Source organism: Odocoileus virginianus, chromosome 20 (assembly GCF_023699985.2).
Source record: "Odocoileus virginianus isolate 20LAN1187 ecotype Illinois chromosome 20, Ovbor_1.2, whole genome shotgun sequence".
Lineage (NCBI taxonomy): Eukaryota > Metazoa > Chordata > Mammalia > Artiodactyla > Cervidae > Odocoileus > Odocoileus virginianus.
This window is the reverse complement of record NC_069693.1, coordinates 3,332,858-3,565,959: the sequence shown is the minus strand read 5'-3', so window position 1 is coordinate 3,565,959 and position 233,102 is coordinate 3,332,858. Positions and strand designations below refer to the sequence as shown.

General features: G+C 46.5%; 11 protein-coding genes and 2 pseudogenes across 20 annotated transcripts; 4 read left to right on the top strand and 9 right to left on the bottom strand.

Moving 5' to 3' along the window:
- Nucleotides 1–10,631: 10,631 nt before the first annotated feature.
- Nucleotides 10,632–24,003, top strand: RDH13 (retinol dehydrogenase 13). Of its 4 annotated transcripts, none has more exons than XM_070450313.1 (7): nucleotides 10,632–10,823; nucleotides 13,117–13,235; nucleotides 15,737–15,892; nucleotides 18,424–18,528; nucleotides 19,690–19,902; nucleotides 20,676–20,777; nucleotides 23,408–24,003. In XM_070450313.1, the coding sequence occupies exons 1-7, from the start codon at nucleotides 10,759–10,761 to the stop codon at nucleotides 23,632–23,634; spliced, it is 987 nt and encodes a 328-aa protein (XP_070306414.1). In that variant the 5' UTR covers nucleotides 10,632–10,758; the 3' UTR covers nucleotides 23,635–24,003. The 4 variants fall into 4 exon arrangements, with proteins under 4 accessions (XP_070306414.1, XP_070306415.1, XP_020745278.2 ...); XM_070450314.1 differs by lacking the exon at nucleotides 23,408–24,003 and adding an exon at nucleotides 21,293–22,042; XM_020889619.2 differs by lacking the exon at nucleotides 23,408–24,003 and adding an exon at nucleotides 22,587–23,015 and having other exon boundaries at nucleotides 10,634–10,823.
- A 372-nt stretch (nucleotides 24,004–24,375) lies between these two features.
- LOC139029976 (uncharacterized) lies at nucleotides 24,376–39,141 on the top strand. The gene is made up of 7 exons (XM_070451567.1): nucleotides 24,376–24,433; nucleotides 32,905–33,297; nucleotides 36,741–36,878; nucleotides 36,981–37,023; nucleotides 37,114–37,151; nucleotides 37,958–38,305; nucleotides 38,495–39,141. The coding sequence occupies exons 1-6, from the start codon at nucleotides 24,376–24,378 to the stop codon at nucleotides 38,200–38,202; spliced, it is 915 nt and encodes a 304-aa protein (XP_070307668.1). The 3' UTR covers nucleotides 38,203–38,305; nucleotides 38,495–39,141.
- Nucleotides 39,142–51,136: 11,995 nt separating this feature from the next.
- Nucleotides 51,137–74,331, top strand: GP6 (glycoprotein VI platelet). Its single transcript, XM_070451566.1, has 7 exons — nucleotides 51,137–51,909; nucleotides 63,351–63,826; nucleotides 65,093–65,377; nucleotides 66,902–66,955; nucleotides 68,267–68,326; nucleotides 69,903–69,953; nucleotides 72,096–74,331. Exons 1-7 carry the CDS (start codon nucleotides 51,137–51,139, stop codon nucleotides 72,332–72,334), a joined length of 1,938 nt encoding a protein of 645 aa, XP_070307667.1. The 3' UTR covers nucleotides 72,335–74,331.
- Nucleotides 74,332–75,028: 697 nt separating this feature from the next.
- On the bottom strand, nucleotides 75,029–99,311 carry NLRP2 (NLR family pyrin domain containing 2). The gene is made up of 12 exons (XM_070451565.1): nucleotides 99,285–99,311; nucleotides 95,854–96,075; nucleotides 95,503–95,560; nucleotides 86,554–86,628; nucleotides 84,802–86,401; nucleotides 82,697–82,867; nucleotides 80,501–80,665; nucleotides 79,201–79,371; nucleotides 78,669–78,839; nucleotides 78,288–78,458; nucleotides 77,719–77,889; nucleotides 75,029–75,331 (listed from the first exon to the last, which is right to left on the bottom strand). The coding sequence occupies exons 1-12, from the start codon at nucleotides 99,309–99,311 to the stop codon at nucleotides 75,193–75,195; spliced, it is 3,141 nt and encodes a 1,046-aa protein (XP_070307666.1). The 3' UTR covers nucleotides 75,029–75,192.
- LOC139029792 (putative monooxygenase p33MONOX pseudogene) lies at nucleotides 88,350–90,421 on the bottom strand (annotated as a pseudogene).
- An 11,135-nt stretch (nucleotides 99,312–110,446) lies between the features above and the next one.
- LOC110134879 (leukocyte immunoglobulin-like receptor subfamily A member 5) lies at nucleotides 110,447–117,103 on the bottom strand. Of its 2 annotated transcripts, XM_070450311.1 has the most exons (8): nucleotides 116,446–117,099; nucleotides 116,309–116,344; nucleotides 115,849–116,133; nucleotides 115,293–115,595; nucleotides 115,010–115,054; nucleotides 112,282–112,404; nucleotides 110,968–111,020; nucleotides 110,447–110,889 (listed from the first exon to the last, which is right to left on the bottom strand). In XM_070450311.1, the coding sequence occupies exons 1-8, from the start codon at nucleotides 116,477–116,479 to the stop codon at nucleotides 110,749–110,751; spliced, it is 1,020 nt and encodes a 339-aa protein (XP_070306412.1). In that variant the 5' UTR covers nucleotides 116,480–117,099; the 3' UTR covers nucleotides 110,447–110,748. The 2 variants fall into 2 exon arrangements, with proteins under 2 accessions (XP_070306412.1, XP_070306413.1); XM_070450312.1 differs by lacking the exon at nucleotides 116,309–116,344 and having other exon boundaries at nucleotides 116,446–117,103.
- Nucleotides 117,104–119,491: 2,388 nt separating this feature from the next.
- On the bottom strand, nucleotides 119,492–123,591 carry LOC110134880 (leukocyte immunoglobulin-like receptor subfamily A member 5). Of its 3 annotated transcripts, XM_070450308.1 has the most exons (6): nucleotides 123,416–123,589; nucleotides 123,279–123,314; nucleotides 122,818–123,102; nucleotides 122,265–122,564; nucleotides 121,981–122,025; nucleotides 119,492–120,725 (listed from the first exon to the last, which is right to left on the bottom strand). In XM_070450308.1, exons 1-6 carry the CDS (start codon nucleotides 123,447–123,449, stop codon nucleotides 120,601–120,603), a joined length of 825 nt encoding a protein of 274 aa, XP_070306409.1. In that variant the 5' UTR covers nucleotides 123,450–123,589; the 3' UTR covers nucleotides 119,492–120,600. The 3 variants fall into 3 exon arrangements, with proteins under 3 accessions (XP_070306409.1, XP_070306411.1, XP_070306410.1); XM_070450310.1 differs by lacking the exon at nucleotides 121,981–122,025 and having other exon boundaries at nucleotides 123,416–123,591; XM_070450309.1 differs by lacking the exon at nucleotides 123,279–123,314.
- LOC110134905 (NACHT, LRR and PYD domains-containing protein 7) lies at nucleotides 120,723–145,845 on the top strand. Of its 2 annotated transcripts, none has more exons than XM_020889620.2 (8): nucleotides 120,723–121,064; nucleotides 132,637–134,234; nucleotides 134,678–134,848; nucleotides 138,126–138,296; nucleotides 139,981–140,151; nucleotides 140,826–140,996; nucleotides 143,144–143,311; nucleotides 145,316–145,845. In XM_020889620.2, exons 2-8 carry the CDS (start codon nucleotides 132,661–132,663, stop codon nucleotides 145,617–145,619), a joined length of 2,730 nt encoding a protein of 909 aa, XP_020745279.2. In that variant the 5' UTR covers nucleotides 120,723–121,064; nucleotides 132,637–132,660; the 3' UTR covers nucleotides 145,620–145,845. The 2 variants fall into 2 exon arrangements, with proteins under 2 accessions (XP_020745279.2, XP_070306405.1); XM_070450304.1 differs by lacking the exon at nucleotides 120,723–121,064 and adding an exon at nucleotides 126,162–128,281.
- NCR1 (natural cytotoxicity triggering receptor 1) lies at nucleotides 144,891–156,881 on the bottom strand. 3 transcript variants are annotated; one of them, XM_070450305.1, is made up of 8 exons: nucleotides 156,703–156,881; nucleotides 156,585–156,620; nucleotides 156,124–156,408; nucleotides 153,761–154,039; nucleotides 153,446–153,616; nucleotides 152,872–152,919; nucleotides 150,393–152,764; nucleotides 144,891–148,938 (listed from the first exon to the last, which is right to left on the bottom strand). In XM_070450305.1, exons 1-7 carry the CDS (start codon nucleotides 156,734–156,736, stop codon nucleotides 152,598–152,600), a joined length of 1,020 nt encoding a protein of 339 aa, XP_070306406.1. In that variant the 5' UTR covers nucleotides 156,737–156,881; the 3' UTR covers nucleotides 144,891–148,938; nucleotides 150,393–152,597. The 3 variants fall into 3 exon arrangements, with proteins under 3 accessions (XP_070306406.1, XP_070306408.1, XP_070306407.1); XM_070450307.1 differs by having other exon boundaries at nucleotides 153,446–153,493; XM_070450306.1 differs by having other exon boundaries at nucleotides 153,761–154,012.
- An 8,961-nt stretch (nucleotides 156,882–165,842) lies between these two features.
- On the bottom strand, nucleotides 165,843–176,606 carry LOC110134911 (immunoglobulin alpha Fc receptor-like). The gene is made up of 5 exons (XM_020889627.2): nucleotides 176,520–176,606; nucleotides 175,624–175,659; nucleotides 172,547–172,831; nucleotides 169,592–169,879; nucleotides 165,843–166,956 (listed from the first exon to the last, which is right to left on the bottom strand). Exons 1-5 carry the CDS (start codon nucleotides 176,551–176,553, stop codon nucleotides 166,733–166,735), a joined length of 867 nt encoding a protein of 288 aa, XP_020745286.2. The 5' UTR covers nucleotides 176,554–176,606; the 3' UTR covers nucleotides 165,843–166,732.
- Nucleotides 176,607–182,349: 5,743 nt separating this feature from the next.
- On the bottom strand, nucleotides 182,350–198,120 carry LOC110134881 (killer cell immunoglobulin-like receptor 2DL5A). Its single transcript, XM_070451564.1, is given in 9 exon segments — nucleotides 182,350–182,496; nucleotides 182,595–182,647; nucleotides 186,312–186,416; nucleotides 190,168–190,218; nucleotides 190,906–191,088; nucleotides 191,091–191,204; nucleotides 196,245–196,529; nucleotides 197,764–197,799; nucleotides 198,042–198,120. Coding segments are annotated over 9 exon segments (1,053 nt in total).
- Nucleotides 198,121–199,868: 1,748 nt separating this feature from the next.
- Nucleotides 199,869–207,463, bottom strand: LOC110134912 (putative killer cell immunoglobulin-like receptor like protein KIR3DP1). Its single transcript, XM_020889628.2, has 9 exons — nucleotides 207,317–207,463; nucleotides 207,140–207,175; nucleotides 205,706–205,984; nucleotides 204,531–204,830; nucleotides 203,183–203,482; nucleotides 202,172–202,222; nucleotides 201,292–201,414; nucleotides 200,512–200,564; nucleotides 199,869–200,400 (listed from the first exon to the last, which is right to left on the bottom strand). The coding sequence occupies exons 1-9, from the start codon at nucleotides 207,348–207,350 to the stop codon at nucleotides 200,245–200,247; spliced, it is 1,332 nt and encodes a 443-aa protein (XP_020745287.2). The 5' UTR covers nucleotides 207,351–207,463; the 3' UTR covers nucleotides 199,869–200,244.
- A 7,140-nt stretch (nucleotides 207,464–214,603) lies between these two features.
- On the bottom strand, nucleotides 214,604–221,649 carry LOC110152195 (putative killer cell immunoglobulin-like receptor like protein KIR3DP1; annotated as a pseudogene).
- Between the last annotated feature and the right edge of the window lie 11,453 nt (nucleotides 221,650–233,102).

Sequence of the window (233,102 nt, the reverse complement as noted above, 5' to 3'; positions counted from 1 at the left end):
CTTTTCCAGTGAGTCGGTTCTTTGCATCAGGTGGCCAAAGTATTGGAGCTTCAGTTTTAGCATCAGTCCTTACAATGAATATTCAGGACTGATTTCCTTCAGGATGGACTGCTCTGATCTCCTTGCAGTCCAAGGGACTCTCAAGAGTCTTCTCCAACACACAGTTCAAAAGCATCAATTCTTCCGCGCTCAGCTTTCTTTATAGTCCAACTCTCACATCCATACATGACTACTGGGAAAACAATAGCTTTGACGATACAGAACTTCGTTGGCAAAGTGATGTCTCTGCTTTCTAATACACTGTCTAGGTTGGTCATAGCTCTTCTTCCAAGGAGCAAGCGTCTTTTAATTTTGTAATTAAAAGATGAGGTTAAACACACTGTATTACTTGTTCATTTTGTCTATTTTACGTCTCCCTCATTAAAATGTAAACTTCACAAGGACAAAGACTATTGTATGTTCAGTCCCCTAGTCTACCTGCAGCTTATAGAATAGGATTTTGTGTGTAGTAAGTGCTGGAGTGACATTTGCTGAATTAATGCACTTTTGCATTTAGTACCCTTCTGTGCATTATTGCTTCAGTGAACGCATGCTGACCCCACAAACTATACTAAGTGAAGCTGGAAACCACAGAAGGCACATCCTTGTCCTGGATTGATGGGGAGGAAACAACAGAGAGAAAGAGAGATAAGACATATGGTATTATGGTAAAGAGCCCAGGTGGGTGTGGATTCCAGTCCTGCCTTTGCCACTTAATCATTTTGGTAATACTTATTGAGTGCTTATATCTTCTTCTGAGCATGAGGTGTGGGTTTGTATAAACCTCACAACATCTTATGAAATGGGTTTGATTATCCCCATTTTATACATGAAGAAACTGAGGCATATTCAAGTCATTTGTCTATGATCCCACAGCTAATAAGTGGTGGAGACGGTTGAACTCAGACCACACAACTTACTTTTAATTTATTCCTTTCTTTCTGGCTGGGCTGGGTCTTTGTTGCTAGGCGGGTTTTTCTCTAGTTGTGGTGAGTGAGGGCTTCTCTCGAGTTGTAGTGCCTGGACTTCTGCTGCAGAGTCCCAGCTCCAGGGCTCACATGCTTAGCTGCCCCAGGGCATGTGGGATCTTCCTGAAGCAGGGATCGAACCCATGTCCCATGCATTGGCCAGCGGATTCTTAACCACCAGACCACCAGTGAAGTCCAGACATACGATTTAGGCCCGGCATCCTTTGGTACTCTGTTACCAGCTCATGGTCTGGCCCCCTTTTAGCTGTGTGGCCCTGGGCAAATGACTTAACCTCTCTGTGCCTCAGTGCACCCCCCCCCCCCCACTGTAAAGTGGGGATCACAGCTTTGGGAGGATGTAGGGGACTTATGGAGAGCTCTGAGTACTGTACCTAGGGTAAGAGAGAATGCGAGGAAGTGTTTGCAACCGCAAAGGTGAGGTCTTTCTTCCACAGGTCCTACAATAGCAACACTGAGGGTGACTTGGAAGCCCAGAAGAGGCGGTTCAGAGGGTCAAGGCAGGCTTCCTGGAGGAAGGAGGGGCGGGGCGGCCGGAGCCAAACCTGAAGGGCAAGTTTGGCAGCCCCAGGTGGCCTAGAGGATGAGGGAGGGGTGTCCCCGGCCGGGAGCCGCGGAGGGGAGGGCTGACTCTCCTGCCCGCGCGCCGGCAGCGGGCGGGCGCGGAGGAGCCGGCCGCGTGCGACCCCTCCCCCGCCCCCAGCCCTCGGGTGCCGCCGCGGGGGGGCCGGCGCTCTTCTGTGCCCCGCCTCTGTCACTTTGCCTCCCTGCCCGTCCGTGCCACAGATGTTTTCTGAGCTTGGCCAGCCTCGGGGGGTGGGACTGATGCCCCACTGATGGTGCAGACAGGGGTCGGAGCGGGGAGGCCCCTGCCGCAAGTCTCAGGGGCTCTGGGCCGGGACCAACGCCGACCTGGCCGAGCCCAGCCCCCTTCTTCATGTGCAGCTGGAGGACACGGTGCTGTGAAGGCATTCTGCGGGGGCTGCAGTCCTGGATTGGGGAGGACCGCCTAGGGGTCCAGACTCCGGGCTCCGAGGGGGGAGGGGCTGGGGGTCCAGACTCCAGGGTCTGAGGGGGGAGACGCTGGGGGTCCGGACTCCCGGGTCCCGGGGAAGAGGCGGGCGCAGCGCAGGAGCTCCCAGCCACCCCCCACCGCAGCTCCTCGGTGCTTGGGAGCAGCAGGTGAGGCAGAAACCCGAGCCTCCGCCCCCGTTCAGGGCCCGGGGCCTCCTTCCTTCTTCCCCGGCCACAAAGAAGGCGCCGCCCTCTCTCCAGACCGGGACACGTGGTTCCCAAATACCAGTGGACGCTCACACCCCTGCTCCGTCTGATTCCCTAAGTCCTGGGGGAGCGGGTGGGGGGAACCTGGGGAACCGCCGAACCAAACCACCAACAGCGCAGCGCCTATAATTGAGCGAGCTTGCGGGCTCTGTGGCTCTGAACTTGTCTGTCCCCGAACGGGGGTCGCTCGGACGCGGGGGAACTGGACTGTTCATTGTCTCCGTTGGGTGATCCCAGAGACCAGACAGAACGCGCGGCGCAGCTCGTTAAGCCAACATGCTCTGTGTGTCCTATCAGAAACCGCCTCCTCTCTCTTCCATCATCCTGCTCTTCCAAGGCACGCCCCCACTTCTGTCTCCCCGACTGGAGGGTTTGCTGGTGAGTTCCTAGGACTAGGAGGGAGGCAGAATTCACAGGAAGTGGGGTCTGGCAGATTGCTGGGGCAGAGTTTATGAATAAGCTGCGAGCTGGGTATCAGGGAGATATATTTAACATACATATTTATTAACTTACTCATTCAGTAAATGGCCCCTGAGACCTAATTTGTGCCTCACTCTTTGCTCTCAAGAAGACAGGTTGGTTGGGGAAATAGACCCTGCTGGCACTCACAGTAGAGATTCACAGCGACATACGCTCTAACTGAGGTGGCGACAGGGCACGCAGCATCCCTGGAGGAGACCTTTCATTTGAACCTGTGGTGGGTGTGTGAGGAGGTCAAAGACTTCCCCAGTGAAGTGATAACTGGATGGGGTTCTGAAGGCTAACTAGGAATTCGCCAAGGAAGATGTTGGCAAGGAACGCTATTCCAGGCTTGGGAAGTGGCATGAGCCAAGTCCCCAAGCCATGCAGGAGCAGGCAGTCAAGCACCAATCTGGTCCAAGCACGCTCTAAGTGGGGACCCACAAAACCCCTCCCTGCCTTTGTGTTATTCTCACTCTAGAGGGTGTGGTGGGGAGACAGAAGATAAACAGGTAGGAACACACATGTGAATAAGCCTTTCAGATTGTGGTAGTCTCTGCGGAGGAAGTAAAACAAAGGTGAAGCGGTGGAGTGGCCCGGGGCGGGCAGGTGTGGCGGCTCCTGGTGAGGGGGTCACGGGTGGCTTCTCTGCGGAGGTGGCACGGATGCCTGGACTTGAATTTCAGGACCCAGGAATGCAGAGGGTTTTGGGCAGAGGGAACCCCTGGGGAGGCTGGGCAGGTGGGGGTGTGGCTGGCCAGAGGAGATGAGCCTGGAGACAGTGTGGAGGACGGTCCTGATGTTGATGCTGACCATGGCAATGACAAAGGACAGAGTGGCCAGACTCCAGCTCAGATGGATTTGCCCCAAGCCTGAGTTTCAAGACGTTCCCTCTCTGGTTGGGGAGGTGACAGGAACATGGGCGGCCCGAAAGGTGCCATAAACTGAGGCCACTCGGGCAGGGTGGCAGCTCAGAGTTCTTCCCAGGGCCTAAGAGCTAAGAGGTTAGGGAAGGGATTTCCCTGAAGCTCCTCTGAGACCGGCTAGCCCATGAGCGGGGGCGGGGCGTGACACCGGAGGGCGGGTCTAAGAACTGCTCTGGCTGGAGGAGGGAGGCTGGTGGTGAGCTGTTTATTCTCTGGGAGGGACCCAGGGCGACTGGTCTCTCGAAGCTGGAGGAACTTGGCTCTCAGGCTGGGGGGCTGGGGCGGGGGTGGGGGCAGTGATGGGAAAGGACTCCAGACAGACTACAGTTGGGATCCTGGGTTGGAGCAAGTGACTCCAGATTGTTCTCATTTCTTCCTCATTACAAGGAGCATAAGCTCCGGGTTCTTGCAGTAAAGGTTGGTGGGAAGATGAGGTGTGAAAAGGCAGGTCAGGTGCTTAGAACAGGCTCAGCGCTCAGCCAATGGATGGGTGAAATATAGACAAAGGAATGAGTCAATAACTACACAACCAGATCCACAGACGTGACAAGGACTGGTTCTGCAGACAGAGAGCTCTGCGCCCCAGTGCCTGCTCTCAAGGAACGGGCAGACTCAGTCCTAAGCTTCTGATGACCATTCATCTATTCAGGACATTTATCCATTCATTTGACAAATGGTTACGGAGTGTCTACTCTAACCAGGCGCTGTGCTAGGGGCCAGGGAACTCAACAGCCCCAAGCCTGCCCTCATGGAGTTTATATTCTAGTGGAAAATAAAAAAGTGTGTAGAGCGTCGATGGTGGTCATAAAGCAGGGAAGAGGGTCCAGTGGTGTCTTTGGGGTTTTATTGGTTGGGGAAATTCTCACCGAGACTGCAGTGTCAGTGAAGTCCTGAAGGGAGTAGTCTGCGGCCATACCACCCTGAACGCGCCCCATCTCGTCTGAAGGGAGTAAAAATGAAAGTGTTAGTTACTCAGTTGTGTCCTGCCCTTTGCGAGCCGATGGTAGCCCGCCAGGCTCTTCTGTCCATGGGATTTCCAGGCAAGAATACTGGAGTGAATTGCCATTTCCTCCTCCAGGGGATCTTCCTGACCCAGGGATTGAACCTGCGTTCCCTGTGTCTCATGCATTGCAGGCGGATTCTTGACCCGCTGAACCATCAGGGAAGTGAGTGAGGTGTGAGGATATCTGGGGAAGGATCTTCAGGCAGGGGCAAGGGCCAGTGCAAAGGTCCTGAAGCGGGTGCTCACGCAATGAAGCCCGTGTTTCTGGGGCAGAGGTGTAGTGCAAGAACTCAGAAAGGGGATGGGGGTGCATTGTGGGCTCTCAGGATCACCGCGGGAGTCAGAAACTGACTTGTGCTATAGTGGTGTTTTGATCAAGTTTTTTTGTTTTTTTTTATTGACCCAAAATTATCCTTCTTAAAGTGAACAACTGAATAGTATTTTGTACACTGACAGTGTTATGCAACCATCATATCCATCTAATTCCTAAACATGTTTATCCTCCTCAAATAAAGTCCACACTCTTTTTTATTTAAAAAAACTTTTTGGCCACACTGTGCAGCATATGGGATGTTGGCTCCCCAACCAGGGATTGAACCCATGTCCTCTGCATTGCAAGGCAATTCTTAACCACTGGAACACTAGGGAAGCCCTGGAGTTGCCATCTCCTGAGATCCCGGGGAATCCCTCCATCCTAGCTGAGCTGTTTGCGTGGTGCCTGCCTTGCTCCAGGCAAACTCACTGAGTCTCTCCTTTCCTGCCTTCCTTCCATCTCACCACCGTTAACTACCGTCTATGCTCTGCCCCTCCTCCCTGCTTCCCACCCTTCCTCCAGATGATGGAGCCACGAATGTGCTGCGCTGAGCGCCTGTACTAAACCAACAAAACAAGAACGATTGTCCCAGTCACTATGGCCATGTAACAAATCTTCCCAAGACCTGGTGGCTTCAGACAAGGGGAGTACTGGAGTGGGTTGCCATTTTCTTCTCCAGGGGATCTTTCCCACCCCGGGATCGAACCTGGGTCTCTCGCACTGCCGGCAGACTCCCGTCTGAGCCACCTCTGCTCTTGATGAGGTGGGGGTGGATTGGAAGCTGGGGCGGCATCGGGACTGGAAAGACGAGCCTGGAATCATCAGGGCTCCTCCACCACCTAACCTTTTCTCTATGTGGTCTATCCAGTGTGGTAGCTTCAGGGTCGCTAAACCTGTTTCTTACGTGTCAGGTAAGGGCTCCAAAAATGCGGGGATAGGAAGAGAGGAGAGAGGGAGAGGAGGAGAGGGAGGGAGGAAGAAGGGGAATGAACTGGGTGTGATGTCTTCTGATGGGGGGAAGAGTTCTCTCAGTACCTGGGACAGCACCCGACGTTGGCAGGGATTTATTAGCAACATCAACAATGATAAACAAGTGCATAGACTACCTGGTAGTAGATATTCTGAACTCCTCGGGTGCATCTGGGAATCAAATAGGAAGTCCTCAGAGGAAGGAATTTGCATGCGTTGTCCTCTTCATAATAACAACGCTACAGCCATCAGTGCTCTGCTGTTTCCTGTGTCCTTGTCATGACTTACTTTGTCATCCTTCCAAACCCTGTGACAGGCCAGCAAAATGTGGCCCACTGCCTGTTCTTATGAATAAAGTTTTATTGGAATGCAGCCCTGCTCATTTGTTTTCATACCTTCTGTGGCTGCTTCCCTGCCATAATGGCAGAACTGTTGCAACAGGGACTGGATGGCCCCAAAAGCTGAAATTATTTTCTCTCTGGTCCTTTGCAGAAGATGCTTGTTAACCCTTGCTCTAGCGGTAGATGATATTAGAAGAACAGTTTATAGAAGAGAAGAAAAAGGGCTAACAGAGGGGATATTTATTTGAGGTTGAGAGAGCCAGCATCAGTATTTTTTTATTAAAAAAATTTCCCCTTATTTTTAATTGTAGTAAGCTGCACATGCCATGAAATCTGCCATTTTAACCATTTTTGAATGGACAATTCTATGGCATTAAATGTGTTCACATCGTTGTGCGCCCATAAACAAACAGCATCCATCTCCAGAAGTTTCTTCGTCTTGGAAAATGGACAAGAACTCCAGAACAAGAAAATGCAGATGAACAAAAAGCCAAAAAAAAAAAAAAAAAAAAAAAGAACCCCACAAAACACAAAAAACAAAAAATAAAAACAACAAAAAGAAACACACCCAAATAAATAAAATCACCCATCATCCTGCTTGGCAGAGATGCCAAAGAGAAGAGTAGTTTTTTTTTTTTAACTCTAAAAATATGTACTTTGATATTTAAGCTTAAAAAAAAAAATCAGTCTGCTCTCCCTTCCTCCCCCCACCCATTGGCATTTAAGGAAGAAGCTCTAGATGTTCTTAAACATTTGAACTTCCTAAAGTTGTAGACAGTCTATCCAGGGACACGTACAGACAATTAACTTGTATTGTCAGTGTCAGGGGATCTGTGAGGGAAGGGACCTTCTCTGCCTTATTGTTGAATTCTCAGTGTATAGTTCAATGCCTGGGATGCAGTAGGTACTCATTAGATAGTATTTTAGAAGGACTGAAGAAATAGGAATAGGAGAGAGTAGGACCATTTTCCTTCTGATAGACGTCGAGGTTGATTTTATTTGTGTCAGTGTCTTGCTATTACAGAGAGACAGGGCAATGAGGAACATTTTCCCAGGTATGCATCTTTCCCAATGACCTATTATTTTCTTAGCCTAAATTCTTCCAAGGGGAAGAGGTGGGTCAAAGATTGGCACAGATGGTTTTGCCACATACTACTGCATGATCTTTTAGGAAGGCTGTACCAACTGATGCTCCCACCAGCAGGGAGGTGTACCTGTTTCACCACATCTTTGCCAACATTGGGTGTTATCATTGCTTTGATCCTGTCAATCTGATAAGTGAAAAATATTATCTTGTCATTATCCTAATGAGTTTCTTTGATTCCCAGTAAGGCTGACTAGTTTTTTGTGTTTCTTGATTTTCTTTCTTTACAAATTTCCCCTTATATCCTTTGCCTATGCTCCCCCCTCTCTCTGTTAGGGGTGAGACTTTTTTTCCTTATTGATTCATTAGAACTTTTTACATATGAAGGATACTAACTCTGTCATTTTGGTGGGTAAGAAGAGACAGAAGTTGACAGAGGGGAAGTCACTGCTCAAGGTACACATCTAAGAAGAGGTGGAGCAGAAATCTGAAACAGGATCTTTCTAGATCCATGCCTGGGGGTCTGTACAGCCTCGGTGGAAACTTCCTCTTTCCCACATCTTGCCCACTCCATGATTCAGGAACCCTGAGTTCCCACCATCTCAGGAAGGGGAGAAACCTTTTGCAAGAGCCAGCTCCCCTTGCAACGCCCCAGCAGCACACCTATGGTTTCACTTGCTGTGTAGACTAAATATTTGGCACAGACTAGACACTCGATCAACAGCACTATGCCGCATGCTGTACACAGCTGCTCACTTGTGTTTGATTCTCTGCGACCCCATGGACTGTAGCCTGCTAGTCCGTGTAATTCTCCAGGCAAGAAAACTGGAGTGGGTTGTCATTTCTTTATCCAGGGGGTCTTCTCCACCCAGGGATCAAACTCATGTCTCTTGTGTCTCCTGTATTGCAGGTGGATTCTTTACCACTATGCCACCAGGGAAGCCCACACTTAATAAACAAAAGCTGGCATTATTGCCTTTATGAAAAAAAATCTTCTCTTCAGCCACATCTCTTGCCAGCTGCCTACCACTTCAAGTCAAACCTCCTACCATCCCAAGCAACTTGCCTCATAACTTCTCATGACTCCAGTCAGTCCACTTGAAGAACTCCTAGTCATCCTTCAGAACCCTATTTAGGTGTTGCCTCCTCTAGGAAGTCTTCCCTCACTCCTAGCCTGAATCTCCAATCACAGATCCTGGATGCTGGCCAATGTGTTTTCTTTGGATGCCCTGTTGTGTTTCCTGTGTCCAGGAGGGTTTTCATGACTCACTGTTAGTTCTGCTGTCCCGGACCTGCAAGTCACGTCAGCCCTCTGTGTCATACTGGAGCCAAAAGGTGATGCTTCAGAGTTTCTAGATCTTTCTCCACCCTGGACATCCCCATCTCAGAGACCAACCTGGAGTTTTCTGTCCAGGTGCTTTCATCCTGTTCCCAAGAGTTCCTGCTGTTGTTGGGGGTAGGGCCCCCCACCTACAAGGCTGCTGACCTCTGGCTCCTCCATCCTGAGTGCTCAATTGACCCCCCGAGCCTCTCATCTCCAGCCATGCACATTTCTGCCACGTCCTACCCCAACTCACCAATTTTAGCTAATAGGCATGTTTTGTCTTGTTAACAAAAAAAGGAAAAGAAAAAAAAAGCTCTTGGGACATTTGGAAACAATTTATTAATCAGCTATTTGTCATTTTGAAAGTATTCTAAAGTGTGTCTGTGGATTATTGACAAACTCAATCCAATCAGAAATCAGAGTTACTTGGGTGATATAATTTTTGAAACTAACTTATGAAAATCTTTGTAGTATTTTTTTTTTTTTGCTTTTTCATCAGTTTTATTGCAGTATAATTTACATGCACTGCATGGGTGCTAAATTGCTTCAGTCGTGTCCAACTCTTCGCAACCCCATGAACCGTAACCCCGCCAGGATCCTCTGTCCATGGGATTCTCCAGGCAAGAATCCTGGAGTGGGTTGCCACTTCCTCCTCCAGGGGACCTTCCTGACCCAGGGGTTGAACGCGTGCCTCTTACATCTCCTGCACTGGGAGGCGGGTTCTTTACCACTAGCACCACTTGGGAAGCGTCTTACATGCAATGAAATTCAGTGAATATACTGATGAGACTTGACGAATGTATGCTATCATGTGTATAAATTCCTGTGTAATCGAGATACTCTTTCCAAAACTCCCCAAAGGTTCCCTTTGCAGTAATCACTTCCCTCACCCCCTCGACCCTTTGTAACCACTGGTCTTCATTCTCTCACCTAGACTGTCATGTAACTGGAATCATACATATTGTACAAATACCAGTAGATCATTCCTTTTTATTAAGGAAGTCCATTGTCTAAGGAGAAGGAAATGGCAACCCACTCCAGTATTCTTGCTTGGAGAATCCCAAGGATGGAGGAGCCTGGTAGGCTGCAGTCCACAGATTGCAAAGAGTCCCATATGACTGAGCGACTTCACTTTCATTTTCTTTCCATTGTCTGAATTTACTATAAATAACTTATTCCTTTAACTGTTGATGGACATATCTATTACAAATTGGATTGCTTCCCACTTTTGATTATTTTGATTAAGTGGGATGAGTTGAATTGCCTCTCCCTTCTACCTCCACAAATTTATATATTGAAATCCTAATGTGTAGTAGACCTCGGAATACGATCTTATTCGGAAATAGTTTACGCCCCCATGACCTCCTCACTCAGTACTCCAGGAATCTGGGAACCTCCTAGGCTTGTAGGTCTTGGATCTGGGCATTGAATTTATCAAATTGTCCCAGAAAGTGGACAAATAACTTGTATATTTATGCTACTTATTTATGTTTTTATTGAGGTATACTTGATTTTCAGTACTACATTAGTTTCAGGTGTACAACACAGTGATTCAGATTTTTTATGGGTTATATTCGGTTTAAAGTTTTTACGAAATACTGGCTGTCGTCCCTGTGCTGTACAATATAGTCTCGGAGCTGTTTTGTTTTATACATAGCTAGTTCGTAAGGCACACGTAGATGAGGAAACAGGCTGATCCATTTGAAAGACACACAGAGGACCCAGGTCCCGAAGGACAGCGGCCCCCTGGGCTCCTGGGTCGGACTTTGAAGCTGAGCGAGTGTGACGTCATTGGAACCGCGCGTAGGCTCCGCCCCCGAGGCCCCGGCCACGCCCCGGCCCCAGAGACTACCCTTCCCAGCAGCAGCTGCGCTCGCAGTCCGTCACTTGGGCCCCGCCCCGCCCCTTCCGGAATCGCGGGGTTCCGGCGGCGTGCGCCCTTCCGCACGTGGGGCCCGGGCGGCGCGCTCCTGGGGCTGACGCCGGGCGCGGGAGTGCGGGCGGCTGCAGTGAGACTCCCACTCCGGCCAGGCATGAGCCGTTACGTTCTGCCGCTGTCCGTGCTGGGCACGGCCGTGGGCGGCGCCGTGCTGCTCAAGTGAGTTCGCGCGGGTCTCAGGCGCGGTAACGGCGGGCCGGTGGGCTTGGACAGGGAGGGAGGGCCGGGTGGAGATCGCCAGCTCCTCGCCCACCTGGGAGTCCTCCTGTCCACTCATCCAGCAGTGCTCCCAGAGAATGCGGGGACAAGCCTGGGCCCCGAGCGGGCAGGTCACGGCCCAAGGTCGGCCAGAGAAAGGGGCGGATCCGGGCCCCGGTAAACATTTTGGTCTACTTGCTTCCGGACTTTTAATAGATTAATTAATTCGTTCGGCAGATACCTACTGAGCACCTCCCATATGTCACGTCCTGGCCCAGATGCAAGGAACGTGTATATCACTTAAGCTGTCATTGTCCGGAATCAGGGAAACAAATGTCCAATTCAGTCAATGAAAAGATCGTTATTGCGTGGGATATACACATACGAGCACATACGACAGTTCTTTCCTGTGGTTCCTGGGCTAATTCACTTAATAAAAACAAGACAGGGGTCTAAGAGGTACAAACTATTAGTTATAAAATAGAGTACAAGGATATATTGTACAACCAGGGGAACTTAGCAAATTTTTTATAATTGATATAAATGGAATATAACCTTTAAATATTGTAAAGCACTATGTTGTCCACCTGTACTGTATATAATGTATATCAACTATTCTTCAATATAAAAATCCCCCCCACTCCAAACTACAATACAGCAGCCAAATATTCCATAGCAGTACCATTCAGTAGAACTTTCTGTGAAGATGGAAATCTTTTACATTCGCCCTGGCTATTACAAGCCATGCGGTGTGACTACTGATCACCTAAAAATATAATCATGTTATGCTTGTAGTAACAGTATTATACTGTACACTTAAAAATTTGTTAAGATGGTAGACCTCATGTTAAGTGTTCAGGATTAGCAATGTGTATTTTATTACAGTTACTCAAGATATTAGTTGAGACTTAGGCCAGAAAGTGATTGCACTATTAAAGTATCTTTTTTTCCACTCTCATAAGGGGTTGAAGGATAGACTGACTGTCAGTCTCTTTGAATAAATACGTTTGGGCTTGTTCATCTGCTCTGTGATGAGGCTTCATTTTGAACTTGTTCTTCCTGATCCAATAAAGTCTTTTTTGTGTAGCCTGCTGGTATCTTGTTTTTTGTAAACTGAATTGTAAATATTAACCACCTTTTTTTTGAGAGCTCTAGGAAATGGAAATAATTTTTCCTTATAATAGAAATCATCTGGAAATTTCCTGGTGCTCTGGGGGTTAGGACTTGGCGCTTCCTCTGCTGGGGCCTGTGTTCAGTCCTTGGTTGGGGAAGTAAGAACCCTCAAAGCAGAAGGCATGGCCAAAAAATTCGTCAGCTGCTGTTTTTATTTTTATTCATGCTGATGTCTGTTAGTTCTGAAAAAGCTTAAAAATAATACTAATAAAAAATACCAGCTTGGGAAGAATAAAAGAAAGCTGAATGCCCTAGCTGGGGATGGGGAATATGACTGTTTATTTTTAATTAAAAATGACCCTCTTGTCTGGAGAGGACACTGTTTCTCTGGCCAGCTTCCTGTTGGTGACATTTAGTTTCCACTATTTAGCCTCTGGAGTATGGACACAGTCGCAGAATAAGGCCCTCCTGCCCTCTCTTCTGGGCACATCCTAATGCCCAGAACCTATGACTGTTTCCTTACCTGTCCAAAGGGACTCTGCAGATGTCACTGAGGACCTCCATGATGGGAGATGATCACCAGGTGGCCCCAGTGTTGTCACAACGGTACTCACAAGAGGGAGGCGGGAGAATCAGAGCCGGGGACTTGACACCGCTGTGTTGCTGACTTTGAAGGTGGGGGATGGGGCCACGAGCCCAGGGATGCAGGCGGCCCTTAGAATCTGGAAAAGCCTCGGGAACAATTCTCAATTCTCCCTCGCGCCTCCAGGAACACAGCGCTGGCGACATCTCGGTTTTAGCCTGTGAGACCTGTCTCGGACTCTGACCCGCAGACTCTAGGGAAACACCACTGTGTGGTTTTCACCCACTGAGCTCCTAGTGACATGTTACAACAGCCGGAGGGGTCGAACACAGGGGTCTTTATCAGGTAACGATGGTTATGACGAGGAGGCTCCCCCACACCAGGTGATGTTGAGTAACCACAGGGCTCCCTTGGGTTGTGTGATGTTTGTTGTTCCCATCTTTCCGCTGGGGGAACACAAGCTCAGAGCGGTCCCTTGCCTGAGATCGTAACTGTCAGGGGTCCCTGCGGTGAGAGTGGACAGACAGATGGAACTGACCTCCCGTTTCCTACCTCCAGGGACTTTGTCTCCGGCGGGGCTTGTCCCAGCAAGGCCACCATTCCTGGGAAGACTGTCATAGTGACTGGTGCCAACACGGGCATCGGGAAGCAGACCGCCCTGGAGCTGGCCAAAAGAGGTGGGCACCTGCTTCTCTGCCCAGGGCTCAGGCGCGAGATCTGGTGGTGGACGATGGGATTCCCCTGGGGATGTTAAGATCTGGTGTTAAGACCTGGGGGTGTTAAGGCTTCTGATTCTTTCGGTTTTGCAAGTGGCAGAAACAAACGCAGGCTGGCTTAAGCCCCAGAGCCTGGTGTTCCTGGAAGGGGGCGGGTGGGTCCAGGGGCTCAGAGGAGCCCGTGGACACTCAGCAGTTTCCGGTTTGGGTTTTTCTCTGTATCAGCCTCACCGTCTCCTATGCTAGCTGGACTCACTCCCATTGACTGGGTCGGGGCCTGGGTCAGAGGCTGGGAATAAGACTTCTGGCTCTTCCAAGCTTACTGATCAGGTCTTTAATAGAATTCCCTCTTCAGTTTGGGTCTGTTTGATGTTTTTCTCATGGTCAGAGTGGGCTTATGGAGACGTGTCCTCCTCAGCACACACATCTCTCTCTTTTATTTTTTTATTTTTTATTTTTCGCACAGGAAGGTCTGCTTTTAATGAGTATCTTTAAAAGCCTTTGCAACAGCAGGCGCAGCCCAGGGCAGCCTGGAAACCCACACTGAGGGCAACAGAGCTCTCTGGCTTTCAGATGACCCAGAGGCTGGATTCTTTCTGGTCTCTCTCAACAGCTGAGCATCGTGATTTTGCTAATTAAGCCGCTTTCTTCTCCTTAATTAGCTGCATGTGAATCTTTTTGGGAAGTCTTGGATCCGTGAAATAGTCTGCGGCAAATTCTTGAATGTCGTCTGGTCTTTTCAAAAACATATCTCTGAACAAACCACTTATGAGCAACGCCACTTCTTTGTGGGTCCTAAGGTACTTCTCATTAGTAATCCGAGTTTGAATCTTGAAGCCGCGCAGCTTCTCCAGCTGTTCTGGGCTCAGTGTTTCGGGGTACAGCCCCTTAATCGCGCCCGGCAGTTTCGCCTTCTTGTTGCGGTCCAGATCTCTCTCTCTTAAAAATTTATATATTTTTGGCCCCACTGTGTGGCGTGCAGGATCTTAGTTCCCTGACCAGGGATCAAACCCAGGCCCCTTGCAACGGAAGCTCGGATTCCTAACCACAGGACTGCCAGGGGGTTCCCCACAGAGCTCTCTTGAATTTAGAATCGGTGGGGTTTCTTAGGGGACAGGTAGGAGAGAGGGAGGCGTCCCGGTTTTGTTTGAACAGCTGGACCAGAGTTGGGAGGGAGAGGCCGGGGCAGGCGTGAGGGCTGGGAGAGGCTGGGACCTCTCCTTGCGGGGGTTGAGCTGTGGTGGGTCCCTGCTGGATCAGCCAGGCCCGAGCTGCATGTTCGCCCCAAGGTCAGTGATGGGGGCCATGGTGGGCGGTCCTCTGCCCCTGCGCCTCATCACATGGGGTTTCCCCAAGGGAGGGGCAGGTGTTCCTTTCAGGACCAGGTGAGACCGGAACTTGGGCCAACACACCCACCGCCGTCCAAGGGCTGGGCTGGCCCTGCGAGGACAGAGGAGCCCGGACTTGACGAGCTCTGCCCTGGACTGTGTGGTGGGGCAGCCGGTGTGTGAGGTGGCTGGTCCACCCCAGGGGAGCCCCAAAGACCCACACAGTCAGCATCGTTGTTGCCCATCCTTCTCTCAGTCCCTGTTCTTTCTCACTTTTTTAATTTGAAAAAAAAATTTTTTTTAACAGCTGTATTAGGATTTAATTCACATGTTTAAAATATACACTTATGTGATTTTTAGTATATTCACAGAAATGTGCAACCATTACTGCTCTCCATTGTAGAACATTTTTCATCACCCCCAAAATAAAACCTGTGTCCTCTAAGCCATCACCCTCTTAATTTCCCATCCTCTGCAAAGCTAGGAAACCACTGATCTTCCTTCTGTGGATTTGCCTCTTCTGGGCACTTCAGATTAATGGGATCATACACTGCCCTTTTATGTCTGCTTTCTTTGAGTGAGTGAGCCTCATGTGTGTGAGGCTCATCCAAGGTCTGGATGTTTTGCGATTTCCTTCCTTTTCATGGCTGAGTAATGTTCCACTGATGGATAGACCATGTTTCCCTTATTCATGTATCCCTTAATAATTTTTCAAAAAATATTGGAGTATAGTTGATTTTGTGTTAGCTTCAGTTGTGCCACAAAGTGATTCTCTTTTACATACACATGTATCTATTCTTTTTCAAATTATGTCCTATTTAGCTCGTTACAGAATATTGATCAGCATTCCCTGCGGCCTCCAGTAGGTCCTTGTTGGTTATCTCTTTTATATACAGTCGTGTGTATATGTTAGTCCCAAACTCCCAATTTATCCCTCCACCTCCACGTTCATTGTTCCCTCGATGGACATTTGGGGCATTTCTACCTCTGGCTGCTGTGAATAGTACCACTGTGTACGTGTGAGTACACAGTTTTGTATGGACTTATGTTTTCATTTATCTTGGGTACATACACTTAGGAGTGGATCCTTTTTATGTTTACTGAAAAATTTTTTTTCTCGTCTGGGTCTTCCAGGAGGCAACATCATTCTCGCCTGTCGAGACATGGAGAAGTACGAAGCAGCGGCCAAGGAGATCCGAGGGGAGACCCTGAATCACCGCGTCAACGCCCGGCACCTGGACTTGGCCTCCCTTAAGTCCATCCGAGAGTTCGCGGTGAAGGTCACTGAAGGTAGGAGAGCGGCTGCTGGCCTAGCGAGGGAGGGCTTGAGTGGCCGGGCAGTGAGGAGGGGTCGCACCAGGCAGGTCCTAGAGCTGAGTGTTGGTCACTGGCTGTTTTTGTTCGGTCTTTGGGTGCAGATTTTACATTTTTTTCTTTTTGACATTTTCATGTTTACATATTTGCCATTTTTACATGTGGGAAAGCAAATCAAAGAATAACATTTCATGACATATGACTATTATATGGAATTCAGATTGTGTTTTTTTTTTTTGGCCACACTGCATGGCTTTTAGGATGTTAGTTCCCAGGCCACAGATTGAACCTGCTCTCTGGGCAGTGAAAGCACAGAGTCCTAACTCCTGGATCGCCAGGGAATTCCTGGAATGCAGAGTTTAGTTTCCCTAAAGGTTTTTTTTTTTTTCAGACTGGAGTATGATTGTTTACAGTGTTGTGTTTCTGCTGTAGAAGAATGTGAATCAGCTATATGTGTACACGTATCTCCATAAAGGGTCTTCCCTGGTGGCTCAGTGGTAAAGAACCCGCCTGTCAATGCAGGAGACGTGAGTTCAGTCCCTGGGTTAGGAAGATCTGCTGGAGAAGGGAATGGCAACCCATCCCAGTATTGTTGCCTGGAGAATCCCATGGACAGAGGAGCCTGGCGGGCTATAGTCCATGGGGTTTGCAAAGAGTCGGACAGGACTGAGTGACTCAGCGACAACAAAATCATCTCTGTAAAGTTTAATTGACACACAGCTGGGCCCATCAGTTTCCATTTTGTCTGTGGCTGCTTTAGTCCTGCGAGGGCAGAGCTCAGTGGAGACAGACCAAATCGCCTGCAAAACCGAAGGTATTTGCTGCCTGGCCCCTTACAGAAGAAGGTTACTGAGTCCCACTCTCCAGGAAACCCAAGTCCTTCTGCTGAGCTGGGCTCCTGGGAGAAGCAGAGGCCGGGAACGGATTTGATGTGTAGGGAGGCAGAGGGAGAGTTAACCGGGAGAAGGGCAGAGACACCGAGTCACCCACTGTTTGCTCAGGCTATCTGGCGCTGGGGTGGCTCCGGGGACACAGACGTGAGTCAGATTCAGGCTCTGTCTCTGGAGCGACTGGGCCGTGTCGGCCATGAGGACAGGTGACTCAGAGGGGACCTGCAGGCACGATGCGGAGCACCCAGAAACGCCCACCTTTTCCACTGGGCGTTTCCTGCTGCAGATCCAGAAATCAGGCTGGCGTTTCTTTGCACTTCCGTCTCCCTGATGGCTGACTCACTCTTCCTGCTGCTCGCCACTCGGTCTCGGAACCGCTTACATATTTATCTATTTTCCGAACAGGAATAACATTTGCAAGCTTAAACGTACAGAAAGTGCAAACGGGGATAGAGGAGAACATCTTCCTGGCGCACCCGCCACCGCTCCCTGGATGCTGTCCTCAGATGGGTTCACTGCTTCCCCCGCTGCGTGTCCTCTGGGGACCGTTTCTGCGTGCATAAAGCCAGCGGGGGACACACCTGCCCATGGGTCTTTTGTATAAACCGCAGCCTGTTACACAGCCGGTCCTGCCCCTGCTGTTTGTCCCCAGTTCTCCCCGGGAGATCAGTGTGGGCGGAACTTTTTCCTTTTATTGTGTATGTTTGTTTCTTTCCCTGCCACTGTGGGTCTTGCACGATTTTAGTTCCCGACCAGGGATTGAATCCATGAGCCTTGCTGTGGAAGCGTGGAGTCCTAACTACTGGACGCCAGGGAATTCCTGTGTGTGTTTAAATTTTTATTGAAATATAATTGACTTACAGTATTTTGTTAGTTTGAGGTCTACGGCAAGCTTGAGCTCTGATTTACTTACATTCACACATGAATGTGCACAAAAATATTTTTTTTTAAGATTCGTTTCTATTCTAGAGTATTACAAGGTATTGAGTATAGTTCCCCATGCCATACAGTAGGTCTTTGTTGGTTATCTATTTTATATATAGTAGCAGGTATGTGTTAATCCCAGATTCCTAATTAACCCCTCCCCCTGCACCTTGGTAACCATAAGTTTTCGATGTCTGTGAGTCTATTTCTGTTTTGTAAATGAAGTCATTAGTATCCTTTTATTTAAGATTCCATTTTTAAGTGAGAGAATGAGATGGTTGGATGACATCATTGGCCCAATGGACATAAGTCTGAGCAAACTCTGGGAGATAGTGAAGGACAGGGAAGCCTGGCGTGCTGCAGTCCATGTGGTCGCAGTCGTATGCAAACTTAGTGACTGAACAGTAACAACATTTAAGTGATATATAATTTTGCCTTTCTCTGGCTCACTTCACCTAGTATGATGATCTCTAGGTCCGTCCCTGTTGCTGCAAATGGCATTGTTTCATTCTTTTTTATGGCCGAATAATATTCCATTGTACTATGTCTTCTTTATCCATTCCCCTGTCGATGGACACTTAAGTTGCAGAAAGTACTTTTTGAGTGGATGAAGCCATCCTACCTGGCAGGTTCTGTTACCCATTTCACAGAGGGGGAAACTGAGTCCCGTTTGTCCTCACCCCTGTTTTCCAGAGGAGGAGCATGTTCACATCCTGATCAACAATGCGGCTGTGATGCGGTGCCCCCATTGGACCACCGAGGACGGCTTTGAGATGCAGCTTGGCGTTAACTATCTGGGTGAGGCTGCAGGCTGAGTGGCATCGGCCCGGGATGTGGGCGAGGGCCCCCCTGGACCAGATGCAGGCTCCGGGAGGGGTCTTCCTCCACTCTCCAAGGCGGCCGTGCGTGGGGTCACCTGGCAGCTCGGGGAGCCCCCCTGTTCACGGCTGGACCTTCAGTCCTTCGGACCTTTCATCAGGCTCTTGGCCTCTTGTCCCTTTGTCTGTCTGTCCTTCACTTGCTGTGTCAGTTTGTCTGTTGTCACTCTGAGCCCATCAACAGGGCTGAGGGACATCGGGTAGACATCAGTCATATGGGATTAGGGGCTACCCTAATGAGCTCGTTTAAACTTTATCACCTTTCTGTAGACCCTCTCTCCAAATAAGGTCACACTCCAAGGTACTGGAGGGTAGGACTCTTTTTTTTAGGGGTACTTGGGGGGGTGACATGGCTTCCCTGGTGGTTCAGGTGGTAAAATATCTCCCTGCAGTGCAGGAGACCCGGGTTCGATCCCTGGGTGGGGAAGAGCCCTTGGAAAAGGGAATGAGCAACTTAAGCACGCACAGTTCACCCGTAACATGTGTGACTATCTTCATCCGCTACTGGCTGGGACTCAGTTATGTGACCTGGTGGAGCTGCAAGGGAGACTGGGAAATGTTGTCTTTACTGGGCAGTCTCATGGGTAACCCAAAATTCTATCACTGGGAAAGAAACGGAGAGAGAGTTTTGATAGACAGACGGCCCTCATAGAGGGTTATCACAGGACTTTGTGATAATTAGTTGTGGGGACTGTCTTGTGCATTGCAGCTTTTTTTATTTTAGGTGCACCACAGGGCTGGTAGGATCTCAGTTTACCGGGTCAGGATTGCACTCAGGCTGCCGCAGTGAGATCCCAGCATCCTAACCGCGAGGCCCCCAGGCGACTCCTGCACTGGGGGATTTCTAGCCGCATCCCTGGCCTCCACCCCTTAGGTTGCAGTAGCACTCCTTGTATGGTCCACAGCCGTGATGATCAAGATCGCCTCCAGACTTTGCCAAATGCCCCCTGGAGGGCAGGGGGGACCCTGCTGAGAAACACAGGTTATGGAAGGAGGCAGTAAGGTGATGATGTTCTCAGTAGGGTCCTACGCCCGGGACAAGAATTCAGGAAGAGCTCTCTCTCTGTTTTCCTTCTTCCAGGCCACTTCCTTTTGACGAACTTGCTGCTGGATAAGCTGAAAGCCTCCGCCCCTTCGCGCATCATCAACGTCTCGTCCTTGGCCCACGTTGCTGGGCACATAGACTTCGAGGACTTGAACTGGGAGAAGAGGAAGTACGACACGAAGGCGGCCTACTGCCAGAGCAAGCTGGCCATTGTCCTCTCCACCAAGGAGCTGAGCCGGCGGCTGCAGGGTGCGTGTGGCCGAGCCTCGCTGGGCTCCCCTCTCCGTTGGGTCCGAGCTTGAAACGGTCCTGCCGTGACCCTGGGTGGATGGGAAGTCAAGCAGTGGCTCCAGGACAGCAGGCCAACTCATGACACACGTCCTATCAGCTCCCCACTGGTGCCCGAAGCAGACATCACTAATTGATCACTGCACTCTCCTCTGCTCATCCCATGCAGGCACCCGAGCCTTTGCTGTTCTAGGCCAGTGGAGCTTTGGCAGTATCTGGAGATGTTTTTGGCTGTCGTCTGGGGAAGAGGGGCGGGTTGGGAGATGTTCCAGGCATCTCGTGGGCAGGGGCCAGGGGTGGTGCTCAACATCCTGCAATGCACAGGATAAAGAATATCCCAGCTCAGCATCCGTAGTGCCAAAGCTGAAGAGCCTGCCCTTTGCCCTTCTCAAAGAGGGTCTGTGGACTGGCAGCGTGGGCTAACCTGAGCGCTTGTTATAATTGCAGCATCTCAGACCCCTCCCCGACCACTGCTTCAGAGTCTGGGTGTGGAGCCTAGCGGTCTGGGCTTCTCCAGCCCTCCAGGTGATGTTTATGCACTCAGGTTCAGAGGCTTTGCTTTGGGCAGCTGTGAGACAGCTGCCGTGCAAGATAAAAGCACGGATGTGAAGGTTCCAGAGCAGGAGGGTGATGTAGACTCGGGGGAGTCCTAGATTCCAGGGCGGGCAGCGCCAGCCTTCCGGGTGAGGGGTGGACCTGCTGTCTGTTTGCCTCACTCTTCCCTTCTGTCCCAGGCACGGGCGTGACTGTCAACGCCTTGCATCCCGGTGTGGCCAGGACAGAGCTGGGCAGACACACGGGCATGCACAGCTCTGCCTTCTCCAGCTTCACACTCGGTAAGTCCCCTCCTGGCCTGGGGTCCCTTACCTGAACCCCTGTCCTCCCAGCTTGGGGCCCAGGGCCCTCCCTCAGTGTATGAGGGTTTTCCAGGAAAACTGAACCAATAGGATATACAGGGGTATTTAGAGAGATTGACTAGGAGGGTTTGGCTCATGCATATGTGGGGGCCAAGAAGTCCCAGGACCTGCCTTGTATGTCGGAGGCCTAGGAATGCTGGCCCTGCACTTCCAGCCCAAACCCGAAGGCCCGAGGACCAGGGGAGCCACTGGTGTAAGTCCCAGGCTGACTTGAAAAGCCAAGGGGGTGGACGTCCGGGCTCAGCGTCCCACCAGTTAAGTTCCCAGTGCCCGCCCACCTTGGGAGGGTGGATTTCACAGTCTTTACACACACCCTCACAGACACCCCGGAAACAGTATTCTCCCTGCTCTTTGGGCATCTCGTAGCTCAATAAGTTCACATATACATTTTCTCTCTCTTTTACCTTTTGGCTGCTTTGCACATGGGATCTTAGTTTCCTGACCAGGAATGGGACCTGTGCCGCCTGCGTTGGCAGCTCCAAGTGTTAACCACTGCGCCATCAGGGAAGATCCCCACACATAAAATTAACATCACACTCGGGGTCTATCTCAGGGGCTTTTTCTGCTTTCCCCCGTGTCTTCCCTGGTACCAGCTCACTTTCATGTGTCTGCCCAGCCTGCCAGCCTCAGAACACCCTGGGAAACAGGCCCGAGCCTTGTGTTGTTCAGTCGCTCAGTCGTGTCCGACCCTTTGCGGCCCCATGGACGGCAGTATGCCAGGCTTCCCTGTCCATCACCAGCTCCCAGAGTTTGCTCAAACCCCTGTGCATCGAGTCAGTGGTGCCATCCAAACATCTCATCCTCTGTTGCCCCCTTCTCCTCCTGCCTTCAGTCTTTCCCAGCATCAGAGTCTTTTCTAATGAGTTGGCTCTTCACGTCAGGTGGCCAGATTATTGGGGCTTCAGCCTCAGCGTCAGTCCTTCCAGTGATTGATGAGAAACATGTTTCAGAGGAGGAGGTCATGGGGCTGACTGCCTGGAGTCCAGCCATGTGTGGGATAGCTCTAGTTTCATCCCAAACTGGCTGGGCCACCCAGGGAAGAGACTTCTTTCCAAATCCCTATTTCCTTATCTGCCAAGTAAGGCTCATAGTAGTACCTGTCTCACAGTGGGGAGGACTAGATGAGACCACCCTGAAAAGGGCCAGCACAGATTTAGGCTGAATAAATGGTGAGAGCTTTATAACTAGTGTTTGTTATCCTGGCAAACATCTCAGTTGGTGGTGGCTAGGTATCAAGAATCTTAAGCTGAGGCTGGCACTGGAGACAATACACAAAAGTCAGTTTAAAGACAGATCGGGGTGGTGGGGGTACTTCCTTCGTGGTCCAGTAGTTAAGACTCTGTGCCTCCACTGCAGGGGCCACAGGTTCAGTCCCTGGTTGGGGAGCTAAGATTCCCATGCCACGCATGGCGCAGCCGAAAACAAAACAAAAAGAGAGATCGGGTGGGGTGAGGGCTCGGACCTTCCATTTGCCTGGGAAGAGTGAGGGGGGCTTCCTGGAGGAGGCAGCTTTCAGGCTGGTTCCTGCATCTGCAGCTGACTTGTCTGAGCAGTGCCAGGGAAGGGAGCTCCTGTGTAAGGACCAGAGAGGCAGAGGCCGCAGGTGAGCTCCGTGGGCCTCCAGGGACCCTTCTGCTTCCGTGGGCCCCGAGCAACCCGGGGTGAGGTGGGCTTTCTGTGCCTTCCTCTCTGGATGTCTGGACTGAGCTCTCTGTGGACTGACTGCAGGGCCCATCTTCTGGCTGCTGGTCAAGAGCCCCCAGCTGGCGGCCCAGCCCAGCGTCTACCTGGCCGTGGCGGAGGAGCTGGAGGGTGTTTCTGGAAAGTACTTTGATGTACTCAAAGAGAAGGCTCCGGCCCCGGAAGCTGAGGATGAGGAAGTGGCCAAGAGGCTTTGGGCTGAAAGTGCCCGCCTGGTGGGCTTGGAGATGTCCCATGAGAGGGGACAGCCGCTCCCCGAATAACTGCTGGAACAGGCGAGGAAGCCACCGGCGAGGCAGAGCCACTCCTGTGGCCGGCAAGCAGCCAAACCTAGGTGTCCTGCCCGCAGCATCCACCAGGTGGCAGTATTGACAAGGGCCCGGCTAGTCAGAGCTATGGGTTTCCCAGTAGTCATGTTTGGATGTGAGAGTTGGTCCATAAAGAAGGCTGAGCACCGAGTCTTTCAAACTGTGATGCTGGAGAAGACTCTTGAGAGTCAACCAGTCCATTCTAAAGGAAATAAACCCTGAATATTCATTGGAAGGACTGACGCTGAAGCTGAAGCTCCAGCACTTTGGCCACCTGATGTGAAGAACTGCCTCATTGGAAAAGACCTTGATGCTGGGAAAGATTGAAGGCAGGAGGAGAAGGGGATGACAGAGGATGAGATGGTTGGATGGCATCACTGACTCAACGGACATGAGTTTGAGCAAACTCTTGGAGACAGTGAAGGATGGGAAGCCTGGCGCGCTGCAGTCCATGGGGCCACAAAGAGTCAGACACAAGTGAGTGACTGAACAACAAATTGTCCAAGGGGTGCTGACTGCCATGCCTGCGGCTCTCTCTAGGTGGTGGCATTGCCTCTTTTCTGGCTGCAGTGGATCGGCCCCCAGGTGAGCACCTGGCCCGGGGCTGGCTGGCGCAGAGTGCCCTGCTGCCGACAGGTGAGGTGGGCCAGGGGACGCCTCCTTTGGGAATCCACACCAGGAGTTTTGGGGGCGGTGTCACCTGCCTCTGGTGGGGACCATGCCTGAGACCGGATGGCCCGTGGGCAGGTTTGTCTGACGCCACTTGAGTGGGTTCGTGGTCCTCGTGTGACTGTGTGACCTCCGGTCTCCTCTCTCAGCCTTGGCTTCCCCAGCCGTTCACTGGACTACCCCATCACATGGGGACGAGTCTCCCCTGGCTCATCACCTTTCTTGCCAGTGGCTATATACTGAGGCCCTGCCGCGTGCTGGACCCTGGCGGGGTGCTGGAGACGCCCCCCCGGGAACAGACCCTGTTGTCTCCATATCACACTGGCGGCGTCCCGGGGTGGGGGCGGGCAGGGGGGAACCGCTGAGGAGCCCGGAGGCCCGGGACCATGGCCATCCCTGCAGTTCCTGTGGGAGCTTCAACCAGACTCTCCCGCTTGCTCTTTGATTAAAGAAAAGCAAAACTGCAACTGAGTCATAGGTTTCATTTTCTTCCTTTATGTGTGTGTGTGTGTGGTGGGGGCAGTGCTAAGGAGCTGGCCCGAAAGAACTTGTGTTTATTACATTTAGAGAATGGGCTGTTGACTTAACTACCGCCGGGGCAGTAAACAGCTCAGAAGTTCAGACTTTCGGAGATGAAAGGGGCCCTTTCGTGAAAGGGTTCCTCCTTTCACGTGGTGACAGCCCTTGAGGTCTGGGCGCCTTCCGACTTAGAAGCGGGGCTGACGCTCCGCTTGGGCACAGGGTGGGGAGGCCCCCAGGGAGCTCAGTAATCTAGGTAAAACGTGTCTTAACGTTAAAACGTTTAATACTTGGGAGAACTGTGGAGGCCACATCCTACGATGCGCAGAAGGGCAGAGAAGGACCCTGTCCCAAACGCCATCAGTGCCGAGGGGGTGGGTGGGAGGAGTAGCCGAAGACGCCCCAATGCTCCAGGGACGCGGCGGGTGTTGCTTCTGTTCCCGTTGGGTGGACAATGGCCCGAGGACTGGTGTGGGCTGACCGGGCCCCACCTCCCCCTCTGTGCCCACTGTCTTCTCACTGTGTGCACTGTACCTGGACACTCACTCCTTTTTTTTTTTTTGAAAGACAACGGGATTAAAATGAAAAAATTATTTGGTTGTGTTGGCCTCTTTCATTCAGGAGTGAGGGCTATCTGCTGTGGTTGCTCCGTGGCAGGCAGGATCTTAGTTCCCCGACCTGGGCTTGAACCCACAGCCCCCGCTATGGAGGCACTGGACCACCAGGGAAGTCCCTTCTTTCGTTTTTTAAGGGCTTCTTGATACCGCTTGGCTCATCCAGACAATCCAGGATCGTCTTCCTCCTTTGAAGTCAGCTGTTAGGAACTTGAACCCATCATCCACCTCGCTCCCCCTTTGCCCTATAAAGTAGAAGGTTCTGTGGATTAGGATGTGAACACCTTGGGGGGCACCCACTTTTCTGCTGGCCACATTGTTCTTTTCAAAATCCTTAAGCAAAAGTCCTTTCTGCTTAAATTAAGAGGAATCATCAGCTTCACCAAGGTTGTTGGCAAGCAAATCAACTGAAAAGAACAGATTTTTAAAGTCACAAACTCCCCACTATCTGCTTTCAAAAAAAAAAAAAAAAAAAATTGGGCTGTGTTAGTAAGAAGAAGGGTTGGAATTCAGAGTCTGAATCCACAGCCCACTCTTTAGGGGGAGGGTTATAGGTCCAAATGTCCATGAGAACCTCTGACCGCACGGAGATTTGTCTGTTACGTACATGCAAGCAACCTGCGGCTCACGGCTGATACTAACCACAAACCTTCACAACCAACATCCGCTTCCTTTCTGAAACTGAGAAACCCCGAAGACCACAAGCGTTGAGTCACACATCAGCTTCACCCTTGGCTGCTTCTCTGAAGGCTTTGAGGTGGTTCACAAACCTTCAGACAGACGGAAGACAATCAAACCGATCTACAGCAAGACGGGGCAAAACAAAACCCAAACATGCAGAAGGAGCCCAGAGAGCAGACAGTGGCAAAGTCATGCACGGACCCACCGTGGACGGGGTGCTCGGGTGGGCTCTTCGCCACTGGAGACCAGGCCGGGGTCACATCCTTCATGCTGCCCTTTGGGCTTGGGAGCTGTGTCGTGATGGTTTAGATTGCCGATCACGGGACATGAAGGGTTTAAACTGAACTGATGTGCACACGACCATCTGTAAAATAGATGGCTAGTGGGAAGCTGCTGTGTAGACAGGGAGCTCAGCTTGGTGCTCTGTGAAGACCCAGAGGGCGGGATGGGGGTGGAGGGAGGGATATATGTATGTGTATGGCTTCCCTAATAGTTGGTAAAGAATCCGCCAGCAATGCAGGAGACCCCAGTTCCATTCCTGGGTCGGGAAGATCTGCTAGAGAAGGGACAGGCTACCCACTCCAGTCTCTGGCCTGGAGGATTCCATGGACTGTACAGTCCATGGGGTCGCAGGGGTCGCAGAGTCAGACACAGTTGAGCGACTTTCACTTCACATGGCTGATTCGTGTTGTTGTACAGCAGAAACTAACAAAACACTGTAGAGCAATTATATTTCAATTAAAAAAAAAACAAACGGTTTCATCTGAGCTGACCTTCACCCTGGGCAAAAGCAAGAAGGAATTCCATTTCACAGAAGTACAAGCCCAGGGCTGTGGCAGGCTTTGGGTTCAGTAACATCCTGAGGATTCCTCCTGCAAGGGGGGGTCCAACAATTACAGACGTCACCCCGAGGCAGGGCTCTGTGGCCGGTTGAATGGAGGTGCTTCCCCTAAAAGGTACATCGCCCCCCCCCCCCAATACCTCTGAATGGACCCAATTAGGAAAAAGGGTTTTTTAAAGATTTTTTTGATGTGGAGCATTTTTAAAGTCAATAGGAGTTCAGGATCCAAGCCACAAGTCAGCTCCTGGTCTTGTTTTTGCTGACTGTGTAGAGCTTCTCCATTTTTGGCTGCAAAGAATATAGTCAATCTGATTTTGGTGTTGACTGTCTGGTGATGTCCATGTGTAGAGTCTTCTCTTGTGTTGTTGAAGAGTGTGTTTGCTATGACCAGTGTGTTCTCTTGGCAAAACTCTGTTAGCTTTTGCCCTGCTTCATTCTGTACTCCAAGGCCAAATTTGCTTGTTACTCGGGGTGTTTCTTGACTTCCTACTTTTGCATTTCAGTCCCCGATAATGAAAAGGACATCGTTTTTGGGTGTTAGTCCTAGAGGGTCTTGTAGGTCTTCGTAGGACTGGTCAACTTCAGCTTCTTCAGCATTACTGGTCGGGTATAGACTTGGATTACTCTGGTATTGAATGGTTTGCTTTGGAAACGAACAGAGATCATTCTGTTGCATATTGGGCAGCTACCAACCTAGGGAGTTCATCTTTCAGTGTCCTATCTTTTTGCCTTTTCATACTGTCCATGGGGTTCTCAAGGCAAGACTGCTGAAGTGGTTTGCCATTCCCTTCTCCAGGGGACCACGTTTTGTCAGAACTTCCACCATGACCCATCCGTCTTGGGTAGCCCTACACAGCATGGTTGATAGTTTCATTGAGATAGACAAGGATGTGGTCCATGTGATCAGATTGGTTAGTTTTCTATGATTATGGTTTTCAGTATGTCTGCCCTCTGATGGAGAAGGATAAGAGGCTTATGGAAATTTCCTGAAGGGAGAGACTGACTGAGGGGGAAACTGGGTCTTGTTCTGCTGGGCAGGGCCATGCTCAGTAAATCTTTAATCCAATTTCCTGTCAATGGGCGGGGCTATGTTCCCTCCCTGTTATTTGACCTGAGACCAAACTATGGTGGAGGTAATGAAGATAATGGCAGTCTCCTTCAAAAGGTCCCATGCACTAAGACCATTCAGGTATGACCTAAATCAAATCCCTTAGATTATACAGTGGAAGTGACAAATAGATTCAAGGGATTAGATCTGATAGACAGAGTGCCTGAAGAACTATGGATGGAGCTTCATGACTTTGTACAGGAGGCAGTGATCAAGACCATCCCCAAGAAAAAGAAATACAAAAAGGCAAAACGATTGTCTGAGTAGGCCTTACAAATAGCTGAGGAAAGATGAGAAGTGAGAAGCAGAGGAGAAATGGAAAGATATACCCATTTGATTGCAGAGTTTCAAAGAATAGCAAGGAAAGATAATAAGGCTTCCTCAGTGATCAGTGCAAAGAAATAGAGAAAAAGCGATAGAATAGGAAAGACTAGAGATTTCTTCAAGAAAATTAGAGATACCAAGGGAACATTTCATGCAAAGATGGGCTCAATAAAGGACAGAAATGGTATGGACCTAACAGAAGCAGAAGATATTAAGAGGTGGTAAGAATACACAGACGAACTATACAAAAATATCTTCACAACCCAGATAATCATGATGGTGTGATCACTCACCTAGAGCCATACATCCTGCAATGTGAAGTCAAGTGGGCCTTAGGAAGTATCACTATGAACAAAGCTAGTGGAGGTGGTGGAATTCCAGTTGAGCTATTTCTAATCCTAAAAGATGATGCTGTGAAAGTGCTGCCCTCAATATGCCAGCAAATTTGGAAAACTCAGCAGTGGCCGTGGGACTGGAAAAGCTCAGTTTTCATTCAAATCCCAAAGAAAGGCAATGCCAAAGAATGCTCAAACTACCACACAATTGCACTCATCTCACACATTAGTAAAGTAATGCTCAAAATTCTCCAGGTCATGTTTCAACCATACGTGAACTGTGAACTTCCAGATGTTCAAGTTGTTTTTAGAAAAGGCAGAGGAACCAGAGATCCAATTGCCAACACCCACTGGATCAGTGAAAAAGCAAGAGAGTTCCAGAAAAACTCTACTTCTGCTTTATTGCCTATGCCAAAGCCTTTGACTCTGTGGATCACAATAAACTGGAAAATTCTTCAAGAGATGGGAATACCAGACCACCTGACCTGCCTCTTGAGAAATCTGTATGCAGGTCAAGAAGCAACAGTTAGAACTGGACATGGAACAATAGAGTGGTTCCAAATCAGGAAAGGAGTACGTCAAGGCTGTATAGTGTCACCCTGCTTATTTAACTTATATGCAGAGTACAGCATGTGAAATGCTGGGTGGGATGAAGCACCAGCTGGAATCAAGACTGCTGGGAGAAATATCAATAACCTCAGATATGCAGATGACACCACCCTTATGGCAGAAAGTGAAGAAGAACTAATGAGGCTCTTGATGAAAGTGAAAGAAGAGGGTGAAAAAGTTGGCTTAAAACTCAACATTCAGAAAACTAAGATCATGGCATCTGGTCCCATCACTTCATGGCGAATTAATTGGGAAACAGTGGAAACAGAGACTTTATTTTTGGGGGCTCTAAAATCACTGCAGATGGTAACTGCAGCCATGAAATTAAAAGATGCTTACTCCTTGGAAGAAAAGTTATGACCAACCTAGACAGCAGAGACATTAAAAAGCAGAGACATTACTTTGCCAACAAAGGTCCGTCTAGTCAAAGCTTTGGTTTCTCCAGTAGTCATATATGGATGTGAGAGATGGACTATAAAGAAAGCTGAGCACCGAAGAATTGATTCTTTTGAACTGTGGTGTTGGAGAAGACTCTTGAGAGTCCCTTGGACTGCAAGGAGATCCAACCAGACCATCCTAAAGGAGATCAGTCCCGGGTGTTCATTGTAAAGACAGGCTGAAGCTGAAACTCCAGTACTTTGGCCACCTGATGGGAAGAACTGACTCTTTGGAAAAGACCCTGATGCTGGGAAAGACTGAAGGCAGGAGAAGAGGGTGACAGAGGATGAGATGGTTGGATGGCATCACCGACTCAATGGACATGAGTTTGAGCAAGCTCCGGGAGATAGTGAAGGACAGAGGAGTCTGGTGTGCTGAAGTCCATGGGGTCATAAAGAGTTGGACATAACTCAGAGACTGTACAACAAGTCACAGAGGTGATGTTATTTGTTACAGGGGTTGGAGGAGCCTAACGCAATCTCTGGTCGAGGGTCACGGGGTGGCTACCAGAGCCAGTTTCGTCCACTTGCTTTCTTGTGGGTTTTTTTTTTTTGTTGTTGTTCAGTGAGGGAGAGAGAAGTACTTCTCTTTCGTGCCTCTGATTGGCCGTCTCAAGTCATGTGCTCATCTTGCGTGCGTGCTCAGTCGTGTCTGACTGTGTGACCCCATGGGCTGCAGCCCACCAGGCTCTTCTGTCCATGGAATTCTCCAGGCAAGAATACTGGGGTGGGTTGCCATTCCCTTCTCCAGGGGATCATCCCAACCCAGGGATGGAACCCGTGTCTCCTGCATTGCAGGCAGATTCTTTACCATCCAGGCCACCAGGGCAGGCCTTGATCAGTACAAAATGTAGCTCAAGACTTGGTGAAGATAGCATCTTAGGAGGGAACTGTGGTTTACACTGTAGCCCATCAAGTGTAGTGAACCACAGCGCTGTGACCAGGCTTGGGCAGGTTTTCTGTTTGTCTCCCCCCTTACACTCTCCATTAGACATCTCCCCAAGGCAGAAGCTCCTTGTCGGTTTCTGTTGAGCTTACAGCAGCAGACTCAGCAATTTCTCTCTCAAAATGTAGCCTATGAATCTACACGCACGGGGGAAAGCTGATGTGTAAAAGAATGTTGATTGCACTTGTAAAAAAGTGCGTTGATTGCCTTCATTTAACACAGAAAGGCTGGAGAATATGTAAAAGTCAGCCATATGGCTTAAGCAAATAATGGTGCGTTCAAGGAAGGAAGCATTTTGCAACCACTCAGTAAGCATGAGCCCTGTTTTCCTGTTATTTTTAAGCAGGTCGTCTGGGAGAACAGCTCAACGAGGACATTGTGAAATGTGGGTGGGTGGGACTTAGGGTGGATCCCAGCCAGTGGGGACATCATGGTACCTGGAGCAAGACAGGAGAAAGGGGCGGGAGGTGAACACAGTGTCTCATGAACAGGCTGTCTTCTCCACGTGGCCGGGACCACCCGTTATTAACACGCGTCCCAGAGAGAGCTGAGAGTGAGAGGCCGCCCAAGGAGCCCTGTGGGGCTGGAAGCTCAGGAGCAGGGGTCATCTCGTTAGAGGTGACACGTTAGGAGGACATGAGTTCTCGGGGGGCGGAGGGGGTCGCAAGAGGAGGTATGTAGGTTGACGGCCAAGATCTGGTGGATCTGATGAGATGGAGCTGAGAGGAGGAGAAAGCAGAGGCGGGTGAGACAGAGGGAGGAGAAAATGCGTCTTGTGCCACCAAAACTGAGGATGGTAGGTTTTGGAAGAGCCTGGGACCCCCAGCAGCAGAAAGAGCAGAGAAACACAAGGCTGACATCGGAGGAGGAGCCGTGGGCTGAGCCGGGGTGCTCATGACCCTCCTTGCCAATCTTGGGGCGCTGCTCATAGTTATGAGGGCTCCTCCCTGGTCGGCTGAGACCAAGGCGCTTGAAACCTTCTCTGCTGAACCAGGTGTTAGCCGTGGAGACCCCCGGGATCACCAGAAACGTGGTGGCCACAGCCAAGCCGATGACAGCCTCTTGCACTGCGGTCCCCAGGGCAGCGCCGGGGGACAGAGAGAGAACTCGCTCTCGGGGGAGCTTGCCCAGCCTCAGACCAGACTTCTAAAGACGGTTTTTTTCTTTTTTTTGAGGGGAAGGATGGATTGGGGGATTGGGCTTGACATATACACACTATGATGTGTAAAACAAATAACTCATCTAACAAGAACCGACCATACAACACAGGGCACTCTACTCAAGGCTCAGCGGTGACCGGAATGGGAAGGAGCTCAAGGGATACAGGCGTATGTGTGGCCGGGTCACTCCACTGCCCACATCGCTGCCCACATCACTGTAAAGCAACTACACGCCAGTCTAAAAGCAAAGGTCCTACAGGGGCTGGAATATGTAATGTTTATACTTCCGAATAAACATAGTCATATATGTATAAAAATATATATGTGCTTATAGACAGTAATATACATGTAATAATGCATGCACACATACATACACCTTTATATATTTATGTGCAATTAATAAAGTGTATATAATTATATATTTACATGTAATTATATATAATTTTATATACAATTAGATATATTGATATGGACTTTCCCAGTGCCTCAGCAGTAAAGAACCCACTTGCTAATGCAGGAAACATGGGTTTGATTTGATTCTTGGGTTGGGAAGATCCTCTGGAGGAGGGCATGGCAACCCACTCCAGTATCCTTGTCTGGAGAATCTCATGGACAGAGGAGCCTGGCGGGCTACAGTCCATAGGGCTGCAAAGAGTCTGACACGACTGAGCAGGTGTGCACATATATACAATTACATATGTTTATATGCAATTATATATTGGTTGTCCCTTGAACAACATGGGTTTGAATGGCGTGGATCCACTTACATAAGGATTCTTCTTTTTTTTTTTTTAAGTTGGGGACATCTTTATTTATCTATAGGCAATTAGTGTATCAAGTGACTCCCAGGTGCCATGTCCCATGTGAAACTCCAGAATAGTCCTACTCAATGTCACATGTCTTTGTGGGAGAGAATTGGTGATCAAAAACTGTAGGAATGGGAATGAATACCAATGCTTCCTTTCCCTCTCTTTTTTAAAATTATGAAGCCTCAACCTCATTATCTGTTTCTTTGATTTTCTTTCAGTTTGGATATGATATACTTAAAGTTTAGGACTTGTTTTGGGGTGTTGTGGGTATTCATTTTTTATTGAGGTGTAATTGACATATCACATTATATTAGTTTCAGATGTTTTTCTCTACAACTTTTCCCCTTAATTTCTTTCTCTGTGACTTGGCTGCATCTTTTCACACCCACCCTTACTGCAGAGTCTGTATGTTACAGAAGAACTGGTCTTCCACTGCTCTCCATTGAACTCTCAGGCCTCATTAACGTCGGCAACACCATCCCTCAGTTTCCTGTGTCAGAGTCAGTCTTTCCTAGTTGCGTGTGATCTCCTTTTTCTGGGGGGAGGAGGAAACTTTCCCTCAGTTCTTCTATTTTAGATGTGTGTATGTAGTCTGTAGTGTCCGACTCTCTGTGACCCCGTGGACTGCAGCCCGCCAGGCTCCTCTGTCCATGGGGTTTTCCAGGTAGGAATACTGGAGGGGGTCACTGTGCCCTTCTCCAGGGGATCTTCCCCACCCAGGGATCGAACCCGCGTCTCCTGTGTCTCCTGCGTTGCAGGCGGGTTCTTTCCGCGCTGAACCATCGGGGAAGCCCTGCGGCAGATAAGCAGGTCTTTGTGGAGAGCGGGTCTCCCACATCTTCGCGGCTGAAGATCACAGCAGGAAACCCGCAGGTAACCACACCCGGCCCGGGCGCCGTGGGGAGGGTGGAGGGGCAGTGTCTCGGTCTTGCACAAGCAGCGCTTGCCCTTCTGCCGGGAAGGCAATGCTGGCACTCCGCGGCAGGAGGTCTCGGGCCCGGGCGGCTGGGTCCGCGGGGCAGCCGTGCTGGGCGGGCTGCGCGCGCGGGCGGTGTGGGCCGGGCATCGCCATGGCCCCGGGCGTCCCTCTTCTGCTCGGGCTCGGTGAGCGGGCCACGGGCGGTCGTGTGGGAGGCTGGGGAGGGAAGAAGGCGCCGAGGAGCGGTTCGTAAGCGGGCTCCTCTGCTGGGACTGCCCTCTGTGAGGCCCCGGGACAGGGGACTGCAGCGTCGTCACCCCGCGGGCCGCGTCTCTCCGGTTCTCTGCAGAGGTCACGCCCTGAGCTCCAGGCGTCTGGGAGCCCAGTTACCGGCCGGCTTCACCTCGTGTTTCTCCCTTGCAGTGTTCTGCCGGGACCCAGGGATTTGGGCGCAGACTGGTGAGTGGTGCCTCCCTTTTTCTCCCAGAGAGCTCCGAGCTGGGCCGCGGGGACGTGGGGGTGAACCTGTGCAGCCTTGACCGAACCTCAGCCTCTCACCTGCATCATCCCTTCCTCCACACGCTTCGCTTCATTAATTTAAATGATTTACTTATTTATTTTTTGGCTGCACCGGTCTTCGTAGCTGCGCGTGGCCCTTCTCTAGCTGCGGTGAGCAGGGGCTCCTCTCTAGCTGGGATGCTCGGCGTCTCACCGCGGCGGCTTCCCTTGTTGCCCGAGCACAGGCTCTTGGCTGCCTGGCTTCAGTGGATGCGGCTCCTGGGCTCTAGAAGGCGGGCTCTATTTGTGGCACACGGGCTTAGGTGCTCCCTGGCAAGTGGGATCTTTCCGGACCAGGGATGGAACCGACGACGTCTACTGAATCGGCGGGCAGATTCTTTACCACGGAGCACCAGTTGTTCAGTCGCTCAGTGGTGTCCGACTCTTTGCGACCCCATGGACTGCGGCACGCCAGGCCTCCCTGTCCTTCACTGTCTCCTGGAACTTATGCAAACTCACGTCTATTGAGTCAGTGATGCCATCCAACCATCTCATCCTCTGTCATCCCTTTCTCCTCCTGCGTTCAATCTTTCCCAGCATCAGGGTCTTTTCTAATGAGTCGGCTCTTCGCATCAGGTGGCCAAAGTATTGAAGTTTCAGCCTCAGCATCAGTCCTTCCAATGAATATTCAGGACTAATTTCCTTTAGGATTGACTGGTTTGATCTCCTTGCTGTCCAAGGGACTCTCAAGAGTCTTCTCCAATACCACAGTTCAAAAGAACCAATTCTTTGGTGCTCAGCTTTCTTTATGGTCCAACTCTCACATCACTACTGAGCCACGAGGGAAGACCTTAATTTATTTTTTGTATTTTAATTCTTCAGCGTTTTGCCAGTCTTTGGTAGGAAACCTCTTCCCCTCTCTAGAAAGCTTCCCGATCTCCAGCTATTCCCCATCAGCACAGGTGAGTCAAGGAGGAAATGCTCAGGTTTTGATTTAATACAAAGAGAGAACACAGCTGCGGTCGACATTCACCACGCAGACGCAGAGAACTGGGGACGTCCGTGCGGGCCCCGGGCCCCCCTGTGGGTTCGGGAGCGTCACTTGTTGGGGGTGCTGTGTGTCCTCTCCCTTTGCTGTCGCCTCACCTGCCTCCAGGTGGCTCAGTGGTGAACAGTCTGCCTGCAAAGCAGGAGATGTGGGTTCCATCCCTGGGTCGGGAAGATCCCCTGCAGGAGGAAAAGGCAGCCCGCTTCAGTGTTCTTGCCTGAGAATCCCACAGACAGAGGAGCCTGGTGGGCGACAGTCCACAGGGTCCCGAAGAGTCGGACATGACTTAGTGACTAAAGAACAACAGTGCTTGCCTCCAGCTCACTCAGCTATGGGAGTTCTGTTCAGAAGGAAGGCACTCTTGACTAGGAGACGGACTTGAAGTAAAATGAAGACATCAAGATGTGCTGGTTCTGTGACCTTTTGCAAGCAGTTTCCTCATTTGAGCCCCAGGTTCCTTCTTTCTAAAGTGAAATTACAGGAGTTCTCTGAAGGTCCAGTGATTAGGTGCCATTGCCATAGCCAGGCTTCAATCTCGGATTGAGGAACTGAGATCCTGTAAGTGGTGCAGCTCAGCCAAAAAAAAAAAAAAAAAAAAAAGATATAATAACCGAGTGTTGCATCAGGTAAGATACGACTGTCAAAAGCAGACAACAAGCTTTTGCTCAAAGTAGGCATTATTGCTTAATGTTAATAGTTGGTAGGTAACATGTGTTGAGGTTTTCTCATCTACCAAGTGCTCTTCTCAACATTTGTACATATGATTTTGTTTTAATCTTACGAATCTATCAAGAGGTAAGTTAGTTTTTTCATATTCCACATATCTTGAGCCCTGGTTGTGACCTCAACATTGTACTGTTTGGCATAGGTTTTTAGTAAGTTAATTGAAATATACTTGAAGTACAATATTATAGCAATTTCAGGTGTCCCTGGTGGCTCAGATGTAAAGAATTGGCCTGCAATACAGGAGACCTGGGCTTGATCCCTGGGTTGGGAAGGTGGGAAGATCCCCTGGAGAAGGGACTGGCTACCCACTCTAGTACTCTGGCCTAAAGAATTCCATGGATTACAGTCCATGGGGTCGGAAAGAGTTGGACACGAATGAGTGACTTTCACTTTCACACTGTATAATGACCTTATGAAATGATTACCAGCATACGTCTGGGAACCATCTGTTCTTGTGTAAAGTTATTATGTTATTATTGAGCACCTTCCCTGTGCTGTGTATTTCATCTCTGTATTTTTTTATTCTATAACTTACGGTTAGTACTTCTTAATCCCTTCGGTCATTTTGGCAGCCTCCTGGTTATTCTCTGGTTCTGTAGGTCTGCCCTTGTTCTGTTTTGTTCTTTGGATTCCACATGTGGGAGCCGATGGCATTTTCTTTCTCTGACTTATTTCACTTAGCCACACGCCCTCTAGATCCACCTGTGGTGTCACAAATGTGCAAAGTTTTATCTTTTAAAAATTAACTGGTTACTTTTGGCAGCATTGGGTCTGCTGCTATGTGAGGGCTCTCTCGTGTTGTGGAGCACGGGCTCTTCTTAGTTGCAGCTTGCAGGCTCAGTTGTGGCGTGTGGGTTTAGCCGTTGCGAGGCATGTGGGGTCTTCCTGGACCGTGGATGGAATCCATGTCTCCCGATTGGCAGGTGGATTCTTAACCACTGAGCCACCAGGGAAGGCCAGGGTTGTTGTTCAGTCACTCAGTTGCGTCTGACTCTTTGTGACCTCATGGACTGCAACACGCCAGGCCTCCTTGTCCTTCACTATCTCCCAGAGTTTGCTGAAACTCATGTCCATCGAGTTGGTGAAGCCGATCCAACCATCTCATCCTCTGTCGTCCCCTTCTCCTCCTGCCCTCAATCTTTCCCGGCATCAGGGTCTTTTCCAATGAGCCAACTCTTTGCATCAGATGGCCAAAGTACTGGAGTTTCAGCTTCAGCATCAGTCCTTCCAATGAACACCCAGGACTGATCTCCTTTAGGATGGACTGGTTGGATCTCCTTGCAGTCCAAGGGACTCTCAAGAGTCTTCTCCAACACCACAGTTCAAAAGCATCAATTCTTTGATGCTCAGCCTTCTTTACGGTCCAACACTCTCATCCATACATGACCACTGGAAAACACAGTAGATAGTTTTGTTGTGTAATTTATCTCAATACGCAGAAGAATAACAGCTTCTGTGCGTTGGCTCATGTGTCTGGATTCTGTTATTGCACAGGTTCACCAGTTTCCAAAACACCCACCAGCTTGCTCGTATATGGAAGGTGCACAGCACATATACAGTAAGTGCAATACATATGTACTGAAAGGATGACTTGGTCCAGCACAGATCTGTACTGTTCCCCAACTCCTAGACCTACCTGAAGTCTACCAAAACCCTCTTGAAGAAATAGCCCTTCCCGTCGTGTCTGGGAATTCTGCCATCAGGCTCCTCCCTCTCCTCTTCATCCTCCTCTTTATCCTCTGCCTGTGCTGCTGTGGAGGCCAACACGGTACGTTCTGGAAGGGGAAGGGGTCACCTGGGTGGGGGGAGCGTGGGGAGGGGCTTGGGGGGTTCCCTACCAGGAAGGGCTCTCAGCATTGCCTCTCTGTAGGTTCCGCTGATAATGAGACCAAGAGCCAACCGGATTTTAACAGGTAGGAAAATCCAGACTCTTCCCAGTAGAAAACGCTGTTTCTGCCTCATTCCTCAGACCCACCTGAATGCGTCTATCTCCTTTCCCTCAGCTCCAACCCTCGCGTGGACTTCTCAGGAGAAAATCCACGTAAGAGGAGTGAGAAGGCGGGGGAGCCGGGCTGGGGGAAGGATGAGTTGTAGATGGCGTCCTGGAAGAAGCTGAGACGCTGGGGGCAGGCCTCACCGCGTGTGACGTCACTGCCCTTCCCTGCTTCCAGTTGTCCATCTGAAAGCTACTGGTGTCATTCCTGGGGGCTCTGAAGAGCTCCATACCACAGCCCTTCCTGTCTCAGTGCAGAGAGGAAGTCAGTGAGAGCCAAGTGGTAGATGAGAAGTGATTTACTAGAGAAGAACGCCTGTGAGGCTTACAAGCGGGCAGATCAGAGAATTTACTGGGCTACAGTTTTATCATCACAGGAAAAGTGGGGAGGGGGAGAAGACCTTCTTTGACTTTCTTGAGTAGACATCACGGTTCCATCATCAGCTCCTCCTCCAGGTTGAGCAGATTCCCCCGGCCCCTCCCCTAGGTGTCCCTACATGGTCAAGCAAGGTCCACAAATGATTGTTTTTTTTTTTTTTAATGTGTGTAGAGAGCATGTCCCATGGATCATTAAATTCCGGGGCTCCCTGGGCTGGATGTGGGGCTCACGCCACCACTGTTCCCGTGTTGGGGGCAGGTCTCCTGCTTCTGTTGCTAAGCAAGCCTGCTTTCTGGAGTCATGCACTTACAAGGGTCTCCCATCTGTCTCCACCTACAGTCCCCTGGGGGACTAACTATTCAGTCACCTCCTCGGTCCACTCACTCCGCCCCGTCACGGCTCCGAAATACAGACGGCAGGACTGGGTGACCAGAAGGCCCTTCCTGGAAGCCTGTCCTTTCCTCTTTCCTTGCAGACGACGTCTCGGTGCACCTCCCGTCAGAGGAGGACAGACAGAGGGACATGCACGTGAGTCTCCCCACTTCCCCGCTCCCCTGGCCCCTCCCCCAGGCGCTCACCCCTCGCTTTGTGTCTTCCCAGGCCCACCCAGAGGAATGCCCATGGGGGTCTTCTGAGTCCTCCGCTGAGCCGCACCAGGACTCCTTCACGCAGAGTGAGCTTTCACTGCCGTCTTGCAGCCCTGAGGAGTCCTCAGTTTAGCCCCGCGTGGACCCACCTTCCCCTCATCCGGAGCGCGGAGCGGGAGCTGGCCGTGTGCGCTCCGTGGTGCAAATGCCCCTTCAGGAGCATGGGGCTCCAGGAGGTGAGCTGCTCACGTGCCCACAGCAGCCATCATCTCGTGAGTGAGTGTGTGTGTGCACTCGCACACCTGCCCACTGGTGTCCGACTGTGACCCCACGGACTGTAGCCCACCAGGCTCCCCTGTCCACGGGACTCTCCAGGCAGGAATACTGGAGTAGGTAGCTATTCCCTTCTCCATTTCCTTCTCCAGGAGATCTTCCCGACCCAGGGATCGAACCCAAGTCTGTTGCCTTGCAGGCGGATTCTTTTACCACTGCGCCACCTGTGAAGCCCCAGGCCTCATTTTGGAGCCCCCCGAAGACTCAAGAATACAGAAGCCTTGTCAGTCCTCAAGAAATTCTGGGATATGAGAGATGGAATATTTCCTGCCGTATCAGTGAACAAAGGATATCACAGTCACAAGCAATGATGGCCACCACAGATGGTGAGCTGGTGAGCCCCGAGGGCGCTCAGGAAGGAAAGAGCACGGCCATCTAGCAGCCATCAGACTGCAGCCACCACTGAGGGTGAACCCGGAGGGACCCCGGGACGTGAAAACAACAGGGTCCTGGCCCCAGACAGCTGAGGTGTGCATCAAAGCAATTATTTCAGCAAGCCCAGACTTTTCCATCTTCCCATACGTAGAAAAGCGCTAAATTCCTTAACTTGGGATAGCTGGTTTTCTTTAATTGGCAGTAGCATTTGAGGTTCAGATTATCCACCGTTTGTTGCGAAGCTTCTATATAACCTGGCTTCTCCCCTTTTTTCCTCCTAGCAGTTCTCTTGGGGTTACTTGAGATGTTGCCTCCTAGGCTTGAGTCCTAAGAATATCTGACGAATAAAACATAACTCTCAACATTTAGGTTGCGTGTATATTTTTGGCAGACAGATGCATCACACAACTCTCAGCAGATTCCTGGTTCTCACTAGAATGGGACTAAAGAACACCTGCTTCTCAGACTCCACTGAGGGTCAAATGAGGGAATGCTTGAACAGTGAGAAGCAGTGGTGTGGTGATGGTGTTCAGTTGCTCAGTCATGTCCGACTCTTTGCGACCCCATGGATTGCAGAATGCCAGGACCCCCTGTTCTCCACTATCTCCCAGAGTTTGCTCAAACTCATGTCCATTGAGTTGGTGATACCATCCATTTGAGTTGGTGAAGCTGATCCAACCATCTCATCTTCTGTTGTCCCCTTCTTCTCCTGCCCTCAATCTTTTCCAGCATCAGGGTCTTTTCCAATGAGTCAGCTCTTCGCATCAGGTGGCCAGAGTGCTGGAGCTTCAGCTTTAGCATCAGTCCTTCCAATGAATATTCAGGGTTGATTTCCTTTAGGACTGACTGGTCTGATCTCCTTGCTGTCCAAGGGATGCTGCTAAACCTCTAACGCACAGGAAAGTCCTCTTCTTGCCTCTCTTCTCCAACTCCAGCAAATAATCACCTGGTCCAAATGAACTTATTTACAGAACAGAAATACTCACATAGAAACCAAACACGCGGTTATCAAAGGGGATAGCAAGTGGTGGGGGGAGACGAGCTGGGAGTTTGGGATTAACAGATACTTACTGCCATCTGTAAGACAGGCAAACAGGGACCTCCCTGGCGGTCCAGGGACACCACGCTTCCACTGCAGGTGGCACAGGTTGGATCAGGGAACTAACATCCCACATGTCACACAGTGCAGCCAGAAAAGAGGGAGGAATTACAATAAAAAAATAGGTGAATAAGAAGGAGCTACTGGACAGCACCAGGGACTCGACTCAATGTCTTGTATTAACAATAACCTAAAGGGAAAAGAGGCTGGAAAAGAATATATATATGTGTATAGAAGAATATGTATATATATGCATAACTGAATTGCTATGCATACACCTGAAACTAACAGAATTGTAAATGAACTATGCAAAAAGAGAGAGTGAAAGCGTTAGTCACTCAGTCATGTCCGAAACTTTTTAATCCCACGGACTGTAGATGCCAGGCACCTCTGTCCATGGGATTCTCCAGGCAAGAATACTGGAGTCAGGAAGTGTGGTTACGGGGGTTGTCAGGAAAAGGAACTCAACCAAAAAGAAAAAAAGAACACTGGAGTGGGTTGCCATGCCCTTCTCCAGGAGATCTTCCTGATCAGGGATCGAACCCTGTTCTCCTTCATTGCAGGCAGATTCTTTACCACTGAGACACCAGGATCCTTCAACTACACACACATATATACTTTATATGTTTAATTATATACATTTATAATTATAACTGACAGTAAAGAATCGCCTCCCAAGGCTGGCGCGTCCTGGCCCCGCCCCTACAGTCTGCAGTCAGGGCTCTGCTCGGCTCGTTCCAGCCACGCCCATCTTTTCCTGCTCACACTTTCTGGGTGAAATGCAGGCTCTTTCCCTCATCAGGGCTTCAGGGCTGAGTGTGTTGCTTTTGCTCTGTGCTGATTTCTGACCCATGTCACTGCTCCAAAGTTCACCGAAACCACCCATCACAGAGATCTGTCAGGTGATATTCCGTATGAGCACCTTGTTCAAAACACGTCTCCAGGTTTCCATGCATTTTACCCCTATAGAGAATCTAAAATGGAAATAATGCCCCATTCTCCCTTCCTGAAGCACTGATAACGTCCACTGAACTTTCTGTCTCTATGAACTGGCCTGTTCTTTTTTGTTTTTTTAATTTTTTAATTATTACTTTTTATTTATTTTAATTGGAGGCTAATTACTTTACAATATTGTAGTGGTTTTTTGCCAAACATTCACATGAATCAGCCATGGGTGTACATGTGTTTCCCATCCTGAACCCCCCTCCCACCTCCTTCCCCATCCCATCCCTCTGGGCCATCCCAGTGCACCAGCCCTGAGCACTTGTCTCATGCATCAGAACCTGGACTGGTTATCTGTTTCACATATGATAATATATATGTTTCATTGCTATTCTCTCAAATAATTCCACCCTCGCCTTCTCCCATAGAGTCCAAAAGCCTGTTCTTTACATCTGTGTCACTTTTGCTGCCTCATATATAGGGTCATTGTTACCATCTTTCTAAATTCCATATAAATGCATTAATATACTGTATTGGTGTTTTTCTTTCTGACTTACTTTGCTCTGTATAATAGGCTCCAGTTTCATCCACCTCATTAGAACTGATTTAAATGCATTATTTTTAATGGCTGAGTAATATTCCACTGTGTATATGTACCACAGCTTTCTTATCCATTCATCTGCCAATGGACATCTAGCTTGCATCCATGTCGTGGCTATTATAAACAGTGCTGTGATGAACATTGGGGTACACATGTCTCTTTCAATTCTGGTTTCCTCGGTGTGTATGCCCAGCAGTGGGATTGCTGGGCTGTATGGCAGTTCTATTTCCAGTTTTTTAAGGAATCTCTACACTGTTCTCCATAGTGGCTATACTAGTTTGCCTTCCCACCAACAGTGTAAGAGGGTTCCTTTTTCTCCACATCCTCTTCAGCATTTATTGCTTGTAGACTTTTTGATAGCAGCCATTCTGACCAGTGTGAGATGATACCTCAATGTAGTTTTGATTTGCAATTCTCTGATAATGAGTTATGTTGAGCATCTTTTCATGTGTTTGTTAGCCACCTGTATGTCTTCTTTGGAGAAATATCTGTTTAGTTCTTTGGCCCATTTTTTGATTGGGTCACTTATTTTTCTGGAATTGAGCTGCAGGAGTAGTTTGTATATTTTTGAGATTGTCAGTTGCTTAATTTGCTATTATTTTCTCCCATTCTGAAGGCTGTCTTTTCACCTTGCTTATAGTTTCCTTCACTGTGCAAAAACTTTTAAGTTTAATTAGGTCCTGTTTGTTTATTTTTGCTTTCATTTCCATTACTCTGGGATGTGGGTCATAGAGGATCCTGCTATGATTTATGTCAGAGAGTGTTTTGCCTATGTTTTCCTCTAGGAGTTTTATAGTTTCTGGTTCTTACATTTAGATCTTTAATCCATTTTGAGTTTATTTTTGTGCATGGTGTTAGAAAGTGTTCCAGTTTCATTCTTTTACAAGTGGTTGACCAGTTTTCCCAGCACCACTGTTAAAGAGATTGTCTTTTCTCCATTGTATATTCTTACCTCCTTTGTCAAAGATAAGGTGTCCATAGGTGCGTGGACTTATCTCTGGGCTATTTTGTTCCATTGATCTATAATTCTGTTTTTGTGCCAATACCATACTGTCTTGATGACTGTTGTTTTGTAGTATAACCTGAAGTCAGGCAGGTTGATTTCTCCAGTTCCATTCTTCTTTCTCAAGATTGTTTTGACTATTCAAGGCTTTTGGACTTCCATACATATTGTGAAATTATTTGTTCTAGTTCTCTGAAAAATACCATTGGTAGCTTGATAGGGATTGCATTGAATCTATAGACTGCTTTGGGTAGTATACTCATTTTCACTATATTGATTCTTCTGATCCATGAACATGGTATATGTCTCCATCTATGTGTGTCATCTTTGATTTCTTTCATCAGTGTTTTATAGTTTTCTGTATATAGGTCTTTTGTTTCTTTACGTAGATTTATTCCTAGGTATTTTATTCTTTTTGTTGCAATGGTGAATGGAATTGTTTCTTTAATTTCTCTTTCTGTTTTCTCATTGTGAGTGTATAGGAATGCAAGGGATTTCTGTGTGTTAATTTTATATCCTGCAACATTAGAATATTCATTGGTTAGCTCTAGTAATTTTCTGGTGGAGTCTTTAGGGTTTTCTATGTAGAGGATCATGTCATCTGCAAACAGTGAGAGTTTTACTTCTTCCTTTCCAATCTGGATTCCTTTTATTTCTTTTCCTGCTCTGACTGCATGGGTATTTCTTATAATTGGAATTGCACTATGTGTGTGTGGTCTTTTGTGTCTGCTTATGTTATTTCCCTGGTGGCTCAGATGGTAAAGAATCTGCCTGCAATGCAAGAGATCTGGGTTTGATTCCTGGGTTGGGAAGATCCTCTGGAGCAGGAAATGACAATCCACCCCAATAATCCTGCCTGGAGAATCCCATGGACAGAGGAGCCTGGTGGGCTACAGTCCGTGGGGACACAGAGAGTTGGACATGACTGAACATATCTTTCTATCTAGGTGATTTGTTGTTGTAGTTTTGATTTGCATTTAGATAAGATTTCAGGGTGTGGAGCTTTTCATGTTATTTTTAAAAGAACAGTGTGAGTAAAACTGACCTCTGGAGATTGACCTCTTGACCCTTTGCACTGTTTTGAATTCTTTTTCCAGGACCTGCCCGAGGACATCTGTTGAAGAAAAGTGATTTTTTCTGTACATCCCACAGGCCTGGTGAGGATGTGTCCATCAGCACAGGCTTTCCTGTTGCTGTTACAAAATTGGAAGGCAGGAGCATTTCTTCACGCTCCACTGGTGGTTTTTGTTTCTGGTTTTGGTAATTGAAGTCCTCTTCATTATAGGAGACCAGAATGCAAACGTAGGAAGTCAAGAAACACCTGGAGTAACAGGTAAATTTGCCTTGGAGTACAGAATGAAGCAGGGCAAAGGCTAATAGAGTTTTAGTAAGAGAACATACTGGTCATAGCAAGCACCCACTTCCAATAACACAAGAGAAGACTCTACACATGGACATCAACAGAAGGTCAACACCGAGATCAGACTGATTATATTCTTTGCAGCCAAAGATGGAGAAGCTCTATACAGTCAGCAAAAACAAGACTGGGAGCTGACTGTGGCTCAGATCATAAACTCCTTATTGCCAAATTCAGACTTACATTGAAGAAAGTAGGGAAAACCACTAGACCATTTAGGTATGACCTAAATCAAATCCCTAATGATTATACAGTGAAAGTGAGAAATAGATTTAAGGCACCAGGTCTGATAGAGAGAGTGCCTGAAGAAAAATGAGCAGAGGTTCATGACATTGTACAGGAGACAGGGAGCAAGACCATCCCCAAGAAAAAGAAATGCAAAAGAACAAAATGGCTGTCTGAGGAGGCCTTACAAATAGCTGTGAAAAGAAGAGAAGCAAAAAGCGAAGGAGAAAAGGAAAGATATACCCATTTGAATGCAGAGTTCCAAAGAATAGCAAGGAGAGATAAGAAAGGATTCCTCAGTGATCAGTGCAAAGAAATAGAGGAAAACAATAGAATGGGAAAGACTAGAGACCTCTTCAAGAAAATTAGAGATACCAAGGGAATATTTCAGGCAAAGATGGGCTCAATAAAGGACAGAAATAGTATGGACCTAACAGAAGCAGAAGATATTAAGAAGAGATCGCAAGAATACACAGATGAACTATACAAAAATATCTTCACAACCCAGATAATCACAATGGTGTGATCACTCACCTAGAGTCAGACATCCTGGAATGTGAAGTCAAGTGGGCCTTAGGAAGCATCACTACAAACAAAGCTAGTGGAGGTGATGGAATTCTAGTTGAGCTATTTCAAATCCTAAAAGATGATGCTGTGAAAGTGCTGCCCTCAATATGCCAGCAAATTTGGAAAACTCAGCAGTGGCCACAGGACTGGAAAAGGTCAGTTTTCATTCCAATCCCAAAGAAAAGCAATGCCAAAGAATGCTCAAACTACCGCACAATTGCACTCATCTCACATGCTAGTAAAGTAATGCTCAAAATTCTCCAAGCCAGGCTTCAGCAATACGTGAACCGTGAACTTCCAAATGTTCAAGTTGTTTTTAGAAAAGACAGAGGAACCAGAGATCAAATTGCCAACATCTGCTGGATCATTGAAAATGCAAGAGAGTTCCAGAAAAATATCTATTTCTGCTTTATTGACTATGACAAAGCCTTTGACTGTGTGGATCACAATAAACTGTGGAAAATTCTGAAAGAGATGGGAATACCAGACCTCCTGACCTGCCTCCTGTGCAATCTGTATGCAGGTCAAGAAGCAACAGTTAGAACTGGACATGGAACAACAGACTGGTTCCAAATAGGAAAAGGAGTACAGTCAAGGCTGTATATTGTCACCCTGCTTATTTAACTTATATGCAGAGGACATCATGAGAAACGCTGGGTGGGATGAAGCACAAGCTAGAATCAAGATTGTTGGGAGAAATATCAATATCCTCAGATATGCAGATGACACCACCCTTACGGCAGAAAGTAAAGAAGTAAAGAGCCTCTTGATGAAAGTGAAAGAGGAGAGTGAAAAAGTTGGCTTAAAACTCAACATTCAGAAAACTAAGATCATGGCATCCAGTCTCATCATTTCATGGCAAATAGATGGGGAAACAGTGGAAACAGTGGCTGACTTTATTTTCCTGGGCTCCAAAATCACTGCAGATGGTGACTGGAGCCATGAAATTAAAAGACGCTTACTCCTGGAAGGAAAGTTATGACCAACCTAGAGAGCATATTAAGATACAGAGACATTACTTTGCCAACAAAGATTTGTCTAGTCAAGGCTATGGTTTTTCCAGTAGTAATGTATGGATGTGAGAGTTGGACTATAAAGAAAGCTGAGAGCCGAATAATTGAAGCTTTTGAGCTGTGGTGTTGGAGAAGACTCTTGAGAGTCCCTTGGACTGCAAGGAGATCCAACCAGTCCATCCTAAAGGGGATCAGTCCTGGGTGTTCATTGGAAGGACTGAGGCTGAAGCTGAAACTCTAATACTTTGGCCACCTGATGGGAAGAACTGCCTCATTGGAAAAGGCCCTGATGCTGGGAAAGATTGAAGGCAGGAGGAGAAGGGGACGACAGAGGATGAGATAGGTGGATGGCATCACTGACTTGATGGGCATGAGTTTGGGTAAACTCTGGGAGTTGTGATGGACAGGGAGGCCAGGCGTGCTGCGGTTCATGGGGTCTCAAAGAGTCGGACACGACTGAGCGACTGAACTCAACTGAGTAAGTGGAATCTCTACATTCATTCAAATGAACTGATTTGTAAAGAGAAACAGACTCACAGGCTTAGAAAACCGACTTATGATTATTAAAATCAAAAGACAGGAGAAGGAAGAGATTAACAGGTTGAGGTTAACAGATACACACTACCTATTATCAGATGATAATCCAAAAGGAACTGCTGTTAGCACAGGGACGTCTCCTGAACATACTGAAAGAACCTGTATGGGAAAAGACCCTGAAGAACAGATACACGTCTGTGTACAACTGAATCAAGTTCTTGTGCCCTAAAACAAACCCAAGTTCAGAAATCAAATCTACTTCAACAGGAAATAAATGTTACAAAAAAAAAAAAAGAAAGAAAGAAATGGCTCGCAGGAATATGCTGCCTCCTTGTGGCCGCCTTTGGTGACAACAACTGTGAAACCTGGGCTGATGGACATTTAAAATTCCCCAGGCCTGAGGGGATGGCTGTAAGGAAACCAGCGTCCTCAGCAGAAGTCCTCCGGTAGGTCTGGGGCAAAGAAAACAGGGTAGACGTAGACGGTCAAGAGGTCACTCTCCAGAGGTCAGTTTTACTCACACTTAAAAAAAAAAAAAAATCACATGGAAACCTTTCACCACGGAGTAATTTTAGAGAAATGCGAATCAAAAGTAGAACTATGTGTGAAGTTACACCGGTCAGAATGATTTTTGTCAAAAACTCTACAAACAGGAAATGATGGATAGGTTTTGGAGAAAAATAAACTCTCCTACACTGATGCTGGCAATGTCAATTGTTAACAGCCAGAACACAGAACAGAGTGGTTTCCTTAAACAAGCGAAACGTTAACGAATTATGTCTCTCCCTAACCTTATACAGAAAAGAAACGCCAAATATATTAAAGAGCTAAATGGAGGGATGGATACTCCAAACTTCTCGAGGAAAATATGGGCAGAACAGGTTTTGAAATTAATCACAGCAACTTCTTGATTTCACTCTTAGAAAAATGAAAAATAAAATAAAACTCCACAAAACTAACCTATGAACCTCAAAAGCTTCTGCGCAGCAAGGGAAGCTCTAATGAAAGAAAAAAAACCCTTAAAATTGGGGAAAAAATGGTTACAATCAAATTTAAAAAGAATTTATTTATCTCCAAACAAGCAAATAGTTCATTCAGCTCAATATCAAAAGGCAATCAACTCAATAGAAAAACAGGCCGGAGATCTAAATAGACCTTTGTCTTCAGATGGCATCCAGATGGCCAAAAAGCACATGAAAGATGCTCAGTGTCACTGTTACAGAAATGCTGATCAAAACTGCAAGGCGGTATCACCTCTCACCCCTCAGAACGACCATCCTCCAAAAGACCTACAAAGATTCAATGCTGCCAAGGGTGAGGGGGACAGGGAAACCTCCAACAGTGTGGGTGGGGATGGAAATGTGCGGGTGCAGCCACAAAAGAAACCTGTATAAGGTTAGGTTAGACATTCCTTAAAACACTAAATATAGTTACCACCTGATGAGGCAAGCCCACCCACCTTGCCTTAAATCAGGAGAAAATCATAATTTAAAATGATACTTCCCTTATTTTCGTGGCAGCATTATTCACAAATTCCAAGACACAGCGTCAACCAAATTGTCCATCAATAGAGGAATGAAGAGTAAGTGTTCCAACTAGACACTGGAATACACAGAGCCATCAAATAGAACCAAAAAAAATGCCATCCACAGCAGCATGGGTGGGCTGAGAGCTTTATCCCACTGCAAGAAGTCAGTAAGAGAGGGAAAGAGAAATGGCATATCACTCACAGGTGGAATCTATAAATTCTTTCAAATGAACAAATTTGAAACAGGCTCATAGACTAATAAAACCCACCTATGATTATTTAAAAGAGGTAGGAGAAGAGAGACATTTAGAGGTTGGATTAACATATACACACTACTAGATAATTATATAATAGAAAATCCAAAAAACCTTACTGAATAGCACAGCAAAGTCTACTGAAAATACTGAAAGAACCAATATGGGAAAAGACCCCTGCAAAGAACAGAATAGATATACCTCTATCTATAACTGAATGAAGTTCTTGTCAACCTAAAACAAACAGCAACAGACATCAACTCTATTTCAAAGGAAAATGAAAGTGGGGCGCATGAAGAAATGCTGCCGCCTTGTGGCCACTTTTGGTAACAACAATGGGAAAAACGTGTGCGGATGGGCACTTAATTCACCAGGCAGGTCTGCGCAGATAGAAAGAAAAAACACCTGTCCTCAAATAATGCCCTCGTTTAGGTCCTGGAAAGGGGCTTCCCAGGTGGCTCAGCGGTAAAAAATCTGCCTGCAATGCAGAGACGAAGGTTCGATCCCTGGTCGGGAAGATCCCCCTACAGAGGGCATGCAACCCACCCCAGGATTCTTGCCGGGAGAATCCCATGGACAGAGGAGACTGGCATGCTACAGTCCATGGCGTCACACAGAGTTGGGAACGACTGTGGCTACTTAGCAGGCACCCATGCAGGTCCTGGAAAAAGAATTCAAATCAGAGCAGTGAGCCCAGAGGCCAGTCTAGAGAGGTCAGTTTTATTCACACTGTTTAAAACACACACACACACACACACACACACACACACACACACACACACACACATGAACAGCCTCCACACCATGAAATCTTAGAGAAACCCAAATCAAAACTACAAGGAGACATCACCTCACACGAGTTAAATGGCCTCTGTCAAAAAGTCTACAAACAATAAATGCTGGAGAGGGTGTAGCGACAACAGAACCCTCCTATACTGATGCTGGGAAGGTAAGTTGTTAACAGCCATGGTGCAGGGCAGGAGGAGGTTCCTTAAACACTGAAAAGAGAATAAAATCAGCATACTGCCTAATACATATAGACAAAAGAAACTCCAAATTGATTAAAGAGCTAAACATAATAATGATGACTCTCTAACTCTTGATGAAAATACAGGCAAAATGCCATTTGACATAAATTGCAGCAGTTTCTTGTTGGATCAATTCCTATTAGAGTAATGAAAAATAAAACACAGGTCCACAGAAGAGACCTCATGGACTCTACAAGCATTTGCACAGAAGGGAAAACTGAAACTAAAGCAAAAGATAACCCTCAGAATGGGAAAGAAATGCTTGCAAATGAAGATGCCCATGACAAATTCATCTCCCAAACAGCTAATGCAACTCATTATTAAAGCTACAAACAATCAGTAGAAAAATAGGCCAAAGTTCTATAGGATATTTCTCCAGAGAAGGCATACATGTGGCCATAAAGCCCATAAAAACAACAGCAAAACCTAGGCATCACTAATTATTAGAGAAATGCAAATGAAAACTGCAAGGAGCTATCAGCTCATACGGGTGAGAAAGGCCTTTGTCTAAAAGTCTACAAACAATAAACAGTGGAGAGGTTTTGAAGAAAAGGGATCCTTCCTGCAGTGATGCTGCCAAGGTAAATTGTGAACAGTCAGGATGGAGGGCAGAGTGGGGTTCCTTAGCAGGTGAAAAGTGAATGAAATGATGACACCTCCTCACCCAATACAGAAAAAGAAACTGCAAACCCATTAAAGAGCTAACTTGAGGGATGAGGACTCTAACCCTCTTAGGGAAACTACAGAGAACACCGTTTGACATAAATCAGAACAAATGCTTTTTGGATCCACACTTAGAAAAACGAAAAAGAAAATAAAACTGAACAAAAGGGACCTCATTAACCTCAAAAGCTTTTGCACAGCAAGCGAAACTCAAATGAAACAAAAAACAAACCTGAAAATCAGGAAAAAAATGTTTGCAACCAAATTTAAAAATAACATATTAATCCCCAAGACATGCAAACAGCTCTTGCAGGTTAATATCAAAACATGATCAGCCCAATAGAAGTACAGACCAAGATCGAAAGGGATATATGTCCAAAGAAGGCATCAACATGGCCATAAAGCACATGAAAGGATGCTCAGCATCACTCTTAGAGAAATGCCAATAAAACTGCAACGAGGTTATCTGCTCAACGACCTCAGAATGGACATCTTGTAAAAGGTCTACAAAGATTAAATGCTGCCGAGGGTATGGGGAATGGGGAATCCTCCGACACTATGGGCGGGGATGTAACTGGGAGGGTGCGGCCGGGAAGGAAAACAGTGTGGAGATTCCTTAAAGCAGTAAGTATAGTTACCACCTGATGAGGCAAGCCCACCCCTTGCCTTAGATCGCGATAAAATCAGAATTTAAAATAACACTTGCTCCCTTATTTCATGGCAGCCCAGTTCACAAATTCCGAGACATAGCATCAACCACACGTCCGTCAATAGAGAGATGAAGAGTCACTGGTCCATCTAGATGCTGGAACACACTCAGCTATCAAAGACAACAACAAAAAGGCCTTTAAGGGCAGCATGGATGGGCCAGAGACTTACCCTACTGAGAAAAGTCAGAGAGAGAGAGAGAGAAATATTATGTTACTTAATGTGGAACCTATAAATTCTTTCAAATGAACAAATTCATAACCAGAAGGAGACTCACAGACTAGTAAAGCCCACCAGTGATTATTTCAACACAGGGAAGGGAAGGGAGCCATTTAGAGGCTGGGTTAACATACGCGCTGCGCTGCGCCCAGCCGCGGCCGACTCTGCGAGCCCGAGGACGGTAGCCCACAAGGCTCCGCAGTCCATGGACTCTCCAGGCAAGAACACCGGAGCGGTCGCCATGCCCTCCTCAACTATCTGCAAGGAGATAATCCAAACCCCCTGCTGGATAGCACAGGGCAGTCTACTGAACACGCTGAAAGAGCCGGTCTGGGAAAGACCCCTAAAAAGAACAGAACAGATGCACCTCTGTATAGAACTAGATCAAGTTCTTCTCAACCTAAAACAAACAGAGCAACAGACACCGACTGTAATCCAAAGGAAAAGAAAAACTCAATCCCCCAAAGCGTGGAGCATGAGGGCGCCTGCTCTCGCCCCGAGCCGTGGCCGGTGGTTGGGCCGCCTCCCTCGACGTGAGCCTTGGGGTCGGACTCGATGGGGGCCGATCTGCCCGGGACGGGTGGCCGGGCCCCTCCGCTGCGCGGGGGCTCCGGGGTGGCCGGCGACCCGGGAGCGCCCCTCGTGTGGCGGTGGGGCCCGCGCTTGCTGTCCTGCCGGCCCGGGCGTGTCGCTCTCTCGGGGCCCTGTCCCGTGGCCCTCGCTGCCCGTCGGGTGCCCGCCTGTCCGGGGCCGTGGGTGTCGTCCCCGGCCTCCGGGCCGCTGGCGTCCCCGGGAGGGGTCCGCGGAGAGCTGGGCCCGGCGGGAGAGCGTTCTCCCGGGCTCCCGCGTCGCTGCGGGTTGGGGCGGCGGGCGCGAGCCCCGCGAGCGGCCCGGGGCTGGGGAGGCCGGCCAGAGTCCTGGGCGCCTCCTGCCGACTCGCGTCTGGGTGGTTTCCATCGGCCCGGGGGCCCCTCGCAGTGGCGCGCGCCGTCTGTGCCCCTCTCGGTCCGTCCGCCCGTCCGCCCCGTCCGCCGATCAGGGCCGCGCCCCGGTGCGTCTCGCTTCCCCGCCCGCCCGGCCCCGCTGCGTGGCCCGTCGCCGCGGTCTGTCCGCCGCCGTTGCTGGGCGAGGGGAGTGCGGGTGCCCCCGCCGCGCCCCGCGCCGGTGCGCTCGCCTGAGCGCGGGTCGGGTCCCCGGGCCGGTGGACGCGAGGGCACCGGCCGGTGTCCCCGGGCCCGCGACGGGGGTCGCCCCCTCGTTCCTCCACACCGCCGCGGCGCGCTGCGCCCCACGTGGACCGACGTGCGCGGGCGGGGCGGTCGGCCCAGGTGATGGCCTTCCCCCTTCCTCACTTCCTGGGTTTCCGCTGCCGCGCATCGCCCCGCGCCCGGCTCCTTGTGCTCCCTTCTCTGGAGAAGGGAACGGCAACCCACTCCAGTATTCTTGCCTGGAGGATCCCACGGACAGAGGAGCCTGGCGGGCTGAGGTCCGTTGGGTCGCAGAGAGTCGGACAATACCGAGTGACTAACTTTCACGTGAAAGGGTTCACGTGGAGCATGGAGAAATTCTGCCGCCTTGTGGCCACTTTTGGTAACAACAACGGGAAAACATCCGCTGCGCGGCACTTGGTACCAGGCAGGCCTGGGTCAGTCAATTCAGTCGCTCAGTCGTGTCCGATTTTTTGCGACCCCATGGACTGCAGCACGCCTGGCCTCCCTGTCCATCACCAACTCCCGGAGTTTACTCAAACTCATGTCCATAGAGTCGGTGATGCCATCCAACCATCTCATCCTCTGTCATTCCCTTCTCCTCCTGCCTTCAATCTTTCCCAGCATCAGGGTCTTTTCCAATGAGGCAGTTCTTCGCATCAGGTGGCCAAAGTATTGGAGTTTCAGCTTCAGCATCAGTCCTTCCAATGAATATTCAGGACTGATCTTCTTAAAGATGGACTGGTTGGATCTCCAGTCCGTTGCAGTCCAACGGACTCTCAAGAGTCTTCTCCAACACCACAGCTCAAAAGCATCAATTCCCTGGTGCTCAGCTTTCTTTATAGTCCAACATCTCACATCCATACATGACTACTGGAAAACCATAGTTTTGACTAGACAGACCTTTGTTGGCAAAGGCCTGCGCGAATGTAAGGAAAAAACACCCGTCCTCAAATAATGCCCTCGGTTAGGTCCTGGAAAAAGAAATTAAAACAGAGCAGACAGTTTGGAGGCCAATCTCCAGAGGTGAGTTTTATTCACACCGTTTTTTTTAAAAAAAAAATCACATGAACAGCCTCCTCATCATGAAATCTTAGAGAAACCCAAATCAAAACTGCAAAAAGGCATCACCTCACACGGGTTAAATGGCCTTTGTCAGAAAGTGTATAAACAATAAGTGCTGGAGAGATTGTGGAGAAAGGGGATCCCTCCTACACTGATGCTGGGAATGTAAATTGTGAACAGCCAGGACAGAGGACAGAGTGGGGTTCCTTAACAGGTGAAAAGTGAATGAAGTTACCCCACTCCCTAGCCAATTACAGAAAAAGAAACTCCAGACCGGTTAAAAGAGCTAGATGGAGGGACGGTTACTCTAACCCTCTTGAGGAAAATATGTTAATAGCAGAACAGGCTTTGATAAAAATCACAACAAGTTCTTTCTGGATCCACTCTTAGAATAATGAAAAATAAAACTGAACGAAAGGGCCCTTATTATCATCAAAAGATTTTGCATGGCAATGGAAACCCTAAATGAAAGGAAAAGACAACCCTCAAAATGGGGGGAAAATGTTTGCAGATGAACTTACACAGCAAGCAGTTCATCTCCAAAACATGCAAACAGTCCATGTGCTGGTGGTGGTTTAGTTGTTAAGTCGTGTCCGACCCTTGCGACCCGATGGACTATAAAGCCTGCCAGGCTCCTCTGTCCATGGGATTCTCCAGGCAAGAATTCTGGAGTGGGTTGCCATTTCCTTCTCTAGGGGATCTTCTTGACCCAGGAAGCAATCAACCTAATATGAAAATGGGCCAAGGGCCTAAGTTGACATTTGTCCAAAGAAGGCATCGAGATTGCCATAAAGCCCATGAAGAGGTGCTCAGGATGACTGTTAGAGAAATGTCAACCAAAACGGCAACGAGGTATGTGCTGACACCCCTTAGAATGGCCATCTTCCAGAAGATCTACAAAGATAAAGTGCTGCCCAGGTGGGCAGAAAGAGTCCTCCTACTCTGTGGGTGGGGATGTAAATGGGTGGGTGCCCGCAGGAAGGAGACAGTATGGAGACACCATAAAACACTAATACTGAGTTACCACCTTCAGGGACAAACCCGCCTCTCGCCTCAGTTCCGGAGAAATTCATAACTTGAAGGGATACATGCACTGCTATTTTTAGGACAGCACTATTCACAATATTTAAGACAGAGCATCAAGCCAAAATGTCCATCAACAGAGAAAAAAAGATTAACTGGTCCATCCAGACATGGGCATGCACTCAGCCATCCAAAATAGGGAAGAAATGCTTTGCAAGCAGCATGGATGGACTGAGAGATTATCACGCCGCGTGATATCAGTTAGAGAGGGAAGGAGAAATAATGTATCACTTAAACATGGAATTTATAAATTCACCCAAATAAACTAATATATAGATAGACCCAGACTTAGAAAACCAACTTACAATTATTAAAAAAATGGTAGGGGAAGGGGGACAATAAGAGGGTGGGATTAAGTAAATACAGACTAATTGTTGTCAGATCATCCAAAAGAACCTACAGAAGTAGCACAGGGAACTCTGAACACACTGACATTACCTATTTTGGAAAAGACCCCCTTCCCCCAAAATAGATATGTGTTTGTGTATAACTAAACCAAGTTCTTGTACATCTAAAACAAACACCTCGGAAATCAACGCTACTTCAAGAGAAAATAAATGCTCAATTACCAAAACCAAAACGAAAAACACCAGTGGAGCGTGAAGAGATGCTGTCTTCTGGCCGCTTTTGTAACAGCAAAAGCCTATGCTGATGGACGCGTCCTCACCAGCCTTCGCGGATGTCAGGGAAAACCCCTGTCCTCAACAGATGTCCTTGGGCAGGTCCTGGAAGAAGCGTTCAAAACAGGGCAGATGCTCAAGGGGCCAAGCTCCAGAAGTCACTTTTACTCACACTGTTTTTTAAAAAATCACATGAAAAGCCTCCACATCCTGACATCTTATTGAAATGCAAATCAAAACTACAAGGAGGAATCACCTAGATAGAGAGATAGAGAGATATGCTCAGTTCTGTCCGACTCTCTGTGTCCCCACGGACTGTAGCCCACCAGGCTCCTCTGTCCATGGGATTCTCCAGGCAGGAATATTGGGGTGGGTTTTCATTTCCTGCTCCAGGGGATCTTCCCGACACAGGGATAGAACCCAGATCTCTTGCATTGCAGGCAGATTCTTTACCATCTGAGCCGCCAGGGAAATAACATAAGCAAACACAAAAGACCACACACACATAGTATGATTCCAATTATAAGAAATGCCCAGAACAGACCAGTTCATAGAGACGGAAAGTACACTGGGAATTATCAGGGCTTCAGGAAGGGAGAACGGGCGTTATTACCATGTCAGAGTCTCTACAGGGTAAAATGCATGGACACCTGGAGACATGTTTTGAACAAGGTGCTCATACGGAGTATCACCTGACAGATCTCTGTAATGTGATGGTTTTGGTGAACTTTTCTTTGGAGCAGTGACGTGGGTCAGAAATCAGCACAGAGCAAAAGCAGCACACTCAGCCCTGAAGCCCTGATGAGGGAAAGAGCCTGCATTTCACCCAGAAAGTGTGAGCAGGAAAAGATGGGCGTGGCTGGAACGAGCCGAGCAGAGCCCTGACTGCAGACTGTAGGGGCGGGGCCAGGATGCGCCAGCCTTGGGATGCGATTCTTTACTTTCAGTTATAGTTACAGATGCATATAATTAAACATATAAAGTATATATATGTGTGTGTGTGTAGTTGAAGGATCCTGGTGTCTCAGTGGTAAAGAATCTGCCTGCAATGAAGGAGACCGGGGTTGGATCCCTGATCAGGAAGATCTGGAGAAGGGCATGGCAACCCACTCCAGTGTTCTTTTGTTCTTTGCAGTTGAGTTCCTTTTCCTGACAACCCCCGCAGCCACCCTTCCTATTTTTAGTACATGTGCTGCCAAAGCGAGCCCGCAACCACCCTTCCTCACTCCAGTATTCTTGCCTGGAGAATCCCATGGACAGAGGAGCCTGGCATCTACAGTCCATGGGATTGAAAAGTTTCGCACGGGACAGAGTGACTGACACTTTCACTTTTTTCATAGTTATTTACAGTGTTGTGTTAGTTTCAGGTGTAGGCACAGCAATTCAGTTATGCACGTATATATTCCTTTATATACACACACAGTTATTCTTTTCCAGCCTCTTCTCCCTTATAGGTTACTGTTGACACAGACATTGAGTTGGGTCCCCAGTGCTGTCCAGTAGCTCCTTCTTGTTCACCTATTTTTTATTGTAATTCCTCCCTCTTTTCTGGCTGCACTGTGCGACACGCAGGATCTTAGCTCCCCGATCCAACCTGTGCTACCTGCAGTGGAAGCGTGGCGTCCTAACCACTGGACTACCAGGGAGGTCCCTGTTTGCCTGTCTTACAGATGGCAGTAAGTATCTGTTAATCCCAAATTCCCAGCTCGTCTCCCCCCACTACCTGCTATCCCCTTTGGTAACCGCATGTTCGGTTTCTATGTGAGTATTTCTGTTCTGTAAATAGGTTCATTTGGACCAGGTGATCCTTTGCTGAAGTGGGGAAGGAGAGACCTGTCCTATGCATTAACCACTAGATGTCACTAGCATGATGCCCCATCCAATTGTGGGACAACCAGAAAATGTCTTCAGACGTTGCCGGATGCCCCCGAGGAGGGGACAGAATCACCCCCAGTCAACAACTGTTGGGTTATATCATTCAGGGACTAAGAGGGAAAGATAGACTTGGGTGCACAGATACCTCTTTATAATGCTGGAGAAGACTCTTGAGAGTCCCTTGGACGGCAAGATCAAACCAGTCAGTCCTCAAGGAAATCAGTTCATTGGAAGGACTGATGCTGAAGCTGAAGCTCCAATACTTTGGCCAACTGATGTGAAGAACTGACTCGTTAGAAAAGACCCTGATGTTGGGAAAGATTGAAGGCAGGAGAAGGGGACGACAGTGGATGAGATGGTTGGATGGCATCACTGACTCACTGGACATGATTCTGAGCAAACTCTGGGAGGTAGTGAAGGACAGGGAAGCCTGATGTGCTACGGTTCATGGGGTTGCAGAGAGTCTGACATGACTGAAGCAGCTTAGCATGCACACAAAATGAGCGCAGAACTTAAGACAGCCCAATTAGACGAACAAAAGAGAAGCACTTTTCTCTCCCTCACTGGAAAACACACACACACGCACACACTCACATGAAAACAAGTGGCCCAAACTGGCTGTGGTAGCCACCTCCTGACCCTCCACCAAAGAGATTGCATTAGGTTCCTCCAGCCTCTGTAACAAATAGCATCACCTTGATGACTTGTTCAGTCGCTAAGTCGTTTCCAACTCTTTGTGACCCCGTGGACTGCAGCACATCAGGCCTCCCTGTCCTTCACCAACTCCCAGAGTTTTCTCAAACTCATGTCCATCTAGTCGGTGATGCCATCCAACCATCTCACCCTCTGTCGTCCCCCTCTCCTCCCGCCTTCAATCTTTCCCAGCATCAGGGTCTCTTCCAATGAGTCAGCTCTTGGCATCAGGTGGCCAAAGTATTGGAGCTTCAGCATCAGTCCTTCCAAAGAATATCTGGGGTTGATTTCCTTAGGACTGACTTGAGGCCGGAAGCCCAAATGCAAGTTGCCAGAGCCGGGGGCGGGGGTGAGGTGGGGGAACGCACCCTCAGAGGCTCATGTCTTCTGCAGCTCCTGGGGCTCCAGCCGCTCCTCAGCTGGGGCGGCGCGCTCCGTGTCTCTGCCTGCCTCCCCTCATCTCCCCCTCTGCTGTCTTCTCTTTTGAGGACGCTTGTTGGAGCTAGGCTCTGCCCGATAAATCTAGGACAGTCTCATCTCGAGATCCTTAATTACATCTGCAAAAGCCTTTTTCCGTGGACTTCCCTGGCGTCCAGTGGTTACGACTTCACCTTCCAGCGCAGGGGGTGGGGGTTTGATCCCCGATCAGGGAGCTAAGACCCCACATACCTCGGGGCCGAAAAACCAGAACACAAAAAACAGAAGCAATATCGTAACAAACTTAATAAAAACTTTAAAAGTGCTCCACATCAAAAACAATCTTAAAAAAAAAAACAAAAAAACCAAAAAAAAAACCACAAAGAAACAAAAAAACAATCTTAAAAAAACTTTTTCTGAATTGGCTCCATTCAGAGGTACGGGGGGAGGGACAGATGTACCTTTTAGGGGAAGCACCTCTGCTCCACCGGCCACAGAGCCCTGCCTCGGGGTGATGTCAGTAATTGTCGACTCCCGCCTTGCAGGAGGAATCCTCAGGATGTTGCTGAAGCCAAAGCCTGCCACACCCATGGGCTTGTACTTCTGTGAAATGGAATTCCTTCTGGCTTTTGGCTGGTGTGAAGGTCAGCTCAGCTTAAACCCTTTTTAAAAAACTGGACTATAATTGCTTTACAACGGGGTGTTAGTTTGTGCCGTTCAGCAACGTGAATCAGATGTACATATATCCCTCCCTCCGGAGCCTCCCTCCACCCCCATCCCGCCCTCTGGGTCATCACAGAGTGCTGAGCTGAGCTCCCTCTCTACACAGTGGCTTCCCACTAGCCATCTACTTTACACGTGGTCATGTGCACACGTCAGTTCAGCTTAACCCTTTCATGTCCCGAGATCGGCAGCCCAAACTGTCCTGACACAGCTCCCGAGCCCCAAAGGGCAGCATGAAGGATGTGACCCCAGCCTGGTCTCCAGTGGCGAAGAGCCCATCCGAACACCCCGTCCACGGCGGGTCTGTGCATGACTCTGCCACCGTCTGCTCTCTGGGCTCCTTCTGCATGTTTGGGTTTTGTTTTGCCCCATCTTGCTGTAGATCGGGTTGATTGTCTTCCGTCTGTCTGAAGGTTTGTGAACCACCTCAAAGCCTTCAGAGTAGCAGTCAAGGGTGAAGCTGATGTGTGACTCAACGCTTGTGGTCTTTGGGGTTTCTCAGTTTCAGAAAGGAAGCGGATGTTGGTTGTGAAGGTTTGTGGTTAGTATCTGCCGTGAGCCGCAGGTTGCTTGCATGTACGTAACAGACAAATCTCCGTGCGGTCAGAGGTTCTCGTGGACATTGGACCTATAACCCTCCCCCAGAAGGAGAGTGGGCTGTGCAGACTCTGAATTCCAACCTCTTCTTGCTAACACAGCCCAATTTTTTTTTTTTTTTGAAAGCATATAGTGGGGAGTTTGTGCTTTTAAAAATCTGTTCTTTTCAGTTGATTTGCTTGCAAACAACCCTGGTGAAGCTGATTCTTCTTAATTTAAGCAGAAAGGATTTTTGCTTAACGATTTTGAAAAGAACAGTGTGGTCAGCAGAAAAGTGGGTGCCCCCCAAGGTGTTCCTAATCCACAGAAACTTCCACTTTATATGGCAAAGGGGGAGCGAGGTGGATGATGGGTTCAAGTTTCTAACAGCTAACTTCAAAGGAGGAAGATGATCCTGGATTGTCTGGATGGGCCAAGCGATAACAAGAGTCCCAGAGAAGACTCTTGAGAGTCCCTTGGACTGCAAGGAGATCAAACCAGTCAATCCTCAAGGAAATCAACTCTGAGTATTCATTGGAAGGACTGATGCTGAAGCTGAAGCTCCGATACTTTGGCCACCTGATGCGAAGAGCTGACTCATTGGAAAAGACCCTGATGCTGGGAAAGATTGAGGGCAGGAGGAGAAGGGGGAGACAGAGGATGAGATGGTTGTGTTGCAGGACGGAGGACCCCTTCCAGGGCCTGAAACTGGGCTCTTGTCTAACACTTGGAAATGAATTGTCTGAGGAGACACATGTGCTGACAAAGCAAGAGATTTTGTTGGGAAAGGGCACCCGGGTGGAGAGGAGGAGGGTAAGGGAACCCAGGAGAACTGCTCTGCCGCGTGGCTCGCAGTCTTGGGTTTTATGGTGATGGGATTAGTTTCTGGGTGATCTTTGGCCGATCATTCTAATTCAGAGTCTTTCCTGGTGACGCGCGCATCGCATTGCTCTGCCAAGATGGATGCTAGCGAGACGGATTCTGGGAAGTGGACGGACACACGGTGTCTCCTTTGACCTTTCCCGAACTCTGGTTGGTGGTGGCTTATCAGTTCCGTATCCTCATCAGGATCTCCTGTCATAAAACAACTCATGCAAATGGTTACTATGGTGCCTGGCCAGGGTGGGCGGTTTCAATCAGTGTGCTTCCCCTAACAGTTGGATGGCATCACCGACTCAATGAACATGAGACTGAGCAAGCTCTGGGAGATAGGGAAGGACAGGGAGGCCTGGGTGCTGCAGCCCATGGGGTCTCAAAGAGTCGGATAGGCTGCTCGACTGAACAGCAACTTCTGCACTGGCAGGCAGATTCTTTCCCACTGAGCCGGCGGGGAAGCCCCACCAGTGTACTTTCCCCCTTTCTTTTTAAGACGTTAATTTATTTGGCTTTATCAGGTCTTGGTTGTGGCACATGGGGTCTAGTTTCCTGATCACGGGTGGAACCCAGGATTCTCCCGCATTGGGAGCTCAGAGTCTTAGCCATTGGACTGCCAGGGAAGTCCCCAACGCACTTCCTGACTCTATGGATTTCACTCACCCACTGGGGTTCGATCTGTGAGCCCCTAGTGAATGTAGGGGCTGCCGGAAGCAGCAGAACACAGATGATGCCTCACGAGGCAGGCTCGCTGGGACCCTGGGCTGGCAGCAGCAGATAAGCCAGGCTCCTCGGAGCTTGTGTGCAAGTCACACTACGGAGGGGACGGCTCCGGCTCGATGAGTGCCACCTAGGGAAAGCCAGGCTGACGTGGGAGGGCGGAGCGGGCCCTTCACCCCCGCCGTCGCATCCCGTGTCCGGCGCCCGTCCACCCAAGGCGTCCCTCCTGGGCCGCAGAGCTCAGGGCAGGCGAGGAACCATGTCCCCAGCCCTGGCTGCCCTCTTCTGCCTTGGTGAGTCATTCTGGAAAATGCTGAGGGACAGGCAGTGGGCTAGGAGACAAAGGAGTTTTTTTTCAATTGCACCAGGGCAGGAGGTAACTTTCAGGGCAAGAGGTGACCTACAAGCATCACCTCACTTATTTGTTGGGTGGGAAAACTGGGACCCAGGGGGAGGCTGCTTGTATGAATTATTCTAGTTTATTCGTGGCTGGGTCGAGAAATGAATAGAGGTCTCGGAGTGTTGGGCTGCAACCTTCTTCCGCTATGCCATATTGTTTTGTTTTTAATTAACTAATTAATTAAAGTCTAGTTGATTTACAATGTTGTGTTAGTTTCAGTTAGTTTCACAGCAAAGTGAATCACACATTTATATTATATATATCATATATACAACCACACACATATATAATATATATTCAGGTTCTTTTCTCTTAGAGGTTATTACAAAATATTGAGTAGCGTTTCCTGTACTCTATTACTATAGAGTATTATAATTTTTAATTTTGTTTGCGGTGTTTTGATATCAGTGCTAGATTATAGATTTAGCTTGTCAATATCCCTTGTGGTTCTGGTGCCAACAATTTTGCTGTTTGTGACAATGTGATTGGACCTTGAGGGTATTAGGCTAAGTGATATAAGCCAGATAAACGAATATTGCAGGACCTCACTTATACATGGAGTCTCAAAAAGTTGAACCCACAAAAGCAGAGAGTAGCTTGGTGATTGCCCGGGTTGGGGGACAGGTGGTTGAGGGTGGAGGTGCAGGTAACGGAGAGGTAGAAGATGTGGGTCAAAAGGTACAGACTTCCACTTATAAGATGAAATCAGTCCTGGGGGTTTAAGTCATAACATGGTGACAATAGCTAACCATTCTATAGCACGTACCTGAAATTTGCCAAAAGAGTAGATTTAGATTTCTCACCAAAAAAAATACCACCAAAGATATTTAATTATGTGAGGTGACGGATGTGTTAACTAGCTTGATTGTGGTAAGTATTTCACAGGTCATCACGCCATACACCTTGGATATGTAAGATTTTTATTTGTCAGTCACTCTCAATAACGCCGGAGTAAGGGTCTCCTGTAATAGGACTGGTGGGGAGGCTCAGATGTGTTTTTTTACAGTCTCCTCCTTATCAAGCTCTATTCTGGGCACGTCTGCACATGATTTCCTTATTTCTTCAAAGGAATTTTATCACGGAAAAGGACAGAGGATCCCGGGGCTAAGCAGGAAGGGAGAGCAGTTGTGTTATCGGGGATAAGAGTGCATACTGTGAAGACAAACTGCCCTCAGTCACTTATGCCTTTACCCATCCTTGAGAGAGCTCATGGAGCTCTCACACATGCATCTTCTGTGCTTTTATTTCATTTTTGGCTGTGCGGGGTCTTTGCTGCTGTGTGCGGGCTTTCTCTAGCTGTGGTGATGGGGGCTCCTCTCTGGTTGCGGTGCACAGGCTCCTCACTGTGGTGGCATCCTGTGGTGGGGCACACGCTGGGGGTCCGCAGGCTTCAGTAGTCGCAGCTCCTGGGCTCAGCAGTTGCACGGGCTCTAGAGCACGGGCTTGGTAGTTGTTTCGCTCCGACTCAGTTGCTCCTGGGCACGTGGGATCTTCCCCCATCAAGGATCGAACCCGTGTCTCCTGCACTGGCAGGCAGATTCTTTACCACTGAGCAACCAGGGAAGCCCTACTCTGTGTTTCTGAAAAGACACTCATTTAGTCCCCATGATGGCCTGATGAAGCAGGGCCTCCTATTAGTCCCATCTCACTGGCGAGAACACAGGCCCAGAGGGATTAAGTAACTTGTTCAAGGTCACACAGCGACAAGTTCAAATACAAACTAAGCAATGTTTGCACCAAATCCACGTGATTTACTGCAAAAATGTGCTGCCAGTGTTTAAATTGCAGGACTATGGACCTCATGGGATCTACTGTGCCAAAAAAAAAATTATTTGTTGTTTATCTGAAATTAAAATTTAACTGGGAGCCCTGTGTTTGTTTTTTTAATTTTTACTAACTGGCCATGCCACAGGGCTTGTGGGATCTTAGTTCCCTGAGCAGGGATCGAAGCTGGACCCCTGCATCGGGAGGGCAGAGTCCCGGTCACTGGACACCAGAGACGCTCCAGGTTGCCTTCTTTCACTTCAATCACGTGTTTGTGTATCTTTGGAAAAAAAACATGACACACACACAATAAATACTAAAGAAGGGGAATACTTGAAACTAACACAAGGTTGTTAATCAACTATCAGTTCAGTTCAGTTCGGTCATTCGGGCGAGTTCGACTCTTTAGGACCCCAGGGGCTGCAGCACACCAGGCCTCCCTGTCCATCACCAGCTCCCGGAGTTTACCCAAACTCATGTCCATTGCGTCGGTGATGCCATCCAACCATCTCATCCTCTGTCGTCCCCTTCTCCTCCTGCCTTCAATCCTTCCAGGCATCAGTGTCTTTTCAAATGAGTCAGTTCTTTGCATCTGATGGCCAAAGTATTCAGCTTCAGCATCAGTCCTTCCAGTGAATATTCAGGACTGATTTCCTTTAGGATGGACTGGTTGGATCTCCTCGCTGTCCAAGGGACTCTCAACTATATCCCCAATTGAAAAAAAACAAAAGCACGCAAGTTCATCCTCTCAGTGTGCAGCACGCAGGGGGCGTGGGTTCACACGAGGCCCTGGTGACTGGTCCCTTGCTCTCTCCCCAGGGCTGTGTCTGGGCCAGGGGATACGCGCTCGGGAAGGTGAGTCCAGATCCGTCTTCCGGTTCAGCCCGCGAGAGGGCAGGAGCTGGGGGAGAGGCCCGGACGGGAGGGCTCTGCCGGAAGCTGAGCTCCGCTGGATTTGCTTCGCTTCCAGGTTCCCTGTCCAAGCCCTCCCTCCAGGCCTTGCCCAGCTCCCTCGTGCCCCTGGGGAGGCCGGTGACCATTCGCTGCCAGGGGCCTCCGGATGCAGACCTGTACCGCCTGGAGAAGCTGAAATCCGGGAGGTATTTTGACCAGGCGGAGATCTTCATCTCGGCGATGGAAACAGACCAAGCCGGCCGCTACCGCTGCTCCTATCAAATAGGGATGCATTGGTCCCCTCCCAGCAGCCAGCTGGAGCTGGTTGCTACTGGTAACTGGGGGTGGGCTTGGCTAGACGTTTAGGCTCAGGGCTCTGTGGTCCTCTGTTCCCGGCGCCAAGAGGGTGAGAGTGGGGGGTGATGAAGACCCCAAACCCAAAGTCCTGGGGCGAGGGCGGGGAGTGGGGATGTTGGGATTAGGGTGGGGCAAGCAAGACGTTGGTCTTGAGTGCCAAATTTAGGGAAAGTGCCCCAAACTCAGTAACCCACACAAATAATATGCTAACACAATATCTAAAAAAAAACAAACCACAAATCAATGCAAAAAATCCAGATGTTCACAATAGTACAATTTTAAATAAAGACAAATTCCTAGATTGTCATTCCAAGTCACAACCAAACCTGACATGAGAGGAAAAAATGTGCACCCCTCTAGCCACGTTTATGCCTTAAAAAATATTTATTTTGTGGCTACATCCTTGAGGCATGTGGGATCTTAGTTTTTCATTCAGGGGTCCAACCACCTGGCCCCTTCAATGGAAAGGTGGAGTCTTAACCACCTTCTCTCGCTCTCCCCCCTCCCCCAGTTTTAGTATTTTTCAATTGAAATATAGTTGATTTACAATGCTGTTAATTTCTGCTGTATAGCAAAGTGCTCCAGTTTTATATATATATTTAGAAAAATATTTGTTCATTATGGTTTATCATGGGGTATCAAATATAGTTCTCTGGGCTATACAGTGGTAGAACCTTGTTGTTTATCCACCCTACACATACACACTTATATCTGCTGACCCAGACCTCCCACTCCATGCCTCCCCCAACCCTCTTCCTCTAGGCAAGCACCAGTCTGTGCTCTGCGTCCATGAGTCTGTTTCTGTTTTACAGATAGGTTCATTTGTGTCATATTTTAGATCCCACATATAACTGATTTCATATGCAATTCGTCTTTCTCTGTCTGACTGACTTCACTTAGTATGATCATCTCTAGTTGCCCATGGCATGTTGTTGCAAATGGCTTTATTTCATTCTTTTTGGTGGCTATGTGGCATTCCATCGTATATATGGACTACATCTTCTTTATCCGTTCCTCTGTCGATGCATATTTAGGTTGTCTCCATGTCTTAGCTCTTGTGAATATTGTTGCTGTGAACACAGGGGTGCATGTATCTTTTCGAGTTAGAGTTTTGTCTGGACACGTGTCCAGGAGAGGGATTGCTGGATCATACGGTAACTCTATTTTTAGTTGTCTGAGGAACCTCCATACTGTTTTCCACAGTGGCCACCATCTTTAATACTAAAGTTCTCTCCTTTCCCAGAAACTTCCCCCAAGCCTTCGCTGTCAGCTCAGCCCAGCACAGCGGTGCCTGCAGGAGTGACCGTGACTCTACGCTGTCAGAGCCAGTATGGTTTTGACCAATTTGCTCTCTACAAGGAGGGGGACACCAGGCCCTTCAAGACACCAGAGAGGTGGTACCGGGCAGACTTCCCCATCGTCACGGTGACTGCCGCCCACAGCGGAATCTACCGATGCTATAGCTTTTCCAGTGCATATCCATACCTGTGGTCAGCCCCCAGCGACCCCCTGGAGCTTGTGGTCACAGGTCAGGGGTACAGACAAAACCTCTTCTCCAGCCTTGGCAGTCCCTGATGGAAGTTTCCAGGGGAGGGAGCACGGGAAGTTGGGGGCTTTGGAGGGTGTTTGAGTGTCTGGGTGCTGCTGTAACAAGTGACCACAAGTTCGCTGGCTTAAATTTCACAAATGTATTACCTTACAGTTTTGGAAGTCAGAAGTCTGAAATGGGTCCTGCGGGGATAAAACCAAGGTGTCAGCCAGCCTTCCTTCTGGAAGCTTGAGGGAAGAATTCATTTCTGGTGCCTTTTCCAGCTTCTAGAATCACCTGTATTTCTTGGCTCCCATGGTCCCTTCCTTCATCATCAAAGCCAGTTTCATAGCATTTTCTAATCTTTCTCTTTCTCTCTGACTTTTCCACCTTCCTGCTTCACTCTTAGGCTTTTAAGGACCCTTGTAATTGGACCCACCCAGATCATCCAGGATGGTCTCCCCAGCCCAAGATTTTCTTTTTAAAAAATTTGTATTGGAGTATAGTTGATTTACAGGGATTCTCAGCTAGTGTGGTGCTAGTGGTAAAGAATCTGCCTGCTAATGCAGGAGATATAAGAGACTCAGGTTCGATCCCTGGGTTGGGAAGATCCCCTGGAGGAGGGCATGGCAACCCACTCCAGTATTCTTGCTTGGAGAACCCCCATTGACACAAAAGCCTGTTGGACTACAGTTCACTGGGTTGCAAAGAGTTGGACACAACTGAAGTGACTTAGCACACACACACATGGTTGATTTACAGTATGGTGTTAACTTTAGGTGTACAGCAAAGTGAATGAGTTATATACATATATATATACATATATATATATATATATATACACACACACACACATACATATATCCACTTTTTTACATTAATTAGTTGATCAATTATTTTTATTTAAAAATTTTAGTTTATGTATTTTTTCTTTTTTTTTGGCTGCACCTCTTGGCATGCGGGATCTTGGTTCCCTGACCAGGGACTGAGCTTGCATCCCCTGCAGTGGAAGCTTGGAGAAAGTAAAAGCCAGGAAAAAGAAATTTTAATACTGTTTTAATTTGAATGCCATTAAGAATGCCTTGTGATTGGTCTGGGTAAACAAGCAGATAGCAGGGGTAGTGGGAGAAGGAGGGGGCTGATTTGTTCCCTAGGCAGTCCCCATTTCTCCCCACATAGGATGCCTGTCCTTCTCTGGACCTAGTCCATGGTTTCTGCCTCCTCATCTGGTGCTCAGGAGACAAAACCCACTTTTGTTCCCAGTATCTGTAAGATGGCAGGTCACAGGGATCCAGAAGAAGGGACAGGACTGAAGTTTGGAAAGTAGGGAAGGCAGCTACAGGGATCGTCATTAATTAGCCCCAGAATGTGCTAGGTGTGCCTTTCAAATGCTGTTTAAGACTCACCACAGTCCAGTGATGGAAGCATCTGTATTTTTATTTTCTAGGTGAGGAAACTGGGTTTGCTCAGGAACCACACCTAACAGTGCACAGATTTCTCTCTCTTATTTTTCTGATTTCTCAGGGACCTCTGTGACCCCCAGCTGGCTACCCATGGAGCCACCTTCCACTATAACAGGTAGGTTTTGGAACATTCACCCTGTGTCTGTGGTATAAAGGCACAGGAACCCTGTTATCCTTCTCCTATTTGTCTAGATTTCTCAATTTACTTGGATACTGGAGTGGGTTCCATTTCCTTCTCCAGGGGATCTTCTTACATAATTACAGCACAACCGAAAAACCAGAAATCTGACATTGGCACAATATATATGTTTAGTTCTATGTCGATTTATCACACAGATTCCTATAACTACCACTGCATTCAAAATACTATTCCAAGAGAAAAAAATAAGAAATGGTATTTCATCCTCATAAAGATATTTCTCAGGGTCCCCCCTTTATAGTCACTCCTCCTCTCACATGATCCCTAACCCCTGGCTAATTTGTTCTTCCTAGATTTAATTTTGTCATTTTGAGACTGTTACATATAAATGGAATCATGCAGCATGGGACTTTTTGAGGTTGTCTTTCCCCTCCCCCCCTTATCATAATACTCTATGGACATGAGTTTGAGCAAGCTGTGGGAGTTGGTGATGGACAGGGAAGCCTGGCGAGCTGCAGTCCATGGGGTCTCAAAGAGTTGGACTCGATTGAGTGACTGAATTGAACTGATCATAATACCCTTGAGATTTTTCCAAGTTGTTGCATGGATCAATAGTGCCTCCTTTTTAAAAAAAATTAAAAAAATTATTTGTTCTTGGCTGTGCTGGGTCTTCATTGCTGAATGGGCTTTTTTTCTAGTTGTGGAGAGCAGAGGCTACCCTCTAGTTGTGATACATGGTCTTCTTATTGTGGGGGCTTCTCTTGTTTCAGAGCACAGGCTCTAGAGCACGTGGGCTTCAGTAGTTGCCGCTCCTGGGCTCTAGAGCACAGGCTCAATAGTTGTAGCACACAGGCTTAGTTGCTCGACAGTATGTGTGATCTTTCTGGACCAGGGATCGAACCCAGATCTCCTGCATTGCAGGCAGATTCTTTACAGCTGAACCAACAGGAAAGCCCCTACCCTCAGTATATACACTCAAGAAAATAAAAAAAAAAAAAGTGCATTCACACAGAAGCTTGTATGTGAATGTTCATATAGTAACAGAATTCACAATAGCCCCAATATGGAAATAACACAATGTCCATCAGCGGATGAATGGAGCCATTTCTCAGGAAGCCACTCAGAAATTGAAGATGGTCTATCTTGGGCTTTCTGAGTTTGTCTTTCCTCTGTGTGTGTGCGGTGTGGTAGAGAAATGAGTTCCAGGGAGATGGGATAGCTCAGAATGGGTAAGGGGAGTAGGGACTCACTGAACAGACCTGACTTTCTTATAATCCTCTCGCTTAGAATTCACAGAGGCCTCCAGGAAACTGAACCACTCGATTGCGAACGAAGCCGCCACAACGGGTGAGTAACCAGGCACTCAGAGCTCGCGCTTCCGTCATCTGAGGCTGTCAGCTTTCAGTTTGCTTCTCAGAACCACCTGACTCTTCCCACGAAAGTCCTTGGTTTGAGGGCGAGGGTGGGGTGGAGATGGTCTCTGAGCTTGGGGGCAGAGGAGCATTCTGGGTAAATGGCTGCTTCCAAGATGGCGGCACCGAGGCTACCATGGGGACACCATTACTTATCCCTACATGGCACTCTTCTTCTCCTTTTCTAAATTTACTTTTCATTGAAGGACAATTGCTTTACAGTGACCTGTTGGTTTTTTCTGTACAACAACATGAATCAGATATACGTATGTCCCCTCCCTCTCAAGCCTCCCTCCCATCCCCAGCAGTGTGCTGTTCTGCTTTTTCTTTTGGACTTTCTGTCACTTACTGTGTTGCCACAAGAACTTTTCTACGTGGGTAGTAAGTTCTGAGTTTTTTTTTTTTTTTTAATTTGTTGGCTATTATGCATGGGATCAAATGGGGATCAAACTCACGGCCTCTGCATTGGAAGTGCAGAGTCGGAACCACTGGACCCCCAGGGAAATCCCTTTCGTGTGCTCTTCCAACTTGGCTCTGATCCATGTGTGTAGCCTTGTTCCCATTGCTTCCAGGCCCATGCTTCAACCCCACACAGATCGTAGTTTTTTTGACACAGTACATCCTCCAGTCCAGTGTAGTTATGTTTCCCTCATGCTGTTGTGCTGTTTGCCCTTGGCTTCTCCAGGGAGAGTCTCCTTTTCCTTCAAGACAGAAAACCTTGGCAGATTCCCTGAGGATTCGTTAGCTGTCTCCATGGGGTCCACACACTTTCTTTAGGTTCCTGATGCTGGCAGGTTCTTTCTCAGACTCTGAGGAGATTCTTCCCCATCCTATGTTTAAAACCCTTCTTGGTTCCCAGTCACTCTCACGAGGATTGGTAAAACTGACCCATAGGTGTTAAGTCATTTGCCAGATGGTAAAGAATCTACTTGTAATGCAGGAGACCTGAGTTCAATCCCTGGGTTGGGAAGATCCCCTGGAGAAGGCAATGGCAACCCACTCTAGTATTCTTGCCTGGATAATTCCATGGACAGAGGAGCCTGAAGAGCTACAGTCCATGGGGTCCCAAAGAGTCAGACATGGCTGAGTGACTAACATTATCACTCTATCCACATCTAATAAGTGATGAGTTTGAGGTTCAAATCCGAACACTCTGACTCTGCAGCTCATGTTGTTTACTCGCTCAGTCACGTCTGACTCTTTGCAACCCCATGGACTGTAGCTGGCCAGGCTCCACTGTCCATGGGATTTCTCAGGCAAGAATACTGGTATGGGTTGGCATTTCCCCCTCCAGGGGATCTTTCCAACCCAGGAATTGAACTCATGTCTCCTGCATTGGCAGGCTTTTTTTTTTTTTTTTAACCACTGAGCTATCAGAGAAGCCCTTTGTAGTTCACACTCTTCTTATAAACCTGGAATTCTGCCTCTCAATGCAGATGTTGAGAATTGGGGTAGAAAAAGGGGTAGAAGAGATGGTTCCACCTCTTTACATTATCCTTTTTGATTCCCAGAAGCTTCTAGGAATATCACTGTCCTTCCAAAGGAATCAGACCCTCCAACTGGTGAGTAAGTGTCCTTCTCTGGACCAGCTTCCTTCCCCCTGTAGCCCATGTCTTTACCCCAGACTGGCTGCTTTCCTTGCAAAGAGGTTGCAGCTCTCTGGTCTTGGGTTCTGATGTGTCAGCTAAGAAGGGGAGGGGTATTGTTAGCAAATGGAGCTCAGAATTGGGCAAAGACCAGTGTGAAGGTGGAGATTATCTAAAAGGTCAGAGGAAGGGAAGTTTCATCTCTGTCCCACCCCTTATGACAGTCTCCTCTTCCACAATCAGCCCAACAACCAGGGAGTGTCTGTGTGTGTGAAGAAGTTGTATCAGAGGACTCTGAGGGGGTGAGTGGAAGACGTGCTACTCAAAGAATGGGGCTTATCTAGTCCTGATGCTTGGTGAGGATGAGAGGAATCCTCGAGGAAGGAGGTTGGCATCCTTGCTTGTTATTCTTAGTTGTGTCTGACTCTTTGCAGCCCCATGGACTGCAGCATGCCAGGCTTCACTGTCCTTCACCATCTCCTGGAGTTTGCTCAAACTCATGTCCATGGAGTTGGTGATGCCATACAACCATCTTGTCCTCTGTTGTTCCCTTCTCCTCTTGCCCTCAATCTTTCCCAGCATCAGGATCTTTTCTAATGAGTTAGTTCTTCGCATCAGGTGGCCAAAGTATTGGAGTTTCAGTTTCAGCATCAGTCCTCCCAATGAATATTCAGGGTTGATTTCCTTTAGGGTTGACTGGTTTGATCTCCTTGCAGTCCAAGGACTCTCAAGAGTCTTCTCCAACACCACAGTTCAAGAGGATCAGTTCTTCAGCATTCAACTTTCTTTATGGTCCGACTCTCACATCCATACATGACTACTGGAAAAACCGTAGATTTGACTAGACAAACCTTTGTTGGCAAAGTAATGTCTCTGCTTTTTAATATGCTCTCTAGGTTTGTCATAGCTTTTCTGGCTCGCAGAGAGTAATAGGTTTTCAGATGAAAAGTTTGGCTGTGACAACTCAGTATGTGGCTTGGAGTGGGTCCTAGAGATGAGCTTTTTCTTTTTTTAAAGATTTTTTTTTTTTTTTACTATTTATAATTTTTACTTTTGACTGGGCTGGGTCTTAGTTGCAGCTTGAGGCATCTTTGGTGTGGCACGTGGTTTTCTCTCTAGTTGTGGTGCTTGGACTCAGTAGTCAAGCCTCACAGGCTTGTGGCATGTGGGATCTTAGTCCCCTGACCAGGGATCCAGCCTGTGTCCCCTGCATTGGAAGGCAGATTTTTAATCAGTGGACCACCAGGGAAGTCCCGAGATCATTATCTGTTGGCCCTTTAATGGACCAGAACCTGGTGGTCCGGAGTCGATGATAAGAAAGTAAGAGAAAGAGGCTGATATCCCCTGGTTTATGCGGAAAGCCCATAGAGTCCTGTTCTTAGGGCTTGCACTGCTGCACGTAGGGCACCAGGCTCCCTCTCGAGTGGGTGAAGGCATAGTGTGCCTTCTCGAGAGGGTTTTAGAAGCCCGGGCAAGAAAGTGAGCTCAGCGGGTCTCTGTGCTCCAAGGAATTAGCCTGAAATAGAGAGAGATAGAGAGAAAGAAAGACACGGGGACCCAAGCTCTGATGGAGCAAAGGTGTTTTAATCAACAAGGTGTGGGCATATATAAGGTAGTTATTCTCAGCAAAGATAAAGATTAAAATTCCAGACTTACAAGACATAAGATGATCCCTATCAAAGAGAGAGTTGCAAACAGTCACCTTTTACCGTTTGGCTCATAAAAAGGAGGAGGGTACTTATCACCGTAATGAGAAATGCCTGGATTCCTCAGCCCCGGGGAAGGCATGCCTCTCCTCTTAATTCCTGAATGTTCAGGAATTAATAAGGGCCAGAGGGTTCCTGAGAGATCCAAAACAGCACTCAGGGAGCCTCTTGTTAAATGCTTCCTGACAATTATCATTATTTTTTTTGGATATGGACCACTTTTAAAGTCTTCACTGCATTGCTTCTGTTTTACATTTTGGTTTTTTGGCTTCGAGGGATCTTAGCTCCCTAACCAGGGATCAAACCTGCACCCCTGGCAATGGAAAGCGAAGCCTTAACCCCTGGACCACAAGGGAAGTCCCCTTGGGGCTGGACTTTTATCATCTGCTCCTGTCTCTTCTTGTTCCTACAGGTCTTGCCCTCCAGCGCTACACCAAGGTCAATCTGGCCCGGATATGCCTTGGGGCTGTGATTCTAATTCTCCTGGTGGGGCTTCTGGCGGAAGACTGGCACAGCCGAAGGAAACCTCCGATGATGCACCGGATCAGAGCTGCACACAGGCCACTCCCACCCCTCCCGCAGACCCAGAAACCACAGGGTCGTCAGGATAGGGGTCGACCAGATGGTCACAACAGAGGCTTCCGTCACTAGAATCCCAGACTTGGTTTCGTTTAAGAGATTGGTCGTGCGAGTGGGAGGGGACCTAGAGAGAATGGACTATGAGAGCCACAGTCTACTCACTGTTGTCTTGCTCATTGCCTTTTTTTTTTTTTGGCCAGACTGCGAGGCATGTGGGGATTCTAGTTTTATAACCAGGGATTGAACCCATGCCCCCTGCATTGGAAGGAAGAGTCTTAACCACTAGACCACCAGGGAAGTCCCTCCAGATGGATTAATTTTTTAAAATTTTATTTATTTTTAATTGGAGGAGAATTGCTTTACAATGTTGTGTTGGTCTCTGCCACACATCAGCATGAATCAGCCATAGGTGTACACATGTCCCCTCCCTCTTGAACCTCCCTCCCACCTCCCACGCCTCTAGCTGTCGCAGAGCACCAGTTTGAGCTCCCTGCATCATACAGCAAATTCCCACTGGCTATCTATTTCACATGTGGTAGGATATGTGTTTCAGGGTTGCTCTCTCAATTTGTCCCACCCTCTCTTTTCCCCACTGAGGGTTGACTTCTGACATCACCCCCTCTCGCAGCTGACCCAATCCATCCTCTGCCCCAAACTCTCCCATGTGTCCCCCTTGCCCACCTGCCTTGGGCTTTTTTTTTTTTTTTTTTGTTAATTCTATTGACGTATAGTTAATTTACAGTGTTGAGTTAGTTTCTGGTGTGCAGCAAAGTGAATCAGTTCCTGAGGTTTTTTCCCTTTCTGGTTATCCCTAAACAACCAACACTGTCTTAAGCTATAGTCTGAAAAAACCCTCTTTTTGTTTCTTGGGTTGTACCTGACTCTTTCAGGCTCTTTCTATTCAGGGTACTCTATTCTTTCCTCTTCAAATATAATAATAACCAACATGTTAATGACTTGCCTTTATATTAGAAAAAAAGTCCAAAGTCCAAAGTCCTAAGCTTATCCTGAAGGTTTGGATAGGTAAATCCATAGAGACAGAAGACAGACTGGTGGTTGAGAAGGGTTGAGGCAAGGAAGATTCTTGTTGGTCAGTTGCTCAGTCGTGTCTGACTCTCTGCAGCCTCATGGACTGCAGCACACCAGGCTTCCCTGTCCTTCACTATCTCCCGGAGTTTGCTCGGATTCATGTTCATTGAGTTGGTGATGCCGTCCAACCATCTCATCCTCTGGTACCCACCTTCTCCTGGTGCCTTCAGCCTTTCCTAGCATCAGGGCAATTACTGAATTGATGATTTTTTTTCTTTTCTAGTTTTGCAGTGATGAAAATGTTTTGCAACTAGGTAGAGGTGGTGGTTTCATAACAAAGTATACTAAATGCCACTGAGTTGTTCACCTTAAAATGGTAAAATTTTATGTTACATAAATTTCACCTTTATAAAAAAACAAAACCCCCCCAGCCTTGCTCCCTGACATCCATCCCTGTCTGTGTGGGGTCACTTGTCCTAGGGAGGTTAAGTGACATAAGTCAGAAATACTTCCCTTTAATTGTTGCCAGGCTGCGGCATCTAGCTAGGTGCCCTCCTGTTAAACCAAAGCCGCTCACAGTCTTCAGACGAAGTCCAGTCTGACTCTCCCATGAATATGACTCTGGTACACATCTGGGGTTCTAGCTCCTACCAGAGTGAACCCCAGACCCTGACTTTGTTAGGGAACTCTCCGCCAGGAGCTGTGATTGGCAAGATCTGGCCCCTCCCCCAACACTGCCAGCCCCCAGGTTGCCTGCCTTCCTGGCGACTCTGAGCTCAGAGTCCTCCCCCAGTGCGCCCTCTGTGCCACTTGGGCTAGAGGAACTATCTAGAAGGAAGTTAAGGTTAGGAAGAAAAATTAAAAAAAAAATTGTGCTTAATAAAAAAGTAATTTTTATAGAAAATAACATTAAAAGGAATGTATATGTGTATATACCACCGAATCACTTTGTTGTACAGCAGAAATGAACACACCATTGTAAATCAACTATGCTTGAATTTTAAAAAAGCAAAAAAATAAAGGTTCTAATAAAAAAGTAATTCTTGCACTGCTGCTTTAAGGAATTTGGGGATTCTGTCTGTCCCAAGGGAATTCTGGGGGCTGTAGGAGGAAGAGCTATGCATACCATGAAGTTCTGTTTTCTGTGGAATCATTAAATCATTAACACGGAATCATTAAACGTTAATCAGAGCAATGATGTGATCATACATGTGCTTCATGTATGTGTGTGTGAGTTGCTCAGTCGTGTCTGACTCTTTGCGACCCCATGGACTGTAGCCCACCAGGCTCCTCTGTCCATGGCATTTCCCAGGCAAGAAAACTAGAGTGGGTTGCCATTTCCTCCTCCAGGGGATCTTCCTGACCCAGGGGTGGAATTCTGGTTTCCTGCCTTGCAGGTGGATTCTTTACCTTCTGAGCCACCAGGGAAGGCCACTGAAGCACCTAAGAGGACTGCAAAGTATTGTGGGGTTAGTAGGAGCAATATACTCTAGTGAGGAAGACTTGTCAGCTGTCTAGCCACACAGATTAGAAATACCACATCTGGGCAATGACTTCGCAGGCAAATCAATGTGATCACCAACGTTTCTTTCCCATTCCCTCACCCCTGGGCTACGTTCTCCCTGAATAAAATATCTTTTCTCTAAGTTCAGTTGGAATCCATTCATAAATAAGACTTCACTCATGAATGCTTTCACCTTTATTTTTCTTGATATACTCAAGACACAGACATTTCATCTACCACAGGGTTAAGCGATGAGTGTATGTTTTATGTAAACCGTTCAGCCATGGCTAAACTAACATCTGGCTCACTAACTAACATCACCGAGAGGATCTTGGTAAGTTCACTATCACCTTGATGATCTAGGACTTTCCTGGAGAATGAATGGCTGCAGTGGGATTCAGAAAATGAAGTCATTAGAAGAAGGTCTGTTATCTTTTGGGTCTCGATGATCACTCTCAATAGTCAGCTGTGGGTTGCTTTCCTTCATTTCTCTCAGCAGCTTCTGGATTCGAGCATCAGATTCATCTATCTTCAACCTAGGAGGCAGAATGCGGGAGAGAGAACGTTTTCTTATTGCTTTGAGGAACTTCATTCCAAATGCCCAGGTGCCTGGCAAAGTTCATGATTTAGGAATTTACGGAGCAAGGGCCATCTGTATTGGTTACTGTATGCTGCAAAGTAGAGTTCCAGATCGATTTGGTAGGGAAAAAAGATGCTATTGGGTTAACACTGGTGGTGGTGGTGTAGTCATGTCTGACTCTATAGTCATGGGCTGTAGCCCACCGGGCTCCTCTGTCCATGGGATTCCCAGGTGAGAATACTGGAGTGGGTTGCCATTCCCTTCTCCAGGACATCCTCCCGACCCAGGATCAAACCCAGGGCTCCTGCATTGGCAGGCAGATTCTTTACCACTGAGCCACCAGGGAAGCCCTGGTTAATACTGTAACGGTATAAAGGCACTACATAGCTTTGGGTGCTTGAATGATCTTGGGTGATCATCATATCATGCTTGGCACTAGAGATGGAGTTGACGAATACCTCTGTGATGGCCATCTAAAACCTAACCTACTCCATAACATTGACAACTTCTTGGTGAATCCAGGATGAGGTAGACACACTTGAATCAAGTCACTGGGATTAGCTTTTTATCTTCCTTGGCTACGAGCTTCTAGATAACTACCACCCCATATGTGATCTGTGATAAGAGGAGTCTCATTTCTTGGATTTGCCTTTTAGTAACCATATTCAGTCATGTGTATGTGGAAATGTGGAGTGGGGAGGGAATAATTATTAAAATTACATATAAAAACATGAGACCAAGGATATTGGCTGCTGTGTTTCTGATTGGCATTATAGTCCCAATTATGCTGGCATATTAATCAAAATCTTTTTTGTTGTTTGAGTTTCACAATATGTCCATGCAACAAAACTTCAATTAAAGATGAGTAAGTTCTGGGGGTCTCATGTACAGCATGGTGACTATAGTTAATGATACTGTATTATATACCTGATATTTGCTAAGAGAGTAGATCTTATGTGTTCACACCACACACACAAATGCAATGTGGTGTGAGGTGATGGATGTGTTAATTACATTGATTGTGATGCTCATTCCACAATATATACATACATCAAAATATTACACTGCACACCTTAACTATATACAATTTTGTTAATTAGATCTCAGTTAAGTTGACAGACCACCCCTGCCCCCAAACTCCATGTACCCGGTCAACTTTAAGATAGCTTGAGCAGAAACCTTGTCAGCAATCAATATAACTTTTGCTAAAATATAGGCTAACTAGCTTCAGAATATTTAAAACATGACCCTTTAAGGTCAAACATAGTTGTGTCTATTCGTGATTGTCAGAGGTTGGTCATAGTCTTTGGTAGAAAAACAAAAAAATAGTCCCACAGATGACCTGTGTGTGGTTGAAAGTGTTGAAGGAAACAGAAATGGGGTGTGAACAACAGGTCAGAAGATACAAATATGTTACTCTAAGAATGAGGATGGTGCTGGAGAAGATGCTTGAGAGTCCTTTGGACATCAAGGAGATCAAACAGTCAATCCTAAAAGAAACCAACACTGAGTATTCACTGGAAGGACTGATGCTGAAGCTGAAGCTGAAATACTGATGTGAAGAGCCAACTCACTGGCGAAGACCCTGATGGTGGGAAAGACTGAGGGAAAAAGGAGAAGGGGGTGGCAGAGGATGAGACGGTTAGATAGCACCACCAACTCAATGGACATGAATTTGAGCAAAGTCTGGGAGACTGTGGAGGACAGAGGAGCCTGGTGTAGTGCCGTCCATGGGGTTGCAAAGAGTCGGACATGACTTAGTGAATGAAGAACAAAAGCCATTAATTGTCTAGGTTGCATTTGAGGATTTAAAGGAGTTCCCACACTCTTGGGAAGAGTTTTATGGTTCTTTGTTACCACAATAGAGCAAGAACAATAGAACAGTGAGCAAGTAGAAGACAACCAGTTGGTGATAGCTTCTACGATCATAGATTACTTTGATTAGACAGCAAACTCACTCCAAAGAACATGCTTCTAAGTCTGACATGGACCCATTGGACCTCTGTAACTAATACAGTCCAGAAACAAACTTTCCAAAAATACCATATGAGAGCTGTGATTCCACTTCCCTAATGAGACAATCGCTGGCTGCCATAGCTCCCCCTCAGGTAGACAAACCCTAAATCCAGCCTCCTGGTTTCCAGGTTGAGTTTTGGTCTCCTTCACCTCATCTTCTCTGTCAAAACAACAGAAGGAGCCTATGGGAAAATTATCTCATAACCAGAAGTCAATAAATGAAAGTTGAATGTGAGTATTAAATGCGTACAACAAATTCCTGTCGTTTGTGTTCCCCCAAAATCTAGGATCACGGAGCAAAATCTCAGGGGAGTAGGAGGATCATACCTGAGTGTCTGGAGGGGACAGATTTGAAGTTTCAAGGCATCACACAGCATATTTACCCCACTGGACCCCAAGGAATTTTGGCCCAGGTCCAGTGTGATCAGGTTCTGATTGCTTCTAAGGGCAGACGAGAGTTCTGCACAACAGAAGGGGGTGATGGCACATCCCCACAACCTGTAGGTGAAACACACATTCACTGATTTATTCAGCCAGTGCTCCTTGATACCATCCTGCTTCAGCGCACAGGCTTCTCATTGCAGTGGTTTCTCTTGTTGGGAAGCATGGGCTCTAGGGTGTGCAAACTTCAGCAGTTGCAGCTCACAGGCTCCAGAGCACAGGCTTTAGTAGTCGTGGCACATGGGCTTAGGTGTCCTGTGGCATGTGGGATCTTCCCGGATCAGGGATCGAACCCGTGTACCCTGTATTGGCAGGTGGATTCTTTACCACTGAGCCACCAGCAAAGCCCCATCCTGGTGGAATTTTTTAAATGCTCACTGAAATTTGCGGGGGAGGTCTGCTACATCGAAAGGACCTTTTAGATACAGACTAAAGTTCACAAAACCGTAACTCACCATAGACAGCTTAGTTTACACAGTGGTTTCTTCAAAGCTTCGCACAGAAACTTCAATCCAATAATTCCTATGTGATTCAGTCCCAGATCCAAGTGTGTGAGGTTTGAGTTTTGCTGGAGGAGTGTTGAGAGATGAATGCAGCCATCGCTGGTTATGTTGCAACACCATAGCCTAGAAATCAGATCACATGACGAAAACATTTTTCTTTTCTCCCACCGATGAGACACACCCAAACCAGGACCATCTATCTCGAGCCACGGCTTTTTAGATGAGTTTGAAGACAATGGAGACAGTAACTAGAAACTGCCCTACTTGAATCCAGTGTGCACGTATATACCTACAACACTCACACTCACACGCACACAGCCAGCACAGACTTACACCAGGGTTTGCAGCTGACACTCAGGGTAAGTCAGGCCCTCACACAGCAGTTTCACCCCAAGATCTCCAAGAGCATTCTTGGCCAAACACAGGTGGGTCAGCCTCTGGTTGACAATCAAAGCAGAAGACAGATCTTTGCAGTAGGCTTCTGTAAGGTGACAGTTTTCCAACCTGCAAAAGCACCATGCAGGTAGCAAGATGGTCACGCAGGTAGCAAGATGGTGAAAACATTTCCAGGACCCAACTTTCCTGGCTGTCTTCAATGACTTCAGTCCTCGGTCACACCCCTTTCTGCTAATTCTCTGCCCTCGCTCAGTGGTGTGCTAGTGATCATGGTCATAAACGGACAGGAATGAGAGAAGGATGAGACACATGAGCCATTTGTCTGGGGCCGAAAGTGGGAGTCAGGCATCTATATCAGTGGGGCGTTCCATCCTGGTCACCCAGCAATTCCAGGTGTTATCTCTGCCCTTCTCTGTGTGACCCTACATCTACCACAAAGATGCTCGATGGAAAAAGAGGAGAGACTTACGACAACCTCTGTAGGAAGCACGTCGGATATCTCAGAGTCATGTATAACAACTTGGCTCCCTCATCCAGGAACTCATTTGCTGTGAGGTTCAAGCATGTGAGGGACTGATTGGTTTTGAGGCAGCAGGAGAGATCAGCCCATTGCTGAGTGGTGGCAGAACAGGACACCAACCTGCAGGAGAAATGGCAGGTCAAAGCCATTCACGAGGACCAAACACTGGATACACAACTGTCTACAGTTTCGTCTCTCTCTCTCTGTTATGTTAGGGCTTCCCAGGTGTCTCTAGTGGTACAGAACCCACCTGCCAGTGCAGGAGACTAAGAGACGTGGGGTCGATTCCTGGGTCAGGAAGATCCCCTGGAGGTGGGCATGGCAACCCACTCCAGTATTCTTACCTGGAGAATCTCATGGACAGAGAGTCTCGTGGGATATGGTCCATGGGGTCATAAAGAGTTGGACCCAGCTGAAGTGACTTAGCATGCCATTATGCTAACCCTGGACTAAATTATCTGGAGTAGAGGTTGTCCAAGTGTGGTTCCTGGACCAGTTGCATCAGCACCATCTGTTAACTGTGTAGAAATGCAAATCATCTAGAGACTATAGATGTAGAGGCCAGTGATCTATTTTAAGGTATCCATCCTGCAGTCACCTGGAAGATGTCTTTTAACAAATTCCTGGACCATATACCCAGAATTTGATTCTGAAGATATGGGTGAGACCCAAGAATTTGGATCTTTTTATCAAGTTCCCTGGTGATGGTGCTGTTGCTGGTGGTCTGGAGATGACACATCAAGAACTACTTATTTAGAAATCCAGCCAACCAAGGATATTGTGCAACTATATTCTATCTGGAGATACATATTCTATTCCTGGAGGTACACATTCTTTATCATGAGCAAATAAAACTTTATTGGAACATGATATATAGTATCATGATAAAGAATATGCATTTCCAGGAGTAGAATACAGGTAACATGCTTTTCTTTCTTTGGAGGGCAGGGCCACGCTGCCTGGCATGTGGGATCTTTGTTCCCTGACTAGGGATTAAACCCGCACCCCCTACAAGGAAAGCATGGAGTCTTAACCACTGGACCTCCAGGAGAGTCCCCTCCAGCTCATTTGCTATTCTGGGGCATGTGCCTTAAGTAGTGGTGGTTGTTTAGTCATTAAGTCCTTCCAACTCCGTCCGGTCAGAATAAGGGATTCCCGCCCCCCTCCGATTTGCACAGAATTGCCGTTTAGGTTTGCGCCAGCTCTGTTCACAGGCTGAGGGTTTTCAGCGATGGTGAGGCTGATATACCTGAGATACTGCAGATTACATTTGGGGTTCCTCAAGACCTCACACAACGGGGGAAGCATGTCATTCTGGTCGTTTCCTTGAAGGGTCAGATGTGTTAAAGTCTTGTGACCAGCAAAAGCCATGCAGAAGTTCCGATAAGCGTCAGCTGGGGAAATATTTTTGAGGCTAGGGAAAAGAAGCAGGTGTTAGTTTGAGTTTACATACCTATACTGCATACACATAGAATAAAGAGCTGCCATGTGCTTAAATGTTAGAAGTAACTTTTCATATTTTTACCTTTATTGACATAAAATTGTGTGTATTTAAAGCATATGACTCCAAGTTTTGATATACAAGTGCCTTGTGAAGTCACCCCTACTATCAAGCTACCACTGCACAGATCCCTTTCTTTCTTTTCTTCTGTGGCGAGGACACTTTTGATGAACTGTCTTAGCAAATTTCACGTATTCAGAGCAGTATTGTTAGCAGTCATCACATTGCTATCCATCAGGTCACCAGAATTTACCATCTTGCATAGCTGAAACTATGTGCTGTTTAATGAACAGCTCATTATAATTAGAAGCTCGAGTTTCATTTTTTTTTAAAGCAGGAAAGAATTTTTGTTATCCAATCCTTCTCACAGAAGCAAAAGATCCTAGCTGTCAGTAGCTGTTATGTCATAGATGGATAGATGGATAGACAGACAGATAGATGATAAACAGATCTTATGAAAGTAGAAGCTCCAATTTCTTTAGTTGTTTCAAACTTTTGCCAAAGGGAAGTCAGTCATTTTAGACAAAAGCTGTTCTCCTATGGCTTTTTGAGAAAGTTAAGGCAGCATCTCTTTTTCTTGAAGTGTTACCAATGGGTGCATTTTCAACAATGCTATGTCCTTGATAGCATATTAAAAAGCAGAGACATTACTTTGCCAACAAAGGTCCGTCTGATCAAGGCTATGGTTTTTCCAGGAGTCATCTCCAGATGTGAGAGTTGTACTATAAAGAAAGCTGAGCACCGAAGAATTGATGCTTTTGCACTGTGGTATTGGAGAAGACTCTTGAGGGTCTCTTGGACTGCAAGGAGATCCAACTGGTCCATCTTAAAGGAAATCAGTCCTGAATATTCATTGGAAAGACTGATGCTGAAGCTGAAACTCCAATACTTTGGCTACCTGATGCAAAGAACTGACTCATTGGAAAAGACCCTGATTCTGGGAAAGATTGAGGGCAGAAGGAGAAGCAGATGACAGAGGATGAGATGGTTGGATGGCATCACTGACTCAATGGACGTGGGTTTGGGTGGACTCCGCGAGTTGGTGATGGACAGGGAGGCTTGGGGTGCTGCGGTTCATGGGGTCGCAAAGAGTCGGACATGACTGAGCGACTGAACTGATACTGATGTCCTTGATGACAAAATTATAACAGAGTAATCACAGTTCAGGTGTTCATAATTGGAGTCAGGCGGCTGCTGAGAACCTGGTCTCAGACACCTCTCTGCATCACTGAGAACCCGAACTTTCTTTAAAAGCCCAAGGACACCACCCTCCAGCTCCACCCTATGGTCCCTGTAACCTCCCCCTTGTAACTCTGTAACCATTTCAGACCCCAAGCAATCCTTGGTCAGGAGGCACTCTTACTTTTTGCCGGCTCCAATTATAATTCTTGATAAACAATTCAGGTAAGTGACTGTAACCCTGCATTTTCTGCTTTATAAACCTCCTCAGTTTGGTAGTCAGGTGGAACACAGTTCAATCATTCCCTGAATCTGTGTCTCTTGGGCTGTGGTCCTAAATGACCTCAAATCAGCGCCTTTTAATCTCAATCAAGTCTCCATTTTTGAAATGTTGGTTAACAGCCTGCTGAATACTTTGACTCCAAGGAATGCTCTTGGGCTTAGAATCAGGACTGCAGAGCCAATAAAACTTAAAGTGGGAAGAGCTCTTATTTCTCTGCGTTGAAAAAGAAAAATACCAAAAGAGGATGCCAGCAGCTTGGGAGGGTCTCACTGACATCAAAGGTAATGTAGCTGATTCAATCACTCCTTCCTCCTGACTCACTTGCCCAAATGGAAGCTTGCAGGGTTTTCCAAGAACACTAGTTACACAAACGAACCTCAGGTCCAGGAAAACTCTAACTAAAATGCTGTCTTAGGGGGACAAAATGTAAGAAGCTTGGACATGCCCTGGGGGCTTTAATCCAGGGACGAGCTGCTACTTACACCACTTTCTGGAGACTAGAGGCCGCAGAGACTATTTTTTCGCCAAGAATTCTCACTGAAGAGGCACTGAGGAAGCTCTGACTGATGTCCAGAAACAGCAGATTCCTGCTTGAGTCAAACACAGAACAAAGATCCATCCAGAGGGGGAGCATGTGTTGATCATTCTGGGACCTATGGGAAAGAGATGAAGGAGAGGACTTAACAAATACTGCTGGAGAGAAAAGTGACATTTGTCCATCTTCATGAATGTACTTCAGGTTGCTCTGTGCATTATTGTTGTTTAGTTGCTCAATTGTCTTTGACTCTTTGTGATCCTATGGACTGTAGCCTGCCAGGCTTCTCTGTCCATGGGATGTCCCAGGCAAGAATATTGGAGGGGGTTGGCATCCCCTTCTCCAGGGCATCTTCCTGACCCAGGGATCGAACCTGCATCTCCTGAACTGGCAGGTAGATTCTTTACTACTGAGCCACTTGGGAGGCCCTAATAAGAAATTATAACTCTAAAAGTTGGGTGATTTAATTATTTAGCACAAGTATAAGACAACCCAATACCCAAGACATATTACTGGAGAAAGAACTTGAACTTCTCACATGTCAATTTAACAGAGGCTTAAAATAGTCAAAATTCTAACCATATCATTGATCAAAGATTGAGAGCAATATACATCATTGATAAACACTTAAGAGTAGTGTACACATCAATGAAGGTTATTTGAATATTTGATGGTATATCCATATAAAACATATTCAAGCTAATTTATAACCATATTTGCTGACCTAAGATGATGCCCATAAAATTTTGAGAAAATACAATCCTTAAATGGTTGCATATTCATGTACAAAGATTTCTCAAAGAATGGTTATTTTGTTCTGGTGATTGCTTTTGAGTGGAAGGATTTTTGCAGAGGAAAGATATAAGTCTGCCTGCAATGCAGGAGACCTACGTTTGATCCCTGGGTCAGGAAGATTCCATGGAGTAGGAAATGGCAACCCACTCCAGTATTCTTGCCTGGGAAATCCTATGGACAGAGGAGCCTGGCAGGCTACAGTCCATGGGATCGCAAGAGTCAGACACGACTTAGCGACTAAACAAAGATTTAGATAAATTAGTAGTGAGAGAAGGGGAAACATTAGAATGTGAATATAAATGGATCCATAAGGTAGAGAAATGCTGATGTCAACTTATCGTGGTCCTAACACTTTCTGGAAGTAAATCAAGCTTATGACTTTACCAAGTGGTGAAGGAAAGTGAGAGAACATCAAGGGAATATGTAAAACAGACACCTCCACCGGGGGCTAACGAGGGCATTTTATTCTAGTTTCACAAATATCCATGAAGATTTCAGACACAGATGACAACCTAGGAGAGGGGAAGAGGTGAGTTGATAAGATAAATACCAGTATGTTGACAGGTATTACACATCACCTTGAGGCAGTGATTTTAGATTGTGACCGCAGGACTTTATAAGCCAATAGACTCGAGCTCTACTCCCAGCCAAACATTCTTTTCTGAAGCCAGTATCTTCATCTTAACTTGGAATGTGACCTGGTTCTAGCAGGTGCCAAGTTAGGAGTATTTGGAAACTGCACATGATCTCAGTTGATGTTATTTGTGCCTAAATTGAAAATAACAAAGATTCATAACTGGCCATCTCATTATCTAAGTCTGTCAGGTGAAATTCCTGGGAGAAGAGTCTCCATGATCATGGGTGAGGTGTAGCATTTGGAAACTAGGCAGATTCAACTCCTGACTCCATCTTCAATGCTTTTCTAGAAGTTATGCCCCAAATGGGACCACCATGTCATATGTCTCCCCAAATTTACACAGCCAACCTGCAGACTGAAACACGTGCAGACATTTGCAAAAAATGGTTTGGCTAAAGGAAAATGGAGGTGGGTCTTGAAAGAAAGTCTGGTTTCAAAGCTCCCATTTCTAATGACATCATACCTCCTGCCTTGAATGTTAGGTTGGCAGGACACAAGGCCACAAAAGGCCACTTACTGACCTTAAGCAAGAGGGAACAAGACACACTGGCCTTTTCTTAAAGAGCCATGGAATAAGGCAAACGATAGGAGAACTAGCCAGGGGAAAAATGAGTTCTCACCTTTCAATCTGAGTGCCTGATTCCAGTGAGGTATCATTATCCAGAAATATCCCCTCTTCTACCCGCAGTGAAAGCTTCTGCAAGTTTCCACAGTGCTTGAGGCAGAATGACGAGTGCATAACATCCGTTTTATTTTTCAAATGCAGGGACATCTCCTTGACGTGGGCCATGACATATTTCACGAGCTGCTCCTCCTGAGACTCGTAGAGACAGCGCAGAACCTCCTTCGTGTCCGTCACCGAGAAGCATTTCTTCCCACGGGGCATCAATGTGTATTTCAGTAGCTCCCCCTTGATCGCCGTTGACACCAGGCAGCCGAAGGTCGTCTCCAGCTCCACGGCCCTTCTTTCGTTGCAGAGGCCAAACAGGAAGCACCCGACGTGGGTCAGGCTGGGGTTCTTCAGCCTTTCCTCCTGGGACAGCAGTCTCCGCACATCCTCAACGCGCCGCCGGCGGCCGCCCAGCCCCGCCGCCTCCTGCTCTTCCGGCTCCAAGACGTAGAACACGGCGGCCAGAAACTGCTGGACGCTGAGATGGATGAAAGAGTAGCAGGCCTCGCTGTCTTTGCTCTTCTGCAGAATACTCCTGTCCAGGAAAGGACAGAGGGCAGACGGGTCCACCCCAAGTCGCCTGAGGTCTTCCCCATCGAACACAGAGCTCCGCGTCCACACGCCCTCAGCAGCCAGGAGGCACAGGGCCTCGAGGGGAGCCTGCAGGCCCGGCCGGGGGCCGCCGTCCGGCGGCGGGGGGAAGCGGCCGCAGAGGAAGCGCAGGAACAGGCCCGTGGTGGTCCGGCAGGTGGCGGCGGGGTCCGCCCCGCTCTCCATCTGCTGCCTCAGACAGGTGCAGGCCACCCAGCACACGGGGGGCGCCGAGCCCAGCTGGAACAGGGCTGCGTTGTTCCTCATCAAGTCGAAAGCTCGCAGGGCCTGACTCTCCTCTTCAAAGTGTTTCAGGAAATACGCCTTCCGGTCCTCCTCCAAGAACCCCTCGACCTCTATGAAGAGCGGCTGCTGTGTTAAGAGCCGCAGGTCCCCCAGGGCGCCCGGTCGGGTGGTGATGAGTAAGGTGGCCTTGGGCAGCATCTTTCTCTTCAGTAAACTTCCCAGGAGGACGGGCACCGGCTTCTGCTCCTTCCAGTCACCACATATGTCGTGGATGAGCGCCCCCGAGGGGACCTTCAGCTCATCAAAACCGTCGAGGATGAACAGGACTTTCTGTGCCCCGGCGAGGATTGCCAGTATGTCGTCCTGCACATATGGCCAGTTGGTAGATATCAGCTCTGCAAAGGTGCACGGCCCCCTGTGGTTGAGCTTCTTGCAGCTGAGGTAGAAGGCGAAGTTGGAGGTCTCTGCCAGGTCATCCTGCGTCCAGTCCAGCATCAATTTCTTTGCCAGTGTGGTTTTCCCAACGCCAGCAGGACCGTGCAGCACCACAGTGTGTGGAAATGGCCCGGCCAGCATTTTAGGATTACAGAATGGGATCAGGGTCTCATATCTTTGGGTGACAATACAAACATCTTCACTGAGTCTGGGCCAGAAGTTCTTCCAGCGTTGACAGAACTTCTTCTTCAATATATTTATGTATTTATCTTGTTTACCTTCAGTGATAAGAGGCAGGGGGTAGACAGAATATAGTTGGTTATTCATTAGGGAGATGATGCTTTGTTTTAAGTAGGAAAGGGAGAAAGAAGAAATGAGGTTTATAAAGAACCACCTGACACCAAACTCACTCCAGGTAGAGAGGACAGACCTGGCTTTTCTCCTTCCAAATCTTCTTTTGTTTCTCGTAGGTTTGTGACATCTTCTTCCTGTACTTGGGCCAGCTCTGCAAAATACAAATTAAAGTGAGCTTGACAGAAAACCAGTGTACTTTTTTTTTTTAACCAGAAATAAGGTGTTAAGTAGACTCCAAGGAGCCCAGAATCTAAGTTTCCTGTCCACAGTGTGTGCTGGGATGTGTAAAGTTGGGTTTATAGTGATGAAGATAGCAAGTGAATCCATAAACCAAATTGCATGCCTCTACTCTGCAGAACCATAACAAGAAATACTGCCTCTATCACAGCTTAATGTGGTTTACTGAAACTATTTGTCTATCTTTTCCAGGGGACTAGAAGATGTGCCCGGCAAACAGGTAATGGATCTTCCCCATAATAGTCTCAGGTTATTATAGGAGCTCAAGTATTAAAGTACAGGCAATTCGTGAGTATTTACCCAAGATAAATGGGCATGTGTCTATACAAAGACTTGCACCCTCTATATAAAGAGTGCTCATGGCAGCGTTATTCAAGACAATAAACAAATAGATATGATTCAAACTTCCCTTCCCTGATGAATGAGCAACCCAAATGTTATATATACACTGAATAAAATATTACTCAGTGGCAGAAAGGAATGGATCAGTGACACATGTAACAACATGGATGAAAGCATTTCAAAAGCATTTTTTTTGAAAGTTGCTCAGTTGTGTCCAACTCTTTGTGGCCCCATGGACTATACAGTCCATGGAATTCTCCAGGTCAGAAAACTGGAGTGGGTTGCCATGCCCTCGTCCAGGGGATCTTCCCAACCAAGGGACTGAACCCAGGTCTCCCACATTGCAGGTAGATTCTTTACCAGCTGAGCCACAAGGGAAGCCCAAGTATACTGGAGAGGGTAGCCTGTCCCTTCTCCAGCAGATCTTTCTAAGCTAGGAATTGAACGAGGGTCTCCTGCATTGCAAGTGGATTCTTTACCAACTGAGCTATCAGGGAAGCCCCCAAAACCTCAAGAATGTTATTGTAAGTAAAATAAAACAGATACAAAAGACCACACATTTTCAGAAAAGGAGAATCTAGAGAGACAAAAAGTTAATGGCTGCCTGGACTTGGGGGATAGAGACCAGGGAACAGGTACATATGGACAAGAAAGATCTTTTTGGAGGTGATGGAAAGATTGTAAAATTGAATAGTGGTGATTTTTGTACAACTCAGTAAATTGACTAAAAGTTATTAACAGGTACACTTAAAATGAATGAAATTTATGATACATAAATTATACTTCAACAGAGCTGTTGAAGCAGACTTGAGAGTGAGACTAATGTTAAACTGACCTCCACATGAATTGAGGCAAATCAGCTACCTACAATAGGTCTCAATTTTCTAATCCGTGAGTTGGTACTATCAAAGTTGTCTGAACAATTGGCAAAATCTAAGAAAACTCTATACGACATACTCCTGATTTTCCATGAACTGAATTCTGGCTTTCCCAAATGTTTATTTCCTCCCTTTATTCTTACATGATAGGAATAAGACAGAGAGGAAGGCATTCTCCATGAGACAACTGGGTACTATGAATCAGTTCAGTCCAGTCACTCAGTCGTGTCCGACTCTTTGTGACCCCATGGACTGCAGCATGCCAGGCTTCCTTGTCCATCACCAACTCCCGGAGCCTATTCATGTCCATCGAGTTGGTGATGCCATCCAGCTATCTCATCCTCTGTCGTCCCCTTCTCCTCCTGCCTTCAATCTGCCTTCAGCATCAGGGGCTTTTTTTTTTTTTTTTTTTGAGAAAGTAGTAAGGATTTTTATTGTCAAAACAAGTAAGAGATACAAGCATAACAGAAGACACAAATAAATTAATTCTGATCATTTGAGACTCCAGGGTGCCTCTGGGGGAAGGTCAGCTCAGCTCCTTGAGTAGACACAATAACGTCCAAAGCAAAAGACAGCAGGAATGGGAGACAGCGTTGAAGACAGTGGTTGTACATGTACACAGTGAAGAGAAGTGAAAACGTGGCTTCCCCAGTTCCTTTCCTCAGTGAGGTACATGTTTACAAAGGTATGAGGCTCATTTGAGGGGAAAATGATTGCAGACAGAAATATTTTAATTCTTCCACCTCCCAGGAAAAAAATTTTCAAGCCCTAGCCTGAACAAGAAAATCAAAATAAGAGTGACACTAGTTTCATATGAACCTCAAGACTATATCCAAACCGCAGTTGCCACCTCTTTTTTTAAAAAGTTTAACATCCATTTATCTATAGCAAGCCAGTAGACTGAATTTTCTCCTTAGGAAGTTTCCAACCAAATGGAAGTTAAATTAATCTCACTTTAAAGTGCAACAAAGGATATGTTAAGACTAGTGTTTGTTCTGTGACACGCAGAAGAGAAGCACCCCTCCCGCAGCACGGGCCCCAGAGGTCCCAGAGGAAGGGCTGGCTGCGGAACTCAGGGGCCCGTGAGGTCCCCCAGAATGCGAGGAGGCTGGTGCCAGCACAAACGGGGGGTCCCTGCCGGGCTGGCTCCAAGCTGCACCCACATCTCCAGCGGGTCAAGGGTTCCCTAACAGCAGACCGGAGCACCCAGCGCCAGCACAGCCGCGAGGGCCGAAGCCGCCTGCACTCGTCCGCGGACGTCCCTACGCCGTGGTCTGTCCATGCGCATCTGGACAGTGCTGAAGGAATCCCGAAGCCTTGGTTTTGGAACATTGCAGACAGTCACCTAGTAAGCGGTGGCCCAGTTCTAGGGAGGTCCCCATACATCACTGCTCAAGTTTAGTCTAAAGCTAGAGCAATACAAAAATGGCTTTTCCACACAAGGATAAGCTTTGCACTAATGTTTCGCAAAAACCAATTATGTCTCCTCCTAGCCTCAGTTTGATTTTCACAAAGACAAAACTTTTCCTATGTCATAGCCACGGTAAAGGGAGCTGGGCTCGACACCCTCAATGCAGCGTTCCTGGGACAGAAAGCTCTAGAAGCCAGTGGGTGTGAGAACATTCAGGTCGCGGGGCTTGAGGCTGTGGGCCCGCGGCAGCTGTCTCGTCCCTTCCGTTGCTGGGATGTCCATCTTGGGCGGCTTTGACGCTGCTGGCTCCTCTGCCCTTCGGGCAGCTTGTGCGCGCATCACTTCCATTGGAGAAGGCTTCTGAGCTCCTCGGTAGGCTTGGATGGCAAAGCCTCCTGACTCAGACTTCTGGAGCGATCTTGGTCCAAAGAGGCTCCATTTATCGGTCGAACTTCTGTCTTTATCCCCGCTTCCAGAATCCATGGTGCTAAGACTGGGGCCAGGTAAGGCTGTGGAAGAACCAGAAGTGAACCAGCCTCTGGTCTTCTGCTTAGGAGAGGCCTGGGGACTGCTGCTCGGGGTGGACTGCGTGGAGGCTGGCTGCCTCTCCTCTCTTGCTGTCTCTCCACTCTGGAGCTTTAGTTTGTGGAGTGCTTCTGCCACTCGAAGGTACTTGGTCTCCTCAGTGGTGAGGCCCTTGTGAGGGGTGTAGCCAGCATCTCGCAGCCCTGCCTGTTGCTCAAAACGCTGAATGTTCTCCTGGGTCTGTTTTGTGATCAAAGAGCTCATGATGACGTGGGTAGCTTTGGCCTTCACCACAGGGGCCTTCTCACTGTCGCTGGCCGACGGCGGGGCCGGGGCATGCGGGGAGACGCCGGGCTCTCCCTCCTCCACCTTGGCGAGGTGCTGATACTTGCGCTCTGGAATCACTGGCTTCCAGGGGATGCTGCCCATGTCCGATGGAGGAGGAGTCATGGGCGTAGGGTCCTCGAGGGCATCATCATAGCTGAATGCCCGGCGGTACATCCCGATGGGCAGGGACATCTTGCCTAGAGGCCCACTAGGCTCAAGAGCAGGCACTTCTGGTTGTCTTGAAGCCATTGAGACTGGGATCCAGGTGTTTTTCCTACACAGATTTTGAGCCGAGTCCCCGCCACCAGAGAGGTGATGTGACGATTATGCCGACAGACAGGTATCAATGAGCAACATTGTCCAGCTGCTGCAAATTAGCAAAACTGCTCAGGAAGAGTCCATCCATTCCAGAGGTTCTTTCCGTCCGCCGCCGCGGAGCTGCCTGCGGCCCGAGCTCCGGGACTAAAGAGGCTCCAAAGACCCACGTCTCTCGAAAGGTTGTTGTGCAGTCCGGATCCAAGCCATGGTGTGAGCGGCGCTGTGCCCGAAGCGACACAGAAGGTCCCACCAGGGTCTTTTCAAATGAGTCAGTTCTTCACATCAGGTGGCCAAAGGATGGAGGTTTCAGCTTCAGCATCAGTCCTGCCAATGAATATTCAGGACTGATTTCCTTTAGGATGGACTGGTTTGATCTCCTTACAGTCCAAGGGACTCTCAAGAGTCTTCTCCACACCACAGTTCAAAAGCATCCATTCTTTGGTGCTCAGCTTTCTTTATAGTTTAACTCTCGCATCCATACATGACTACTGCAAAAACCATATCTTTGACTAGATGGACTTTTGTTGGCAAAGTGATGTCTCTGCTTTTTAATATACTGGCTAGGTTGACTATGACTATGTCTAGGCGACTATGAATAGTGATGAAATAAAGTTAGAGAGAGATGAGTTTCCCCCAAGAGTGGGAGAGGACAGCCAGGAAGGACCTGCTTCATTTAGTTTACTCCAACATTGGATGTCCTGAGATCAACCTGGCTCTTTGTCTTCTTCTTCTTCTAAAGGCTGTTGTGTTTGTTCTGGGTTTTCACATTTTGTTATCCCTGAAGACAAGGGAGGGTATTATGGTCTTGCCACTATGCCAGTATTGAAGCTTCTGTTTATAAGAGAGTGGGATTTCAAGAAGTTTCAAGTTCAACAATTGGGTCTCAATGTCTAAGCCCAGATTACATGAAAAGGGTGTTATTGAGGTTTTGGAGAGAAAATTAAAGTGTCAGGCCATGATCTCAGTGTCATTTCTGACAATTGAATTCCTGTGCAGTTCAGAAATGGGCACATACAGAAAATGGCTCTTTCCAAGGGGCATCAGAAAGCCTTCAAGACAAATTCCCTAGTTTCTGACAAGGTATGTAAAGTTACATAGTCCTAGGATGCAACCTAGGAACAGGGAGAAGCCATACAGGAGAAGAAATACTTCAAGTGCAACAAGGATAATGAAGAGGTGAGGGAGTTCCCTGGTGGTCCAGTGGCTGGGATTCTGAGCTTTAGTGCTGAGGACCTGAGTTCCTTGGTCAGGAAGCTAGGACCTCAGACGTAAAACAAAAGAAGAGGTGAGCGTGTGGAACTTCTGAAAAGGTATCCAGGAGGAAACAGGATATGAGTATCTGAAGTTCAGGGAAAGGCTGAAGATGTCACCTGGAGAGTCCTTGGCATATAAATAGCCAGTAAGACTCCAAGTGAGCCTTCCAGGATAACTATACAGAGTGAAAAATGGCCAACCAACCATTCATTTTGAAGATTAAACAGGAGAGCAGGGGCTCTGGGGAAAAAATATTTGTATACAGGTGATGTCATGTTGCCAAGTGTTAAGTTTTTTTAAGGATTTTTTTTTGATGTGGACCACTTTTATGAGGTCTTTAATGAATTTATTATAATATTGCTTCTGGGCCATTAAGGTATGTGGGGATTGAACCTGCATCTTCTGCCTTAAGGTGAAGTCTTTTTTTTTTTTTTCCATTTTTTTCCATTTATTTTTATTAGTTGGAGGCTAATTACTTTACATCATTGCAGTGGTTTTTGTCATACATTGAAATGAATTAGCCATGTAAGGTGAAGTCTTAACCACTGAACCATCAGGGAAGTCCCCAAGAGAAAGCTTTTTAGACAAGGAACTCTCTGATGCTAGTTTAGTTAGAACATTAAATTAAACATTAAATCAACTTTGAAGCTGGTACTATTCCTTAAAGCATTGCCAAATGTCAGCTCTAACACATCATTAGCTTACATTTGAATTTAGGTCATAACTGTAGGACATTTAACATAGTTGTGTATCAATAGAAGCAGTTAGATTTTTGGTAGGGGGGTTATGTATGAATGGCTTCACAATTTTCAAACCAGCCCCCGGTCTACAATTGCCTTGAACCCAAGTTATTTTTAAAGATACTGGGGATGTCAAGAGAAGATAATGTTGAAAATCACAAATTCAAAAATCCTTTTTGGCCAGGATTAGCAAACTTTTTTTTTAATCCCCTCTGCAAAGGAGCAGATAGTGAAGATTTTCTGTTTTGTGGGCAATATAGTTTGTTGCAATTACTCATCTCTGCCCTTGTGGGGCAGAAGCAGTCATAGGTAATATATAAGCAAATGACTATGCTGTGTACAAATAAGTTTATTTACATTAATATGTAGTTAAGTTGAATTTCACATGATTTTCATAGGCCATAAAATACTTCTTTTTTTAAAAAAATTATTTATTGGCTGTACTGGATCTTGGGGTTTCCCTGGTAGCTCAGTTGGTAAGAATCCACCTGCAATGCAGGAGACCTGGGTTTGACCCCTAGGTTGGGAAGATCCCCTGGAGAAGGGAAAGGCTACCCACTCCAGTGTTCTGGCCTGGAGAATTCCATGGACTGTATAGTCCATGGGGTTGCAAAGAGTTGGACATGACTAAGTGACTTTCAATTGGGTGTTAGTTGTGACACATAAGATCTAGTTCCCAGCCCAGGGATTGAACCCTAGCCCCCTGCATTGAGAGCATGGAGTCTTAAATATTCTTTTGATCTTCCCAGCCATTTAAAAATGCAAATACCATTCTTAGCTTGTAGGATCTACAAAAGCACACAGTGGGCTAGATTTGCTTTGGGAGCCATGGTTTGCCAACCCTGGCTTTAGGACCGTCTAAAATTCAGCCTATTCCGATTCCAAGAGGAAGCTCACTTTCTCTCTCTCATGTTTGTGTGTATTTACTGATTTCTGGCATAAACACTGCCTCATTGTAGCTTTCGATGTCTTACTGTTGCCCACCTGGACGACAGCAGAGGTGAGGTCTTCAGTTTCTTTGCATTCCTATTGCTCAGCATGATGTGTTTTCTAATTAAAACAATCTTGAATTCTAAAATCTCACTTTTAGAAAAAGTGAGATTGTGAATGAGGCAACTTACCTAACGATGGAGGCTTATTTTCCTGAAGTGACTTCAAAGCTGTTTCTGAAAAAAAAGGGAAGAAATTAGCACTTTTCAGAGCCCAGACCTTTGTAGGTGTATAGCCATCTGAGTTTCTTCAAGTGATTTTAAAATTTGCACCCTCTAGATGGTTTTAGGGGCTAAAACCATTACCTGACCTTTGAAGAGGTAATAGTAGTCTAAAAACTGAAGCTGGTGGTTCAGTGGTTAAGATTTCATGTTTCTAATGCAGGGGGTGAGGGTTTGATTCCTGGTGGGGGAACCAAGGTCCTACATGCTATGTGGTGTGGCCAAAAAATAAAGATAAAATAAAAATTAAAAAAAGCTAAAAACTGAATTTAAGTTGGCAACTAAAGAAAATGCACTTTCTCCCCAACAAATTCATCAAAAGATCATTTGAACACTGAGCAACTTCCACAAAACAACTTCTGAATGCTGGTGGAGGACACCACCAGTTCAGTTCAGTCACTCAGTCACTAAATCACAGCACGCCAGGCCTCCCTGTCCATCACCAACTCCCAGAGCTTACTCAAACTCATGTCCATTGAGTCGGTGATGCCATCCAACCATCTCATCCTCTGTCGTCCCCTTCTTCTCCTGCCCCCAATCCCTCCCAGCATCAGGGTCTTTTCCAATGAGTCAACTCTTCGCATGAGGTGGCCAAAATATTGGAGTTTCAGCTTCAGCATCAGTCCTTCCAATGAACACCCAGGACTGATCTCCTTTAGGATTGACTGGTTTGATCTCCTTGCAGTCCAAGGGACTCTCCAGAGTCTTCTCCAACACCACAGTTCAAAAGCATCAGTTCTTTACCACTCAGCCTTCTTTATGGTCCAGCTCTCATATCCATACATGACTACTGGAAAAACCATCGGTTTACTATACAGACCTTTGTGGGCAAAGTAATGTCTCTCCTTTTTAATATGCTGTCTAGGTTTGTCATAGCTTTAATTAGTTTTAAAAATGATAGGATAAGAAGAAGAGATATGTTAAATGCTCTTGCTGAGGGTGGGGAGAGAGAGAGAATGTTTATAGTCATATTATATGGGGGAGGGAAACCTGGTGGGACTTGAAGACAAAATGGAGGGTTTATAAGCCTAATCTTCACATTTTTCTCCTATATTTTTTACACAGAGGCAACTGTTTTATGAGTAATTGGAGTAGGAAATGGCAACCCAGTCCATGGAAAATCCCATGGACAGAGGAGCCTGGTAGTCTACAGTCCATAGGGTCATAAAGAGTTGGACACAGCTGAGGGACTGAGCCTGCATGCACATAGTATTTTTACTTTTTTCTTTGAATTCTTTGAATTTCACTTCTCTTCATGTTTTTTTTTATTTTACTTTTTTATATACATAATACTGTATGCATTTAAAAATATACATAACACTATGAATGTTTTATGGAGAGGGAAATGGCAGCCCACTCCAGTATTCTTGCCTGGAGAATCCCGTGGACAGAGAAACCTGGTGGGCTGCTGTCTATGGGGATGCACAGAGTCGGACATGACTGAAGTGACTTAGCAGCAGCAGCAGCTTGAATGTTTTAAACAGAGGGTTGATAAGATCTTGGAGGACATATGAAAGAGTGAAAAAATGAATCTACTCCAGAAACAGTCTTGAACAGGAGAAGTGTTGTATAGTGAAGTGGCCAGGGTAGGTATACAATACTTGGAATAAAAATAGCTAGAATACAAGAACCTTGGAAGACCACCAGACTTGACCAAGGTCTAGCACTTGTGTTCAGGTCAGCTAAGCCTCTCCATGGAGCAATATTATTTCAGTGTTTCTAAAACCACAGAGACTATTACTCCTCCCTCCCAGGATGCAGTGAGGGCTTGTTTCTGCTTACCCTGGGGTTCATCCTTTGCTCTCTCAGACAGATCCATTCGGTTCATCTCATCAGAGACCTGGATGCATAATGGAGGAAGGAGAGGGTGGGACGAATTGAGACAGTAGCATGGAAATATATACACTACTACATATGAAAAGTGGATAGCCAGTGGGAACTTGCTATGTGATGCAGGGAGGTCAACGCGGTGCTCTGTGATGACCTAGAGGGGTGGGGTGGAGTGGGAGGTGGGAGGGAGGTTCAAGAGGAAGGGGGCATATGTATACCTATGGCTGATTTATGTTGATGTATGGCAGAAACCATCACAGTAGGTCAAGTAATTATCGTCTAATTATATATATAAAAAAAGACCTGGATGGTCACCATCTCTACCCGGTAGCTGGGGCAGCGGGCAGTGAGGAGGTCGGCCAGCTGCTTCTTGCCGGCCTCCTCCACCTCCGTCTGCAGGAGGTGCTGAAACTCCTCTTTCAGGGAATGGTCCCTCAGAAGAGATTTGAATGTGCTCAACTCATCCTGGCCGAGCTCCTCTAGTAGAGGCTGCAGATGGAAACCCAGCTCGGCAGAAGGCGCCACCTTGACCGACAAACGAGAGCTCAACTTTTGGCATTAACCACATTTTAAGGGGAGGAAGGGAAAGACACAGGGGATTGGTGCTCCCCTCTCAATGCTGGTTGTTTCTGTGTCAGGAAATAGGCTGTCTATTCTCATTGCCTAACCTGTTGCGTTAAGAGCAAACTCCCCAGTAGAGGTAAAACCCACATAGAACTCTTTCTTGGCTTTAGAGCTTAGGACCCCTCTGAGAACAGGAGGTAGCTAAGGTGGGAAGGAAGTCCACACTGCTGGATCTCCTGTATGCAGCCGCTCATCTGGTATTTTTCAGTAAATTGGTGTACAAATAAGTTAATGAGAATTATTGACTTTAGCCTTTAGTAGCAACTTGATGTGTAGTTATCTTAGGATGTTTATGGAGCTTGACTACTAAATGAGGATCTTGAGTTGAGACTATCTTAACAGATATTCACTCTGCAGTTGAGTGGAATGCCTTTTCAATTTACTGTTCTTAAAGAGTCACTTCATGAACTCAACAGACCTGGATCTGAAGCCCTTTTAACAGTTGAGGGTTTGAGCCAAGGGTTCTGAGCTCGAATTTCTAATTGCCAATCAACTACACCATCACCCACCTTATTAAATGGCTAGGGGCATTCATCTATGCCAGTAAAAGGTTCCTTTGGATGCCAGGAATTATTTTATTTTAAATAAAAAATTTTATTGAGATACAGTTGATTTATGTTGTATTAATTTCTGCTGTACAGCAAAGTGATTCAGTTATACATATATACATTTTTATATTAATTTCCATTATAGTTTGTCATAGGATATTGACTATAGTTCTCTGTGCTATGTAGTAGGACCCTGTTGTTTATCCATCTTGTATATAATAGCTTACATCTGCTAATCCCAAATTTCCAATACATCTCTCCCCCAACCCCTCCCCCCAGGAACAATTTTAGAACTTAAGTGACAGCTGTAAAGATGGGTAAGAACTTTGCCTACTTGGCATTCATATTGAATTTGAGTACACACACGGAGTGTAGTAGGGAGAAGTAGACATTTCACAGATGAATTCAAACAGAAGCAATGACAAAACTTGAAGACAAGATGACACAGAGAAATAGAATAAGTGTCATGTAACCATGGAATTTTCTCAGAGAAATATCATTTCAATTGAGGACCTGAAGAATAGGAGCTGCTGGTTAGGGAAACTGGTGCGGGTTAGAAATTCTAAGCAGTGTGAATGACTAGTATCATTTCAGGGCTGAAATGAATACGGGTGGTTTGAGGCAAAGAATTTAGGTGTGTATTGGCTGGAGCAGACAGACAAAGGCCGTGACTCCTACTCTAGGATCAGACATCCTGTCATGAAGGGGTTCCAGATTAATGAGGATTTACAATTTGATTCCAAGTGCAGTAGCAAGCTGCTCCAAAATTTCCAGTGGGGAGACCTCACAGACTGCTGTGTTTTCAGGAGCACTTTCTCTTACTTCTTGGGAAGAGAGAGGAGTCACACCAAGGAGCTGGTTAAAATTTTTCATGATGCTTGAAGCTGATAAGGAAGACTATGAGAGAGATTACTGAATCGGGGGTTTTGAAGTAGGGGAGAGAGAGAGAACTTAACTCCAACTACAATAAAGACAAATGGGAATTGAGAGCCAAGGAACAGGATTTACAGGGTGGGAAGGGGTTCTGTGGGAACCCAGTTACTAAGAGGAGACATCAAAGCTAGGAGTATTCTTGCCAGATGGATTCAACAGTATTCTTGCTGAGGGCAGGTCGGGACGATCAGACGTCCCTCTGAGGGGTGACGCATTTGATCAGATGTTGGAGGTGGGGATTTTTGGCAACTGACTGGCAGTGCTATACTGTGCTTAGTTGCTCAGTCATGTCTGACTCTTTGCGACCCAATGGACTGTAGCCCGCCGGGCTCTCTTGCTCAAACCAGACTGAAACGGGGGCCAGGGAGAGAGCCCAAGGATGAGGTCTCGTGAAAAGCAACTCAGAGAATCCATGACTGATTCGTGTCAATGTGTGGCAAAAACCACTACAATATTGTAAAGTCATTAGCCTCCAACTAATAAAAATTAATGAAAAAAAAAAGACTTAACCAGAAAATCAATACAGTTGGAAAAATAAAAAAAGAGAATCTTGACTCGAGTTGGGTCAAGGAGAGTCTTTGTTGCTGCCTGCTGAGAATTCTGAACTCATCCAGGTGAGGGTGGGGCCAGAGAACACCTGGATAGCACCAGGCATTGCAATCAACCCTGTAGACTTGGCTCGTTAATCCTATGATATTCCCAGGTACTATATCGTCCCTATTCCAGATATTGATACTGGGTTAGCAGAGATGTTAGATCGTCCATGTTTACATGGCCAGAAAGTGTCAGAACTGGGCTCTGAGCCAGGCATAACAAACAGCTCTAGGGTCCATGCTTTAGTTAATTACTCGGCCACGATGGTTCTCTGTTCTTAGACGTCACTGCAGAGGGGCTTCCCAGGTGGCTCAGATGGTAAAGAACCCACCTGCCAATGCAGGAGACGTGGGTTCCGTCCTTGGGTTGGGAAGATCCCCTGGAGGAGGACATGGCAACCCACTCCAGTATTCTTGCCTGGAGAATCCACGGACAGAGGAGCCTGGTGGGCTACAGTCCATAGGGTCGCAAAGAGTCAGACATGACTGAATCAACTTAGCACTCACACCTAGTTGTAGAGAACTAATTGAATTCAGGTTATATCTTTTGAGAGAAATCAATAGTGTTTGACCGGATATGGAAGGAGGGAAAAGAAGAATTTTCAAGAACCTAAGCACCCCGCATTACGGGCCCTCCTTTGAGCTGGGTTCCTTCCACCTCCAACTGCTTGGGATTCCCATACAGCCTTCCCACTAAGGAAAGGGTTAGGTTTAAGGTTTGGGCCAAGAACTGGCACCTCTGCTGTGCTCCTGAGGCATGTGGAAAGTTAATCCAATCTACATTATGTTCCTTGAGGAGGCTGAGCTTCAGCAAGAGAAAAGAACCTGTTTAAAGTTATGGAAGGAGCCCCGTGAAGGGGCTCCCCTCCAGGAGTGCTCCATCTTTGCACAAGCAGGAGCTTCACTTGAAACTTCAAGTCCTTCAACAATTTGACATCCAAACATTCAAAGAAAAGGCGGAGGAATTTTAATTGTAGAGACTTAGCAGTTGAAAGAAGATAGAGGCATGAAGTCAAGAAGCAGGATTGTTACTCACCTCTCCTATGCCTAACTCCTGCTCCATGACCTACTCCCTGCCTCTGAGTGCTGAAGCCGCAGGAAACCTCCTACAAGACTTCCTCTTTCTGCCCAAGCTCTGTGATTGGCCACTGGGACCCAATCCCATTGCCAAGAACTTCTTGCAGCCACACAATGACTGACAGGTGGAGACCATTTCCTCAATTTGAACATCAAGTTCTCCCAGACCAGCGGTTCTCAAACCTGACTGCCTTAAAACTCACCTCCCTGGGGCATTGTTTCAAAGTATTAATGCCCAGAGATTCTGATTTCTAGGTTGGATCAGAGATGCCCAGACACTGAGGTTCTTTAAAGGTGCCCTGTTGTTGTTGAGTCGCTCAGTCGTGTCCGACTCTTTGTGACCCCATGGACTGCAGCACGCCAGGCCTCCCTGTCCCTCACCATCTCCCAGAGTCGATGATGCCATCCAACCATCTCATCCTCTGATGCTTTCTTCTCCTTCTGCCCTCAGTCTTTCCCAGCATCAGGGACTTTTCCAAAGAGTCATCTATTCACATCAGATGGCCAAAATACTGTAGCTTCAGTTTCAGCATCAGTCCTTCCAATGAATATTCAGGACTGATCTCCCTCAAGATTGACTGCTTTGATCTCCTTGTTGTCCAAGCGACTTTCAGGAGTCTTCTCCAGCACCACAGTTTAAAGTCATCAATTCTTTGGCATTCTGCTTTCTTTATGGCCCAGCTTTCACAACCGTACATGACCACTGGGAATATCGTAGATAGAGACCTTTGTTGGCAAGGTCTCTGCTTTTCAATACGCTGCCTAGGTTTGTCATCACTTTCCTGCCAAGAAGCAATTTTTTTTCTGATTTCATGGCTGCAGTCACTGTCCATGGTGATTTTGGAGCCCAAGAAGAGGAAATCTGTCACTATTTCCACCTTTTCCCCTTCTATTTGCCATGCAGTAACAGGGTCAGATGCCATGATCTTAGTTTTTTTTTTTTTTTTTTTAATAGTTAGTCTTAAGCCAGCTCTTTCACTCCCTTCCTTCACCCTTATCAAGAGGCTTTTTAGGTCCTCTTTGCTTTCTGCCGTTTGAGTGGTATCGTCCGCATATCTGAGGTTGTTGACATTTTTCCAGGCTATCTTGATTCCAGCTTGTAATTCACCCAGCCAGCATTTTGCGAGATGTGCTCAGTGTGTAGGTTAAACCACAGGGTGACAGCAGACAGCCCTGTCGTACTCCTTTCCCGATCTTGAACAAGCCAGCTGTTTCATACAGGGTTCTGACTGTTGCTTCTTGACCTGCATGGAGTTTTCTCAGGAGACAAGGCCCCCAGATGACTGTAATTGCAGTCAAGCTTGAGAACCACTGCTTAGAACCTTCAGCTCTTGATCAGTTGCCTCCTCCCATCAAACCAGATACATTAAAATCCATCCACATTTCACATTCAGTGTAAGTAACACAAGAAGTGCATCAGAAACCTAGCTCATCAGTTTTATACTATTGCATAAAATATTAATATTTGCAGTATTAATTTCTGTAGATTTATATTAAGACTTCAAAAGTTTGGGTTTTGAAGTCTTCATCTTTTAGAACCAATATATCTATATCTACACCTCTCTCTCCCCACCTCCGCCTATCTGCTCAAAACTGAAGTCTTATGGTGAAAACAATATACTATACAATAAATTGAATACAATAAAATAGCTTAACATACTAAAGTAATATAGCAAACATGTAATATTGGCCATGCTTATAATTTAAAATTTTCTAATAGCCATATCAAACAAGTAAAAAGAACTAAATAAAATAGACTTTTATAATATGTTGACTCCAATGTATCCGAAGTATTATTTCAACTTGTAGTCAACATAAAAACAGTTGAGATATTTTCCCTTCAACATTTGGTACTGAGGCTTCAAAATCTGGTATTTCACACTTGGAGGACATTTAAGCTGACATCAGCCACAGTCCTTGCTTTCAATAGCCACATGTGTCTATTGGCCACCGTACGGGTTAGGTCTGGACTAGAGGGCAGGAAAGGGGCCTCTGGCTTTAAACGTTTTTTATTATTTTTGGGTGTGCTGGATCTCCATTGCTGTGCCTGGGCTGTCTCTAGTTGGGGTGAGCAGGGCCTACTCTTTGTTGCAGGGTGTGGGCTTCTCTTGCTGTGGCTCATGGGATCTAGAACGTGGGCTCAGTAGTTGTGGCACGTGGGCTTAGTCGCTCTGTGGCGTGTGGGATCTTCCTGGACCAGGGATTGAACTCATGTCCCCTGTATTGGCAGGTGGATTCCTAACCACTGGGTCACCGGGGAAGTCCGGGACCTCTGGCTTTAAAAGAAAGGAGGGGTCAAGGGATTCGAAGGTTTGGATATCCTCTGAGCATCAGTTTTGGGAAGCGGGCCTTCCTTTTACCTTAAATCCAGAAAAGGAGAACCTGTACTTTATGTAGACCCTGAAACACTGTAGTCAGAGGCCCTTCCACACAGGTCAGGTAAGCCATATTATTTAATAATGTAATACATAATTGACCTTTTAATGGCTAAATATTTTAGCTCTTTTAGATGCTGTGAACTAGCCATGTTGCAAAAATGTATTTTTTATGTAAGACTTTATAGACATGAAAAAATGAGGCAATGAATACTTTAAAGCAGATTTATTATTTTTTTTTTTTCCAGAGCTATTAGCGACCTTTATTTCAGGAGAGCAACAAATCCCTCTTGTCTTTTTGCTTGAGATGATCCGAGTTGATCCGTACTGCCTCAAGGAAATGGTTAAAAGCGCTGGTTACCAGCTGAGCTTCCAGGGAAGCCCAAGAAGACTGGAGTGGGTAGCCTATCCCTTCTCCACGGGATCTTCCCGACCCAGGAGTCGAACCGGGGTCTCCCGCATTGCAGGGGGATTCTTTACTAGCTGAGCTACCAGGGAAGGCCTTTTGTCTCTCAGAATAGTCCCAATTTGGAGAAATAAATTATACGGCCACTTGAGGTACCAGAGACAGGTCAAAACTAAGATGGACTAGGCTCTAGGACAACGAACTAAGGATGCCAGGGTCGCAGACGTGGGTCTCTGCATAAAGAAGAGTTCTTACTCTGTCACTAAGTCGTGTCCAACTCTGTGGACTACAGCGTCCCAACTCTTTGACACCCCACAGACTGCAGCACGCCAGGCTTCCCTGTCCTTCCCCATGTCCTGGAGTTTGCTCAAGCTCATCTCCATTGAGTCGATGATGCCATCCAACCATCTCATCCTCTGTCGTCCCCTTCTTCTCCTGCCTTCAATTTCTCCCAGCATCAGGGTCTTTTCCAAAGACTTACAACTCAATCTTCCATTTTTCTTTCTCTAGGTGTCTTTGGCAGGTCATCAGGTCATGACAGTGGAGGCCGGGAATTCCCCAGAGGTCTGCTGGCTGGGATTCCAAGCGTCCAGTGCCAAGGGCCTGCGTTCTATCCCTTCTTAGGGGGGTCAAAGATCCTCGCCCCGAGCCGCGCAACTTGTGTCCGGCGCCCCCGCCCCGCGCCCGCGCCCCCCGCCGCCGCCGAGTCCCCGAGACGCGCGGGCGCTGGAAAGTCTCGGGTGCCGAATGGCGGCGAGCGGCTCCTCGCTCCCGAGCGCGGAGGACCGGGCGGGCGGGGGTGGGGGGGAAACGGCGGCGGCGGGAGAGGGCGGGACGCGGGAGGGACCGGCGCGGCCAGTGACCTCCGGTGGGGAGCCAAAGCAGATTTATTTTTATAGAAAGGTTACATCCTCCTGATTCCGTATCCTGCTGTTTCTCCTTAAAACTATATCCCTAACATGTCCACATCTGCTTCTGTTCATATCTGTATCCATAGATGTGTGTGCTCAGTCACTTTAGTCATGTCTGACTCTTTGTGACCCATGGACTGTAGCCCACCAGTCTCTCCTGTCCATGGAATTCTCCAGGAAAGTATACTGGAGTGGGTTGCCATTTCCTCTTCCAGGGGATCTTCCAGACCCAGGGATCGAACCTGTGTCTTTTGTGTCTCCTGCCTGACAGGCAGATTCTTTTACCACTAGCACCACCTGGGAATGCCCTCAGACATCTATAGATATCTAAGTAAAATGTATGAACATGAGTTATATGTAGAATCATGTGAATGATGAATGGAAAACTACTCAATCATTTAAATTATGCACATGCACATTAAAAACTACATTATAAACAATAGATTATCATAATAATTACATGTATAATATACTATACACAATATAAATATATAAACATGCATATTCAAATATATACATAAATAATTCTAACCACTCTAAGGAATTTACACATTACACATAAGCAAAGTTTATTTTATTTTTTTCATTCTCATTCGATTCTTTATTTTTTTTTTTCTTCCATTTATTTTTATTTGTTGGAGGCTAATTACTTTACAACATTGCAGTGGTTTTTGTCATACATTGAAATGAATTAGCCATGGATTTACATGTATTCCCCATCCCGGTCCTCCCTCCCACCTCCCTCTCCACCCCATCCCTCTGGGTCTTCCCAGTGCACCAGGCCTGAGCACTTGTCTCATGCATCCAACCTGGGCTGGTGATCTGTTTCACCCTAGATATACATGTTTCGATGCTGTTCTCTTGAAACATCCCCCCCTCGCCTTCTCCCACAGAGTCCACAAGTCTGTTCTATACATCTGAGTCTCTTTTTCTTTTTTTGCATATAAGGTTATTGTTACCATCTTTCTAAATTCCATATATATGTGTTAGTATACTGTAATGGTCTTTATCTTTCTGGCTTACTTCGCTCTGTATAATGGGTTCCAGTTTCACCCATCTCATTAGAACTGATTCAAATGAATTCTTTTTAATGGCTGAGTAATATTCCATGGTGTATATGTACCACAGCTTCCTCATCCATTCGTCTGCTGATGGGCATCTAGGTTGCTTCCATGACCTGGCTATTATAAACAGGGCTGCGATGAACATTGGGGTGCACGTGTCTCTTTCGGATCTGGTTTCCTCAGTGTGTATGCCTAGAAGTGGTATTGCTGGGTCATATGGCAGATCTATTTCCAGCTTTTTAAGGAATCTCCACACTGTTTTCCATAGTGGCTGTACTAATTTGCATTCCCACCAACAGTGTAAGAGGGTTCCCTTTTCTCCACACCCTCTCCAGCATTTATTGCTTGTAGACTTTTGGATAGCAGCCATCCTGACTGGTGTGTAATGGTACCTCATTGTGGTTTTGATTTGCATTTCTCTGATAATGAGTGATGTTGAGCATCTTTTCATGTGTTTTTTAACCATCCGTATGTCTTCCTTGGAGAAATGTCTGTTTAGTTCTTTGGCCCATTTTTTGATTGGGTCATTTATTTTTCTGGAATTGAGCTGCAGGAGTTGCTTGTATATTTTTGAGATTAATCCTTTGTCTGTTGCTTCGTTTGCTATTATTTTCTCCCAATCTGAGGGCTGTCTTTTCACCTTGCTTATAGTATCCTTTGTTGTGCAAAAGCTTTTAAGCTTCATTAGGTCCCATTTGTTTATTTTTGCTTTTGTTTCTAAAATTCTGGGATGTGGGTCATAGAGGATCCTGCTGTGATTTATGTCGGAGAGTGTTTTGCCTATGTTCTCCTCTAGGAGTTTTATAGTTTCTGGTCTTACATTTAGATCTTTAATCCATTTTGAGTTTATTTTTGTGTATGGTGTTAGAAAGTGTTCTAGTTTCATTCTTTTACAGGTGGTTGACCAGTTTTCCCAGCACCACTTGTTAAAGAGGTTGTCTTTTTTCCATTGTATATCCTTGCCTCCTTTGTCGAAGATAAGGTGACCATAGGTTCGTGGATTTATCTCTGGGCTTTCTATTCTGTTCCATTGATCTATATTTCTGTCTTTGTGCCACTACCATACTGTCTTGATGACTGTGGCTTTGTAGTATAGTCTGAAGTCAGGCAGGTTGATTCCTCCAGTTCCATTCTTCTTTCTCAAGGTTACTTTGGCTATTCGAGGTTTTTTGTATTTCCATACAAATTGTGAAATTATTTGTTCTAGTTCTGTGAAAAATACCGTTGGTAGTTTGATAGGGATTGCATTGAATCTGTAGATTGCTTTGGGTAGAATAGCCATTTTGACAATATTGATTCTTCCAATCCATGAACACGGTATATTTCTCCATCTGTTTGTGTCCTCTTTGATTTCTTTCATCAGTGTTTTATAGTTTTCTATGTATAGGTCTTTTGTTTCTTTAGGTAGATATACTCCTAAGTATTTTATTCTTTTTGTTGCAATGGTGAATGGTATTGTTTCCTTAATTTCTCTTTCTGTTTTCTCATTGTTAGTGTATAGGAATGCAAGAGATTTCTGTGTGTTAATTTTATATCCTGCAACTTTACTGTATTCATTGATTAGCTCTAGTAATTTTCTGGTGGAGTCTTTAGGGTTTTCTATGTAGAGGATCATGTCATCTGCAAACAGCGAGAGTTTCACTTCTTCTTTTCCTATCTGGATTCCTTTTACTTCTTCTTCTGCCCTGATTGCTGTGGCCAACACTTCCAATCATTTAAATTAATCATTTAAGTTATGCACATGCACATTAAAAATACATTATAAACAATAGATTATCATAATAATTACATGTATAATATACATACACAATATAAATATATAAACATGCATATTCAAATATATACATAAATAATTCTAACCACTCTAAGGAATTTACACATTACACATAAGCAAAGTTTATTAAGCATCATCTCTGTTTGAATCATGTCCTGTTCTAAATTGTAAAGAGTATTAAAACATTTATTCCCAGGTACTTCCCTGGGAAGTCCCTGGTGGTCCAGTGGTTAAGACTGCCTCCCAATGTTTGTATATATAATGTGTATAACATATTAAATACTATGTAAATACATAAATCTATGCATGACCTAAGTAACTGAAGAGTTTTCCATTTGGTCATGTACATAACTATCTTTATTATTCCCAAGATCTACCTTTATGTAATTTTTGTGTTTGTGTACATGTTCATGTGTGCATACATATGCTGCTAATTGTGAATGCGTGTAAAAAACTGATAAACAGAAACCTCAATCAACTGGAGTTGGGAGAGACCAGAAGGGGGCGCTCCCACACCCTGCGCTGATAGCTCACATGACAGGAAGAAGGAAGACCCCTCTTCCTGGTAACAACTCAACCAATGAAAAGCCACGGACTGTTTTCTACAGCCCTCCACCTTCCTAGTCCCCTCTATAAAAGTGGTCTTCTCCTGCCCTTTGGGAACATGGGTCCCGATGGTCATAGACCCTAAACTGTAATTCTCTAATTCTGTATAAACACATTTTTGCCATTGAAATAACTGGCAGTCCAATTTTTCAGGTTAATATACATGCATGGTTTTCCTTTTTTTTCTGTTTTCTTTTTAAAAATTTATTTTTAATTGGAGGGTAATTGCTTAATTAAAGGACACTGAACTGAGAATTTCCTGAGAAAACAGTTCCATGTTGTGTAATGACCTCTTGAAGTCAAGTTTCTAAAATGGACTTGTTGAGTCAAAAGTGACCCACATCTTCCGTTCTGAGACACGTTGCAAACTGCTCTCCAGAAATTCGGCATCAGTTGATGCTTCCCCCAACTTCTTCCTCTGACTCAACCACAGGAACCAGTCAGGTGGTGCAGCTTCTCTTCGCTACCTTCTGGGAAGCTCTGAAATCTCCTCCTTCCTTTCTGTGTGGATCAGGTCTGACCTCTGACATGGTAACCTCCAGGGAGCTCTTTCTCACATGCAGTTCTGACCTTGTCACTTCTCTATTCAAACCCCACCCTGATTCCCAATTCCCCTTTCTGTAAAATGCAGACTGAACGTAATTTTCAAGATTCGTTTGAATCTGGTTTCAGCTGATTCTTTCTCTTTTCACATTTCTATCCACTTGGTGCTCAAACCAAGCAAAGTTTTCTGGTTCCCAACATGTGGGGCAATGTTGCAATAACTTTTTATCAAAAGTTACAATAACTTTTTATCAAAGGGATGGTGGGTTTTAAAATTTTCATTTTAAGAATATAAGTTGTATATATAATATACAAGGTGTACATAATGATGAGGGTTCCTTTGGCAGCTCAGTGGTAAAGAATCCGCCTGCCAATGCAGGTGACTCGGGTTCCATCCCTGGGTTGGGAAGATTCTCTGAAGGAGGAAATGGCAACCCACTCCAGTATTCTTGCCTGGGAAATTCCATGGACAGAGGAGCCAGGTAGGCTACAGTCCACGGGGTCACAGAAGAGTTGAACATGACTTCGCGACGAAACGAGAACCACCACCACGTGTTGATGACTGAATCCCGGGATTATATCCTCTCTGCATTTTATGCCCACAGGTCCTTTGCTATGATCCCTGTGACTGATTTCTGTTCATCCTAATTTCCATGACCCCATTTTTAAAAATCACTTCAGATAACCTGACTCAATGCATGCGTTGTTACAGAGTATTCTGTCTACCTAACTTTCTTCACTGTACTAGACCAGGATGTTTTTCAAACATCCTCTGTAAATGACAAGACAATAAATATTTCAGGCCTTGTGCACTATAGTTCTCTGTCTCAAAGACTCAACCTTGCTATCAAAGTGAAAAAGCAGCCAATATGTAAGTAAGCACAGACATGTTCTAATAAAGCTTTATTAAAAAAAAAAAGGCAAGGCGATGGGCCAGATTTGGCCCATGAAGCATAGTTTGCCAATCCCTGGCCCAATGTGAGTGTTGGTAAAACTACAGCTTGAGGGTCATTCTCCTGTTTCTGTAAATAAAGATTTACTGGAACACAGTCATGCCATTCCTTTACGTATCAACAGTCCCCTAACTGCCACATTACATCACGGGTTTGGAGCCTTGGCTGTACATGGGAATAACCTGGGGGACTTAAGGAATTTTATTGCTGGGGTCCCATTCCAAGAGATTTTTCCAGGGGGTGGGAGAGTGGGGAATCTGGTTCCCAGGATTTAAAATAATTCTTTAGTTGATTTGAATATGTAACCAAGCTTGAAAATCACAGTACCAGCGTCACATCTCTTTAAGTGGGTGCCTCTTAATTGTCTGTATTAGAAATAAGTGGGATTTTTTTTTTATAAATGATAACCATTTCCTGAGTACTGTCCTTGGTTGGCTGAAGAAGCCATAAAACCAACATTTAATTCTCCTCCTCCATGCCCTCTTCCCATCCCAATAATTCTTATTGAAACTGAAGTTTTGGAACATTTGTAGTAAACCAGAAGCTGGCAGATGTTTTTGTCAAGGGCCAAAGAGTAAATATGTTAGGTTTTGAGAGCCATCTGGTCTGTGCTGCAATTCCTTAATGCTACAGGAATTACAGTGGGGGGATAGCTATAGGTAATACATAAATCAACATGCATGGTTGTGTTCCAATAAACCTTTATTTGTGGAGGGTGAAGTCTGAATTTCAAATATTTTTTACATGTCATAAAATATTACTTTTTTAATCCTATTTGGGGTCCTTTGGACTTCACGGATATGGTTACATCTAGTTGGCTTCCCCTGTGGCTCAGCTGGTAAAGAATCTGCCTGCAGTGTGGGAGACCTGGGTTTGATCCCTGGGCTGGGAAGATTCCCTGGAGAGGGAAAGGCTACCCACTCCAGTCTTCTGGCCTAGAGAATTCCATGGACTAGTCCATGCGGTCGCAAAGAATTGGACACAACTGAGCGACTTTACTTCAGTGCCTTGATTGTGGTGATGGTATCATGTCATTTGCATTTATCCAAACTCATCACATGGTACCCACGAAATATGTGCAGTTCTTTCTTAATCAGTTACACCTCACCAAAACAATTAAAGTATTCTTCTTTTGTTTTTTTCCAACCATACAAAATGCAGTGGTGTTGACTGTTGTATAACAATGTGAATGTATTTAATGTCATTTAACTTTATACCTAAAAACTTTTTTTTTTCTTTTTCATTTTGCCATGCCCTGCAGCATGCAGGATCTTAGTTCCCCAACCAGGGACTGAACTCATGCCCTCTGTGGTGGAAGTATGGAATCTTAACCACTGACATCCAGTGGGTCCCTAAAAATGGTTAAAAAGGTAAATTTTGTGTCATGTATATTTTAGCTGCTCAGTCATGTCCAACTCTTTGTGACCCCATGACTGTAGCCTGTCAGGCTCCTCTGTCCATGGGATTCTCCAAGCAAGAATACTGGACTGGAGTGGGTTGCCATGCCTTTCTCCAGGGGAATCTTGTCAACTCAGGGATCAAATCCAGGTCTCTGGCATTGCAGGTGGATTCTTTACCGTTTGAACCACCAGGGAAGCCCACAAAAAGCAAAAAAGTATTGAAAAGTGTAAAAATGTAACATGTATGGTACAAAACAGGTGACTTGCCAGATTTGACCTGTGGGCTCTAATTGATTGACCCCTGCCCTAGACAACAAACTCTTCAACAAGAAGGATGGTTTTAGGATCTTTCCTGTGCTCCTACAAATAGTCAATTTGCAAAATAAAAAGCACCAATCATACAGAAACAATGAGAGTGAGGGTATTTATATCTGAGGACTTATTTGAACAGGAGACCCGATTTCAAAGTTGTTTTCATGAATCTTCAGTTAATTGGCACCCAGTAGCCTCAAAGTGGAGACTTTTAGAGTAAAGGTCAAAAAACTATCAGAACTTCCTATCAATCACTCAAGACTTCTGATAGATTCCTTAAATGCCAATGTTCAGCCCTTTCTCATTCCTTTATATAGATTAAAATTTTCATCTGGTATATTTTTTTCTTCGCTTAAAGAATTTCCTCTAATATTTCTTATAGTAGGTTATGAACATTCTCAGCTTTTGTTTTCAGAAGGCTGTAGCATAAAACCTGGTGCCCAAGAGGATTTAAGTACACTTACTTAATTAATTCCCTCATGGATCACAGCCTTGTCATGGCAAAAGAAAATCAACCCTGAATATTCACTGGAAGGACTGATGCTGAAGCTGAAGCTCCAATAGTTCGGCCACCTGATGGGAAGAGTCAACTCAATGGAAGACTGTGATGCTGGGAAAGATTGAGGGCAGGAGGAGAAGGGGACGTCAGAGGATGAGACGGTTGGCTGGCATCACTGACTCAATAGACATGAATCTGAGCAAACTCTGGGAGACAGTGAAGGACAGGGGAGTCTGGCATGCTGCGGTCCATGGGGTTGCAGGGTCAGACACGACAGAGACTGAACAACATCAACATTTAATTAATGAATAATGAAAACTTACAAAATATTACCCTGTCGCTCTTCTGACGACTTCAGAGGGTCTCAGGAACTCCTGGGCAATTAGATTCTGGGACTGACTGGATAATGTTACTGAGGTCTCTCGATTTCCAGGGGGAGGGTAGCAGGATCTTCCGAGGGATGTGGGCTCCCTCAACCAGGCTGATTCTCAGGTTTGGAACCTCAGTTCTAGAGGAGGGAGTTACCAGAGGTAGCTGTGAGTTCTGCCGCCCAGATGAAGTGCTGGCTCTGGTGCCTCGCTTATCTGAAGGCCAGCGTCACATACTCGCTGCTCTGGGTCTGCCTGGGCACCCAGGAGGGTGTCCCAGCGGTCCCCTGGTGGGGGACGCGGCAGGTCACCTGGGAATAGGTGACCTCCTGCGGGTCCGCAGCTTCAGAGGCCTGAGGAGGGAAGGGAGAATGTGAGACGGGGGTGTGACACGGGGGTCCAAGGGACGGTCTAGAGGAGGAAGCCCTTACCTGTCCATTCACCTGGCCAGCTGCCTCTGGGTGTCTCTCTTTCGTCGCAGCGTCTAGAGGGAAAGAGCAGGTTGTTATAGACTGTGTATCTGTGTCCCCACTCCCCCCCAAATTGATCTGCTGAAGTGGGGCCCTGCACGTGGTGGTGTTTGGAGATGGTGCCCCTGGCAGGAACTGAGGTTTTGATGGGGCCCTGAGGGTGGGATTCGCATGTTCAGCCAGAGCTCTAGCTCGCGCTTTCTGCCAGGAGAGGTGACCGTCTGCAAGAGAACCCTCACCGGGAACGGAATCCTAGCACCTACATCTCGGACCTCCCAGCCTCCAGAACTGTCAGAAATGAATGCTGGATGGTTGAAGCACCTGGTCTATGGCGTTCTGTTATAGCAGCTCGAACAAAGAGAGGGTCATTTCTTAAAAAACTGAAGTACTGTTGAATATACAATATAAGTTACAGGTATACAGTATAATGATTTACAGTTTTAAAAGGTTAAGCTCCATTTACAGTTATTATAAAATATTGCCATATTCCCCATTTTGTTGTTGGGGCATTTGGGATCTTTTTTTTTTTTTCCTAATTGTGGCATGTGGGATCTAGTTCCTTGACCAGGGATCAAACCTGTGCTGCCTGCAGTGGGAATGCGGAGTCTTAGCCACTGGACCACCAGAGAAGTCCCATCCTTGTAGATTATTTTATACTTACTAGTTTGTACGTCTTAACCCCCTACCCCTTCGTTACCCCCCCATTAGTCACTGCCAGTTGTTCTCTATAGCTGTAACTTTAAACATACAACATTATAGCCTGAACATTTCTCTTTGTCACTAGAGGTGTTTCCTGAACAATATTTTAAATGGCTATGTGAGCTGTACCTTTGTGTATGGTTTATATCCTGTTTTATGACACTGTTTTGGTATATGGGTTATATATTGTTTTATGACATTGTTTTGTAATATTGTAAATAATGCCATAGTCAGTATGTTTGTGAATCCACCAGCAGCTTAAGAGAGTGTTTACAGCTCATCTTCCCCGATTGCATTTCTTCATCTTTTCATCTTTGATAATGAAAAATGACACGGCAAAAACAACAACAATCTCGTGAACATAACAAAGGGAGGGTGACGTCTTCAGCGGGGTGGCAGCAGATTCCCCCCAGCCCTGTCTTCTGGAAGGCAGTTACCACAATCACAGCGTGAACCAGCAAAACAGCCCACCCCTCATTGCTTCTGGACCCCTCAGCCCCTCCCCATTTCCCCAGTGGGATATGTGCCCCAGGGTTCTCTGCGCAGGCTCGCCCCCTCCTGCTCTCAAGGACCTACTGTTTTTGGCTTTGCACAGACAGTAGAGGATGAGGGCGACTAGGAGCAGGAGACCCGCGGCCACCGGGACACCGATCCAGATGCCCAGGCGTCTGTCTTGGGAGGCTAGGTTGTCAGATGGGGCTGCAAAAGAGGACACAGTGCTGGAGCGGGCACCCTGTGTTAAGAACCTTCACATACACCACGGTTTCTGAGTATTTCCTCAGACCCCACCACAGTCCCCAAGCTCAGAATTGTTGACCCATTTTCTTAGAAAAGAGGAATGAGCTTTGACCACCTCGTTTGCTTGCTCCGTGAAGCCACAGATAAGAAAGCACTTGGAGGGACTTCTCTGGAGGCCCAGTGGTGAAGACTTTGCCTTCCAACTCAGGGGTGTGGGTCCCACCCCTGATTGAGGAGCTAGGATCCCTCAAGCCTCGTGGCCAACCACCCCCCCACACACAAAAAAAACATAAAACAGAAGCAAGATCATAACAAACCCAATAAAGATGTAAATGAGAAGCTGCTCGGAAATGGAAATTTGTATCCTTATAGAAATCAGCACGTGATGACACACGGCCCAAACCCCCACCCACCTGTGTTTTCCTGTGGCCCTCGAGCTCAGAATAGACTTACATTTTAAAACTGTAATCCAAAAATAAAATAAAAAAAGAATAAAATTTGCGACAAGTGCAAACGAACTGAAATTCAAGCTTCAGCGCCTGTATCTATCGTTTCATCAGAGCTCGACCTTGGCTCACTTGCTTCTGCATATCGTCTGTGGCTGCTTTTGTGCACAGGGTCAGAGTTGAGCAGTTGAGAAAGAGACCAGCTATCCACCCACTGAGTAACTGACCTATTACAGGAAATATTTACTGACCACTGGTGCAGAGGAAGCGCACTCAGAAAAGAGCCAGCGGTGGTGAATCAAGAATGTGGTGTTAGCCAAGCTCAGGGGAGGGCTCACTCCAAGAACTGACTTGAACCATCATATGGAAATGTGTAGGAAAAGTACGCACTTCATTACACCAAAGCAACCACAGACAGCAAAACGAATCCTTTCTGTGTTGGCCAGATTCCAATACAGAAAACAGTATATATATATTTTAAAAAACAAATAGGCTGTGAGCTGGATACAGCACACGTTTCACACCCCCATCCCGCCTGCCCCCAGTTTTCCAATCAAGGTTCTATCCATCTCATAGGTTATAGGGCCCACATGGGGGTCTCATTGATGAGGTGGCTCATTTTGTCGACCTCGCAAACAAAGAATAAAGTCACACAGCGATCTGTGAGACTGACCAAATTGCCCAAGTGGCATCCTGTTATCTCACCGGCACCTATGTTCTCAAAGCTGTGAGACCACAGATTCCAGACCTCTGGCTACATGACCATCCCTTCAGAGAATTTTTCATTGGTGGGGTCTAAGAAGGACTCCATCAGAAACGGAGAATGCTGGTTCTCCTTAGGAGCCAGTCACCCCTCTTTTCCTCTAATAAATTTCCGTTTCTTGCCTGACTGCCCGGCTCCCCCTCTCTTTCTCTGCACTTGCCTCAATTCTGGTGTTGAAACCCTGGAGGAAGATCAACCACAGCTGGGTGGGTGCCTCTCTTTGCCAGGAAACTGAGACGAGCTCCAGGACGGGACTCTCCACTTGCCTTGCTGGACTGACATCCACACAGCGGCCCGCTTTTCATCCACCGGTTACAAGGGTGAGTGAAACCCCATTCCCTCGCATCCTCTCTCTCTCCCCACGGCCTTTGGGCCCTCCGCCTTGTGCCCCGTCTGACTTTGAAATAGGGGACGCCCATTTCAAAGCAGACTATACTACTCTCTGAGAAAGTCCTGAGAACAGGGATGCCTTTTCTCCCAGACCTTTCTTTCTCCTCGCTTTCTCTTGCCCTTGCATAACCTCTAGGAGGGCATGGTCAACTCAAGAGCGAGGAGTCCAAGGGCAAAACCCTCCTCCTGAGGACCCCTCCAGCTTTGCAAGCTCCTTATAGGCATCTGTCTGTGAATGGCCCCCCAACACGCACACACACACGCATGCATGCACACACACAAGCATGCACACACGCATGCACACACACACATGCGCACACACATACACATGCACACACACTCATGCGCACACAGTACAGACTCTGTACTGTCTTGGGACAGGAAGCAAGTTCATACTAAATTCTTCTCAAGACGTGAGAAAGAAGTGACAGTGGTCGCAACCACAGAAGGCCTTAACCCCACAGCCCTTAATCCGGTATGGAGTTTGCGTCTACATCCCTGAAGGACATGAGGTTCAGAGGAGGGGAAAGACGTTGACAGGGAATTTGTTGGAGGGACCGCTCTCATGATTGGTGTGTCCTCAGTGCAGCCTAGGGACGAAGCCCCCAGAGACCAAGGCTACCTGGTCGTCTGGATTATTCTGAGCTGTTATTGACAGACTAACCCTTCTGGGAGCAGAGCTCAGTGGTGAGGCTACGAATTCTAGAGTATTGTCAATTATGGATCACTGATAACTGGTATCTATGGATCCTGTTGGCTTTATCTGCAATGTGTAGACCTTCTAATCCTCTCCTTTCCCTTAGGGAGAGCAGCCCTACCTGCTATATCTGTGTTCTCCATGCCCCAAGACATCAGAAGTCTTCTTGAAAAGCTGGCCCTGTCTCTAGTAAACCCCGTTCCACTCCAGGTCAGAGAGAAGGGAACACAGAATCTCGTCTCAGTTTTCCACCTAAGCTCAGTCACTCACCAGTTGCACGTCTGGGCTGTGTGCTGCTGGGAGAGTCAGTGGTTCCTGAAAACAGAGGTGAAGTGGGAGAGGTCTTCGTTATTTCTGCCCAGCCAGGCTCTCCCTTCCCAGAGTCCCAGGGACCCACGTGGCCCATCCTCGGCCCATCCTTAGAGATGCGCGTCTAAGCCGATGGTGCTCACACAGCCCCATCTTGCAGTCCTCTTCCCCAGCCAGTGCTTTAACCGCACAGAGTCAGCGCCCAGGGTGGGAGTCAGGTGGGTGGACTGGGCTTCTTCCTCACCTTCAACCTGAAGCTGCAGTGGGTCACTGGGCTGAGACCACAAATAGGGGTTGTTGAGGAAGGCACCGTAGCATCTGTAGGTCCCTGCCTGTGTGGTGGAGACTGGATTCAAGAGGAAGATGGTCTGGTGTCCTCCATGCTGGGGGGTGGAGCTTTGGTTCTGGGTGATGTGATCTCCATCTTCTTTGGTGAGGATAAATACATCATAGTTCATTCTGGAGAAACACTGCAACTTCACATTCTCGCCTGGAGCCACCACTGAGCCAGCCACGCTGGAGAGGGAGGGCTTGTCATAATAAACTCCTGAGAAGGAAGGAAGTTCAGTGATGGAGGGAAGGGTCACCTATGCACTGTCCCTTTTTGTCCCCTGGGAGCAGACATGGCTCTGGTCTCTCTTCCCTCCTTGCCCCCCTCCCCCTTGAGGAAGTCTCTCGGCATCATCTTGGAGACCTCCCCAAGGACAAGGCTCGGTCCTCCTGCTTCCTGTCCCCAAAGCCTGGTCCTTCCCTCGGCAGAGGGGTCAGTCCCGGCTCTGGTGCCTCCTTGTCCCACTCACCGGTCATCACCAGCTGCAGGGGGTCACTGAACTGGGACCAGCGGCCTCTTGTCTGATAGGAGCAGTGGTATAGCCCTGTCTTGTCTGTTGTCATCTCTGTGATACTCAAAGTGTTGGTCTTCCCGGGTGTGATCTGTTCCTCTTTGCCCATGGGCTCAGGACTTCCCACTTTTGATATTCTGTACTGCTCAGCTTGTTTAGGTCCTTGACACAGGAGGGTCACAGCACTCTTCCATGGAACTATGGATCCAGGCATAGCTGTGATATGAGGCAGGCGGAGATTTCCTAGAACACAGGGAACAGGTGATAGACACACAAGCGTTTCTCCCTCCACCCTTCTATTTCTCCCCTTCTTACAGCCCCCACTCTTAAGTCTGAGTCCCCTCTTTCCAGCTGCCAAGAGAGCTGATATCAGGCTTACACCCTGCTGGGTCCTCAGGAGTATCACACGAACACTCACCCTTCTGTGCCCAAGTGCTCTGGCTCAGACACAACCCTAGAAAGAAACACCTGGTGAGGACAGCACAGCCTTACAGAACCACCAGTCCTGCCCTCCTTAGCCGTCTATTTGCACCCAACCCTCTCTCCCCGACTGACCAAGACAGAGCAGCGAGGGAGGAACCACGGACATGATCCCGCGTTCAGGCTGCCCACTGCCCCAGCCCCGCTCTCTGATGAAGGACAGACTGCTCCGTCGAGTGACCCACACTGACAGGAAGCTGTGCAGTTGCTTTCAGTTCTCAGCGCTGTAGTGAATGCAGTTCACACCCTCTTCCTCCTGGGTTGGGAGTGGGGCGTACAGACATAGCTGACACCACGAAGACGTTGATCAGAATTCTCCTCTGTGGGCATACTGGGTCACGGCTGGGCGGGGAGAACCATGGTGTTGGGGTTGAAACATCAGAGGCCCGTGGCTCAGGAGGGCTTCCCTCAGGACTGAGGAGACGACTGAAGGTTCCAACTCAGAGCAAGAGGTTGCTGTTCAGTTGCTCAGTCGTGTCTGACTCTTTGAGACCCTATGGGCTGCAGCATGCCAGGCTTCCCTGTCCATCACTCTCTCCCAGAGTTTGCTCCAACTCGTGTCCATTGAGGTTAGACAGGGTTTTCTTTCCTCTGACACTGTGGAGAATACACATATCCATACCTATTTATCATTATGTGTCATTTCATTGTCTACTTATTTATCATTTATCATGTATCAATCATGCATTTATTATCTATCGATCATTTATTATCATCTACCTACCTACAATTTATTTATCTAATTCTATCATCTACCTATGGAGTTCCGTGGTGGCTCAGTGGTAAAGTATTACCTGCAATGCAGGAGATGTGGGTTCTATCCCTGGGTTGGAAAGATCCCCTGGAGGAGGAAATGGCAGCCCACTCCAGTGTTCTTGCCTGGAGAATCCCACGGACAGAGGAGCCTGGTGGGTTACAGTCTGTGGACTCATGACTTAGCAAGTAAATAACAGCAACAGCAATCACTTATTTATATCTACATCTAGATATCATTTGTGTATTAATAATCTCTCTGCTATTTATCTGCCATCTGTTTGTTCTCTACTGTCTATCAAGAAATCATCCATTATTTTATTTTTATTTTAAATATCCAGTTATTTGTGTGTTTATCTGATGGTACCAGGTCTTAGTTGTGGCCCACGGGATCTTTAGTTGCAGGAGGCAAACTCTTAGCTGCCACAGGTGGGATCTAGTTCCCTGACCAGAGACCAAACCCAGGTTCCCTGAATTGGGAGCAAGGAGTCTTAGTTACTGGACCACCAAGGAATTCCCTATTTTTATTTTTTAAGACAGCCTGAAAATAGACTATTTTATGTACTTATTTAATTTTGGCCATGCCCTGTGGATGTGGGATCTTAGTCCCCCGGCCACAGATTGAACCCATGCCCCCTGCATTGGAAGCACAGAGTCTTAGCCACTGGACCAAAGGGAAGCACCTATCTATTATTTATATATATCATTTTTTGCTTACCTATCTATCTATCTGTCAATATCTAATGCCATCTATCTTTGTATCATTCTCTTCCTCCTCCCCACCTCTTTCCCTCCATCCCAGGGCATCGAAACGGAATCCTGAGAACACCCCCATCACTACTTTCTAGGAGAACCATCTCCAGGCACTTTGCTTAGCATGTCTTTGCTCTCAAGTTACTTGGACTCAACTGTTTGGAGGAAAGATTGTGAGAGAGGATTACTGAGTTCTAAAACCCACTGTCTGTTTTTGCATGGCCTCAGGAATTTTAAATGACGAAAAAAAAAAACACAAAGAAAATTAGCATTTTGTAACCCATGAAAATGAGTTAAAATTCACACTTTTTCTTTTTCAAACCAGGTTTTATAGGATTATGGACTTGCTCATATGGTCATACATCATCGCTACTGCTTTTGCGCTGTATGTGTGCTCATCAGGTCTGACCCTTTGTCTGTCCTGTGAACTGTAGCCCACCAGGCTCCTCTCTGTCCATGGGAATTCCCAGGTAAGAATACTGGAGTGGGTTGGCAGTTCTTTCTCCAAGGGGTCATCTTGACCTAGGGATTGAATCTGGGTCTTATCCATCTTCTGCGTGGGCAGGTGGGTTCTTTAGCCCTAGTGCTCCCTGGGAAGCCCTATGAGAGCAAAACTGAGTGACTGCAAAGAGAGCAAATGGCTCACCATATATTTACCACTTTACAGAAATCAGTTGTCATTTAGAACATGACAGACACATAGCCAAATCTGAGAAGGCATTCAGAGAAAACACCCAAGGAAAGTTACGCCTATACTGACACAGGAAAAAGTAAAGAACAGGCAGAAGGTGGGACTTGGGTGAGGGAACAGCAGCCAGTGGCAGACAGCTGAGTTGAGTCTTGAGGCAGAGGTGAGGCTGAAGAGCACGTGATCACTTAGTCTCTCTGTTTTTCTGTGCGGTATCCACGGAGGTTTCAGGCTAAGGGTATTTATTATTTACTTAAACAGCTTGGCAGAGAAGGCAGTGGCAGCCCACTCCAGTACTCTTGCCTGGAAAATCCCATGGATGGAGGAGCCTGGTAGGCTGCAGTCCATGGGGTCGCTAGGAGTCGGACACAACTGAGCAACTTCACTTTCACTTTTCACTTTCATGCATTGGAGAAGGAAATGGCAACCCACTCCAGTGTTCTTGCCTGGAGACTCCCAGGGATGAGGGAGCCTGGTGGGCTGCTGTCTATGGGGTCGCACAGAGTCAGACACGACTGAAGCGACTTAGCAGCAGCAGCAAACAGCTTGGAGCTAGGAAGTCCCCAGACTATTTCATCGGCTCAACTGTAACGGGGTGAGTTAGCCTTTCTGTGATTCTGTTGTTTTAGTCTCATGCTTTGAAAGTTGTTTTTTCTCAGAAACAAAAAGCAAAACCCTGAACCCCCATACCCAAAGAGGAAAAATGGCTAACATCACAACCATCTGTGTAACTAGAGTCCCCAAACCAACCAACCAATATAAATGTTCCTGCTTTTATACTTGCTTTCTATCACTTTTAAATTCTGCAAAGAGTCAGACATGACTGAGCAACTTTCACTTTCATATGGGCTATACTGAAGAAAAAAGAGTCAGCATTTCTGGTCCTAGACCCGTTTCTCACCCTGCAAGAACAACCACTCTAAGGAATTTACACATTACACATAAGCAAAGTTTATTAAACATCATCTCTGTTTGAATCATGTCCTGTTCTAAATTGTAAAGAGTATTAAAACATTTATTCCCAGGTACTTCCCTGGTGGTCCAGTGGTTAAGACTGCCTCCCAATGCAGGGGCTGTGGGTTCAATCCCTGGTCGGGGACCTATGATCCAACATGCCTTGTGGCCCAAAAACGAAAACGTAAAACAGAAGCAAAATTGTAACAAATTCAATAAAGACTTAAATATTAAAGCAAAACAAAAAAACCCGTGCTTATTTCCAAGTCTCTCCTGTGAGACAGGGCATAAAAGCAAGGATTTCTGGCTCAAAGATCAGACTCAGTGATCTCCAGGAGGCAGGGTGAGTAATAGCCCACTAATTACAGTTTTGCAAAGCTACCCAGAACCTCCATGTCAAAAGGGATACTAGAGATGTGGTGAAATTACGGTTCTTGGGTGGGGGCTGATCATAGGTTGTCACGGTGGACCCAATGAAGTCACGTGTTCTTTCTTAAAATATAATTTTATTTTTATTTATTTATTCACTTGGTTGCTGCTCACAGGCTTAGCTGCTCTGAAGCTTGAGGCATCTTAGTTCCCTGACCGGGCATCAAACACATGTCCCCGGCATTGCAGGGCAGATTCTTAACCACTGGACCCCCGGCAAGTCCCCACAAGTGCTCGTTAAAAGGGAAGCAGGAGGGTGGGGGTGTGTGAGGCAAGAAGGGAGGAAGGAAGCAGCGGTCAGGGAGGAGAAGAGGCGCTCCCCTCCCGGGTCTGGAGGAGGGGGCTACACGACGGGGAACACAGGCCGAGTCTAGAAGCAGGAAAAGGCAAGAACGGCAACGGGAAAGTAGCAAGTGGTGGAGGCTTGGGGACACGTTTAGGCTTCTGCTCTCTAGAACTGAAGGAGAAGTAACACTGGGCTGCCCTCGTCCGCGGTGCCCCTGGGACGTCATTTCCGGTTCTACAGGAAGCGCGCGGCTGTACCGGATGTGCGGCCCAGGGCCGTCTCCGCCCCACAGCGGGGCGCAGTGCTTTGATGCCATCGGAGGGTCATCGGCGCTCGTCAGTCCACCTGGGCGGGGGCTCATCGGACTTCACTGAGGGACCCCCGCCCCGCTGCACCAGGCTTCAGCCAATAGGACGACCATGACCAGGAGAAGCAGGGCAGCCAGGCTCAGGCGGACTTGAGTCTCCACAGAAGGACGCCAAGCGGCAGGCGCTGTGGGAGAAGAGGCATAAGGGCGATGCCCCTCTGTGGTTGTTGACTAGTCAGTCAGCTGTGTCCTTGTGACCCCATGGGCTGTGGCCCACCAGGATCCTCCATGGGCTCCCCCTCATGGGATTTCCCAGGCAGCAGTACTGGAGTGGGTTGCCACCCCCTTCTCCAGGGCATCTTCCTGACCCGGGGATTGAACCTGGGTCTCCTGCTTGGCAGGCAGATTCTGTACCACTGAGCCACCAGGGAAGCCGTCCATGCCCGTAAAGGAGCCTAAAACCCAAGCTCATTTCTGCAGACCTCTGGACCCGGTGGGAAGCCCGCCCAGCCCACCCCCTTGGGGTAAGCAGTTAAGCACCTTTCTTTCCTCCTACATTACGGGCGCTGTGCTGATACCGGCGGGGGCTTCTGGGGTCAAGAAAGACAGGAGTGGGGCGCTGGAGGCTGCCAGTCCCCGCCCTGAGCCCGGCCTTCTCCTCCCTCGGTGTTCCCCTGTGATTCGACCGTTGCCCAGCAGACACCCTGACCTCTGTTACCCGTGAGCTCTTGCGTGCCTCTTGGCCTCTGGGTCTTGGCCCAGGGCTGGTTCCTCTGCCTGTCCTGCGCTCTCTACAAGGATCAGCCCTCAGATTTCATCCCAGTGTCTGTTGAAAATAGACCCATGAGGGACTTTCTCCTTGAGCTCTCTTCTGAAACACTAACCCTTTCTGTCAGTTTTATTCTCTTACACTGTGTGACTCTGTTTTTCCCAACTAGTTATTATGTGACACATGTTTATTCTGACAAAAATGAAAATACATATAACACATGTGTTAATATAATCTATATAAATATTTTCTGCAAAGCATATATGATATTTAATAATAGCTATATATATATATGTATGTATGTGTATATATATATTATATATATATATATAAAACACATATATATACATGGAGTTCCTTGTAGCTCAAACAGTAAAGAAATGCCTGTGATGCAGGAGACCAGGGTTCCATCCCTGGGTCAGGAAGATCCTCTGGGGAAGGGAATGGCAACCCACCCCAGTACTCTTGCCTGGAGAATCCCATGGACAGAGGAGCCTGGCGGGCTACAGTTCATGGGGTTGCAGAGTCGGACACGACTGAGCGACGAACTCACACGTACATACATATAATATATAACAAATACATCTGCATCCATGTGGTTAACATTCTGGGTCAGAGAGAAGGGAACACAGAATCTCGTTTCAGTTTTCCACCTAAGCTCAGTCACTCACCAGTTGCACATCTGGGTTGTGTGCTGCTGGGAGAGTCAGTGGTTCCTGAAAACAGAGGTGAAGTGGGAGAGGTCTTCCTTATTTCCACCCAGCCAGGCTCTCCCTTCCCAGAGTCCCAGGGACCCACGTGGCCCGTCCCTGGCCCATCCCTTAGAGATGCGCGTCTAAGCCGATGGTGTTCACCCAGCCCCATCTCGCAGTCCTCTTCCCCAGCCAGTGCTTTAACCGCACAGAGTCAGCGCCCAGGGTGGGAGTCAGGTGGGTGGACTGGGCTTCTTCCTCACCTTCGACCTGAAGCTGCAGTGGGTCACTGGGCTGAGACCACACATAGGGGTAGTCGAGGAAGGCACCGTAGCATCTGTAGGTCCCCGCCTGTGTGGTGGAGACTGGATTCAAGAGGAAGATGGTCTGGTGTCCTCCATGCTGAGGGGTGGAGCTTTGGTTCTGGGTGATGTGATCTCCATCTTCTTTGGTGAGGATAAATACATCATAGTTGATTTTGGAGAAACACTGCAACTTCACATTCTCGCCTGGAGCCACCACTGTGCCAGCCACGCTGGAGAGGGAGGGCTTGTCATAAGCTCCTGAGAAGGAAGGAAGTTCAGTGATGGAGGGAAGGGTCACCTATGCACTGTCCCTTTTTGTCCCCTGGGAGCAGACATGGCTCTGGTCTCTCTCCCCTCCTTGTCCCCCTCCCCCTTGAGGAAGTCTCTAGGCATCATCTTGGAGACCTCCCCAAGGACAAGGCTTGGTCCTCCTGCTTCCTGTCCCCAAAGCCTGGTCCTTCCCTCGGCAGAGGGGTCCGTCCCGGTTCTGCTGCCTCGGTGTCCCACTCACCGGTCATCACCAGCTGCAGGGGGTCACTGAACTGGGACCAGCGGCCTCCTCTCTGATAGGAGCAGTGGTATAGCCCTGTCTTGTCTGTTGTCATCTCTGTGATACTCAAAGTGTTGGTCTTCCCAGGTGTGATCTGTTCCTCTTTGCCCATGGGCTCAGGACTTCCCACTTTTGATATTCTGTACCACTCAGCTTGTTTAGGTCCTTGACACAGGAGGGTCACAGGACTCCTAGGTGGAACTGTGGATCCAGGCAGAGCTGTGATACAAGGCGGGGGGAGATTTCCTAGAACACAGGGAACAGGTGATAGACACACAAGCGTTTCTCCCTCCACCCTTCTATTTCTCCCCCTCTTGCAGCCCCCAGTCTAGAGTCTGAGTCCCCTCTTTCCAGCTGCCAAGAGAGCTGATATCAGGCTTACACCCTGCTGGGTCCTCAGGAGTATCACACAGAACACTCACCCTTCTGTGCCCAAGTGCTCTGGCTCAGACACAACCCTAGAAAGAAACACCCGGTGAGAACACCCCAGCCTTAAAGAACCACCAGTCCTGCCCTCCTTAGCCGTCTATTTGCACCCAACCCTCTCTCCCCGACTGACCAAGACAGAGCAGCGAGGGAGGAACCACGGACATGATCCCGCGTTCAGGCTGAGCGCTGGACTTGCTGATGCTGAACTGACTTGTCCGGAAGAGACACAGACATACAGGAAGTGAGGTTGCGCCCTGCTATTGCTGTGAGAACAAAGGCAGTCAGCATCCTCATTCCCCCTAGTTCCTCTGGGTGAGGCTTAAAGTATCCACCCTTAAGAAGACGTTCATCATCTGTACTTCAGCCTGAGGGAATCTCTCTTGTGTCACGTGGCATGTGTGATCTGAGTTCCCGGACCAGGGGTCGAACCCATAACCCCTACACTGCAAGGCCGGTTCTTAACTGCCACACCCCCAGGCAAGTCCAATCAAGTCTGCATCAGATTATCATCGGTCTAATCTGATTCCTCTCTTTCTTCCCCAATTCCCGTGTCAGCATTTTATTTATTTATTGCAGGAAGTGTCAAAAGCTTTTATTCATTAGTTTTTTTTTTCATTTATTTTTATTAGTTGGAGGCTAATTACTTTACAATATTGTAGTGGTTTTTGCCATACATCGACATGTGTCAGCATTTTAATCTTTACATAATGCAAGGGGTAAGAGACTCTCAGTGTAAAAACAGGAGGGAAATAAATTCCGCTGTGGGGATTGCTCTGAAATCTCCCGTTTATTCAGGGCCCTTGCCTCTTCACACTGCATTCCGGTTCTTTATATGCAAATCTGGGGGAAGGTTGGAGAGTTCCCAAAGCTACAATCACAGGGTATGTGGCAGTTGTCCGAAACAGACCTGCTGGAGAGATTGTTGCAGAGTCTCTAGGAAAGCAACTCTTCTGCCCTTTCCTGTTTGCCCTTCTGGTTTCCCCGGCCCTGGAAGCGCCTAATGAGTAATGACAGAAATGAGATCACTGGCCAGCTTAACCTAACTGCTGATTTACGCTCTACTGAAGGCCCACCGTGTCTTGCCAGCCCTGTATATTCTTTTCCTAGATTAAAAGAAGAATGAAGAATTAAGTCCCTAAAGAGTGACTAGCTCTCTACTCCCTTAGGGATCCCTCAGGCTGATCACAAGGGCAAGATAATTTCTGAAGAAAGATCGCATCGGAGTCCCTGGTGGTGTAGTGATTGGGACTCCACCTTCCAAGGCCGGGGCTGTGGGTGTGACCTGTGAAGGGGTAGCTAAGATCCCATTTGCCTTATGGGCCCAAAACCACAACATAAAACAGAAACAATATTGTAACAAATTCAGTAAAGACTTTAAAAATGGTCCACATTAAAAAAAAATCTTACAAAAGGAAGAAAGATCATGAAGAGTCAGACAGTCAGAGGCGTGCAACAGAAAAGGACGCAGGGACTAACCTGCCTCGAAGACTTACTGAGATTCTTTGCCTATAAAAGCTGTCTCGGCCACACAGAATCTGCGGAGTGGATTCTGGGACATGGGTCCGTCTTCTTCCCAGATGGCTGGCCTTCTGATTAAAGCAAATTTCCCTTTCTACCAACACTTGCCTCTCCAGTACATCTTTTTTTTAAAACATATTGATTGATGTGGACCATTTTAAATGGTCTTTATTGAATTTGTTACAATATTGATTGTATGTTTTGGTGGTTGTTTGGTTTTGGCCATGAGGCATGTGGAATCTCAGCTCCCTAACCAGGGATCAAAGTTGCACCCTCTGTGTTGGAAGATGAAGTCTTAACCACTGGACCACTGGGAAAATCCCAATACTGGTTTTAGAGGGCGAGCAGTTGAATCCAAGCTTGGTGACATTTATTCCACCATCCCCACCCACTTCTGCAATATTCCCAACATTATGTCAACATTGATTATCCACTGGTGTCAATTTTGAACCTAAATGAGATACGTACATACCAGGTGGTTCGGTGGTAAAGATTCTGCCTGGCAACGCAGGAGACACAGGACACGCAGGATCCATCCCTGGGTCGGGAAGATCTCCTGGGGGAGGAAATGGCAACTCACTTGGGTATTCTTGGCTGGAGAAGCCCATGGACAGAGGAGCCTGGCTGGCTGTATAGTCCACGGGTTCGCAAAGAGTCAGACAGGACTGAGCGACTGAACACACACACACACAAGGTTAAGTCACGACTTTGTTCTTAAACTTTCATTCTGGCTGAAACTTACTGAATAGTTATGGCACCTATCCTGGATATACACGTTCCATTGATTTAAAGTAGTCCCTATCATATTGTGATAATGCTATCTTTGCAAAAATCTAAGATAACTTAAGACACCCTGGGCTTCCCAGTAGCTCAAACAGTAAGGAGTCTGCCTGCCTGCAATTCAGGAGACCTGGGTTCAATCCCTGGGTCAGGAAGATCTCCTGGAGGTGGGAATGACAATCCACTCCAGTATTCTTGCCTGCAGAATCCCGTGGACAGAGGAGCCTGGTGGGCTACAGTCCGTGGGGTCACACAGAGTCGGACCGGACCTAGCATGCATGAACAGATACATGTAGTCACATTGTAGATCTAACCCTTTTCCAGCTGGAATTCCCTCAGGAGTTAAGGACTACTGCGACATGGGATACAGATTTTATGACAGGGATTGGACTTGACGGGACTGTGACCATGGAGGAAGAAATTTGTGGACGGCCACTGGTTGCATCTGTGGCCCTCCTGATGTCATGAAAAGTCAGCCAGACTGGGTGTTGAGAGGCGAACCTGGGTGTGTGTGGTGGGGGGTGGGGCGGGGGCAGATCAGGGGCAGAACGGGAGTGCTCGAGAGGACCAGTGTCAGCCTGTCCATCTCTGGCTCCCATCTCAATGAAGCCTAGGGCTCTTCATCGAAGGTCTTCGAAAAGGCAGGTGCAGGTGCTGGCCTCGTTGAAGGAGCTGGGGGAGTTGGAGGTGCTGGGCTTGGCTGTGAGCTCACACTGGGCCGGCAAGTCCCATGTAAGGTGTGTGGGCTGAACACAGGCCCCCTGAGCATGATCACGTTCAGCATCTGAGTGTCAGCAGGCCTGCAGCTTCACTTCCACCTTCGGTGCCTTGCATCAGTTCCTGTTGCAGTCATCCCTAACCCAGCGCTGGAGGGGGAAGAAAATTCTAGGAAACGTAGTACAAATTTAGCTAAACCGACAGAGGGGGAAGCCACAGTCGCTGCTTCTCGTCAACGTGGCTTCCAAAGCACATCCTTTAACCACACTCTGGGCTTCCCTGATGGCTCAGTATGTAAAGAATCTGCCTGCAGGGCGGGAGGCACGGAGACGCAGGTTCGACCCCTGGGCCGGGAAGATCTCCTGGAGGAGGAAAATGGCAACCTACTCCATTACTCTTGCAGGAAACATCCCAAGGACAGAGGAGCCTGGCGGGCTACAGTCCATGTGGGGCGCAAAGGAGCTGGACACAATGACTAAGCACAAAAGCACACAGCTGCACTTCCCTTTCGGATATAGACGTGGAAAAACCAGGGTTTCAGTTGACACGATAATGCAATGTTCCTCATACAACTGGAAGCATGCCAGTCATCTCCCGGTAGAGGGTACGAAGGCTTTTATCCATCGTGGGGTGAGGCTCAGTCCTTTCCTAGTTGAGTCAAGCTCTTAGTTTGACAACCGGTCAGGTATAAGAATCACTGATGTTTGTGCACTTTGACTGGTGTCTCCCTTTTCCCCACCTCCCCAGCCCCTGGCAACCACTGTTCTACTCTCTTGTCTCCACAAGTTCAGTGTTTTTAGATTCCACATATAGGCGATACCTTTCACCATGTGACTTTCTCTGTCTGGCTTAATTTCACCTAGCAGAATGCCCTCCAGGTTCATCTACGTGGTCACAAATGTCAGCATTTGGAGACCCAAATTAGAAGCAGGCGATCTATTATTTATTAATTTTTCAACTTTTTCTTTTGTATGGAGGGTTATAGCCGGTGAACAATGTTGTGATGGTTTCAGGTGGACACTGAAGGGACTCAGCCCTACCTTTACGTGTATCCATTCTCCCCCAAACCCCCTCCCATCCAGGCTGCCACATAACAGGGAGCAGAGTTCCCCGTGCTCTACACAAGGTCCTGGTTGGTTCTCCATTTTAAATACAGCAGTATGTATATGTTGATCCCAAACTCCCTAACTATCCCTCCCCCAATCCTTCCCCCTGGCCACCATAAGTTCATTCTCCAAGCCTGTGAGTTAGAAGCAGGTGGTTCAGATGGTGGGTTTTACTTCTTCTCAGGGTTACAGTCCTGCCTTGCCTGTGACCATCACCTGCCTGTCTACAGAGACCCATGGCCTGGCTTAAGTCAGCTGTAATGGCACTGGACATGCTGTTGAAGTGTTTTTGAATTGTGGCTTCTTATCAACTTAACCAGTGCTATGTTCTGGCCACGAAGTTCCTCTTTTGAATATCTGACCTCCTTTGCGGGCTTGGTCTATCCTCCCCAAACTCACTCATTCCAACAGAAGGCTGTTTGATTGCACCCCTCTCCCCTGCCACCCACGAGTTATATGGACTTCGGGGATGTTGGCTGACATTTCAGTCTGTTTCTTCACTCGTATTTCTTGAGAGCACATGTAGGGTTACGGGATGATTAAATATAATCATGTAAAGACTGGCTCACAACACGTATGATTCCAGGGATACATATGAGATTGTATCTTTTCCAGCTGTTTTTCTGCATTCTGAAATATGTGTGTGCATGTGTGAGTAACTGGAAAAGACCCTGATGCCAGGAGAGATTGAAGGTGGGGAGAGAAGGGGATGACAGAAGACGAGATGGTTGGATGGCATCACTGACTCAATGGACATGAGTTTGAGCAAGCTCCTGGAGATGGTGAAGGACAGGGAGGCCTGGTGTGCTGCCGCCCTTGGGGTTGCAAAGAGTCAGACATGACTGAGCAACTTCAACAACAACAGCAACAAATGTGTGCGTAAACAACTATATACTTGGTGATTTAGTTAGTTAGTTAGCTATCGGCCTTAGCTAATAATTCAGGGCACTGGCTGGCAAGCCTTATTGTCTTGATTTGAATCCTGGATCGGCCAATTATAATCCTATAGCTAACTGAGCGTTACTTTTTTGGCTGCAATGGGTGGCATGTGGGATCTTTGTTCCCTGACTAGGGATCAAACCAGTGCCACCTCCATCATTGGAAGTCCAGAGTTTTAACCACTGAACCACCAGGGAATTCCCCTGAACATTACTGTTTAGCATTCAAAATACTGAAATAATAATAGTACCTACTTCATAAATTTTATGAGATTTAAAGGGTGTAATATGTGCAATGTTGTTACAATGGTTCTAAGCAATAGTTTGTTCCACAATTTTATTGTTATTAACAAAATAATAGTTTATTATTAATAAAATTAACACTATTATTAATTTTCATTTAAAAACCAATCATTGATACTTCCCTTTAATAATACAGGCTGTTAAACCATCCTTTAAAATGCTGAATGGCACTGGAGCCATGGCTAACATAACCTCTTTTGGTAGCTATTAGTTTTCTTGGGCATTTGTTTAATTTGCACAAGTGTCATCTCTCCCAGGGGTGTATGAACGTGTCCCCATTCTTTATGAGATGGGCTTCCAATAAACACCATTTTTGGTTTAATTTGTACCCACTGTATTTTGGTGAAGTTAATCATCAATACATTGGCTGGATTTGTATTTCAGTATTTCTGGATAAGTGTGAGTGTTGAAAAGAGGATGAGAGATACAACTTTTTACAGAGGGAAAGAGAAATACATTCCTAGGGTTTGTATTGTACATATATGCATAGAAGCATCAAATTGCCAGATACTGTTTATAAACAGTAGGTTGATACATAGCAAGATGGGATTTCAATTCCCATTTGCTTAGGCTTATTGATTGATAAGACTAAACAAAATACTATGTAGTTTATTTTGTGGGGAAATAGAAAGAAAAGTTGACAACAGTAATCAAGGTTTTTCTCCTATGTTTTGAGTAAAAATATCCAGAAAGTCTCTGGCCAAATATCTTCCAATTTCAGCAAATCAGGGAAAAATAGAAAACACTTCTTACACACACACACACACACACACACACACACACACACACACAGTGTGTGTGTGAAGTGATGGATGTGTTAGCTTGATGGTGGTGATTATTTCACAGTGTAAACATATATCAAAATATCACATTGTACACCTTAAATATATAAAATGTCTATTTGTTAATTATGTTTTCAAAAGCTGGTAAAAAAAAAAACCTGACTCATGAGAAAAAATCGACAACAACAAAAAAACCAGAAAGAAACTTGCGTGTGCTCAGTTGCAAAGTCAAGTCTGACTCTGCAGCCCCACGGACTGCGTCAGGCTCCTCTGTCCATGGGATTTCTGCAAGAAAACTGGAGTGGGTTGCCATCTCCTTCTCCAGGGAATCTTCCCGACCCAGGGATTGAACCCGGGTCTCCTGTGGCTCCTCCATTGGCAGGTGGATTCTTTACTACTAAGCCACTGGGGGAAGCCACAAAGAAACTATATGGGGCTAAAAATAACCGGGTACATGTGCAGCTGGGGCAAATTCTGGACAAAAGATACAGAGACCCAAAAGCCCAACTGCCAGTTTTGAAGAGCCTGGAGCAAAAGCAGAGTCCTGTGTTGTTCCCCCTACACTCAACACCTCCTTAGAAGGGGGCAAACCACGCAAACCACCGCTCCAGCCCGACCCCTGGACACTCCTACCCTCTCCCCATATAAGGAACCAGCTCACCCTCCCCTCCTCAGGAATAAGCAAGCTGTCCAGGGAAACTCTTTCTTGTCCTCGCTTCCCCCTGCTGTAGCAGGGACCCAGGTCAAGTCACGCCTGAACTTCCTGTCTGGCTTCTGATCAGTTTCTGTTAGTGGGGGAAGGTCAAGGGCTCTGGGGGATGTAAGGATCACCTGGGGAGCTTTGGAAGCCTCCTGGCTTCCTAAAGCCCACCCCAGACCAATTCAATTAGGATCACCAAGGGCAGGACCTGGGTGATTGCAATGTGAGTCGAATTTTCAAGATTGAGCACCAGCCACTGTTAGTAGGAGGGCCATTTCAGCCTGGGCAGGAAGTCCAGCCCTCACCCCGGGGCCTAGGGGCCAATCCCAGAGCACGGGCTGGCAGGGGACTTTTCTTATTGGAGATTTCGTTTGTGTGAAATACCCACAGGCTGCAACTGGGTCCTAGCTGGAGGGAGGTGAGTACCAACTCTCCACCCTGTTTCTCTGTCTTGTCTTTTAAGTCAGTGGCAATTATTGGTCGAGTCTGTAGCACTGAACATTGCAAGTTTGAATGGCTGGCAAAAGGCTTTTGTTATTTTTTTTGGCCAAGCAGCAGCCCCTGGGATCTTGGAAGCCATGCCCCCTGCAGTGGAAGCACTGAGTCCTAACCACTGGAGTGCCAGAGAAGTTCCTTAGGAGGATTTTTTGCAGTACTCAAGCTGAGCTCTCTATTAGGTGGAGAAGAGACTTGGACGGGGGTAGCTGCCAATGACTTCCTATGTAATTTTTTCCCTTCTGATTGTCTTGCTTTAATTGGCACATTTCGGGTGTGGTGATGCTTTTCGATTATTGTGCTCTTCTGATTTAGCATTTTAATTTTTTAAAAGTTTTTTTGATGTGGACTATTTTTAAGTCTTTATTGAGTTTGTTACAATATTGCCTCTGCTTCCTTTTTTTTTTTTTTTTTAATGTTTTGGTTTTTGTGGCCTTGAGGCATCTGGGGATCTTAGCTCCCTGACCAGGGATCAAACCTATGCTCCCTGCATCAGAAGGCAAGGTCCCAACCACTGGACCACCGGGGAAGTCCCAGCATGAGCGTTTTTATGTAAAATATCTTCTAACGATCATGCGCCCTTGTCATACCTTGTGTTTTGAAATATTTTGCATAATAAATCTTCGAATTGGGTGTACTTCTTCCCCACTCTACCATGTACTTACTAAACTGTGTTTTTCATCTTGTGAATCATCCCTGAGTGTTGCCCATTTAATGCACGAGGATGTATGGATTTTTGTTTATTTGCTTCTTGTTTCACTGAGGCTTCCCTGATAGCTCGCTTGCCCATTTAATGCATGAGGATGTAAGGATTTTTGTTTATTTGCTTCTTGTTTCACTGAGGCTTCCCTGATAGATGGGTTGGTGAAGAATCCACCTGCAATGCAGGAGACCCTGGTTTGATTCCTGAGTCGGGAAGATCTGCTGGAGAAAGGAAGGTCTACCCACTCCAGTATCCCTGGGCTTCCCTGGTGGCTCAGCTGGTAAAGAATCCTCCTGCAACGCAGGAGACCTGGATTCGATCCCTGGGTTGGGATAATCCCCTGGAGAAGGGAAAGGCTACCCACTCCAGTATTCTGGCCTGGAGAATTTCATGGACTGTATAGTCCATGGGGTCACACGACTGAGTGACTTTCACTTCAGTGAGGAAATGTCAGTGATTGAGAGCACAGATTTTTGAGTTAAGCTCCTGGATATAATCTTGGCTTCAACTTGAGCAACTGTGAGAACCTGGGTTTTTGTTTCCCTATGCCCATGATCCTGTAACTAACATTTATCATAATCACCTGGAAGGTTTGTTAAAAACATATAGTTTCCTGAGCCCATCTCCAGGGATACTGATTTTATAGGCCTGGGATAGGGCTTAAGAGGAGAAGGGCATGGCAACCCACTCCAGTATTCTTGCCTGGAGAATTCCATGGACAGAGGAGCCCGGTAGGCTGTAGTCCATGGGGTCACAAAGAGATGGACACAACTGAGTGACTAAAAAAACCACCACCATGATTCTGGGAACAGGGTCTCTATCACCAGAGATGTCTGCAAAGAACATGGGTGGAGGACGGCAGGAGAAAGCAGCAGGACTTGGCACTCAAGAGTCTGCCCTGGGTCCCATCATCTCTGCTGGCCCCACAAACCATGCTTTACCAAACATTTGCTTTTCCATCTTCACGTGTATTTCCCTCCTCCCCTTTGAGTCCCAAGCTATTACGTTCAGCAGCCTCTTTTTGTTTAAGCTGAAGATAATTTTTAAGGGGAGGGTTTCAGCCATTTTGGTGGTGTTTTCCTGGATAATTCAGTTTTCCTGGGGTTTTGTTCTTGTATATGTTATTAAATTTTTTCTTTATTCTCTTGTTAATCCATCTCATGTCAATTTAATTCTTAGACCAGTCAGAAGAACCCAGGAGGGGGGAAGCCCATTTCTTCCTCCCTAACGCTGGTCCTTTACAGGATGAATGTTCCAGTTGAGTGTAATCACTTTCACTTCAGTGCTCTCTCCTTGCACATCAATACAGGTGAAGAGGAGAGACGGAAACACGATGGAGAAATTCTCAGTCTGGAAGGATATACTGTGGTCAGGAGATGATGGTGGTTTCCACTACAACATCACCCAGAGAAGCTGCAAGCTGATAACATACCTGAACCGGCAGCCACTCACAGAGTTCACCCCACTCACCATGGTGCTGCATGGTCCTGCCGGAGTCGGGAAAACCACGCTGGCCAAGGAGCTGATGCTGGACTGGATGCAGGATGACCTGACAGAGACCTCCAACTCCACCTTCTACCTCAGCTGCAAGGAGCTCAACCACAGGGGGCCGTGCACCTTTGCAGAGCTGATATCTGCCAACTGGTCACATGTGCAGGACGACATACTGGCAATCCTCTCCGGGGCACAGAAAGTCCTGTTCATCCTCGACGGTTTTGATGAGCTGAAGGTCCCCTCGGGAGCACTCATCCACGACATATGTGGTGACTGGAAGGAGCAGAAGCCGGTGCCCGTCCTCCTGGGAAGTTTACTGAAGAGAAAGATGCTACCCAAGGCCATCTTACTCATCACCACCCGACCGGGCGCCCTGGGGGAGCTGCGGCTCTTAACACAACAGCCGCTCTTGATAGAGGTCGAGGGGTTCTTGGAGGAGGACCGGAAGGCGTATTTCTTGAAACACTTTGAAGAGGAGAGTCAGGCCCTGCGAGCTTTCGACTTGATGAGGAACAACGCAGCCCTGTTCCAGCTGGGCTCGGCGCCCCCCGTGTGCTGGGTGGTCTGCACCTGTCTGAGGCAGCAGATGGAGAGCGGGGCGGACCCCGCCGCCACCTGCCGGACCACCACGGGCCTGTTCCTGCGCTTCCTCTGCGGCCGCTTCCCCCCGCCGCCCGACGGCGGCCCCCGGCCGGGCCTGCAGGCTCCGCTCGAGGCCCTGTGCCTCCTGGCTGCTGAGGGCGTGTGGACGCGGAGCTCTGTGTTCGATGGGGAAGACCTCAGGCGACTTGGGGTGGACCCGTCTGCCCTCTGTCCTTTCCTGGACAGGAGTATTCTGCAGAAGAGCAAAGACAGCGAGGCCTGCTACTCTTTCCTCCATCTCAGCGTCCAGCAGTTTCTGGCCGCCGTGTTCTACGTCTTGGAGCCGGAAGAGCAGGAGGCGGCGGGGCTGGGCGGCCGCCGGCGGCGCGTTGAGGATGTGCGGAGACTGCTGTCCCGGGAGGAAAGGCTGAAGAACCCCAGCCTGACCCACGTCGGGTGCTTCCTGTTTGGCCTCTGCAACGAAAGAAGGGCCGTGGAGCTGGAGACGACCTTCGGCTGCCTGGTGTCAACGGCGATCAAGGGGGAGCTACTGAAATACACACTGATGCCCCGTGGGAAGAAATGCTTCTCGGTGACGGACACGAAGGAGGTTCTGCGCTGTCTCTACGAGTCTCAGGAGGAGCAGCTCGTGAAAGAGGCCGTGGCCCACGTCAAGGAGATGTCCATTCACTTGACGAATACATCTGAAATGATGCAGTCTTCCTTCTGCCTTAAGCATTGTGCCAACTTACAGAAGATCTCACTTCAGGTAGGAAAGAAGATATTCCTGGAGAATGATCCTGCATTGAAATCAGACCCTCAGAATGAGATGTAAGAACCCATTTTTTTTTTTAAACTTTACTAGTTCTCCCATCTTCAGCTTCACACTGTTTTAGGAAGAGGACAGAGTCTCCTATGACTCCTTCTGGTTTAGGGTCTGAATTCTCACTGAAAATTCTTCTTGCCACCTTGCCATTAAAGCTGAGAGACACGATATTCAGATGAGCAATGGGGGCTTTGGAACCTTTTACTGTCATTGTTGACATGTGGGCTCAGCACGCTCTAGACATTTCATATAATTTCCCTCCTGCCAATTCTTTTCCAGAATTTTGTTTTCATATATAGTCACCATGCCATCCATTATATCCCAGGATTTTGTTATCTTACAACTGGATGTTTGTGCCTTTTGAAGAGCTCACCAGTTTTTCCTCCACCCCTGCCCTTTTGTTGATGGTTCTCTTTCACAGATGTTCCTGTCTGTGTGTTTCTCCTAGGTCACAGCACGACCATCATTCTCTCCAACTCTGGGCGGATCTCTGCTCTGTGTTGAGTTCAAATGAGAACCTGAACTTTCTGGATGTGAAGGAAAGCTTCCTGAGTCACTCCTCGGTGAGGATTCTTTGCGAGCAGATAACCCACATCACCTGTCATCTCCAGAAAGTCGTGTAAGTGGCAGCTGATCCTGCAGTTCAGTTCAGTTCAGTCGTGTCTGACTCTTTGCAACCCCATGGACTGCAGCACTCTAGGCCTTCCTTGTCTATCACCAGGTCCTGGAGTTTACTCAAACCCATGTCCATTGAGTCAGTGATGCCATCCAACCACCTCATCCTCTGTCGTCCCCTTCTCCTCCTGCCTTCAGTCTTCCCCAACACCAGGGTCTTTTCCAAGGAGTTGGCTCTTCACATCAGGTGGCCAAAGTATAGGAGTTTCAGCTTCATCATCAGTCCTTCCAATGAATATTCAAGGCTGATTTCCTTTAGGATGGACTGCAATGGGGATTTAAAATGTGAGAGCAGTATTGGAATGTCCAATTAGGCTCCATCCAGCCAGGTGGTCAGAATACAAAGAATTGGAATGGTTGCTTAAAAAAAAGATTTATTTACTTATTTATGGCTATGATGGGCCTTTGTTGCTGCACAGGCTTTCTGTAGCTGCACAGATCGGGGTCTTCTCGTTGCGGTAGCTTCTCTTGTCGCAGAGCAGGGGCTCTAGAGTGCAGGTTCAGTAGTTGTGGTGTGTGGAGTGTTGTTCCACGGCATGTGGAGTGTTCCTGGACCAGGGATCAAACCTGCGTCCCCTGCATTGGCAGGTAGATTCTTAACCACTGGACCACCAGGGAAGTCCCCCTCGCAGCCCTTAACGGTCCGTATGTTCAAGGAGTCTGTAACTTATTTGCTGACTTATAGTCCATAACTTACTGTGGCTTGAATGAAAACTGTATGGAAATGCAAATGACTACATGGGGATACAGTAGGAAGTGATTTATTTTTTTACCAGAAAAAGTCAGGCATTGAGGAGGAGGGAAAGTTGCGTGTGGACTGAATGCTGAAAGAAATAAAGGACACAATGCTGTCTGAGAGGAAGAAAATTCTCTCTATACTTCTGGCTGGTTGGAAAATGAAATTGATATGAGACAGATTAGGAAAAGAAAATCAAACATTAAATAGCATCTATACATGGGAGAGACCCAGAAAAACTGAGCAACTGCCCCAGTAACTGAAATCCTCATGTTAACTACAACCTTCCATTAAAGACAATAAAGGATGATGAGGGTTGTGGTTTGGGACCCCAAAGGGGAGGAAGGCAATTCACTTGGAGATGGAAATCAAACGTTTGGTAGACAGAGGGTGAGATCTGTATCTGCTGCATTGGCAGGTGGATTCTTTACCACTGAGCCACCTAGGGAAGCCTGGTTACAGGAACAGAACTATCTAAATTCTTCAGGAAGTGAGGGGAAAGATCAAAGTGTCTTCCCGAGTGTTTTCAGTCCTTGTTTATTCTCAACTTGAAATAATCTTCACATCAAAGGGACATCTTGGGGTGACAAATTTTGTTCCCCTACAATAAAAAAGGATAGGGATAATTTATCTGAAGATCAGCATAAGCAAAGAAAAGAGAGCACCAACCCTTTACCATCCAATTCCATCTTCCTTCTCATCATCATATACTGCTTCCACTAGTGGTCTGTCCTCTTCTCTCCAGCTATCACTCCATTGACTGGTTCTTCAAGTCAGTTCAGTTCAGTCACTCAGTCATGTCCGACTCTTTGTGACCCCATGGACTGCAGCACTCCAGGCTTCCCTGTCCATCACCAACTCCCGGAGCTTGCTCAAACTCATGTCCATTGAGTTGGTGATGCCATCCAACCATCTCATCCTCTGTCATCCCCTTCTCCTTCTTCCTTCAATCTTTTGCAGCATCAGGGTCTTTTCCAAGGAGTCAGTGCTTCACATCAGGTGGCCAAAGTACAGGAGTTTCAGCTTTAGCATCAATCCTTCCAATGAATATGCAGGGTTGATTTCCTTTAGGATTGACTGGTTTGATCTCCTTGCAGTCCAAGGGACTCAAGAGTTGTCTCCAACACCACAGTTCAAAAGCATCAATTCTTCAGCACTCAGCTTTCTTTATAGTCCAATTCTCACATCCATACCTGACTACTGGAAAAACCATAGCTTTTACTAGATGGATCTTTGTTGGCAAAGTAATGTCTCTGCTTTTTAATATGCTGTCTAGGTTGGTCATAGCTTTTCGTCCAAGAAGTAAGCGTCTTTTAATTTCATGGTGTCAGTCACCATCTGCAATGATTTTGGAGTCCAAAAAAATAAAGTCTGTCACTGTTTCCATTGTTTCCACATCTATTTGCCATGAAGTGATGGGACCAGATGCCATGATTTTCATTTTCTGAATGTTGAGTTTTAAGCCAACTTTTTCACTCTCCTCTTTCACTTTCATCAAGAGACTCTTTAGTTCTTCACTTTCTGCCATAAGGGTGGTATCATCTGCATATCTGAGGTTATTGATATTTCTCTCGGCAATCTTGATTCCAGCTTGTTCTTTATCCAGCCCAGCATTTCACATGATGTACTCTGCATATAAGCTAAATAAGCAGGGTGACAATATACAGCCTTGATGTACTCCTTTCCCAATGTGGAACCAGTTTGTTGTTCCATGTCTGGTTCTAACTGTTGCTTCTTGACCTGCATACAGATTTCTCAGGAGGCATGTCAGGTGGTCTGGTATTCCCATCTCTTTCAGAATTTTCCAGTTTGTTGTGATCTACACAGTCAAAGGTTTTGGCATAATCAATAAAGCAGAAGTAGATGTTTTTCTGGTATTCTATTGCTTTTTTGATGATCCAGTGAATGTTGGCAATTTGATCTCTGGTTCCTCTGCCTTTTCTAAATCCAGCTTGAACATCTGGAAGTTCATTTGAAATAGCTCAACTGGAATTCCATTGCCTCTACTAGCTTTGTTCATAGTGATGCTTCCTAAGGCCCACTTGACTTTGCATTCTAGGATGTCTGGCTCTAGGTGAATGACCACACCATCATGGTTATCTGGGTCATAAAGATCTTTTTTGCATAGTTCTTCTGTGAATTGTTGCCACATCTTCTTAATATCTTCTGCTTCTGTTAGGTCCATACCATTTCTGTCCTTTATTGTGCCCACCTTTGCATGAAGTGTCTCCCTGTCCCCATCTTGACTTGTGACTTGACTTGCACTCTGTGTTCTCAGCACCATCCATCTACAACACCCAAAACAGAACCGCTTCATTTTATATTCCCTATCCCTGGGTCAGGAAGATTCCCCTGGAGAAGGGAATGGCTACCTACTCCAGTATTCTTGCCTGGAGAATCCCATAGACAAAGGAGTCTGGCAAGCTAGAGTCCATGGGATTGCAGGAGCCAGACACAACTGAGTGACGAACACTTTCACTTTTAGGATTAAAAACGTCTCTCCCGCCAGTGCTTACCGGGACTTCTGTCTGGCTCTCGTTGGTAAGAAAACTCTGACACACCTGGCTCTGGAAGGCAGTGTCCATGGTGATAAGATGCTGCTGCTGCTGCTGTGTGAGGTCCTGAAGCACCCGAGATGCAACCTTCAGTATCTGAGGTGGGTCTTATGTCATTGCTGTCCTCAGCATGAGAAGGATGCTGTGAGTTCCGAGCAAAACAGAGGATTGCCATGCTGATCGGGCACCATGCTAAACAGGGAGCATATTCCCAGATATTAACAGAATATCCATGGTATGTCAGCCAATAATCTTCCCCTAGCCAGCTAGTCTTCTGGATTGAATAGTGAGCCCTGAATGCAAAGAAAGACTCAGAATTTCATTAAATTAGAAAAAAAAAATCTATTACTCTGTTCAGTTCAGTCTTTCAGTTGTGTCCAACTCTTTGTGAACCCATTGACTGCAGCACACCAGACTTCCCTGTCCATCACCAACTCCAGGAGCTTATTCAAACTTGTGTCCATTGAATTGGTGATGCCATCCAACCATCTAATCCCCTGTTGTCCCCTTCTCCTCCTGCCCTCAATAAATGATGTTTCTAAGTGGATTACCAGATCTCCAAGATGACAAATGGCCGGTGCACAGTGTCCTGCTTTTGCTCATTGACTTGAGACACTTTACATTTTGCCTTGTATTCAAATTATTTAAGTGAACTTACACTTAATTATTTAAGTGAATTACACAAATTATTTAAGTGAACTTTTTATAGGTTAAACTTTGAGGGAGGAAAGGTACTGATTTTTAAGAACTCCAGGTTTACTTATGACATATATTCTAGTAGGCAGAGTATGGATTGATTATATTCTGTATTTGATTGACCTAAAAGGTATCCTCTCTCCCCAAAGTACAGATGAAGGAAAAAAATGAATATTAAAAGTTCAACTAACTTGTGAACTTGAGCAAACTCTGGGAGATAGTGAAGGACAGGGAAACCTGGTGTGCTGCAGTTCCTGGAGTCTCAAAGAGTCGGACATGACTTAACGATTGAGCAATAACAACAACTTGTAAATATTGTGAATGTAGTAAGGGGCAATGCCATGATTCAAACAAGTTTGTCCTAAAGTCCTGTATTCTGATCTGTATCTACAAGAGCAGCTGAGCTTCAGACCCCATGTGATGGGTTAATGGATTGCCCCAGTGTTCTTTAAAATAGCTGTATCACATTCATTTTGATCCACAGAAGTTTCCAATTATTCTGGCAACACAAACTTCAAACTTTGGACCCAGCTGCCTAAGTATCCAATTGTTCCTCCTTGTTTTAGTTAGCATATTCCCTAATAACTTCTGAAGTTGAAGTTTGAGTATCAGGCATCAACTTTTTCCCAATAGAATCACATTTAAATTTAAATAGAAGGTAGGAATATATGGATATGTATCATTGATTCATTTGTCATACAGTAGACTAATATAACATCATAAAGGGAACTATACTCCAATAAAGATTAATTAAAAAATACAAGTGGAATTAGGACAGACTTAGTTCAAGAAAAATAATGATGTAAAAGGTGGGGTTTGAGAAATAGCAGACCACGTTGGTGAAACTTCACATAGAATTGTATCATGGAGTTTTTCTCTTCTTAGCAGTGAGGCTGGATGCTGATCCAGTGGGCATGGTGCTACTTGAGCAAACAAAGGCGATCCGTTTTCTAATAGTTCAGGCCAGGGTTTGACACGTGTTGGAGTAGAACGAGATAAGAGTCAGAGATACAGTCTTCAGGGAAGGATAATAAGCTGACGGGGTCTCTGCCCTCCCAGAAGAATGACTTGCCCCCGTTTATCCCACAGGCTGGGGTCTTGTTCTGACACCACCCAGCAGTGGGCTGACTTCTCCTCGGCGCTCAAAGTCAACCAGTCCCTGAAATGCCTGGATCTCACGGCCAGTGAGTTCCTGGATGAGGGTGTCAGATTGCTGTGTTTGACTCTGAGACACCCAAAGTGCGTCCTGCAGAAATTGTCGTAAGTCCCTCTTTTCCCGGGGAGCGTCTTCATCTTAGGCCTGGAGTCGCATAGAGAAGAGCAGTGGTAAGACCAGACTTACAGGGAGCATCCTATGGGACTTCTTACTGGGAGAGAGTCCTGATTCCCCTTTTTGGTCCCAGGTGGGTGATGCATACTTTAAAAAAAATGTGTGTGTGTGTGTGCGCGCGCACTCAGTTATATCTGATTCTTTGCGACCAATGGACTGTAGCCCACCAGACTCCTCTGTCCATGGGGTTTTCCTGGCAAGAATACTGGAGTGGGTTGCCATGCCCTCCTCCAGGGGATCTTCCCAGGGTTCAAATCCACATCTCCTGCATTGGCAGGTGGATTCTTTACCACTGAGCCACCAGGGAAGCCTGCATTTAAAAAAATATTATTAATTAGTTAGGCTGTGCTGGATCTTAGTTGCTTACAGCATGTGGAATCTTAGTTTCCTGATCAGGGATCAAACCCAGGCCCCTTGCATTGGGAGTGCAGAGTCTTAACCACTGGACCACTAGGGAAGTTTGCCTGCCTTTCTCTCATTCCTGGTCCTTCAGGCTTTGATCACTAGCATAGGATAGAGCAGGTGGGGACTCTCAAGAAGGGCTGTCAGCTGAGAAGTCTGAATTTTGGAAATGTCTCACCATGTAGGTGATGCTTTTTCGCAGGTTGGAGAACTGTCAGCTTACAGAAGCCTGTTGTAAGGAGCTGTCTTCTGCTTTGATTGTCAACCAGAGGTTGACCCACTTGTGCTTGGCCAAGAATGACCTTGGGGATGGCGGGGTGAAGATTCTATGTGAGGGCTTGAGTTACCCTGAATGTCAGCTACAGACCTTGGTGTAAGTCCCTGCTGGCTTCTGTGTGTGTGTGTGTCTGTGTGTTGTATATATATATACACACCTGGATTCAAGTAGGACAGACCCTGGAGCACTTAATAGCTCCCCTTGAATGAAACCAGCAAGAACCTGGTGGAAATTAGGAAAAGAACAGGTAGAAACAGATGCTAATGTCTGCATGTCTTTAAAGAGTAAGGTTGACCTGCCAGGTCTTTCTATTCTGAGAATTCAAGATAAGCAGTTAATTCTCAGGTCTGATGTTCTGTGTATATTCTGAAAATTCATATGACATCTGGCAGCAATTGGGGTGGATTGAGTTACACAGTAGGGCTTAAGACTGGAAAGCAGAATCAGGAATTCAGTTTATAGTGGCAGAGAGAGAAAAGGAAAAGGTCATTTCTGCCTCAGTAGTGTTCATTAGAAGAATATAAAACTTCCTGTATGATGTCACACAGATTGCCCTGTTTTTTTTTTTAATTTTTAAGAATTTATCATTTTCATTTTTTGAATTTTAAAAAATGTATTATCATTTTCATTGTGATTACTAATTTTATTGTTAGAATGCTTAACATGAGATCTAGCCTCCTAGATTTTTACTTTTCAAACTTTATTCTATATTGGAATATAGCCAACCAACAATGTTGTGATAGATTTTTTCAAAACTTTTTGTTTCACATTGGGGGGTTATAGTCAATTAACAATGCTGTGATAGTTTCAGGCGAGTAGTAGAGGGACTCAGCCCTACATATACACGTATCCGTTCTCCCAAACTCCTCTCCCATCCAGGATGCCACACGACCCTGAGCAGAGTTCCCTGTGCAGTACAGTAGGTCCTTGCTGGTTGTCTATCTTAAACACTGCGGCGTGTACATTAGACTTCCCTGTTCTAAAGGCAGAGATGGTTTAGGTGTCTAATTAACACAAAGTGTCTGATAGTTAGTACTTACTGTGCATCAGGTATTCTACTAAATTTTACAAAAATTAAAAAAAATCCTTACAAGCACATGCCATAGTTACCTTTATTTCAGTTGTGCTAATTAGCTAATTCGAAAACCAGAGTTTAGTCACTGAGTTTGCCCATGGTCACATCTTTATAGCAGGTGTGAAGCCCCCTGTATTTGTCGAGTTAACGATCATTATCTTAAAAACATAAAGGCATTGTTTGACCAAACCTTCATTTTGTAGGCTGTCAAAACTTGGAATTTTGGATTTTGCTTAGCTCCTCTCCCCAAGCTCCCCAGGTTCAAGTATGACTTTTTTAGGGTCTCACCCAGTACAAATCATGGCATCTTTTGGTCCAGTTACCATCCACCTGCTCCTTGTCATGTCAGTTCAGACTCTACCCTGCTGCTACTATGCCATGCTTGGGGCACAAGGTGTTCAGGGGAGACCTGTCTAGTTGTATCACGGGAACACCCTTCTCTGTGGTCAGGAGGACTTGTAGGCGTCTAAGCTTGCTGGAGAGTCTACAGTGTTTAAACGAGAAACACAGCCTCTCAATGTTAGGAATGTGGAGATTTTGGTGTACCGCGTTATTCTGGGACAAATACAGGGCTTGAAATAAAACATGAGACAGGGAGCATGGAATCCCAAAGACCTGATGATGCAGGAAAGAAAGGAGGCTTCAGATTCTGTCTCAGGTCTGTCTGAACCCAGACCCCTTCGCCTGCATGACATACTGTCATGGAAGGAAAGCCTGTATCTCGGATGTGTGTTTTTTTCTCCAAAATGAAAGGGGGCAGAAGAGGCCAGCTGAACACCCTACCACCTAGGCAGGGTGGAAATGCTCATCATTCCATGTACATGTTTTTTTAAAAAAATGTGTTTATTTAATTTGGGTGCATCTTGGAGCGCAGGCTCAGTAGTTGTGGTTTGGGGTATGGGGTGGAGGGGCTAGTTGCTCCACAGCATGTAGGATCTTAGCTCCGCCGACCAGGGATCGAACCTGCGTCCCCTGAATTGCAAGGCAGATTCTTAACCGCTGGGCCACCAGGGAAGTCCTTCCATTTGCATGTCTTTATGTACAAGCCTACCTGAAAGTGTGTGACTCTAGATAGAAAATAAATATTAATAGCTGGATGTAACCGCCACGTCACAGGGTATATGTCACAGAGGGATAACAGAATTTCTTTATACAACTGTCTTGGCAGGCTGCGTCATTGCAACATAAACAGACATGGCTGCAAGTACATCTCAAAGCTTCTCCAAGGAGACTCCAACCTCACCAGCTTGGACCTAGGTTTCAACCCCATAGCCACTGGACTGTGTTTTCTCTATGAAGCTTTGAAGAAACCAAATTGTAACCTGAAATGTCTAGGGTAAGTCATTTTCTTCATTTTAAAGATGTTTGAAAATATTGTTGGTTTTTCTTTTTTGCCAGTAATGAACAACTGAAATTTTGTCTTTTCATGGCGTTATAGCTATTTTTCTTTCTTTCTTTCTTCTTTTTCATTTATTTTTATTAGTTGGAGGCTAATTACTTTTGATCTTTTTTTAAAAATTTATTTATTTTACTTTACAACATTGTATTGGTTTTGCCCTACGTTGACTTGAATCCGCCATGGGTGTACATGTGTTCCCCATCCTGAACCCCCCTCCTGCCTCCCTCCCCATCCCTTTAAAAAGATTATTGAGTATAGTTGATTTACAATGTTGTGTTAATGTCTACTGTACAGCAAAGTGGATCAGTTACACGTATACCCCCTCTTTTTTAGTTATCTTTTCCTGTATAGGTTATTACAGAGTATTGGGTAGAGTTCCCTGTGCTATACAGTATGTCCTTATTAGTTATCTATTTTATATATAGTAGTGTGTCTGTATCAATCCCAAGCTCCCAATTTAACCCCGTGTAGCCTTGTTCCCCCTCTGGTAACCGTAATTTATTTTCTATATCTGTGGCTTACCTTCTGTCTTGTATAGGCCCTTCTGTACTATTTCTTTGGGTCCCACATGTAAGCATTATCATATGACATGTCTTTCTCTGACTTGCCCCAGTCAGTGCGTCATAGTGATTATGGCATTGTCTCTGAACTAGTCTGCGGGTTTTGATTCTTGATTTCCTGATGTTGGGTCTCAACCCATCACCCAAGATGTCTTTCAACTTGCAAGCCAGGCCACAGCACATGTCTTTCAAGACACAAAAGTTCCTTGGGTCACTGTGGATAAAAATCTGAAGGTTTTTTGTGTTGGCTTTTTTCCACCTGGGTTTTTTCATGACATCTTTCAGAAAAACCCAAATAAACTTTTTTGGCCAACCCAACATAATAGCCCACAAGAGTCTATGTGCTCAGTTGTTGAGTTGTGTCTGATTCTTTGTGACCCCATGGACTGCAGCCCACCAGGCTCAGACTCTGTTCATGGGACTTCCTAGGCAAGAATACTGGAGTGGGTTGCCATTGCCTTCTCCAACAAGAGTCTATGGAATCCTATAGTTAGTTATGAGCCGCTCTTTCTTTTTTAAATTGTTTATTGGATACTTGAAAACTTTTGTCTTTAATCGGAGGATAATTGCTTTACAATATCCTGTTTGTTTTTGCTACATATGAACATGAATCGGTCTTAGGTGTATGTATGTTCCCTCTCTCTTGAACCTCCCTCCCACCTTCCAGCCCCTCCCACCCCTCTAGGTTATCTCAGGGCACTGGATTTGAGCTCCCTGTGTCATATTGTAAATTCTCACCGGCTCTCTAATTTTACACATGGTAATGTATATGTTTCAATGCTACTCTCTTTATTCGTCCCACCCTCTCCTCCCCCTAACTGTATCCAAAGGTCTGTTCTCTACGTCTGTGTCTCCATCTGTATCCAAAGGTCTGTTCTCTATGTCTGTGTCTCCATTTCTGCCATGCAAACATGTTCATCCATACCACCTTTCCCGATTCTGTGTATATCGATGTGTTAGTATAAGATATTTGTCTTTCTCTTTCTCACTTGCTTCACTCTGTGTAATTGTGGGCCACTCTTTCTACTACCCTGCCAGCTTGGCATCTCAGCTATACTGGCTTCCACCCCTTCAGTTATCATCATGGTTCCCTCTGTATTCTATTTCTTTTTTCTCATATCATCTTTCCAACATGGAATTCACGGACTATCACCAATCTACCCAATCCTCCTCTGTCTTATTAATCCTATTTATTTTGTTTCAGTACTGTTATCCCATCTTCAACACAACAGGACCTGATGTGGCTAAAATAAGCTCCACAAAGAAAATAACTTTCATGTCTTCTCTACTAGGTCCCCAGGGAGTAAGGGTGTGCCTGGCCACCCGGTAGGTTCTCCGTTAAGAACATGCTTACGAGTGGCTTTCTCTACTTCCTCAACAGGCTCTGGGGCTGCTCCATCACCCCTTTCAGTTGTCAGCATCTCGCCTCCGCTCTAGTCAGCAGCCGGAGCCTGGAAACGCTGGACTTGGACCAGCACGCCTGGGGACAGAGTGGCATCGTGGTGCTCCTTAAGGCTTTAAAGCAGAACAATGGCTCCTTAAAGACGCTCAGGTTGAAGATGGACAAATCTACCGTGGAAATCCAGAGGCTGTTGAAGGATGTGAAGGAGAACAATCCCAGACTGACCATCGAGTGCAGTGATGCCAGAACAACTAGATCCTCATGCTGTGACTTCTTTTCCTGAACGCGCTGAGATATTTCTCTCATGTGTCCCCAAAGCGGGTGATCTGATGTCTCTAAGACGTCTCATTCATGAAGGCCAGAATGTCAAATGTCAATCACTGGATCAGAATGTAGAACTGAACACTGGTTTTTCACTCTCTGGTTTCTGGGAATATCTGCACAAGTCACGTACCCACTTGATGTTAAAATGTTCTCTCTCACAAGGATAATAAAAGGCAAAGCACTTTGTTTGTTGCTGAATTTACTCACACACCCAACAGCTAACTTAGAGTAAACGTCATTCCTGGCGTACTTAGTCTAGGAAAAAATATTACAAAGTTCATAGATGATTCTGTGTGTTCCTTCTGTTTTTCTTCCCTATGCACATGTGTTCAGTCACGTCTGCTCTTTGTGACCCCATGGACTATAGCCCGCCAGGCTCCTCTGTCCATGGGATGTCCCAGGAAGGAATTCTGGAGTGGGTGGTCATTTCTTCCTGCAGGAAATCTTCCCGACCCAGGGATCAGACCTGCATCTCCTGCATTCGCAGGTGCATTCTTTACCACTGAGCCACCAGGGAAGCCCCTGTAGTAACTTGAATAAGACTTGGGTACCAGTGTTTAGTGGGACACAGCCAGGTGAGGATTTCAAAGCAATAGATGATGGAGGGATTGACTATGGATCAGGACTGCTCAGGTTATTTGGGGCAAAGCTGAGTGATTAAAAATTCAGCCTTCTACTTGAGTACAAAGCTCACGGGTGGGATTTACATTTTTAAAAAAATGATACAATCGAGGGAGGTTGTGATGTACTGTGTCTGGGTCACACCCTCTTCTGGGTATTTTAAATACATTCTGATGGACACTTTGCAGCAGTTCACCCCCCTCCCAGCTATCTTGTTATTTTTATCTATCTATAAATAAGGAAACAGTAAGAGGACTCCATGACCCTATATGGCATGGCCTCTGAGAAGCAGACTGAGTTTTGAAAACAAAGTTCTTACAAATTGAAAAGCCTGTGACTTGTCTTATAGCTCACTTTGTGCAGAAATTTTTAAAAAGTCTTATGGAGTTTAGGACATTGAAGATCAGTGGTTCTCACTAGGGGGGATTCATCCAAGGACACCTGGGCAGTGTTTGCAGGTATTTTTGTTTGTTTGTTACAACAAGGGGGCGCTCCTGACATTCAGTGGGTAGAGACCAGGGGAGCTGCTTGGCATCTCACCATGCACAGAACAGCCCCATCACAACAAAAAACTACCCCACCGAGAATTTCAATGGTGCTGAGATTGAGAGACAGTCTCACTTGAGATTGGCTTACAGTCTAGCCATGCATTGCTATAGAATAAGACAGTGCTCCTCAACAAAGCCTGATTTTGCCACCCCTGCCCCTCAATCTGGCAAAGTCCAGAAACTTAAAAAAATTGTGGGGCAATACACATCACATCAACATTACCGTTTTCATCATAAAGTACACAGTTGAGTGGCATTCAGGGTACTCACACCACTGTTGTGACCATCACCACCATCTAGTTCCAGAATGTCTCAGTTCAGTTCAGTCGCTCAGTCATGTCCAACTCTTTGCGACCCCATGGACTGCAGCACACCAGGCCTCCCTGTCCATCACCAGCTCCTGGGGTTTACTCAAACTCATGTCCATTGAGTCAGTGATGCCATCCAGCCATCTCATCCTCTGTCATCTACTTCTCCTTCTGCCTTCAATCTTTCCCAGCCTCAGGGTCTTTTTAAATGAGTCAGTTCTTTGCATCAGGTGGTGAAAGTATTGTAGTTTTAGCTTCAGCATAAGTTCTTCCAGTGAATATTCAGGACTGATTTCCTTTAGGATGGACTGGTTGGATCTCCTTGCAGTCCAAGGGACTCTCAAGAGACTTCTTCAACACCACCAACACCAGTTCAAAAGCATCAATTCTTTGGTGCTCAGCTTTCTTTATAGTCCAACTCTCACATCCATACACGACTACTGGAAAAGCCACAGCCTTGACATCTACATCTCCCCAAAAGGAAACCCCATATCCATTCATCTACTTTGTCTCTACAGATCTGACTACTCTGGATTTTGAAGGGAGGTCACAACTGGCTATGCTACGAACTTCTAGTGGACACAGACCAAGGGTGCTGTGAAACCTTCTACAACTCACACCACAGTCCCACAACAGTCATCACCCATAGGCTGAAAACCCCATGGCAGATGGAGAGAGCTTTGTCTTCAGGATATTGCACCTCCCACGGGTCCCCGGTTGGGTAGAGATCTAGGTGGGGGCGTGACTCTTCCTTTGGCAGGTGTTAAAAACCTCAGCCTTGTGGTATTAGGTGGGCCTCCCCCTCTCCATCTGGTTCCTCTCCTGGACCCTTCCCCCTCAGCCTCAGTCCCATTGTAGCTCAGCTCTGCTGGGGCCAGAGGGCCAAATGGTTCCAGAATCATGTCTCCTCCTCTCACCCTCCTGCTGAGCCTTGCTGAGTCCCAGAGAGAAGACGGGGACCCCTTGATGCCTCAAAGTAGAGGCAAACTCTTGACTTTGGGGTTCACCTCACCAGGGCTCTCTTCCAGAGCTGTGTGTATGAGCCAGGCGATCCAGGTTTGGGAAGGTGAGCCCCTCCTCCGAAGTTATAATTATTTAACTCATTTTGCACAAGGTGATGGTGAAAGAGAGATCTGCGGTTCAAAAGTCACTTCTGGGGCCTTCTCTGGTGGTGTTAAGCATGTTAAGAAACTGCGTTCCAACGCAGGGGATGTGGGTTTGACCTTGGTTGGGGGGCTGAGATCCCCATGCCACAGGGCAACTAAGCCTGCACACCCTAGAGCCTGTACTCTGCACCTGGAGATGCCTGCGAGCCACAGCAAAGAGCCCCTGTGCCACAGTGAAGACCCAGTGCAGCCAGAATAAAAAATAAAGACCCCTGGGCTCACCTTTCAGTTGGGTTTCCCCTGACTCGCTCTGTCCCAGCCATGCGGGGTGTTCTGCTACTCCTCTGCCTTGAGCCCTGCGCCTGTGGTTGTTTCTGCCTGGGGGGTGAGGCTCCGGGAGGTGTTCCAGCATTTCACGTGGCTGTCCTTCTCAGCACAGTCAACACGTTCTCACCTAGCTGACCACCGGATCTCACGGAGGCCCCTCCCCCATCACAGCCACCTCCTTCCGTCACCCCTATTTATATCCCTCCAAGCCAGGGGTTCTTAACCGGGTAGTTCCTCAGTTTGTCCTCAGGGTGACATTTGGCAATGTCCATGGAGACTTCTCCCACGTGGCATGGTGATAAAGAACCTGCCTGCCGATGCAGGAGACGCAGGAGATGCAGGTTTGATCCCTGTGTCAGGAAGATCCCCTGGGGAGAAGGAAATGGCAACTAACTCCAGTATTCTTGCCTGGAAAGTCCCATGGATGGAGGAGCCTGGCTCGCTACAGTCCACGGGGTCACCAAGAGTTGGCCATGGCTGAGCACACATGCTTGCTCAGCTCAGCTCATGGAGACGTCTTGGTTGTAACAGGTTAGGTGGCTGGTGGTCCAGGCACATAGAGCATAGAGGCCAGGGGTGCTGCTCAACACCAAGCTCAGGATGGTCCCTGCTCTGGGCTGAATTGCATCCCCCTCGAATGCACATACTGAGGCCCTAACTCCCTCCCCTACCCCCACCCCCACCCCATCCCCCGCCCACCACCAGTGTGACTGTAATCAGAAGAGAAACAGATCTGGGCATCTGATTGTACAGAAATCGAAACCATGGCGTTAAATGAAGTCAACCCAGACTTGTGTCCAGAGAAACGTTAAGTCCACCACAGAACCTCAAAACTCTGGCCCTGGGGAGCCCCCCAAACCCAGCAGTGTAGGGAGAGTCAGAGTGAGTAGGGGGAGGGGTCAGAGAAAGCCAGTGAAGTGACTTTTTCAGGAAGGAAGTGGTCATATATAATTAACAGAAGAGCAAAGATAAGGGCTGAGAGGTGTCCACTGAGAGTTCCAGGAAACTTATTATGTTACAAAAACAGCTTCAGAGGAAGTGAGGGGTGAGAACCAGCTTCTAGTGGTTGAGGACTCAGCCTGAAGGGGTAGAGTATAGCCTTGCCCAGGTGGGTGATGTCTCAGGGCAATCGGTCACCCCATCCACAGACCCGGAAGAGTGGAAGGGGGTGGACCTTTCTCCGAAAGAGCATATCCATGCTCTGAAGATTTTGTTCCTGTTCCTGACTCAGGGTGAGAGAACTCTGGTACTGGTGGTGATGTAATAACTGTGGAGCACTGACATTCCTAGAATGAGGACTTCCCTAGTGGTCTGGTGGTTAAGGCATCACCTTCTAAAGCCAGGGGGTGTGGGTTGGGTCCCTGATCAGGGAGCTAACATCCCACATGCCTTGGGGCCAAACAATCCAAGACCCAAGACAGAAGCAATATGGTAACAAATTCAATAAAGACTTTAAAATGGCCCACATTAAAATCTTTTTGTTTTAAATCTATAGAATGATGTCATGAGCTCGTGTATTACTGAGAAGGAGTTATTGACCCCACCTTTCGGCCAATGGAAGGTGAAAACAGAAAGGACATAGTTTGCCTCAGGAACACAGATGTTAATGGAGCTCAAATTCTGTCCTTCCTCCCTGCCTCCTGATCCTGCAGTGCACCTGTTTTACGAAATGGGATGAAGAAAGCAGGCAGGAAAGGCAGACTGGAGATCCTGTCTTGTTGCTGTAATTTGGAAAATGAAATAAACTGGGGGTAAACAAAGAAGGAAGCGAGGCTGAGCTGAGGGAGGAGAATGAGATGCACTCTCAGTCTTCAAAGCTCACCTTTCCCGATCTCCATGAGACCAGCATCAACCATCAGGAACGGACCTCCAAGCACGTGGGCGCCTTGAGAAGTGAAGATGGATTAGACTGGTCCTGGGCTGGAGTGATGAATGTGCCTCCTTAAAGATATAAATTTCTTTGGGATCGTTCAGTTGCTACGTCGTGTGTGAATCTGTGACCCCACGAACTGTAGCACACCAGGCTCCTCCGTCCTCCACTATCTCCTGGAGTTCGCTCAAACTCATGTCCACTGAGTCAGTGATGCCATCCAGCTGTCTCATTCTGTGCCGCCCCCTTCTCTTGCCCTCAATCTTTCCCAGCATCAGGGTCTTTTCCAATGAGTTGGCTCTTGGCATCAGGCGGCCAAAGTATTGGAGCTTCAGCTTCAGCCTCAGTCCTTAAAATGAATATTTGGGATTGATTTCCTTTAGGATTGATTGGTTTGATCCTAAACTCCTTGCCATCCAAGAGATTTACAAGCATCTTTTCCAAAACCACAATTAGAAAGCATCAGTTCTTCAGTGCTCAGCCTTCTTTATGGTCCAACATAAAGATATATTATATTTACATATGGTAAAAATATATATAGTTCAGCCATGAGAAAGAAGGGAATCTTGCCATTTTTGACAACAGGGATGGACCTTGACAGCATTATGCTAAGTGAAATAAGTCAGAGAAGGACAAATACTGTGTGATATCACTTAAAGGTGGAATCTAAAAACAAAGCCAAGCCCGTAGAAACAGAGGACAGAATGGTGGTTACTAAAGACTGGTGGGTGGAGGAAACGGAGAGACGACATTTAAGGGAAGAAACCAGTAGATGAATAAGTCCTGGAGCCCTAATGATCAGTGTGGTAGTGATACACCACAGTGTCACATGATAATCCTCAAACTTGCTAACAGACCATATCTTAATCATTCCAACCACAAAAAAGAAATATTGATAATGTGATGCGAGAGAGATGTTAGCTAACACTATAATGGCAATCCTTTCACAATAGATTAATGTATTAGATCAACAGATTGCACGCCTTAAACCTACAGAGAGTTCTATGTCAAAAATATTTCAATTAAAAATTAAAAAACACTTTTCAGTTTGGGACCACAAAGGTTCTCTGGAGTCTGTTGATGTTGCCCCAAATGTATCCTTTTCTTATCACACCCGTCATGGTTCATTTACAATAGCAATGGGTGGGAATTGGCAACTGACTTGTTGCTTCTCTAGCTCTTAATGTCATTTCTGTACTGGTGGTTAAATATTTTGAATGACATCTGCAGAGGCAGCAAAGAAGAAAGAGGGATAAATAGCCAGGATGTGGAAGCAACCTAGATGTCTGTCGACAGGTGAATGGATAGTGAAGCTGTGGTACGTATATACAAAGGAATACTACTCAGCCATAAAAAGGAATGAATTTGAGTCAGTTCTTGTGAGATGGATGAACCTAGAGCCTGTTATACAGAGAAATAAGTCAGAAAGAGACAAATTTCATACCGTAAATCATATACATATGGAATCTAGAAAAAATGGTACAGACGAACCTATTTGCAGGGCAGGAATAGAGATGCAGACACAGACAGTGGACATGTGAACACAGCAGGGGAAGGAGAGTTTGGGACAAGTTAAGAGAGCAGCATCGAAACATGACTACCATGTGTATAAGAGATCCCCAGTCGTAATTTGCTGTATGATGCAAGGAGCTCAACACAGGGCTCTGTGACTACCTAGAGGAGTGGGAGGTGGGAGCGAGGTTCAAGAAGGAGGGGACATATGGATACCTATGGCTGATTCATGTTGATGTATGGCAGAAACTATCACAACATTGTAAAGCAATTATCTTCCAGTTAAAATTAAATACATTTATAAAGAGAAGTAAGGATAAAGACAAAAGGAAGAAGGAAATATTCCCATGGCTGTGATGTTAAAGCTGTTTTCAGGAAAGATGGGGGTGGTTGAAAATTTGGCTTGCAGGAAGGAAGCACAAGAGTCCTTCGAACCTGGAGGAGACAATGGGCTTGGTCTTCAGGAGAAACGTGCCGTCTGCATCTCCCTCCGCCCAGCTGCACGCAGTCCTCCCTGAGTTCTCTGCAGTGACACCCTTCCTCCAGGGGTTCCACACAGAGCTCCCACAGCCCAGGGTCGGGGCCACTTTCAGCTCCCCCTGTGGCCGCTGGGTCTCTCGGTCATGTCTTCAGAGCTCTCTGTGCTCAGAGCTGTCTCCTACACCCCCGACGTGAAGCCCCATGGGTTCTCTCTCCAGACTTCCTCCTGTGAAGCCAGTCTTCAAGCAGGAGCCCCATGAGGGCCATCAGGACCAGGACAGCCAAGCCAAGCCGGATGAGATTCTGGACCATGTGATTCCAGAGGAAATGGTCTGGGTCAGAAGAACAGAGGGATTGCTCATGGGGAGCTACCAAGACCACCTCACCCCATGTCTCTCCCCTTTCCTGTGAGGGCTAACAGGCCCTGCTGCTGGCTTACCTTTCTGTGAGTGGGTCCCTGTGGTTAACTCGTAGGAGTCCCAGTAGTCTGCAGAGGGTAAGGAAAGTGAAGAAGTGAGGAAAAGAGATGGTGTGAGGGACTTCCCTGGTGGTCCAGTAGCTAAGACTCCATGCTCCCAGTGCAGGGGGCCTGGGCGTGATCCCTGGTAGGGGAACCATATCCCGTCTGCCCCAACTAAGAGTCCCCTGATGCCGGGAAAGGTTGAGGGCAGAAAGAGAAGGGGACACCAGAGGATGAGAAGACTGGATGGCTTCACCGACTCCATGGACGCGATCTGAGCAAACTCCGGGAGATGGTGAAGGACAGGGAAGCCTGGTGTGCTGCAGTCCGTGGGGTTGCAGTCAGGTTGGGCCTGACTCAGCGACTGAACAATGACTTTGATTCTAGGTTCTGAGCGCCATACCAGCAAGGGTCTTCGACTGGTTGGCTGACAGAACTGCAGTTGATGGCTTGCTCTGTGCACTCAAGGGATATTGTGAACGAACGCCTGCTTTTTAGCATGGTTGGGAGGCTTTGAGTCCTTGCCCCAAGTTTAGAAGTATCTGTTACTCACCAGAAGAGGTGTGCTCAGTGGGCGCGAAGGTGGTGTCCCCGGCGTCTCCTGGCCGTGGAGACAAGGAAATCAAGGGGTCTGGTCTTCCCAGCTGTTTCCTCTCCCTGCCCTGCTCCTCCGTCCACCGTCTCCCTGGTGATGGTCCTTGTGCTTTCGCTAGCACCTGGACCTCTGGGAATAGATGTGGATGAGGGCACTGGTGCCAAGCACCCTCTCTGCGTCTCCCCGCCTGCCTCTTGGCTGCCATCCTCGTCTCTGCTGGTCACTTAGAGATCCAGAAAGGACACAGGGGCACATTGAGGGGGAGGTCCTCACCTTTGACCAGGAGCTTCACAGGCTTGCTGGGGAAAGACCACGCGTGGTTGTTGTAGGAGCCGAAGCATCTGTATGTCCCTCTGTGTGCTGGGGTCGCAGGGCCCAGGTGGAACTCTGCCCGCAGGTTCCCGTATCTGAGCTGGGGGCGGCTGGATCGTCCCCCCTTGAGCAGGAAGAACGTGCTTGTAGCTGTCTCCAGCTGGCAACGGAAGGTCACATTCTCTCCTGAGGTCACCTCAGACCTGGGTTCAACTGAGAGTGTGGGTGTGTCATACAGTCCTGTGAGAGAAGGTGGCTAGTAGGGTAAGAGCATCCTTTTTTTTTTTTTTTTTTTTTGGCCACGCACCATGTGGGATTAGAGTTCTCCCGCCAGGGATAGAACCTGAAACCTTTCCACTTGAAGGGTGGAGTCTTCACCAATGGAACACCAGGGAAGTCCCAGTACAGAGCATCTGTATCCTGTTTCCTGCATCTCTGAGCATCCCTCTAGTCCTTAGGGCCAGGATATCACTGCTCAGAATCTCGGTCTCTTCTTCTATTTCCTAGATTTGTCTCGGTCATGGATACACCCTCCCTGAATTCTCCCTTCAAGACTGAGACGGTCCCTCCCCCAGCTGCCAGGAGAGTTAAGAGGAATCTCTTTCTGGGAATTTCCCAACATCACTGGCCCTCAGCATTTGGTTCTTGGGACCAGCAATGTCAGCATACTGGGGAAACTTGTTAGAAATACACACACTTCCAGGCTCTACCCCTGCATCAGAAACCTGGGGGAGGGGCAGACACCTGTGTTTTAAAGCCTTTTTGTTGGGGCTTCCCTGGTGGTCCAGTGGTTGAGACTCTGCCTTCCAGTGCAGGGTGTGCAGGTTCGATCCCTGGCCGGGGAGCTAAATCCCATACACCTCGTGGTGGCCAAAATTCCGTAACATAAAACAGAAGCAGTATTTTAACACATTCAGAGAAGACTTTAAGAGTCGTCCACATAAAAAAGAAAAAATCTTTAAAACCTCATTGCTGCTTTTAGTTGTAGTAAAATATACATAAATTTACCACCTTAACTATTTTCAATTGTATAGTCCCGTGATATTAAATACATCCACACGATTGTACAACCATCATCACCATTAATCTCCAGAACGCTTTTCATCTTGCAAAACTGAAACTCTATACATTAAACATTAACTTTTCATTTCCTCCTTCCCCCTGGCAACCACCATTCTACTTTATGCCTTTGAATTTGACTATTTTAAGTACCCCAAAGAAGTGGAATGTACACTTATTGATCCTTTGATGTTGGGCCTATTTCACACAATAAAACATCCTCAGATTACCGAGTCTCAGGATTTCCTTCCTTTTTAAGGCTGAATAATATTCAATTGTATGAATAGACCACATTTTCTTCATCCACTCATTCACTGGTAGGCAAAGTTGTTCCTACCTTTTGTCTGTTGTGAATACTGCTTCCATGCATGTGGGTTTACTAAAGTCGTCTGTGCTTCTGCAAGTCCATAGGTGACTCTGATATTGACTTAAACTTGAGACCCACAGCCCTCAATGGAAGGGAAGTGTCTGGCCCAAGATTACCTGGCCACCTCCACTCCATCTACCTTGCTTTTTCCACACCACCATTCCACCCTCACGTGCTGTGTCACTGATTTGAATTTCCTGACTTTGACTCATAGTCTGTCTTCTGCTAGAACCCAAGAACCACAAAAGCAAGACTATTTGTCTGGAATCTCCCTAGGAGTGGTTCTCACCCAATCCCTGCCCGATAGGAATACAGAGCTTCTAGCCTCATTTCAAGACTATGCTGAAAGGTCAGCCAGGTCCAGAGATCCACATTTGCTCGGTTGAAATCTCTGTCCTTAAATTTTTTATTTAAAAAATATTTTTGGCCATACCACATTGCACGCGGGATCTTAGTGCCCTGGCCAGGGATCGAACTCTCATCACCTGCATTGGAAACATGGAGTCTTAACCACGGCACTGACCACCAGGGAAGTCCCTGAGGTCTCCCGTGGAGCTGCACTGCTGTCCACCTGCCCTTTCTGTGAGCAGTGAGGGTCTGTGCTGCTCACTTATCACAGGTGCTGTTTTTAAGGACACTCCACGGTGATTCCCTCTGGGCACAAACATCCATCTTAGAGTCTCTTTTCCGGGGAACCTAAGACCAATCTGCTTCTAGGACATAGAGACAATTCTCTAAAGATAATCCCGTAGGCATTAACCGACCCCCTGCATTGCCACCAAGACAAACTAATATCTGAGTGAGGCTTGGGAGAGACAGAGGGAGATGAGCAAGTGAGGACATTCTGGAGGACTCAGGTTGACGAGATGACCCTACAGCTGCACCATGGGACACTTACCTGTTACCACCAGCTCCAGAGGGTCGCTGAGCTCTGACCAGAGCTCCCCACTTCGGTAGGAGCACCTGTATTGCCCTGCGGTGTGCGAGGTCATGGCCGGGATGGGGAACTTCACCCAGTTCATCACTGGGGGTGACTTCGGTCTCTCCGAGGCAGAAAGGCCCCCCTCAAAGTGCAGTTGGTACTCCACGGCCTCGCCAGCTCCCCGACACCCGATGGCAGCTGGTCTTCCCTTTGGGATCATGAAACTGGGTCTGACCCAGATGGCAGGCTTCGAGAGCATCTCTGGAAGGGAATCAGAGGCAGGAGTCCCTGAGAAAGCCCCCCGCCCAGCCTCCCGTCCACCCGAGTGCTGGCTGCGAGCCTTCCTAGCCAGTCTGGGTCCCTGGCCTTTCCTCCAGCTGCTCTCAAGCAGACACAGCAGCTGAATCTGACTTGGGGGCTTTGAGGGAAGGACTTACGCTTCTGGGTGGTGGTCCTCTGGCTCAGACCCAGCCCTGGAAGACAGGAACGATGAGATATGTTGCCCCATCTGCGCTAGACCCCTCAATTCCATCTCTCTTCCATGCGAGAACTCACCAAGGATGAGAAGGACAGCAAGTATGGAAGGCATCGCTCAGATTCTGCCCGGTGAATGTGGACAGCTGGGTGGAGATGGAGCCCTGCGGGCCAGGGGGATGCGCAGGATGTGGTAAGCGAAGCCCGGGAGCAGTCGCCCAGGGGCTTTCACACTGACTTGTTTACTGATGATTCAAAGGTCTTCCTCCACCTCTGGCCACTGGCAGTAAGGAAAAGATGCAGTTCCCATGATGCATCTGAGTGTATCTGTGGTTTCTAACCAGAGCCTCTGACCATGGTCTGGTCCCCGGCTGAAACTCATTTCTAGGTCAACTGGTAAATTTTGAAAAGGGGACGTTATGCCCAGGGCATAGGGCAGTGTACAGAGCAAAACCCTTAAAGTCATTCTAAAAATATATGCTTGACTTTGGCTCCTCTGCATGCAGCATTCATGTGCTGGGATGTTAATTGATTTCACCAGAATGGAATGATAGGGGGACTTCTCTCGTGGCTCAGTGGTTGGGACATCACCTTCTGACGTGGAGGGAGTGGGTTCCATCCCTGGTCAGGGAGCTAAGATCCATGCCACATGGCCAAAAAGCCAAAACAGAGAACAGAAGCAATATTGTAACAAATAAAGACTAAATAAAAAATTAGTCTTTCAATAAAGACTAAAAAAATGATAAAACTGTCTCCTTCTTATACACTAACAATGAGAAAACAGAAAGAGAAATTAAGGAAACAATACCATTCACCATTGCAACAAAAAGAATAAAATACTTAGGAGTATATCTACCTAAAGAAAGAGAAGACTTATACATATAAAACTATAAATCACTGATGAAAGAAATCAAAGAGGACACAAACAGATGGAGAAATATACCGTGTTCATGGATTGGAAGAACCAATATTGTCAAAATGGGTATACTACCCAAAGCAATCTATAGATTCAATGCAATCCCTATCAAGCTACCGACAGTATTTTTCACAGAACTAGAACAAATAATTTCACAATTTGTATGGAAATACAAAAAACCTCGAATAGCCAAAGTAATCTTGAGAAAGAAGAATGGGACTAGAGGAATCAACCTGCCTGACTTCAGACTATACTACAAAGCCACAGTCATCAAGACAGTATGGTACTGGCACAAAGACAGAAATATAGATCAGTGGAACAGAATAAAAAGCCCAGAGATAAATCCATGAACCTATGGTCACCTTATCTTCGACAAAGGAGGCAAGGATACACAATGGAAAAAAGACAACCTCTTTCACAAGTGGTGTTGGGAAAACTGGTCAACCACCTGTAAAAGAATGAAACTAGAACACTTTCTAACACCATACACAAAAATAAACTCAAAATGGATTAAAGATCTAAATGTAAGAACAGAAACTATAAAACTCCTAGAGGAGAACATAGGCAAAACACTCTCCAACATACATCACAGCAGGATCCTCTATGACCCACATCCCAGAATATTAGAAACAAAAGCAAAAATAAACAAATGGGACCTAGTAAAACTTAAAAGCTTTTGCACAACAAAGGAAACTATAAGTAAGGTGAAAAGACAGCCCTCAGATTGGGAGAAAATAATAGCAAATGAAGCAGCAGACAAAGGATTAATCTCAAAAATATACAAGCAACTCCTCCAGCTCAACTCCAGAAAAATAAATGACCCAGTCAAAAAATGGGCCAAAGAACTAAACAGACATTTCTCCAAGGAAGACATACAGATGGCTAAAAAGCACATGAAAAGATGCTCAACATCACTCATTATCAGAGAAATGCAAATCAAAACCACAATGAGGTACCATTACACACCAGTCAGGATGGCTGCTATCCAAAAGTCTACAAGCAATAAATGCTGGAGAGGGTGTGGAGAAAAGGGAACCCTCTTACACTGTTGGTGGGAATGCAAACTAGTACAGCCGCTATGGAAAACAGTGTGGAGATTTCTTAAAAAAGCTGGAAATAGAACTGCCATATGACCCAGCAATCCCACTTCTGGGCATACACACCAAGGAAACCAGATCTGAAAGAGACACGTGCACCCCAATGTTCATCGCAGCACTGTTTATAATAGCCAGGACATGGAAGCAACCTAGATGCCCATCAGCAGACGAATGGATAAGGAAGCAGTGGTACATATACACCATGGAATATTACTCAGCCATTAAAAAGAATTCATTTGAATCAGTTCTAATGAGATGGATGAAACTGGAGCCTATTATACAGAGTGAAGTAAGCCAGAATGATAAAGACCATTACAGTATACTAACACATATATATGGAATTTAGAAAGATGGTAATGATAACCCTATATGCAAAACAGAAAAAGAGACTCAGATGTATAGAACAGACTTGTGGACTCTGTGGGAGAAGGCGAGGGTGGGATGTTTTGAGAGAACAGCATCGAAACATGTATATTATCTAGGGTGAAACAGATCACCAGCCCAGGTTGGATGCATGAGACAAGTGCTTGGACCTGGTGCACTGGGAAGACCTAGAGGGATCGGGTGGAGAGGGAGGTGGGAGGGGGGACCGGGATGGGGAACACATGTAAATCCATGGCTGATTCATGTCAATGTATGACAAAACCCACTGCAATATTGTAAAGTAATTAGCCTTCAACTAATAAAAAACAAAAAACAAAAAACTGTCTCCTTCAGATTTATTACAATGTTTTAATAAAGTACTATTTTTAAGCAAAAATATATTTCTTACATAATAATATTCCTTTAGTCTGCTATAAAGCAGAATATTAAAATATTAAGTACATTAACATATTTTAAACAAAAAATGTGTCTGTTGTTCTTTTTTAAAGGGTCTAAATAATGTTTAAATAAATAAATTATTTAGTTGAAGTATAGTGGATGTGCAATATTCTATTAGTTTCAGGTATATAGCAGTGATTATAGCCCATAATGATTTATTACAAGATAATGACTGTGGTTCCCTGTGCGATATAGTCTATTCTTGCTTATCTGTTTTCTCCATGTTAGTTTGTATCCCTTACTCCCATATCCCTAGTGTGTGCCTACCCACTTTCCTCTCCCGCTTGGTAACCACGCATTTATTTTCCATTATCTGTGACTCTGCTTCTGTTTTGCCTATACATTCATTTATATTATTTTTTAGTCCTCATGTAAGTGATGTCATACAGTGTTTCTCTTTCTCTGTCTGACTGATCTTACTAAGCATAAAGCCCTTGAGGCCCATCTATGCTCCTGCACAAGGTAGAATTTCATTCTTTTTTATGGCTGAGTACTATTCCATTATATATGTATATAGCCCATCTTCTTAATCCAATCATCTGTAGATGGGCACTTGGATTGCTTCTATGTCCTGGCTGTTGTGAGTAATGCTGCTATGAATATTGGGATGCATGTATCATTTTGTTTCTTTTGCATTTATTTCTGGTCTAATTTTTAATATTTCTTTCCTTCTAACCCTTGGGTTCATCATTTCTTCCTTTTCTAGTTGCTTTAGGTGTACAAACTCTACACCTAAACCAAACTCGTTATTTATTTGACTTTTTTCTTGTTTCTTGAGGTAAGCCTGTATTGCTATGAACCTTCCCCTTAGCACTGCTTTTACAGGGTCCCATAGGTTTTGGGTTGCTGTGTTTTCATTCATTTCTATGCATATTTTGATTTCTTCTGTGATTTGTTGGTTACTCAGAAGCATGTTGTATAGCCTCCATATGTTGGAATTTTTAATAGCTTTTTTTCCCCCTGTAATTGACATCTAAACTTACTGCATTGTGGTCAGAAAAGATGCTTGGAATGGTTTCAATTTTTTTTGAATTTACCAAGGCTAGATTTATGGCTCAGGATGTGATCTATCCTGGAGAAGGTTCTGTGTGCACTTGAGAAAAAGGTGAAATTCATTGTTTTGGGGTGAAATGTCCTATAGGTATCCATTAGGTCTAACTGGTCCATTGTATCATTTAAAGTTTGTGTTTCCTTGTTAATTTTCTGTTTAGTTGATCTATCCATAGGTGTGAGTGGGGTTTGAAGTCTCCCACTATTATTGTGCTATTGTTAATTTCCTCTTTCATACGTGTTAGCATTTGCCTTACATATTGCGGTGCTCCTATGTTGGGTGCATATATGTTTATAACTGTTATATCTTCTTCTTGGATTGATCCCTTGATCATTATGTTGTGTCCTTCTTTGTCTCTTTTCACAGCCTTTATTTCAAAGTCTATTTTATCTGATATGAGTATTGCTACTCCTGCTTTCTTTTGGTCTCCATTTGCGTGAATTATCTTTTTCCAGGCCTTTACATTCAGTCTGTATGTGTCCCTTGTTTTGAGGTGGGTCTCTTGTAGACAGCATATATAGGGGTATTGCTTTTGTATCCATTTAGCCAGTCTTTTGTCTTTTGGTTGGGGCATACAACCCATTTACATTTAAGGTAATTACTGATAAGTATGGTCCCATTTCCATTTGCTTAGTTGCTTTGGGTTCACGTTCATACAACCTTTCTCTGTTTCTTGTCTAGAGAAGATCCTTTAGCCTTTGTTGAAGAGCTGGTTTGGTGGTGCTGAATTCTCTCAGCTTTTGCTTGTCTGTAAAGCTTTTGAATTCTCCTTCATATGTGAATGAGATCCTTGCTGGGTACAGTAGTCTGGGTCGTAGGTTATTCTCTTTCATCACTTTAAGTATGTCCTGCCATTCGCTTCTGGCCTGAAGGGTTTCTATTGAAAGACCAGCTGTTATCCTTATGGGAATCCCTTTGTGTGTTACATGTTGTTTCTCCCTTGATGGTTTTAATATCTGTTCTCTGTGTTTGATCTTTGTTAATTTGATTAATATGTGTCTTGGGGTGTTTCACCTTGGGTTTATCCTGTTTGGGGATTCTCTGGGTTTCTTGAACTTGGGTAACTATTTCCTTCCCCATTTTAGGGAAGTTTTCAACTACTATCTCCTCAAGTATTTTCTCATGGCCTTTCTTTTTGTCTTCTTCTTCTGGGACTCCCATGATTCAAATATTGGGGCATTTAACATTGTCCCAGAGGTCTTTGAGGGACATTTCTTTTAATTCTTCTAATTCTCATTTCTTTTAATTCTTTTTTCTTTTATCCTCTCTGCTTCATTTATTTCTATCTTCTACCTCACTTATCCTATCTTCTGCCTTTGTTATTCTACTGTTGGTTCCCTGCAGAGTGTTTTTGATCTCATTTATTGCATTATTCATTACAACTGGCTCTTTTTTATTTCTTCTAGGTCCTTGTTAAATATTTCTTGCATCTTCTCGATCCTTGTCTCCAGGCTATTTATCTGTAACTCCATTTTGCTTTCAAGATTTTGGATCATTTTTACTATCATTATTCTGAATTCCTTCTTAGGTAGACTCCCTCTCTCCTCTTTTGTTTGGTTGGTGGGCATTTATCATGTTCCTTTACCTGCTGAGTATTTCTCTGCCTTTTCATCTTGTTTATGTTGCTGTGTTTGGGGGGGGCATTTCCGTATTCTGGCAGTTTGTGGTTCCTCTTTATTGTGGTGGGGTTGGACGAGTGGCTTGTCAAGGTTTCCTGGTTAGGGAAGCTTGCGTATGTGTTCTGGTGGGTGGAGCTGGATTTCTTCTCTCTGGAGTGCAATGAATTGTCCAGTAGTGAGTTTGAGATGTCTGTGGGTTTGGTGTGCCTTTGGGCAGCCTGTATATTGAAGCTCAGGGCTATGTTCCTGCATTGCTGGAGAATGTGCCTGGTATGTCTTGCTCTGGAACTTGTTGGCTCTTGGGTGGTGCTTGGTTTCAGTGGAGGTATGGGAGCTTTTGGAAGATCTCTTATCAATTAATGTTCCCTGAAGTCAGGAGTTCTCTGGTGTTCTCAGGTTTTGGGCTTAAGCCTCCTGCCTCTGGTTTTCAGTCTTATTCTTACAGTAGCTGCAAGACTTCTCCATCCATATAGCACTGATGATAAACTATCTAGGGTAATGGTGAAAAGATTCTCCACAGTGAGGAATACCCAGAGAGGTTCACAGAGTTACATAGAGAAGAGAAGAGGGAGGAGGGAGATAGAGGTGACCAGGAGGAGAAGAGGGGTAATCAAAAGGGGAGAGAGCAGTCTAGCCAGTAATCAATTCCTTATGTGCTCTCCACAGTCTGGATCCCTCAGAGGTGTTCACGGAGTTACTTAGAGAAGAGAAGAGGGAGGAAGGAGAGAGAGGTGACCAGGAGAAAAGGGGGAGTCAAAAGGAGAGACACAGATCCAGCCAGTAATCAGTTCCCTAAGTGTTCTCCACAGCCTGGAACACACAAAGAGATTCACAGAGTTGGGTAGAGAAGAGAAGGGGGAGGGAGGAGACAGAGGTGACCTGGGGGAGAAAAATGAGAGTCAAAAGGGGGAGAGAGTAATCAAGCCAGTAATCACACGCCCAAGTAAAAATGGGTGCTGAAGATTAAATTCTTAAAGGTACAAAGTTGATAACAAATACCAAAAAGCAAAGGTTAAAAATCTAGAGTAGAGGTTAATCTCTCAAAAATACACTATTAAAAAAAAAACCAAAATCACAAAAATTATAACAAAATATATATGAAGTTTGCTTTAAAAATAGGTTTTTTTGGCAAGATAATAGTAGGTTATGAAAATGAAAATTAAAGGATTAATAGAGAACTTAAAAATAAAAAATATTTTTGATTTAAAAAATGATAATAGTAAAAATATATCTAGGAATATGTATATATATCTGGAGCTGTTGCGGGCAGTGTGGGGTCAGTTCAGTTTCAGATAGTTCCCTGTTGCAGCTTATACTTCTCAAGATCTATAGGCCCCTTCCGATGTAGTCGGTGCTAACTACAGGGTTTCAATTGGTTGCACCTGTCACTTCCAAAGCAGCTCCCTCCGTTTATTTTGGCTTGTTCTGTTTGCAGCTCTCTTTAGTGTCTAATTTCCGCTCCGACACAAGGGGGCAAAGGTGATCACTTTTTTAGGCTCACTTGTTCACTCGTGCTGTGGGGAGGGAGGAACACTCTAAACAAATATCACTGGCATGTGTGGGGAGTGCGCGCAGTGTCTGGGCCACACTGGGTTTGCCCCCGCGCTTTCCCGGTCTACACTGCTCAGGCTCTAGGTTCCTCTGCTGGGGAGCTGTCTGATGCGGGCCCTGGGTTGCGTGCACTTCCCAGCTCTAAGCCACTCAGGTTCAGGTTCTCGGGTACTCCACCAAGGCACAGACTCGGTTGGGTCTGCATTTTGTGCCCTTCCCAGGTCCCAGCAGCTCAGGCCACCAGGTGCTTGGAGAGTGCACTCTCCCCAGGTGGGGGCTGCGTCTTATCACCACCCCGGTCCCAGCTGCTTGGTTTTCTGGGTGTGCAGTGGGCACGCCTTCTCAGATGTGCTGCGTGTCTCCTCTGGGGAGCTGATCTCTGGCTGCGACCCTCCTGGCAGATGTCAACCATCGAATCTCAGGTCTTGGTTAGCAACTGGCAGCCGGCTCGCAGTTTGGTAGAGGATGCCATCTCTGGGAGATTGCCCCTCTCTGGCTCTGGCTGCCCCCAACCTGCCTCCCTGCCTCCGGTGGGGGATGGGCTGGTCCACAGCCAGTAGCTCTCCTCTGGCATTCGCTCAGTCCTTTGTTCTGAGAATGGGCCCAGCAGTGCCCTAGGTTAGGGCTTTTCACGGGACAGTTCTCTCTCTCTCTCTTTCTCTCTCTCTGGCTATCCCACCCTTTGGGTTGCTATCTCACATTAGCTCCCTCAGATCGCCCTCTGGGCACTCAGGCCCAGTCCTTACCCTAAGCAAGGCAGCCTGTGCCTCCGTGTCCAGCCCCCGCTTGCTGGTGGTGGACGCTAGTGTCTGGGCTGCTTCTCTGCTGGGAATTGCGTTAGGCACATAATCACTGCAGATGGTGATTGCAGTCATGAAATTAAAAGATGCTTACTCCTTCAAAGGAAAGTTACGATCAACCTAGACAGCATATTAAAAAGCAGAGACACTACTTTGCCAACAAAGGTCCGTCTAGTCAAGGCTATGTTTTTCCACTGATCATGTATGGATGTGAGAGTTGGACTATAAAGAAAGCTGAGCACTGAAGAATTGATGCTTTTGAACTGTGGTGTTGGAGAAAACTCTTGAGAGTCCCTTGGACTGCAAGGAGATCCAACCAGTTCATCCTAGAGGAGATCAGTCCTGGGTGTTCATTGGAAGGACTGATGTTGAAGCTGAAACTCCAATACTTTGGCCACCTCATGCAAAGAGTTGACTCATTGGAAAAGACCCTGATGCTGGGAAAGACTGAAGGCAGGAGGAGAAGGGGATGACAGAGGATGAGATGGTTGGATGGCATCATCGACTCGATGGACATGGGTTTGGGTGGACTCCGGGAGTTGGTGATGGATAGGGAGGCCTGGAGTGCTGCGATTCATGGGGTTGCAAAGAGTTGACACGACTGTGCGAGTGAACTGAACTGAACTGACATAATCTGTGAGTTTTATTTATTTATTTATTTTGTCCTCCTGGTTATGTTGCCCTCTGAGATTCCAAAACTCCCCACAGACCCTACAGTGAGAGGGTTTCCTGGTGTTTGGAAACTTCTCCTCTTTTAAGACTCCCTTCCTGGGATGGGTCTCTGTCCCTAACCCTTGTCTCTCTCTTTGTCTTTTATATTTAGTCTTACCACCTTTTGAAGACAGTGGACTGCCTTTCTGGTTGCCTGATGTCTTCTGCCAGAGATCAGAAGTTGTTTTGTGGAATTTGCTCAGCATTCAAATGTTCTTTCGATGAATTTGTGGGGGAGAAAGTGGTCTCCCCGTCCTATTCCTCCGCCATCTTAGGACCCCTCTAATCCTTCTCAATGTTTAAAAAACCCCAAGTGTATTGAGATATAATTGACATACTCTACAATTTACCATCTAAAGTGTATAATTCTATGGTTTTTTATTATATCTCCACAGTCACTCAACCATCACCACAATCTAATTTCAAAACTTTTTAAACCTCCAATCCACCCCCCCCCACAAAAACCCTATTACCCACTATCACTCACTGTACAATACCCTGTCTCTCTCCCAGCATTGGGAAACCACTAACCTACTTTCAGTTTCTACAGACCACAAAGAACTTTAAAAAAATTGTGGTAAGACATACATGACCCAAAATGTACCATTTTAACCATTTTTAAAAAGTTTTATTATTATTATGGTAACCCCCCCATACATGAAACTTAATGTCTTAAGCATTTTTAGGTGTACAGTTCAGTTGTGTGAAGTACATTTCCATTGTTGTGAGGCAAATTTCTAGAACTTTCTCAACTTATAAAACTGAAACTCTATACCTCCAAAGGAGAATTGCTATTTAATGGGCATAGAGTTTCATTTTAACCATTTTTAAGTGTACATTTCAGTGGCATTCTGGACATTCATATCATCATGCGACCAACATGACCATCTATCTCCAGGACTTTTTCATCTTCCCAAACTGAAACTCTGTATCCACGCATTTTACCATTATTCAAACCATATGATTTCTGAGCCTCTGTTTGCTCATGTGATATAATTGGTTATCACATGATTGACTGAATTAGAATTGATTAAAATCAAATTCAAAGGGCTACAGTGTGTGCGTGTGCGTGCCAAGTCATGTCCAAATTGTTGCGACCGCACAGACTGCAGCCCTCCAGGCTCCTCTGTCCTTGGGATTTCTCAGGCAAGAATCCTGGAGTAGGTTGCCACGCCTTCCTCCAGGAGATCTTTCTGACACAGGGATGGAACCTGCATTTCCTGCATTGGCAGGTGAATTCTTTACCAGTGAGCCACTTGGTAAGCCCAAAAGTCTATAGAGGGAGGGTAAAAAACAGCAAGGAGAACTGAGAATGCTTTACATTATTTCTTATCGCAGGAAATGAGTTCAGCCAAGATGATACTGAGAATATTCTCAACTATGTCTAGAAAGGTGGAATGCAAATATATTAGATGCATATAAGAAAATACCATTTGATTGGTTTGAAAGGGGATCCAAGCTTCTTCATATCTCCGTCTCCCTTGTGCTCTCCAAGCAACTGCATAGGACTTCACAGATGCTGGCTCTTCTAAGAAGCATCCGCTCTAGGAGTATCCCTGGTGGTCCTTAGGAGTTAGTCTAAAGGTCCATTCTGTCTGACTTTTCTGTCGACTCCAGCTCAGGTCAGGAAGATCTTTCTGGTCTTTCTGGTGTAGAACCTGAGGGCCAAGCTGATTTTCAGCCAGAATGGCCAAGAGGACTATGAGGACCAGCCCTGCCACGCCCATCCGAATCCAGTTCTCCGTCGTGTGATCTTGGCTCGTGGTACCTAGAGATGTCATTAGAAGGAAATGAATGATCACTGGTCATGTTTCATTCCCTCCCGACCAAGAGCCCTGGGAAGGGAGCTCATTTCCCCAGTTTGTGTGTTCACTGGGACCCGCTCCTCAGGCAATGCATGCATTCATGGGCACCATAGTTCATCTTGGGCTTCCCTGATGGCTGACTGGGTAAAGAATCCACTTGCAATGCAGGAGACACAGGAGATGCGGGTTTTTCCCTGGGTCAGGAAGATCCCTGGAGAAGGAAATGGCGACCCACTCTAGTAGTCTTGCCTGGAAAACCCCATGGACAGAGGAGCCTGGTGGGTTACAGGCCATGGGGTCACAAAGAGTCGGACACGACTGAGCACGCAGGCACCGCACGGCACTGATGAGCTGGTTACCCCTGTATGTGAGTCTCTATACTTCACCTTAAACCCGAGTCCAAAGCTGTGGTCCCCAGAGGTATCTTGTAAATGGGGGAGGAGGTGGTTATGAGGATGTTCTGTTTGCTTGTCATCCCCTCCCTATGTGGCAGTTTCACTGAATATATAATCATATCCTCAAAACATCTTCATAGATCCAGAGCCCCAAACTCTCTCCTCTACATCGTCTCACCCCACGGAACAGTGTGTGCTCCTTTCTCATACAATGATTGGTATCTGGGAAGCAAATAGGAAAAAAAAGTTAAGACAAACCTAGGAAAAATTTGGAACTTTCCTGGCGATCCACGGATTATGACTGAGCACTTCCACTGCAGCAGACATGGGTTCAATCCCTGGTCAGGGAACTAGGATCTCTGAATGCCATGTGGCGTGATCAAAACACAAAAAACTTAGGGAAGCTAAGTGTGACCTTGGTCCACTGGTGTGTGACCTTTCATCAGTTATTTCTGTTCATTGCACCTTTAAAAAATTTATCCATTTATTTTATGGACCTCATGGGCTCAAGGATGTAATAAAATATTGTGAAATTACAATGCTCAGAAATCCTAGTAACTCTCTTCTGTTAAAACATAGAAATCAGTTCCAAGTGGATTTGGGCAGGTGGATTCTTTACCATCTGACCCGGCAGGGAAGCCCAAGAATACTGGAATGGGTAGCCTATCCCTTCTCCAGGGGATCTTCCCGACCCAGGAATCGAACGGGGGTCTCCTGCATTGCAGGTGGATTCTTTACCAACTGAGCTACCAGGGAAGCCTTGGAATTCCTAATTGCAAAGTGCAAAATATTTCAAGTCTGGGAAGATAATATAAGAAAGGCTCATCCTGACATTGGGATAGGAGGTGATTTCTAGAACAAGATACAGTGACTGTCTACATTAAAGGGAATTGCTAATAAATTTAGCCCTCCTCCACAGGTGGCCAGCTGTCCCTGTATCATTAATTGAAAGGACCATTTGGCCATATGAACTTATAAGGCCATGACTACTACATTCACTTAGCTTGTAGAATGACTGGACAAGACAAATGTGAGAGACAAATGTGGTCATCCCACTCAGTCACCAGAGGTTGCTTTCCTCTGCTATAACTCCTGTTTGCTCCTTCTGGGCAGAGTGATGCATGCAAACGATATAAAAATGAAGCTCTTTTTGAATTTTATTTTTTTACACTTCACTGTGGCTTATGGGATCTTAGTTCCCCAACCTGGGATCAACCCAGGTCCACAGTAGTGAACGCCTTGAGTCTTTATATATGTATGTATAATTTTATTTATTTATTTTTGGCTCTGTTGGGTCTTCCTTGCTGCTTGGGCTTTTTTCTAGTTGGGGTGGGTGGGGGCTACTCTCTAGTTATGGTTCTCCAGCTTCTCATGACAGTGGCTTCTCTCATTGTGGAGCACAATCATGGCACAGGCTCTTTGTTGCTTCGAGGCATGTGAGATCTTCTCAGATCAGGGATGAAACCCGTATCTCCTGCACTGGCAGGCAGACTCTTTACCACTGAGCCACCAAGGAAGTGTCTCCCCCATTTTTTTCTTAAATATTTGCTTATTTATTTGGCTGTACTGAGTCTGTAGTTGCAGCCTGTGAGATCTTTAGTTGCAGCATGTGGGATCTAGTTCCCTGATCAGGGATTGAACCCAGGTCCCCTGCATTGGGAGCTCAGAGTCTTAGCCACCAGACCAACAGGGAGGTCCCAAAGCCCTGAGTCTTAATCCCTGGAGCACCAGTGAGTTTCCCTAAATGAAGCTCTTGATAGAGTTTTTTAGAGTCTTCCTGATGAGTGGTAAGTTACCAGTCAACCTCTCCGAGTGGCTTCTAGTATTAGAGGTTAATGTCAGTATTCCCTGTTACGACTAAGCATGTGATGAAAGAAAGTGAGTTCATCAATGGTTGTGTCTTGTATCTGCTGGCTCAACGACACCCCTAAAGATGATTCTGAACATGGGCCTCTCCTTTCTCAACAAGCCATGTGTCTTGAAGGACACTGGAGAGCTCGGGGACACACTGTGAAAGTCACATGTCACATGGGTGAGAAGGCCTTTTCTCTTCGCGATCCTCTGAGCCATGAGTCTCTCCTGCCCCGATCTTCTTTCTTGGTGCCTCTCTGTTCTCCTGCCTGATGCCAAGGCCCTGGACAGCCAGCGAGAGCCCTGAGGAGGAGGACGGAAGTTTCTGGCAGGGGTGGGGGGATACCCTTACCTGTGACCACCAGCTCCAGGGCATTGCTGGGGGCTGACCATACATAGGGGCGGCCGCTGTGCCAGCCATAGCATGTGTAGACTCCTGAGAAGCTGAGGTTCACAGGACCCAGAGTGAAGTCCCCCTGGAGTCTTGCGTCTCGGTGCCGTGACAGGGTGGCCCCTCCCGGCCTGCTCAGTGAAAATCTGTCGAACGACATGTGTGCTGAACTGCACCGGAGGGAAATATTCTCCCCTGGCATCGCCACCTGGCCCTCATCGGTGGAGAGAAAGGGTTTGTCGTAGAAGCCTGAAAGAGAAGAGAGTGAGTTGTTGGCAAGATTTCTGTCTTTCCCTGTTTCTCCGCCACTCCTTTTGGGTCCATGCTAAGAGAAGGGCGGAAGCTCATGTTTTCCTGATGCAAAGGAATGGGGGGTGGTAACATCCCATTTCACTATTACAGGACCCATGTACATGTGCTCAGTCGTGTCCAACTCTTTGTGACCCGAAGTACGGTAGCCCCCCAGACTCCTCTGTCCATGGGACTATCCGGGCAACAACACTAGAGTGGATTGCCAGCCTTCCTCCAGGGGTTCTTCCAGACCCGGGGGTCGAACCCACGTCTCCTGCGTCTCCTGCATCGCAGATGGATTCTTTACCACTGAGCCACCTGGGGAGCCCCCTGCAGGACCCGTGCTCTGTCCCAATTGGAGCTGAGCGAACAAGCAGATGAGCAGGTATCTTCCAGGGACAGCGATCTAGTCTCTAAAGCCAGAAGGGCCATATGGTTCTGTTCCCAGTTCCAACCTGTGGGTTTCCTCCCCAGACCACTGAGCGATTCTGAGATGCCAGCTGGGCATCCCACAGTTCAGTTCAGTTCAGTCGCTCAGTCGTGTCTTTGCGACACGATGAACTCTTTGCGACCCCATGAACTGCAGCACACCAGGCCTCCCTGTCCATCACCAATTCCCGGAGTCTACTCAAACTCATGTCCATTGAGTCGGTGATGCCATCCAGCCATCTCATCCTCTGTCGTCCCCTTCTTCTCCTGCCCCCAATCCCTCCCAGCATCAGGGTCTTTTCCAATGAGTCAACTCTTTAAATGAGGTGGCCAAAGTATTGGAATTTCAGCTTCAGCATCAGTCTTTCCAATGAACACCCAGGACTGATCTCCTCTAGAATGGACTGGTGGGATCTCCTGGTTGACAGTCCAAGGAACCCTCAAGAGTCTTCTCTAACACCACAGTTCAAAAGCATCAATTCTTCAGTGCTCAGCTTTCTTCACAGTCCAACTCTTACATCCATACATGACCACTGGAAAAACCATAGCGTTGACTAGACAGACCTTTGTTGGCAAAGTAATGTCTCTGCTTTTTAGTATGCTATCTAGGTTGGTCATAACTTTCCTTCCAAGGAATAAGTCTTTTAATTTCATGGCTGCAGTCACCGTCTGCAGTGATTTTGGAGCCCCCCCAAATAAAGTCTGACACTGTTTCCACTGTTTCCCCATCCCACGAGTCACCTCAATTCTGACACTCTCTACCTGGCAGTAACGTCAGATCCTGCAGTTTGGGGCTCTGGGCTAACAGCTCAGTCCTACAAGCTGCCCCCCCACTTCAGAGCCCATCAAAAGTCCAGGTTGTCACCCATGGTTCTGACCGAACGGCAGTAAATCGGAAGTTGTCGGGTCCCAGTTCTTATGTTCAATTCATTTGTTAGAGAGGCAGATAGAACTCAGGGGGCCAGCTTGCTTATTAGATTACTGATTTATGAGAGCACGCGTCAGGAACAGCCAGAGGGGAGAACTGGAAGAATGAAGGACCTCATTTCCTAGGCGAGACTGATTATTTCATCATTGGCCTTTGGGGATGGATTCAACCTCCCGCCTCTCTGCCCTCCCTGGAGGTCAGGTGGGGGTGGGGCGGGGCTGAGCATTCTAACCCTCCAATTACCTGGTTGGTTCCCCTGGCAACCAGCTCAGATCCTTTAGGTGCTTTCCAAAAGTCACCTCATTTACATAAAATCAGGTGTGGTTGAAAGGGATTTCTTATGAAAATGAAGATATTTTAATTGCTCACCGCTTAGGGGATCCCAGGCGCTTTCTCTGGTGGCTCTGATAGTAAGGAATCTGCCTGCCAATACAGGAGACCAGGGTTGGATACCTGGGTTGGGAAGATCCCCTGGAGGAGGAAATGGCAACCCACTCCAGTATTCTTGGTTGGGTAAACCCATGTACAAAGGAGCCAGAGATTTTTATTTTGGCAGGTCAGAAATTAATTCTGTTATTTCACAAGACTTTGCAGGTTTTTACATTTAATATTTACAACGGACACACCTATAAAGTTCTCCAGCACCATGAGTTTCATTTTCACTTTCTACATCAGAATTAATCACTAAGGTTTTTTTTTGTCTTTTTGCTGATCTAATATTCACCTTGTCTCAATCAGAACTTTATGCTGAAGAGCTATCATCTTCTAAGACACTAGTGTATGTGTTGCTTGGACAAACAGAGAAAGTAACTGCATAAAATGCACCGAAAAATTCTTCACTCAGAATTTCTTGGTGCATCATTTTTGAAACTTTTGCAGTAATAAACTTGCATTTATAATATACACAAGGTTAGAACAAAAACCTAATGGAGCAAAATGTGAATGATAATGTCAGTCATAAGTTGTTGAGAGAATCCTTGATCAATTATAACCTCTAACAACTTTGCACCAGTGATGTTAATTGTATCACTCTCTAAAAATATGTCAATACATCTGCAGTCAATAAACATTTGGGTAACAAAAGACCTATTAATAAGCCTTTGATCGACAATGTGTTAAGAGTAGGGGAAACTGGACGCAAGGTATATGGGCATTGTCTGTTACATCACCTTAATTTCCCTGGAAATTTGAAACTTCTAAAAATAACATCTCTGAAAAACTAAGAAAAGAAAAAGACTTGAGGGTCAGAGACCTGCACAGGGCCTCACCTGTCACCACCAGCTCCAGGGGTGCACTAGGCGCTGACCAGCGGTGTTCTCTCCCATATCGGCACTGATAACGCCCTGCGGTGTTTGTATCCATGTGGTTAATGACGAACTCCGCCACCTCCTGAAATCCCAACTTCTTCTCCACCACTCTGTAGGTGAGGTTTTCCAGGATCTCCAGCTGGTACAGGTAAGATGCAAGGGTTCCCTGGCACAAGATCTTCACCGACCCATTCCAGGGAACCACAGAACTGGGCATAGCAGATATGATAGGAATGGGAAAGTTCCCTAAAAGAAAACAGGGCCCAGACTCAGGTGGCCTGCCATGGAGAAACCATACATCTTTCTTTTTCTGTGAGGGGAACAACTAAATGAAGGGTATGACAGACTTATAGCTCCTTCCTTAAAAATTTTTTTGGGATAATTTCTAATTGTGGCCAAAATGAAATGTGTTATGTAAAGGTTAAATTTAAACCATTTCTAAGTACACAGCTAAGTGGCCTTAATTACACTCACTATATGTGTGTGCATATATAGATAGATAGATATAGGTATAGGTATAGATATGGATAGATGTGGAGTATTTTTAAAGTCTTTATTAAACTTTTTACAATATTGCTTCTGTTCTATGTTTTGGTTTTTTGGTCACAAGGCATGTGGGATCATAACTCCCAGACGAGGGATCCAACCTGTATCCCCTGCATTGGAAAGTGAAGTCTTAAGCACTGGGCCACAGGGGAAGGCCCTATACTCACCATATTGTGCAGCTCAACCATATTGTGCATCTATTTCCAGGACTTTCTCAGGATTCCAAACAAACCCCTAAAACCACTAAGCAACAACTCTTCACTCTTTTCTTAGGCCCTTGTCATTTCTAATTGACTTTCTGTCTCTATGAATTTTCCTACTCTAGATGCCTTGTATCAGTGGAATAAACAGTATTTGCTTTTCTGTGTCTGGTGTTTTTTTTACTTAGTGCAATGTCATCAAGATTCATCCATGTTGTAGCATGTATCAGAATATGTTTCCTTTTTATGGCTGAAAAATAATCCACTGTACCTATAGACTGCGTTTTGCTTATACATTCATGTCAGTGGACATTTGAATTTTTCCCACCTTCTGGCTATTGTGAATAAAGTTGCTATGAACATAGAGGTACAAGTATCTTGTTAGAATCTGTTCTTTAGTTTCTCTTGTTACATGTATAGAAGTGGAATTGCTGGATTGGGCATTTAGGTTTTTGAGGAACTGAAAGATTTTTTGAGGAACAAAATTCCTTCCTTTATATATATGTGTGTGTGTGTATATATACATATATATTTATATATCTATTTATTTATCAAGGTGAACTTTATATAACATAAACTTCCCCTGTTGAAAGTATACAATTCAGTGGAGGTTATTCACAATCTTGTGCAATCATCATCTCTGTCTATTCCATTTTCATTGCCCTCAAAGCAGACCCCATACACATTAATTCTACCCTCTTCCCTGATGGTTCAGATGGTAAAGAATCTGCTTGCAATATGGGAGACCCGGGTTCAGTCCCTGGGTCTGGAAGATCCCCTGGAGAAGGATATGGCAACCCACTCCAGGATTCTTGCCTGAGAAATCCCGTGGGCAGAGGAACCTGGTGGGCTACAGTCCATGGGGTCGCAGATAGTCAGACACAGCTGGGCGACTAAGAGCGCTGGAGAGTGCCCCCTAGTCTGCCAGGCGGTTTGCTTGGTGTTTTGTTGCCATGGTAACTCTTATCCACATGCAGTTCTGCTTTTCGCCCTAGTGTGAGGGTGCTGAAGCTTGGACAAACCATGCTAGTTGCTCAGGACCACAAACTGAAGAGTGCTCCAAACTGGTTTGGAAACTGGGACTATCTCACCCCAAATTCTCTGCTCCTTCCTCAGTATATGGGGAGAGCTGTCTCTTAAAGCAGTTAGAGAAGCCAAACAAATAAACAATTTTTTAAAAGAAACTAATGGCAGCTTCCCTGGTGGCTCAGAGGATAAAGCGTCTGCCTGCAATGCGGGAGACCTGGATTCGATCCCTAGGTTGGGAAGATCCCCTGGAGAAGGAAATGGCAACCCACTCCAGTGTTCTTGCCTGGAGAATCCCATGGACAGAGGAGCTTGGTGGGCTACAGTCCATGGAGTTCGCAAAGAATTGGATACTGCTGAGCGACTTCAACACTTCAATGAATCAAGGAAAGTGGAGACTGGGCCCTTCATAGAGTTCAGAGACTTTTTTTTCCTTATGATCACCACCATCATCATCAGAGGTATCTTTACCACTGAACCACCTGAGAAACCCATCACAGGCAATACACTTACCATGTACATAATTCATATGCCTTATCTCGATTAATCCCAACAATTGGATCACAATGATCCCATCCTCCCATGATCCAATCTGCTTTCATTGGTACTTTTATTTCTCTTTAGAAAGTGAAAATGTTAGCCTTTCAGTCATGTTGGACTCTTTGCAACCCCATGGACTGTAGCCCACCAGTCTCCTCTTTCCATGGGATTTTCCAGTCAAGAATACTGGAGTGGTGTAGCCATTCCCTTTTCCAGGGTATCTTCCTGACCCAAGGGTTCAACCCAGGTCTCCCATATTGCAGGCAGATTCTTTACCATCTGAGCCACCTTTATAGACAAAGAAATTGGTTCTGAGAGCTGAAGCCACTTACATAAAGTTCTCTAAGGCAGTGTCCCCTTAAATGAAGAAAAGTGGATGGACTGTGGAGAGTTAGGTTGTGAGAACATTTGATGTAGGAAGAATATTGGGAAACGGAAGGTGGTTCCTGACTTCCTCATCCCTGCCGTTGTGAACATTCAGTAAAACACGCATCTTGGATGGACAGTCAGCCTACTGGAGGCAAAGACTAAATCCTGGTCTGAGCATGAGTTTGAGGGATCCAAAGACTCCAAAGTGAGGTAGAAGTTGTGCAAAAGGAACACAGCAGAGATAGCAATCAACAGAACCAGAAATAAAATTGGAATCCCTTTGAGCTTCAGACTCTTCTATCCCAGAGTTGCCGTGAGGATGCAAGGGGATTGGAGGAGACTTAGAGAAACACTTACCATCCTGTGCCTGAATCCTCTGGCCAAGACAGAGCACTGGAAGAGAGACATTCATGAAAACTCCACCCGCCAATTTCCAACCTTTATTACAAATTACTCAACAGAAAGACTCTCACTGGAAAACACCCTGATGTTGGGAAAGATTGAGGGTAAGAGGAGAAGGGGGAAACAGAGGATGAGGTGGTTGGATGGCATCACTGACTCAGTGGACATGAGTCTGAGCAAGCTCTGGGAGATAATGAAGGACAGGGAAGCCTGGCGTGCTGCAGTCCATGGGGTTGCAAAGAGTCAGGCATGACTGAGCAACTGAACAACATAAAGACATACAGGTACCATTTGTTCTCTTCAACAGCAAACAAGGCCCATTTTTAGTTTTATCTTCCAGATTCTAGCCCCTAAGGCTCTCCTCTGCATGAACTCTGGAACCATTGTGCACTGCCAGACAGCACGGCATGGGCTGAACGAACTCGGCAAGGCCAACTTGACAGCGGGACCACTGAGCCTTACAAGTCAGCATGGGCTTGGGCAGACACATACCTGGGCAAAGACCACCTCTCCACTCAGGAGAGCAGAGTCTTCTTGGCAGCCACTGAAATCACCGAGTTCTTATGTTAAGAGAAAGTGAAAATGTTAGTCGCTCAGTACCATCTGACTCTTTGCTGCCCTATGGACAGTAGTCCACCAGGCTCCTCTGTCTATGCAATTCTCCAGGCAAGAATACTGGAGTGGGTTGCCATTCCCTTCTCCAGGGGATCTCCTCAACCTAAGGATTGAACCCAGGTCTCCTGCATTGCAGGCAGATTATTTACTGCCTGAGTCACCAGTTAAGAGAAACCTTGACTATTTCGGATTCCCCCCTTTCTGCCCCTCTAACCCACCTGCATTTGGGGGCTCACCGAGACAGAAGAAGGTGGTGTCTTTGGGGGCCATGGTTCTGCACGGCCAGCCTCAGCTCAGTTAGCCTCTTGACAGTGAGCATCAACAGATGACAGAGTCTCACGAGACAGTGAGACCCACAGGAAGTATGAACTCAGAGGTCCTCGTCAGAGAATTTCTACACTTATTGCCCCAGAGGAATGCTTCCTTCTCAAAGAACTTCATTCTCGGGGGCTCTGAGATGGAGCCTAAGAGGAGATCAACCTTCCTGTTTATGTTTCAGATGAGAAGTGAGCATTTTCTTCCACCAGTGTTGAACGGGGCTCAAATCCTTCTTCAGACAAGATCCCACATCCCAGGGGAAGGGCTGGGGTCAGAAAATTATTAGATGGTTGCCATACAGACAGAGATTTTCCTTCGTTGATCCATCAGTCCAAAGCCATGTGGCCTTGATGGCTATGGATCCACATAGCCTCCATGGAATTCATGGACCAAATATACCCATTTGGTCTTGATCAGGCAGGCAGTGTACTGTTATGTTGGGAATTATCTCAATGGCAGCATGTAGAGGAATGTTTTTTCATGCTTGTCTAAAGAATGAGCCTTCTATATCTATATCTGATCTATATATAAACCTGTAATCTATGAATAGATGATGGATTGATAGAGACTATAGATTAGATAGTCAGGTAGGTAGGTAGACAGGCAGATAAACAGATGGATGGATGGATAGATAAATTTGGCTACAGACACCTACCTGGCTATCACTAGTTCTTCAAGTATAAGAAGTCAAATATTTCACATAAAACTTTCTCCTGGTTATCTCATTTTCATTGCAAGACATCACCCTTTTTTTCAACTTTATTGAGATGTCATTGACATAACATCATGTGAATTTAAGGTGCACCACAGGTTGACTTGATCCACTTCCTTGCTGCACAGTGATGTTCATTGTGGCATTAGCTAATACACCCACCAGCTTGCATAATTACCATTTCCTTTTTTCCTATTTTTTAAAATATTATTTTTTTGTGGTTAGAACATTAAGATTTACTCTCTCAGCAACTTTATTTTTTTTATTTTTTTATTTTTTATTTTTTTCATTTGTTTTTATTAGTTGGAGGCTAATTACTTTACAACATTGCAGTGGTTTTTGTCATACATTGAAATTAATCAGCCATGGATTTACATGTATTCCCCATCCCGGTCCCCCCTCCCACCTCCCTCTCCACCCGATCCCTCTGGGTCTTCCTAGTGCACCAGGCCTGAGCACTTGTCTCATGCATCCAACCTGGGCTGGTGATCTGTTTCACCCTAGATAATATACATGTTTCGATGCTGTTCTCTTGAAACATCCCACCCTCGCCTTCTCCCACAGAGTCCACAAGTCTGTTCTATACATCTGAGTCTCTTTTTCTGTTTTGCATATAGGGTTATGTTACCATCTTTCTAAAGTCCATATATATGTGTTATTATACTGTAATGGTCTTTATCTTTCTGGCTTACTTCACTCTGTATAATGGGCTCCAGTTTCATCCATCTCATTAGGACTGATTCAAATGAATTCTTTTTAATGGCTGAGTAATATTCCATGGTGTATATGTACCACAGCTTCCTCATCCATTCGTCTGATCTCAGCAACTTTAAAAAGATTTATTTATTCACTGAAGAGCTGCACCAGGTCTTAGTTGTGGCATTTGGAATCTTTGATTTTTGTTGTGGTGTGTGGAATCTTTCTAGTTGTGGCATGTGAACTCCTAATCACAGCATGTGGGATCTAGTTGTCTGACCAGGGATCAAACCTGGGCCCCCTGCATTGGGAGCTCAGAGTCTTAGCCACTGGACCACCAGGGAAGTCCCTCTCAGCAACTTTTAAATATAGAATACAATATTGTTAATTGTTCTCACCATGCTATACATTATTGTTGTTTAGTTGCTTAGTTATGTCTGACTCTTTTGCAATCCCATGGACTGTGGCAGGCCATGCTGCTCTGTCCATGGAGATTCTTCAGGCAAGAATACTGGAGTGGGTTGCCATTTCCTTCTCCAGGGGATCTTTCCAACTTGGGGATTGGATATGCATCTCCTGCTTGGCAGGTGGATTTTTTATCACTGAGTCATGCACTGACCTCAGAGATACACACAGAGAGTGACCAGTTAGGGTCTTTCCTGTCTTAAAAAAATTTTTATTTTTATTTTTTGGCTGCATCAGTTCTTAGTTGCCGCACATGGAATCTATTTTTGTGGCTCACAGGCTCTAAAGCTCCAGCTCAGTAGTTGTGGCATGCGGGGCTCAGTGGCATTGGAAGGCAGACTCTTAACCACTGGACCACCAGGAAATTCCCCTCTGTTGCATTTTTTAAAGGTAATTTATCCCAGATTAGAGTATATGTCTGAAGCTGGTTGTGTGCTAGAGAGTACTCTTCACCTGGGGGTGAGCCTGGCACGGGTTCCTGAAAATCAAGTTGAAACTGAGAGTTTGAAAAGTGTCTAAAGATGCTTTTCTTGGTATATTTTGATATTTATACCAAAGAATAAAGGGAAGTATGGCTTAAGATGTATATATCTTAAGATATATGTTATATATATGATATATATGTATGTGTATATTTCCATGTATGTATTCCTCTCACAAATGTGAATATATACACAGTCCAAGTAGCCATGTATGGATGTGAGAGTTTGACTATAAAGAAAGCTGCTGCTGCTAAGTTGCTTCAGTTGTGTTCAACTCTGTGTGACTCCATAGACGGCAGCCCACCAGGCTCCCCTGTCCCTGGAATTCTCCAGGCAAGAATATTGGATTGGGTTGCTATTTCCTTCTCCAATGGATGAAAGTGAAAAGTGAAAGTGAAGTCACTCAGTTGTGTCCAACTCTTAGCGACCCCATGAACGTCAGCCTACCAGGCTCCTTCATCCATGGGATTTTCCAGGCAAGAGCACTAAAGAAAGCTGAGCACCAAAGAATTGATGCTTTTGAACTGTGGTGTTGGAGAAGACTCTTGAGAGCACCTTGGACTGCAAGGAGATCCAACCAGTCCATCCTAAAGGAAATCAGTCCTGAATATTTATTGGAAGGACTGATGCTGAAGTTGAAACTCCAATACTTTGGCCACCTGATGTGAAGAACTGACTCATTTGAAAAGACCCTGATGCTGGGAAAGATTGAAGGTATGAGGAGAAGGGGATGACAGAGGATGAGATGGTTGGATGGCATCACCGACTCGATGGACATAAGTTTTGAGTAAACTCTGGGAGTTGGTGATGGACAGGGAGGCCTGGCAAGCTGCTGTCTGTGGGGTCGCAAAGAGTTGGACACGACTGAGTGATTGAACTGAACAGTCCAACTCAGTGACTAAACAACAGCAACATATGTATAGGTATATATATGCATGCACATCTATCTATCCATTCATCTAATAAAATATGACTTTGGGGACTTCCTGGTGGTCCAGTGACTAAGACCCTGCACTCCCAATGCCAGGGATGCCTGGGTTCAATCCCTGGTCAGGGACCTGGATCCCACATGCCGAAACTAAGATCCCTCATGAGCAATGAAGACCTGGTGCAGTCAAGTAAATAAACAAACAAACAAAATTATGGCTTTCTCACTGTAAAAAATGAGCCTATCCCAGGATATGCTCCATGTTGCAGGGGTTTATGGTACACTGACCAGCTGGCTCTATAATACTGAGAGAGGCACAGACCCTACATCCTAGACAAGGGCGTCTCAACCTCAGTACTCCTGACATCTGGGGCTAGATGATGATTCTCCCTTGGGGGTGGTGGGCTGTCCTTGCATTGAGGGTGCTGAGCAGCATCCCTGCCTTTACCTGCAGGTGCTCTGGCAGCCTCCCCATGGTCATGGCAAGCAAAAACCGTCTCCAGACACCGATGAATGCCCCTAGTGGGCAATGTTGCCCCAGCTGAGAACCATGTCTGTGGCGTCTGCTGACACGTACAGGCTGAAGAACCAGAGGCATCACAAACCTCTGTGCACCCCGCAGCATCCCACGTCCCTTTCTTGGGACATGCTATAAGGTTCAACAGACATGGACCCCACACAAAGATCAGCCCAGGGGAAGCTCCCTAGAATGTATTTCCAGGCGCAAATCCCTGAAGAATTCCTTTAATCTGATGTGACCTAGAGTCGAAACATCCAAGTCCTGCCCCAACACACGCACTCTCAGAAACAAACCCAGCCTAGACACACTTCTCTTTCCTTCCAGCTCCTGCAGGAGCCCCTTGCTGCTCTAATAACAATGAGGACTTTGTAGTTTGGAGAAAAAAATCACTGTCATACTTATTCATAATGCTGTCAGCAAACCCACATGGAAATTTAAGGGCCCTCCAAAATTCTTGTCTTTTTCTTTTTTTTGCATAACCCATTGGTTAATATGTTTGAAGGACTTTTTAAAATACATCTCCTAAACTCTGATGCCTTACTTTCTTGTACTATTCTGTTCTTCCAGCATCATCCAGATACAGCTACCCTTTGGTACTGGAGCTCCTTGTTTTGAGCCTTGGGATAATTATCAATAAAGAATAGAGACACAGGGTCCATGGGTGCGGTGGTAGCTGTGAAGGTGGTGAGTTACATCCCACATTGGCAGTGCCAGCAGGGCCCTTTCTGGCAGTCAGGGGTCTCTCATCTGAGGATGCCCAGGCCTGCCTGTGCATAACCTCTCAGATCCCAGGAGACATGGGTAGATCTATACGGAGGATAGACATGGACTTGAGCAAACTTTGGGAGATAGTGGAGGACAGAGGAGCCTGGCATGCTGCCGTCATTAGGGTTGCAAAGAGTCAGACATGACTGAGTGGCTGAACAACAACAAATCCGGAAGATTCCAACAGGATAAAAGAATACATGAAATTAAGACAGCAGAGTTTGGGAGACTCACCAGGACTGGATGCACAATCGTGACATGTTCATACAATGGATTCTTACATAGGAGGGAAAAGAAAAAATAGACTCAGACGTAAAGATATGATTATGTCTCAAACACACAGTGCTGAATGTAAACATCTGGTCATGAAAGTACAGATTATATAATTTTATGCAGATGAAAATTCAATAACAACAGGGAAGGGAGATGATAGATAAATAGATAGATGGGTAGATATGTGTGTTCAGTTGCTCAGTCCTGTCTGACTCTTTGAGACCCCATGGACTGTAGCCTGCCAGGTTCCTCTGTCCATGGGATTCTCCAAGCAAGAATACTGGAGTGGGTTGCCATTTCCTTCTCCAGGGGATCTTCCCGGCCCAGGGATCGAAGCTGTGTCTCTTGCATTGGCAGGTGGATTATTTACCACTGTGCCACCTGGGAAGCCCCTTTCTCTCCTATAGATAGCATTCAATGGTTTTACATGTTGGCATCTCCCACTGGACCAAGATCCACAACATGATGAAGTTTCCTTCACTAATATTTGTTTAGAGACTTAGAATAGGCTATGCTTCCATAGAAAACTGTTGGAGGAATTAATTCATTGATTAAATATATCATGATATCTAGGAGTTTATCAGCTGAACATCAAAGAAAGTGTGCTATTTATGGTTGGCTTTCTAGAACACTTTGGTGATTTTGTTGATAACATTGGAAATGGCCGAATCATCATGATAATCCCCTAGAATGGCTAGGGGAGGTTTCAAAGGGGTCCTGAGGCTTTAAAGATGACCCTCTGATGAAGAGGGATGACCCTAAAGATGAAGATTTATGTCTTCAGATTCCAGCTGTTAGGATGGCACTCTCAAGCTGAGTTTGAGAAAGTGCTATGGCTTCCATCGAAGACCTCCTCCAGCTCTTTCTGGGCATCTTCCAGGGATGGGATTCAAGCCTTGAACTGCTCTTAGCATGTTGCAAGATCCATGTACACACTGGCATCAGCTGAGGGCTCTCTGGGCCTCTGGGACATGGGGGTAATGTTTTTCCATGTGAAAACTGAACAATCCAAGTCGGTGTATGTCACCTCATTCAGTTCCTCTGTGTCAGGATCCTGCATAAAGGGGAATGATGAGTGAGGGTGTGCAAACACTTAGGGGGGCGATGGGGGAAATGAGACTGCATTCAGGGGTTGTATCAAAGAGAACCTACCTCCCGATTCACTCTTCTGCCGACCTCAGGCTGGCTGTTCATTATAGCAGCATCTGTGGGTGATAAAGTCGTCAAGACACTTGGGAGGGCACTTCTGGATTCTCGTTTTATCCATACAGCACCAGTGGACAGAGAGATGCAGTGGATGTCTGAGATGACTCATCCTCCCCAAAGTGTCGCTCAGTCGTGTCTGACTCTTTGCAACCCCACGGAACTGCAGCACGCCAGGCTTCCCTGTCCATCACCAACTCCCAGAATTTACCCAGACTCATGTCCATTGAGTCCGTGATGGCATCCAACCATCTTATCTCCCAAAAGTAGAGTCCGAAATTTTACCTCTTTGAGGTTCAAACACCCACCGCATTGATAGCTCCCATTTTTTAAAAAAAGATTTTTTTTCATTTATTTTTATTAGTTGGAGGATAATTACTTCACAACATTGCAGTGGGTTTTGTCATACATTGACATGAATCAGCCATGGAGTTACATGTATTCCCCATCCCGATCCCCCCTCCCATCTCCCTCTCCACCGGATTCCTCTGGGTCTTCCCAGTGCACCAGGCCCGAGCACATGTCTCATGCATCCCTCCTAGGCTGATGATCTGTTTCACTATAGATAATATACATGCTGTTCTCTTGAAACATTCCACCCTCGCCTTCTCCCACAGAGTTCAAAAGTCTGTTCTGTACATCTGTGTCTCTTTTTCTGTCTTGCATATAGGGTTATCATTACCATCTTTCTAAATTCCATATATATGTGTTAGTATGCTGTAATGGTCTTTATCTTTCTGGCTTACTTCACTCTGTATAATGGGCTCCAGTTTCATCCATCTCATTAGAACTGATTCAAATGAATTCTTTTTAATGGCTGAGTAATATTCCATGGTGTATATGTACCACAGCTTCCTTATCCATTCATCTGCTGATGGGCATCTAGGTTGCTTCCATGTCCTGGCTATGATAAACAGTGCTGCGATGAACATTGGGGTGCACGTGTCTCTTTCAGATCTGGTTTCCTCAGTGTGTATGCCCAGAAGTGGTATTGTTGGGTCATATGGCAGGTTTATTTCCAGTTTTTTAAGAAATCTCCACACTGTTCTCCATAGTGGATGTACTAGTTTGCATTCCCACCAACAGTGTAAGAGGGTTCCCTTTTCTCCACACCCTCTCCAGCATTTATGGCTTGTAGACTTTTGGATAGCAGCCATCCTGACTGGCGTGTAATGGTACCTCATTGTGGTTTTGATTTGCATTTCTCTGATAATGAGTGATGTTCAGCATCTTTTAATGTGTTTGTTAGTCATCTGTATGTCTTCTTTGGAGAAATGTCTGTTTAGTTCTTTGGCCCATTTTTTGATTGGGTCATTTATTTTTCTGGAATTGAGCTTCAGGAGTTGCTTGTAAAGTTTTGAGATTAATCCTGTCTGTTGCTTCATTTGCTATTATTTTCTCCCAATCTGAGGGCTGTTTTTTCACCTTGCTTATAGTTTCCTTTGTTGTGCAAAAGCTTTTAAGTTTCATTAGGTCCCATTTGTTTATTTTTGCTTTTATTTCCAATATTCTGGGATGTGGGTCATAGAGGATCCTGCTGTGATTCATGTCGGAGAGTGTTTTGCCTATGTTCTCCTCTAGGAGTTTTATAGTTTCTGTTCTTACATTTAGATCTTTAATCCATTTTGAGTTTTTTTTTTGTGTATGGTGTTAGAAAGTGTCCTAGTTTCATTCTTTTACAAGTGGTTGACCAGTTTTCCCAGCATCACTTGTGAGAGAGGTTGTCTTTTTTCCATTGTGTATCCTTGCCTCCTTTGTTGAAGATAAGCTGCCCATAGGTTCATGGATTTATCTCTGGGCTTTCTATTCTGTTCCATTGATCTATCTTTGTGCCAGATCTGGCACAAAGACAGAAATATAGATCAATGGAACAGAATAGAACATAGATGCAAAAACCGTTAACAAAATTCTAGCAAACAGAATCCAACAACATATTAAAAAAATCATACACGATATCCAAGTGGGCTTTATCCCAGGAATAAAAGGATTCTTTAATATCTTCAAATCAATCAATGGAATACACCACATTAACAAATTGAAAGATAAAAACCATATGATTATCTCAATAGATGCAGAAAAAGCCTTTGACAAAATTCAACATCCATTTATGATTAAAACTCTCCAGAAAGCAGGAATGTAAGGAACATACCTCAACATAATAAAAGCTATATATGACAAACCCACAGCAAACATTATCATCAATGGTGAAAAATTGAAAGCATTTCCCCTGAAATCAGGAATAAGACAAGGGTGCCCACTCTCACCACTACTATTCAACATAGTTTTGGAAGTTTTGGTCACAGCAATCAGAGCAGGAAAAGAAGTAAAAGGAATCCAGATAGGAAAAGAAGAAGTGAAACTCTCGCTGGTTGCAGATGACATGATCCTCTACATAGAAAACCCTAAAGACTCTACCAGAAAATTACTAGTGCTAATCAACGAATATAGTAAAGTTGCAAGATACAAAATTAACACACAGAAATCCCTTGCATTCCTATACACTAACAATGAGAAAACAGAAAGAGAAATTAAGGAAACAATACCATTCACCATTGCAACAAAAAGAATAAAATACTTAGGAGTATATCTACCTAAAGAAACAAAAGGCCTATACATAGAAAACTGTAAAACACTGATGAAAGAAATCAAAGAGGACACAAACAGATGGAGAAATATACCGTGTTCATGGATTGGAAGAATCAATATTGTCAAAATGGCTATACTATCCAAAGCAATCTATAGATTCAATGCAATCCCTATCAAGCTACCAATGGTATTTTTCACAGAACTAGAACAAACAATTTCACAATTTGTATGGAAATACAAAAAACCTCGAATAGCCAAAGTAATCTTGAGAAAGAAGAATGGAACTGGAGGAATCAACCTGCCTGACTTCAGACTCTACTACAAAGCCACAGTCATCAAGACAGTATGGTACTGGTACAGAGACAGAAATATAAAAAAAGATTTTTTGATGTGAACCATTTTTAAAGTCTTCGTTGCATCTGTTACGATTTTGCTTCTGTTTTGTGTTTTGGTTTTTTTGGCCACCATGAGGCGTGTGGGACCTTAGGTCCCCGACCAGGGATCAAACCTGAAACCCCTGCATTGGAAGGTGAAGTTGTAACCACTGGACCACCAGGGAAGTTCCAACAATTGCCTATCTCTATCCCACTGGTTCCCTCCCCTGATTTCTCCCTTATGTTGATCCCTTCTCTAGATATTACTGGCTGCACTGGACCAGTGGAGAAGTAGGCAACGACCTGTAAGCTGAGAGGAGGGGCAAGGGCACTGATGTTCTCTCTTGAAAGCTCTATCCTGGGAGTTCCCTGGAGGCCAGTGGTTAAGAATCCGCCTCTCAAGGCAGGGGATGCAGGTTCCATCCCTGGTCCAGGAACTAAGATCCCACAGGCCTTGGGGCAGTTAAGCCTGTGCACCAAGCTAGAGAGCCCAAGTGCTAGGACGAAAGATTCCGTGTGATGCAGCCAAGTTCCCCAGTGCTGCAACGAAGACTCAATGCAGCGAAATGAAGAAGGAAGGGAGGAAGGGAGGGAGGAAAGAAAAACAGCTCTGTGTCTGGCTCCTGCCTTGAGCACAAACCTGTACACTGTCCCCTCTCCTCCCCACTTTGCCCAGATGCACTGGCCTCTTCTTCCTGAGACTTACCCTTAGCATCAGGGCACCAGTGATGGACAAGGAAGGCGATAAGGCTGACAAGGAATACGAAGGCCACGGAGGGTCCAACCAGAGCGTGCAGGTGCCTGGGGTTACCTGGAGGAAGATGTGAATCCATTAAGAAACAAATCATAGTAGTTCTCCTTTACTGTTTGCCAGGTAAATGAATGCGCTATCTCTACCTTCACAATACCCTTGAGTCAAACAAATTAAATTATCCAGTGGAAGACAAAAGCAAAATAAAGATCAAAGTAACGGCAGTTGTCTTATGTCACATGCCCAGGAAATGGCAAGACATTTGAGCCCAGGGCTGCAGAATGCAGCTTTACTGTGGTCTCAAGAGCCATATTTAGGCTGAAGCTCTGCAGGTGAGGGAGAGAGAAAAGACCAACCCCGCTGCCAGCTATCACCAGACATACTTTGTTGTTCATCCCCCGACCAACAAAACCAGTCCTTTCAGAAATTAGGAGGAAAGTTGATCAGGAGGTTTGCTGTTTCCTACCTCTGAGTCCAAGATCTGAACTCACTCAAAAGAATAGTAGTGGTCTTCCCTGGTGGTCCAGGTTAAGAATATTCCTGCCGATGCAGGGGACATGGGTTCCATCCCTGGACCAGGAAGATTCCACATGTCCCAAAGTGACTAAGCCCTTACTGAACTACTGAAGCCTGCATGCTGCAACTAGAGAAAGCCCACACACAGCAATAAAGACCCAGTGCAGCCAAAAATAAATAAAGACATAAAATAACAAAAAAGAACATTGGCATCCACCTCCCAGAATCTATCTGCATCTACACATACAATTGGAATTGGGGTGAAGGAAAGGTTTTGGGGTGGGAGGATGGACGGGGGGAAGTTTTGTGCCATGTATCCCACACTTTCTTTGATCCAGGACCTGGGTTCTGTAGGGTGGTGGTGGGGGGAGTAATGTTTTCACCTTTTTGATTTGACCCCATCCTCACAGAGAGCCTCAAAGGGAAAAGGTTCAATCTGGCTCTGTTGTGGATAAAATAGAGGGTCAAAAAGGTAATTTTACCAAAGTAGACTAATGATGGTTTGAACCCAAGTATGTTTGGCATTCTAGTGTTTTATAAGATGGGCTTCCTGGGTGGCTCAGTGGTAAAGAACCTGCATGCCAATGCAGGAGACATGGGTTTGATCCCTGAGTGGGGAAGACCCTGTGGAATAGGAAATGGCAACCCACTCCAGTATTCTTGCCTGCAGAATCCAATGGACAGAGGAGTCTGGCGGGCTATAGTCCATGGAGTTGCAGAGTTGACTACAACTGAGTGACTAAACCACCACCACCAGCTGCTAAGACTCCAGGCTTCCAATGCAGGGGGCGCAGGTTTGATCCTTGGTCAGGGAAACTAAGATCCAACGTGGAACAGCCAATTTTTAAAAAAAGGTTTAAAATAGGGAGATTATCCTAGATTATTTGGATGATCCCAGTGTAATCACAAAGTTCTTACAAGAGAAAGAGGGAGGGACAAGAAGAGAGTTGGAGAGAGAGATGTGATGAAAGAAAGAGGGTCAGAGTGAGACGATGTCAGGTAGACATGACCAACCACTGTAGCTGTGAAGATGGAGGAAGCGACTGTGAGATGTAGGAAATGTAAGAAGCCTCTAGAAGCTGGAACAGGCAAGGAAATGGATTCTTCCCCAGAACCACCAGAAGGAATGCAATCCTCCTGCCATCTTGATTTTAGCCCCGTGTCACCCGTTCATTTTAGAGGGCTTCCCTGGTGGCTCAGATGGTAAAGAATCTGCCTGCCATGTGGGAGACCTGGGATTGATCCCTGGTTCAGGAAGATCCCCTGAAGGAAGGCATGACAACCCACTACAATATTCATGGACAGAGGAGCCTGGCAGGCTACAGTCCATGGGGTCACAAAGAGTCAAATACCACTGAGCAACTAACATTTTCACTTTTACCCATTTCAGACTTCCCATTTATAGAACTGTAAATACTTTAAAATACCATGATGTTATTATCCCCTGAGCCTGTAGAAATTTGTTGAAGCAGCAATAGGAAATGAATGTACAATGCATATTGTATGTTACTTAAATGAGTACTTAATGAGTAAGAACTTAAACTGGAACAGTACTTAAAAGAGTACGTTAATGAAGGAACCCTAGATGTGGATGGATTCAGATCTGTTTTACCGTAGCTTTTGTGTTACTGAGAGCTTTTGGTTTCATCCTGACAGACAAGAGCTCATTTCTTTTTATTTTAAAAGATTAAAAAAATTTTTTTTGATGTGGATCATTTTTTAAAGTCTTTATTGAATTTGTTACAATATTGCTTCTGTTTTATGTTTTGCTTTTTTGGCTATGAGGCATGTGGGATCTTAGTTTCCCAACCAGGGATCGAACTCACAGCCCCTTCACTGGAAGGGGGGTTCTTTTTTCGTATATATATCCAAATGTATTGATTTATTTTTAAAATTTATTTTTGATCGGAGATAATTGCTTTACAATGTTGTGTTGGTTTCTGCCATTTGTCAACATGAATCAGCCGTAGGCACGCGTATGTCCCTTCCCTTGTGAACCTCCCTCCCACCTCCCACACAATCCCTCCCCTCTGGGTTGTCATGGAGACCTGGCTGTGCACCTTGCGTTACACAGCGACATGCCATTAGCTGTCTATTTTGCATATGGTGATGGATACGCTTCAATGACACTCTCAATTCGTCCCACCCTCTCCTTCCCCTGCTGTGTCCAAAGTCTGTCCTCTGTGTCTGCGTCTCTATTCCCACCTGTCAATAGGTTCATCAGTATCACCTTTCTAGGTTCCATATGTAAGCATTGATATACGAAACTTGCTTTTCTCTTTCTGACTGGCTTCATTCTGTATAACCAGCTCTTGGTTCATCCACATTATTAGAACTGGCTCAAATGCATTCCTTTTTATGGCTGAAGGAAGGCGGATTCTTAACCACTGGACCACCCGGGAAGTCCCAGTGCTCATTTCTTGGCAAACAGAACTTCTCAAAGAACTGGGCCATCACCCCCACCAGCTGCTGCCTTCTTTTCCCTTCCTCAAGCCTTCACAGTTCTCATCTCCAGTTAGCATTGTGGAGAGGTTAGTCATGGCATTATTCCTGGTGGGGGTGGTCAGGTTTTTCTCATCCTCCTCTCTTGGAGACCTCAGCTGCAGAAGATTAGAGATTAAGAGCCCTCGCTGGGGAAAAATATCTGTATGTGTATAACTGAGTCACTTCACTGTACGGCAGAGATCAGCACAACGCTGTAAGTCAGCTATGTTTCAATAAAAAATACTGAGTCCTAACTGGACAACAATCCACGGGGTTGTGAAGCATCAGACCTGACTGAGCGACTGAACTGAACTGGACTGCACACAGACCCGAACCCCTTCTGATGCGGGAGAATCTGGGGGTCAGACAGGGCGGATGACAAGCCCAAGAGCACAGAGCTGGAGAGGTGGCTGAGTCAACACATGCAGGCTCCGTCACTCAGTCATGTCTGACTCTTTTTGACCCCATGGGCTGTAGCCCGCCAGGCTCCTCTGTCCGTGGGATTCTCCAGCAAGAATACCCGAGCGAGTTTGAGCAAACTCCAGGAGATAGTGAAGGACAGGGAAGCCTGGCATCCTACAGTCCATGGGGTTGCTGAGTCAGACACAACTTAGCAACTGAACAATACTGGAGTGGGTTGCCGTTTCCTCCTCCTGGGATCTTCCTGACCCAGGGGTCAAACCTGTGTCTCCAGCCTTGGCATGCAGGTCCTTAACTGCTGAGCCACCTGGAAGCCCAGCTGAGTCCATAATCTATTCAGGAGTGTCTCCCTCCCAGGGTTCTGCAAACAGAGATCAGAACAGTTACTCACTACTGCTGGAGTTTGGCTTTGTGTGTAGCGGCTGACTACTTGAAGAGTTTCCTAGAAAGAGGAACAGGAGAGAGGTGAGAGAAGGAGGCTGCCTTTTACTTCATGGAAGCTTCTTTGTCATCTAACGCTGAGGTCCTGAGAGTCTTAGCAGCCCTTCCCCTAATCCCTGGGGACTTGACTGACTCCCTGAGCTTCAAGATGCAGAGAGGTGGCCTTCCCTGGTGGTCCTGTGGTTAAGACTTGGCCTTCCAATGCAGGGGGTGTGGGTTCCATCCCTGGTACCAAAGATCTCATATGCCTTGAGGCCAGAAAACCAAAACATAAAAAAAAAAAAAAAAAAGAATCAGGGCTTCCCTGGGGGCTCAGAGGTTAAGAATCTGCCTGCCAATACAGGAGACAGGGGTTCGATCCCTGATCCAGGAAGATCCCACATGCCGAGGAGTAACTAAGCTCATGCCCCACAACTACCGAGCCTGCGCTCCAGGGCCCGGGAGCGACAACTACCGAGCCCGCATGCAACTACCGAGCCCGCGTGCGGCAACGACTGAAACCCGCACACCCTCGAGCTCTTGCTCCACAACAAGAGAAGCCGCCACAAATGAGAAACCTGTGCACCACAGCTGGAGAGGAGCCCCTGCTCGTGAGAAAAGCCTGTCCAGCCACGAGACCCAGTGCAGCCAAAAATAAATAAATAAAATCATGAAAAAAAAATTTAATTTGAATCAAGAGGGTCCTCACCTGTGACAGACAGGAGCAGGGGGTCCCTGGGGTCTGACCACGCGTAGGGAGAGCGAGTGAAGGAGCCGTGTCACCTGTAGACCCCACTGTGGGCTGGGGTCCCAGGACCCAGAGGGAACGCTGCCTGGAGTGCTCCGCGGGGGCCCCGCTGTTCAGCGAGGGGGCGCCCAAGGTTCTCCCCCACCTCGGCAGATGGAACTGGTCAAAGGCGTGCTCGGAGCTGCAGAGCAAGGTCACGTTCTCTCCTGACCTCACCACGGGCCCCCGCTGGGCTGAGAGAGAGGGTTTCTTGGACAGACCTGGAAGGAGGAGAGGCAATTTAGTGAGAGAGGCTCTTCCCGAATCCCATGTCCTTCACCCCTGAACCGAGAATTCACACTCGCAGTTCTTCTCAACTCTCTCTTGCTCTCACTCTTATTCTCCCCCGTCTCTCTCCTACTTTCTCTCTCTAGGTCTCTGAAATGGCCTCGCTCCTAATTGTTTTCCTTCTTGTATTTTTTTTTTAATCTCTACTTCTCCTTGGATCGGTTGATTTGATCTGTCTTCTTTCCTTCTGAGGCTCTCATTCTCTATCTCGTCTCTATCTTTCAGCATTATCCATCTATCTGTTCTATTATCTGTCTCTACCTCCATCTGCAGTCCTATCTATCCATCTTATCATCTATCTATATATCCATCCATCATTCCACCATCTATCTAGCTTTCTGTGTATGTAGCTATCTATCCATTTTATCATCTATGTATACGTTCATCCATCATTTTACCTATCTATCTATACTATCTATCTATCTATCTATCTATTTATCTATCTATCTATCTATCTATCTATCTATCTATCTATCTATTTACCTATCATCTATTCCCACTTCCATGACTTCCTCTGCTTCTCTGTCTCTCTGGGTCTCTTTTGGAATCTCTATTATCCATTCCCACATCACCGTCTTTCTCTGTCTTTTCGCCCACCCCACTCCCCAGGTCTCTGATTTTTAGCGCTTCTCTGTCCCCTCCCTTCTTTCTCATTAATTCTCTCTATCCTTTTTTCTTTCTATTTACCTTTATTTTTTTTAATGTTTCTCCCACTGCCCCCAGTCCCTCTGGCTTATTTTCTGTGTGTACGCACAGCACCTGTGTTTCTGCCTCTGCTTTTCATTGACTGTTTTCTCTCTGATTCCATTTCTCTGTGGGCTTTGACCTCCATAATCTTACAACGTTTGGTGTGAGCTTTCACGTGGGCCTGAGCATACAGCATGAGAACCCATGAAACACACTACATACAGGAGCTGGCGTTTGGCTCCGTCACCAGGGACCTTTGTGTCCTGGGGCAGAGTGTGGTTCAACCACCTGCAAGGAAGCCACATCAGAGTGGACACAGTATCTGTGCATCACCTGGGGCGTGAAGACACAGGGCTCCTGGGGAAACAGCCTGAGACAGATCAACCGGTCATGAAGTCCTGGGCAGATACGTGGTGTATCCTTGGGTTCTTTGAGTAGAGAAGAGAATGTAGCATTAAAATGGAAACCAAGCTCCTAAACTGCTCCTGGTCAGGGTAGAAGGCACCCTCTCTGCTACCTGCCCGTCTGTCTGTATCTCTCACTTCACTCTTTATCTCCATCTCTGAGTTCCTCTGTCTCTGCCCCTGCATCTGTCTTTTCTGTTGTAACAGGTGGTCTGTACTTGTTTCTCCTCTTTCTTTGTCTCTCAGATGCAACTCTCACCAAGTCAATTTCTCTCTGTAAAAAGCACCGTTCTCTCCTCTCCCACACCACCAACTGGGGCTTCGAAGTCCTGATACATCCAGTCGGTATGCCAGGTCTTGACATTCTCACTTGTGATCACTGTGTCGAGAGGGTCAGTGAGGGGCTGACCACTCAGAGTGGGAGAGACTTAAAGCACAGAAACATCTGCAGGAAAACCTCCTCGTCTCAAGGTCACCTGCTTACCAACCTAAGTTCCACATGTGGTTTCATTTCCCTTGGAATGGGATATAGTAATAGTAGATTTGGGGTATTAGGATGTGGGCATCTTTGGGGGTGCCATCATTCTGCCTGCTGCGGGACCCAATCTCCTCTGTTAAATAACAGACTTTTGCAGGACCAGATGGCTTCACAGCTGAATTCTACCAAAAATTTAGGGAAGAGCTAACACCTATCTTACTCAAACTCTTCCAGAAAATTGCAGAAGAAGGTAAACTTCCAAACTCATTCTATGAGGCCACCATCACCCTAATTCCAAAACCAGACAAAGATGCCACAAAAAAAGAGAACTACAGGCCAATATCACTGATGAACATAGATGCAAAAATCCTTAACAAAATTCTAGCAAACAGAATCCAACAACATATTAAAAAAATCATACACCATGACCAAGTGGGCTTTATCCCAGGAATAAAAGGATTCTTTAATATCTGCCAATCAATCAATGGAATACACCACATTAACAAATTGAAAGATAAAAACCACATGATTATCTCAATAGATGCAGAAAAAGCCTTTGACAAAATTCAACATCCATTTATGATTAAAACTCTCCAGAAAGCAGGAATAGAAGGAACATACCTCAACATAATAAAAGCTATATATGACAAACCCACAGCAAGCATCACCCTCAATGGTGAAAAATTGAAAGCATTTCCCCTGAAATCAGGAACAAGACAAGGGTGCCCACTCTCACCACTACTATTCAACATAGTTTTGGAAGTGTTGGCCACAGCAATCAGAGCACAAAAAGAAGTAAAAGGAATCCAGATAGGAAAAGAAGAAGTGAAACTGTTGCTGTTTGCAGATGACATGATCCTCTACATAGAAAACCCTAAAGACTCTACCAGAAAATTACTAGAGCTAATCAACGAATACAGTAAAGTTGCAGGATATAAAATTAACACACAGAAATCTCTTGCATTCCTATACACTAACAATGAGAAAACAGAAAGAGAAATTAAGGAAACAATACCATTCACCATTGCAACAAAAAGAAAAAAATACTTAGGAGTATATCTAGCTAAAGAAACAAAAGACCTATACATAGAAAACTATAAAACACTGATGAAAGAAATAAAAGAGGACACAAACAGATGGAGAAATATACCGTGTTCATGGATTGGAAGAATCAATATTGTCAAAATGGCTATACTACCCAAAGCAATCTATAGATTCAATGCAATCCCTATCAAAAATACCAACGGTATTTTTCACAGAACTAGAACAAATAATTTCACAATTTGTATGGAAATACAAAAAACCTGGAATAGCCAAAGTAACCTTGAGAAAGAAGAATGGAACTGGAGGAATTAACCTGCCTGACTTCAGACTATACTACAAAGCCACAGTCATCAAGACAGTATGGTACTGGCACAAAGACAGAAACATCATCAGTGGAACAGAATAGGAAGCCCAGAGATAAATCCACGAACCTATGGTCACCTTATCTTCAACAAAGGAGGCAAGGATATACAATGGAAAAAAGACAACCTCTTTAACAAGTGGTGCTGGGAAAACTGGTCAACCACCTGTAAAAGAATGAAACTAGAACACTTTCTAACACCATACACAAAAATAAACTCAAAATGGATTAAAGATCTAAATGTAAGACCAGAAACTATAAAACTCCTAGAGGAGAACATAGGCAAAACACTCTCCGACATAAATCACAGCAGGATCCTCTATGACCCACATCCCAGAATTTTAGAAACAAAAGCAAAAATAAACAAATGGGACCTAATGAAACTTAAAAGCTTTTGCACAACAAAGGAAACTATAAGCAAGGTGAAAAGACAGCCCTCAGATTGGGAGAAAATAATAGCAAATGAAGCAACAGACAAAGGATTAATCTCAAAAATATTCAAGCAACTCCTGCAGCTCAATTCCAGAAAAATAAATGACACAATCAAAAAATGGGCCAAAGAACTAAACAGACATTTCTCCAAGGAAGACATACGGATGGCAAAAAAACACATGAAAAGATGCTCAACATCACTCATTATCAGAGAAATGCAAATCAAAACCACAATGAGGTACCATTACACGCCAGTCAGGATGGCTGCTATCCAAAAGTCTACAAGCAATAAATGCTGGAGAGGGTGTGGAGAAAAGGGAACCCTCTTACACTGTTGGTGGGAATGCAAACTAGTACAGCCGCTATGGAAAACAGTGTGGAGCTTTCTTAAAAAACTGGAAATAGAACTGCCATATGACCCAGCAATACCACTTCTAGGCATACACACCGAGGAAACCAGATCTGAAAGAGACACGTGCACCCCAATGTTCATCGCAGCACTGTTTATAATTGCCAGGACATGGAAGCAACCTAGATGCCCATCAGCAGACGAATGGATGAGGAAGCTGTGGTACATATACACCATGGAATATTACTCAGCCATTAAAAAGAATTCATTTGAATCAGTTCTAATGAGATGGATGAAACTGGAGCCCATTATGCAGAGTGAAGTAAGCCAGAAAGAGAAAGATCATTACAGTATACTAATACATATATATGGAATTTAGAAAGATGGTAATGATAACCCTATATGCAAAAAAAGAAAAAGAGACTCAGATGTATAGAACAGACTTTTGGACTCTGTGGGAGTAGGCGAGGGTGGGATGTTTCAAGAGAATAGCATCGAAACATGTATATCTAGGGTGAAACAGATCACCAGCCCAGGTTGGATGCATGAGACAAGTGCTCAGGCCTGGTGCACTGGGAAGACCCAGAGGGATGGGGTGGAGAGGGAGGTGGGAGGGGGGACCGGGATGGGGAATACATGTAAATCCATGGCTAATTCATTTCAATGTATGACAAAAACCACTGCAATGCTGTAAAGTAATTAGCCTCCAATTAATAAAAATAAATGGAAAAGAAAAAAAAATAACAGACTTTTGGACTCTGTGGGAGAAGGCAAGGGTGGGATGTTTCGAAAGAACAGCATGTATATTGTCTATAGTGAAACAGATCACCAGCCCAGGTGGGATGCATGAGACAAGTGCTCGGGCCTGGTGCACTGGGAAGACCCAGAGGAATCATGTGGAGAGGGAGGTGGGAGGGGCACTGGGATGGGGAATACATGTAACTCCATGGCTGATTCATGTCAATGTATGACAAAACCCACTGCAATGTTGTGAAGTAATTAGCCTCCAACTAATAAAAATAAATGAAAAAATATATATCCTTTTCTTTTTTTAAATTATTTTGTTTTGTTTTTTTTTTTTTCAATATCCTTTTATCTAGAATGCCTGGAGCACTTCCTGTTGTTCTGACTGGACCCTGACTCACACTCCCACCAGAAAACTCTGGGATCCAGGAGACCGGGACAACAGGTGGCCTGTCTGGACAAGAGCTCTCTGACCTGTGACCACAATCTCCAGGGGGTCGCTGGGTGCTGAACACGTAGTGGGGAGGTGACTGTAGCAACCATGACACCTGTAGGTCCCTGTGTGTGCCTTGGTCACAGGGCCCATCAGGAAGTCCTTCCAGAATGTGATGCCCTGGAGCTCAGGGACATTGGTTCTCTCAGCCTTGTGCAGCCTGAACCTGTCAAATCCAAGAGGGGAGTGGCACCGGAGAGTCACATGCTGTCCTTGAGGAACCACAGGGCTTGGCCAGGCTGACAGGGAGGGCTTGTCGTGACCACCTGGGGGAGAAGAATGCATGGTTTACAGTAGAAGATGGGGAACCCATTCCCCTTGCTGGGCTCAGAGGACCCTCCCCCTTCCCACATCTCTAAGGCTCCTTTTCAAACCAGGGGAACCCGTGCTCCATGGAGATTCCCACACCACAGAGGCAGCACCTCCTACATGAAAAATGTCTGCTGAGAATTCTGAGTATGCGTGTGTGCTCAGTCGTGTCTGACTCTCGTGACCCATGGACTGTAGCCCGCCAGGCTCCTCTGTCCATGGGATTCTCCAAGCAAGAATACTGCAGTGGATTGCCATTTCCTTTTCCAGGGGATCTTCCAACCCCAGGATTGAACCCACATGGCCTGCAGCCCCTGAATTGCAGGCAGGTTCTTTACCACTGAGCTACCGGGGAAGCCTGAGAATTTTGAGCAAGTGTTGACTTACAGACTCTTCCTGGGTGTTGATCATGTAAAATGTGTTTTATAAAAGAAGACGGAGTAGACACCCAATGGAAGAATAACCTGTGTGGGTGGAATGATGTCAGCTTACATGAGAAACGCAGGACATGATGGAGCCTGTGGTAGAACCTTCTGGAATCAGGGGGCAGGGCATACGGTTCTCCCCTTCTTCTGAATGGAGGACAGCAGCAACAGTTCTCTGCAATGTCCACCCCATGGAACTGCTGGGGAGCTTGAGTCATCACCCTGTCCTCCAAGGGTCTGTTGTCCCTGGCCCTGCTGTCTTCCCTCAGTTTACGGAGAGCACCAGTCCCTCCCAGTCACCCCAGCTCTGACCATCACAGTCTCCTGTAGGTGCCCATAGAGCCTGGCTCAGCAGAGGGAAGAGTGTCTCGGGGAGGGTCTCTGGACCAGAACTGGGGACTAGATTTCGCTGAACGTGTTAGTCAGCCAGTCGTGTCTGACTCTTTGTGACCCCATGGACTATAGCCCACCAGACTCCTCTATCCATGGAATTCTCCAGGCAAGAACACTGGAGCGGGTTGCCATTTCCTTCTCCAGGGGATCTTCCCGACCCAGGGATCGAACCCAGGTCTCCTTCATTGCAGGCAGACTCTTTACCATCCGAGCCACCGTGGGCTTCCATTTTCTACTTCCAAAGACTCACCCTTATATGGTTATGACTTCCCATGGTTGACCTGTCACCCTACCTTCTCTGCCATGCCCCCTCTTATTTCAGGAGAGTCTTCCTCAAGGTGGATGGCAACCATGGTTTGGGGGAAAGACTCACCCTCCTGTGCCCAGATACTCTGGATCAAGAAGAACCCTGGAAAGAAAGACTCATGATGGACGATCCATCTCATGTCAGACCTGGCCTCCTACTCCCCAGGCCTGTTCTATGGGCCTCACTGCCAAGGACGGTGCTCAGCCTTGATGAACCCAACCATCAAGGGCCACCTCGCCCCTGCGGAGGCAGGGCTCTCTGTTAAGGAGGACCCAGAGCTCCAGGTCAATATTTGCACCAGGCTTCATTCCCTTCCAGGACTCATCAAGACATGCCAGGCTGACGATGGCGGACAGCGTGGTGCTGCTTCTGCTGAACGGGAGGCAGCAGCTGAGCAGGCCTGAAGCGTACACAGGATGCCATGATGACGCCCAAACTACTGTCATGTGCAGGCTGACCACAGGACGGAAAGGTGACTCACACAGGCTCTTCTTAGCTTAAAAAAGGCAGTGTGTGGGGGCCCCGGCTGAGGGAGGAATTGGGCTTCCTGGAACATTTTCAGACCAGGACTGTCTCTTCAGATTGTTTAACAAACTTGAACCACAACCTCTGACCCAACCCACCTATGGCTACGCTTTCAAGTTTACCAAAAATGTATGCTGCAATATCTAATCTGCTACGACTCTGATGCACTGAATTATTTTCTGTTTTCACTCTTGATATGATTTTCATAGAATTTCTTATTTCATTCTTATATTAAAAAACTTCTAAGCATTATATTTTATCTTTAATGTTCAACCATCTCTATGACATCTGCAGTAAAAATGTCTTATTGAAAATGCTAATTTCATGATTTCTTTTTTAGTTTATGGATTTTCCTATATTGTATTTTCTTTTCCCTGTGTGTATGCACTGCGAAGTTCTTTGAACATGTAACAATTTAAAAAAAATTATGTATAGTTGGCTTACAATATTATATTAGTTACAGGTGTATTACATAGTGATTCAGTATTTTCATAGATTACACACAGTACAAAATAATATAAAATATTGACTATATCCCCTGTGCTGGACATTACAACCCTGTGACTTATTTATTTTATAAATGGTTATTGGTATTTATTAATCCACTCTACATGCTTTGCTGCCCCTCACACGCACCCCTCTCTCCTCTACCTTCCAGTAACCACTAGTTTCTTCTTTGAGTCTGTGAGTCTGATTCTCTTTTGTTATATTTGTTCATTTATTTTTATTTTCTTAATACTTATTTTTGTTTATCTGGCTGCATCAGATGTGAGTTGTGGAACATGGTATCTTTTTAGTTGTAGCTTGTGGGATCTAGTTCCCTGACCAGGGATTGAACCTTGACCCCCTGCATTGGGGGTCTTATTCTCTGGACCATAAAGGAAATCCCTATTTTGATTTTTAGATTCCACATATAAGTGAAAACATACAGCATTTCTCTTTCCCTGTCTGACTTATTTCACTAAGCATAATGCCCTCCAAGTCAATCAATGTTCTCAAAAGACAGGACTTTGTTCTTTTTATTTATTTATTTTGATGTTCAAGTTGATTTTATTTATTTATTTTTTTCAAGATTCTTCTTTGTGTGTGTGTGTGTGTGTGTGTGTGTGTGTGTGTGTGTGCTTTTATTTATCTATTTATTTATTCCGACTTTGTTCTTTTTAAAACACTGAAGGGGCTTCCTGGTGGCCCAGTGGTAAAGAATCCGCCTGCCATTGCAGGAGACATGAGAGACCTGGGTTCGATGGGTCGAGAAGATCCCCTGGAGAAGGGAACGGAAACTGATTCCAGTATTCTTGCCTGGAGAATCCCATGCACACAGGAGCCTGGGCGGCTACAGTCCATGGGTTGCAAAGAGTCGGACATGACTGAATCGACTTAGCATGCATGCATTCAGCCTCATATGGTTAGTGGCACCATACTGGCTATATCAAGCAGAGTATACTTCATCTTTTTATTTTGCCAAATAGCATCATCGTTTTTTTTTCATGGAAAGCATTTTATTTTAAATATAGCAGTGTGCTCATGTCAATCCCAAACTCCCAATCTATCTGTCCCCCTACTCCTTCCTTCTGGTAACTCTAAGTTTGTTCTCTAAGTCTACAAGTCTGTTTCAGTCTTGTAAATAAGTTTACCCTTGTAAAAGGTTACTGAATAGAGGGGTTTTCTTTTATTGGTTTTGTTTTATTTTAAACTGAACAATTTGAAGAATCAACTGGCAAATTTTTTATGCTTTATTGGAATTTTAGAAAAAGTAGGGTGATCATGATAAGCTACCTAGTATGTGAGATTGATTATAGCATCTCCCCCAAACAGTGAGATAGTTACAATAGAGTTCTAGAATAGCCAGGTGATTATTAAGAGGTGGTGGGATTTTTGAAGATGATACTATAATTCTAGACTCCACTCCTCACCTCAGAGCTGCTGGGCTGCTTTGGAGGAGAAGTGTCCATGAGGAACCCCTTTAACAAGAGATCAAGGTCCTCGATTTGTAACACTGTGTGCTCAGAGGATGGGGCCAGGTCAGGGGCCAGCATGGTCTTGGTTTACATTGAATTCCTCATAGATACTGGGCTCAGCAGAGGGGTGCATGGGCTTCAGGGGTATGGGAGTGAACCGTCTCTCAGAGAGGGTCCCGAGGTCCAAGTGAGCGTATATCACATCTTCTGCTGGAGAGTCCTGAGAGGAGAGAGGTGAGAATGATGGACTGAGACGTGATCTTCGTAAGCTGGGGCTTTGGGCATTGGAGGGGCTCGGGCTATGGCAAGGGCTTGGGCTGGGAGGACTCACCTCACTGTTCACTCTTCTGTCTTCCCTGGGCTCTCCTTCCATGATGGCAACATCTGTGAATGGAAGAGGGTCAAGGCTCTTCGGGGTGGAGGCAGTTATTACAGACCTCCGTAACTTTGATTGGGACAACAAAGCCAGAAAAAGGCAAGGGTGTGGCCCAGGTTGCTGAGCCTGTCCACTGCACTAAATGAAAAACAAAACAAAACAAAACATTCTATATACAAGCCCAGCCATTTGCAGACTATCTCAGGAACCTGTGCAAACCCAGGGACCCATCCTAGGTCTTCTGTTATGGACCATCCTCTTCTACATATGAGCAGATTCCCAAGATCATGTTGGGGAGAAAAATGGATTGTTGAAGTTGAAGGGAAGAACAGGGCTTGGAATGTCCCTGGTGGCCCAGGGATTAAGAGTCAATCTTCCAGTTCAGGGAGCATGGGTTCTATCCCTGGTGGGAGAACTGAGACCCCACATGCCTTGAAGCAACTATCCTCAATGCTACAACTGCTGAGCCTGCGAGCTCTGGAGCCTTGAACTGCACCCCAGCACCGCAGTGAGGATCCCGCATGCTGCAGCCAAGACCTGATGCAGCCAAGAATAAATCAACACATATTTTCATAAAAAGAACAGGGTTCCATGGGTCTCTGGAAGATGTTCCATCAGGGATTACAACGATGGAAATCAATTTTTAACCTTCAGAAAGTGAAAACGCCATGCTCTGCTATGAGCCCACCTCCCCCCTGGGTCAGATGATGCTGAGCTCACCACCTTCAGACTTACGATTTTGGGTAGAACACCAGTGACAGACAAGAGCAGCGAAGAGGAAGCTGGTAGAGGTGGAGGCTATGACAAGCCCAAGGACAACATACAGCATGCTGGAGCGCTCTTGAGGAAGCCCTGCTTCTGCCAACAAGCAAATGGAAGAAGGTCTGGTTATTCATTGAGTAGGCTGTCCCCCTACACACTGGATGTATTGTAACCTTGTGTCAAACTGTCAGCATCTGTCAACCTGATCAGTTATGGTCTCCACTTCCCAGGAGGTACCAAAGCATCCAGGAGAGATGCTAGCAGTGGATGAAGTAAAGAGGCCATGCAGGACCAGCTGAGGTCTGAACCAAGGTCCCCCAGGCATCAAAACAGTTATTCTCTGCTGCCCCATATGACAAGGCATGGCATTTTTGCATGAATGCCTTAATGATTAACCACGTTAATCCACAATGCATTTCCCCTCCATCCACATAGACCTGGAATGGAATCCTCAAGGAGACATGACACTTTTATAACTGAACTCTGGAATGTTTAGTTCATAAAACACTAACAGAAGAATAACAGACATTTAAGGTGCTCCCTAAAATTCTCCCCTTGCCCCCACCCCTACATCCATCCCCAAAGATCCTGGTGGAGAGAGGGTAAGCATCTCCTTTAAGCATTGGGTTAGGTCACTCTGACCAGCTTTGTGTAATTTAGACATTCCCAGTCACAGAGCATAAGAAGCTCAGTGGCCCCTGTGGTTCTAGGAAGACCACTGTCTCAAATGCTGACATGACAGGGACGTCGAGGAGCCCAAAGTCACAGAAATGGGAGGTGGTAGAACCAACACTCACACAGGAACCCTCTGTCTTCTCAGAAACTTGCTGAGATAGGAGACCATCTTGCTTACCTTCTGTGGTGTGTGGGTCCATAGTTGATGGGTAAGTAGTTGTAGTGGATCCTAGGGGAAAGAAGACAGAAGGGGTGAGCAAGTAACCTTCCTCCTACCCACTGAATGAGGACTATTCTTTCTGGAATGTTGACCTCCTGCCTGTCCTTACTCTGTCATCCCTCAGAGCACTGATGGGGGAGGGGAGACCTTCTGGTCCCTCCACAAGAATGCATTGAGTAGACCCTCCACCCTAGGGAAGAGATGGTGGAAGGAGGCGGGAAGGATATGTCTGACAATGAAAGACAGCTGTAAGCAAGAAACATTCTCTCTGCTCCAGGAATGAGTATCTATGCTCCTTAATTGGGAAATCACCTGTATGTCAGAGGTGCTTCTGGGAAAGCACTAAGAGCAAGGGGCAGATGCAATCTCTGATCTTCCCAAAGCAGCCCAGCCTCTCCTCCTCCTGGGTCTACCCTGACCCTTTTCTTTATCTTCCTGGATAGACAGGACTCTGATGAGGAGCATCCATACAGGAGGTGGAAGAGGGTTGAGATGCCATCGACCATCTCTCTTCCTCTCTGGTTCTCATTGCCTCCATTTCTCCAGAAGCCCTAAGGTCCCCTGACACCAGCATGGAGCCCTTGAGCTAGAGTTCAGTGATAGAGTAAGATGTCATGGAAAAAGCCAAATGGACTTTTTGCCTAGTGCAATCTCATTTACTATATTGTAAAGCATGGGTTCTCAATGCAAGAATCCCGGAGTGGGTTGCCGTTTCCTCGTCTAGGGGACCACGTTTTGTCAGGACTCTTCACTATGACCCATCTGTCTTGGGTGGCCCTGCACGACATGGCTCATAGCTTCATTGAGTTACACAAGCCCCTTTACCAGGACAAGGCTGTGATCCACGAAGGGGTGATAGTGAAGAACAGAGGAGTCTGTCATGCTGCAGCCCACGGGGTCACAAAGAGTTGGACACAACATAGCGACTGAAGAGCAACAAGAAAGCTGGGCCAGGAGGAGGGTCCTCACCTGTGACAGACAGGAGCAGGGGGTCGCTGGCGTCTGACCACGCGTAGGGAGAGCGAGTGAAGGAGCCGTAGCACCTGTAGACCCCGCTGTGGGCTGGGGTCCCAGGACCCAGAGGGAACTCGGCCTGGAGTGCTCCATGGGGGCCCCGCCCTCCAGCGAGTGGGCACCCAAGGTTCTCCCCCTCCCTGAGCAGATGGAACTGGTCAAAGGTGCGCTCGGAGCTGCAGAGCAAGGTCACGTTCTCTCCTGACCTCACCATGGGACCTCCCTGGGCTGAGAGAGAGGGTTTCTTGAACAGACCTTGAAGGAGGAGACCTTGATATTAGAGCACAATGTACCTCTGGTCCTAAATTTAGGACTAAAGCCTGAAGTGAGCAACAAGAGAAGCATTGCAATGAGAAGGCCGCCCACCACCAGGAGAGAAAGCCCCACAGCAAGGAATACCCGGCACAGGGGAACATTCTTTAAAAATGGATTGTCATTTAAAATCCTTTTTAAAAAATAATTTTTAAAATGGATTGCCATTTAATATAATTTTTTAAAAAAGAAATATATGTATATGAACAACTGAATCACTCTAATGTACAAGAGGAATTAGCATCTTAAACTGACTAGAATTCAACAAAAAAGCAAAAAGAAAATTTAAAAATCAATCAGATTGGGCTGCTCTTGAAAAACAGAACCTACTACCTACTGCTGGGACCATCAGAAAACATGGTATTGACCCAGAAGCAGACATTATGTGGTGGAAATTGCCAGAATGTCACAGGATCTTTGACCACTTCAAACTTGAAGGAGTGTTCAGTGCTGCCCTGCCCACTCCCAGGGGCTGAAAGGGACTCCTTAGTGGGGAGGGTTGGCAGGGACCACTCCCCCCTCTTTGTGCAGAAGGACGCGTTAAACCACGAGGCTGAGCAACTTCAGGGTGTCAACCTCCATCTCGATCACCCAGGGGCCAGACTGCAAGGGCGTCTGGTACCACAGTGCTCCTGACAGAGGAAGGGAGCTCTGACATGAAGGCGGGAAGCCAGCCCCTTAAGCAACCATCATTGGTGCCTGAGCCGGGAACTGCCGGGGTTCCTGCTCTGTACATCTTTCTCCATTGCTCGTTCTTTCACATTCTTGCTGCTTCACTATGTCACCGGCGGTGTCTTCTCTTTAGCACAGGGCAGGTGCTCTGTTCTCTTTCCCTTCCGTGTTCACACCTCCTCTCTCTCTGGTTTGTTCCCTCTCCCGAGTGTGTGAGCATCTCTGCACACCTGTCATTGTCTCCCGGTACTGATGCTGGACTGGACACCAGACCTTCTGTGACACAGACAGCAGAAGGGACTGGTCTGGACACACTCACCTGTGATGACGATGTCCACGGGGTCGCTGGGGGCTGACCACTCATAGGGGGAGCGGCTGAGAGAGCCGTAGCATCGGTAGGTGCCCGCACTCCCTAAGGTCATGGGGCCAATGGAGAAGTCAGCTGAAGCATGCCCGCCAGTGAACGTCTCTCCCCGTGTCTGGAAATGCCCTGTGCTGTTTTCCTGGTGCAGGATAAACTTGTCAAACAACAGCGGTGAGTGACAGCGAAGGGTCACATTCCCTCCCGCCTTCACGAGGGGGCCTGGGTGGGCTGAGATGGAGGGTTTTGTGAACACACCTAGGAGCAAAGAGGTTGTGAGCTTCAGTGAGTCACCCCGCCTCGGCGCTTCCCCTGACATCTGAAGGTGTGAAAAATGTCCCCATGAACCAGCAAAGCCAATACCCTTCCTGTGTGTTCTGTTGCATTCTCTCTAGCCTTGTTCTCAGGCTCTGGCTCATGCTTTTCTCTTTCTCTTTGCTCAAGACCTCCAGCCTCCTCTGTGCTTATTCTAAACTCTTTAGCTGCTGGATCTGCTCTCAGCTTCATGCATACATGCTCAGTCACTTCACTCATGTCCGACTCTGTGGGACCCCATGGACCATAGCCTGCCAGGCTCCTCTATCCACGGGATTCTCCGGGTGAGAATACTGGAGTGGGTTGCCTTGCTCTCAGCTTCATCCCGTCCCTAATATGCGTGGTGGGGAGCTGGGTGGTTCTGAGGATGCATACCCTCTCTCCCTTCACACTCAGATAGAATGTGGGTGATGACTGGCAGGACATTGGGATGGAGGTGGAGAAAAGGGAACATTTCCCATTTGACCCCATCTCATGCCTCTGGGGACTTTCCTGAGACTCCTCCCTGGGGCTCCAGCTCCTTCATCGGGGACTACAGCTCCCTACTGCGTGGCAGGTGCTGGATCAGGGTCGTTCCCCATCCCCTTTGCTGGCAGGCAGTGGCCGAATCTTGTCTAACTAATGCCGAGGGAGTCTCCCTTCCTGAGCTGGGCACCCCATCTATTCAACACCCAGAGTTTAAACTCTCAGACTGGGTTCTCTTTCCTGGTTCATTTCTGGCTAGGAATCACTAAGTCTTGAACCACATAAGGAACTTGGACCTAGGGTGGGATTGCCTGCATAGAAGGCTGTCCCAGGCTTGGCTGGACCCCTCCTACCTGTGACCACAATCTGCAGGGGGTCACTCTTTCTGGAAAACAGAGGGAGAAACCTGGAGAATCCAGAACACGTGTAGGACCCAGCATGTTCTCTGGTCACTGGGCCAAGGGTGAAGTTGTTGAAATGATTTCCCTGGAGCTCGGACAAACTGGTCCCATCTGTTTTGAACAGTCTGAATCTCTTAAGTGGAGAACGGAAGTGACACCGGAGAGTCACAGTCTGTCCTAAGGGAACCACGGGGCTTGGCCAGGCTGACAAAGAGGGCTTGTCATATTCACCTAGGACAGAAGGAGGCACAGGCTTTGAGAGGCAAATAGGAACAGTCTCCTCTCCCCCCTGCCCCCATGGGCACTTCCCCTTCAATTCTTCCATCTCTTCTCCCCTAAACTGCATCACCCTGATACTCAAGGACACCTGGGGCTTGGGGACAGACAGAGACACAGTCAACCCAGGACAGACATCATGGAGATTCTAAGAATGTGATTCTCAGAAGTGATTCTTCTCAGGAGAAGAATCATCCCCTGGGTTGACAAAATTTTGAGAAACTTTCTCTCAAAACACAAAACACTGGGGATTCCCTGGCGGTCCAGTGATTAGGACTCAGCAATTTCTCGACCAACAGCCCAGGCTGATCCCTGATCACGGAACTAAGATCCTGCAAGCTGCATGATGCAGGCTAAAGAAAACACCACAGAGAAATTGATGCATGGAAAAGAAGTGAAAGGACTTCCCTGTTGCATTTATTGTAGCTCAAATGGTACAGAATCTTCCTGCAATGCAGGAGAGCAGGGTACAATCCCTGAGCTGGCAAGATCCCCTGGAGAAGGAAATGGCAACCCACTCCAGTATTCTTGCCTGGAGAACCCCATGGACAGAGGAGCCTGGTGAGCTACAGTCCATGGGGTCACAGAGTCAGACTTGACAGAGTGACTAACAGTAACACAACTAAGAAGAGAAAAAGCCACTTGACTGAAAAGAAGGAAGGAAACCATGAACCTCACTCCTTTGTTAGCTAGCCTCCATCAAATGTGTGACCAGGTCCAGGTGGCCCTGCCTGATGCCCAGCCCCTCCCCTGGGGTCAGGTCTAGCGGCGGTCCTGCAGATCCTGTTGCTAAGGGCCGGTTGGAGATGCCACCTTGTTGGAGAGGGGTCTGTGGGCTGCAGCCCTTGCTCCCCTCTCATGATAGAAATGGCACTCAGGGGGCCCAGCTCCCACCTCCCAGACTTCACACTGTGCCTTCAGGTCCAGAGTCCAGAGCCGGGCTAACCTCTGGGGAGAGTAAAGATGAGTATCAAAGCCAATAGACCTCGGATCCATAGGGCACGCGGCTCTCACTGTACTGACAGGGGTCTCACCCCGCCCCCCCACCGTCATCTGCCTCAGCCCTGCCTTCTCTGCTCAACACAGAAGTAAGGGATGGGGAGGACTCACCCACAGCTGCCCAGATCCTCAGACTCACACAGAATCCTAGAAGGAAAAGCCTGTCAGAGATGGCTTGTCCCGATGGACCCCACGCTCCTTGCACCCTCATCCAGGGAACCTGGTCAGTGGTGTGAAGACCCCCGATTTCCACCATAAACCTCTCCTATAGGGTCTTTCCAGACTCACCGAGACTCAGGAGGCTGAGGAGTGTGGGCCACATGGCTCTGCTTCTGTGAGGCAGGAGGCAGGACTGAGCAAAGCTGACTGAGTCACAGGATGCGGAAGGCGGGCGGTGTTGTTCATACAGTCAGCCTGGTGCATGTCACAGGGGAAGATGGGCAGCCTCTTCTCACGCCAGGGATGGAAGTCTGTCTGAGCCTCGTCACTGAGGTCACCTCATGACCTGAGCATCAATTTTGTTTCCCTGAACACTATATACATAGGAGGATTGGAACAGGTCTTGCTGCCGTCAGGAAGTAGAAACAGTGATTCAGTGTATAGCATGCAAGATCCTTTTCCTAAGCTCATGATAGATGTCATTAACCTTAACTCTTTGCAGAAGAGAAATCACATGTACCCACCTCGTATCTAAGGCTAAGTGCAGATGGCCAATTAAAGACTCATTAATAGAGACTTTGATTCTGCATTCTTATAAGAGAAGGAGACATGTGTATTATGGCTTTTAGAAAATTAAAAAAAAATTCTATAGTGGGGCATATGTGATTAAGAAACTAACTGTTAGTTTCAGCTGTACAACAAAGTGAATCAGTTATGCACACACATGTATCTACTGCTTTTCAAATTCTTTTCCCACTTAGGTGGTCACAGAATAGTAAGCAGAGTTCCCTGTGCTATCCAGTAGGCCCTTGTTGGTCACCCATTCTAAATATAGCCATGTGTATATGTCGAACCCAAACTGCCAATCTATCTCTCCCCCCACCCACCATCCCACCTGGTAACTGTAAGGTCATTCTCTGTGAATCTGTTTTGTAAATAAGTTCATTTTCTTAGATGTCACCAATAAGCGATATCAAGTGATATTTGTCTTCCCCTGACTCTTCTTCTTTATCTGAAATGTTTCTGAACTATGAGTGGAAACTTTGCACACATACACTCTCTCTGTCTCTCTCTCTTGCGTCCTTTCCAATCCAAGGACCACACATGTACACAAAGATAATGTGTGTAAAGATCACGGTGGCATTTTTTGGGAGGGGGACTTGTTCTGCCTGAAAAGGTGGACAACCTTGCTTACTACATACTCAAATGAACACAAAATATGTCAAGTAGAGACTTCCAAACTCCAGAATGCTTGAGTGAGCAGGGTGTCCACAAGAATCAACTGCAAACCAGGAAAAAATGGCCAGCCGTTTCAGGTCTGTAAAGGCAGACATACACCCGGTTCTGCTTTTGTTCACAGACAAGAAAGAACCTCAGTAAGGGCAGTGATTCCACACCATGTTGCTGGGGGTGGGTTGTTAACGTTAGTGATGCTCCCTAAGTAATAAATCTGGTCTCCTCCTGATCATTATGTATGTAATGGAGTAACAATACAGTCACCCTTCTTAAAATTTCCTTGTATTTCATTAATATCATGTTTCAAAATAGATCTGTATTCTTTGTCATTTCAGCTTGTGCATTTTACTGCACAACCATTGCAGATATATAAACCACACATTTTTTAAAAGTAAAAAAATTTGTTGAAGTTAGTTCATGTCTTCTGTACAGCAAACTTGATCCAGCTTGACACATATATTCTTTTCCATTATACTTTATGGCAAGATACTGAATAGAATGCCCTGCGCCATACTGTGGGATCTGACTGTTTATTCATTTTGTGTGTAAATAGATTTCATCTGCTCAATCCCAAGCTCCAATCCTTCCCTCCCCCTTGGCAACCACAAGCCTGTTCTCTATGTCTGTGAGTCTGTTCCTGTTGCATTGATATGTTCCTTTTAGAGTCCACATATGGGTGATAACACATGATAATTGTCTTTCTCTTTCTGTCTTACTTCACTTATATGTTAATCTCCAGGTCCATCCATGCTGCTGCAAATCTCATGACTTCATTTTTTAAATGTCTGAGTAGTATTCCATTGTGTGTGTGTTTAGGCGTATACAACGTCTTCTTTATCCATTCATCTGTCGATGGACATTTAGATTGTTCCCATGTCTTGGGTATTGTGGGTTGTGCTGCTGTGAACACAGGGGTGCATGAATCTTTTCAAAGTATAGTTTTTTTTTCCGGGTATATGCTCAGGATTGGAAAATTGTGTGATCACATGGAAACTCTGTTTTTAGTTTTTTGAGGAACTTCCATACTGTTTTCCACAGTGGCTGTAGCAGCTTACACTCCCCCAACAGTGTAAGAGGGTTTCCCTCTTCTCCACATGCTCTCCAGCATCTATTATTCATCAACTGTTTAATGATGGCCATTCTGATCGGTATGAGGTGGTACCTCATCGCAGTGTCAGTTGGCCTTTCTCTACTAATGAGCAATGCTGAGCATCTTTTCATATGCCTGTTGGCCATCTGCATATCTTCCTTTAAACCACAGATATCAATTATGAGAGTGATGTCTATGGATTTCATCTAAAATGAACGACACCTCTGCTGATGTCTCATGAATGTGCTCTGAGTCCAACCTCATGTTGCTTGTCATTGGGCAGAGTGATGAGGTCTTCAGGAAAGGAATAGTGACTTTATTGGAAAGCCAGCAGACTAACGAGATGGTGCACTTGTGCCCCAGGAATCATCTTATCAGAGTTAGGTGTGCTTTTTTTGAAGGGGAGGGATGGTCAAACAGTGTTTACTGAATGTAAAGAACCCCAGCCTATGGGGAAGAAAATTCCAAGGAGAGGAGAGAAGTATACAGCTTAAATACCCACCTGTGAACTCACACTTTCACACACACACACACACACACACACACACACACACACACACACACTCTAAAAGGGGAGGAGGTATAGCTGGCTGTTGCCAACTTTCAATTAATTAGTTAATGGCTGTGCTGGGTCTTCATTGCTGGGCACAGGCTTTCTCTAGTTGCGGGAAGGGGGGCTGTTCTTTGCTGTGTGCAGGGTCTCTCACCACCGTGGCTTCTATTGTTGTGGAGCACCTGCTCTAGGCACATGGGCTTGTGGCCCACAGGCTTAACTGCCCCCTGGCATGTGGAATCTTCCCATTCTCGGGATCGGGCCTGTGTCCCCTCCATGGGCCGGCCGATTCCCACCACCGGACCACCAGAGAATTCCTGATGCAAGGTTTTCCCCCCTTAATTCATTTATTTTTAATGAAGGGACAATTGCAATGCTGTGACTGCTTCTGCCATACATCAACACGGATCAGCCATAGCCATACTTATGTCCACTCCACTGTGGAAAACTTTTAATGCTGGAATCCTTTGTTCTCGAAGCTTTCCATGTAGGTCAGGTCATAATATCCCTTTAAGCCCCCAACAAGACAAAAGTTTCTGTCTGTTCTCCAACTTTTTATCTCTGTACGAATGGGAAAGTGTCATACCTTTCAAGTCCAGAGCCTTGAGAATAGTCTTAGTCCCTCAGTCACGTCCACTCTCTGCGACCCTATGGAGTGTAGCCCACCAGGCTCCTTGTCCATGGAGTTCTCCAGGCAAGAACACTAGAGTGTGCTGCCATTTACTTCTCCAGCCTGAGAATGGGTTCTCCTCTATTACAAGCTCATGGCAACATTCTGTAATAAAAGAGCCAGCATGACTAAGCACAGACAGCAGAGCCCAAGGGTTAGAGCCGAAGGAACAGATCCAAGAGGAAGTCAGAGCCAGAGGTGCGTGGCTCTCCCTTTGAATGGTAAGTGTTACCAACTCCCCGACTGCTGCAGTCATGTGTCCTCCCACCAGTCACATGGTGCTTCTGCCTAGTCGCTCAGTTGTGTCTGAGTCCCTGTGATCCCATGGGCTGCATCCTGCCAGGCTCCTCTGTCAGTGGGGATTCTCCAGGCAAGAATACTGGGGTGGGTTGCCAGTTCCTCCTCCAGGGGATCTTCCCCAAGCCAGGGATCGAACTCAGGTCTACTGCATTATGGTGGATTTTTATCTTCTGAGTCACCAGGGAAGCCCGCCAGTAACATAAGGAGACTCAATACTTCTTCCCACAATTCACATTGCCATTGTTTCCATTTAGTTTTAATGAGGCCATGGTGGGAGTCTGGCATCAACCTTTCACTATCAGTGTAGCGTAACTCTGAGGTGGAATGTACCATAAATTTTTAAATAGAAGTATGAATAGAATGCTAACTTTCCAATTAACAAAAACAGATATGCAAGAAGCAACAAAGGATTACCATACACCACCAAGAACTACAGTCAATATCTTGTAATAACCTAAAATGGAAATAATCTGAAAAATACCATGTGAATATATATAACTGAATCACCTTACTGTCCACCTGAAACATTGTAAGTCAACTAACTTCAATCAAATATATATATTATAAAATTTAGAAAATGAAACCTGTAAAATAAATTTTAAAATGAAATGAAAGAAAGTGAAGTCGCTCAGTCATGTCTGACTCTTTTTGACCCCATAGACTATACCCTGGCAGGCCCCCATCCATGGGATTTTGCAGACAAGAATACTGGAATGCATTGCCATTTCCTTCTCCAAATAGTGCAGGCCAACTGCAGCATACTCCTTGATGGTCTGTGTACTCACTTGCACATTCCAACTCTGCCTACAGTGTATTCACATGGGCACTTTGAAGCTGCCTAAAAGAGTCTCAGCTGAGATGGTGGGTTTCTGGAAGGTCCCTGGAAGGAAGTCAGAGGCTGAGTCCCAGGACCTCCCCACCCCTCACTCCCCAGCTCAGCACAGGAGCCCTTCCAGGTTTCACCAGCATCCCAGAGCCCCCACCTCACCCCCCACCGAGTTTCTAGGGCTCAAGTGAGACATGGGTCCCAGGAGACTTGAGAGGACCCGCCTTCAGGGTTTGGGGTCTTCTGGCCCAGACTCAGCCCTGGAAGTGAGAGATTTGCCAGCGAAAGCTTGGGCTGATTCTCTTCCCATCAGTATCCCTGGTCCCTCCAGCTGCCCAAGACTTGAGGATCCCATGAACTGGGGGCAGGGTGGGTGTCCCGTGCCTTCCTGCTGTCCCCTCCCTGCCCGCCACAACCGGCCGAGGCAGAGAGGATGGAAGGCATTTTTGCAGCTCTGAGCGCCCAGCTGCCCCCGCCCCCACCCTGTACAGATGAGGAGACCACGGGGCCCTAGAGGACAAACAGGATGTGGTCCCTGGGGGTCTGCCACAATGCCTCGGGGTTCCCACGACCATGGACCCAGGCAAGGGTGTGACCCCTCCAAAGACCAGTCTCTGATATTTACAGGCAGGGCTCAGAAGGCATCTCAGCCCACATGTGATGTCTCACCTCTTTCTGCCTGGCCTGACCCCCTGCTCCAGGAACCCAGGTTCTCGTCCGGAGTCAGCCATCACAGCCTGGCTCCAAATAGGACTCTGAACTTGATTTTCCCAGTCCCCTCCAGAAATGGAATTTACTTCTGATCTTCAGTGAGTTCATAAATTATTGCAGAGCACCTACTCTGAAGCAGGCATTGGTGTCACACAGCAGAAATACACCCACGACCCAGGTAAACCCATTTCTGTAGGTGGTTGAAGAACTCAGATTCAGCAGAAGGCTGGCATCAAATGCTAACATTCAATTATTTTTTTAAAAGAAGAAATATGAGAATAACTGGGGTTCATATCTACAGTGTGAACATTCAAAAAAATGAAGATCATGACATCTGGTCCCAGCACTTAAAGGCAGAAAAAAAAAAAAAAAAAGGAATCTTAGGGGAAAAATGGAAACAGTGACAGTAGCAACACAGAAGCCCAGCCTGTCTTCACTTCTAGTGATCCTGACATTTCTTGGTGAAAGAATTCTTGGGCGGTTTAGTTCTAAGCCAGGAGAGACATCACACACAGACAGCTCAATGAGCAACTAAGGCCTGGAGCTTGATCTTCACCCCATTTGCCAGCTCACTTCACACCGGGGTCCTCATGGTGTTATGGTCTTCATCCCTCCGCTTGGGTGAGCCAAGCCACATGGTGACCCAGTTGATAACTTAAGAAGCACAAGATTCTCAAATCCTTGGCTTTGGTGACAAGAAGCAAAAAAGACAAAATGTGCAAATATCGATGGATTCACACAACACACGCAAAGCCTCCTTGGGGCAAGTGTTCTCTCTGCAGGCCTCAGTGATCTGGAGTGGAATGTCCAGTAGAATTCTCGGTGAGGACGGGACTTTTTAAATATCTGTTCTGTCCAATACCCTGGCACCTGGCCACATGACGCTACTGAGCACTTGAAACACGGTGGGTGTGCCTGAAGAACTGAATGCTTTACTTCACATACGTGTAGAGTCATTGTCTGTACCACGTGGCTGGGTAAGTACTTTATTGGCCAGTGCAGATCCAGACTGAGGGGGATCTTGTTGTCCTGTTTCTACCCCTGGAACCCCAGCAGCCTCAGTGCACACACCTGGGAAACCGTTGAGGGAACTTCCTCGATGGCTCAGTAGTAAAGAATCCACCTGCCAATGCAAGAGACATGAGAGACGTGGGTTCGATCCCTGGGTCCAGAAGATCCCCTCGAGAAGGGAATGGCAACCCACTCCAGGATTCTTGCCTGGAGAATCCCATGCAGAGAGGAGCCTAGCAAGCTACACACTGTCCACGGGGTCGCAAAGAGTCAAACATGACTGAATCGACTTAGCACACACACACGCAGCCTCTTCTGGCAAGTGGCACCACACTGGATATCTCAAACAGAATATACTTCATCTTTTTATTTTGCCAACTTGCATTGCTTTTATTACTGTTTCATGGAAAGCATTTTGTTTTAAATATAGCAGTGTGCACATGTCAATCTTTAACTTCCAATCTATCTCTCCCCCATCCTTCCCCTCTGTAACTCTAAGTTTGTTCTCTAAGTCTGCAAGTCTCTTTCTGTCTTGTAAATAAGTTCATCCTTGTAAACTATTAATGAACAGAGGTTTTTTTTTTTTTAATTGGCTTTCTATTATTTTAAACTGAATAATTTGAAGGCTCAACTTGCAAATTTTTACGCTTTCCTGGAATTGTAGAAAAAGTTGGATGATCATGGCAAACTACCCAGTATGTGCAATTGATTATAACAACTTCTCCCCGAAGATTTGATACTTAAAAGAGAGTATTATTATAGCCAGGGGATTACTAATAGGTTGTGAGATTTATGAAGACAATCCTATAATTCTTGGACTCCACTCTTCACCTCAGAGCTGCTGGGCCACTTTGCAGGAGGAGAAGGAGTATCCACAGAGAAACCTCTTTATAAAGAGATCCAGTCTTTTTTTATAACACTCTATGTGCTCAAGGATGGGGCAGGTCAGGGCTCAGCATGGTCTTGGTTTACATCGAATTCCTCATAGATACTGGGATCAGCAGAGAGGTTCATGGGGCTCAGGGAGTGGGAGTGAACAATCTCTCAGAGAGGGTCCCATGGTCCAAGTGGGCATATATCACGTCTTCTGCTGGAGAGTCCTGAGAGGAAGGAGGTGTGAATGATGGACTGACACGTGATCTTTGAAGGCTGGGGCATTGGGCATTGGAGGGGCTCGGGCTATGGCAAGGGTTTGGGCAGGGAGGACTCACCTCGCCTTCACTGTTCTGTCTTCCTTGGGCTCTCCTTCCATGATGGCAACATCTGCAAATGGAAGAGGGTCAAGGCTCTTGGGTTGGGGGCGAATTCTTCTAGATCTCCATATCTTTGGTGGGGACATCAAAGCCAGGAAAAGGCATGGGTGTGCCCCAGGTTGCTGAGCCTGTCTACTCCACTAAATTAAAAAAAAAAAAAAACATCCCATATACAAGCCCAGCCACTGACGGACTCTCTCTGGAACCTGTGCAGACACACGGAGCCCATTGTACATCTTCTGTTATGGACCATCCTCTAATGCGTACCAGCAGACTCCCAGATCATAAAGGGGAGAAGAGCAGATGGCTGTGGCTGGAGGGAAGATCAGGGCTTGGAACGTCCCTGGTGGCCGGGGATAAAGAGTCCTCCTTCCCGTGCAGGGAGTGTGGGTTCTGCCCCTGGTGGGAGAACCGAGACCCCACGTGCTGTGAAGCAGCTAAGCCCCACAGGCTGCAACTGCTGAGCCCGTGAGCTCTGGAGCCTTGAACCGCACCCCAGCACCACAATTAAGATCCCCCATGCTGCTGCCAAGACCTGCTGCAGCCAGAAATAAATGAACACATATTTTCATAAAAAGAACAGGGTTCCATGGTTCTCTGGAAGATATTCCCTCAGGGAATACAACAACGGAAATCAGTTCTTAACCTACAGGAAGTGACAACACCATTCTCTGCTATGAGCCCACCTCCCCCTGGGTCAGATGACACTGTGCTTCCCTCCTTCAGACTTATGATTTTGGGTAGAACACCAGTGACAGTTTGGCTCTTCACACTTACTTTTTGGGTAACCAGTGACAGACAAGAACAGCGAGGAAGATGCTGGTATAGATGAAGGCTACAGAGAGCCTAAAGAGAAGGTGCAGCTGGCTGGAGTGGCCTTGAGGAAGCCGTGCTTCTGCCAACAAGCAAACGGGAAAAGTTCTGGTTATTCGGTGCATACACCCTGCCCCTACACACAGGATTTATTGTATCCTTGTGTCAAAGTGTGTCAGCATCTCTCAACCTGATCAGTTATGGTCTCCACTTCCCAGGAGGTACCAAAGCATCCAGGAGAGATGCTAGCAGTGGATAAAGTAAAGAGGCTGTGCAGACCAGCAGAGGTCTGAACCAAGGTCCCCCGGGCACCGATGCAGTTTTTCTCTGCTGCCCGTATGACAAGGCATGGTATTTTTGCATGAATGGGGACTGCTTTAATCCTCAATACTTTTCCCCCTCCATCCACATATACCTGGAATGGAATCCTCAAGAAGACATGACACTTCTATTTCTGAACTGTGGAAGGTTTAGTTCATAAAACACTAACAGAGGAATAGCCCATCTTTCATGTGCTCCCTGGAATTCTCTGCTTGGCCCCTGCCATCCTTCCCCAAATACTGGTGGAGGGAGGAGAAGCATCTCCCTTAAGCATGGGGTCAAGTCACTCTGTCTCACTTTGTTCAGTTTAGAAAATCCCAGCCCAAGAGCATGAGAAACTCAATGCCCTCTCTGGCTCTAATACAGACCATGATCTCAAATGCTGACATGACAGGGATGTTGAGGAGCCCAAAGTCACAGAACTCAGAGGTGGTAGAACCAACCCTCACACAAGAACCCTCTGTCTTCTCAGAAATTTGCTGAGATAGGAGACTGTCTTGCTTACCTTCTGTGGTGTGTGGATCCATGGGTGATGGGCAAGTACTTGTAGTGGATCCTAGGGGAAAAAAGACAGAAGGGGTGAGCAAGTAACCTTCCTCATACCCACTGAATGAGGACTATTCTTTCTGAAAGGTTGACCTCCTGCCTGTCCTGACTCTCTCATCCCCCAGAACACTGAAGGGGGAGGGGAGAGCTCCTGGTCCCTCCCCGTGAATGCGTTGAGTAGACCCTCCATCCTGGAGAAGAGATGGTGGAGGAGGTGGGAAGAGTATCCCAGGCAAAGAAAGACAGCTGTAAGCAAGAGACATTATTTCTGCTCCAGGACTGAGTATCTATGCTCCTTAATTGGGAAATCACCTATATGTCAGAGATGCCTCTGGGAAAACATTAAGGGCAAGGACCCAATGCAATCTCTGATCCTCCCAAATCAGCAGAGCCTCTCCTCCTCCTGGGTCTACCCTGAACCTTCTCTTTATTTGCCTGGATAGACAGGACTCTGATGAGAAGCATCCATACTGGAGGGGGATGAGGGTTGAGATGCCCCTGACCATGTCGTTTCCTCTCTGGTTCTCATTGCCTCCATTTCTCCAGAAGCCCTAAGGCTCCCTGACAGCAGCGCAGGGCCCTTGAGCTAGAGCTCAGTGACAGAGTCAGATGTTATGGAAAAGGCCAAAGGGACTTCTTGGCCAATGCAATGTGATTTAGTGCATTGTAAAGCACGGGACACTGCTTGGGGTTCTGGAAACAGGAATACTGCATTGGGTTGCTGTTTCCTCCTTCAGGGGACCAGCTGTTGTCAGAACTCTTCACTATGACCGTTCTGTGCTGGGTGGCCCTGCACGACATGGCTCATAGCTTCATTGAGTTACACAAGCACCTTCATCACGACAAGGCTGTGATCAATGAAGGGGAGATAGTGAAGGACAGAGGAGTCTGTCGAGCTGCAGCCCACAGGGTCATAAAGAGTTGGACACAACATAGAGACTGAAGAGCAACAACAAAGCTGGGCCAGGAAAGGGCTCCTCAGCTGTGACAGAGAGGAGCAGGGGGTCACTGGGGTCTGACCACCAGTAGGGAGAGTGACTGAAGGAGCCGTGTCACCTGTAGGCCCCGCTGTGGGCTGGGGTCCCAGCACCCAGAGGGAACTCAGCCTGGAGTGCTCCGCAGGGGCCCTGCCCTGCAGCAAGCAGGCACCCAAGGTTCTCCCCCTCCCTGAGCAGATGGAACTTGTCAAAGGCGACGCTCAAAGCTGCAGAGCAAGGTCACGTTCTCTCCTGACCTCACCACTGCCCCCGCCCCCCCCCACCCCCCCGGGCTGAGAGAGAGGGTTTCTTGGACAGACCTTGAAGGAAGACCTTGATCTTAGAGCACTGAGTAACTCAAGTCCTAAATAGAGGATTAGAGCCCGCAGTGTGCAACAAGAGAAGCACTGCATGAGAAGCCCACCCAGCACCAGGAGAGAAAGCCCCACAGCAACGAACACCCAGCACAGGGAAAATTCAAACATAGCTTTAATAATGGACTGTCATTTAATATCCTTTCTCTGAAGAAATGTATGTATATGAACAACTGAATCAGTCTTATCTACAACAGGAATTAGCAACATCATAAACCATGGAGACTTCAACGAGAATAAATAAGAAAAAAATGTACTTTAAAAATCAACAAGATGTGGGGTTCTCTTGAAAGACGGATCCTACTAGGTTCTGCTGGGACCATCAGAAAACATGGTACTGACCCAGAAACAGACATTATGGCCTGGAAATTGCCAGACTCTCATTGGATCCTTGACCACTTCAAACTGGAGGGAGTGTTCAGTGCAGCCCTGCCCACCCCCAGGGGCTCGAAGGGACTCCTTCATGGGGAGGGTTGAAAGGGACAACTCCTTCCTCTTTGTGCAGAAGGACGCGTTAAAGCACGAGGCTGAGCAACTTCAAGGTTTCGACCTCCGTCCTGACCATCCAGGGGCCAGACTGCAAGGGCGTCTGGTACCACAGTGCTCCCGACAGAGGAAGGAAGCTCTGACATGAAGGCGGGAACCCGGCCCCTTAACCAACCATCGCTGGCTGCCTGAGCCGGGAACTGCCCGGGTCCCTGCTCTGGTGCATCTTTCTCCATTGCTCGTTCTTTCCCGTTCTTGCTGCTTCAATCTGTCACCGGCTGTGTCTGCTCTTTTCTTTACCGCATGACAGGTGCTCTGTCCTATTTCCCTTCCGTGTTCACACCTCCTCTCTCTCTGGTTTGTTCCCTCTCTCAAGTGTGTGAGCGTTTCTTCACACCTGTCATTGTCTCCCAGTGCTGATGCTGGACTGGACACCAGACCTTCTGTGACACAGACGGCAGAAGGGACTGGTCTGGGCACACTCACTTGTGATGGCGATGTCCACGGGGTCATTGGTGGCTGATCACTCATAGGGGGAGCGGCTGAGAGAGCCACAGCATCTGTAGGTGCCCGCAATCCCCGAGGTCATGGAGCCAATAGAGAAGTCAGCTGGGGCATGCCCGCCCGTGAATGTCTCTCCACGTGTCTGGAAATGCCCTGTGCTGCCTTTTTTGTGCAGCATAAAAAGCAGCAGCGGTGAGTGAGAGCAGAGGGTCACATCCCCTCCCACCGCAGGAGGGGGCCTGAGATTGGGTTTTGTGAACACACCTAGGAGCAAAGAGGTTGTGAGCTTCAGTGAGTCACCCCACCTCGGTGCTTCCCCTGACATCTGAAGGTGTGAAAAATGTCCCCATGAACCAGCAAAGCCAATGACCCTTCCTGTCTGTTCTGTGGCATTCTCTCCAACCTTGTTCTCGGGTCTGGCTCATGGTTTTCTCTTTCTCCTTGCTCAAGACCTCCAGCCTCCTCTGTGTTTATTCTAAACTCTTTAGCTGTTGGATCCGCTCTCAGCTTCATGCATGCATGCTCAGTCACTTCAGTTGTGTCCGACTCTGTGGGACCCCATGGAGTGTAGAGGACCAGCCTGACTCCTCTGTCCATGGGATTCTTCAGGTGAGAATACTGGAGTGGTTTGCCATGCTCTGAGTTTCATCCCATCCCTAATATTCATGGTGGGGGGCTGGGATGATTCTGAGGATGCATACCCTGGGTCCTATCACATACGTCTCCTATAACCTGGGTGATGACTGGCATCAACAGGGAAGGAAGTGGAGAAAAAAGGGAACATTTCCCATCTGTGACCCCACCTCATGCCTCTGGAGATGTTCCTGGGTCTCCTCCCTGGACCCCAGCTCCTTCACAGGGGATTACAGCTCCCTACTGGGTGGCAGGTGCTGGATCAGGGTCATTCCCCATCCTCCCTGCTGGCAGGGGGTGGCCGCATCCTGTCTAACTAATGCCTAGGGAGGATCCTCCTTCCTGTGCTGGGGCGCCCCATCCCTCTATTCAACACCCTGAGTTTAAAGTCTCAGAGTGGGTACTCTTTCTTTGGCTCAGTCATGGCTGGGAACCCTGAGTAAGCCTTGGGTGCACTGGCATGTGGAACTAGGGTAGGAATGCCTGCAGGCACGGTTGTCCCAGGCTTGGCTGGACCCCTCCTACCTGTGACCACAATCTGCAGGGGTCACTGACATCGGACCACACAGAGAGAGACCTGTAGAATCCAGAACACGTGTAGGACTCAGCATGTTCTCAGGTCACCGGGCCAAGGGTGAAGATGTTGAGATGTCCCTGGAACTCGGGCCAACTGGTCCCATCTCTTTTGAACAGTCTGAATAATGCAAATGGAGAACAGGAGTGACACTGAATAGTCACAATCTGTCCTAAGGGAACCATGGGTCTTGGCCAGGCTGACAAAGAGGGCTTGTCATATTCACCTAGGACAGAAGGAGGCACAGGCTTTGAGAGGCAAATAGGAACAGTCTCCTCTCCCCCTTACCCCCATGGGCCCTTCCCCTTCAATTCTTGAAAGTCTCCTCTCTAAAGTGCATCACCTTGATGCTCAAGGGCACCTGGGCCTGGGGACAGATAGAGACACAGTCAACTCAGGATGGACATCACGAAGATTCTTAGAATATGATTCTCAGAAGTGATTCTTCTCAGGAGAGGAAGCACTCCTTGGGTTGACAAAATGTTGAAAACTTTGTCTCAAAACACAAAACACTGGGGATTCCCTGGCGGTCCAGTGGTAAGGACTCAGCACTTTCTCTGCCACATGCCCTGGTTGGTCCCTGATCAGGGAACTAAGATTCTGCAAGCTCCATGATGCAGGCAAAGGAAAACACCACAGAAAAATTGATACGCGGAAAAGAAGTGAAAGGACTTCCCTGTTGGATTTGTTATAGTCAAACGGTACAGAATATTCCTGCCATGCAGGAGAGCAGGGTTCAATCCCTGAATTGGCAAAATCCCCTGGACAAGGTAATGGCATCCTCCTCCAGTATTCTTACCTGGAGAACCCCATGGACAGAGGAGCCTGGTGAGCTACAGTCCAAGGGGTTGCAAAGAGTCAGACTCGACCGAGGAACTAACACAATAAGAAGAGAAAAAACCACCTGACTGAAAAGCAGGAAGGAAACCATGACCTTGCTCCTTTGTTAGCTAGCCTCCATCAAATGTGGGACCAGGTCCAGGTGGCCCTGCCTGATGCCCAGCCCCTCCCCTGGGGTCAGGTCTAGCAGGTGGTCCTGCATATCCTGTTGTAAGGGCTGGTTGGAGATGCCACCTTCTCTGAGAGGGGTCTGTGGGCTGCAGCCCCTCGCTCCCTCTCATGATAGAAATGGCACTCAGGGGGCCCAGCTCCCACCTCCCAGACTTCACACTGTGCCTTCAGGTCCAGAGCCCAGAGCCAGGCTAACCTCTGGGGAGAGTGAAGATGAGTATCAAGGCCAATAGGAGGACCTGGGATCCACAGGGCATGCGGCTCTCACTGTACTGACAGGGGTCTCACCCTGCCCCCCAGTGTCATCTGCCTCAGCCCCGCCTGCTCTGCTGAACAGAGAAATAAGGGATGGGGAGGACTCACCCACAGCTGCCCAGATCCTCAGACTCACACAGAATCCTAGAAGGAAAAGCCCATTAGAGATGGCTCGTCCCGATGGACCCCACGCTCCTTGCACCCTCATCCAGGGAATCTGGTCAGTCGTGTGAAGACCCCAGATTTCTACCATAAACCTCTCCTACCAGTCTTTCCAGACTCACGGCGACTCAGGAGGCTGAGTAGCGTGGGGCACATGGCTCTGCTTCTGTGAGGCAGGAGGCAGGACTGAGCAAAGCTGACCGAGTCACAGGATGCGGAAGGCGGGCGGTGTTGTTCGTACAGTCAGCCTGGTGCATGTCACAGGGGAAGATGGTCAGCCTCCTCTCCCGCCAGGGATGGAAGTCTGACCTGAGCCTTGTCACTGAGCAGGCCTCACGACCCGAGCCTCACCTTTTGTTTTCCTGAACAGTAAACTAAGACGATTCAAGCAGATCTTGCTGCCTCAGGAAGTAGTAACTGTGATTCTGTATATACCATGCAGCAAGCTTTTCCCAAGCTCATGATAAATGTCATTAATCCTAACTCTTTGCAGAAGAGAAATCACATGTACCCACCTCATATCTCAGGCTCAGTGCAGGTTTTCAATTAAAGACTCATTAATACAGACTTTGATTCTGCATTCTTATGACGGGAGCAGACATAGATATTATGGTTCTTTGAAAATTGCAAAAAATTCTATATTGATTATGTGTGATTAAGAGACTAACTGTGTTAGTTTCAGCTGTACAACAAAGTGATTTACTTATACATATACATGCATCTATTGCTTTCAAATTCTTTTCTCACTTAGGGAGTCACAGAATATCAAGTAGAATTCTCTGTGTTATAAGAGTAGGTCCTTGTGGGTCATCCATTTTAAATATAGCCCTGTGTATATGTCAATCCCAAACCTCTAATCCCCCCGACACTATACCCCCTGGTAACCATAAGTTCATTCTCTCTGTGTCTGTTTTGTAAATAAGTTCATTAGTTTAGATGTCACAAATAAGCGATATCATGTGACATTTGTCTTTCTCTGACTCTTCTTCATCTGAAATTATTTTGTGACTGTGAGTGGAAACTTTGCACACACACACCTTTCTCTCTCTCTTGCTCCCTTTCCAATCCAAGACCACACATGTACACAAAGGTAACGTGTGTACAGATGATGGTGGTGTTTTTTTGGGAGGGGGATTTGTTCTGCCTGAAAAGGTGGACAACCTTGCTTACTACATACTCAAATGAACACAAAATATGTCAAGTAGAGACTTCCAAGCTCCAGAATGCTTGAGTGAGGGGCATATCTGCAATCATCTCCAAACAGGGACAAAATGGCCCAGCTGTTTCAGGACTCCAAAGGCAGACATACACCCAGCTGTTACTCATAGACAGGAAAGAACCTCAGTAAGGGTGTGATTCCACACCATTTTATTGGGGGTGGGGTCGTTAACATTAGTGATGCGCCCTAAGTAATAAATCTGGTCTCCTCTTGATTGTTGTGTATGTAATGGAGTAACAGTCCAGTCACCCTTCTTAAAATTTCCTTTTATTTACTTAATATCATGTTTCAGAATTAACCTGTATTCTTTAATAGTTCAGTTTGTGCGTTTTTAATACCATGTAATGTTTCATTCAGTTCAGTTCAGTCACTCAGTTGCGTCCGACTCTTTGCGACCCCATGAATCGCAGCATGCCAGGCCTCCCTGTCCATCACAAACTCCTGGAGTCTACTCAAACTCATGCCCATTGAGTCGGTGATGCCATCCAGCCATCTCATCCTCTGTGGTCCCCTTTTCCTCCTGCCTCTCATCTTTCCCAGCATCAGGGTCAGTTCCAACGATTCAACTCTTCGCATGAGGTGGCCAAAGTACTGGAGTTTCAGCTTCAGCTTCAGTCCTTCCAATGAACACCCAGGACTTATCTCCTTTCGGATGGACTGGTTGAATCTCCTTGCAGTCCAAGGGACTCTCAAGAGTCTTCTCCAACACCACAGTTCGAAAGCATCAATTTTTTGGCACTCAGCTTTCTTCACCATCCAACTCTCACATCCATACATGACCACTGGAAAAACCATAGCCTTGACTAGATGGACCTTTGTTGTCATAGCAATGTTTCATTGCAGATATATAAATAACATATTTTTAAAAATTAAAAAAATTTAATGAAATATAGTTCATTTCTGCTGTACAGAAAATTGATTCAGCTCGACATATATATTTTTCCGTTATGGTTTATGGCAAGATACTGAATAGAATTCCCTGAACCATACTGTAGGACCTCATTCTTATTCATTCTATATAAAAATAGATTTCATCTGCTAATCCCAAACTCCCAATCCTTCCCTCCCCCTTGACAACCACAAGCCTGTTCTCTATGTCTGTGAGTTTCTTCCTGCTTCACTGATACGTTCCTTTTAGAGTCCACATATGGGTGTTACCACATGAAAACTGTCTTTCTCTTTCTGTCTACTTCACTTAATATGTTAATTCCAGGTCCATCCATGCTGCTGCAAAAGGCATTATTTCATGTTTTAGATGTCTGAGTGGTATTCCATTCTCTGTGTGTATAAACACATACATCTTCTTTATCCATTGATCTGTTGATGGACATTTAAGCTGTTCCCATGTCTTGGCTACTGTACGTTGTGCTGCTATGAACACAGGGGTGCATGAATGTTTTCAAGGTGTAGTTTTATTCCATATATATGCTTGGGACTGCAATTAATGGATCATATGGAAAGTCTGCTTTTAGTTTCTTTGAGGAACTTCCATACTGTTTTCCACAATGGCTGAACCAGCTTACACTCCCCCAACAGTGTAAGAGGGTTTCCAACTTCTCCACACCCTCTCCAGCATCTATGATTCGTCAGCTGTTTAATGATGGCCATTCTCATCAGTATGAGGTGGTACCTCATTGCAGTGTCAGTTGGCCTTTCTCTACTAATGAGCAAAACTGAACATCTTTCCATATGCCTGTTGGCCATGTGCGTATCTTCCTTTAAACCACAGATATCAATTGTGAGAGTGATGTCTATGGATTTTGTCTGAAAAAAACACCTCTAGAGAAGAGCTAACACCTATCGTACTCAAACTCTTCCAGAAAATTGCAGAAGAAGGCAAACTTCCAAACTCATTCTATGAGGCCACCATCACCCTAATTTTAAAACCAGACAAGGATGCCACAAAAAAGAAAACTACAAGCCAATATCATTGATGAACATAGATGCAAAAATCCTTAACAAAATACTAGCAAACAGAATGCAACAACATATTAAAAAGACCAAGTGGGCTTTACCCCAGGAATGCAAGGATTCTTTAATATCCACAAATCAATCAATGTAATACACCACATTAACAATTTGAAAGATAAAAACGATATGATTATCTCAATAGATGCAGAAAAAGCCTTTGACAAAATTCAACATCCATTTATGATAAAAACTCTCCAGAAAGCAGGCATAGAAGGAACATACCTCAACATAATGAAAGCTATATATGACAAACCCACGACAAACTTTATCCTCAATGGTGAAAAATTCAAAGCATTTCCCTTAAAATCAGGAACAAGACAAGGGTGCCCACTCTCACCGCTACTATTCAACATAGTTTTGGAAGTGTTGGCGAGAGCAATCAGAGCAGAAAGAGCAATAAAAGGAATCTATATAGGAAAAGAAGAAGTAAAACTCTCACTGTTTGCAGATGACATGATCCTCTACATAGAAAACCCTAAAGACTCTACCAGAAAATTACTAGACCTAATCAATGAATACAGTAATGTTTTAGGATATAAAATTAACACACAGAAATCCCTTGCATTCTTATATGCTAACAATGAGAAAACAGAAAGAGAAATTAAGGGAACAATACCATTCACCATCGCAACAAAATGAATAAAATACTTATGAGTATATCTACCTAAAGAAACAAAAGACCCATATGTAGAAAACTATAAAACACTGATGGAAAGAACCAAAGAGGACACAAACAGATGGAGAAATATACCGTGTTCATGGATTGGAAGAATCAATATTGTCAAAATGACTATACTCCCCAAAGCAAAGTATATATTCAATGTAATCCCTATCAAGCTACCAGCGGTATTCTTCACAGAACTAGGACAAATAATTTCACAATTTGTTTGGAAATACAAAAAACCTCGAATAGCCAAAGCAATCTTGAGAAAGAAGAATGGAACTGGAGGAATCAACCTGCCTGACTTCAGACTATACTACAAAGCCACAGTCATCAAGACAGTATGGTAGTGGCACAAAGACAGAAATACAGATCAATGGAACAGAACTGAAAGCCTGGAGATAAATCCACACACCTATGGACACCTTATCTTCAACAAAGGAGGCAAGCATATACACTGGAAAAAAGACAACCTCTTTAACAAGTGGTGCTGGGAAAACTGGCCAATCAGTTGTAAAAGAATGAAACCAGAATATCTTCTAACACCATACACAAAAATAAACTGAAAATGGATTAAAGATCTAAATGTAAGAACAGAAACTATAAAACTCCTAGAGGAGAACATAGGCAAAACACTCTCCGACATGAATCACAGCAGGATCCTCTATGACCCACCTCGCAGAATATTGGAAAGAAAAGCAAAAATAAACAAATGGGACCTAATGAAACTTAAAAGCTTTTGCACAACAAAGGAAACTATAAGCAAGGTGAAGAGACAGCCCTCAGACTGGGAGAAAATAATAGCAAACGAAGCAACAGACAAAGGATTAATCTCAAAAATATACAAGCAACTCCTCCAGCTCAACTCCAGAAAAATAAATGACCCAATCAAAAAATGGGCCAAAGAACTAAACAGACATTTCTCCAAGGAAGACATACAGATGGCTAACAAACACATGAAAAGATGCTCGACATCACTCATTATCAGAGAAATGCAAATCAAAACCACAGTGAGGTACCATTACACGCCAGTCAGGATGGCTGCTATCCAAAAGTCTACAAGCAATAAATGCTGGAGAGGGTGTGGAGAAAAGGGAACCCTCTTACACTGGTGGTGGGAATGCAAATTAGTACAGCCACTATGGAGAACAGTGTGGAGATTTCTTAAAAAACTGGAAATAGAACTGCCATATGACCCAGCAATCCCACTCCTGGGCATACACACCGAGGAAATCAAATCTGAAAGAGACATGTGCACCCCAATGTTCATCGCAGCACTGTTTTTAATTGCCAGGACATGGAAGCAACCTATATGCCCATCAGCAGATGAATGATAAGGAAGCTATGTTACATATACACAATGAAATATTACTCAGCCATTAAAAGAATTCATTTGAATCAGTTCTAATGAGATGGATGAAACTGGAGCCCATTATATAGAGTGAAGTAAGCCAGAAAGATAAACACCAGTACAGTATACTAACACATATATATGGAATTTAAACAGATGGTAACGTTAACCCAATATGCAAAACAGAAAAAGAGACACAGATGTACAGAAAAGACTTTTGGACTCTGTGGGAGAAGGTGAGGATGGGATGTTCTGAGAGAATAGCATTGAAACAAGTATACTATCAAGGGTGAAACAGGCCACCAGCCCAGATTGGATGCATGAAACAAGTGCTCAGGGCTGGTGCCCTGGGAAGACCCAGAGGGATGGGATGGGGAGGGAGGTGGGAGGGGGGATCGGGATGGGGAACACATGTAAATCAATGGCTGATTCATGTCAGTGTATGGCAAAACCCACTACAATATTGTAAAGTAATTAGCCTCCAACTAATACAAATAAATGAAAAAAATAGTAATCAATGTATTGCTAATGAACGCAAGAAAATAAAATCTTTTGTATCAAAACAAAAACAAAAACAACAACACCTCTGTTGATGTCTCATGAATGTGCTCTGAATTCAACCTCACGTTGCTTGTCATGGGACAGAGTGATGAGATCTTCAGAAAAGCAACAGAGACTTTATTTGGAAAGCCAGCAGACCAACAAGCTGGTGAATTCATTCTCCAAAGTATCATCTTACCTGAATTAGTTGGACTTTTTTTGAGGGGAGGGATGGTTGTGTTTACTGAATGTAAAATAACCCTAGCCCATGGGGAGGAAAATTCCAAGGAGAAGAGAGAAAAATAGAGATTAAATACCACCTGTGAACTCACACTTTCACACACACACACACACACACACACACACACACACACACTCTTAAAGAGGAGGAGGTGTAGCTGTTTATTGCAAACTTTTGATTAATTAATCAGGCTGAGTTGGGTCTTCATTGCTGTGCTCAGGTTTTCTCTAGTTGTGGGATGTGGGGGCTGCTTTTGCTGTGGTGCAGGGTCTTCTCATCACCGTGGCTTCTCTTGCTGTGGATCACCTGCTTTAGGCACATGGGTTTGTGGCCCACGTCCTTAACTGCCCCGAGGCATGTGGAATCTTCCCAGTCCCAGGATCAGGCCCGTGTCCCCCACTTCTGCAAGCAAATCCCCAACCACTGGACCACCAGGGAAATCCTGTTGCAATCTTTATTTTCCCTTAATTTATTTATTTTAAATTTAAGAACAACTACAATATTGAGATAGTTTCTGCCATACAACAACGTGGATCAGCCATAGCTATCCTTACGTCCCCTCCACTGTGGAAACTCAATCCTGGAATCCTCTGTTCTTGAAGCTGTCCCTGCAGGTCTGGTCGTAACGTCCCTCTAAGCCCCCGACAAGACAAAAGGTTCTGTCTGTTCTGCAACATTTTCTCTCTATACGAGTGGGAAAGTGTCATACTTCTCAAGTTCAGAGCCTTGAGAATAGCGTTAGTCCCTCAGTCTGTCTGACTCTTTGTGATTCCATGGGCTGCAGCCAGCCAGACTCCTCTGCCCATGGGTATTCTCCAGGCAAGAATACTGGGGTGGGTTGTCATTTCCTTCTCCAGGAGATCTTCCCAATCCAGGGATCAAACTCAGGTCTTCCGAATTGCAGGCGGATTCTTTATCATCTGAGTCACCAGGGAAACCCACCAGTAACATCATGTGATTCAATATTTCCTCCCACAATTAACGTTACCATTGTTTTCCATTTACTTTTAATCTGGACAAGGTGGGATTTTGGCATCATGCTTTCACTGCCAGTGTAACATAACACTGAGGTGAAATATACCGTAAATCTTAAAATAGAAGTAGGCAAACAATGCTATATTTCTAATTAAAAAATAAGAAGATATGCAACAAGCAACAAAGATTAACTGTATAGCACCAGGAACTATAGTCAATATATTACAATAACCTAAGATGGAAAACAATCTGAAACATAATGCATGCACATTTGTATAACTGAAAATCACCTTGCTGTGCACCTGAAACACTGTAAGTCACCTAGACTTCAATAAAATATATACATTAGAAAAATGGAGCTAGTAAATAAAAAGAAGTGAATTTTAAAATAAAATGAGGGAAAATGAGGTCGCTCAGTCGGTTTTGACTCTTTGCAACCCTATGGACTGTAGGCTGGCAGGCCGCTCTGCTCATGGGATTTTCCAGGCAGTAATACTGGAATGCACCGCCATTTCCTTCTCCAGAGCAGGCCAACTGCAGCAGACTCCCTGATGGTCTGTGTACTCACTCTCACATTCCAACTCTGCACATCTTGTATTCACATCGGCACCCTGAGCTGCCCAAAGAGGCTCAACCCAGATGGTGGGTTTCTGGAAGGTCCCTGGAAAGAAGTCAGGGGCTGAGTCCCAGGACCTCCCCACCGCTCACTCCCCAGCTCAGCTCAGGAGCCCTTCCAGGTTTCACCAGCATCACTCTAGAATCCCAGTGCCCCCACCTCGCCCCCACTAAGTTCCAGGGACTCAAGTGAGATATGGGTCCCGGGAGCCCCAGGAGGACTCACCTGCAGGGTTTGGGGTCCTCTGGCCCAGACGCAGCCCTGAAAGTTAGAGATTTGCCACCTAAAGCTTGGGCTGATTCTCTCCCCATCAGGATCCCTGGTCCCTCCAGCTGCCTGAGCCCTGACATTCCCATGAACTGGTGGAGGGTGGGCATCCCGTGCCCTCCTGTGGTCCCCTCCCTGCCCTGCACATCTGGCCGAGGCAGAGAAGCACAGACAGGAGGGAAGGCATGTCTGCAGCTTTGAGCACCCAGCCACCCCCTACCCCCGCCCTGTACAGATGAGGAGACCACGGGGCCCTAGAGAACAAACAGGATGTGATCCTTGGAGGGTGCCACCACCCATCGGGGTTGCCCCAGCTGTGGACCTGCAGCAAGCGGCGGCCCCTCCATGGACCTGGCTCTACTGTCTCCAGGGAGGGCTCGGGAGGCATCTCAGCCCCGACCTGAGGTCTCAGTTCTTTCTCTTTCTGCCTGGTCTCACTGCCTGCTCTAGAGGGTAGGACCCAAGTTCTCGTCCTGAGTCAGCCCCAGACAGTGTGGCTCCAAATAGGACTCAGAACTTGATTTTACCAGTCCCCTGCAGAAACGGAATTTATTCTCATCTTTTGACCGTTCACAAATAATTGCAGAACACCTACTCTGTGCCAGGCATAGGTGTCACACAGCAGAAATACACCCACGACCCAGGTAAACCCATCTTCTGTAGGTGGTTGAAGAACTCAGATTCTGTGGAATGTGGGCATCAAAGGATAATAATCAATTATTTTTTTTAAAAGAAGAAATATGAGACTAACTGGGGTCTATGTCTACACTGTAAACATTTAAAAAAATGAAGCTCCTGAACTCTGGTCCAAGCACTTCATAGCAAATAAAAAATTAGGGAAAAAGTGGAAACAGTGACAGATTTTCTTTTCTTGAGCTCCAAAATTACTGTGGATAGTAACTGCTACTATGAAATTAAAAGACCCTTCTCCTTGGAAGAAAAGCTGTGACAAACCTAGACAGTATATTAGAAAGCATTGTGCCAACAAAGGTCTGAATAGTCAAAGCTGTGGTTTCATAGTAGGCACATACGAATGTGAGAGTTGGAGGTAAAGAAGATCGAGGACTGAAGAACATGCTTTTAGACTGTGGTGCTGGAGAAGACTCTTGAGAGTCCCTTGGACAGCAAGGAGATCAAACCCATCAATCTTAAAGGAAATCAACCCTGAGAGTATTCATTGGTAGGACTGATGCTGAAGCTGAACCTGGAATAATTTGACCACATGATGCAAAGAACTGACTACTGGGAAAGACCCTGATGCTGGGAAAGTTTGAGGGCAAGAGGAGAAGAGGGCGACAGAGGATGAGATGGTTGGATGGCACCGTTGACTCAATGGACTTGAGTTTGAGCAAACTCTGGGAGATAGTGAAGGACAAAGAAGTCTGGTGAGCTGCAGCCCATGGTCAGAAATGTCACACATGACTTAGTGACTGAACAACAGTGGCTACACTGTACTTGAGGGAATAGCTGCTTGAAGAGGTTGGACACCATGGGGGAGAAGCAAGTACATTCTAGAGAGAAAAGAACATTCTTTATACCCTGGGACACAGGGACTCTCTGGGTGCAGTGGGAGTTGGTGGTGGTCATGTACAGTGCTGTCCACTGTTCAAGGATGATGGTTTTATGTTTAAGAAAAATGGAATACAAGCAAAGACTGTATGATAAGAAAACTTTATGAAGGTCATATTATATTAACTGCTGTAGAGAAAAGGGATATAAGAGTATAAATTTAATTTTGTAAATTAAAAATAAATAATTCTTGACCTTCAATTACTCCAATAGGGGCATGTCTACCAGCATTCTAAATGATTTATGTGGATTTTTCATATGAAAATTGCCCCTTAATAAGGCAAAAACCCACTAACAATGGATGGAAATGATAGACTCTACCTTTGTGTCTACTTTTGATTGGGAGTAGAAAAGGAACTTGTTGAGTCTGAGTGTTCTCAGAAGAGTTCATGTGAAAGAGCACACAAATGTAAAATGGCCTATTTTCCGTGTATCGGAGTGTGTGTGTGTGTGTGTGTGTGTGTGTGTGTGTGTGTGTGTGTGGCGTTACTGCACTATTATTATTGTGAGGGAAGAAAAGGTGAGACCTGAGGTTGAGGTGGGTCACCTCTGGAGGACCATGAGCAGGCTGGAATTCTGATAGAAGAGTTTGGGGTTTGCCCTGAAGATGTGGGCACCATGGAAGGATTCAGGGCATAAAACAGATTCTGAAATGTGAGTTAGAAAGATGAAATGTGGAGGGCAAACTGGAGACGGGAGTGTGGGTCTGGAGCTCAGAAACCAGGGAGAACATGGCTGGGATCCAGGTGTGGCTGTGGGCTGGACTATGTGGATGAAGAGGACAGCAGGGGCCAGGGGCACCCTGGAGGCTGAATTCTTTTACTGCGTGATTGAATATGAGATGTAAGAGTCGAGGAGTTGAGTGTGACCTTCACTCCCCACCGTGGTTGGGTGGAGGCATCAGTGATGTCCTCAGAGACCTGGTGAACCGAGGGGTGGGGGAGTGAGCAGGGCTGGGGAGTTTTGCAAAGTACACTCTGCTCTCACAAGAGAGCACAGCTCTTCCTCCTGGGCCCAGAGGGCAGGCTTTACTTCTCCCAGTGACAGGCCAGGGTGTGTAAGAAGCAGGATGTGTCTCTGTTCCCTTGAGGTGAAGCATGTGAGTCATTTCTGTCCCTTCAAAGCATCCTTTGATGCTTCATGTTGGTCTCCTTGTCAACCAATGGAGACTCCAGGATTCAGACAAGAATGGTCCTCATCAGAGTTCCTGATCAAGGACAGATATATATACTAGAACATATGATATACTTCCCTGAAGTGAAATAAAAATAAGACAGAAAATAGCCTGCTAAAGTCATCAACTGCCTCAGGAAGTGGTATAGCCACCACTGAAATCTATTGATCTATCTATCTCTCTATCTATATATCACCATGGAGAATGACATGCAAACCACTCCAATATTCTTGCTTGGACAATCCCATGGACAGAGAATCCCATAAGGTTTCAGTCCATCGTGTCGTAAAGAGTTGGACATGACCAAGAGACTAAGCACATCTATTATCTATCTATCCAGTTTCATTGACTTGTAATTGACATACAGCCCTGCGTGTAAAAGCTAATGATCTGACTTACATGTATTATGAAATGATTGCATGTTCAGATATATCGCACAGCAGTATGGTATATGCTCACTCACAATAGCAACAAGAAAGGAAGGCCCAGCATGTCTTCATTTGTAGTGATCCTGACATTTCTCTTGGTAAAACAGTCCTTGGGTGGTTTAGTTCTAAGCCAGGGGAAAGATCACACACTGAGAGATCAATGAGCAACTAAGGCTCCGTGGAGCTTGATCTTTGCCCTATTTGCCAGCTCAGTTCACACCGGGGTCCTCATGGTGTTACGCTCTTCAGCCCTCCTCTTGGTCGACTCAATTCACATTGTGCTACCAGTTGATAACTTAAAAAGCACAAGATTCTCAAATCTTTGGCTTTGGTGAAAAGAAGCAAAAAAGACAAAACGTGCAAATATCAATGGATTCACACAACATGTGCAATGCCTCCCCGGGGCAAGCGTTCCCTCTGCAGGCCTCAGTGATCTGGAGTGGAATGTCCGGTAGACCTTTCTGTGATGATGGGACTTTTCAAACATCTGCTCTGTCCAGCACCCTGGCACCTGGCCACATGACATGACTGAGCACTTGAAACATGGTGGGTGTGACTGAAGAACTGAACGCTTTTTTCATATACATGTAGAGTCCA

Coding starts and splice junctions, on each gene's coding strand:
- RDH13 (XM_020889619.2), top strand. CDS start 10,759: ATGAGCCGTTACGTTCTGCCGCTGTCCGTGCTGGGCACGGCCGTGGGC. Junction 13,236..15,736: donor CCTGGAGCTGGCCAAAAGAG/GTGGGCACCTGC, acceptor TGGGTCTTCCAG/GAGGCAACATCATTCTCGCC. Junction 20,778..22,586: donor CTTCTCCAGCTTCACACTCG/GTAAGTCCCCTC, acceptor GACTGACTGCAG/GGCCCATCTTCTGGCTGCTG.
- LOC139029976 (XM_070451567.1), top strand. CDS start 24,376: ATGCGCAGAAGGGCAGAGAAGGACCCTGTCCCAAACGCCATCAGTGCC. Junction 33,298..36,740: donor AGGGATTTGGGCGCAGACTG/GTGAGTGGTGCC, acceptor CCCAACTCCTAG/ACCTACCTGAAGTCTACCAA. Junction 36,879..36,980: donor CTGCTGTGGAGGCCAACACG/GTACGTTCTGGA, acceptor GCCTCTCTGTAG/GTTCCGCTGATAATGAGACC.
- GP6 (XM_070451566.1), top strand. CDS start 51,137: ATGGGGGCCGATCTGCCCGGGACGGGTGGCCGGGCCCCTCCGCTGCGC. Junction 51,910..63,350: donor GGGCGGGGCGGTCGGCCCAG/GTGATGGCCTTC, acceptor TCATCCTCTCAG/TGTGCAGCACGCAGGGGGCG. Junction 66,956..68,266: donor GCCACCTTCCACTATAACAG/GTAGGTTTTGGA, acceptor CCTCTCGCTTAG/AATTCACAGAGGCCTCCAGG.
- NLRP2 (XM_070451565.1), bottom strand. CDS start 99,311: ATGGAGCAGGAGTTAGGCATAGGAGAG. Junction 95,561..95,853: donor TAGAGATGGTGACCATCCAG/GTCTTTTTTTAT, acceptor TTATGCATCCAG/GTCTCTGATGAGATGAACCG. Junction 79,372..80,500: donor TGTAATCTGCAGTATCTCAG/GTATATCAGCCT, acceptor TTTCTCCTGCAG/GTTGGTGTCCTGTTCTGCCA.
- LOC110134879 (XM_070450311.1), bottom strand. CDS start 116,479: ATGTCCGTGGTTCCTCCCTCGCTGCTCTGTCTTG. Junction 111,021..112,281: donor TCTGTGCAAAGCCAAAAACA/GTAGGTCCTTGA, acceptor CTTTCCCTCTAG/ACGCTGCGACGAAAGAGAGA. Junction 110,890..110,967: donor CTGGCCAGGTGAATGGACAG/GTAAGGGCTTCC, acceptor TTCCCTCCTCAG/GCCTCTGAAGCTGCGGACCC.
- LOC110134880 (XM_070450308.1), bottom strand. CDS start 123,449: ATGTCCGTGGTTCCTCCCTCGCTGCTCTGTCTTG. Junction 123,103..123,278: donor GAGCACTTGGGCACAGAAGG/GTGAGTGTTCTG, acceptor CCTGTGTTCTAG/GAAATCTCCCCCCGCCTTGT. Junction 120,726..121,980: donor ACAACCCAGATGTGCAACTG/GTGAGTGACTGA, acceptor CTTCTCCCACAG/CGCCTGCCGCTTGGCGTCCT.
- LOC110134905 (XM_020889620.2), top strand. CDS start 132,661: ATGGAGAAATTCTCAGTCTGGAAGGATATACTGTGGTCAGGAGATGAT. Junction 138,297..139,980: donor TGCAACCTTCAGTATCTGAG/GTGGGTCTTATG, acceptor TTTATCCCACAG/GCTGGGGTCTTGTTCTGACA. Junction 143,312..145,315: donor TGTAACCTGAAATGTCTAGG/GTAAGTCATTTT, acceptor CTTCCTCAACAG/GCTCTGGGGCTGCTCCATCA.
- NCR1 (XM_070450305.1), bottom strand. CDS start 156,736: ATGCCTTCCATACTTGCTGTCCTTCTCATCCTTG. Junction 156,621..156,702: donor TGCTGTCCTTCTCATCCTTG/GTGAGTTCTCGC, acceptor CCTGTCTTCCAG/GGCTGGGTCTGAGCCAGAGG. Junction 153,617..153,760: donor TGTGAAGCTCCTGGTCAAAG/GTGAGGACCTCC, acceptor ATCTATTCCCAG/AGGTCCAGGTGCTAGCGAAA.
- LOC110134911 (XM_020889627.2), bottom strand. CDS start 176,553: ATGGCCCCCAAAGACACCACCTTCTTCTGTCTCG. Junction 175,660..176,519: donor CACCACCTTCTTCTGTCTCG/GTGAGCCCCCAA, acceptor TCTCTCTTCCAG/TGCTCTGTCTTGGCCAGAGG. Junction 166,957..169,591: donor CCTGGAGCTGGTGGTCACAG/GTAAGGGTATCC, acceptor TGACATCTCTAG/GTACCACGAGCCAAGATCAC.
- LOC110134912 (XM_020889628.2), bottom strand. CDS start 207,350: ATGTGGCCCACACTCCTCAGCCTCCTGAGTCTCG. Junction 207,176..207,316: donor CCTCAGCCTCCTGAGTCTCG/GTGAGTCTGGAA, acceptor TTTTCCTTCTAG/GATTCTGTGTGAGTCTGAGG. Junction 200,565..201,291: donor CTGGTGTTCTACCCAAAATC/GTAAGTCTGAAG, acceptor TTCCATTCACAG/ATGTTGCCATCATGGAAGGA.